General features: G+C 37.7%; 1 protein-coding gene, 1 non-coding gene and 1 pseudogene across 12 annotated transcripts; 1 reads left to right on the top strand and 2 right to left on the bottom strand.

Annotated features, from left to right (window-relative positions):
- Positions 1-61,904: 61,904 nt before the first annotated feature.
- Positions 61,905-261,758, bottom strand: CHL1 (cell adhesion molecule L1 like). 11 transcript variants are annotated; one of them, XM_060631579.3, is made up of 29 exons: positions 260,998-261,171; positions 212,899-212,978; positions 161,773-161,820; positions 141,119-141,293; positions 134,785-134,890; positions 131,442-131,629; positions 120,577-120,699; positions 119,318-119,488; positions 118,310-118,357; positions 115,793-115,913; positions 110,212-110,396; positions 104,123-104,254; positions 98,395-98,535; positions 97,956-98,067; positions 95,874-96,040; positions 92,677-92,842; positions 89,277-89,401; positions 84,395-84,496; positions 83,764-83,961; positions 81,659-81,729; positions 78,462-78,684; positions 77,175-77,290; positions 76,838-77,042; positions 76,509-76,631; positions 73,430-73,609; positions 69,654-69,815; positions 68,879-69,010; positions 66,631-66,703; positions 61,905-63,260 (listed from the first exon to the last, which is right to left on the bottom strand). In XM_060631579.3, the coding sequence occupies exons 4-29, from the start codon at positions 141,201-141,203 to the stop codon at positions 63,044-63,046; spliced, it is 3,672 nt and encodes a 1,223-aa protein (XP_060487562.3). In that variant the 5' UTR covers positions 141,204-141,293; positions 161,773-161,820; positions 212,899-212,978; positions 260,998-261,171; the 3' UTR covers positions 61,905-63,043. The 11 variants fall into 11 exon arrangements, with proteins under 11 accessions (XP_060487562.3, XP_060487559.3, XP_060487556.3 ...); XM_060631576.3 differs by lacking the exon at positions 260,998-261,171 and adding an exon at positions 260,270-260,584; XM_060631573.3 differs by lacking the exons at positions 161,773-161,820; positions 260,998-261,171 and adding an exon at positions 261,344-261,758.
- LOC132679955 (U6 spliceosomal RNA) lies at positions 175,286-175,389 on the top strand. Its single transcript, XR_009610440.1, has one exon. It is a non-coding gene; the product is annotated as a U6 spliceosomal RNA (small nuclear RNA).
- LOC132678766 (large ribosomal subunit protein eL32-like) lies at positions 249,894-250,439 on the bottom strand (annotated as a pseudogene).
- Positions 261,759-288,358: the final 26,600 nt, after the last annotated feature.

Genomic DNA, 288,358 nt, shown 5'->3' with positions numbered 1-288,358 from the left:
TAGACATTTATTTTAAAAAATAAGAATAAGTATAATATGATCTATCAACAAAATTGTAAACCTTTCTTTAAAATGGAATAAACATTGACACAAAAAAACAGTGGAGTTATCAAAGTTAGAGAGATGAGTATCGTCAAAGTACAGTTTTGAAAGAACCAATCTTAATCCAAGGCAATTTTTAATTGAAAATTCTTGGTAGCATGCAGAAACCTGCCTTAGTGAGCACAGTTTATGATAGGACTTTTTAGGCTACCTGGGAGTTCCGTGGAATCCAAGAACAGGAACATAGCTTGCCTCACAGAGGATAGAACTAGGAGCCAGAATGCCCAGTGGAAACACTCTTCCCATACCCACGACTCTTGCTTTCTCTTTCTGTGACTGCATGGGCTCTTACTTTTTGCTTCCTGCTAAACACAGGCCGCTTTATGTAGAAGCCCAGAGTATGGACTCTCAAGTCAGCCTGCCTGAGTCTGAAACTCAGCTTCTTGCTTACTCACTCTCTTATCCTGGGCAAATGATATTTAGTCACTGTTGCTTCCTTTTTCTCATCCATTAAGTGGGAATCATAAAAGTGCCCACTCCATGTGGTTGTTGTTAAGCATGAAACGAATAGGAGACATTATTCCTTATTCTCTGGAATTTTCCACACCAAGACTTTTTTGGGAAGATGGGTTTTATGAGTTATTATGAAAAATGTGTTGTTTTGTGAACAAATTAGTCTGGCAGACAGTGGGTTAGAATACCTAACTCGGCATCTTGACTACAAGATTGCTCGGAACCTAATCTGGGACCATGGTGAGGTGAGTGTGACAGTCTCTGGAGCAAAATTTCAGCAGGCACCAAAAAAATCAGTAATTGAGAGAAATATTTTAATGTAATTTTAAAAATTGGTGAACTATAGCTGGCAGGCTAGCTGCCTGCTTTATAGATGAAATTTTATTGGAACTGGGCTGAGATGAGAAGGAAGGGCCATGAAATGCAGTATTAGAATACTGTCTTCATTTGAAATTTTGACATTATATTCATCAGGGGTTTCATGCATTAAATTTGATTTTTAATTAATATTGCATTGAATATCTTTTATCTTAATTACTGGAATTTGGGCCACCCATTGAAGTTTTAGACCCAAGATGCGGGCCCAAGGAGACCAGGGTCTCCTCACCCTGGTCCTGGTCCTGAGACGTTCATTATGAATCAGCAAGCCTATAGCATTTTACTAATTGGGACAATCACAGAACTCTTTTTTGCATGGAGCATGTAGGACTTGTGTTTGGCAAAAGACATCCAGGTTAAAAATCTTGAATTGCCCATGTTCTTCTATCCCCTTTGCCTTTGGCACAGAGCTCCTAGTTCCAAAGAAAGGGCAAAAGGATTTTAATAAAATAAAACATGGCTGATATGAGATTTTAAGTCCAGTAAGTTATACTCTGCAGTGTATTCAGAATTAGTTTAGCAACCAAAGCAGAGAGTCACTAATGGGTTGCCCACATGCTGTTCAAAGGGTCTTATTCTGAATTAGAACTCATTCCCAACCACCTTTCAAGGAGAAGGCAAGGATTGAGCCTGATATATCATGTAAGTGAAAAGGGCAAGGCCAATTCTAACTGGATTAGGAAGAAACATCTCTAGGGCCAAAAGCTATGGTCATCTGAGACCCCAGAACAATAAGGGTGACTAATTCAGAGAATTTAAGCAAATGAACAGAATTTCAAGCAAATGCTCTTTCTTTATCCCAGCTTTTAATAACACATCCCCTACTTCTTTGAACCACAGCAGAACTTACTCCCACATTTTTTAAGACTTATCATAGTTTAGCTTGCTTTACAACTATTTGTCAAAAGACCTGAGTCCTGACTTTGCTTTCAGAAGCTGTGCCTCCTTGGGAAAGTCTCCAGCTTAGAGTTCTCAAATACAAAATATATTTCTATCTGGGTATTTCATTATGCCAGTTGGAAACCGGACATCGTTTCTTGTTTCATAAAGGAAGTTGAAGGTGCTTTATTAAACTCTTAAACTATCCACAGATATGAAACAATTCAAACCTCAACTTTCTTGAATGATTCCTTAAATCAGAAATTATATTACTCAAGACCAATTATTATATCAGTACTAATAGCTAACACGTACTCAGCACTTTGGCGGCTGGTACTACTCTGAGTGCTATATTCAGTTTTGAACTCATTTATCCTCTCCAGTAATCAATGAAGGTGATGGCACTATGACGCCACTTTTAGAGCTGAGAAAACTGTGTCTGCCTACAGAGAAAAGCAAAAGGATAATATAGTTTGTTTTATTGGAATGCTATTTTACTTTGATGTCATTTTCTTATCGTAATAAAATGTTTTTTCCTATCAGTATAACAAACTCCAGGTCACATGCCCCCACATTGTAGCTGAGCCTCTGAGAGGGGTCCTTAAATAGTGTAGAAAGGCAGAATCAAGTCTTTTTGTCTCACAAAAAGTGTAGGAGGTTTTATTTCTCTGCTTTCACCCACAAGCATTTTCTCTAAGCACACATAGTATATACTCGGCCTACATTTCCTTTCTGTGGTTCTGCCTGTATTACCAGAACAATCCCATGAAAACACGAAGATTCATTTGTTGTCCTGAGCCCCTTTTTTCACTAATTAGGTTAAGAAATAGCAGATGCCTGCAACTACCCATGCCTTCAAGATCCTTATGTAGTGTGGTTATTAGCCTTGAAATGTCTGGATCCACCCTGTTCAATACTTAACTGACAGAGTTGGTTTTTTTGTTTTGTTTTGTTTTTTTAATTTATAGTAGTAAAAGAGGAAAAGTTTGCAGTCCTAACTACTAAGGAAGGCTCTGAACAAACTCCCTTGGGGTAGATAGGTGGGGCAAGAATGCAAGATGTGAAGGTGTTTTCCATACTAATAGACCATAAAAGGGGAGAAGTGTGGGAATCCAGATAGATTCTTTGGCATTAAAACAATTCTATATCATGCTGGCATCTAGGTAAACAAGGAAAAACAAAAAACAAAAGCAAAAACAACAAAAACCTGCCTTAAACAAGAGCCACAGCAGGTGTCAATTAAAACAATTTCTTTTTATTTTTAATGTTTATTTTTGAGACAGAGAGAGAAAGACAGAGTGTGAGTGGGGGAGGGCCAGAGAGAGAGAGACAGAGAGAGAGAAAGACAGAATCCGAAGCAGTCTCCAAGCTCTGAGCTGTCAGCAGAGGGCCCCATGAGGGGCTGGAACCCGCCAACTGCGAGATCATGGCCTAAGCAGAAGTCAGACGCTTAACCAACTGAGCCACCCAGATGCCCCCAAAGCAATGATTTCTAAATGGAGTTACGAATCGAAATCATTTGGAAGGCTTTTTGATCATATTTTTGTTTGGGCTGTACCCCCACATGCTGATTCAGTGGGTGAGGGCCCAGATTTTCATGACCGTGTGTACGGCTTTATATGGAGGAACATGGAAATACAGGCATGCATATGCATGAATGTGCATACAGGAAAGTCAGTGTCTGTACTGAATGAGAGTACCCAGTCCGGAACCAGCTACCACATTCAAATTGCACTTCCTATTCCCTAGCTGTGTGACCATGGACAGGTCACTTACCACGTTAGGTCTGTTTCTTCCCCTGTGAAAAGGAAATGATAATACTAGAACTTACTTCAGAGGGCTGTGTTGGGGATGAACTGGTTTAAAAGCTTAGAGTAGCATCTTACACATAGGAAGTACTATAAAAGTTTTAGCTATTGCAATTATAACAAGAACAACAGCAATAATATGTTGAATATGTGTGCAGACATGAGAGTCTATGCACGTGCACAAGCTTGTGATGTGAGTTTGGGTCATTCTGTGAGGCAGCTCAGAAAGTTCCAGGCCACCATGTCAGGACTGTCCTTGACCTTGTAAGAACAGCCATCCAGGGGGTGCATGAGTTTATGGTGAGTTTCTGCAGTGGCTAGATCTTCTGCAGAAAGAAGTGGGAGGGGCTTAGCACACATACCCTGCTTTCTCTGCTCCCCTACCCTCCATTATAAGGAACTGATGTGAGTGCAAACAGGTACATGATCAGCACAACCACAGGAGTAGTCTTACCCAGAGAAATGATCCTGTGCATGCATTGTGGATACAGATACCTATTATGTGTAATTTGAAAAAGCTCTGCAGGCAACTCTGGCTTGGACCACATTGAAAACCACTGAGGAAAAGAGAATCCCTACACCTGCAGCTGCAGTGTTTGTGTACGAGTTAGACTGTCAGCTCAGGCTTTGCATACAGTGTTATTGTGAAGGCCTGCTAAATGCTGGTTTCTAATGATGGGCTCTATGTTTCAAATAACCCTAAAGCATCTCCCTGACAAAGCAGTCTTCTTGCATGGAGACCTTTAGATCTACAGTAAAGCAAAACCTCCAAACGAAGATCTTCGTTTTTCATATTCAAACCTTTCAGGATAATTTCTGTTAGGAACCACAGTAAAAATTAAGTAGCAGTGTAAGTAAGCCTTACTGAGTCACCATTATGACCTAAGGGGGAACCAAATAAATAAATTGACAAATAAAAAGTGACATTTACAGTTCACAAAATAAAGTCCCAAATAAACAAGAAATAGATGGACTTGGAAATTGCTGAACATGTTTCCAAAGGCAGAAACTCCCAGTGTTGTCGAGCGAAATGTGCGCTGTGACCTCCCTGATCTTTCCATAAAAAATATTAAGGAATTATGACACTTGCAAATTGTTAAAGAGGGAAAATAGTATACATTGTAGCAATAACATTTTAAGTATCTCTTATAAATAAAACAAAAGTTCAAATTTTAATTAGAAAAGGTTAATACAAAACATGTTGCAAAAAAAGAAAAGCTATCTTTTCCCATGATTTTTATATGAGAAAGGAGGCATAAAAATGTTGGATTTGAAGAATCTGTAAGGGAGAAGATGTACAAACATATAACCTTCTTTGCCACTTCATTTCCAATATTTTCACTCCATCCTAAATTGTCTTGACCCATTGTGTTAGCCTTTCTCATTTCCCTTAAAGTATGTCCACACCTTGTTTTCGCTCCCTTTTGCCAATTTCAGCTTCCCAATAAATTTCTTCCACCTTTATCTTCTTTGGGGACTAAAACATCCATACCCTTCTCTCCTTCTTGGTAGATTCTCCTGCCAGATTCATGAGTTCTTCTTCTGTATTATTCATCCTTATGCATTATTTTTGCCCCCCTCTCCCAAGTACTGTACCTCTCAGGTAATTTTGGTTTCAAGGAACAAAGACTTGATCAAAAAACCTTAGGAAAATGGGGAGATTTTCAAAGGATATCCATATATGGCAACTCAAGAATGCCTTGATGGTCATTCTTATGAAGGGCAGAAATGCAGGCAGCTCTAAGGTCTAGCCATGTCTCTGTCTCTATCACAGGGATCTTGCATATTTGTGCTTCACCAGATATTTACTCAATTTTTACTTATTTCTCTTTTTTCCCCCATCACTCTAATCTGTGTGGACTTCGTCCATTGCCTATTATTCCCCAATATGTCAGCCCAAAGACCAGCATCAACATGACCTTCCAGTTATGACGGCCAAGCTCATAGTCATTTTTACTCCAGGATTCTTAAATACTCTGTATGAAAGGGGTAAGAGGCAACAACTTTTCCAGTCAACTGTACCATAGAATCTGGTTCTGTAGATTGCTGCCTAGTCAGAAAGGTAATGGACAGACATGGACAGGAATAAACCCTTTTATTTGCTTAGCACACAGGCAACCTTCCATATCCCTCCTAATCCCCTCAGAACCCCTTATAATACAAAGCTCGTTGGCTCATTCCCATAAACTATCCTCTTGCGCACGCGTTCCCACTTTCTCTCAAAAAAGTTTAGTTGTCATGGAGGAATGGGCTCATGCTATTTCAGCAGGTCACGAAGGGAAAGGTGGGGAAAGCTACATTTTTGTCTATTTTATGAGCAAAGCAGAAAAAATGATTTTAAACACGATTGTAAAAAGAGGGCTGGTGGGGAAGAGAATAGTATACCTGGGAGGATGCTCCCAAGATGTGTGTAAGAGTATGTCTCCTCAGTCCTCCCAGAATAGGGTTCCCACACCCCAGAACTAATGTGCTGCCCTTCCCATGACCCTTCTCACTGTGGGGCACCAGGACACAGACTGATATGAGGGGTAGAAGCTTCATCTAAAGAAGAAGGAAGTGATCTCAAGTGCAATCAAATGCCATCTTACCCATATTTCATGGGTGTACACGAAAACCCAGAAACAGTCTGGTGGCTGGTTGTAGCCCTAAAGCTGGTGGACGGTGAGTTACCGAGGAGCCTCCATGTCCAGGAACAGATCACACATCTAGAAAATACTCAACATCAGTTGGAAAGAGTTAATGCCACCAAGGCTGTAACATAATCTCATATGGGCAGGGGATATGTAAGGATAGTGATTTCCATATCTATTTATTTTCTGATTGTTGAAAGAGTATTTGTCCATAGTACAGATAATTTCATATTTCCTTAGAAACTTAAAAGACTATATGAAACGAGGCCACACTTTTGGATCAGCATATCGGAGGTGCCCGACAGAACGCCCCTGGGACAGAGTAATGAACACTGGGCTTGAAGTCAGGTTAGAAAATGTGCATTTCAGAGCAAATTTTAACAGTGTGCGGTGTGAAATGCCAGCTGAGCAGGACTGCCAACAATCTCCAATACAATCACTCAGGTTTAAAGAGATCACTTAAATGACGCAGGGTGAGCAAGACCTGTAGGCAGTCAGTGAGCATTGGTTCAGTTTGGGGTGGTTCAGTTTGAGATGTTAACTTAATGACGATTGTTGGCATGATGTCAATCTGAGCATTAGGGGTTTTACAAATGGGTGAAGCATGCTGCTCTCCCTCAAAATGTGTGCATGTTGTGCACTGTAGATGTCTTAATTATCTATTGTTGTCTATCTAGCCAACCCAGCTCTTAGTGGGGCTTTCGAAAGCAATTACCATTTGTTGGCTCCCAAATCCACAATTAATGCTGGGCTTACTGGGGATGCATCTTCTCTGCAGAGATGGAGTTGATTTGAGTTACTTATGCAGCTGCATTTAGCTGGAAGCTTGGCTGAAGCTTGAACATCTAAGATGGTTCACTCACATGGTGGGTGTCTCAGCTCGACTAATTGGAGTGGCTTGTACTGTTTCTCTCTTCCTCTCTTCATGTCTATAATAACTCGCCAAGCTTTTAACATGGTAGCTGGATCCCAAGAGGGTAAAAGTCAAAGCTGCCAGCCTATACCTGGAAGTCTCACAACAGTACAAAGGCCACTTTCTATTGTTTGAGGCAAGTCCTAGAACCAACAAAGGCTTAAAGGGAGGGGAAAGAGACCTCACCACTTGATGAAAGAAGTAGACAGGCATTCAAAGATGAGAAGTATTAGGAACTATTTTTACAGACATCTGTCACGGTATATAGGAAAGCTATACAACTAAGGATGCATGATACTAAACATAAAAGAAAAGGTAAAACGAATCACAAATAGCTCATGTTTATTGAGCACCTATTTTTTCGCAGATACAAAATCCATCTGTATCTATATCTATATCTATATCTATATCTATATCTATATCTATATCTATCTATCTGTATCTATCTTGTTAAATCCTAGAAAATAAAATGAATTCTGACCAGTATATATGAACTCTGTAGATTAAATCACATTTTTATGGAAAGAAAAAAGATATTAATATCTTAATTAGACAAGGGAGAAAAGGCAAAGTTTATCGCAAGCCAAGAGAACAGCAGGAAAATGGCAAATTGCAGGGGCTAAGGAAGAAGCTTGGATGACAGGGGGGTATGTGTGTGTATCTATGTGTGAGTATTTACAGAGTGAGGCACAAAGCTGGAACATGCAGCATGGGAGACGTGGGTGGAAAAACCTTAGGAAGTGGATGGCAAAATGAGTTAACTGTTGAGGACATTACAGCCAGAAGGGCCAACATGATCTGTGATTTGGCCGTAAGGGATATTTCTCAGATTTTCTAATTTCCTCAGGGATGAGACCATGCTAGCCTTTTCACCATTGTAAAACACCCAGGTTCCATTTAATTTACTAAATTAAAAAGAAAAAAAGTATATCCAAATTTAAGTCCATGTCCTTAAGTGTATTTGGTGACACCATAGGTATCAACGGTTGTGTGGAAGACACCCTGTTCTACCCTCATCAACGCCTTTGCCCTCCATGACTCACGTATCTCTGGTAAGAGTTTTGATCATGAAGATTCAGACCCTACTGTGCTGGCATACTGCAGGCACTGAATGAGTATTTGCTGATGGACTGATAAGCTGTCTTCCTTCTGAGTCAGCATCCCCTCCCACTGCCTGCATATCCTCTGCCAAATGATATTACCTGAGGAGTCCATAATTGACCCTGTCATTCCCAAGGAGGAATCTTAGGGTGTCTAAATGCCTCTTGTCAATGTTTGCTAGGGCACAAAGCTCCATTAGCATCGCTCTCAGACTGTCACCCTTCAGATTCACAATTTAGAAACATTCCTGCAACACCCTGGATGCCTGGTGGATGGATGCCATTTTGGAAATCATGTATCCTTTGGAGATATGAGTAATTGGCAAGCTGGACTGCAGTGCTCTCATCAGACGTTAGAATGTTGCCAGTAATCAAACTTATTCTCATGTCAGCTGCTTTTCAACATCATTCTTTTCCATCTTATAGCAAGACACTTTCTGGGTTGCACTGAAATAAGGAAATGGCAAAATGCATGAAAAAAATGAGATGAGGCATTCCGGATTTGGCAGGGACAATTTATGAACACACTGTGGAAACAAGAGATTTTATTGGAAAGTTATGAGGCAAGAGTGCATCCTAGTGGATGGAGCTTTACACTAGAGATAAAAAATATATATGTTTTTTTCCTACCTAGATGGCTAACCTCATGAACAATTTTGAAAATGGTATTTTTAGTCTATGGCTACTGACCTTCTCTGAAGAGTTCAGATTATCCTTTCAAAGATAAAATGTACTAATGTTCAGCTATCATCTATTATTTTGATTTTGTGACATGTAAGCCTCCAGCTTAAATGAATTTACTTTAAAGGAATCAGCTGTGTTTTTTAAAATGGAGACATATAACAATACTTGGGGAAATTGGAGAACATTATCTTGGTGTGAAACCAGCGCTGCTTTTCTTGCTTAGTATTTTTATAAAGCTCTGTGTAGGTTTGGAGAAGAGGAGTAGAGAAAGGAATAGAAAATCTGAAAGGTGAAGTTATTAGTGGTTAGACTTCATTTCCCTGCATGAATATTCATGTGTTCATTTCAAAAGTTTGTATTGAATTTCTAAGAAGCTTAAATTTAACTGTGTATTAAATAGGATACCATCAGCTATACGTTATAGAAAAATCTAACTCGTGTTAAACACTAGGAAATACATTATCTTATATAACAGTGTCTTGAGTAGGCAGTTTGAGGGTTGGTTAATTCTGTGGCTCAGCGAAATCAGTTACCCATGCCAACTTGTCTGTGATTCCCCTGACTGTCACCTCAGTCCTTCAAGGCAGCTACTAGAGCCCTGAGCATCGCATTATCACACAACAGTATCCAAAGGCAGGATGTAGCATGTCTCTGCCTTGTATCCTGAGATGTCTCTCTGTACGATTCCCAGGCAACCCATTTGTCAATGTTATATGTACCGCCCAGTCACTAGCTAAATAAGTGGCATTACTGTGATTAGTTTACACTAATCCACATTTACCCAGCTGGTACTGAAAAGAGGCTTATGAAACTTACATGTACCCAATTCCTGAAGGCCATTAGCGTAATGATAGCAAGAAAGAGGGAAAGAATGGCCATTGCCCTGACAACCAAGAGTGCCCGCTACAGATATTTTCCCTTCCGCAGCTATGTGGGCAGCAGTTAAATTTTGCTGCAACAAACTGCTTCAGAACTTAGTGGCTTAAACAACACCATTTGTTTTACTCCTAATTCTGTGAATCACCCATTTGGGTTAGGCTCAGTTGTATAGTTTTTCAGTGGTCTCGACTGTTCTCACACATACCTCTGCAGTAAGCTAATGGTTAAGCTAGGAGCTGTTTGGTCTAAGAGAGGTACTATTCTAGGGGAGGTCCTTAACCATAACAGCTTTGCTCTGTTCCATATGTTCTTTCATGTTCCAGAAGCATAGCCTGGACTTGTTCACATGGTGGCGGAAAGGTTTCCAGAGCCACAAAAAGACAATCTCCGATCTACATGTGCTTCTCTAAGTCTCTGTTCGCATCACGTTAGCTTATGTCTCATTGTCCAAAGAAAGTCACAAAGCCAGTTCAGATTAAAGTGGTGGAAAACTGTCTCTGTTTCTTAATGAAAAGATACGCAAAGGTGTCACATTGCAAAGGTGTGGGTGCAGAAGAGGAAGAACATATGGCCATCTTTATCATCTACCACACTGGTTTTCTAGAAGTTTCTATGAACTATTTTCCAAATTTCTTACAATACCTAAACAAAGGCAAAAATCAGAAGAATAGGTTTTTATATATCATGTTAACCTAAATAGCATCCATTAAATTAACGATTACACCCTTATAAACCTGGAAGTCTACAGTGGAAAGTAGATGATATAGTGGGAAGAATATGGGTTTTCAGGTCCAAAAGATTTATGTTTGATTCTGGCACTTTCCTTTTACTAGCAGTATGTAGGTGACTTTGGGAAAAATATGATGTGTCAGTTTGAGGGCTCTAAGAAACAGATAGAAAGACAGGGGTGTATTGAGGAAAACACTTGTGAAAGATAAAGGGACGGAGCAAAAGTTGGCAGAACTTCAGACTGCATAGGAGGTCTGGCACCTGCGAAAGGAGAAAGAGAAAGGAGTGGAGCAGGAAGAACCCCAGGCCACAGCACAGTGCTAAAAAAAAATCTTACGGCTGTCGAAGAATCCTGATGCTAAATTGGTCCCCTACAAGAAGCCTGCAGAGAGCAAAAATAGCCCAGTTCTAGTGTCCCCTCCGGGATTAGTCCTTGGATAGGAGCAAACTTCCCAGAGAAAGCATGGCCAGGTGTGAACGCTGGCACAAACTCCAAAAAGTGGCGTCTACAAGCTGCCAATCAACAATGCTCCCTAAAACCGGTTCTCTTGAAGGGCAATCTGAACACTGCACTTCCACAGCTGCCAAAGAGTATAATAACACGAACCTCGTAGGAATGATCTATTAAATGTGGTATCATGTAAAAAAAAATCTGTCATATTGTCTGGAACATAAAAGAAACTACATAATGCTACTTTCATTCTAAGTGCTGGGAGTATAAATGGCCTCACATTTCAGTCCTCTTACCTAAAAGTCAAGCCCAATGCTGAATGCAAGTTAGGAGTTTAATATAATACTATCCAACTGTCACCAGCTACAGTGACCATGTATTGTATTGATTATCAAGCCCAATGTCATGTTCAGATACAGTTCCCACTCTAGTTTCTGTGACTCCTATTCCTCAAATTATGGCAGTACAGCCAAAACAGCCATGTCTCTATTATACACCGTTACCATATTGAGTACAGTCTGTTCACTTGGAGTAGGTAACTAACCCAAGATCAACTCCTGAAATGTCTTCCCTTAGAGCTAAAAAATGGAAAGAGTCAATCCAGTTGCTCTCCAGGTAGTTGGACCAGTAACAGGAAACCTCAGGATATCATAGAAGATACATTTCCAACATTTGGCCTAGGAAAGAGAGAATGCCAGTATGTTACCAGGAAGAAAAATGAGGTAGATTTAAGAAAAGGAGCAGATACAAAAACAGAATTAATGTCTTTTCAGTACTTGAATCCTTTATTTCCGTTCATTTCTACATTTCCAATGCATTCCTGTCATTATATGCGTTTGTGTGATACATAAAATGAATGCCAAATTTCCCTCATTTTCTTTACACTGGCTCAAGCAAGTTTTGTTATATATAACTAAAAGTATCCCCACCAGTATACCAACATATGTATGTGTATAGTCTGGTTGCAACTAAGCACCAGATAGTTTCTTTCTTTAATATGTTATCTGGAAGTTACAACGAAAACAACTAAGATATAATAAACATGGAAAGAGGCCATTTCTGTAGCAATCCTGCTTTTGAACAAATGGAAACTTCCTAAATATGAGTCCTTGATGGCATCAAATTTAGAATGATGATATTAAATATACAAATTGAAAGCACATTGAAAAATATATTTAAACTACAAGAAAACAAATTGCTTGAAAAAGCTTACCAGCATGTGATTCTGAAAATGAACATAGAGATTTTAAACATTGGGGATTACTAAATAAAGAAAAACAGTTCACTGGACTGTTTGTTAGAGCTAAGAATTCTTCAATATTAAAAGATATTCATGGGGTGCTAGTGAAAATTATTTAACTGCAAGTATTTAAATAGATGTTGACTGATATTTCTCTTGTGGTTATGTAAAATGGATCCTACTCTGTAGTGGAGATTGAATCAGATTACCACTAAATCCTTAAATTGTCCGATTCGAAAAGACTGCTATAAACAATACAATGTGTGGGACATGAAAAAAAAAACACAACAGATTCCAATAAATGTATAATATGTTCAGCCTCATAAGAACCAAAGAAAAGAACACAAAAGAATTAATGAGAGGAATATTAAATAATCATACAGCATTAAATGTTGGCAAGAATAGAAAGAAACAGGAACTCTCATTCTCTACTGGTGGAATATAAATTAATTCATATCAATTTTCTTATGTTAAGAAATAAGGTTGTAACATAGGAAATTGACAGTGTTTATAAACTCTGATATGATCATTTCAATTCTAAGTTTATAAACTAAAAATTACTCTTGCACATGTGCACAATATGACATGTACACAGTGTTCATTGAAACACATTTTATAATAGCAAGAAAAAGGGCAACAATATATCTGTGTCAGTAAGAGAATAGATAAAAGATGCAATATATTCTTAAGACTGAGCCATATAGATCAGCTTAAAATGATGAACAAGATCTATATAAAAATGGCTAGATAGCAAAAACTAAATCATGTAAGCTAAGGTAGGATTCACCTAGTATGAAATCATCTTCGTTAATCTTGGTTCTCTAAGAAGCAGTCACGAGAGAAAACAGAACATTTAAGAAAGTATGCTGTGAAAGACTGGGAAAGCCATCAGAATGTCAAGCCAGTATGACAATGAGTGAAGGGCAGAGGAAGAAGTTTGGGTGAAAAACACCTACACTGCCTTCCTGTTCTGCCAAGTTTCAGCAAAGCCAACAAGGAGACCTTGAGCCAAAGTCAGCAGACGTGTCTCAGACCAGATCAGCCTTATATCCACCCAGCACTCAGTCATTGGTGGGAAGCAGCCTAAGAAAGACGTGGCCGCAGCACAAACACTACAATCGATTTCCAAGTGTAGCAGTCGTGACTCTCCCTGCATAGGGAGGTCTGTGAGACACATTCTCACAACTGCTGCACAGTGATCAAAACAATCAAATACCAACTATGCCAAATACTCTTCATGAGAAATATGTGTGTGAAACATTTTTTAGTGGAGTATTTTTTAAGTGAACTGGAAGGATACATACCCAAGTCATAAGAGCGGATTCCTTCCAAAAACAGGAAAAATGGGATTGGCAATAAGACACAAAGGGGGATTCATCTGTAACTGTACTCTTTCATTATTTTTAGTTAAAAACAAAACAACAAACCAGAACAAAATTTTATCAGTAGTCAATTCTGACCAATACATATAATGATGTTTTATTATTTTCTATTGACTGGTTCATTTTTATTTATAAAAATTTTAATATATTTTAAATATATTAATTTATGTAAATTAATTTAATATAATAATTTAATATAGTTCCCTCATTGAGAATAAATACCTATAACACAAATGAGCCAATTCTAAACTTCTACCATTTTACACTATGTCATAATGGGGACTGGGATGATAGCATTAAACTAGAACCTGAATGATGAGATTTCTCATCTTAGCAAAGCATGTTTTTTCTTCTGACATAAAGGTAATACAAATACACTAGCGGAGATAGGTTTTTGTCGCAGGAAACCCAAGCTATAGTATATAATATGTAATATATTTTTCCTTTATGAAAAAATTATAATATTTCCCTTTCTTGGGGTGCCTGGGTGGCTCAGTCCGTTGGGCATCTGACTTCAGCTCAGGTCATGATCTCATGGTCTGTGAGTTCGAGCCCTGTGTTGGACTCTGCGCTGACAGCTCAGAGCCTGGAGCCTGCTTCAGATTCTGTCTCCCTCTCTCTCTGCCCCTCCCCTACCCACGCTCTGTCTCTCTCTATCAAAAAATGAATAAATGTTAAAAATTTTTTTTTCATTATTTCCCCATCTTATTGAGGCTCCACCTATACCCCTGCCTTATCCATCCCATAGAAATATTTATCATTCAAACGTATATATCTTTGTTTTGTGACCATGGATAGTGAAATTGATGAAGACAATCTTCAAAAGTCAATAAATGATGGCAATTTTGGGGAATGAGAAAGTTGATTTCAAAACTATTTACTTAAGAGGGCAGTTCATTTTTTTTTAATGTTTATTTATTTTTGAAGGAGAGAGAGACAGCGCAAGAGGGGGAGGGGCAGAGACAGAGGGAGACTCAGAATCTGAAGCAGGATCCAGGCTCCAAGCTGTCAGCACAGAGCCCGACAGGGGACTCAAACTCACAAACCGCGAAATCATGACCTGAGCCAAAGTTGGATGCTTAGGCAACTGAGCCACCCAGGTACCCCAAGAGAATGGTTCTGAAGAAATCCTAAAGGTCTTAAGTAGGCTAATTTAATGCAACTAGTTTTTCTCATTTAGCAGTAGAATCTTGAGAAACTAGTTTATCTCTTGTTATTAGGTTCTTGAGGACTGGAGTCTACTGTAACCCAATTGCTTACGTATTCCCTGATATATAAAAAGGAAAAGGATATTGAAAAGCCTGCAGTTAGTGGGTTCCATAGTGTAATGGTTAGCACTCTGGACTCTGAAAAGCCTGCAGTTAAATCATTGCAAGAATGCAGAAGACTTATATTGCATTTCTCTTGGAGAAATCAGTATCAGTCCACACAAACCCAGGTTGTGAAGATATGTTATAAAACAGTGCATTTTATATGTTAATACAATAGTACATCAGATAACTTGTTATTGCCTACTTCAAAGTTCAATTCTCCCAGTAGTTCCTCCTTAAAATAATTACTTTTTTTTTTGTTTCTTTTTGCATTTTCACTTTCTTTCCATACATCCCCCTTATCCCTGTGGGTATGGCAGAACGTTCAGGTCAAGGATCACTCCTGAATTATTTAAGCCAATTATTATATTTTTTTTGGTAGTTTGGTACTTTTTTTTTAATATATGAAATTTATTGTCAAATTGGTTTCCATACAACACCCAGTGCTCATCCCAAAAGATCCCCTCTTCAATACCCATCACCCACCCTCCCCTCCTTCGCACCCCCATCAGCCCTCAGTTTGTTCTCAGTTTTTAAGAGTCTCTTATACTTTAGCTCTCTCCCACTCTAACCTTTTTTTTCCTTTCCTTCCCCCATGAGTTCCTGTTAAGTTTCTCAGAATCACATAAGAGTGAACACATATGGTATCTGTCTTTCTCTGTATGGCTTATTTCACTTAGCATCACACTCTCCAGTTCTGTCCACATTGCTACAAAGGGCCATATTTCATTCCTTCTCATTGCCACATAGTACTCCATTGTGTATAAAAACCACAATTTCTTTATCTGTTCATCAGTTGATGAACATTTAGGCTCTTTCCATAACTTGGCTATTGTTGAGAGTGCTGCTATAAACATTGGGTACAAGTGCCCCTATGCATCAGTACTCCTGTACCCCTTGGGTAAATTCCTAGCAGTGCTATTGCTGGGTCATAGGGTAGGTCTATTTTTAATTTTTTGAGGAAGCTCCACACTGTTTTCCAGAGTGTCTGCACCAGTTTGCATTCCCACCAACAGTGCAAGAGGGTTCCCGTTTCTCCACATCCTCGCCAGCATCTATAGTCTCCTGATTTGTTCATTTTGGCCACTCTGACTGGCGTGAGGTGATATCTGAGTGTGGTTTTGATTTGTATTTCCCTGATAAGGAGTGATGTTGAACATCTTTTCATGTGCCTGTTGGCCATCCGGATGTCTTCTTTAGAGAAGTGTCTATTCATGTTTTCTGCCCATTTCTTCACTGGGTTATTTGTTTTTCGGGTGTGGAGTTTGGTGAACTCTTTATAGATTTTGGATACTAGCCCTTTGTCCGATATGTCGTTTGCAAATATCTTTTCCCATTCCGTTGGTTGGCTTTTAGTTTTGTTGGTTGTTTCCTTTGCTGGGCAGAAGCTTTTTATCTTCATAAGGTCCCAGTAATTCATTTTTGCTTTTAATTCCCTTGCCTTTGGGGATGTGTCGAGTAAGAGATTGCTATGGCTGAGGTCAGAGAGGTCTTTTCCTGCTTTCTCCTCTAGGGTTTGGATGGTTTCCTGTCTCACATTCAGGTCCTTTATCCATTTTGAGTTTATTTTTGTGAATGGTGTGAGAAAGTGGTCTAGTTTCAACCTTCTGCATGTTGCTGTCCAGTTCTCCCAGCACCATTTGTTAAAGAGACTGTCTTTTTTCCATCGGATGTTCTTTCCTGCTTTGTCAAAGATGAGTTGGCCATACGTTTGTGGGTCTAGTTCTGGGGTTTCTATTCTATTCCATTGGTCTATGTGTCTGTTTTTGTGCCAATACCATGCTGTCTTGATGATGACAGCTTTGTAGTAGAGGCTAAAGTCTGGGATTGTGATGCCTCCTGCTTTGGTCTTCTTCTTCAAAATTACTTTGGCTATTCAGGGCCTTTTCTGTTTCCATATGAATTTTAGGATCGCTTGTTCTAGTTTCGAGAAGAATGCTGGTGCAATTTTGATTGGGATTGCATTGAATGTGTAGATAGCTTTGGGTAGTATTGACATTTTGACAATATTTATTCTTCCAATCCTTGAGCAGGGAATGTCTTTCCATTTCTTTATATATTCTTCAATTACCTTCATAAGCTTTCTATAGTTTTCAGCATACAGATCTTTTACATCTTTGGTTAGATTTATTCCTAGGTATGTTATGGTTCTTGGTGCAATTGTGAATGGGATCAGTTTCTTTATTTGTCTTTCTGTTGCTTCATTATTAGTGTATAAGAATGCAACTGATTTCTGTACATTGATTTTGTATCCTGTGACTTTGCTGAATTCATGAATCAGTTCTAGCAGACTTTTGGTGGAGTCTGTTGGGTTTTCCATGTATAATATCATGTCATCTGCAAAAAGTGAAAGCTTTACTTCATCTTAGCCAATTTTGATGCCTTTGAGTTCCTTTTGTTGTCTGATTGCTGATGCTAGAAATTCCAACACTATGTTAAACAACAGCGGTGAGAGTGGGCATCCCTGTCGTGTTCCTGATCTCAGGGAAAAAGCTCTCAGTTTTTCCCCATTGAGGATGATGTTAGCGGTGGGCTTTTCATAAATGGCTTTTATGATGTGTAAGTATGTTCCTTCTATCCTGACTTTCTCGAGGGTTTTTATTAAGAAAGGATGCTGAATTTTGTCAAATGCTTTTTCTGCCTCAATTGGCAGGATCATATGGTTCTTATCTTTTCTTTTATTAATGTGATGTATCACATTGATTGATTTGCGAAAGTTGAACCAGCCCTGCATCCCAGGAATGAATCCGACTTGATCATGGTGAATAATTCCTTTTATATGCTGTTGAATTCGATTTGCTAGTATCTTATTGAGAATGTTTGCATCCATATTCATCAGGGATATTGGCCTGTAGTTCTCTTTTTTTACTGGGTCTCTGTCTGGTTTAGGAATCAAAGTAATACTGGCTTCATAGAATGAGTCTGGAAGTTTTCCTTCCCTTTCTATTTCTTGGAATAGCTTGAGAAGGATAGGTATTATCTCTGCTTTAAACATCTGTTAGAACTCCCCTGGGAAGCCATCTGATCCTGGACTCTTATTTGTTGGCTGATTTTTGATAATTGATTCAATTTCTTTGCTGGTTATGGGTCTCTTCAAGCTTTCTATTTCCTCCTGATTGAGTTTTGGAAGTGTGTGGTTGTTTAGGAGTTTGTCCATTTCTTCCAGGTTGTCCAGTTTGTTGGCATATACTTTTCATAGTATTCCCTGATAATTGCTTGTATTTCTGAGGGCTTGGTTGTAATAATTCCATTTTCATTCATGATTTTATCTATTTGGGTCATCTCCCTTTTCTTTTTGAGAAGCCTGACTAGAGGTTTATCAATTTTGTTTACTTTTTCAAAAAACCAACTCTTGGTCTTGTTGATCTGCTCTACAGTTTTTTTAGATTCTATATTGTTTATTTCTGCTCTAATCTTTATTATTTCTCTTCTTCTGCTGGGTTTAGGCTGTCTTTGCTGTTCTGCTTCTATTTTCTTTAGGTGTTCTGTTAGATTTGTATTTGGGATTTTTCTTGTTTCTTGAGATAGGCCTGGATTGCAATGTATTTTCCTCTCAGGACTGCCTTCGCTGCATCCCAAAGCATTTGGATTGTTGTATTTTCATTTTTGTTTGTTTCCATATATTTTTTAATTTCTTCTCTAGTTGCCTTGTTGACCCATTCATTCTTTAGTAGGATGTTCTCTAACCTCCATGCTTTTGGTGGTTTTCCAGATTTTTCCTGTGGTTGATTTAAAGTTTCATAGCATTGTGGTCTGAAAGTGTGCATGGTATGATCTCAATTCTTGTATACTTATGAAGGGCTGTTTTGTGACCCAGTATGTGATCTATCTTGGAGAATGTTCCATGTGCACTCCAGAAGAAAGTATATTCTGTTGCTTTGGGATGCAGAGTTATAAATATATCTGTCAAATCTATCTGATCCAATGTATCATTCAATGTATCATTGTTTCTTTATTGCCATGTGTCTAGATGATCTATCCATTTCTGTAAGTGGAGTGTTAAAGTCCCCTGCAATTACCACATTCTTATCAATAAGGTTGCTTATGTTTGTGATGAATTGTTTTATATATTTGGGGGCTCCTGTATTTGGCGCATAGACATTTATAGTTGTTAGCTCTTCCTGATGGATAGACCCTGTGATTATTATATAATGCCCTTCTTCATCTCTTCTTACAGCCTTTAAAGTCTAGTTTGTCTGATATAAGTATGGCTACTCCAGCTCTCTTTTGACTTCCAGTAGCATGATAAATAGTTCTCCATCCCCTCACTTTCAACCTGAAGGTGTCTTCAGGTCTAAAATGAGTCTCTTGTAGACAGCAAATAGATGGGTCTTGTTTTTTTATGCATTCTGATACCCTATGTCTTTTGGTTGGAGCATTTAGTCCATTTACATTCAGTGTTATAGAAAGATATGAGTTTAGAGTCATTGTGATGTCTGTAGGTGTCATGCTTGTAGCGATGTCTCTAGTACTTTGTCTCACAGGATCCCCCTTAGGATCTCTTGTAGGGCTGGTTTAGTGGTGACAAATTCCTTCAGTTTTTGTTTGTTTGGGAAGACCTTTATCTCTCCTTCTATTCTAAATGACAGACTTGCTGGATAAAGGATTCTCGGCTGCATATTTTTTCTGTTCATCACATTGAAGATCTCGTGCCAATGCTTTCTGGCCTGCCAAGTTTCAGTAGAGAGATCCGTCACGAGTCTTATCGGTCTCCCTTTATATGTTAGAGCATGTTTATCCCTAGCTGCTTTCAGAATTTTCTCTTTATCCTTGTATTTTGCCAGTTTCACTATGATATGTCGTGCAGAAGATCGATTCAAGTTACGTCTGAAGGGAGTTCTCTGTGCCTCTTGGATCTCAATGCTTTTTTCTTTCCCCAGAATAGGGAAGTTTTCAGCTATTATTTCTTCAAGTACACCTTCAGCACCTTTCTGTCTCTCTTCCTCCTCTGGAATACCAATTATGCGTAGATTATTTCTCTTTAGTGCATCACTTAGTTCTCTAATTTTCCCCTTTTACTCCTGGATTTTTTTATCTCTCTTTTTCTCAGATTCCTCTTTTTCCATAATTTTATCTTCTAGTTCACCTATTCTCTCCTCTGCCTCTTCAATCCGAGCTGTGGTTGTCTCCATTTTATTTTGCAGTTCATTGATAGCATTTTTTAGCTCCTCCTGGTTGTTCCTTAGTCCCTTGATCTCTGTAGCAAGAGATTCTCTGCTGTCCTTTATACTGTTTTCAAGCCCAGTGAGTAATTTTATGACTATTATTCTAAATTCACTTTCTGTTATATTGTTTAATTCCTTTTTGATCAGTTCGTTAGCTGTCGTTATTTCCTGGAGATACTTTTGAGGGGAATTCTTCCATTTTGTCATTTTGGATAGTCCCTGGAGTGGTGCAGAACTGCAGGGCACTTCCCCTGTGCTGTCTTGATTAACTTGCATTGGTGGGCAGGGCCACAGTCAGACCTGATGTCTGCCCCCAGCCCACCGCTGGGGCCACAGTCAGACTGGTGTGTACCTTCTCTTCACCTCTCCTAAGAGCAGGATTCACTGTGGGGTGGTGTGGCCTCTCTGGGCCACTTGCACAGTGCCAAGCTTGTGGTGCTGGGGATCTGGTGTATTAGCTGGGGTGGATCAGCAAGGTGCACAGGGGCGGGAGGGGCAGGGTCAGCTCGCTTTTCCTTCAGAGATCTGCTTCTGGAGGGGCCCTGCGGCACTGGGAGGGAGTCAGACCCACCAGAGGGATGGATCCGCAGAAGCACAGAGTTGGGTGTTTGCATGGTACAAGCAAGTTCCCTGGCAGGAACTGGTTCCCTTTGGGATTTTGGCTGGGGGATGGGCGAAGGAGATGGCTCTGGCAAGCGCCTTTGTTCCCCGCCTAGCTGCACTCTGTCATCCGGGGCTCAACAACTCTCCCTCCCGTTGTCCTCCAGCCTTCCCGCTCTCTGAGCAGAGCTGTTAACTTATAACCTTCCAGATGTTAAGTCCTGCTTGCTGTCCAAACACACTCCCTCTGGCCCCTCCGCTTTTGCAAACCAGTCTTGGGGCCTCTGCTTGGCCAGTGGGCTGCCCCTCTGCCCTGGCTCCCTCTGGCCAGTCCGTGTAGCGTGCACTGCCTCTCCGCCCTTCCTACCCTTTTCCATGGGCCTCTCGTCTACGCTTGGCTCCGGAGAATCTGTTCTGCCAGTCTTCTGGCAGTTTTCTGGGTTATTTAGGCAGGTGTGGGTGGAATCTAAGTGATCAGCAGAACGTAGTGAGCCCAGCGTCCTCCTATGCCACCATCTTCCTCCCTGTTTAAGCCGATTGTTATAACCCAAGTTCTCACAATGATTGGTTCAAGAGTGAGCATGCAGCCTGATTCTGGACAATGAGGTAGATGAAAAATTCCACTGTGTGGCTCATATATATTGTCTTTCTACTAACAAAAAGAAAACAGGAAGAAAAAAAAAAAGCTTGTAAGCTTGTGCTTCCTTTTATAGTATTCTCCCTGTAGGTGATTATCCCTAGAAATGGTATGGTCATCTTACTATCAACCTGAAGATGAAACGAGAACAGGAAGAAGGCAGATTCAAGAAAAATCCAAAGGGGAAAAAGGAACATCAGGCCTAGAATCACCTTTCATATATATTTCGATAAGTCCACAGTTTTAAGTTAACACACCCGTTTATGGTTTACACATTTGAGTGGTGATTTTTCTTTTTTTTTTTTTAATTTTTTTTTTAATGTTTATTTATTTTTGAGACAGAAAGAGACAGAGCATGAATGGGGGAGGGGCAGAGAGAGAGGGAGACACAGAATCGGAAGCAGGCTCCAGGCTCCGAGCCATCAGCCCAGAGCCTGACGCGGGGCTCGAACTCACGAACCGTGAGATCGTGACATGAGCTGAAGTCGGACGCTCAACCGACTGAGCCACCCAGGCGCCCCGAGTGGTGATTTTTCTATTATTTGCAACCAAAATATAATTGGGGAAATATTATTAGAGATTTTTGTCCATTGTTTAATTTCATTTTGCATGTTATTTTGTCTTAACCTGGTATGTGTCTTATTTTCCAGGATGAAATATCAAGATAATTCTAGATTTATCATTGATTCATTATAAAATATGTGAAAAAAATCTAGATTTTAGACTTTTCTTCATTTTTTTCCTTACCATTTCCTCTTTGGTCATTTCACTGTTATTGGCAGTATTTTCTGGCATAGACTTTTAGGAAGTAGTTGAAAATTGATACATACAGTTACAAAGTTTCTGTGCAATTCCAATAAATTTCTATATGTGTGTGTAGAGTTGTTCTGTGTGTGGATAATTAAAATTTAGCAAAACTGTTGGCTGGAAAGAGATTGGAATCTTTTGTTGTGCTATAGACATAGCCTTACCATAGCAGGCAGGGCAGGCAGGGCAGGCAGTCCACACAGGGGGACCCCTTGAGTGCCCAACTCTGATGGCCAGAGTAGATTGTGCTTCTGTGCTGTATGTGATATGTCCTACACCAGGAATCTCCTTCAAGACTGGAGAGGTAGTTCATTTGTCTAAATACAGAAACAAACACAGAGAGTCAAGCAAAATGAAGAGAGAGGTATTTTCCAAATGCAAGAACAATATAAAACATCAGAAAAAAATCTTAATGAAATGGAGATCAACAATCTATCCTGATAAAGAGGTCAGAGTAGTAGTCATTAAGATGCTCAGTGAACTTGACAGAGTAATGGATGAACACAGTGAGATAAGCAAACAGAGATAAAAAATAAAGGGTGCCTGGGTGGCTCAGTTGGTGAAGGTTCTGACTCTTGATTTCTGTTCAGGTCACGATGTCATGATTAGAGAATTCGAGCCCCGCGTGGAGCTCTGCCGTGACAGTTCGGAGCCTGCTTGGGATTCTCTGTCTCCCTCTCTCCTTGATCTTCCCTCACTCACAATCTCTATCTTTCTTGCAAAAATAAATAAATAAACATTTTAAAAAAACACAGATACAAATAAGAATATTCCAAATAAAAGTCACAGAGCTAATGAATATAATAGCTGAACTGGAAAACACAGAATAGATAAAACTCTTAATAAAGTGAGCATAGAATGGATAAAGAGGGAACATACCCACACATAATAAAGTCCATCTATGACAAACCCACAGTTAACATTATACTCTGTGGTGACAAACTAAAAGGTTTTCTTCTAAAATCAGGATCAAGACAAGGATAATCACTCTCGACCCCTTATTCAACATACTACAGGAAGTCCTAGCCACAATGATTAGACAAGAAAAAGAAATAAAAGACATCCAAGTCAGCTGGGAAGGAGTCAAACTGTCACTGTTTGCAGATGCCATAATACTATATATATACGGAAAATCCAGAAGGCTCTACGAAAAAAACTGCTAGAACTAATAAATTAATTCAGAAAGTAACAGGATACAAAACCAACACATAGGAATCTGTGATGTTTCTATACACTAATAAGAAATTAACAAAATGATAAATTAAGAAGAAAATCCCATCTATAATTGGATCAAAAAGAATAAAATACCAAGAATAAATCCAACCAAGTAGGTGAAAGACATATACATGTAAAACTATAAAACATTGATGAAATAAATTGAGAAGGCACAAATGAGTGGAAAAATATTTTGTGCTCTTGGATTATAAGTATTTATATTGTTAAAAGGCCCATACCACCAAAAGCGATCTATAGATTAAATATAATTCCTATTAAAATTCCAGTGGTATTTTTCACAGAACGAGAACAAATGATTTCTAAAGTTTGTATAGAACCACAGAAGATCCTGAATAGGCCAATCATTAGTGAGAAAGAAGAATAAAGCTGGAAATTTTATGTTCCCTGATTTCAAACTATATTACAAAGCCAGAAATATACACAGAGGTCAATGGAACAGAATTGAGGACCCACAATTAAATCCAGACTTCCATGGACAATTAATTTACAACAAAAAACCAAGAATATACAATGGAGAAAGAAGAGGCTCTTCAATAAATGATGCTGGAAAAGCTGGACAGGCACATGCAAAAGAGATAATCTAAACCACTATCTGACGCCATACACAAAATTTAAGTCAAAATGGATTACAGACTTAAATGTAAGACCTAAAACTAGAAAATTATTAGAGGAAAACATAAGCAGTAACTTCCTTGACATCAGTTTTAGCAGTATTTTTGTGTAACTGATTCCAAAGGCAAGGGAAACACAAACAGCTGCTGTGGAAACAAAAATAAATAAATGGAACAACATCAGAATAAAAAGCTACCACACAGTGTAAGAAATCATCACCAAAAATGACCACCTACTAAATGGGATAAGATTTTTGCAAATCATATATCCACAAAGAATTAATACCCAACATAATAAAGAGCTTATAGAAATAGCAGCAGCAACAACAAAATAACCTAAATAGAAAATAGGCAGAGGTTTTGAATAGACCAATTTCCAAAGAAGACATACAGATGGCCAAGAGGCACAGGAAAAAGATGTTCCACAACAGTAATTATTAAGGAAATGCAAACCCAAATGTTAAAGAAACATCACTTCACACAAATTAAAATGGCTGTTATTAGACAGACCAGAAATAACAAGTGTTGGAGAGGATTTAGAAGAAAGGGAACACTCCTACACTGTTAATGAGGTGGAGACACTGGGAAAACAGTATGGAGACCCTTTTAAAAATTAAAAATAGAACTATGATAAAATACAAGTATTTCACTTTGGGCTATTTATCCAAAGAATAGGAAAACACTGATTGAAAATGATATATTGATCCCTATGTTGACTGCAGCATTATTTACAACAGCCAAGATGCAGAAACAACCTAAGTGTCCACCAATAAATGAACGGATAAAGAAGATGTGGGATATATACACTGGAATATTATTCGTCTATAAAGGAGAATGAAATGCCATTTTCAGCAATATGGATGGACCTTGAAGTTATTATGCTAAGTGAATATGACAGATGGAGAAAGGCAAATACTATAGGATTTCACTCATAGATCTAAATGTAAACAATAAGACAAACAAGATAAGACAGAAACAAGCTCTTAGATACGAAGAACAGATTGGTGGTTACATGAGGGGAAGGGACATAAGAAGTGGGTAAAAAGGGTGAAGGGGTCACTTGCATGGTAATGGATGGTAACTAGACTTAATGGTGACCGCTTTGCAGTTCATACGGTTGCCTACAATACAGTTCATATGGATGGTTATAATATTGTACACCTGAAACTTGTATAATGTTAAACAACAAGTTTACCCCCCAAAAAAATTAAATAGAGGGGCTTGGGTGGCTCAGTAGGTTAAGCCTCTGCTCTTGATATGGGCTTAGGTTGTGATCTTGCAGTCCGGAGATCGAGCCCTATGCTGAGCTCCATGCTGAGCAAGGAGGCTGCTTGGGATTCTCTCTCTCTCTCTCTCTCTCTCTCTCTCTCTCTCTCTCTCCCTCTGCCCTTCCCTGCTTGAACACACATGCTCACTTTCTCTCTCGATCTCTCTTTCTCTCTCTCAAAATAAATAAATAAGTTTTTTTAATAAATAAATAGGGACACCTGGGTGGCTCAGTGGGTTAAGCGTCTGACTTCGGATCGGGTCATGATCTCACAGTTGGTGGGTTCGAGCCCCAAGCTGGGCTCTGTGCTGACAGCTCAGAGCCTGGAGCCTGCTTCTGATTCTGTGTCTCCCTCTCTCTCTGCCCCTCCCCTGCTCACACTCTGTCTCTCTCTCAAAAATGAACTTTAAAAAAAAAGAAAAAAAAGGAATAAATAAATAAAAGGGGGGTGATGCAAGAGAGGGACACAAATGCTTCTCAAAGGTCAGCTGTGTTTTACTCCAGTGAAGAGTTGTTAGTGGCAGGAGTCTGTCAAGACAAATTAATCCAAACACTTGTTGATGTCTCTTGAGCAAAGTGTCTCCCCCACAAGCCACTTCCTCTGGGAACTGCTGATGCATAAATCTACATCCCAATTCCAATTCCAGCACGTTCATCAATCTAACAGACCACATGCTCAGTGTTCCCCTGGCAAAGCGTTTTATTTTATGCTACTTTAATGCACAGTGCAGCTCTGCTCTTGGGTAGAAATTACTATTCCTGGCTTTTCAATGAAGAACATTTCTTCAGCAAAGTTTCCATAAAAGGGAAGATACTGAATTTAAGTAGTTTATTCTCCTGGGTGATATTAATTAGCTGAACGTAAATGAATAAAATTCACCAAATTGAGTAGCCAGTCAATATAAGGACAAAAAGATTTTTTAAAAAATCCAATGTGTAATCCTCCATTAAGCATTCATCACAGGATGCAAGGCTGGACAATTTTATAAAATTCCCAGTGTATGATAGGCTTAAACATTAATATCTAATCTTTGCATTCATTAGAATTATTGTCCCCTCCCATAGCAACTAAATAGTGTTGACAACATTTAATCTTTTTAAAAATTTTTTAAATGTTTCTTTATTGTTGAGAGAGACAGAGAGTGCAAGCAGGAGAGGAGCAGAGAAAGAGGGAGATACAGAATCCGAATCAGGCTCCAGGCTCTGAGCTGTCAGCACAGAGCCTGATGTGGGGCTCGAACTCACGGACCACAAGATCATGACCTAAGCCAAAGTCAGGCACTTAAATGAATGAGCCAACCAGGCACCCCAAATCATATGATTTACATAGAAAAAGGTTTTCCTGACTCCTATCAGTCACCTTATACCTTCCTTTCCCAATACCCAAATAGTATCTGGGGTTGTTCTTTAATACAATTAAGACTGCAGTATCGTATTCATTAAAAATTGGGAGAAAATATGACTAAAATGTGTTGTGAAATATATTTCACCATTAATGTATGTCTAAGATATTTTAATTAAATTAAAATCAGACATTTAAAAATTTTTTTTAACTTTTTTAATTTATTTTTGAGACAGAGAGAGACAGAGCATGGACGGGGGAGGGGCAGAGAGAGAGGGAGACACAGAATCAGAAGCAGGCTCCAGGCTCTGAACTGTCAGCCCAGAGCCCGACGCAGGGCTCGAACTCACAGACTGTGAGATCGTGACCTGAGCCGAAGTCGGACACTTAACCAACTGAGCCACCCAGGCGCCCCTAAAATCAGACATTTTAAATGGCCTCCAAAACACTAATACCATACATAGTAGCAGTAAAATTGTTCAAACAACGCTTTCATTATATTCTGCTTGAACTTATTTCCAGTTTTGAACATTATAAATATCAATAGATTATTTCTGTCTTAATACTTCCAGCCCACTGTACCCGTACTTATTGGAAGATGCAGATATAAATTAGGATGTGTAGTGGTATATAAAAATATCTGATTTCCAAGTTCGACTGATACAGTTGCCAAGCTAGTGAGGGTTATAATTCCTGAGACCCAGAGAAAGTTGACCTGACAGACTCATAATTTAATAGTAACATGATTTGACTAACTTCCCTGAATCTAAGTAGCTTTGCAGTGGTCATTATATTTGGAAAGTGATCACTGGCTGAACTGCCTTCATGTTTGCATTCTTTTGCACATTTCTGTTTCATCATAAGCTCATTTTATGAACATTGGTGGGAATATGGATATTTACATAGGGGTTGTATGACATTCCTCACAAAAATTAGTTTATACCATGATGGCAAGGCATTTGCCCTCTGACTTTTCTTCACACACTCATAAATGAAGTTCTAACTAAACTAAGCCAAAAAGAATTATCTAAAGATGTGGAAAATAATTTATTATACAGCTAGCATCTTGTGTGAGGACACGTACTTGCCTCATACCTTCTCTTTCAGTCACACTAAGAGGACATCTCCCAAGGTAACATTAAAACATTCTGATAATTTACCTTTACAATCTCTTCATCTATTTTTGGAAAAGTCATATAAGTTAGCCCTATATTTAAAGAAACACTGGAGTAGTAGATATAGATCTGTGCTGATCAATATGAGAGCCACAAGCCACATTTATATTAATTTATATTTACATTATTTATAAATGTTATTAATTTAATTTAAATGAAAATTTAAGCTCCTCAGTCATATTAGGCATATTTAAAATGTCCCATAGTCCCATGCAGTTAATGACTGCATATTGGACCCTGTCGCCCTACACTATATAAAGCAATCATACAAATCCATAAGAAACAAGTAACCCAACAGGAAGAAAAAAAAAAAAGGCCTATAAAAACATTTCCATCCTCACAGAATGTTCTATTGAACAACCCTAAAGCAGAGAGATCACACCTTACATTTTTTAATAATTTCCAAAGAAATCTAGCCACATCTTCTTTGGTGTGTAGTGATTATTGTTTTTTTTATAAGGAGCTCATTTTATATTTCATCCCCACTACAACATAGCTCCATTCTTTTCTGTAAACCAGCAGACATTGTGATCATTGGCAAGGGGATATCCTAGGAACATAATGATGGAGGAAAAGTCCAGTGTATCAAATCGTGCCAAAGTTAATAGAAATAAAAAGTAAAGAGTAGCCATAGGTGGACCTTTCTGCTCCAACCTCCTGTGTTTAATGAACCTTGCAGACAAGCCACCACCTGACTACCCTTGAGCACACTGGTCCGCTCCTGTTCCCCCAGTTCAGTTATGCGCTTCCTAAGGGTTGGCTGCATTTTGTTTCCCAAACCATCTGTTTCAGTTGAATGTTAGGCTTTAAGTTTTCTTTAAATAGCTAGATACTGAAGTAACATGTATGTTCAATGAAATAAGTCAGAAAGGGCATCTTGCTCAAAATTATTGTACAGTTGGGTATATAATACTTTGAAATAATTGGGGAAGGTAATCAGAAACACAAAGGACCTCGCTCTATATGGAAACTACGGGTGGAAGTCTTAGGTGATGCTCCATGAGACTTCTTTTATGTGTGTATCTAATGTACGATCCCCTATGTTAGATGGTATTTTTATGAGTGATAGATACAAATGCCAATTATGTCAGATGGCGTTTCTACTATATACTTTACCAAGTAAATGCTAAGAAAAACAACTACCAAAAAAATACTTGTTGAATTATTCTTTCGTTTTATTTATTTATTTTGAGAGAAAGAGACTGCCAGCACATGAGCAGGGAAGAGGAAGAGGAAGAGAAAGAGTAAGAAAGAGAATCCCAAGCAGGCTCCATGCTGGGCTGTCAGTGCGGAGCCTGATGCGGGGCTCAATCCCATGGATTATGAGACCATGACCTGAGCTAAAATCAAAGAGTCAGGTGCTCAACTGACTAAGCCACCCAGGTGCCCCAGTACTTGTAACTTTTCACACCCAGCACGGAGCCCAATGCGGAACTTGAACTCACAACCCCGAGATCAAGACCCGAGCTGAGATTGAGAGTCGGGCAATTAACTGACTGAGCCATCCAGGCACTATTCTTTATTCAGAAAGAAAACATTCACATTGTTGCCATTGTTCCATTAAAAAATTTCAAACCCTGATTTTTGTATTTTCCTTCCATATCCCTGAACCTCAGTTTCCTCATTTGTAAAGAAGGTGTAAATGTACCAACCTCAGAAATGTATTGAGAGGATAAAACGAGATGATGTTACAAAGCATTAACCCTGGGCTTGGGACTTAAGAATACAGTTCATAAGATCTATTTCCAGAGTACTTTTCAGAACTTATCAACAAGAGTCAAAATTTACAGTCCCCAGGTCACCACTGGGAACAGTTACATTTAGCCAAGAAATTGGATAGAAAAAGAACAGCTGGGCCAGTGGCCAGCCATCTGGTTACAGGGCCCAGCCAGACCTGTTTTTTTGGAGGCTGGCACAGCTCTCTGTCTGAGGTGCTCAGCTGCTATCATCACGATGCTCAGCCCTCCTGGCCCACATTCACAGGGGGCCTCAACAGGGGACATGGACAGTGTGGCTACTGTCCAACAGCCCAGCACACCTGGGCATGGGAAGCACTGTCCACCTACTGCTGGCAACCCAAGCTACAGGTTGGGGGAGAGCGAGGGGGATGACCCTGCACTGTCCCCATTAAGTCCATATACAGTACTGCAAAATGCACATCTTTGTAATTCATTTTTCTCTCCCATTTGGAATCTTGCTCTAACTCCTAAGCCAAGTCAAGAACAGATACTGACAAAATGTTGGTTACATATTAACTTTGATTGTTATATGTCCTTTCTTGATCTAAAAGACTAGAACCCTATGGCGTAGTAAATGAATTCTATCCACAGAGATAGATGTCTGGCAGCTGGAGATACACTCAAAATTATTTGCCCCAAAACAATGCAATTGGCAATGCTACTGTATAAATAATGGGAAAAATACATAAGTGAGAGCAAACATTCACTGAGTGCTTATTATGTGCCAGGAAACTTTCATGCATTATTTCATTAGCCTTCATAATAACTTTGTGAATTAAATACCATGATTTCCACTTTATTTGGGAATTTATGGGAAAACTAGCCTAAAGTCACAGAACTTGGATTCAGTTTCACATCTATCTTATTTCAAAGAATGGGCCCCCTTAACAGTTAAATGAATACCTTCTTAGAGACAGTGAGAATGGAGCAGAAGGTGGCCAGCTGAAAGATGAAAGAACATAGGTCATGTGGGTCTTTTAAAACATGGCTGCAAATGTGTTGATATTCCTCCCATGAGAAGTGAGGCCTGTGGCCCCTCCCCTTGAACCTAGGCAGTCTGTGACTGTTTAAAACCAATATAATATAGCAGGAGTGACTCTATGTATCTTCCTTTTTTTAACAAAATTAGCATATTTTATTTCTTTAAAAAGACTTTTGGTTATTACAATAAATGCGTGTTGTTAAAAACAGAAAGTACTATAAAATACAATAGAAAAATATCACTTGTAATCCCATCACTGTTGTAACATTTTGGTATAGTCTTCAATGTTTCTTTTTGCTTATGAGCATCTTTTAAGATTGCCTTGTACATACATCTAGGTATCTTCCAAAGCTGACTTAAAAGGCTGTGTATCTCTGCTCTGTTCACTGGAACACACTCCCTGAGCCATCATGTAAAAATTCACACTAGCAGAGGCCATCAGGCTGGAAAGGTGCTCTGGTGGACAGACCAGACACCCCCTCAAGGCACCAGTCATGTGTACAAAGCTATCTTGGACAGTTGAGATCAAGCCATCCACCTACCAGGTACCACAACGCCACATCTGTGACAGCCATAAAAATGCACAGTTCAGATGTTCAAGATAAATGCTTCAAAGGTTATATATGACTGACAACCACCCCTCCTGATCCCCCACCACACTTGTTCCTAGGCCACCTGGACTCCTGCCACATAATGACTGAGTACTGTGAGGCAGCTAGTAGAAGTCTATTCCTGGAGGACATACAGTTCTTCTAACAGGTAATTTGCAGCCTGCCCGAACTTTTCTTAGACCAACACTACAGTGTGAGAGTCTTCCTACCCAATCCTCTCTTCTCCTCCCTCTCTTTTATAGGTGTCAAACTTGCATGGCAGTCTTGAGGATTTTCCTGCTGATTCCCACTCCCCCCTTTATCCTTCACAGACTTTTTCCCCAGTAATCCTATGTATATCTAAAGTCTATTTGACATCAGCTTGGTGGGTTTTTCTAAACTTTTTTGCATGTGCTTCTTAAAAGACTTGAACTGACACAAGTTGGAAAAGAATAACCACCCAGGTAAGCCCTATCCAATTCATGACCCACAAAGATTATGAAACAATATGAAATTGTTATTGTTTTAAGCAACAAAGTTTTGGGCTACTTTGTAATGGAGGAATAGATAACTGGATCAGTGATGTTTTAACACAAGTAGCCTGAAAATTGAAAAGGTTGTATGTGAAAGAGTGATGTGTTTCTGAAGCAAATACTCTCCTAATGACATGACTCTACAAGAAATGACCAGCTCAGGAAATGAAGCCTGAACTAGATAGTGACCACAAAACCAGTTTTTCCCAGGACTTTCTGGTTTTAGCACTTAAAGTTCAAAGTCCCAGGAAACCCCTCACTCTAGAGTAAACAGTAGCAGTTGGTCACCCTACCTGGAGATCCTCAAATATGCAAATAAAACAGGACAAGGTTTTCCTCTGATGAGAAGTGTTTCTCTTCCTCCGGAAACCCCATTATCTTAACCAAGAGTCATACCTACCACTTAGGGTAATTGCTTAGTTAAGAACTCAAGGTCATTCCTATCAAATTAGAATGTGAAGATAAGTTACTCTTATTACTGTCTCCTCTCTCGGTGAGTTCCTCTAAATAGAAAGTCCCAAAAGCATTCAACTTAACTTTTAGGAAGCTTAGACACTATATATATAGCACATGCCAGTGACTGCTTTAGGGCAGGCTAACATTTCCCAGAGAGGGTTACTACACTGAATTTTTGCGCCTTACTAGGCAAGAAGAAAGAAAACAAAATGTCCCATGGTTAGTTTGGGAAACATTGCATATTGCACCCCTTTCCAGAGAATCTCAATGCACATTACATATTAAGAATTGGAGTAGACTTGCACAAGGATAATCTTTTTGGATGATCACAAGCTCTATTTCATTCACCAGCCTGGTAAAACCAAAAATGATTTGTAATACCCACTCTTGGCAAAAGAACTGAGAAACAGTTTCTAGAATAAACCGTGAATGAAAACGTAAAATGGTAGAGATCTTTTGGAAGGCAATTTGGCAGTTATATTTAATAAATGTACATAGTCTTCTTTCTAGCAATCCTACCTCTTGGTATCCCTTTTACAACAAACACTCATCAGGGCATGAAGATGTGTATATAAAGGTTTTTCTTTCCACAGCTTTGTAACAGCAAAAACTTTAAATCAGCCTAAATGAACATTCTTATCCTTTCTTTTACAAGGACTTATTGAGTGGCTGTTAGACTATTCTAGTCACAGGAGAGAGCCCAGTGAAAAATGGAAGTAAGATACTGATTGTCCATCATGGAGTTTTTACAGATGGAATTTATGTAAACAGGGGGATAAGGAGGGCCCATAAGCAAAATAATAAACTAACTAAACCTAGTAAATATATACCACTGATATTTAGGTTTGGCTTGCTATAACAGAGGCCCCAAGTAACAGTGGCTTAAACAAGGCCGTGTGTTTCTTTCTTATGTCAAAATCTAGATAGGTGGTAGAGGGCGGGTTTGCTGACTATGGTTACATGAGGCTCAGGCACTTCCAGCTGTCATCTCTCCCATTCCCAGGAGTAACCATCATCCTTAGGGACCAACATGGAACTGGAGCCATCATATTCACATTCAGGAGAGCAGCAAACAGTGGGAAGAAACACGTACATTGGAATTCGTACATACAGTGTTCGCTTAATCTCACGATCCAGAACCTAATCATATGGCCATGATTAACTGCAAGGAAAGCTGAAAATTAGTGCTTTTCTTTTCTTCTGAGCATTCGCATGACCAGAACTTTTGGTGATGAGGAAGTAAGAGCGAAGAAAGATATGGTGACAACTAGCAGTTTTGCTATAAAGATAGCAATAAAATATAAAGAAACGAAATGGAGTGATTTATCACCAAGGGTTGAGCAGTAATTTTAGATTGGGTTGTCTAGGACAGCATTTTTGATGATTTATAATTATGTTAATACCTACATGAGAAGAATAAACCAATTGTATTAGTTATCCATTCTGAGTAATAAATTACCCTCCAGCTTAGTGGCTTAAAATAGCACATATTTATTATATCACAGTTTCTGTGGATCAAGAACTTGGGCGCGACCTAAGTAGGTCCTCTCTTCTCAGTCTATGACCAAAGGGTAGAATCAAGGTGTTGGCCAGGGCTTCAGTCTCATCTCAAAGGCTCAACGGGGGAAGGATCCACTTGCAAGTTCAAGGGGTGATTAGCAGAATTCAGTTTACTACATGTTGTTGGACCAAAAGCCTAACTTCATCACTGGCAGTCAGCCAGAGGATATGCTCAAGTCTAGCTCCAACATGGCAGCTGGCTTCACCAAAGCATAAAGGCCAGGAAGGCCACAAAGAAAGTCTTCTATCAAAATGGAAGTCACAGGCATTTGCAGCCTAATCTCAGAAAGTCTTCCCATCACATTTCGCTGTATTCTATTTATTAGTAGCAAGTCACTAATTTCAATCTATACCCAATCTTTGCGTGGCTTTTGCCTTCATAAAGACATGCAAAAAGCAGGAGGTGGAGCCTTCTTAAATGCCACATCACCTACGAAAATATATGCAGTAAAATCATTCCAGGCAGAGGGACCAACTAATACAAAGACCCTAATTATCTTACAACCTCAGCATGCTCACAAAAAGAATGAAGGGGGGCGCCTGGGTGGCTCAGTCGGTTGAGCATCTGACTTTGGCTCAGGTCATGATCTCGTGGTCTGTGAGTTTGAGCCCCGCGTCAGGCTCTGGGCTGACAGCTCAGAGCCTGGAGCCTGCTTTGGACTCTGTGTTTCCCTCTTTCTCTGCCCCTCCCCTGCTCATGCTCGGTCTCTCTCTCTCTCTCTCTGTCAAAAATAAATAAATGTTAAAAAAAATTTTAAATAAAAAAACAAAAAGAATGAAGGTGTAGGTGTATATTGTTGGTGTGCAGGGGAGAGGAGTCACATGAAATGGGGATACCACAGTAGGTAGAGGGTGGTCATGTAGGATTTTTTTTTTTTTTTGCCAAATAAATTGTCTGGACGTTAATGTGCTATGGGATCTTAGGAATATTTTGAGCAGGAAAGTGGTATTGCCTAGTTAATGTTTTAAAAAAGTTCACTTTGGGTCAATGTACAGGAGAAGCCAAGGCCACTAAGATGACATGGCCAGTGGCATCCATGAAGGCAAGAAAATAATTTTCACTGTGGTGAATATTCCTGAGAAGCCAAGCAAGGGACAGAGAGCTGACCACTAGATTTGGAAAGATGGATGGCATTAGTGATACTGGAAGTGATTTTGGAGCAGGGGTGGGTATTGCAGGATGACTGGACTGGGGAGATGATGAAGAAACAGTAAATGCAGACAGCTATATTAAGAAGTATTACTGTGAGGGTGAATGACATTGGAAACCAGATGACGGTGCATGGTATCAGTTAAGCTTGGTGTCATTTGTGACACTAACATAACAAACAACCCCAAGAGTCAGCAGTTTAGCACAACAAACATTTCTATTTCTCCCATACTGCAAATCTAATTAAGGTTTTCAAGGGGCTTTGCTTATCATTCGGACCCAGGCCGATGGAGACTCTGTAGAACACCTGCTTTCATGACCACCTGGCATGAGGCAGAGAACAGAGGGGGTCCCTCACTGGCTTTAAAGCTTCCTCTGGAAGTGACTGACCAAAGCAAGTTCTGTGTCCAAGGCTAACTAACTTAGAATCACATGTGTTTGCAAGGAGAAGGAAACCCTTGAAAACATATGGAAAGGAAGCTTAAGACCATTTTTTAAGAACTTCTAACATTAGATACATTTCAGAAACACTACAAGATGACTACCACAAGCCCTGAGAAAGAGAAAGTGTTGATATGGGACAACGGAGAACTCTGAAGGTGAATGATTGTCCACATTCAACTTGAGGAAATATTCTTAATTGACTACTTAGGCTATTGTAACCATTGTAACAAAACGGAATGCAGAAAGTTGTAAAAGGTTGGTATAGTATTTGATGAGAAGAACATTAAATAACGCCAGCACTGTGAGTTGTTTATGTAAACGAGCTATCAGCACACAGGTCTGTGCATGCACACACATGCTTTTCCTACATGGTACTATGCTGGGACTGGATGGTACAGGGAAAAGAAATCTGATGTTTACACATTAAAATGGTAACAGACCTTGTTACTTTGGGAGAGTAGAGTGGAACTGGGATTGGAGACAGAGGAGAACTTTTGTTCAACTGTTATTTCTTGTTGTTTTTATAACACAATAGTCAAGTATTATTTGTATAATTATTTAAAACACCTAGGGGTGTCTGGGTGTGCCAGTCAGTAAGTGTCCAAATCTTGATTTCAGCTCAGGTCATGATCTCACGGTTCATGAGTTCAAGACCTACATGGGGGCTCTGCACTGACAGCACAGAGCTTGTTTGGGATTCCGTCTCTCTCTCCATCCCTCTCTCTCTTTCTTTCTCTGTCTCTCAAAATACATAAATAAACTTAAAAAAATTAAAAATAAAAAATAAAACACTATGTAACTTTCTTTAACCTGGAATTTCATAAATGAAAATCCCCTTAAAAAACATATAGAACTTATTACAATCCCAAGGAACAAATTGAAGAAGCATGTCTGACTTTCCTGTCAGTGCTCACCAGGGCTTCCACGGGAGGATGAGGACAAACTTAATATTTCACGTCCTTATCTCTCCCAAGGTTTACCTTATCTCTCCCCTTTCAGTAAAACTGGAAAACCAGAGAATGGTTTTGTTTTCTTCTTCTTCATTCACATCTTTATAAATAAATGTATCTTATTTCTTTTTAAAATATATATCCATGATGTTCAATTTTGTCCATAAAGTTTGTCTGGTTAAATAAAATTACTTTCCTTTCCCTAAAAAAATGTTAGAAACACATATGCAAATCAGTGATATAATCTCAGTTGGATTTTTTGTGAAAGTGTGAGCAAGGACACCCAGGTGGACCCACACAAAGGTGGTACCTGAGGAGAATTCCCAAACCCAAAGAGCCAAGCTTCTAGGTACATGAATACTTGTGACAAGACTTGCCATTGACAGGGTCACTGACTTTGCTTTGTAAAGATCTCTTATCCAGTTACTGAAGCATGTGAATTCCTTTAAAAACACAAAGCAGAAACAGACCCATAAATACAGAGAACAAACTGATGGTTGCCAGAGGGGAGGCCGTTGGGAGATGGGCAAAATAAGCGCGGGGGAGTGGAAGATACAGGCTGTTAGTTATAGAATGAAGAAGTCACCAAGATGAAAGGTACAGCATAGGGAGTGTCATCAATGGTATTATAATAGCATTATATGGTGACAGAGCGTGGCTACACTCGTGGTGGGTGTGGCACAACATACAGAGTTGTAGAATCGGCATGTTGTACCTCTGAAACAAATGTAAAGTGTGTCAACTATAGTTCAATTTAAGAAGAATAAGAAATTAAAAATTAAACATACATAAAATAATACTTTATGTGTTATTTTGAAGTAAGGCTTAAAAATCACTAGTATCCTGAGTGGCTCAGTTGGGTAAGCGTCCAAGTTTGGCTCAGGTCATGATCTCCTGGTTTGTGGTTTCGAGACCAGCGTCAGCGCTGTGCTGACAGCTCAGAGCCTGGAACCTGCTTCGGATTCTGTGTCTCCCTCTTTCCCTGCCCCTCCCCCACTCACATTCTGTTTCTCTCTCAAAAATAAATAAACATAATTATTTTTTAAAAATCACTGGTATCTTTATATTTAAATGCATATTTCAGAAATTCCAATCCAAATATTTATCATCAAGTAATTGAATCTGTTACTGCAGAGATCTATGCATTGACAAAACAGATATCGTTCTGTAGAAGAGATGATTTTGTGCATTAGGTATATTTTTGGCTAGAAAGACAAAATTACGATGAAACTTAACCTAAACAAATAGGAAGTTATTTTCTCACATGACAGGAAGGCTACAAGACAGTATTTGCTGGGTTGGTTCAGCAGGTCCCAAGTGACAGTGACCAGCAAGTCTGTGAATATTTCTTACTTTCTCTCATTATCACAAGATGGCTGCAGCATCTCTAAGCATCTCATTTAAAGGCTTGAGGTGAGAGATGGTTCTGAGCAGAGCATGTCTCCTCAAGCTCCCCTCTTGAATAAGAGAAGGATTCCTCCTGCCAGATTTCATCCAATTTATGTATCCTTACGTATCATTGGATAAAACTAGGCAGCATTCTCAAGATTAGAAAAGGGGTTTCTTTACCCTCACCCACAACATCAGTGTCCCCTCCACACACAACACAGAAAAGAGGCCCAGTGACTTCAGGAAAAATAATGACCAGAGTCTCCATCACCGACCTTAAGAATAAGTCCTAGTAGTACTAAGCACTTACATGTGGCCAGGCATCGTGGGGAGTCTTTTAGAAACACTAACGAAATTACTCCTTAAAATAGCAATATGAGATAGGTGCTGTAATTGTTCCCACCTCACTGATGCAGATACTGAGGAATGGATAAATATTCCACACAGTGAGTAAGTGTTCTGAGCCAGGATTTGAACCCTGGTTAGAGTCAGAGCTCTTAACCAGTATGCTAACTACTGTCTCGCAGAATACGATGCCTAAAAAATAACGCATGTGTAAGGGTCTCCTGCACTACTGAACGCTCTGCCGTATATGCCTGGGAGGGCAATCTTGCACAGACCTTCCAAACCTCACTCACAAAGGCATCACTCAACGTAAAGGAAAAACTGAAATGCAAGAAAATACAAATCCAAAGAATTAAGCAAGTTTACCTGAATTCATATAAATTTTTTAAATGATGCTCAAAATGGCAAAATAGGTAAGAAAGTGGGCAGGAACTAACTTAAAAGAAAACCAAGAAACCAGCAAGTAGGAAAGAACTGATATCATCTGGGGACACAGTGACTCTGGGTTTGTTTTCCTCCTCATAGAACCATAGACAGAAAGGCAAGCTTGAGATAGAGACTCATCAGAGTGAAGGATCGGGGAGCCAGGAGAAAATGACTCACATTCTTTCTCCTTTAGTATCTGACAAAGAAGGCATTGTGATTCTGTCCTCATGTGGAGAAATCAAACATAATATCCCAATCAAATTCCCCTGCTGAGGACCCTGACCAGAGTTAACACAAGGGCCCATTAGATCATAAATGATGTCTTACCAGATAGCTCATCATTTTAAAGACCACCTCTAACCTTCTGGCCCGGGTCACAAATAAGAAAAGCTGAATTTTAAAAAAGCAACATTAAGCCAGACCTTCTAGGCTGAGTTAAGTAAAGAAAATTTAATACATTGACTGGATAATGTAGACTGAAAACTGGTTTTTAAAATTTCATTACCATACAAAATAATTTTTCACTTCTCAGAATCACTTTAAAATCATGATTTAAATTTAAATAATTGTTTGAGGTTATGGGCTAATTTTCACTCATTTATAGGAATAGACAAAAAAATATTACTCCTCTCTCATCAACTCACAGACAAATAGGTGAGTGCTTAAAAAGCAGCAAATTCTTCATGTACATTAAATACTACACACACAGTATTGCTAGGCAAAAATAGCTGTTTTGGCTTTTTAAAAAAAAATAACCTTCTTGCTTACTTATAATTTTCCCTGCGATCATGGTTTTTAATTTCCATCAGTGTGTTGGTTGTTCTAACACTGCGACAATTTTTCTTCCACTGTAGACTAATTTTTATTTCCTCTTGGGGGTCATTCTAGCTTTTGAGAACTACAAAAAGCTGATGGTGTTTTATTGATGTTTATAATATAGAATTGAGATCAGCAAACTTTTTCTGTAAAGGGCCAGATAGTAAATGTCTGGGATTTTGTGGGCCATGTCCTCTGTCATAACGTCTCAACTTTGTGGTTGTAATGTGAAAATAACCAAAGGCAATACGGAAATGGGTATAGCTGTGTTCCAAGAAAACTTTGCAAAACAGGAGGGGACTGACTGGGCCCATGAGCAGTATTTGCTGACCTCTGATAGGGAACTTCAGGTCTTAAATGACTGAAAGATTTAAATATGCATCTATGTGAATGCTATTTCATAGCAGCTTAACTAAAGTAATATGTGTATAGTAATAAGTATGATGGACTGTCAACCGATGTCCTGTAATGCATATCTTTTGTAATTTAACTTCTTAGAATGTTTAAATATTTTTGAAAGAGAGAGAGAGAGAGAGACAACGTGTGAGTGGGGGAGGGGCAGAGAGAGAAGGAGACACAGAATCCGAAGCAGGCTCCAGGCTCTGAGCTGTCAGCACAGAGCTCGAATTCATGAACCGTGAGATCATGACCTGAGCTGAAGTTGGATGCTTAGCCAACTGAACCACCCAGGTGCCCCAATCTTTTGTAATTTTAAACTCGGTTATTAATTTGTCTTTTTTCAGCAAATTGTTGATGACTGACTAATGGGAAATATGGAAAAATTAATAATTGCATGTTTTAGCTAGGAAATTATGCTGTAACACGTTGAAACAACAGTGGAATTCAAAATCCTTACAGCACTGCAGTAAAAATTGTATGTTTTGTACTATCTCCTCTTCTCAGTCATTCCTTCATAACTGTAACAAGCTTCCTTACCTGAATTGAATTGGCCATGCAATATTATAGAATAGATCTGCCTGTCATGATTACCGATGCTTCATGTGTTAAATTACAATGACCATAAAGGTTGAATGAGTTGCCCAAGATTCACAAACCTATGTAGTAGCAAAGCTGGGACTAGAACCCAAATGTCCTGACTTTTCCAGGGCTGTTTCTGCCACATCACTCTGCTCCCTTGGTAGAAATAATTCCCCATAGGTCCTGCAGAGGGAGTCCCCAGAATTTCTAGGAAAATATCCAGATTTGGGGAAGTGAGACAGATGAGGCTCCAGAGAGTCAGCTAATGCTGACCAGTGCTGAGTGGTACAGGAATTTCAGCTGGGAGCCTCAGTCTTTAGGAACAGCACTCCACATCTTGGTGGTTAACAGCTGGAAGTTGACCTCCAAGCATTTGTTAGGCGTTTGCCCAGGATTTCAGCCAATATCTGAAACTTTATGCGTTAGATTAAGGTCTACTTAATACTCAAGTCAGGGATGTTCAATATGTGTCATGAGTCATTAATTAAAACGATGTATGCGCCTGGAATGCCCATCTGCACCATGGTCAACATTGCTTACTAATCATAGAAGCCTTGATGTTCACATCAATGCCACCTATGAATCTCAAAGAGATCACCCTACTACATAGGCTTCATTTGTCAATCTGAATTTTCACACCTGAAATCTATTTGCCTTCATAACCTTATATGACCATATTATTAGCTGTAGCTCAGATCTGAGACAGACACTGGTTTTAGTCTCCCACAGGGGTATAGGGATTTTTTGATAAGCATCACCTTGGACTCAAGACTTAGTAGACTGGTAATGTTTTAGGTGGGAGCAAGATCATTAGTGCGTTCAGGAATGTGACTTCATGTAACCATATTTCTGAGTCCCAGAAAGGGGCATAAGTTTAGGAAGGTATTGATCTCTTGAGCATAAAATTGTAGGAAAATAAAGGAAAGAGGAAAATAAGCTAAGTGAAATGAAGAGAAGGGAAAAAGAAGATGCAACCACCATTCATTGTTGCAAATAGAAGCTTCTGGAGAATGGTGGAAAACAGTAGGGGATTTTCTGCTATTCCTACTGAAGCTTGTTGGACTTATTTTTGGAATTAAGGACACTCTTCAGTGTTGCATTTGTAACTCAGCTGTCTTTTATTCTCTGAATAATCACAGGTGTTCAGTGAGTTTTGTACAATTCATTCTACATCTTTCCCTTAAGCTTGTTTATGTATCTATGACATGTAATGGCTTCCTACAAACCTTTTACCTAACATAATTATAAAATTGTGTGTTCACATTTTATAGAAATGTGATTTATCTACGTTTGAAATAGTGCGGTATAAACCATAAAAAAATGCCTTAATTTGTACACCTTTCTCTCCCCAAAAATTATGTTCAAATTTAATTTGATTTCATAGGTACCTATGTAAATTGTAAACTGTGTTCGTTTTTGTTAATTGTCACTACCTTCTTTAGCTGATAAATATAAAACCCATTTTATCAGGATCAGTATTGAATTAGGCAAGTTTTGAATTATATCAGGCCTTTAAGAATACCTTCTGACATAAAGTGGGGCCCCCTGAAAACCTGAGTGTATTAGATGGTGTTTCAGAATGTGAGTAACTAAAGATAGGGGAAGTATCTCAGGAAGTCTGAAAAACTATTAACTCTATAAAAACTCCTGAGCCCAGAGGAACTCAGATAATTATGAACACAGGCTCCATAGCAATGAACAATCTTGTCCCTTACCTAACTACCTGGAAAAGCTAAAATATCACGGAAGGGAAGAAACTATGCTTTGTTGTTAATTGAACCAATAACTGAGTTTGTGTCTGGTTCTAGAACTGTTTACTCACTTAAAATACACTTGACAGCTGACACAGGATAATTGTTGGCAATTCCTAACAACAAAGACTCAATTATTCTAGCAAGACTTAATCTGTATTTTTCATTTCAGAGAAATTTATCAAATAATTTTACTGGTTATTATCTTGATAATGAGAACAAAAGAAATCAGTATAGTCGTGTCAAACTGTCCAGAATGTGAAAAGAGAGATTGTGAGTGATTATTTTATTCAGACTAAAGCTGTTTATTTCACAGTGTTTGGATATTGCTTTGGTTTTGTTTCCCTTCTCTAACCTTTGGATTCCTTTTCCATTCTTTCTTTCTTTTTTTCTTTTTAAGTTTATTTATTTACTCTTTGAGAGACTGTGTGAGCAGGGGAGGGGCAGAGAGAGAGAGGGAGAGAGAAAATCCAAAGCGCTCTGTGCTTTCTTAACGCAGAGCCTGACTTAGGGATCGATTTCATGAACTTGAGATCATGATCTGAGTCAAAAATCAAGAGTTGGATGCTCAACCAACCAAGCTACCCAGGCGCTCTTCCATTTTTTTCTTTCTTGAGGAGAGACTTTCCCTTTAACCAAAAAATGTACAACACATGATTGCCTAAAAGCTCTTCATTTTATTATTTTTTTGATGAGCTGCCTTTGTGTTTGGAATCTGACTTCTTAGCCTAGAGACCCATGTCACAACAGTGTCTCTAAAATCATACAGAGAAATCAAAATTTTTTATTAGAAAGCCAAAATGGGGGCACACGGGTGGCTTTGTCGGTTGAGCAGCAGTTTTTCAGCTCAGGTCATGATTTCACCATTGGTGAGTTCAAGCCCTGCACTGGGATCACTGTGTCAGTGCACAGCCCACTTGGGATCCTCTGTCTCCCTCTCTCTCTGCCTCTTCCCTGCTCATGCTCTTTATCTCCCAAAAATAAATAAATAATAATAATAAAAAAAAAGAAAGCCAAAATGATTGTTAGAGAGGTTGTTCAATATTGATCGCTCCCTACAATTTTCATCAAATGTGAATACACTTTTTTATTTTCTAGACAGGCATATAAAGTGAAAATATTGGCAAAAGGCACAGATACATGATGTTGAGACTGTGTGTTGGGCTACTGGCTTTGAGTGGGCTAACTTTGTGGGTGCTAGGATACAAAATGAGAAGGGGTTTCATAACGCGTGCTAGGTGGTAATTTTATTCAAAGGCATTTTGTGGATGTCACGATTAAAATTTTGTATACAAATTTCCCATAAATAATTTAGCCTTTTCAATTATTCTAAGAAAAGCTAAACTAATAGTTATTCGTCTTTGATCCTCCACAATTTGCATCGTGTTATGGACTGAATGTGCATGTCCCCTGAAAATCCCTATATTGAAACTCTAACCCGCAATATGACTGTATTTAGAGACAGGGTCTCTAAGAAGGTAATCAAGGTTACATGAGGTCATAACAGTGGGGCCCTGATTCTGTAAGATTGGTGTTTTTAAAGAGAGAGACATCAGAAAGCTTGCTGTCTCTCTTTCTCCACCATGTGTGGACAGAGTTAGAAGGCAGCCATCTACAAGCCAGGAAGAGAGTTCTCACTAGGAGCTGAATCAGCTGGGGCCTGAATATGGACTTCTCAGCCTCCAGAACCATGAGAAACACAGCTGTGTTGTTTAAGTCACTCTGTTGTATTTTTGTTAGAGCAGCCCAAGCCAACTAAGACCTACCCATTATCAAAAACCTTACACAGGGCTATTTTATAGCCAAGAGACAAAGGCCTTCCACTCTCCCTCTGGATTAGGGCAGGCCTTTGGACTTAAAGAACTCTGGGTTACAAAATTGGCTGCAGGGGTGCCTGGGTGGCTCAGTTGGTTGTGAGACCTTACACTCAGGTCATGATCTCACAATTCATGGGTTCAAGCCCTGCATCGGGCTCTGGGCTGACAGCTCAGAGTCTGGAGCCTGCTTTGGATTCTGTGTCTCCCTCTCTCTGCCCCTGCCCTACTCGTACTCTGCCTGTCTCTCAACAACAAATAAAACATTAAAAATAAATAAATAAAAAACAAAAACAAACAAAACAAAATTGGCTGTGAGACTTTGGGCTTCTCCAAGTGTAATTTTCCATCTTTGACAATAGTTCTTATAATAGTAACAGAAACTTAGTAAGGCTGTGAAGATTAAAGAAGAAAAACAGTGTTTTGCATGAAGAAATCAGTACATGAAAACGATTATTAGTATTGTATCCATCAACACTCAGAAGGGATGAGTAAACCCCTTAATATAGGTGAGGCCCCACGTTAATACTGTTTAAATGTAGCATTAAATAAAACCAGTAACTTGATGATTTCTGAAAATTAGTCTTAGATCTTTTCTAAAACAAAATAGCTCTTGATTCTATAATACAGATTGGCACTTAACAACATACAGACATTTAAGGTGACAGGCTGACTTTTACCTGAGCCCTGTGTCTGGAGAGCAGCCAAGACTGAGAAATCCTCTCACCCTTTTTATGCTCTGGGGAAGGACTTACAGCAAAGAAACTCCTTTCCCCTGCGTAACTTAAGTAGCCTCATGGTACCCCCTGGTTTACCTATGCCAAGGCTGGACACCGACCCTCCACATTCCTGTTTTTTACCTCATTAATGATTAGCTGAATTGCTTTCTCTCCAAGGATCGTGTAACGAAGTATTTCTTGACCACATTTGGTTAATCTTCTTTCCTTCCTGAGGCCTCTGAGTTTTGTCCCACCAGTACTCAGGTGGCCTTCATTGGGCCCCTCTAGGGAATGGGCTATCATTAGGGCAAAACATTCTCCTCCCTCCTTACACCTCCCCCACACCAGGTGCTTCCCAGCCTCGTTCACTCCTCCTTCCAAAAGAAAAAGAAAAACCTCTTTTCCCTCAGCTCTGGAACTCTTGCTGATCTACATTCAGAAAATCTCTCCCTATTGCAGGGGTCTAATTCACCACTTGTAATGATCTTTTAGAATAGTCTCTTTTTACCTAAGTCCCGATTTATTTTTAATCTGACGAAGGAAATCTGAATGAACTAAAATTTGTCCAGGTCGTTTGGGAGTCTTAGATTAATTGGCTCGTCAGACTGTGATCGCCTCTTTCCCACTGACTGCCAGTGTTTTGGTCTCTGCTACTGAAATTGCAAATTGGTGGGTAAAATAAAGTAATATATGACGAAGCAGGGGAGTTTTAGCTTCCATTTAGAAAGATTTCCATCAGAGTTTTTACTATCTAACCCAATTCCAAGTATGTCAATAAAACTTCTTGTTATTCAGCATCATTTGCCGAGCTGAACACTGAGCTATTTTACCAAACAGTATTGTGGGGACTTAATAAGCTACATGAAACGATTTAAACCACCTTTACGCTAAAGACCAATGGATGTGATTAAATAGTCCCATGGTGTTCTGATGAAAGGTTTGCATATTAAAATGGTTGGGATTCTCTTTAGAGCAGTATGTTCTACTTGGAAATGAGTTGGGCTTGCATTTGTTGTCACCTGGGGAGAAATGTGGTTTACAGTCGTGTTGGTTTGTCCCCCAATTTCAGTTGGCTATTTCTCAGCACCTGAGTGATTTAGGGGCTTATTTGTGTCACCTGAAAATTGAAAACACATCACTTGCTTTGCGTGGTTTTTGGGAGCATTGAACGTGGACAAAGCACTTAGCACAGTGCCTGGGACAGGCTTAATAAAGAAATAATATTATTATTAAAAAGTCACTTTATTCAGTTTTCTTCTGCCCTTGTACTCATTGAAACAAGGTTTCTCCGTCTTTCGATGAAAACTTAAGCAGTTCTAGGACATTTCTAGTCAGTTTAAAGAATTTCAAAGTGCTTGGTAGTTTAAGTTACAAAACACATCTTCAGTTTGGAAATGAGAATGTCTAGATTCAGATAATATTGATTTTAAAATAAGCAATGTAGGGGCCAAGGGCAGGCCGGCAAAAAACGTGCCACTTCGGCAAATTGATTATTGTGAATGAAAAGTCACTCAAGAAAGCAGCCAGTGCAAAAAGAACACTCCGACCCCCTCCTTTGTCTCCAGAAAGCAGTAAATAAATCTCTGATGTGAAAGGTATAGTCCCTGTACCAGGAAGAGACATTCTAATTATCAAATATAAGGGATTCAGCACTGAAAAGGCTGCATAAAATAACTTTGTTACTTTACTAATTTACTGCCCCAGTTCAGATTCTGGGTAGAATTCCTTACTAATTGAACCTCCCAAACATAAGTTTTCTTTGTCCTGTCAACTCCTCACAGATCTATTGTTCCTTTGTCTGCAAAGTATAAAAGCCAATGCCATGGTGATTTCTTTAGACTTCAACTTCGTTATGGGGCCTCCAGGTACACTTAATTTTTTTCCTGTTCATCTGTCTCCTGTCAATTTAATTCTTATACCAGCTCGAAGAATTTTGAAGGATAGAGTAAGATTGTTCCTCCCCAACACCAACATATGGGATCTGGATGGATCCCATATGTTTGTGTGGAGTGTGTGTGAAATACCTCATTTCTCTGTCTCTTCATCTCTAAGTCTGGCAAGTGTTGCTGATTCTTCCTCTCCTGGAGGGTTTTGTTGGTTCTTTGGACACCCACTGCCTTTGATTGCTGAGCAACTATCACCTCCAGCTCCACTGATTATAGCAAATAGATTCCACTTCTTTTGGTCATTTACTTCTGTCCTAGTTCCTTTAGAACCCAGAAGTTCACTGACAGCTTTTATATGCTGATGTTATTTCTCCTCCAGGAGAGTCTTCTTGGGCAAGATTTGACCAATACTGACTTTCCATACATGCTGCCGCTTACTCCCTCATGCCTCTCATGAAGGCCACAACGAACATTTGCCTATCTTGTGGCCTCAACAGAGTGGGAGTGCAACGTGATCCCAAAATAGGTTTCTTTCAGCTTTCCTGCCCTAAATTATTCATCTCTCACTCTTTAGATCTTTCACATAGAAGTTAGACTCTAGTCTCTTGTGTTTTTTCAAACTACCGTGACCTTTTCAATGTCTCTTTACGATTCTGTTGAAGTTATTTCCTCTAGAACCAAATGGTGAAGCACTTCCAGCCCTTCCCCATGAGGAAGAATGTTTGAGGTGGGACTCCAGGGATACAAAATACTCCACAATTCTTACCCTCAATGTTGGTGAACTGCTTCAGAGACGTCTAACTGGTCCTTTTTTTTTTAAATATATATTTTGCAGAGAGAGAGAAAGTGCACGAGGTAGGGTGCAATGAGAAACAATGAGACATAAAATCCGAAGCAGACTCCAGGGTCTGATCTGTCAGCACAGAGCCCGATGCCAGGGCTTGAACTCATGAACCACAAGATCATGACATGAGCTGAAGTTGGATGTTTAACTAACTGAGCTGCCCAGACGCCCCTAACCGGTTCTTGACCACCTAAAGTTTGCAAGTTCTATCAGATAGTCTCTTTTACAATACTCTTAGATGTCTGGCATCCAATAACTGATAGATTTGAGTCTATTTTAATATCCTTTTCCATTATTATTGGTTTATTAAAGCTATTCAGGAAGTAAAAACCCTACTTTATAGTAATACATAGGATGTTTGCACAATTAACATTAGCCCAGCATCAGGAAGGATTCTGTCAGGTCATCTAGGGAACTCCCAAAAGGCCCAGAAGAGAAAGGAAATAAACAAAGAAATCATAAGGGTGAGTTTTAATGTTCAGCCTAAATTTCAGACCCACATCAGCCACATGGGCATAAGTGAAGTGGGTGGTACCAGCTTTACAGTGGACATTTTTTTTACTTTTAATTTTAGAGAGAGAGAGTGCAAGCAGAGTGAGAGAGAGAAAATCTTACTCAGGCTTCATGCTCAACAAGGAGTCTGACACAGGCCTCAAACCCATGACACTGGAACCATGACCTGAGCCGAAATCAAGAGTCAGCCGCTCAACTGACTGAGCCACCCATTTTAGCTTCCTTCTCAACATATATCCTTACTGATAGAACAAAAACCGTAGCAACTATTAGAATATGATTTATTACCAAACATTGCAGTAAACACTTTCATACTCATTATCTCATTTAATCCTGTGTCATTCAGAATGCCAAAAGAATTTAATAATCTGTCCAAGAATACATGATTAACAAACAGAGGTACTGAGTTGATGCCAGATCTATCTGGATCTATAACGTGAGCCCTTAAACACTGTGCTGGTTGATGTTATTCCAGACCCTTTCTTAGGTTTTGTAGTAAACTTGTCCAAGGTCTGGTGTCTCTTTCGTGCCATGGACGCACTCCGAGTGTGAGGAGACAAACATGTCCTGAGAGTTTATTCAATATTTCTTCTTTAGTTTGGCTGGAGAAGTATGAAGTCATTTACCAATGTAGGGATCAAAATTCTCCTTTAAGTTTTCCATATGGTCCACCAGGGATACAATCAAAATCCAAATCAGTAATTTGGTAACACATTCAAAAGGGACATGTTGTAAATATCAACAATAGAAAATAATTTTCTATTTCTTCTCTGGGGAGAAGCAGACAACCTACTGTTATCTAGAGTATTAGAGATCATGCAGTACATGGTTTTTAAATGCCCAAACTAAATATATCTAAATTTATGGAGGGAAAGCACGCAAGCAGTACACTGAAGAGTTGGAGAGGAAATGACTGATTTTTACAATGTCCTGCATAATGTGAATAGAGATTCCGTGAACGAGCTCTAAGAACAAAATAAGAACAAAATAAGAACAAAATAATAACAAAAAAAGGCGCCTGGGTGGCTCAGTCAGTTAAGCATCTGACTGTTGATCTCAGTTCAGGCCATGATCTCATGGTTTGTGGATTTAAGCCTGGCGTCGGGCTCTGCATTGATGGGATTCTCTCTCCCTTTCTCTCTCTGCTTCTCTCTCTCTCTTTCTCCTTCAAAATAAATAAATAAACTTAAAGAAAAACAAGTCTGTGATACACTGGATTAAAAGGACTTGCATCCTATTACTTTCTCATTCTTTAACATACATTTTGATTCTCCGAGACGGGATATAGTTTATAGTGGATTCACACTCCTTTGATCACAGGCTTTTGTTCTCTCCATCCATCCACCCTTCAGAAGGAACACATATTACAGAGTGGGCTGCCAGGGCTCTAAGGAAGCTTCTTTGAGAAATGGTAATCTGGGTGGTCATAGGAAAGAAGCCACTGTCTAGTAAATCAATGTGAAGTGTGATTATTGGGAGAGGAATAGAATCAGAATTGCACAGGTCTTTCGGTCTAAAGAAAAGTCAAAACGGTTTTCTGGTGAGAAGGAAAGTGTCCAAGTCAGATGTTTCACCAGTAGGAACACTGCATAATGAGCTTTCACAGTCACCGTAACCATCTGATGTGTGTACCCTGAGACGGATGGCAAGACTTTGGCTTCTCTGAAATTTTTAAGTGATAAATGCTTATTTTTGGCACCAAAAGTCACGGTCTTTTTTAGATACTGATTTCCCAGCTGAAACAACTCATCATAATGATATGCACAGACTGCACACTACAGATAAACTTCCTTCTGCCATCTGTAAATGGAGCGTAAACAGTGGGAGGGCACTGTGGCTACAATATGCAGCTTCTTTTAGTAAAAACCAGAGAATAGCAGATGTTAGCAAGGAGAATGTTACAGTGCTTTCTCATTTATTATTTGACATCCCAAAGTGTTAAAGGAGTGATATTAATCTTATTTTGCATTAGAGAAACAGGAGACAAGCTCTTCTGGTTGGAGGAAGCTACCCATATGACTGTGGAAAATAGTGCAGTTATGATCCCTTTCACAGAAGTGGACTTTCCTGGATTCTCAGACTGACTTTACTCTTAGACCCTCCTTCCACATGACTGACACCAACAAAATAGTCACCCATCTAAGACTCATCTTGACAGCTCAGAGACCAAACAACCTTATGCCATGACCCTTATAAGGTAATTCTGAAATCACTTGGCCATTCCTGATCTTCGTGGATGACCCTACAATTTCAGCAAACGCTGCAACCATCAACTTTCAAATCTGTTAATTCTCCATGGAAATAGTTGCTGAGATTTCTTGAGAGCATGAATTATTTCCCACTGAATCTAAAGGATTTCAACCCAAAGAATTACCTCCTGAAGAAGTTCTGTTTTAATCAGTAATAAAATAATCTTCAACAAGTGTGACAAGAGGTTAATGTTAGTAATCTCAGATATTGTATAAATGGGTGTGTAGTATTCTTTGCTCTCTCTGGTATCTTTAATGACATTAGAAGTCTTTATTTTTACATACATATGGTACTTTTTAAATATAAATTACCTTTGCTAATGGGTCACAAGTAAATCTTAAGAGAAGCTAGCGGGGGAGTAGGGGGAGGGGAGGTATTTGAAACGCAGCCATGTGAATGGCCCAAGAGCAATGGCTGAAATGGCAGAGTCTGAGTTCCTCTTGAGGCCCTACGCCTCAAAGGTCACCACGCCCTTCCACTGTGCCACAACATCTCCTTCAAAGGTTACGCTTTTGGGCGTTTATTTTTGGACCTCCTTGAAAGGGGTGACTTTGAGGGGTTAAGAGGATAAGGGATTGCTATGAATTCTCCATGTCTCCACTGACGAGTTACTTTTTCCATGTGTGATGCTAACAGTACTACCTCACTTTATTGAATATTCACCTAAATGCCAGCACCACGTTAGAGGCATTTAATAACCATAGCCATAAAGATGGATAAGGAGAGAGAGAGAGGGTTTTCTCAATTACAGTTGATGAAAATGAGTGACAGAGGCTTTGAGAGACTGGAACTCCCTCAAGGTCATTTAGTTATTTAGCTAGTGAGTGGTGAGGCCAGGAATTAGACCCAGGAATCTCTGACTCTTAAGAGCTATGATTGGTAACCACAAACCAGGGAAAGGCACATACACTGTGTACCTGCTGCCACTCCCTATTCCTATGTCCACGGCAGCCTTTGCTAATTGTGGCACTCTTCGTTGGCCTACCTCAGTGTGCCTTCCCTTCCGGACTGAAATGAGTTCCATTCCTTCATTAACTGTACGGACTTCACAGTTCACATTCTATAAGCCATTAAGATATACTTTGAGGAAAAAAATAGCTAATATTTTATCATTGATTATTATTATGCTGTCACTATCAATATCATGTAATGCCATATATACATATACGTAGGAAATGAATGATTCTTCATTTGGTACTGCAACCCATGTGACATGAGAGAGATGATCCCATACTTTGTTTGATATAGAATCTGCATTTTTAATTATTTAGGCAAGTGTCGTCACTGTGACTAGTTCCAAAGTATAAATAACATTTTAGGTACCATGTGTCTAACCATCTGCAGTATTCCAGCATAATGTGTGTCCCAGTGAACTTGACTATACAGGAGGGAGTTGTACAAGCAATTAGTTGCATTCTATGTATCTTCTGATCTCACCAAGACTGGCAGAGAAGGAAAAATTTTTGTAATCAAAAGAATAAAGAAAAATCTGTACTTTTAATGGGTAGGATCATAAATGTTGTGACGATTCGCCCACAGTGACACAGACAGTATTAAAGGTCCTAACGTCCTTGAAGAAGTTGAGATCTCCTGTGTTTCATTAGACTCTGAAAATCATCACTTAAACTGTAAAGATGTAGACCTACCCACTCAAGGGAAGCCCAGAAGTGGGCCACTAGGAGAATTTCATCCTCTACCACTTGTTTCTGTTATAATGACTCCCAGGTAGTTATCTGAGAAAGGCTGCGGGCAATGAAGATCTTTGACATAATGATTTCAATTGGACTACAAGAGTCTCCCGTGGTTTTGCTTTTCCAGGTTTCAGTCACTGGCAAATCCTCCTTCCGAGGTATCATCCAAAGGTCAGGAGTAGCCTCATGCTACATCACAATGCCTACCTCCATTCACCTCACTTCACCTCATCACATAGGTGTTTGATCACCTCAGATTATTACAGGAAGAAGACAGGTATTACGGTATAATAAGGTGTTGTAAGAAAGAGATAGAAATAGAAGAAAGAGAGAGCACCTAACTCTCATTACAGTATATCGTCATCATTCTATTTTATTATTAGTTATTGTTGTAAATCTCTTACTGTGCCTAATTTATAAATTAAACTTTATTATAGGTGTGTATAGGAAAAAACCACAGTATATATAGGGTTTGGTACCGTTTGCAGTTTCAGGCACCCACTTGATCGTGCTGGAACATATCCCCTGTGGATCAGGAGGGGGCTGTACTGGGGAGTGGCTGGTAGAGAAGTTTTACTTCGAGCAGTGGAGTAGAAAGATGTGTGACTTCTGGTGGGGTTAAAGACAGCAGTTCGACCGAAAAAGAGTCTTCCTGTAACTTACAGAACAGATAGTGGTTAAGATGTTAAGATATTTTATAAATAGCCGTAACATAAATTATGAGGGATTCATATTTTGATAACCAGTTATGGAAGGCTCCATTTTAACAACCACAGACATTATCTTAACTTGCTTTCACACATGACAATCATCATATCTTACAAGCATTTGTATTTGTTTTACAGTGTCCATCAACCATTTGGTAAGAGACCGTTTTGTACCTTGATATTTTTAGTTCTGATTTTCTCATTCCTTCCCACAAACCTGAAAGTTAGCTATTTTTACAGACGAGAAAACTGCATTTTGAGAGGCTTGCTAGGTCAGACAACTAGAAAGTGGGGGAGCCAGCCTTTGGAATCTGAAATATTGGATGCACATGTACCTAAAAAAGCAGAGGCTACCTTTTGGCTTTCATCACTACAGATAAGCAATCTGACCTTTGGTACATCCCTTTCGCTGGGCTCATTCTATAAAATAATGATATTAAACAAGATATCCTATTTTTTTCCTATGAAGGGGTTTTAATTCAAACAGCGACAGCACCAACAGAAAAATGTGTTACAGAGGCTTTTAATATAGAGAGATATATAGATATATGGATATAAATACAAGATAGGGAAATTTGCTGTATCATGCACTTTACCATGCAGTATAACTAGAGCGGTGCTGTTGAGAAACTTGTTTTTAGGCATCAGTTTCTCCTTTTATCAAATGTGGGATTAACTAGATCACCTAAGGATGACCTAAGAATGGTGATCACCTAAGGCTTGACTAGATCACCTAGATCAACCTAAGGATGGTGAATAAACGGGGCTTCAGAGGATTCCCCAGAGCCCCTCTTTTAAATGCCAAACTGTGCATATGAGCAGCTTTGAGAATATGATTAAAATTATTACCGATTTTTCCCAGAAAACACACGTGCACATAGATGCACCATTTCTATATATGCCAGAGTACCGACTCCTGATTATGAACTCTAGAGGTTTCCATTATGACATTCTGTCACTATATAATGCTATTTTTATAACAGGCTTTATTTCAAAATGACCTTTTTTAAACTTTGCATTATATTGATATTTTCCCCTTACAGTTTAATATATATTGTAGGAAAATTCAGTATTCTTAATTATATTCCTAGAGTATATTTGGGGGCTTCGTATACATTTTGGTACATATTGCCAAATTGCTTTATTTTTTTACCAGTTGGTGTTTCCACCAGGAGTTATAAACATTTTATCACTTCCCTGGCCAACCCTAAACATTCTGATCATTCTTGACCTTTGTCACTTCTAGGAGGACTAATAGTGTTCTGTTTGTTTAAATTTTAATTTTAGTACTTTGTGACTGCACTGGGTTCACATGTTTCAGATTTGAATCTGCCACAGCTACGACATAAGTTGTACATTTTTCTAACATCACAGAAAACCCAGAGAATGAGGAATATTCCCCCCGTGAGAAGCTACAGTTTCAGGCACAAGTACTAATATAGCTTTTCTCTCTGGAGAACACAGTTCTATATTGGTACATCATTCTGCGTGGTAATCCGCATGTTTTGTTTCTCTTCCCATACACTAGGTGTCTCCATTAACACAAAAACATCCTCCAGATTTGTGAAACAGAGAAGCTTGGAGAATCCTGTGAAGTAGGATAATTTAGAAGGGGTTTGCATTATTAATCTCTTGGAGGTATACGTTTCAAGAGCTGCTGAGAGTTAAAGAAATAGCAGATGGAGTGGGGTAGGAACTGAGTAAGCGTCATGCAGGATTTAACAAAGTTCTGTGTTGCTTATCCCAGTGCAGAGGGACTTTCTGCTCAGACTGGGAGAGAACCATGAGCAAACGTGAGATTGCTCTGTCACAGAACCAAAATGGATGCTGAAGCAATTTTCCAACCATTTTATAACTTCTCAGAGTCCATCAACATGAGCTGTTTCATTTGCTTAATTAAAAAAAAAAAATCTAATACAACAGGAGTTGAACAATTTTTCCTAGACCAGCATTTCTTGGGGTAAAAAATAACACATCTGTCAGATATTACAAAACATTGAATATAGATATTACTTGTGGATTTTAGCCCATAAATCATGAAGGGAATATGCTATTACTTTTCATAGTAAAAGTCAATTTGCTACGTCTATGAAAAGAATATCCAGAAAGCTGATGGAACATGATTTCATTCTTTCTGAATTTTTCTCAAGTTTAACTGATTCTTTTTTTTTTTTTAAGTTTATTTATTTGGGGGGAGGGAGGGGCAGAAAGAGAGGGAGAGAGAGAAAATCCCAAGCAGGCTGAACACTATCAGTGCAGAGCAAGTCACGGGGCTCGATCTCAAGAACCATGAGATCACAATTTGAACCCAAGTCAATAGCTGGACACTTAAGAGAATGAGCCACTCAGCCCCCCCCCCCCCCCACTAACTGTTTTCAAATCTATGCATTGTTGTAGGTCAGTGGTTCTCAAGGTGCCATCTCCAAACCAGCAAGGGAAATAGCACATCTGGGAGCTCTGGGCCCCACCCTAAATCTACAGAACCACGAACTCCAGGGATGGACTCTAGCACTCAGGTTTTAACAAGCCCTTCAGGTGATGCTGATGCTGCTGAAGCTTGGGACTATTAATTTGAAAGGTGCCAGTTATATACGGGTATTATTTAGCTTTTAGGTGTGGAAGTGAAAGTTCAAGTTGACTTTGATATAAATGCATTTGGTTATGTGTCAACTCAGATTTCACCTAGTGACCTTTCTTGACAAAATCGTTTATTTCAAATGACAACCTATTCTTTACTGCAGAATTATCAACGTGACTATAACTACACCTTCTCAGTTAACAGTTTTATAAAAGTATTTAATTACTACATCATAATGTGCAATTAGCACTTTTCACAAAGCTGAGTTATTTGCATATTTGAATTCATCTTTAAAATAGTCCCATGATATGGCTACTACTATTAATATTTAGCTACACATAAAGTCATCAGAAATTATTTTATCATTCATTGTACCTGAGTTATTCATATATTAAAGAACTGTGAAGTATCAAATTTGTTTTGAAATAATATAAATCATTCAGCAATCACTTTTATCTGTTTCTACCAGAAAGAAAAATGTTAAACTAAGAAACTAATTTTTTTAATGTCCTAAGTATTATAATTTATCACACTTTAAGATTTGAAAAATGCCAATCCCTTCAAAATTAGAAGACTTGTATAATTCACAAAACTTGAATTAATGAAGGCCAATAATAATTATAATGAAACCACAATTTAGAAGTGAAGGATGGAGTGTAAAATCCCTAAGTAATCCACACATAATACATGCTTAAATCTTGAAAAGTGCCAAGATAAAAAAAATGCCTTGAGGAAAGGGTGCTTGCTGTATGCATTTTATATTACTTTGAAACACTTCCATCTAGTGGTTGAGTCTTTTAATTACATATTTCATTAGAGCAGTAGAATTATTGTAAGATGTTTCCACTGTTTAACTCATCAAAAAAGCATGTTTTTTAAAAAAATTAATTTTAAAACACAGCTAACTTTCATACTCTAAGTAGGAATTTATGGTTCATAATATAACATTTTCTCTGTGGAATTACAAACATACATTATAAACATTTTAATTATCATAATTACTCTCTATATATTGTATTGCAGTTAACTTCTTTGTATGTAACTTGTTGATGTTTACCCAAAAGGAAATTTGTACTGATTCTTGTGACTGGAATTACTGAGTTAATTACTGAGTTACATGACTGTTTTAACAAAACATTAAAAACTTCCTTTCCTGAAAGAAGAAGAAATGAGGGCTTGGCGTCAGCTTAAAAAAAAATTTTTTTTTCTTCTGTGGTAAGACCTGGACTGCAGTTTTTTGTTCTTGAGTTTATGGACATAACATTCTATTAGTTTCGGGTATACAACATAATGATTTGATGTTTCTATATATTTCAAAATCATCAGCCCAGTAACTCTAGTATATTCTAAATGTTTTTAAAATGTAAAGCTCAGGGCACTATGTTTTGATAAGCAGATTAGTTATTTTCCCTTATTATTATTATTATTATTTGTTGCATTGTTTCCCATTTGGTGCCTTAGCTCACTCATTCACCGAACAAATATTTGTTGGGATCTGTTATAGGCTGGGGCCCATTCTGGGTATCACAGCAGTGAACAAGGCCGGCAAAGTTGCTGTTCTCATGGAACTTACATCGTAGTGGGAGTAGGAATGGAAAAAAAAAAATCACACAAGAATATAAATTAATACAGTAATGATTGATATAAAGGAATAACATAAACATCACCTGACTACTTTACAGTTGATAATCACAGACATCTTCCCTGAAGAAGTGACATTTAAACAGAACGGAAACCAGTTTATAGGAAATTCAGCAGAACATTCCAGACAGAAAGAACAGCAACTGCAAATGTCTTTAGGCACATAAATGGATTTTAGCGGGCTCTAGAAACACAGAGATGGGCAGAACGATCAAAGCACAACTTTGGGGGGAACGCTGTATGAGATAAAGTTGGTAAGGCAGCAGGAGCTACCTCATAGATGGTCACAGGGCTAGGAATTAGGGGTTTTGGCTACATTCATTGAGTAACCATTAGCATACTCTGGTTTATAGGTTACTAAGTTCCCTGTGATTGTTTTATACATTGGAGAGGAGAGCAAAAAAAGAGAATACACATACATTTAAATATATATTTTGGAGTTAGAACTGATAGGAGGTGATGTAGGACAATGAGGAAAAGAATGTACCCCAAAATGATTCTAAGTGCTTTGGCTTAAGTAACTGAGTGGATAGTGGGTCATTTATTAAGATGAAGACACTGGGTAAGAATTGCTTAGGGGTACCAATGGAGACTTCTTTCTAGACTATCTAGACTAGAATCTTCTCAAATGCATTCATTATTTGGAATTATTTGTGACTCTCATTCTTTAACACATATTTAATAAATGTTCACCAGAAGCCAGACACTATGCTAGATGGCTGGTATTTCCAGTAAAATTGACCATCTGTCTCCTGCCTCTACAGAACTTTTACGCTAATTGAAGAAATAAAGACAGTAATCAAATAGCCATAGCAAAAAGTGAACTTGCAACTGTGTAGCACAAAAAAAATGAGAGGTATATAAAATTATGATAGGCTAAGATAGTGATTTGACCTACTTGTGGAAGACTTAGAAGATGTCCCTAAAGAAACATTAAGCTTGATACTAAATCAGGGATTCTGTGAAGAAGAAGTAAGAAACTTAAGAGATGCAAAACAGGAAGGAATTTGCCAAATACTTGGAGCTGATAAAAGGCAGAGTCAGCCTGGATTCCTTACTAACAGAACCTGCAGCAATCAGTATACAGGCTACTAATCTATTAGGGAGTACAATCCTCATAAGTTAGCATTAGGCACGAAGAAAAGAGAGAGTGAGGCAAAGAGGAAGAAGCAACAGAAGGTACATTATTGGAATGGCCACTGTTAAAATTCAAATGATTGCTCTAATCCACAGGACCATCCAGTATGAGGGAGTGGGGAGGGGCCACGAGAGAAGGTTGGAATTTAGCCACCCTCCCTTCTTCCACTGAATAAACATTTGCTCCATGGGGTATTAATTCCTCCATGTTTCCACACTGAGCATGAATAGGGACAAGCCCCCCCCCCCCCCAGCAAGAGGTGCATCATGGGCACTTCTGTTAATTACCTTATGCAATTAGTCTGTTGTAGTCACTTGGAGCAGCTCATGCTACAAGTGGCTGGTACTATACGGACTAGGTCTGGAGAATCTGAGGTATTTGATATAATCATTATGTCAGAAATGGAGAGAGGAAGGAGAGAATGGTGAATGATGGGAGTGGGGCTTAGTAGGCGTCTGACCATGCAGAATGCTGAAGACTTACTAAAGATTTTTGTCATTATCTTAAGAACTGGAAAGTCATTTTGGGGAGTCATCATAGGGAAACAGCATGAATAGATATGCACTTCAAGTATTATGCTCTCTGTATTCTGATCAAAAGTTTGTGGAGAGGAAGGCAATGCACACAGACCAGTTAGTATAAAAGTGGCTCAGCCAAATGATCACAGTACAGAGCAGTGAGTAGATCCAGGAAATACATAAGCCATAGTATCAACAGGATTTTGTCATGGATTGAGCACGGGGAAAGGGAGAAAGCTTGGTAAGGATAGGTTTATGGCTTAAGTACTGCTGAAAATCATTGCATTGTATGCACAGTTGAGGGGTGTTGGATAGGTTTGGAAGGGGAAAGTTATTCACTCACTTTTGAAACACTGAGTTTGAAATAGCCTTCAAACATTAGGAAAAGAAATGTCAAGCAGGAAGTCATAAATAGAAAGCCTCAGATAAATGGACAATCCTAGGCTAAAAATACCTTGAGGTCATGTGTCTGCACACGACAATCAAAGCCTGATGGGTAAGATAGATTAGAGAAATAACAGAAACCTAACACTGAGTCTTCACAGAACTCCAGAGTCCAACAAGTTTGGATGCCATGTTTTCCTCTTGGCAGAATTGTAAGGCAGCAAATTTATCAATGTATTTCAATTACTGCTTTTTAGGCTACACACATTCAGTTGCTTTATATGTATAATGTTGTTTTCCCCTGTTGTACATTTTGATCATGTATCTTAAAACCAAGAAGTTTCTAAACACGATCACCAGGGCAATATTAAACTCAAACTTACCCTTCTTCAGCATTTCTAAGATAAATGGTGGAGTGAGAGATAAAAGAATACATCCTGGAATAAGGATTCTGAGCCTGGGTTTTACAGTCAAACAGCACCGGGTTTAATTTCCACCTCGAGCCCATCCTGGTTATACTCACCACATTATTTTAACCATGTTGTGCCTTAATTCTACAAACAGGAGATTCTTTTAGAGGTTAAATGTGATAATGTATGTAACATGTTTAGCACACGTAAAACACTTTTCAAACATCACACTTTCCAGTAGATTGTCTGGGTGTCCCAATTACTTGCTAGCCTTATTTGAAAGTGTAGTATATTGGACATTTTCTTGAGTATTGACATGTCTACACTGTTCTAAAAACAATCAAATGAATATACACATTCATCTTAATTTCACATTTATCATTAAGTGCAGAATTATTGGCCTATTACATTTTGTAGATGTTGTTATTATATGGCCTATTTTTATGTATAGTCCTTCAAATCAAAATGATTTTATTTATATGTCATTTATACTTAATCAATTTATACTTCATTCTGGGATCACAGGCAACTGAAGCAAGATTGATATGTAAACTCTGATTCTTCTTATCTGGACAGAAAAGTATACAAACATTTTTAGAGTACATGAAGTTGAACTTTTATTTGGAAAGTTGAATTTCTTATATAATGAAAATATTTTTAAACCATACATATTCATAAGCATAATACAAACACCACCTACGATACAAACACATTTTAATAAAGTTTTACTATGAATATTAATCTAAGCCAAAAAAAAAGTAATCAGGTAAACCAGTTCTACATACCTTTCATCTCTTTTGATGATGTAATCAAACAATTTAAGACACAAAACAAATTAAGCTTTGGCTCAACCCTACTTATTTCACTATGGGAACACTAGGATATATACTACCACAGATTACAAATCCAGTCCCTTTATAATCAATTTAAAATTGTTACAAGAATCATATCTTAATGGCATGTAAACATATTTAGGGTTTCAATTGGCAATTATGTTTTAAATGCTTAGAAAAACACACCAACATTTCTCATTATCGTTCTCTCTCTATCTCATCTCTTCCATGAATATAAAATAGGAAAAAATATTATTTGAGACTTCCAGCATAATTTCATTGTGCTTTACACTTTTATAAACATGGGTACATCTAAAATATCAGATGCCTTTACACCAATAGAATAATCCACCAAATTCACATTTTCTTATAAATACACATGCAAAATTAGTGAAAAACACTTTTGTATAGCAAAGACCCTGCTTACTTGTTTTCTGATTAATAATTTTTGATGGCATGTGCAAATCATACTGCTCACCGAACAGTAGATTTTACTTCCTGTAGATTTGTTTTTCTATAAAAATATATTTATGTGCTCACAGGAAAAAAGTTGAGTTGGTATGTGTGGGGTGACTTTTGATACATCATTGGATTAACGGTTTGTTGATGAAGTTACAAGGCATCTTAGCTTTTATCGTTTTCAAATTTTTCTTCATAAAAAAGAACACCCTGTGACAAAGGTAAGGTAACTGAGATAATCATTAGCACTTGATAGTTGAGACAGCATGAAGCAAAGGGGTCAAGCAACGTGCCTAAGGTTTATGTACAAGATCAGCGCTGGAACCAGGAAGAGAACTTGGATTTTTCCAACCCTTGGACAGTTCTCTAGGAACTCATCCCCACCAACAATCCTTGAGATTATATACAATCTATTACATTAAAATAATATTGACAGTTAACAGAGAAAGTTAGTTATGAACCAATTCTTCTGCACTGAAGATTCCTAGTAGAAGCCAAATGGTATTAAGAAAACGTATAAAAAAATAACAGCAAAAGGCAGTCATAACATAATCTCAGGCTTCGTATCTGTAAGTAAGTTTTGGTCTTTGAGAAAAATAGGAGCAGGAACATCCCTGTTACTCATACTGCTAAAGGGAAACACTGAGGTCTAGGAAGATCAAACACTTCAGTATTTGTGTTAACTTCTAATTTAAAGATTATCAAATTTAAAAGAAATCTACTTCTAATGCTTTCTGGAGAGTATTTCCAACCTGCATGATTCTCTTAAAACCGTTTGGGCTGATGACAAAGAAAAGGAACCAGAATAACAGCAGAACTAAACGCAAAAGTCCCAATCTTGGCCTTATCAGTGGCTGAGTACGAGAAATTCCTCCCAGGTATGTCAAAACATGAGGATTCTTCCTCCAGAAAATGCTTTAGAAATCTGATGGGGATGAAACTCAAGGTGCACTAATGGAAGTGCGGACCCTCACACACAGGGAGGACCAAGACTCCCTCTCCTTTGGAAACTCTGACTTCTGGGAGTTTGGTCAAATCCCGAGCGCATGACACATTGTTTCAACTAAGACATTCTTTTGCTGCCTATGCATTTTGGAGGACACACAAGGTAAAAAAAATGACCATTAGATACTCCATGTGGATTATTGCACTGACCACTACAAACTTCCCTAATTTCGGTCCACCAGAAATACAGCGGGCTGCATAAATCAAAGTCAAGATTTCACAATGTATGGCCATAGCTACAGTTCAAAAAATAAAGGAAAATCTGTGAGTCACTTTCACTTAAACATAATTAAGAATTTCATGGTAGGGTTAAAAAATATTTCCATAAAGTGAGAAGTTGAACACCAGATTTTACTGGCACACATGCACAGTCCTTCATAATATTTTTAAACCATTTCCATGTACAATTTTAGAAGGACTAGTGGCCCACATGCCAGAAAATGAATTCCCTGAATTTGTGCTGACTTTGACAGAGGAACAGAGATCCCACCTCAAGGATGTTTAAAATGTGAAAAGCAAACCTCTATATAGAAATATCTACTGTAAACAGTTTTTCTTTTGGGGGCTGGGGTAGGAATATACTCAACAATAAAAACTTATTTTGAAAAATATGAAAACATTTCCCTCAATATTTATATGATATTTTATTTTGAGACTGTAGGAAAAAGCAATATAAGAACAAAACCCAAATGCTTTATACAAAGTCTTCAGTTTTGGAACCTCATGTTGTTGGTTGTAGCTGTGGAATGATGCAAAATGTTATCTTACTATATACTTTAGCTATACAAACATGCCTGTTAATGTTCTTTTTCTCACTTCAAAATAAAACACATCTGTATTTTTAATTGTGTAAATATTAACATAATATGTACAATGCATTCATGAAATAGATGCAAGCATACCATTATATAAACATAGAAAAAAGGTCAAAGCGGTCAATTTAGAAATGAAGATGTTAAATAGATATAGCTAGGAGATGCCAGCAGCCCGGAAACCTTCGCCTGTTCTTTCATAAGATAACCTTCTGACCACCACTTCCTTTTCAGCTGAATTTAGTCCAAGAAAAGAACAAAAAACAAAGATGGTTCTAGATGTCATAAGTGATATACCCAAAAAATTCGTGTTGAAACTGAAAAAATTAGAATTCTGTTTAAACATGACCATCTCTGGGCAAACGGTTAGGTGCTCAATAAATACGACTTGATTGTTTACCTAGGACTCCTGCTACAAAAAATTTAAATAATAGATTTAGACTGTATATATTCAATGAACCATTTTAATAAGACATTCATATTCCTCTTTACATTTTAAATAACCGGTTTGCTTCCCATCTTTTTACCTGTCGTGAAGCAAAGTCACTAAGACAGTTCTCAGAGACTGAATACAAATGTGCACACAGAGGAAAAACCACAAGGTAGCAACAACAATGCAAACACAGTGACCAGTAAAACCAGGCAAAAATGGAGTACACTGAATGGATACTTTGGATTCAGTTGAGGTGAATCTAAGTACAGGATTTGTTTTGTGTTCTGAATTTTCAGCACCTGAAAAACAAAACAAAACAAAACAAACAATACAGGCCTGGAGTGCTTGATAGTTTACTTTTTCAAGGCAGTGCTATTTTCTCGACATGACTGCAAGATGTTCAAATTCTGGATGAAATCTTAAGCCAATACGTTTCTATTCCTATGTGAAAGTTCTTGCTCCCTTGAACAGATAAATATGGAAAGTTGATACGAAACCACTGATTTGTACATGTGGTACATTTACGCCCGGAGTGGAAATGTCGCTGTGGAACTGCCATTGCTTTCAACAGATCCTTTCTCCTTAGATCCAGCGTAAGCGCCAATGAAGGATCCATCTTCACTGAACAGACCGTGATCTCCTTCTCCATACTGGACTAAGCTGTCAGCACTTTCTGTGGCCTGCATATCCCTGTTAAGCGATCGAAGGCTTCCTTTGAGAGGTTTTTCATCACTGTCGCTACAAAATAAAAGACAATTGAGCAAAATCTAATATAAGATAATCACATAAAGCAAAACTCGTGCATATGTGCTAATATGTCTTACAATTTTCAAAACATTCACATCAACATTGCGGACACACAAACCCTAAATGGCCCTTTCTCAAATAAATGTTTAAAAAGTCATAACCTATTTGGGTCATTCTGAGGAACTGAGAAAGCATTTTCTATTATCCACAACACTTCTGTTTCCCTTTAAAAATGGGAGTTTTGAGACAGTCAGACATTCAATCTGTTGACATATATAGACGATAATGTTATTCCCTTTGATTTCATGAACTTTTCGAACTCCCAGTCATCAAATCTTGATCTCTCGTGTTTACCTTTTATTCTGTATCCTTCCAAAATTTTCTCTTTTAATTAGGTTAATCAATCAAAGTCTGTTTCTGGTAACCAGAGAACTTTCTTTAATACAGTTGATAAATTCAAGTTGGTTGAAATTTTTTTTCTTTTACATGGCTGGCACTTTTAGAACATAAACACTTATAGTATCCTAAATTTATTACTAAAATGTCTATAAATGTCTATAAAAATGATACAGTATTCTAAATTTCTGGATCAAGATCTTGTTTAAGTACTAACTACTATCACACTACAATGCTGGATACTAAGTTAAATGATCTTATAAAATTTTAAAAAGGAAGAATTTGGAAAAAACTCTATAATTAGAATATGATTAGCACTTTATAATTTTTGGCAATCAGTGTTGTTCATCAGATAGGTCCATCTCTCGGCTGTCTTAGAGCAGGGCAAGGTGGCACCTTCCTGACCTTTCTGAGTTATACATTTCCATGTGACTTGCTTTCACCCAAGAAGAGTGAGCAAAGGCGGCATGTGTCACTTCAGAGCCGGCGCTCAGTTTGTTGTGTTCTATTTCCACTGCTGTGGTGATCCTGGATGCTCATCTACCAGGCAGTGCTCCTAAATGATCAAGATGACCAGAGCCAAATGTGTTGGACACACAACTTGAGAAAGAAAACGAGAATTACCCAGGCTATCCTGACTCATACAGTAATTGGCTCCAGAATCAGGATGCTTATAGTCACAAAACAAAAACAAAAATGTGGCATGAGCTTAGGGACCGGGCAGCAAGTGGTGCAGAAACTATCACCTAGAAGCTGGAAGGATGACAAGTCATGTCATGAGCAAGAACAGCATCCAGTAAAACTGTCTCCTGGGATGGCTTGGAGACTAGATAATTTTCCAGATGAACATGTTTTGGGAGAAGATGATGGAAAACATTAAGAGATTAAGTAGATTTAATTAAAATATTAATAAATAATTTTGTTAATGGGATGCCAGGTTAAACAGTGAAGTGGATGGCTTTATCAGGCAGCAAAGTATGGAGGAATGAGTTTTTGAGCAAGACATTATCATAGCTTTTTTCTTCCCTATAAAACTGAACCAGTAAGATCTGTATTTCAAATATATTTTAAACAATTGCCATAGGCTCCTAATGATTCTTGTCTCATGGAATCTGAGTCACAATTTTTAAATTTGTGAAGTTTCAAGTTTCCCTCTCTCTCTCTCCCTCCTTCCCTCTATCTCTCTCTACTTTTCTCTCTCCCCTCTTTCCTTCCTTCTTCTCCCTTTAATGATCCTTATTCTGTAAAGAACTTGAAGTGAGTAATCAAGAAATGTAAAAATATAAAAAGAGCTTTTGGTAAGTAGACAAAAGAAAAATTAGCATAGAGCCTATAAGGAGGCTCAGATGTACATCGGTTAATCCAGGACAGCTAATATGGATCCAGGGATGGGCCAGTCAGAGTCAATCAAGTCTCTTTTCTGATGTGAATTCTGGCCTCCTGTGTGATAAAGGCCACATAAGCCTGGGCGTTGCAACTCTTTTGGCTGCAGTCCACAAAGGACCTGATGGAAAACAATGCCATCTCAAATACAAATGGCTAAGAAATGGGGAGGGGAGTGGAAAGAGGAAGATGGTGACCAAAAACAGTAGAATGAGAAGTTTAACACAACCTCAAGAACTCCCTCCCTCATTCGGATATCCTGCAATTCCTCCCAGGTCTGGCACACTTTTTTTTTTTTTTTTTTTTTTTTTTAAAGAGAGAGAGAAAGAGAGCAAGAGAAGGAGAGAGGGACAGGGGGAAAGAGAATCTTAAGCAGACCCCATGTTCAGCATGGAGTCAGATGCGGGGTTCGACCCCACAACCCTGGGATCGCGACCTGAGCTGAATCAGATGCTGAACCCAACCAAGTCACACAGGCACCCCATACACTTTTTTGTCTTAAGTTTGGCCATGCTCTACCCAGTTGTTAATAGTAACACAACCCATTTCATCTATAAAACCTATCTTATCTCTTTTGGATGATCCTTTATCAGCATCCTTCCAGGGCTGACAGAGCTGCTCTTCTTATCTCTGCGCTCTCTTATTCTCTTTACTTAATTACAGTGCTTTGCATAGGTAAGTTTTTTCCTCTGCAGACTGGGTTCATCTAGAGGACAGGATGTGTAACTTACTCACCTTTGTAAGTAAATAAAGGTATACAGAATACATGTTTATGGACATAAACTGAATACAACCTGGGTTCGTAACGGCCATGCTAGAGACTTCAAGATGTTTTAGAAACTCCAAATAGATAATCACTCTAAATGAAAACGGCATCCTTTGCATTGCACACAGAGCTTTAAGAAAAGTCTTCTAGTAGGGGCGCCTGGGTGGCGCAGTCGGTTAAGCGTCCGACTTCAGCCAGGTCACGATCTCGCGGTCCGTGAGTTCGAGCCCCGCGTCAGGCTCTGGGCTGATGGCTCGGAGCCTGGAGCCTGTTTCCGATTCTGTGTCTCCCTCTCTCTCTGCCCCTCCCCCGTTCATGCTCTGTCTCTCTCTGTCCCAAAAATAAAATAAAAAAAAAAAAAAAAAAAAGAAAAGTCTTCTAGCACTCCCATCTACGTAGATTGCAGTTACACCCACCTGTGCACCCAGAGGTTGGTTACTATCACTCAAGTACATCCTATTTTTACAAACCATTGCTTTTTTTAAAGTGTTCATTTATGTCGAGAGACAGAACGTATGTGTGCAGAGAAGTCACAGAGAGAGAGAACCCCAACCAGACTCCACACTGTCAGCACAGAGCCTAACACAGGGCTTGATCTCACGAACTGTGAGATTATGATTTGAGTAGAAATCAAGAAATGGACGCTTAACCAACTCAGCCACCCAGGTGCTCCTACAAACTATTCTTTAAAAAGGCACTACAAGATAGCAGTATAAACTTTATTTTAACAAGAAATACTTGTTTGTTTTTATATTTTTAAGCTTATAACCTCATGAGTGCATGTTTTAATACATTTTGAGAAAGGACACTGTTTACCTGTATTCACCAAAGGTTTCATCTTTTACTGACTGAACTTCTGGATCTGGATGCAGATCTTCCTTTTCTTTCACTAAAACACAAATAGAGGGGGAAGTAATAAAAATAATTTTTAAAGACATATTAATAATGTAGTTAAAGATAGATCATCAGTAAGAAGCACTGCTCCAGTTCTTAGATACTAGCGAGTCAAGGTTTTTTTTGGTTTTTTGTTTGTTTGTTTGTTTTTTTGTGGTTGTATCTACAACCCATCAGTTACCTCTTTGTTTAAGCAAAAAAGGAAAAGGAGTTCCTGGATTCTCCTGATTTGTCATCAGAATTACAGCCTGTTGCAGACCATCGTGTGGCTATTCAGTATTATGTGGGCAATGAGTCTTACTGGAAGAGTAAAACTTAGTTATGGTTTCTTAGGGAAGACCAAATTACTAGATCTACATTGTACTAACCAAAACTTTTTGAAGATGCCATGGGATCATACCAGATCTATGTCACTAAAGTGAGTCAAGAGTCAACCCTATGACCATCCTCTTGTCACTCATATTCATAATTGCCTCAGATAATCAGAATATTCACGTCTATCTACGGTGACATTTTAAATTTGATTTATTCTAAGTAGTGGGACACAGGACAACTAGGAAAACTCAAACAAAAAAACTTCATGGCATCTTGTACTTCTACTTGCAGAGACCTAAAAGATTCTTTCACCCATCCTACAATGTGAAATGCTGACTTTTTTTTTTTTCTTTTCCATCATTCTTTAAAATTTGGATAGGGCCACACTTCACAAGAGACTATTTGTGGGGGATACTCAGAAGAGGATGTTCTATCTCTTTAAAATTTCCAATTAACTAACTCAGACATTCATTAATTATTGAAAATCTACTTCATAATAATTCAGGGTTCACAGGAAAAAAAATGAGATGGATAATTACATAAATTCCCACACATACATTTTTTAAAAAAAAATTTTTAACATTTATTCATTTTTTTTGAAAGGCAGAGAGGGGCGCCTGGGTGGCTCGGTCGGTTAAGTGTCCGACTTCGGCTCAGGTCACGATCTCACGGTCTGTGAGTTCGAGCCCCGCGTCGGGCTCTGTGCTGACAGCTCAGAGCCTGGAGCCTGTTTCCAATTCTATGTCTCCCTCTCTCTCTGCCCCTCCCCTGTTCATGCTCTGTCTCTCTCTGCCTCAAAAATAAATAAAAAAAAAAACGTTAAAAAAAAAAAAAAAAAAGAAAGGCAGAGAGAGACAGAGTGCGAATGGGGGTGGGGCAGAGAGAGAGGGAGACACAGAATCCAAGGCAGGCTCCAGGCTCCGAGCTATCAGCACAGAGCCCGAGGCAGGGCTCGAACTCACAGACCGTGAGATCATGACCTGAGCTGAAGTCGACCATTTAACCGACTTAGCCACCCAGGCACCCCTCCACGCATACATTTTGTAAAAATTTAGAAATTATGCTTTTGTTTGTTTGAATGTTCAATATACATATCGGTTCCCAATAAATATTTGCTAGATGAATCATAAGCCAATAAAAGAACTTCTCACTAATCTGAACATCATCAAACTAATAGGAGGAGGATCTAAATCTTTCCCGTTATGTAAAAGCATCTTGAATGCTAATAAGAGCAACAACACAATATGGATATCTGACAAAGATCAAATAAATTTGAAAGTTGAATTAAAGCCAACCATTATTTAATTATGATGGTTTTTATTTATGTTTTATGTACATAAATGCAGGAGCCAGTGTATTCAATATATGTCATGGTCATAAGAAAAGCATTCCCAGCCATGGTTAACTCTAACAAAGCTGGCTGGCGGAGTCACAACTGTTAGAATATGCTAGTGCATGCATTCTCTGCACCATAAATATGTGGCAAGGCTTGCTATAAATGGGTCCCTTCCTCTTAAGACAAACTGTATGTGTGTGGCGTAGTGATTAGTGTTCTCAACATCTCTGATACTTTACAGACAGAAAGTAGAAGCTTGGAAATATGATAAGCTTCCTTAGAGACTATCTAAATACTAGAAAGTAGAAAACAAGTAACCATCTGAAAATAATATTCTGGACCATATATCCTTTGGTTAGTTAATTTAGGATATTTTTTCCTTTCAGTACACTGCATATCTAATGTGCTAACATAAATTTGACTTAAATGTGTAACTTAAAAAACAAAAGATGTGTCAGAAGAATGCCTCCTAGAAAATACTATTTAATAACTTCATAGGATATTAAGAAACAGCTTTACCTGAATACTTTCCACCTCTGTTCCTCTTCACAAAGCAAACAGTTAACAGGATTAGTGTGAGAAGAGCAATCGCACACATCAATCCAATAAACCAGCCTTGAGTGGAGATGTCATCATATAAACCAGCATATTCTGTTGTACAAAGAGAAATCACACAGTGAACACTAGAAACAGGCTTTGGGATTATGCCCCTTGTGGGAATATGAAACATATTTTTTAAACATACAAAATAGCATCCGATTTATTTTTCCTTTCATTGACCCTTGAGGCAATGTGATTTAAAGGACATTTCACTGGAAGAATACTGACAAATCATTGCAGTCTTTATTTAGAAAGAGCCCTCTCAAGCTACATTTGACTCAGAGGATGAAAACCAAAAAGGGATAGTGGAGGCAGATCGAGTGAAATACACAGCAGCACAAGCAAGCAAAAGCATAAGCTGGCTTGGTTATATGCAGATTGCCAGGGAGTTTCTGTGGGGCTTAGGTTGTTTTGTTTTTCTTTTTAGTTTTTGTTATCAACATGTGTTAATTGGCAGGAGGTATTTTTAGTCAACTACTCTGGTAAAAATGATAAGGAATATGTTGGAACTTTGTGGAACATTCTTCATTTTGATAATTTAAAAATGGTATGCTAAAACAAATTGAAACTATTATCTTTATAGCTAATGTACTCCACATTTTTATCTTTAACACAGGAAGTAGATAAAATTTAAAAATCTACAAAACATAGATTTATTGTCTAAAATTGCCCCAAATACAATCTCATGTCTCACCTCTCCCTCTGGTCTCAATTACATCTTCAAAAATGCTATTGTTATCAACCCAATTCTTAGTCAAGAGGCGAACTATATGTTCAGCTCCAGGCTCAAATACCTCTACTGGGTGAGTCTTTTGAGTAAGATTTACTCCTTCTGATATCTTCCCGATACTTTTACCTAAGAAATGCACAGAGTTAAATCATATAAATTGTAATTGTTGAAAAACAGGACATGAAAAGTAAAAAAAAAAAAAAAAAAAAAAAAAAAAAGTTAAAAAAATCCTGTTATTTGAGAGGAGAGCCATTTATAGCACTTATTTCTCAGAGAGTTTTTGAATTATCAGGAGATCAAGAACATCAGCATTTCAAGCTTTTCTTTCTTAATACACTGAAAATGAGTAAATGAAATGAACTTATTTCATGTCCTTTAAAGATGATGTACTTGTTGATGAAATGGCACTATATGAATGGTTCAAAACCAAACACAGATTTCAAAAAATTATACAATGTCACTTTGTGCATTATGAACTTTCTCAGACCTAGCAGGAAACTGAACACGGCCATTTTGGCTTGGTTTTGAAAACAAATGGCATTATAATTATATGTGTGTGTGTGTGTGTGTGTGTGTGTATACATATATATATATATATTTGCTTTGTTCTTCTCCATCAGTACTGATGGAATAGCATCATAACATGATCATATATTATATACTTGAAATTTGCAGACACATAAGCAGTTTTATAGGTATATAAAGTACAGGTTTATAGGTACATTTAAATGAAATGCACTGGGATTTTTAAAATATTGTAAGACAATAATACTTTAAAAAAAAGAAACCTGAGTAGGGCAATATATTAACTGTAGAATCCTACAGAAGTTAAAAATATGAGTCAAGTGTAATTAAAGGTATATTTGATTTCTGAAGTTGCAACAAAATATGCAAAATATCTTTATATTTGATCCACAGTTTTGCTAAGAATCAACTCAACATAATAAATGTAAACCAGAAAGTGTTAATAATTTACACTGGAGATAAAATACTGTAATCCATGTTGAGAATATTAAAAGTTATGAAACCCTGTTTCAAATGGGTATATGTCACACATTAAAATTTGGTTATAACTTTTAACCATTGAATACACATTGATGATATAGTTACTGGTAACAAAAGGGCTTCATTAAAAAATATCACCATGGGAGAAGTAAGGCTAATTATATTAGTTGAGCAAAGCCTTTAAGATTGAGCACCACTGAAATAGAACACAATTAATCTTGACTTTGAAAAACAGAAATATTAGTATAATATTAAGTAGTGCAAGCTTTTGAAAAATAGAGCAAAGCAAGTGTTTTGTTCAAACCAATAAGGACACAAATATTTCTGAATAGCTCCATCATCTTTCCCCTCTTAGACTATGGAATATGAGCCACCTGAAAATCAGAGTGACAACCAGAAAATGCTTGTGTATCAAATCCCATTCTCTGAACAAATGCCAGATGACCTTAAAATGTGCTACCTAGGCAGAGCAAGAAGAAAGATACAGAGAAATAGATTCTAATTTCCACAAAAGTTATTTTTAGAGTGTTGTGATATCAAGCTTTATCTCCTCAGTGGAAATATATATGTATGTTTCCTTTTTCAGAGATCAGGCTGAAATCCAGTGGCAAAAAGAGATTATAGTTTCTTTCCTGTAAATATGGCAAGATATGCCTATAGAAGAGAAATCAGTGTCAACTGGGGAAGGGGCAGTAGCTGAAAATGCAGAATCCTGAAAAAGAACACAAACATACTAGTAAGGAACATTTTCAAATTACTGAGACATAGGGCAGTGAAGAAATATGTTGTAAGATACTCAAGCACATTAGCTACATCTTTAATTTGCAAAGATGCCACATCATTTATAAAATCATACCAAGAGCATTTTCCATTAGCTAAAAACATTTTCAACCATGAAAGTGACCAAACCCAAATTCTCTAAATAATTCCATATATGCATATGGTGACTATAACTCTTCTAAGAGGATTTTGTGAATTTTTTCTTACCTGCTGCAAATTAGCAATGATGGGATTAGCATTTCTCCTGCATATTATGGTCTTGATTCTAACAAAATAGCAACCCTCTCCATGCCTCAAACTCTGTTTTGAAAAATATGGAAGTTGCACATTTAGATTACTACTATTCTGATTTCTTTTCTTTGTATGGAACACCTGATGCCAGTTTGACCTCTTGAGAAATGAGATCCTTTTTGTTACTAAAAAGTTTTCAATTACCGTTTAAAAAAATTTTTTTAATATTTATTTATTTTTGAGACAGACAGAGACAGAGCATGAGCAGGTCAGGGGCAGAGAGAGAGGGAAACAAAGAATCTGAAGCAGGCTCCAGGCTAAGCTGTCAGCACAGAGCCCAACGCGGGGCTCTAACTTGTCAACTACGAGATCATGACCTGAGCCAAAGTCAGAGACTCAACTGACTGAGACACCCAGGCGCCCCTCAGTTATCATTTTTAAATCTCTCTTTTGAGTTCTTCATTCAACATGGTGTCTCATTTGTTCATGGGAATAATTTGTGGGTTTCTTGGGAGAAACTATTTGAATACATACACTTTTCCCATAAAAGGGAGCTTTGAGTATTTAGGGTATCCGAGGAAAACATAAACCCTTCACTGTGTAAATACAGTAGGAACAATAAGGAGAAACAGATAATAAAGATCAGAGCATAACCATTCATACACAGTGATTTTACAGTGATTCATATACACTTGGATATATTTTAAAATAATATACATACTTTATAAGTTACAAGTTAGTCTTTCCCATTGCTATTGCCTTTTTCTATTGATTCTACCTTTCTTTTCTGATCTAAAATTTGGAAAAGCATCCAGAGCAATGGCTAACATACAGTAGAAAATAAACAAATGATTATATTTCCCTTCCTGCCATCTCCTTTTCCTTCTTGTCTTCCTCAAATATCCTTCTAGGTCTGACCAACTTGAATCCTATACAATGCCCTCTTGTTTAACTTATATCTGTGCAGCAGTTCCTCTGTTTCATTTCCATTTTTTGGCCCTAACTTCTTAATTTCTCTCCTTTTAAGCTTAGCAAAAACACTGCTAAAATTATAATTGCTGAAACAATTTGGGAAGGAAAATGGGTCTAAGTTGGAAAAAACAAAACAAACCAAACCAGAAAAGTGCAACTGAATTCGCAGACTTACACAAATGAAACCAGAGATTGATGGGTCATTTCCAAGCCAGTATTTGACATCAACCAGTAAACAGTTAAATTAAATTGATACATGAATCAATATATATACACGTGTGTGTGTGTGTGTGTGTGTGTGTGTGTGCGTGCGCGCACGCGCGTGTATGTATGTATGTATATATATATGAGTCAAGACATGGAAGTTAAATGTATTAGATCATTGTTACAAAATGTCTACCAGGACAAGAGGCAAAATTTTTTGTTATGAAAAATTTCCGAAAGAAAAATATCCCTCTACTAACCTTATGAATAACTTCATGGACTTACATACTCCTATTTTAATTAAGTAAAATTATAGTCCCTGACCTTATATACACTGAGGCTATAGTTTCATGCTGTTGTGTAGAAATCCATAAATTGAGTCAATGTGAACTTTACACACAAGAGAAATAAATTTTGTATCTGTATCAGTGGAAAACAAAAGGTCAAACAGATTGAGACCACAATCATTTCTAATTCACAAGGGATAGCATGGTATGTTCCCTTCAGAGCAATTTAAAAAACAGCATGCAGGAACCTCTTGCACTTACTCCCTTCTCCTAATGTGGAGCCTTCCTCTGTGATTGGTTTTCCACAGCCCTTTGAAGTGCAAGCCCTCAAGTAGAATTTGTACTTGGTAGTCGAATTGAGGTTTGAGAGACGCCAGCTGGGCTTTGATGGAGTGGTAATGTTGATATCATTTAGTTCTCCAAGTTCATAGGTGTCATTTACTAAAGAAATAAACATGAACAGCAATGCCTTAGATTTCATACTCTTAACATTTCAACTTGTGTTGTCCCTTATTTTTGATTCTGTATACACTTGTGGTATGCAAGGCACTACCTTAATGATTAATGGCCAGCAACTTACTCAATTCTATGATGTGGACATAATTATTATTACAATATCATACATGGGAAAATTGAGGTCTAGCAAGAATAAACACCATGCCTCAATCCAGAGCTAGTAACTGGCAAACCAAGATTTGAATCCAAACCACAGTCTTTCCACTCCAGAGCCCATGTTCTTGATCACTCTGCCACACTGAAGCGAATCACTCCACTGTCATTATACCTATTAAAAATGATGGACTTTCCTCCCATATTATATATTCATTGAATCTTTCACATAAGCGCTTTTAATATTTTAGCAGAATAATTTGGACGATGTTTTGTCCAAATTCACTTTTTTTTTAATTAAAAAATTTTTTTTAATGTTTATTTATTTTTGAGAGAGAGAGAAACACAGAGTATGACCAGGGCAAGGGTAGAGAAAGAGGGAGATACAGAATCTGAAGCAGGCTCCGAGCTCTGTGCTGACAGCTCAGAGCCCGACATGGGGCTTGAACCCACGATCTGTGAGATCATGACCTGAGCCGAAGTCGGATGCTCAGCTGACTAAGCCACCCAGGTGCCCCAATGATTTGTTGTCTCCCATGGCTTCTGGTTTAATATGAGACACCAAATAAGTCCTCATTATATGCAGAACCAATAAACTGATTAATAAATTATATAAGATACCTACTATATACTAAGAACTATGCCAAGTGCTAATCAGAAAAAGTTGAATTATTAGACAGCCATCTTTCAAACAATTTGGACCAGCAAGACCATGGGATTTATGGTATTACCATAAGTGGGATTACCATAAAAATAGTCCAAGAAATGAAACATACCCCAAAATTGTGCAGCCATTAGTAGCAAGGGAAGGGCTAGAATAAATCCTTTTGATGCTAGTCCAACATATCACATAGGTTAAAAAAATATACATATATATACATGCACACACACACACACACACAAACACACACACTTGACATAAAAATGCCTTGTTTTGGTTTATATAGTGCAATTAGATCAATGAACAAGAAAAACAAAGATCCATATGTTGGAAATTAGAAAAAAAATCACTCTTTACAGATTTGAGAGCATTCCTATAAAATACCACAAAGTCCATTGAAAAACTACAGTAATCAATCTACAAATTTAGAGAAGTATATAGAGAGCTCTCATACACATAATCAACAACTATTTAGAACATACAAAGCAACGGAAAGAGAGAAGTTATCCAAAAATATTTCAATGGAACATACAAAGCAACGGAAAGAGAGAAGTTATCCAAAAATATTTCAATATACCTTAACAGCAAGCAAAGTAAGTGTACAATTACATCATTTGATTAAAAATCCATATATCAAGGATTATGATAATCACTGCAGTTGTTAACATTCCAGACTTTTCTCTAAGAACTTGTTTTTTAAAAAAAATTTAAATCTTACATACAAATCAACACAGAGGTTGAAATTAATGTTGAATTTCTTTACTCTTCGGATACATAAATCATACCTTTACCAAACAAATTAACAGTTTAAAAGTCTTCAAGTATTTCTTCAGTGCTGTCTATATATTTGAAAACCAGTTCATAGAATACTGTAGGCTTAAGAGCTCAGCATGGAGAATCAGACAGATTTAGGTTGGAATCCTGCTTAATACTTACTTTACTACATGGCTCTAGTTAGGTGAACTCTGCATGCCTCAATTCTGACATCCACAAAATAGTGAAAATACATCCCTCATATATTTTCCATTTTAATGAAAAAATATGGGAGAGCACTTGGTACTGATCCTGCTACTTAGCAAACACTCAAAAAATGCTAACATGTTACCTCCACTGGGATTATGCCTGTATCTATGTAACTATATAGCCCAACTCAGGACAGGCCTTAGGAGCTAAAACTCATACGTGACCTGGATTGCTACAAGCTTTGAACTACCGGGACGCAGAATAGCTCATTGAGACCATCATCAAGATGGCTTTTGCAAGCAGCACAGTCCTAGGGTATGGAATTCATGTCCTCAAAATCTAAAATTTTCTATGACCTCAGTTCCCTAATTTCCACTTTGACATGATGCTTAGATGTAAAGACTGTTACACATGGAAGGCACTATGATTAAAAATAACCTGATTTTGTATAAGCATGTTTTCAACCAAATGTCACAGCAGCACAAGGGCAGAGCCCAGTCTGAGTAATGAGGCAAAACAACCCTTCAAGGCTCACAATACAATGTGCCTATACCAGCGGGCTATCCACAGAGGTTTCTACAAACAGAAGTACATTTAAGGTTGAGGCCGGAAGCATGTGTTGGAGACAAAAGAAGTGCAGGGTGGAAGTTACATGCACTCTGAGTCTCTGTTACCTCATTTACTAATGCTTTTCTTTGGCACGTTTCTTAATTCTCAATGCTTCTTATGCATAAATATTAAATATATATCCTCTGGTACCTACTGACTTTTCCTCTGAATCAGGGATTGGTAAACCTTTCTGAAAAGAACTATATTGTAAATATTTCAGCCTTTGTGAGCCATGTAATCTCTGTCACAGCTACTCAATTTGGCCACTGTAGTGAGAAAGCAGTTACTGACAAATGTAAATGAGCGGACATGTATGGCCTGTTTCTGAAAACAGGCAGCAGGCTGGATTTGGTCTGCAAGCCAATTTACAAACCCCTTTGTTGTTAAGGTAGTATGCCAGCTTACAAACCACCATCATTAGATTCTCAGCATAGCAAACCAAATACTCAACCAATAATGAAATATTAATAGGTGGACCCAATTCAAATTTCTACTTACTTATCTGATACTGTAATAGATAGCCAGTTAAGTTTCCATTCAGTTTCTTCGGTAGTCCCCAGGTTAAAGTAGCAGTGTCTTTATCAACTTTGATGACCTTCAGAAAAGCTGGTTGTTCAGGTACTAGAAAACAGAAGATCAAGAAGAGACACTTATAAATTGGTAAGTTTCTTTTTTTTTAATATCCATTAGATTACAGTTTTTTATAGAAATTGAGAAGCTAACTCATATGAAGTACATATTAATTAACTACTAGTAAAGAAGGAAATGTTTAATTTGCCCATGGCATAATTCCCATTGTTGACATTATTGTCCACTGTTATTCTTACCTCCTTCTGGTGTCTGAAATATATAAGGCTCACTCTCTGGACCAGCTCCTTTGGAATTATAGGCTAAGACTGTTAAATGAAATTCACTAAAGGCATCTAGAGAAGGAACCATTCCATAGTTTCTTTGTCCTGAAAACCTCAGAATGTTTACTTCTTTGGGATGTGTTCTTCCATCCAACAGACTTTTTGTTTTCCACCAATTTATCTGCAATGGAAATAGCAATGCTTTAACATTTTGGCCATGGTGGCAGATGCTCTTGTAGCTTCTTCTGAGATCAGTTCTTATTTGCATTTAAGATATTTATTCAGCAACAAGAACAAAATCTATAATAAAAACCTGATATCCTTTTAGATGTCCATGGACTCTGTCCTTTGGAATTGTTGACCAGGAAACTTTAACTAAGGTGCTGTTTATAACGTCCACACCATGGATCACTGGAGCTGTATCAGGATCTGTTAAGCACATAAGAATCATGAGTTTTCAATAACCTTTAAATGTGACTGTATCCCCTTTTCAAAAGGTGATTTTTCATAATGCTTAATCTGAGCAAAGCACTCTTAGGAAATCAATTCCAAATGGAACCAAGAGAGTTTCTCAACTCGCAGGAGTTTCAGAGCCCTAATAGGTTTCTAGGAGAAATGCAGCTCTCCAGGCAGGGGCAATGTTACTAGAAACAGTGGCCAGTGAAATACTCTGTGGGTATCTCGCCTTTAGAGGCAGGTGAACTAAACAATGTAACTAAAATTACTTGACAATTTGATCAATCTTTTGGGAACAAAAGATAACTGAGCATATGCTAAGTGTAGGCAATGTTGGATTGGCTCACATAATCCTGAAAACAATGCAGTAAAGTAGTAGTATTATCCCCATTCTACAGAGAACTAAGTGTAGAAGAATAAGCCAAATGCAGAGTAGCCAAGATAAATAATATCTTAGTTCACAGTGATGTTTCTGGTGTACTCAGGTAGAAGAATTTAGGTAGCAGGCAAATAAGGAGTTAAGTCATTTCACATTCTCAACCTTCCATTCTTGGATCAAAATATTACTCTGGACAATGGAAGAATAATGAGAGTAACGCCTTAATGACATGAAATAGAGCATCTTTCCTTTTTTCAATAACCTACTTGTTATTATGGTCTAAGTATTTAATAATATGAGCATATCAGTAGTACCTCAAAACTGTGTGTGTGTAATTCTATATACAAGTCTCAGTTTGCATCTCATCTGCATGAGGAAGATTCCAGACATACAAGTGAGTGAGGCCAGTGCATGGCAGCAGATGGTTGTTAGGAAGTCTTTGTAAGGACAAATGTCACTGGAAACCATATGACAGTTATACTGATCAACCAGTTACAGTGATGATTACTCGTCTTTGATTTTAATATAGAAATGGGTTTACTGGGAAATTGAATAAAATTAAAGCTTTTAACATACTTCCTTACCACTCTATAGTGATCAGCTATCCTACAGTCAACCCTCAAGTAGGAACCAAGTGTTATATTTCTGTTAATCTCCCACAGCTAGTATATCCTCTTTGCATGCAGTAGTTGCTCAAAAATGTTCATCAACAGAAATGCAATATGCATGAAAGAGGTGCTTGGCGGTTTCAGGTGTATCACTTACAGTCTTCCCCAGAATAGAGAATCACTGACTGAGGTTCAGGGCCAGAGCCAAGGTGATTGACGGCTTGGACCTGGACATCGTAAGGAGCGTAGACAGTAGGTGTCATCACGCGCAAGGTGTGGTTTGTGACCGTCTCTTCTTCCCACTCCACGGGGGCTCCCTGTGGCTTCCATGTCACTCTGTACTCTAGTCCTGGTCCATTCTGCTCCATGGATTTCAAAGGCTAAGACAAAAGGTAAGACTCATCTAGTGTGATCACGGATATGCTGAGTCAGAGACCGCGGCAATCCACCCTAAATGGCCTAAGAAACATTGCAATAGAGGGATCGGGTCTTGGAAGATCGTAAACCTCCGCCTGGTTTAGAAATGCTTAGGAAAATTTTTGTCTTTCTCTAAGTTTGAAAGTTAGTCCTTCACCTACCTAAGTAGTAAGGAACCACAATTTAGATGCCTTGTGGTTAAGTTTCACTGTTCGTATATGAAAGGATTTACTAAGAAATTCCACAGAGGACTTTTGCTTTTGTCTAAATTTTCCTCTACTATTTCATGACCAAAGAACTAGGAGATATAAAAAGGGCATGATCATGAACTGCATGATTGTGAAAAAGATCTCCCATGAATTTTCAGTCAGAACTCTTTCCACCTGACCCCATCCATCCTTCTCCATATGCCTTTCAAGAGAAGAGAGAGATTGAGTAAATCCTTATTTCTGGATAATATGCATGTTTACACATTAGCACCTAGAAGATATAGCTCTTCTCTATAATAAAATAACTCTCTAGCTTCTTGACTATTTCGTTAAGACAAAGTGCCCCCCTCCCATTACCAGCTTCCACTATATTTTCCTGTAAAAGAAAATTTAGTGGAGGAATTTCTCGCATAGGAAATTGGTTATTTCCACTCTCATTTTTAATCAAGCATTACTTTAATTAAAAAAAGTTAAAGTGATTTAAACCACCTATTTCATTCCAAAAATGGGAATATGCATTTAAACGAATCTGTTATATAGAATACATAAAAATGTGACTTTAGTCCTAGAGTGTAAGGTTCACTTAAATAAACAGTAATTTTGTGGGTATAGACGAGCGATTCAGTAATGTGGTATGTAGTGTTTTCTTACAGAATGTGCAATGCTTCTTGATTCAGTCCAATTTACTAAAATACTCTTTAGATGGATTGGCTGGAATTAGGTTGAAAGGAGTGCTATATCAGCAAAACAATTTCAAGTTACACTGACTCCAAGATGATTCCTTAAATTAGTTATGAGGGGAAAAAAAAATCAAAACAAAACAAAACCCTTCTGAGATTTCAGTCACTGTCTATACTTTGCATTCAAAGTTTTGCACCGAGGTAATTTTTACTACCATCAGGATATAAATTCACCAGGGGCTCTAGCAGTGCCCAGATGAATCAGGCCACAAGCTTCTAGTTTCATACCGCAATCTGGAATTACGGTTCCTTCAGCCTCTACCAACAATAAATGTGCACAAATAAAAGTATTCAATTTACACATGTTTTGCTCCAAGGAAAATTGTTACATTTGATAAAGCTCTCTGGCAAATTTTAAAATAAACTGCCACCATAGGTAACACTTTTAAGAAAAATCTTATCTAAATCACCAGGCTCCTGGGTGCCTGGACTCCGGAAGAAGCCGGAGGAATATTTTGTATTTGGCTTTCAGACAACTGGCAACAAAACCACAGCAAATTCTTAAAGAGGCCCCCAACGAAGATAGCAGACGGGAAGGGCAAAGGCAGGGGTGGGGGTCGGGCCCTCTTTTCATCACTGACTCAGCGCAGGGCATCTGGGTAAGGTCATTAAAATGAGAGTCCCAGCTTCTCTGTATGAAACATACAGCTGATAGCATCGAGCTGCGGTGGCCCTTCAGGAGTGCGGACGACTAATGAGCTGATACTGGTATGCCATGGTGTGTTTCTCTGAGGAACCGGCCTGATCATTACATGCTATTATTTTCATCTAACCACTTATAACATCTGTCTGACAGAAATTTCTATGAAACTTAAGAGAGAAAAGGACAGAGACTCTCCAAGAAAAAGATATTAATATAATTTCAGATTATAAATTAAGGAATTATCAAGACAATGTAGTAGCAAATATGTATGACCACAAAGTCAAGGAAAGAAATAATATTCTTGGATATATTTTGATTCTGTGTATTACCATTTTTCTTCAAATTTCAAATTCACAAACTTTAATTGCACTGAAATGTGAATAATGGGTTAGTGTTAATATAAAAATATTGACTAAAAAACATCAAACTAAGGTTCATACATCCTAAAACCCTTCGCAAAATCGTATCTGGAAAGAGGTTTAGAAATAAAATAGTATATTCCGGCATACATGCAAGAATGTTCTACATTTACATACAATTCAGTGAATTTAATGTTGGAAGTCTATTATTAAAATCACAATGTTTGGTAATCTACTTTCAAGTAGGTTAAATTACTTGTTCATGAATATGTCCAAAAAAAGGGGGGGGAAAATTACCCACTAAGAAGAAATTTAGAAATGACACTCAAAAAAAACTCATCTGAGCAGATGTGAAATTTCATGCCAAATTCAAAGACAAAAGTCTACTTCATAACCTTTAATAGAGATATATAAAGGGGCAAAAAATGCAGTTTAAAGTCCACAGATACCTATGCTGATACCCTAGGTTTGTTGATGTCTAGTGCCAGTCACCCTGACCTCAGCTCCTATATCTAGACAAAGCTGTAAATGACAAGGTTGTTCTCGGAATTAGAAAACCGTATACAAAAAGCTTGATCGTGCTTAGTAAGTAGTGGGTATTATTTGGCAGCCATCCTTTAGATATTCATAATGTTTATTAGACCATGTACTAAAATTTAGTGAAAATTTTTGAGCATATTTTTTACATGAAAGGATTGAGAATGCTAGTTGTAAAAATACTAAAAAATCTGACAATTTTGATAATTGATCACAATTATATCAACCTTTATAAATTTTACATAATTTACCAATGTTTAACATTCTAATAATATTCTAATCACAAAGATCTGTAAAATATACAAATTGAATACATTTATCAAATATACAAATCTTATATCTTTGTTCTTAAAAAATATTTTTCTATCCTTACACGTAGCATGCAGATCTAAAAGAAAGAAAAAGAAAAAGAACACAAAGTAGTGTATAACACATTAAAGAATACATACCTCCCATTTTATAATCATTTCCTTGGGTTGAGAGGCTTGAACCCTTATGTTTTGTGGATTCTTGTCTGGAGCTAAAAAATTATAAGTATTAAAATTACACTTTCCAATTTTATGGCCCATAGGTAAATCAGCCTGTCATCCCTCCTCCAGCTAAAAACAATTCTAAATAACTTTGATTGTATTTGTTTATTTCTATCTGGCCAAGTCTATAAAAAGACTTGAGGCAGTTTTTCCCTCCAGCTTTATGTAATTGACATGTAACATTGTGTAAGTTTAAGGTATAGAGTATAATGATTTCATAAGTGTGTATGTATGTATATATATACATATATGTATCAAATACATAGATACACATATTTATATGTATATATTGTAAAATGATTATCACTATAAGATTAGTTAACCTATCCATGAGCTCACATAAGGCAGCTTTTAAATATATATTTTATTTGGGGCGCGTGGGTGGCTCAGTCAGTTGAGCATCCAACTTCGGCTCAGGTCATGATCTCATGGCTCGTGGGTTCAAGCCCCGCATCAGGCTCTGAGCTGACAACTCAGAGCCTGGGGTCTGCTTTGGATTCTGTGTCTCCCTCCCTCTCTCTACCCTCCTCCGCTCATGCTCTGTCTCTGTCTCAAAAATAAATAAACATTAAAAAAAATTTAATATGTATTTTATTTAAAGGGGTAAAATCATACGCTTGAAGTAATATAATTATTATTTAATAGAAAGTAGATGGTTCATTTTAGGTATCTTCATTTTAAACCTGCTCTTTAAATTTTTCAACTTGCTTTTTTAAAATTCTTAAACCTACTTTAAAAAAAAATTATTTGAGAGAGAGAGAGAGAATCTTAATCAGATTAAGATTAAGAGAATCTTAATCTCCATGCTCAGCACAGAGCCTGATACGGGCCTCAATACCATGACCCTCAAAGCATGACCTGAGTTGAAATCAAGAGTCGGATGCTCAACTGACTGAGCCACCCAGGCATCCCCAAATGTTAAACCTACTTTTTAAATACACATATTAATTTTAAACCTTTCCTTTTCCTATTAGAATTACTGTTAGTAATGTGTGTTGTGAGTATTTCCATCTTAACAGACAAACACCATGTCTTAATTTCAACAGCCCAGTGTTAGGGACAACAAATAGGAAAGAGCAGGTAATGTGCCCATGAAATATATTCAGATGGTTCCATTTCATAAGAAAGGGCTAAGTGTAGTTTTAGTGCCAAATGCAACTTACACTTAAATCACACACGTATGTGTGATTCAGTTACTATCTCTTCTTGCTTTTCCTCAATCCAAAAAGGAAGTTTTACCCTAGCATATTTATTTTGCCCAGGGGAAAAAATAATAATGTCACTGTTATGACCACTCAAACACTCCTAGATATTTTCAAGTGTTGGGGCACCTGGGTGGCTCAGGCAGTTAAGTGTCTGACTTTGGGTCAGGTCATGATTTCATGGTTCGTGGGATCTAGCCCTACGTCAGGCTCTCTGCTGTCACCTCAGAGCCCACTTTGGATCCTCTGTTCCCCTTTCTCTTTGCTCCTCACCCACTTGTGCTCATGCTCGCTCTCTCTCTCTCTCTCTCTCTCTCTCCCTCCCTCCCTCCCTCCCTCAAAAATAAACATTAGAAGAAAATGTTAACAAGGTGACTACAATGAATCAACTGTTTTATTTCAGAAAATTTAAATAAAAAGGAATATAAAGGGAGAAAGCTGATTTTCTATATACTGAAATTCGGTTTATAACATACTTGATACCTGATTTTAACATGATACTTACCTATCACAGATAATTCAAAGTAATGTTTGCTCATATACCTCCTTGTAATTTCCTGCTCTCTATCAAACATGCATATACTACTTTTTAATCTGATGTACTTTGGATATTTGTGTGCTGTTAGTTCACAGAACTTTTCAAGCTGTCTATTAGGAGAAATCTAAAACCCTACACCATAGTATCAATTTGTTGTTTCATATGTTGAAAAATGGGACAAAACTAAAATATTTTGAAATTGATGATATTTTGAAATATTTTATTTTGAAATATTTCAAAATATTTTCAAAATATTTCAAAACCTGATGTGAGAACTCACATACCTGCTGGAGGTGTTTCATGATGATCTGATGGCTGGCTAGGTTGGCTTCTCCCTACTTCATTCACGGCTATGACCCTGAACTGATATCTCACATATGGAGCCAAAGATAATAAGACTGTTGTTTCTTTTCCTTGGACTCTAGTCAGTTCCTCCCATCTTCCAGGTTCTTCCTTGTTTCCTTCAAATTCAACAATGTATTCTGGCAGTAGAAGCATAAGAAAAAGTAAAAATTAGAATGGAGTTAGTATGTTTAAGTTATAATAACACTTACATACAATATAAAAAGTATGAAAGGATGGGGAGCCTAGGTGGCTCAGTCTGTTGAGCATCCGACTCTTGATTCGAGCTCATGTCATGATTTCACAGTTTGTGGGTTCCAGCCCTGGGTTGGACCCTACACTGACAGTGAGAACCCTGCTTGGGATTCTCTCTCTCCCTCTCTCTGCCCCTCCTCAGTTTGTGCACGTGCGTGCTCTCTCTCTCTCAAAATAAATAAGTAAATAAACATAAAAAAAGTTTGAAAAAATATTTTAAGAATGATAATCTAGAACTGTGGTAAAAAAAATGGCCTTAATATTAACTGTGACTCAGGAACTTCAGGAACATAGTTACCCCAACATAGTACTCCCTACCACTAATATGGCTATTGTGATCATTTCCAGCATCCCACGTCAGCCGAACACTCCTGTTCTGTCTTTCAGACAAGTGTAGGTTTTCTGGTGGATCCGGAACATCTAATTAACAATAAAAAAAAAAAATTAAGGTAAGGAGAGTGCAGATCGTGGCTTTGTCCACTCAATTTTCTCCCTGAGGCACATTGCCAGCCCCCTTTCTTTCTCTCCAGGCCCGGGTCTCCACACCCAATTGTCCACATCTCAGCAGCCCTTCCAGTTCTGCTTCAAATGCAGCTTCCTGCACATATATTCCCTACCATAAACACTTTCTCCCTTCCCTCTGATGCCAGTTCTCAAAGGGCATCCTTGACCATGATCATAAACATTCTTTCAGAAGTAGATATTAACAATGAGGATTTGTTTCTGGGCCCTGTCTCTCTGGCTTACTGACAGAGCTGGGCCCAGGAATCTTCATTTCTAAGCAGTTGCCCTGCATTCCCATTATGTGCAATTTTGAGAAACATGATCTATCTCAAGAGGATCAGTATCTTCCTGCTCATATGTTTATTTATGTACCTGATTCATTTCCTGAATATGACAGACCTTCAAGAGTTATAGGGACTGCATTTTATTAATATTTGCATCACCCTCAGTGCTTTGCATATAAATGTTTTGTGACTAAATGAGTAAGTGAAAAGTATAATATCACTTCAATCATGCATGCAATTACCACATTCGAGCAATAAAATTAGGTCCTATGACTATAGGAAAATAAGATAAAGAACATGAACTCAGGCTTTTTTGTATGCTGTGGATTTTAATTGTAATTTCTAACAATGAATTCTCAGTATATAACAGCAACTTTTATACTCTCTTGGCCTAGAGTTCTGAAAAAGAGTAGGAAGTCTGTTTTTATTGGAAGGGAAAAATCTGGCACCAATAAATATGTCACAGACTAGAAAATTGAGTAGGTGATGATTTTTTTTTAATTTAAAAATTTTTAATTTTAAAATGTATTTAAATTCCAGTTAGTTAACATACAGTGTAATATTAGTTACAGGTGTATTAGTGATTCAACACTTCCATACATCACCCAGTGCTCATCACAACAAGTGCACTCCTTAGTCCCCTCACCTTTTCACCTGTCCCCCTGCCCACCCCCCTTCTGGTAACCATCAGTTTGCCCTCTATAGGTAAAAGTCTGTTTCTTGGTTTTTCCTCTCTCTCTTTTTTTCCTCTTTGCTTATTTTTTTGTTTCTTAAATTCCATATACGAGTGAAATCCTATATTTGTCTTTCTCTGACTGATTTTGCTTAACTTAATACTCTGGCTCCACCTATGTCATTCCAAATGGCAAGATTTCATTCTTTTTTATTGCCGATAATATTCCAATGTGTGTGTGTGTACACACACACACACACACACACACACACACCACATCCTCTTTATCCATTCATCAATCAATGGACACTTGGGCTTTTCTGTAATCTATTATAGGTAATGCTGCTATAAACACTGGAGTGCATGTATCCCTTTGAATGAGTATTTTTGTATTTGGGGGGTAAATACATAGTACTGCAATTGCTGGATTGTAGGGTAGTTCTATTTTTAGCCTTTTAAGGAATCTCCATACTATTTTCCACAGTGGCTGTACCAGTTTGCATTCTCACCAATAGTGTAAGAGGGTTCCCCTTTTACCACATCCTCACCAACACCTGTTGTGTCTTGTGTATTAATTTTAGCCTTTCCAACAGGTGTGAGAGGATATCTTATTGTAGTTTTGATTTGCATTTTCTGAGGGTGAGTGATGTTGAGCATCTTTTCATGTGTCTATCGGCCATCTGGATGTCTTCTTTGGGAAAATGTCTATTCAAGTCTTCATCCCATTTTTCATTGGATTATTCATTTTTTGGGGTGTTGAGTTTTATAAGTTCTTTATAGATTTTGGATACTAAGAGTAGGTGATGACTTTGAGTGTTACAGTCCATGGAAATGTTTATCAAAATAAAGGAAGAGTGAAACAAAACAAAAAACCAAACTTATCCCTAATGGTCTTTACTTCTGAAATTTGATTTCAATTCTCTCTTGTACCCAGGGACATTTGTCTTTTCTCAGTGGAGACAATTAAGTAATATCTCTTATGACCTTCCCATGGGCTCCTTATTCCCCAAGTGGGAGGCATCATCTACGCCCCTGCTGAGTATTCACCAATTTCTGGAAATTTACACTGGCAAAAAAACATTGTTTTTTATTCAAAAGAGACTATTTTATTTTAAAAATGCAGTCAGTGACTGTGCAAGCTTCAGGGCCTTAAATAAGAAATTATTTCCTCAACAGGTTTCAGATCTGTGAGCTCAGACAATTTACATTTCTCTTCAACACTTACTAAGAACTCACTCATTTTTCAACTTACCTAAAGCAACCAAAACAGACTGTAGCATCTGACATTAAAATCTGCTCTTTCCAAGAAGCATATGGAATTAGAATTGATGGAGTACAGTTGATACTTAAAAGATTGATATAGTTAAAGGACAGTTAGATCAAGGACAGTTACTTCTGATTGCAACAGGTCAAGCATATCTTTTCAAAAATTATTTTCTGGGGAAAAGAAGTTTCTCTAAACTACACAGGGATCTATTCGTTACCATCAGTTAGTGAGATATGCTTCTTTACACCAGGGATTGGCTTCAAATATTAGAAGGTAAACTCCAAGAAGTGGTTAAGAAAATGCAATCTTGTCATAGAATATTTTTTAAATGAATTTATTTTTATTCTTAGAAAATTGGTTAAAAACTTCATACATAAGTATTACATGTGATCACAGCAACTCTATTTAAAATTATCAAAATCTAATGGTTTTGGAAGATAGTAGCCTAATCACATGACTCATATATTAAATTTTATAAGGAGCTTTGGACAGTGTGCAGCAAGTGGTATGGTGTCCCAATCCCTTAGCTGGCTCCATTGCTTAAGATACTTAGGGAAAAAGTCCAGGGATTCTGAAACTTTCTCCTACACTTGCAGTGCCTGAGACAAACTCTACTTTACCTGAAGCTCAACTATTTTATCTGATGACTCACTAGTGGATTAACTACTAGAGGGTTGGGCCTTTCTGTGTGCAAACCCCTGAAGCAGCTAAATTCCTATGACCAAACATCTCACCTAAAGGTACAATTCTACTGAACCAAGTCCATACCCTTTACCACTTGGGAACTTGTGTGTATGTGTGTGTGTGCGTGTGTGTGTGTGCGTGTGTGTATGTGTGTGTAGAACCCAGTCTGATGACCCTTTGTTTCACTTAAACATCATGGTCATTTATTTCCCTTGAAATATATATTTGCTTCTCTTGAAGAGATCTAGCATGTTTAGTCATTTTTCACATCTTACCTCCAAATACACTGAATTATTTCCTCTCATCCTGGACACTCTATTAGCAATCTACCTGTGGATCCCAGCAACCAGAGAGCTAAAGATACAAATCCTGTTACTAATAATGATTAATCTACATATGTAATAAAGGAGTTAGGCAAAATCAAACACTTTAAAGGAATATCAAAAAACTGGAAGAAAGACTAAATGGTTCCCACAGGGGAAAAAAATTGTAACAGAAAACTATTTTAAAAAAAGGTCTCTATCAGTCAGGGTCCCAGCAGAAATTCAATAGTTCACACAATTTGGATAGTGCCAAGAGTTTTTAGGAAAAAAACTCTTTCAGGGCACCTGGATGGCTCAGTCGGTTAAGCGTCTGACTTCAGCTCAGGTCATGATCTTGCGGTCCGCGAGTTCGAGCCCCGCGTCGGGCTCTGTGCTGTCAGCTCAGAGCCTGGAGCCTGCTTCCGATTCTGTGTTTCCCTCTCTCTCTGCCCCTCCCCCATTCATGCTGTGTCTCTCTCTGTCTCAAAAATAAATAAACGTTAAAAAAAAATTAAAAAAAAAAAAGAAAGAAAAAAACTCTTTTAAAAGATGTAGGCAGAATATATGGAGTGAGGGGTGGAGGGAGCAGTTAATAGAATTTCATCGGAGAGGATTTTGTGGAGAGAGCCTCCCTGGGAGGAATCAATGACAATGAACACAGTCAGCCTGCAGGGAGGGAATATGGAGAATAAATACACCCACCCTCGTCTATTGCCAGAGCTTCCCATTCGTTGAAACAAATGGAAGTTTGAGGGTAAGTGGTTCGCTGATGTTATCCATATAAGTCAGCTTTCCCTATCAGATAGCTTGTGGGGAGTAAATCTGGCAAGCAAACTGGAAGAGAGATGGTCTAAGAGATGGTTCAAGAATGGTAGTCTAAGAAATGCACCAGAATGTTCTAAGAGCTTTAACCATGGGTGACCGGAGGAGTAATTGTGTTGATTAACTAGTGAAGCATATACATTCTTTCCTAATTAGCATTATCATAAAAAAAATCAAAGGCATTCCTCTGTAGAACTCTTGAAGTTCCTCCACACCCTTCACAGAACCCTGAGAACTTAGCCCCTGCCTTTGGTTTAGGGCATGACCACTGTGCCACCACCATGGGACTCCCAGCCTGATCCCTCCACAAAACCCATCTCCATTCCTCAGCTGTATTTTCTCTGCATGCTAGGAAAGGGTAGCTCAAATGCCCTGACAACTCAAGCGTGCTTCAGTTTTCTTTCTGCTGATAGCATCGCCAACCTCCCACTGCTACTGGAAACATTACCATGCAGGGAAAAGAAATTAAGCATTAATTAATTTCTTTAAAGCCAGAAGAGGAGAAAGCATTTGAAAGTGGAGTTACTATTTAAATGAAAAATTCAAACTAACAGTATATGTACAGGGGCTCAAGTAATTGTTGATTTAATGGTCTAAGAACAATGGAATTTAATTCGTAACAAGAAAGAAATGAACAGACATTTCCCATTAGTAGCGCACTTACCGAGAATGGTTACGTGAGTTACATCAGCAACACTGTCCAGGGCAGTTTGAGCTGAACAAGAGTAAATACCTTGGTCCTCTGAGGTGACATTAGATATGGTCAAATTAGGTCCATCAATAATTATCCTACCAGTAAAAATAAATGAGTATATGATGAGGATGAAAACAACAGAAACAGCAGAAATATATATTCAAAAATATATATTCCCTATAAAAAAATTCAAGGAAGAGTTAAAAAAAACACACACACAGCTTCACATAATGCAAATTTTATTAGAGAGTGCCACAGGTGAAAACTGGGGACATGGGGTTACTGGAGCATGCACAACTGTCTACACAGCCATGAAAGGGATCCGTTTGTTTTGTTTTAATTATTAACTCCAACCATCTGTGATGCATGGAGCAGTGACACAACTGTGTTGCCTGGTGTTTCTGAAGACTGTATTCTTCATTATAATAGCTAAGATACATGTGAATAATTCTTAAGGTTTGTGAAGGGAATCACCTACATAGGATCAACTGGGGGCTTCTTCCAAAGGGACATTCCTGAATCACACCCCAGATCTACAGAGTCAGACTGTCTGACACAGAGATTGACAATCTGTTTTTGACAAGATTGCCTTTCTCCACCCCTCCACTCCCCTAGCACACTGCACATCCAATAGATCAGATAACAATTAAACCATGATATTTATTTGAACAGTAGAGGGCAGACTAGCACTTCTTTTTGCAAATCATTTGCACCGAGCTTTTTACCATTCGCCCTATTTTGCCAATTTGTAATCCGGTTTACTACATGGAAATTTCCTTACTATAAATTACACTTTTTACCCTATACCTATGTACTGTCAACTTAACTATTTAAGCACTTTTAGAAAAATTAAGTTCCACTAAATATCAATTATATTTAAAGACTTTTGCTATTTAGTTGAGATAAATAATGTGTTTGCAGAGAAGGAGCGAAACTCATACAATTGACGTTTCTTTTGTATTTTTGAAGGAAAGAGGGCACAAGTGAGCGAGGGGCAGAAAGAGAGAGGGAGAGAGAGAGAAGAGGGGCTCACCAGAAGCAGGGTTTGCGCTCACCCAAAGAGGGGTAATTGACATTTCTGATGTAAAACTCATTTAACCTCTTTCTAGATAAAAGTCTCAGGCCCCTCGTCTACCAGTAAGGAGAAGGTGTCCCAGCAGAAAGTGAGAGACAGAAGCTTCCTAATGGTTCCCTTGAAATTTAACCGAGACCTGTGATCTCTGCGCCCTGCTAGATGTCCATGCGTGCTCCTGGCCCCAGTCAACCTCAACAGCAAGAGTTACTCCCAGCCATCTCCACTCCAGTGATCTCTTCTAAGAAATTCTAGCTGAGGTTACTGTTGCTCACCCCTACCCTAGGGAAAAGCTGCAGAACATCTGTGTCACTGGCTTAGTTTGCTAAGACACCCAGAGGTTCATTTGAGTGTCAGCCTCAGCATCCTGCAGAACCTATTAAACTCGGCCATACAGAGGATGGCTGGAGTTTCTGGGATCAGGGCCTAAATATGCAGGTCACATCACCCACAAGGCACGAGTCTCTGACTCCCTTCATCACTGAAGCCTGGAGGTTATATGGAAGACACCAGGTAACTAGGCAGCAGTGACAAAAGAGGGAGAATATGGGGAGATCTGAGCAGTTGACAGATTGACTAAGACCTAACCTAAGGGTGAAGATCTCTGTTGCAATATGTAGTCTTTTAGGTCAATAATTAATCTCCTCTTGTTTCAGCGACAACAGTTCCAATACATACGCTCCTTTCCACAAATTCATATATACGGGAAGGATGAGATGGAATAAATTAAGTACCTAGCTGAGACCAATGCCTCTGCATAGCGGTGGTGTAAGCACGCACACACACACACACACACACACACACACACACACACACACCAATAGGGGCCAAGCATGTCAGAGAAATGAGATAAACCAAATGTCTGGAGAAATTAGTACAAATCATGATCACTAAATTGGACTGAGTATTTTCTAAGTGCTTGGAATGTTAACTCATAATAACCCTGTGGAGGTATCTTAGAATGTAAAGTTAAGGCACAGTGAAGTTAGGGAGCCTGTCTAAAGTCAGAGACACAATAAGTGGACGAGATGAGATTTAAATCCAGGCTGCTGGACTCCAGAGTGCACGCTCTTACTCACCACACTGCCGCAGTCTCACGGAAGGAATGCACAAACTATCTTCAGGTTTACTTTTTCAGAATCATGAATAACAACACAAAACTGCAGGGCAGGTTCGGCTAAGGATGGTCTATTTTTAACCCCTACTAGTCACAATGCAAAAGGGAGGAGAGCTAACTTCTGCATGCTTTTGAAAGATAGCACAGGCATTCAGTAAATGCTGAGTCTTTTCTCTCTTTGATGGACTCTGATATTGTCCGATGCTATTCAATATTGTCTGATGCTATCCAGCATCTATTCACACTTCCTTCTACAGTCTCTCTTCTATATATTTTTTTTCTGTATTCTCTACACAGAGATTAGGAGGCTTAGAAGCATAGCTGTCTATACATTCTAACTGGAAGGACTGTAGGTATAATTTAGGTTCTGCCAATGAGATAGACTCATCTGAGTTTGGGATGTAAAAGGGTGATGGGGAGTGCCTCCTCTGGGTCCCTGTGAGCAGACAGCGACTCTGGAAGACCCAAGAGCTGGCATTGGTTGATGTCACTGCCAGCACCAGTGGCGTGAGGTGGCTGTAAAGAGCAGCATTTTTCAGACCTTTGGCTTACAGCTGCAGTTCTATGTGACAAAGAACCCAAAAGTTTAGTAAGCAGCTTCCGTTAGGCCCATCTCTCCCAGTCTTCCCAGTGGTTTGGTAAGCATGCACACTCATGCAGTACCTCTGTCTCACACATCTGGAATGGACTCTATTTCATGCACTAACAGCAAGGTACACATTCTATTAAAAGTCAGTAGCAAAAAGAAGAAGATAACTATGTGAGAGAAAACCCAAACAGTGCCCTGTATTACCTTTCAAACGCTGCCCTGATGCCAAGACTTTGGGGCCCCCGGGTGGCTCAGCCAGCTAAGTGTCGAGCTTGGGCTCAGGTCATGATCTCACGTGTGTGAGTTCGAGAGAGCATCAGGCTCTGCAGTCAGCGCAAAGTCTGCTTCGGGTCCTCTGTCTCCCTTTATCTGCCCCTCCCTTTCTCTCTGCCCCTCCCCTACCCTCATGAGCACATGCTCTCTCTCTCAAAAATATATATTAAAAATAAATACATAAATACTGCCTTGAAGACTGAAATAAATTAATCAGTTTTTATATTTTAATTCAGCGTGAATACTTTTACAACTATTTGTTTTTCAAGTGCTAGGTGTTAATCCCAAATATGATGACACAGCATAAGACTGTACCTACCTGCCATCCTCTGTGGCATTAATTTCAAAGCCTTCTCCATTTTTACTCCAGGACAACTTCAAACTATGTTTTAAATATGGGTCACATTTGCTCTCACAATGTAATTCAAGTGTATGCAATTTGGGGACACGAGGATTCTTAGGAGAAACTTGAAGTTTTGTAGCATCTGTTTTTACCGAACAAAGAGACTCATTAGAACCATAAATCACAGCTTACTTCGTAATCAAGTGCCTGCAATTTAATCAACCAAAATTGTCAACGTAATAGTCATATCTTCATGCAATGTTTTTTTGCACTGTAATTTCTTAACATCATATTTCACTACTATTTTCTTTCCATCAGGCCCAAACATCTGAGAAATTAGAGTGGAAGTACTAATTAATATCTTAGAAATTCCCCATACGACTTCTTGGGCCAAAGAGTAAGAAGAGTGTGACGAAATAGATGTCTCTAGATGCTGAAAAAATATGATTTCTCCTTCTAGTGCTTTTGGTCATGTGATCAAAGCAATGTAAGGGGATAAAAGGCAATGAGTTGATTTTCTATTAATGTGTTTATTAATAATTCAGAAACCAGAGGTATGGTAAAGCCATACATGGGTGATCTATCAACATAAAGGTGGGAAATGAGAACATAAGCCCTGTGAAGAAGGGGTTGTGTCTGTTTTGTTACAGGAAGTTTCCCCATAGCTCAAAAGGGACCCTGTACACAGTAGGCATTCAACACATATTTGTTGAATTTCTTGTTGAATGAGGTATGGTGAGTGATTTAGAGTATTAGTGGTATTAACAATATGAAGCTCAAAAATGTAGCTACAAAATTAAATATATCAAATAAATTAAATTCAAATTCAAATCAAATAAATTAAAAAGAATCATATTTGGATGTCTTAAAAACATTTGCTCATTATGACTGTTTCAAAACATATGATCCCAGGGGTGCCTGGGTGGTATAGTTGGTTCTATGTCTGACTCTTGATTTTGGCTCAGTTCATGATCTCACCGTGGTGAGATCAAACCCCAGTTGGGCTCAGCACTGGGCGTGGAGCCTGCTTAGGATTCTCCCTCTCTCTCTTCCCCCACGTGCACTATCTCTCTTTCTGTCACAAAAAAGAAAAAGAAAAAGAAAAAGAAAAAGAAAAAGAAAAAGAAAGAAAGAAAGAAAGACAAAGAAACAAAGAAAGAAAGACAATCTACTCAGTTAAAAAATATGTACATATGATCCTTACCCTTAGAGGCCATATTAAAGGTTCTTTACCCTGTTGTGGCATTTGGTGACTTTCTCAGAGGCCAAATCTCATGAGCTGACCCCCAATTCCACAATTACATTTTAACATTTGCTATCTACATGATACTCCATGAGCTGATTAGAAATTGAAAGTGATAAAACAATTTGATTATTTGGTATCCAAGGCATGAAACTTGAAGACACTATTTAATTGAATTTAATTATAAGTGAATTATTAAACATCTATTCCTATTTTTAAATTTAAAGTCAGAAATCCACTTAATAATAACAGATACTACTTAATAAGCATTTATTCTATTTATGAGGACTCTGCAATAAAGTTCACAGTCATGCAACACTTTATAATTATAATAAGTCTATAAATATAAATATTTTCACTTTACAGGGAACACAAGGCTAAAATGAAATTAAGTAACACCAAAGTTTACTAACTGGTAAGGGCTTTAAGCTGCAGTTTGAACCTCAATTTGGCAGAGACCAAAGCTCTTGCTTTCTTTTTTTTTTTTTTTTAAATTTTTTTTTTTTTTACGTTTATTTTTTTTTTTGAGACAGAGAGAGACAGAACATGAACGGGGGAGGGTCAGAGAGAGAGGGAGACACAGAATCAGAAGCAGGCTCCAGGCTCTGAGCCATCAACCCAGAGCCCGACGCGGGGCTCGAACTCACAGACCGCGAGATCGTGACCTGAGCTGAAGTCGGACGCTCAACCGACTGAGCCACCCAGGCGCCCCCCAAAGCTCTTCCAATCACTATGCTAGATAGCCTTTTACTCAATCCAACTCTTGACATTTTTTATATGCAAAATTGTGTTCTTATATTTCATTGGCAAAATTGCTATATATTCCTTACATATAGAGTGGATATTTAGAGCAGACAAAAAGTTCATGGCCTTGTCCATCCCTTTGTCAATTAGCAGTTCTGAGGTCCACTTTGCATCAAGTGCTGTGTTGGGCAAGAAGAATGTGAAGGTTCATTTGGATTCAAGGCTTCCCTCTCCTTCACTTTGAATCTGGCTGAGTTGTTAAACTCTGATATAGGCTGGTTTTATAAAGTCTAAAAAAAAATCACCTTCACTGACTTCACAAGGGCATTTTGAGAATTGTATATGACACTTAAATATGGGGGAAGACATCATAGTCAAGCAGACATAGTAGGGGTATATTTACATGCTTTAAAAATATAATCCGCAGGGTTGGCGTGTTGGATAACTTAGGGTACAAAAAGAAACAGATACTGTAAAAGACTATAAGACAGAAGAAAAACAAGGAAGGAAGGGTATGTGTGAGAAGAGAGACAGAGAATTATAAACACATCAGTAAAGACAGACAATTGAACAAATATACCCTGTTCTCTAAGCAGCAGTAGTGATAGGCCATGATGATGATGCACCACAAGAAACAGATTCTCCCTACAATCACTGTAGGATCTTCCTATTATGTTTTCCTGAAAAGAATTTTCTGAGCAATTTTAAAATCAAAATGTCAGTGAAACCCAGGACTTTGTTTTGAAGAGAGAATAAACACAAAGCTGTTCATGAGGTTTTGTCAAACCTTTCTGATTCTATCATGCCCCAATCTTTAAGAAGCTGAAGTTTGATGAGTTCATGAAACTTTTAGCTCAAAGTGTTGATTGCCGATGACATTATGTTGAGTTGGTTATTGAAATAAAATAGTTACAGAAATACCCCCAAATAGGGCATTTTAAAATCTTGCTGGTCATCCCCCAAACACTTAGGTCCCTTTTAAAATTATAAAAAGAGGTGAACACGTCATCAATATTTCCTATAATTTTAGTGATGGTCTTTCAGATGAAACATAATCTGGGAGTTTCGAAATACAGTCTAAAAATTTTAATATGCACTCAAATTTATATCATATTGTCTCATTTGGGAAAAGGACAAACTGAACCTATGTGAGAATTCATGCAAAGTAAAAACAAGATAAAAGTACTTCTAATATCCAAATTGGCTGTCACAGCAGTTTTTCCTTTAGCATTTTCCACCCAACAAGAGTATGAGCCGGCATCGTCTTCTGTGGTTTTGTTGATCTGTAATGTGCCATTTTCATGGATATGGTACCGTCTACCTTCAAGGGGTTTCGCTTCATCCACCTTCTGCCTATGAATATAGAAAGCATAAATCATTTTAGATGTGACAGTATTATATTCTCTTTTTTGAAACTGGTTGCTGATGTCATTTAAGCTTAGCCCTTCTAGGAGCTCAGAAGACCTTATGTTCCATCGGGGTTTATATTTTCCCCCAAATGGGTCCTATCCTAGGTGTATATCATACCTGTCCAAACAGCCAAATAGGCTAGAGGAAATCCTGGACCATGTTCTAGGCTTCTGCTGTATTCCTGATAGCTATGAGGACTGTTTTGCGTCTGTCCTCACAGCTTAATAAATATTTTCTGGTTTATTGATGGTGAACTCTTTAGTTAATGATTGCTTCAGGGTACTAAATGGGAAAGCTAGTAATTGAAAGAGATAATGAACCTTCTGAACCTCCTGCCGTCTGGGGGAAACATTGGTCATTCAGAAATATTACAGGCCAGGAAGTAGTTCCTGTCCTGTGGACATGGATTACATTTACCCTTATCAACCCAGAGCCATTTTCTCCTCCATTCATCCATTTTCTAAGCATTTGCTGCCAAAACTTGATTTATCCAGTGTATTTCAACATAAGACGCTGCTGGAGCAAAAAAAAAAACAAAAAAAAAAAACCAAAGCATAAACTCTGGCTGCTGTTCACACAGGACTTTCTAGAGCTGAGACTAGGGTAAAGCCAGTGAGGCACAGAAGCAAAATGTAAGCGTGGCCAAAAAAACTCAGCACTCAAGACGAATCACATTTTAATGAACTATTTTTAAAAATAAAAATAATGCAAAAAATCCAATTTTTAAATCTTTTTTTTAAGTTTATTAATTTATTTAGAGAGGGGAGGTGGGGAGAGGGACAGACAGTAGAGGGAAAGAGAGAGACAATCCCAAGCAGGCTACACACTGATGCGGGGCTTGATCTCACAAACCACGAAATCGTGACCTGAGCCAAAATCGAGAATCAGACACTTAAATGACTGAGTCACCCAGGTGCCCCAAAATACCCAATTTTTAAAGAAAGATCTGATCCTGCACTTTAATGACCCCACCTCCCCATCTACCCTCTAGTCTTGGCCTTATAGAGCAATGGCAGACTTATTTAAGAACAGTTTATCCAAGCTTTTCTGGTGAAGGAACAAATATGGCAGATTCACACAGGTGTTTGGACTTGTCACCCCAATCAATACATTGAAATTAAATTCAAAATACACGCTGGAAAAGTTTTAAGGGTATGTGTTTGGAATCAAATTCAGGCTTAGATAATTATTTAGAAAATACCCAAAACAACCACAAAAAAGTACAGTCAATTCTGGACAACATGGGTTTGAACTGTGTGGGTCTACTTACACATGGATTTTCTTTCAGTAACTATCTATATTGGACAAATTTGTGGAAATACACAACAGTTACAAAAAACTCACAAACTATGTAGCCTAGAAATATGGAAAAAACCGTTAAGAAAAAGTTGGCTATTATTGTAAGTATACAGTATGTAATACATATAACATACAAAATGTGTGTTAATCAACTGTTTATGTTATGGGTGAGGCTTCCAGTCAACAGTAGGCTTTTAGTAGTTGAGTTTTGGGGTAAACAAAAGTTATACACAGAGTTTCAGTCACATGGGGGATCAACCTGTAACCTCCACAATGGGCAAGGGTCAGCTGTAATATATGACTTTTGATGTACCCAAAATGCAAAACCAAGTCTATCTATATAAAATTGTCTCAGTAATCACTTCAATTCTTTCCTTTCCTTTGTAAGCAGAAATGGCTCTCTCCTAATGATTCCAGGAGAGGTAAGTAATTAAGTTTGCTATCTTATTTCTCAGAGGCATTGGCTACATGGAACAACAGCACGTCACATGATGGATGAAGACACAATGAATGAAATCTACCACTCACATTCTCTTAAGAAAACCCTGTACCAGCTTACCAGGACACTATGGCCTCGGGTGAAGCAAAGTACTCGCAGTGTAAGAAAGCACTGTACCCAACCACCGTAGCATAGTTTTCTTCATCTTCAGTTTGTATCAGTGGACGAACATCTATTTGAAAATAACATAAATACAGTTGTGAACGTTCATTAAGAAATAATGTGCACAAATTAAAATTTTCTACATCCTAGTCACATTAATAAAAATGGGAGACAGCTGAATAACACAGTATAAGGTTTTGAGTTAGAAAAATATCCAAATTCAATACACTTTTGAAAGTTTAATTTTAGTAGAAAGGCTAATGCCCACACGCTAGATTAAAGGTGCTTTGATGTTTCTCCCCATGTTTTATATGTTGAGAATTCAGTCCACTTGTGTGTATGACCTTGAACATCTTCCTTTAGAAAGTAAACAGTCTGCTCCCAGACTGTTACTTACCTACAACATCAATATTGGCATTGGCAAGGATAGTTCCATGGACATTTGAGGCTTCGCACTGGTACACAGCAGTATGATTTGGTTGTAGGTTGGTAAAACTGATTTCGGTGGGGGAGAAAACATCACCAGCAAATGGATTTTCTGCAAGAGATTAAAGAATGTCAGTATGATAAAAAATGTGATATAAAATATTTATACACCAATTATTAAATGTGTCACACAGTATTTATATTTTAAGGCGAGTTTAGGGTGAATAATAGTTCACCGAAGCCCATTTTTAGAATTTCTTACCATCAACCATGTTTTTTTTTTTTTTCCTGACCCTTCTCCAATTTCAATCTTCCTTCAAATTAATATTTATTGCTAAAATATTTGTTGATCTCAAGCTCATTGCCTCTCCATATCCATACCCATAAATAAAATTTCAGATTTTCCATTTGTCGTTCAAGTCCCACTATAACTAGACCTTACTCTCTCTTGTAAATTTAGGTCCTAACACTGCCCTGCACAAATCACATGAATCAACACAGAGTGATCTCCCCAACCCACCAACATTGGCCCCTGTGTTCCCCCTTTGACACTTTTATTCCTCTATTTGACTTCTCTGCCCTTGTGCAATTTTCTGGTGTGTACTGTTCATTTCAGTTATCTTGCTTTGCTATTCAACCACTTTGGCTACACAACTTATATATTTCCTTTTCACAGTAAGACTAAAGCCTTCTTGGGATCAGGGGCTAGATTTTCTACTTTTTGGCAATAAATGCTACCTCACTCCTGATCCAGGCATAATTCTGGAAATACCTTTGGGAGCTAAGAACATCTAACATTTCTAGTAGATTTACAAACGGCCAAAGAACTCTGTTGGAAGTGGCACATGCATTGTCTCATTAACTCTGCTCAGAACCTGCAGGGTCAGCACTAATATGGCCACTGTGGAAGAAGGGACTGGAGTCTGGACAAGTGAATGCCACCTCCTACAGCATTTGGCCACATGCCAGATCTCATTGCTCCACTATGACACTACAAACAAGCAGTGTAAAGGAAACATATTACCTAGGAATGTCAAGTGAGGGACACAGATGTTAAAATTTTTTACTTTAAATGACATGACAAGATTACCCATAAACCTAATTTTTTTCTTATTGTGTCTCTATTATATAAAATAGTGACTATACTAAGTTTTGGTTTGTAGAAAATGTTGAGTATTGTTTATTGAAATAGAAGACTTTCCTTATACATTTTTTCCTGATAGTCAGAAATGAATATATTTTTACACTTGACTATGACTCCACATAAGCAGGACTCTGACTGTGCATTATGCACTGTGTTCTCAGTGCCTGAAAAGCAGCTATCACGGAGGAGGCAGTCGGGAAATATTTCCCGAAATGACTGAAAGCCATTTATGTTGGGTGGCATTTTATTTCTAGAAGGTCCCTGTGGTAGGCAGAATTATAGCCCCCAACAGATACCCACATTCTAATCTCTATCAGTAAAAAAATATTTAACCTTACATGGTGAAAGCGACTTTGCAGAGGTAATTAAGGTTAAGGACCTTGAGATGGAGGGATTATCCTGGATTATCCAAGTGGGGCTGATGTAATTACAAGGCTCCTTAAAATCAGAGAGCCTTCCCTGGCCATGGCCAGACAAACAGAGATGCTTATCAAAGAGTGGTCAGATATGCAACGACGCTGACTTTGAAAATGGAGAGTCATGTGCCAAGGAATGTGGGCTCTCTCTAGGAGCTAGAAAAGACAAGGAAAGGGATTCTCTCCTAGTTCCTCCAGAAAGGAACACACCATGGCTGACAACTTTATTTCAGCCTAGTGAGGCTTAGTTGGACTTCTAACCTGCGGAATTGTAAACTAATACAAGTATACTATTTTAAGTCACTAAATTAGTGATAATTTGTAGAGCAACAGTAGAAAATCGATACAATCCTGCAGAGTCGTTTCTCTCTTGAGAACTGTCAGGAAGAGGAGCTCTCTGAAGTTCTTCAAGGCTGCAAAGGACTGAGTCTCTGAAACGATTCCGCATTCCTATACCTGATGCCCAGCTCTACAACTGTCAGAGCTAACCCCATCACTCTCTTTAGATTCCTTATACCATCTTCCCATGGGTAAACCCTGAATCAAACACAGCCTTACAAAAAGAAGAAATGAAACCAGAGCCTCAGGTTTGAGATGAGTAACAGCTGAGCATGGCTTCGTGCCATCCTCTGGGATAGGTACCAGAAGCTGCAGCGTGCTGCTGCATACAGGCCAAGGCTAGCAGGAGCTCCCAGGATTCAAGAAAGCCAGTTCTCTATCAGTATCAAGCAAAACACACTAGGTGTGCCATAAGTTGTCTTTGGTCACCTCAGTGAGTGATAATGCAATACACTGTGAGCAACTTCAGCTCTGAGACTTAATCATTTCTGGGTTCCACGTTTAGCTCTAATTTTACTGGGGTTGGGGCACCTGGGTGGCTCAGTCGGTTAAGTGTCCGACTTCGGCTCAGGTCATGAACTTGCTTTTGTGAGTTAGAGCCCCATGTTGGGCTCTGCACTAACTAACAGCTCAGATCCTGGAGCCTGCTTTGGATTCTGTGCCTCCCTCTCTCTCTGCCTCTCCCCCACTCATGCTCGCTCGCTCTCTCAAAAACAAATAAAAACATTAAAATTTTTTTTTAAAAACCTATAAATTTACTGGGGTTGTGTCCTCACTTAAGTAATGTGACCTCCTTGAGCCTCAGTTGCCACATGTGCAAACAAGAGAATTAAAAAAATATATATCTTCTGCAGGGCTTATTAGGAGGCTCACAAATATTAGATGCAAAGCATTTGAAAAAGGTTAAGTCTGTTATCAATAAAAGTAATCACTTTTTTAATGATTATTTATTTATTTTGAGAGAGACAGCAGGAGTGGGGATGGGACAGAAAGAGAGGGGGATCCAGAGAGAATCCCAAGCAGGCTCCAGGCTGCCAGCACAGAGCCTGACACGGGGCTTGAACTCAGGAAACTGTGATATCATGTCCTGAGCCAAAACCAAGAGTCTGACACATAACCAACTGAGCCACTCAGGCACTCCAAGAGTAATCATTTTTGTGTAATTTTGAAATACTACATATAAAGGATATGGAATTGCTAGAATTATAAGCTCAGAGAGACTTCAGATCATTCAGTTATCCCACTGTTACCGAGCATCCCAACCAATGAATGGCTATAACCCATTTGCAGGGGAGCAAGGAGAGCTATGGTCGACAGCTGTGGAAGGAACACTGAGCTTGAACTCCAAGGATGTGGATTTGTTTTCTATCCCTGCCATTATTCAGCTGTGCTGTCTTGTCTAAGTTTATTTTCAGCCTTGATCTCCTCATCCGTGAACAAACCTATTGACTCTTGTTTGGGAATACATCCAGAACCTAACCATTACCACTATCAACCTAGCCCTAGGTTCCAGTGTCTTCTAGGCAGCTTCTAGCTGGAGTAGTCGTACAGCTGATTTTCCATTCAGAGATAGAAAAGTCCTTTGTTAATAGATTAGATCATGTCATTCTTCTGCTCAAAATCCTCAAAGTGCTGCCCATATTATTTACACTAGAATCCCAAGTCCCCAGCTGAGCTTTCCCCTTTATGTATGACGTGACCCCTGCATCTGCCGATTGATCCTGCGTCTGAACACTGCCCACTCACTCAGCTCCAGCCACATTGGACTCCTGGCTTCCCATCAACACCCCAAACATACCTGAGGGTCTTTGCACTCACTGACCTATCTACACTGGAAGCTTTCCCACACATGGATGCCCCCTAAACTCTTTCAGTTCTTCTTTTTTCAGGTAAATTACCACGGGAGGCTTCCTAGTATTATCTTAAAATAAAAGAGCCACTCTCGGTCCTGAACTTGTATTACATCCATCCCTTAGTCAGCTATTTTTTATTTATCACACTACAACACAGATTTATGTGCTTATGTGTCTATTGATTGACTCTCCCCGCTAGAATGTCAGGTCCACAGGAAAAGGGACTGTTCATTTTATTCACTGCTACCGTCCCAGCAATAAGGCCAGTCAGTTCTGGCACAAAGAAGGCGTTCAATAAAAATTACTGAATGAACGAATTGATCTGTTAAATATGAATAATCGTACCTCCATTAAAAATGTTCATTTGGGGATTCAAAGCAATATATGAATGTCCTTCATAAACAGCTGAGTACCATTCAGATATATAATTTTATGATTTTATGTTCCAGAGAATCTGCATTCCTTATTTTAGCATCCTTAACATTCTTTATACACAACAATTGATCTCATTTCCCTCTGATCTACCTGAAGCCTTATCTTTCATTTGTTAGTCTGCTCTCTAAAGAGATGAGGGAAAAAAATCTCCAATTTGAGGATTTCAATAAAGAGGGCTAAGGTTTCCTGAGTGTGTGGTATGTAACAACAATAAAAGTAGAGAATACTTTAGGAATGTCCCTGTCGTGAGCATTTTCTTGTCGTGAGCATGGTCTTTCCTTTAATCCACATAACAATCCATGAGTTGGTACAATTTTCGTGCCCATTTTACTGATGAGGAAGCAGATTTTAAGAGTGTCAGTCATAGGCCCAGTCACACAACTAGTAAATGGCAGAGCCTAGATGCAAACACAGGCATTCTGGCCCCAGAGTTTATAAACTATCATAATGTTGCACAGATGAACGACTATCCTAGGTGGTTGACCACAATGACCTCTTTCCATCACAACCATCATTAGCTCTGTTGTGCTGTGAAAAAACAACAACAACAACAAAACTAAACCTTTGGGACGTTCAGTAAACAACTCAAGATCATATACCTGGGAAGGTGCACAGCCTAGATGGGACCCCAGGTCTCTGAACCACCAGACGTCTACACTTGGTATGAACGGTCCAGGACAAAAGAAACTTATGAAAGCCATATATATATGTCTCAATAATAGAAATGCTCAAGATTAAACTAGTCAGTTGACAAATAAGATTTGTTCTGTCCTATTTTGACAAAGACATTCAAAATGACAAGAGCTCTAGGTTCAAACTGAGGATTTTTGGACTTCTCAGAGTTCTTTGCTGGAACATGGTAGAGTGGGGAGAATCAGGCTTCAGCCCTTGTGCATCCCTGCCTTTCCATGCCCAGCCCATTTGGGATGGCTGAGAGCTGACTAGACAGGGATTTTTCTGATCTTGGGTACAAATGGAGCTCAGTCAAGAACATGCAGGGAGCCAGGGGTAGGGGGCATGTTTACAGTTCTCTTTGGCCTGTGAAAGTCTCAAATAATGACAGCAGGCATGACCAAAGGATGGCCAGACCAGGTCCTTGTGAAGAGCAGAACCCAGAGCCGGGGTCACTGTTGCTTGGGTCTAAGGGCAATTCTGAGTTTCAACCCATGTTCTCAACCACTAGGTCACTGCACCGATTTCTTCTCAGGGAAAAGCAAAGGAATGGGCTTTTCTCCTTTTTCTCAATCAGCTGCTTTATCTTTGTAACCTAATTTTTATATAGAGTTAATATAATGACCCAACAAGTACAAATGTTATTTATCACTTCTCCATAAATCTAAGCATAAATCAAAGTGCTGGGAAAGATTCAACTTTGAACTTCCTGGCTGGATCTGTCTAGATGGTCCAGCCACTTCCCAACTCCCATCTTACACATAACCAGGGTGTCTGCCTATCAACCATCCGAGCACACCATTGCCTTCAGCACTGCATCACAATTGGTGTTTCACTTACTGTCAATCGGGGAGCCATTGACTCTCCACTTGATTGTGGGCTCAGGCTCTCCTTCTGCCTCACATAACAAGATACCGCTGCTCCCAGTGCTATACACACCACTCTGAGGTTTCTTTGTCCAGCGAGGAGGCTCTGGAATAAAGTGAAGACATCATAAGTGACTTTAACCATGTCAGGAGGTCCGAAAATTTTAATGCCTGTGTTTCTATAATGTGCCAGCAGATGGCAGCCACAATAAAGTGTTTCACACTAGCTCTTTCTTCTAAATGTTCCGTCAGGCAAGGTGGACGCTGTTTTTAGTTATAGGGTGTGTGCATGCGTGCATGCATGGTGTGTGTGCGCAATCTAATTTGGACTCTTAGCATGCATAATAAAATTAACATGCATACAATCACTTTGTTCAGCATCACAAGTATCTACCTCATTAACAGAAAGTGAAGGAGGGATAAGCAGATGGTTAAGTTTATTTAGTGCTGGCTGAGCTTATTTTCAAGCTACAGCAAGGCGTCTAAAAAGGCTGATATTCGATAAATGTATCTGGAGAATTTTTAAATGAAATTGAAATGTCCAGCATTTATTTTAAATATTTCTTAATGACTCTGTATCATTTGTATACCCATACCGATATCTAATTATCTATCTTAGAAGTGTGGAAACATTATTTTCCTAGAGATTATTTTTTGTAAGACAGGGAGAAGAAAGCCTAAAAGCAGCATTTAGCTTTTTGCCCTGAAAACAATGGAGGAAAAATGTATTTAAATTATTGCATCTTGGCATGTTCTATTGCTCCAATATTATATTTCTAAGTGGTGTTTCAGTACAGAATGAGACATTTGTCTTTAGTGCAAATATTACTGCCATATCTTGTCACCTTAAGTATATTACTATGTCAGGAGTGAAAAAAAGATTTAGATTAAAGTGTGGATGGTTTGGATAATTTGATTCCAGGGAAAATTGCACAACACCTGCAGGTAGTAATTTCCATCAAGTGTTGCTTGGTTATTTCCCCCAAGACATTCTTGGATTTCCATTTTTAGTCAAAAAGGAAACTCTTTTAAAGATACATATATGTGAAATGAAAAAATAAGTCATGTAAACTGCTTTTTTGTGTGTAAGTAAAGGGGAAACAAAAGGATTGTGTCAAAAGAAAATGCCTATAAATTCACCAAGAAAATCAAAAATATGCAAATAACCATGAAAGTTCATCCCTGAGAAAGGGACGTGCCCTAGAAATTATTCCATACGGTGTGGACTTAGTTACTAAATCTTAAATTAAATATGTGTATTCATCACCTATAATCTGTAAATATTTAGTCGTTTAGGTTAAAATGCAATAGTCCAAATTATAAACTGCACACGATTCTCTGAGGTGTATGTATATGTACATTTTTATGTTATTGGTTTTTTTTTGTCTTTTCACATTACCACAATAAAATCAGACATTTGGGTTAGAGGGAAAAAATTCCATGAACATGAAAATTTCTATCCTTACAACAGTAAACTAATATTGCTTTCAGAGCAAAAACTAAATGTAAAAACATAAATCATAGGGATATAATATACAGCATGTTGACTGTAGTCAATAATACTGTTTGCATATTTGAAAGTTGCTAAGAGAGTCATCTTAAAAGTTCTCATGAAAAGAAAAAAAAAATTGTTACTGTGTGGCCATAGATGTTAACTAGACTTAACCTGGTGATCATTTTGCAATACATACAAATATCGAATCATTATGTTGTACACCTGAAATTAATGTTATCAATGATATCTCAATAAAAATAATAAAGAAGGTTATGTAATGATGACATTTCTCTAAATATCCATGCATAATAAAATACAGATTTTATCTCTACTCTCACCCTACAAATTTCATTAACCCCTGGTATCCATATTAAGCTTATCAGCCTATTTGATTCTACCTCCTTGCAGACCAAGGACTGAGCTAGAGAGACACCATCTAACTCGCTTAGAGTCACCAACAAAAGAAGCCCCACTCTGTGTTCTGGCCACTTCATGGATCTGTGAACCTGTAAACTGGGTAGCACTGGGACTCCAAGGAAAATGTGATGTGATTTCTAGTTAATTACTATTTAGTAACTCAGACCACTGATAGGAACGAAGTCCAAATTGCTTTACTAACTTTCACTTTGTGCTCCCAAATCCAAGTTCCTCCAACATCTATACACCAGAGGGTGATACCAAGGCGTTTTATATATTCACTAGAAATCATTGCTAAACTTTAGCTCTTTTGAGTAAGCTTTTTAAGTGCTCAGGTATTTGTTTTATGTTTCTCAGATAAATACAGAGCCATGGAGGAACCTTACCCTTCCTTGTGTCTCCTCTGCTTGGCACAAGGAGAACAGACACACGTGGAATAATTACAAGTTGAAGTGAAATGATTGATCCCCAAAGACTCTAGTGAAAAAGGCATAGGGAGGAAAGAAGGAATGTTGGATAGGAGGGAATCACTGACTTCTAGTAATTCAGTCTCATCATGCCATGTCTTGGTTGAACATATTTAGCTAGTTGCTACTTTGTTCACATAAGAATGTAGAGTGAGCCCGAGGACACTGGCTATGAATCAGGATATTTTTGGTGAGTGAAGTGAGTCTAGGGACACACAAGGACAGAGAACAAACAGATGTTTGCCAAAGCTTCAAACACGTAACTCTATTCCTGAAGGGTAAGATCTAGTTGAAAGAAGACAAAGAAAAACTCAAGAGAAAGAACTAAAAAAACCAAAACAAAACCAAAAACAGATAAAATGGAAAATCCTGGGAGAAAACATCAGTGAATCCCATTCTTTTATCCATTATCCTAAGATACATGATAATTGATGAGAATAACTTATGCTGCAACTTTACTCATTTTGTCATAATTATATATAAAGAAAGATGATAATTTCCCTATGTTGCTAAAAAGTGAGATGCAAATGACTAACCATTTAGAATATAACAAGTTAATGAGAAACATTTATCACTGAAAGGAAAATGAAATAAAATAGGAAATTTGGTACCTATAAAACAACACAGAGGCTATTTTCTTAGTAACAGATTCCTACTAAATATCTATGTTCTATTAAATCAAAATTGTGAGGTTTATCAACCTTGGATTTAATTGTAGTTTTTTAGAAAAAATAGATCATTTGAAAACGAGGCTCTCTTAAGTATATCAATCTCTGAATTGCACTCGAGTTCATGATAGCTTTTTAAAATGCAAGACAATTATGGGTATGTAATTCTATGTAAATATTTTCCTATTACAGCAAAATTCAAAAGTTTAAATGGTTCAAAAGTTTACAACATGAGAATGGTGCAAGTTGGTGGGAGTTTATTTTTAAATAATCAGTTGAGGGGCACCTGGGTGGCTCAGGGGGTTAAGCGTCTGACATCGGCTCATGTCATGATCCCACAGTTCATGAGTTTGAGCCTTGCGTTGGGCTCTGTGCTGACAGCTCAGAGCCTGGAGCCTGCTTTGGATTCTGTCTCACTCTCTCTGCTCCTCCCCAGCTTGCACTCTGTCCGTCTGCCTCTTTCTCTCTCTCTCAAATAAACACTAAAATAAATAAATAAATAAATACGTAAATAAATAAATAATCAGTTGAAATGTGATTGTGGTCATATTCTGTTTTTTGGATTTAGAATGCTTAGATGTCATTTTAATGTTTATCTTTTTATTGAATGTGCACTATTTATATCATAGATATCTAGAAAGGATAGCTGTACCTCATCAATACATCCTAGCTGTTTTTATTTACCTGGATTAGACAATTTGAAAATGCACACGGTCTTCATATTTAGGATGTTGTAACTTAAATTACAGAATTTGACTATGTTTAGTAATAAAGAAAAAATATCACATCTACAGAGACTACAAAACAATACATGCTTTTACTTAAGCACAAATGGGTGTTTTCAGAATGGACTCAATTTTCAAAATTCACGGTTACATTGATTTGTGATCACATGGAGATTCTTGTTATTTAATTTGAGTTGCTAAACAAGAGACAAAAAAGGGGAAAGGAGATATAGGAAGGCAGAAGACAAGTGAAAGAAAGTAAGCTGATCTGCGCATATGATAAATGAAGGTTGTATTTCTTGGTTTCACACATATACACAAAAAAGAAAAAATTACTTCTTGAGCCCAGTGTGCTTTTCACTTGCATGTGTGAAAAGAAACTCCTAAAACATACAACTGAGGGCACATTTAGTAGCTTCTCATTAAGGAGAAAAGATTAAATGTTCCTAATAAAAACATAATTTACATCTCAATAGTGCTAATAGCTGTTTTATGAATAGTGAGGACAATTCGTTCAGGAAACCTGTATTCCTTTGGAGTCCTATAGTCAACATTTTAAACTGCGTAATTAAGTTTACATCCTTGATTTTTTATTTTTTTTTGCAACCCTTGCAATTCTTTTCAAAGCTTCAGTCTTATAGTCAAGAAAACCGTGGCCAGATTGTTAAAATATTCAGCTACCGTAGCAATGTTCCAGCCATCTGGAAGGATTTCTAACAGTCAGCAATTTGGAGTAGGAGCAGCTAACAACTAGACATGTCTGGTTTGTAGATATACGTGTTTACACTGGGGCAGGGGTAGGGGGTTACAGAAAAATATCCCTGCTGCATGGTGTAGCCGATTTATATAGAAGCAGCAAATGAAAAAAACAAAACAAAACAAAAACAATGAAGCATCAAATGATGAATAAAAATATATATAAACTTCTCAAATCTTCCTTTTTGAATTTCTTTGTGAATAATTCCAGGTCAGAAGAATATATCACTGATGGCAAATGTTGATATTTATGCATAATATTAAGATGTCACCTATACCAGTTTTACTTTTGTTGAATCAAGGAAAATGATATTCTAATGTTTGGTTTTCCATTCTTCTTAACTGAACAGACCATATACATTGTGGGTGAGGTCTTAAAAACATGGTGTTATTCCAAACAGCAGCTAGACCAAAACATCTATCTTAACATTTACTTGTAAATGTAATCTGTGTTTAAGTCTTCATTTTTTCCCATTCATTAAAACAGCTTTTTACTTAGATGTTCCTTGTACAGATTGAAGGTTTAAGAGGTAAACTTTATTGGAATATAAGTGGAAACCCTAGAGCATCAGTTCACTAAATGGGACCCTGAAAGAGACAATTCCTTTCACTAGTTAAGCCCTCACAGCACTAAATGAGTACAAATGCAGTAATCAATCCATTAATTTGATCAATTCAGTCAACCAAACCATAGATAGGAGACCTCACTGTAATTAGACCCATAGAAATCAGTGTGCATCAATCAGATTCATAAGATGCCCAGATAAACTTTACTTGCAGGGCAGGTACAGCCCCAATATCCACATTGTGTGGCTTCCCCCTTTTTTAAATGATGACATCATGGCCTATTTATTTCTATGAATACAAGCAACAATAGCTAATCCTCTATTTAACAAAAGGCGTGGGTTTACAGAGATAACTTTACTATAATATGTATCTTGCATCTTTTGATAGAAAATTTATATTTACAGCACTCAGTCTACTCCATCCCCATAAGTAACATATTGAATATCATGTGAACCCAAGATATGGACCAACAAAACAAAACAAAACAAAACAAAAAAACAACTGTATCTAGGAAAGAACTAAGACAATTTGCCTGATACCCTCTTTTTTTGAGGAAGAAACTAAGGTACAGAAAGTCAAAGTAAATTGATTAAGGAGATAGCAAGTTAACCACAGGACTGGGAAACAAACTCTAAGCTTTTTTCCAAGCTCCTCAAAATAATTTGTCTTTGTAATGCTTACTTCTTCTATGATTTAATATTATGCAGTGTCATATATATAATAAAAATTGTGTGAAAGTCAGGTGTGTTTAATACCTAACATGAGATCTTTTCTTTCCATTTGTCCCTTTTACAAGGTTTTGCAGGTGAAATGTCAAATCTGGTTAACTGAAGTATAATATAGTTCAATACCCACTCCAAAAACAAAAGTTTAAACAGCTTACCTGTTTCAACATATATGCTTTGGAATTATAGGTTCACCTTTTTTTCCTTTAATAGAAGAAAAATAAATCAATATGGGGAAAGTACCTTCTACTACAACATGAAAATCATGAGAGGTTGATCCTAAGAAATTGGTGGCTGTGCAGCGATAATTCCCTCTGTCCCGGTAGGAAACGTTCTCTATCTTCAAAGTCTTGCCATAATTTTCTTTTGTTTCTCTTCCTTTGGGTAGATCACCACCTATTTTGTTCCAATCGACCTGTGGAGTTGGTCTGCAAAACAATAAATACATGATAAACATTTTTTAAGCTGCAAAATTAAAATCAAAGCTACTCACAGGATACATCACTTAACATATTGTTTTTACATATGCTCTCAGAGTTCCAGTAAGTAACAATCAGCCTTCCCAGGGCACTGACCTGTACTCCACCATCGATGGTGAACACTGGATTGGATCAGGTCTCCTTTAATGCAAGCACCTTTAATAGTCTGCTTCCATGGAAATCATGCTTCTTCCATTAAGAGGACTAACTATCTATCATAGCTGAATAGGTATATATAGATAAAGGGTGGGTAATTGGATCCACAGAAATATTAAAAGATTTTTTTTCAAGGTTTTAATATTTTACCAGAAATATTTTAAGTGTGAAACCTCCTTATAGATGATTTGGAGTGGCTAGAAATAATAGCCCTCCTCCCTATATGAGTTTGAAAAACAAGATAAAGTAGGACCCAATAGTAAGCAGAGGGAAGTGTTATCCTCTTAATACAAATGAAGCTGATAGTGGAGAACATGGTGCAGATGTGATAACTGTATGTGACGGCTGGACCAAGAACGGCCTGTTTTAGGGTAAGGTGGGCTCTGCACAGACATGGCTACCCAAGTGGCTTTCTTCCTTTGTTGGGGAATAGAGAAAAGTAGGGGGGGTGGGAGCAAGGAGGAGGGGGCAGATGAACCACATCTCCCTTGCTCAGAAAGATGAGATCACCCAATCAAACCAAACAAACAAAAAAACTGAACTAAACTAAAACCAAACTGATAACTTGTCATACATCAAGAGAATAACTGTCTCCACCTTAAGGAGGAAAACAGTAGTGGGGAATCAAGCCACCTGGGTTTAAGAAAAATCCCAGCTCAGGAAAACCAGACAAGCAGAGGGTTGGTGACCTTTATGACTCTTGTGATTTACAAGTCATGTGGAAAACACCAATGGCTGGGGCACCTGGGTGGCTCAGTCAGTTAAGCATCCAGTTTTGGCTCAGGTCATGATCTCATGGTTTGTGAGTTCGAGCCCTACGTAGGGGCTCTGTGCTGACAGCTCAGAGCCTGGAGGCTGCTTCGGATTCTGTGTCTCCATCTCTCTCCCTGCCCCTTCCCCACTCACGTTTTCTCTCTCTCTCAAAAATAAATAAACATTTAAAAGAAAAGAAAAGAAAACACTGAAGGCTGATTTTAATTAATATATTTTTTAATTTCTCTTCTCCGGTTGGGTTATATGAATGGAAAAACTTAATTTTGCTATTTTTATTGATGCTGCTTTTCCTTGCTCTATTTATTTTTATTATGAATAGCTACAGGTTATTGACATATTCTAAAGATGGGCATTATGATCGTCACTTTATCAATGAGGATTCTAAAGCTCCAAGAAGTTAATTAATTCACTTAATGTCACTAGGGTAATAAATGACATGTTAGAACTTCAGTTTGTCTAACACTAAACTTGCTTTTTCCATGGCTGTGTTTTATTATACCTGTGCTTTTTCGATCCCTTTTCCCTTCCTAACTGTATATTCTTGGGATATATGCTTGTAGCCGAATTAATTAGTTAGTAGTTAATCACTGAACAATTACCTCATATTGTTTCTGTCAATTATCTCAGACTGTTTGAATTGTTCAGGCAAGCATTAAAATAATTCCATTATTATGCAAAAACTATATAGAAGGTAAAGAGGTAGGTCCCTTAATTTACACACTCTCTTCCCCTCCACCATTCCAGGCTGAAGCCTGTAATGTGCCTTACAGATCTAGAACCACCACTTTCTATTTGCCCAGTCTGAGTACAGGGCACCCTTTTGTGGGAAACAGTAATGATGCTCCAACAGGCAGCTGGGAGATGATATTAGCTGCTGGCTTCATGCACACACTACCTAACAGGATGCAGAAACTCAAGTCTCTTAACTGCTTGCTTTCCACGCCATCTGTCAAAATGGCAATTTGCCAAATTACAGGCTGCTCTGGACCTAAGTTCCTGCAAAATGGTTTTTCTATGAGTTCATGCTTTAATAGTGCAAGCATCTCACTTTCTGCAGGCTTCTGCAAGATCCTTTCCTTTCCTTTCCTTTCCTTTCCTCTCCTCTCCTCTCCTCTCCTCTCCTCTCCTCTCCTCTCCTTTCATCCTTCCTGCCTGCCTTCCTTCTGTCCTTTCTTTTTTGCCAGTCCTTGAAAACCAGTCTAATCCTTTACACCTATCCCTTGAAAGAACAGAATAAAATGATTACCTACAAGTATCAGGTGAACATGAGACCTAATTTATCTAGTGACCTATCTCTCCTATTCCAAGAATATCCAGCTATATTCTTGTCAATTTTTTTCTTTTTTTTTAAATTTAAGGAACATTCACTAACAGCATTTGGGCAGTGAAAATTTGAGGGAAAACATAATGCTTAATCCCTTTTTTAAAGAAGTTTATTTATTTTGAGAGAAAAAGAGAAACATGGGAGGAGCAGAGAAGTGGGGGGTTGGTGGGGAAAGAGAATCCCATGCAGGCTTCGCACTGCCAGGGCAGAGCTCAACGTGGGGCTCGATCTCACCAACCAAGAGATCGTGACCCGAGCCGAAACCAAGAGTCAGATTCTCAACCGAATGAGCCACGCTGGCACCCCTTAATCCCTTTTTATATACAAACATGCACTATCTCATACTCTCAAATTTTGTTCAGGTACTTATCCAGCCAATTTTTGTTAGTATACTTCCTTGCTCTTCCTACATTTTTATAGTGTAGCATCTTGAAGTAGAATCGCACCTACCTTAAACTCAAGAATTTACAAGTAGCAATCTCTTACTCGGCACATCCCCAAAGGCAAGGGAATTAAAAGCAAAAGTGAATTACTGGGACCTTATGAAGATAAAAAGCTTCTGCACAGCAAAGGAAACAACCAACAAAACTAAAAGGCAACCAACGGAATGGGAAAAGATATTTGCAAATGACACATCGGACAAAGGGCTAGTATCCAAAATCTATAAAGAGCTCATCAAACTCCACACCCGAAAAACAAATAACCCAGTGAAGAAATGGGCAGAAAACATGAATAGACACTTCTCTAAAGAAGACATCCGGATGGCCAACAGGCACATGAAAAGATGTTCAACGTCGCTCCTTATCAGGGAAATACAAATCAAAACCACACTCAGATACCACCTCATGCCAGTCAGAGTGGCCAAAATGAAGAAATCAGGAGACTATAGATGCTGGAGAGGATGTGGAGAAACAGGAACCCTCTTGCACTGTTGGTGGGAATGCAAATTGGTGCAGCTGCTCTGGAAAGCAGTGTGGAGGTTCCTCAGAAAATTAAAAATAGACCTACCCTATGACCCAGCAATAGCACTGCTAGGAATTTATCCAAGGGATACAGGAGTACTGATGCATAGGGGCACCTGTACCCCAATGTTTATAGCGGCACTCTCAACAATAGCCAAATTATGGAAAGAGCCTAAATGTCCATCAACTGATGAATGGATAAAGAAATTGTGGTTTATATACACAATGGAATACTACGTGGCAATGAGAAAAAATGAAATATGGCCTTTTGTAGCAACATGGATGGAACTGGAGAGTGTGATGCTAAGTGAAATAAGCCATACAGAGAAAGACAGATACCATATGGTTTCACTCTTATGTGGATCCTGAGAAACATAACAGAAACCCATGGGGGAGGGGAAGAAAAAAAAAAAAAAAAAAAAGAGGTTAGAGTGGGAGAGAGCCAAAGCATAAGAGACTGTTAAAAACTGAGAACAAACTGAGGGTTGATGGGGGGTGGGAGGGAGGGCAGGGTGGGAGGGAGGGCAGGGTGGGTGATGGGTATTGAGGAGGGCACCTTTTGGGATGAGCACTGGGTGTTGTATGGAAACCAATTTGACAGTAAATTTCATATATTAAAAAATAAAAAATAAAAAAAAATAAAAAAAATAAAAAAAAAGAATTTACAAGTTACAGAGGCAAGAGAGTGAAGAAAACAGTTTGATGCCAATAATCAACAGAGGGAAGCGACAATACCCCCCTCTACTTCCAATGAAGCTCCCACAGGGTGAGAGCAAGTGTGAACTGACACCTGAATGTGCACTTTCCACTCAGTGCCTGCCCTTCTGAATGAGATTCATTGTTGTTTTAACTATTCCAAATTCCTGCCTTATTCACAGAATTTATAGAATCTAAACCCCTCCATATCGGTTTCTTTGTGAAAGTTTTCCTGTTTTAATGAATAGTATCAACATTTTCATTGCAACTAACCATTTACTGAAGTATAGACCTACAGCCACTTCTTCAGATTCAGAAACAATGCCATTCTTTGTGTCTGCCCTCCTCCACCTCCCCCTTAATTGAACAGACCATTCATTGGGTTGAACTGAAATACATTAAATCTAGAGGTAGTTTAGGGTTCTGGAGACAGGATGGAACTCCAGCTCCACTTTATACTGAGCTTGAACAAGTTCAATCAAGCCTCTGGGCGTCATTTACCTAACCTGCAAATGGGAATAATGGCCGCCTTGAAACGTGGTGAGCATGAATTGAGCTTACGCATGCCATTTCAAACACATAAGCGACCTGTATATCTTTGCCAGATGGAGAGAGACGTTTACAAAGCTAAGGGACTGCAAAACCATTAAAATTGGCTCTTTTTCTTCATAAACCAATTTAAAATAACTCATTCAGAATATATATTGAGTTATGAATGAATACAATTCTTAAAATTTCAAATCCCAGTTCACCAACCAGATGCCCAGCTAGAAGAGTCCCTTGACTAAGTATTACATAAGATAGTCCTTATTTACAAAGGCTTAGGGTGTTTGCTCAACAAATGTAACAATTTCAAGACATGACCAAGTGACATTTTTTGGAGGATTTGGAAACCTGCATTGATTTTTCAGACGAGAAGAAGCTGAGTTAATTATATTCTTAGGTGAAATGCTCTGAAAGTACATGCTCTGGACCTCTTTGTATGCAAAGGGCAGCAGGGTGAAATAATAGATAAATAAGGCTCCTTGCAACCTGAAAAGCAATCAGAACCCATAGCATAGCAAGAAGGAGTGGGAGAAAATGTGATAGCAGAGACACAAAAACCTGGCACCCACAGTAAGAGACTGGCAAGTAACAACTTCAAGCTCTAAGGATGGCATCCCCCTACTGACGTAGGTAAGGAGAATGTTTTCATTGTCACCTCCATTCACACTCTCACAAACTGACAGAGCAATCTAATTATAAATCAATCTCAGTCACAGCCTGAAGTCTGCAGAGTGAAGTGCAAATTACTTCCTCCAGAAAAGTGGTAACAGAATTTTTTTTTAAAGAAATCATTTTAAAAATGTGTATATAGGATTAACTGCTTAACTAATGCATTATTCTGTATAGAAAGGGATTGACAAAGTCATGAACGGGGTCAAGTTACTCACAGGCCTTCAGCAAAACACTCAAGCAGCAGGGTGTCCCCTTTGAGGATGGTAACTGAGGACGCACTGCCACTTTCAGTAGGAGGCAACAGCAATCTGGGTTTTCTTTGCTTGATTGAATTTGCTATAATACAGAAAAGAAAAGTCACATACTTTTTTCCAAATGAAGGCAGTTAAAATCCTTCACTAAATCTTTCTTAAAACTTAATCTTCACTAAATCTTTCTTAAAACTTAATCTTCACTAAATCTTTCTTAAAACTTAAAATGTATTTACCTATATGCTCCTATGTATATATACACAGATGTATTTTTAATATATTGCCATTTAAATAGACTCCATTCTTACCACGAAGCATGGATGGTCCCTCAGATGCAATAACTTAGTGTAGCACCAAGTTTTAAGAAGGTCATGACTGAAAACACACCTTCAAATTTCACAAGTTCAAGTATGGTTGAAGATAATTCATTTTTTTCTTTTTAAGTTTATTTAAAGACAGAGAGAGAGAGAGAGTGTGCAGGCACAGTGAGAGAGAGGCAGAGAGAGAGAGAGACACACACACACACGGAATCTGAAGCAGGTTCCAGGCTATGAGGTGACACAGAGAGCCCGATGTGAGGCTTGAACTCACAAATGGTGAGATGACTCACAAATAACCTGAGCTGAAGTCCACCTCTTAACCCAATGAGCCCTCCAGATGCCCCAAGACAATTAGTTTCTTGATGAAAGTCCTTAAAAGTTAACAGATAGCCTATGATTTTATATTCCACACTTTAATCAGACCTTGCCATGTCTAATGGCTGTGTATGAATTTGAATTTCATTTAGTATGCCTAAGTATTTTATAAGATGCTTGTTACAATATAGCTTCCCGAGCCTCGCTCCCAGAAATTCTGATTCAGGAAGCGTATGGTGGACACCATGCATCTATGAAGTGGGCAAGTTCTTTAAGGTGACTCTATTTACAATCTCAGCCCCTCAAAGAAACATAGTGCTTCAGGGAATGATAAGCAAACATTTTCAGTAACTACATATTGTAATGTTCCCTCTGTTACATGCTCAAGAATGCTTTTCAAATACAACGGCAAACGAGGGCTTTCATTTTCAATGTAAGTTTTAACATCATTTCCAAATGTTCTCACAAATTGTTTTTTGTCCATCCAATGTCAGTGTGATTTGACACGATGTGGAAGGTGCAAAGAGCTGACATTCAGCGTAGAGAAATGAAAAGCCCTGATAGCAGTGTGCAAATGCTATAGCTTCCTTACAAGTATGTGTTTGTCAAAAAATAATTGTTGAACACACAGTACGTGCTATTATTTTTACTAAGGGGTGTACAGATACAAGGAACATGTCTGGGTTATTGACCTCAATCATGCAGTTGGGGATGTATATTTAATCAATCCACCTTCAAACTGAGAAGGCACCGAGAAGAGTCCTCTTCCAGCCCTTCTGATGTTGCCAGTGTATCAGAAATCTAGATGAAGCCACTGGCCCCCATGACATGAAGAACATTTGTTGCATTCACATAAATGAACTGTGGAAAACTAGTTATAGAATTCAGGTTCACTCAGGCATCTTCCATACAACACTAGTTCTAGTACCTGTCCTGTGGGGGAAAATTGTAATATTTCACAGACAAATGAGTTACGAAAATGCAGCCAACTGTATTCTTAGAGTTACAGCCCAATGTTAAAGTACTCTGAGAAGTCTTACAAGAAACATAACCACTTAACTTTCTTAAACCTAGTGTTTTCTCTACTATTTCTTTCTTCTACGTACATGTAACAACTATCAACCAAAATGTCACTCAAAAAGGACAGAAATCTTAGGAGACCCAAATATACATGTTGGGGGCACCTGGGTGGCTCAGTCAGTTAAGTGCCCCACTTCAGCTCAGATCATGATCTCACAGTTTGTGAGTTTGAGCCCCACATTGGGCTCTCTGCTGACAGTATGGAGACTGCTTTGGATCCTCTGTCCCCCTCTCTCTCTGCCCCTCCACAGTTCATGCCTTCTCTCTCAAAAATAAACATTTAAAATATATATATACATACTGGGGCACCTGCGTGGCAAGTTGTGTGAGTGTTCAACTTTTGATTTTGGCTCAGGTCATGATCCCAGGGTTGTGGGATTGAGCCCTGTGTTGAGATTCTCTTTCTTTCTCCCTCAGCCCCTCCCCCCCAACGGTCTCTCTCTCTCTCTCTCTCTCTCTCTCTCTCTCTCTCTCAAAAAAAATACATATATGTGTGGGAGGGTATGTGTATTTGTCTATGTGAATTATATCATATATAAATATAGATACTTTTGCATAGTGATGAATTTATAAATATCACTCTTTTGCATATAGTTAAGGATGGGGGGGGGTAGTAGAAACCTCTATGCAAAGGGGTTTCCTTTATAGAAATATCAGTATTTTAATATACTCATGAACATAGTAACAGAAAAATATAAGCTTTGAGATGACAATGAGTTACAAAAGGTAAAAATAAATGCCAACCCTCTTCACGTGATCAACTTACCCTTGGAACCAATTTCTGTGGATGAACTTGAGTCATTAGCATGCCTTACTGAAATAAAAAAAAATTAAAGAAAAAACTCACAAACATAATGGTAGATGCTAGTATCAATAATGAATGGAAAGTCACAGTTTTGTCTAAGAAAAATTACAAAATGAGATATAACCATGCTTCACTAGAACATCATCTTAAGGGATATATTTGAAAAAAAAAAATTATAATGAGCTTAATCTTGAACTACCACAGATGAGTCCAAGGTTGAGAGGACACAGATTACAGCTCTATTACAGAGAACTGAGGCTGCCAAAAGTGATGCTATAGTGAAGACCTGGCAAAGTCTATCTACACATAACAATGAAAAAAAACCATGAACCAAATTAGACAATGAAATGGTAATGCCAACTTTCGACTCTCCCAGAGCCAATTATTCAGTCAGTCAACTGTCAGGGATTATCTCTGCCCTTTGAATCTTATGGTTCTTTCTCCCACTAATGACTTTTTCCCATTTGGGAACCCAGACTGGCATCTGCAGAATCAAGCAGGGAAGAGAAGCAATTCAAATAACTTTGCCAATTTGGGAAGAACAACAAAGCTTGATGTGATAAAAAAATATATATATAATATTCAATCTTTTTATTTTCAACTCCTATTTTCTTTGACATTTTCAGCCTGCTAGTTACTCAAGATCACGATGCATCAAAGCCTGAGACTTGCTTCAGAAACCTTAGATTGTCATCGTGTATTGCACCCACTGCAAATGACCAGATCCTGCAGACGTCAAATGAAATATACTTGTACTGTGAATTGAGATTTGATTTTCTGGCTCTGAGAGACAGAGCTACTGTAGGTCTGCAGCTGCAGATGTCTCTTTCATCTGGATGAAGTCTCTAGAGTTGAACTAAACAATGGCGGAAAATATCCACCCAGCTTTAACTGGCTTCAGCCAGAATGAAATTGCAGGCGCATTTGTATTCAGCATTCACGACGGAACGATAAATTATTTGGACTTACAACTGTTAACTGTTAGTTTCATTGGCATTTTCTGCACAATAGTCCTCAATCTTGGGAATGCAGCAAAGCAACAGTAATCATTTCGACTGTCTTTTTCTTCCACATTTGCAAAGTACAGATCTCCCTTTTGACTCATGTATACTCTTTCATCTTGTTCAATGTGTTCTAACTCTGGAAGGAAACATTTTGTCATTAATAGGAGCAACTGTCCTTTATTGTGCTTCATCCCCCTTCTTTATTTTCCTTTCTTTCATATTATTTCATTTCATTTCATTGTTCATGCTTGGTCTTCCTACTCCTCACAAGTCTGGTCTTAAAATAAGAGCAGTGAGTGAGAAGTAAAAAGTAAAAACAAAAATAAAAAAACAACAACAAATCCCTGGGAGCATACTTTCCACCATTAGCCAAAGAAACCCACTGGTGGACAACCATTCTGTACCTTCTACCTCTCCTTACCACCTAGGCTGCTACTTCTATACTGGTGTATCTGAAAACTGGTCCAACTGGTTCAATCAAACAGATCTCCCCAAAAGTCATGTGTAAGACATTAATCTGTCTTTCCTGGATGCAGCTTGGAAAGTTCTAGAGTGATTGGAGTCTGGAATGTTTGCCTGCAGCCAAAAATAGTTTGTCTCGCTTTCTTCCAAGTACTGTACAAATATTATCATTTTTCTCTCTCCATTACAATGTGAAAACATTTAGGGCACATTGTGAAGGCACATGCCAGAAGAACTATACAAGAAGCTGGAGTTTCAACTTGAGAGTGAATACAATTTTTGGCGAATGAAACACAAAGGTTCATGCTAATTTCTCTGTGGGTCACTCTATGTAGCAGGTAGAACATTATTAAATAGAAATATAAGGCTAGCAACACAGACCTAAGCCATCCTCAACTTTGACATGGACTATATTCCAAAGGTAAGTAAGTTGTTTGGAATGCAGATAGCATTTTCTTCACAGACATACATTACCATATCAATAGCCTCTACTCTTTCAGATATGATAAAATCAAGAGATATAGTTAAGGGTTTTCTAGTGTTTTCATGTATACATTTAATAGAATATTTAAAACTTGAAACACACTCTACAGATGGATATAATTTTTTAAAAAACGATTTCATTCCACAATGATAATGTGCTTTTTCTTTTTTTCCACGTTGATAATCTTACATTGTTTCTAAATCTTTGTTCCGCTATAATATCTGACACGATGCATGAAATTAAAAGGTCTCCTATGTATGGAACAGAATGCTACTTACCAATATTCATCCAGTAAATGTGTAAAGGTGGAAGGCCTTTGGGAGGGTTGCATGGGAGGACGATTGGATCTCCCTCCTCCACTTCAAGAGGGTCAATTTTTTCTTTTGGGAATTTTGGAACATCTAGTATACAAAATTATTTAAGACACTTTTAATGTCACAAGCAATAATATATTAACACCTTCTTTTTAAAAAATAGAGCATGCTTCACAAATTCAGTGCCCAAATCTTGGTTCTTGTATCTCCCCTGCAGAAGAAAACACTGTTAAGAATCTGGGGTGCATCCTTATAAAACTTTAAAAATGCTTCTACATTCTGCAAGTGAAGATGACAAATATTTTTGCTATGTGACATCAACTAGCAACAATATGTTGTGCGTATTTCTCTGCCTAGAGCTACAAGTTCTGAGTCACTGGATTCACTGAGTTTAGTATCTGATAGATAACTTTTTTTATTCAAACACTGTGATTTATTTTCTAGGCAGATACATATTTTCTGCATTGGCTTTACTGTGAAGTCCTTGATTTAATGGGCAAATACTCCATTCAAAGCATAACCAAACTAAAGTAAAAATTCAAAGCCCACGTGGGGCAAAGAGTATGAATACAAAAAGCCAAACATGACCATTTTAAGTTGCTAAGAGAGTCTTCCACATTGGAATCACTCCCAGAAATGAAATTTTAAATGAAATGGAATTGATGTAGGAAAGAAGAGTTGGCAAAATTTTAACATTTTTCCCCCATTCAGGAGGCAGTTTCCTAAGAGGGCAATACAATTACAATGGAAATCTAAGTCACAACTAAGCAGAATGTGAAACCCAGCACCACTGTGTGATTATTTTTATGAAATTATTTATAAAATCATTTTAAGAACACTCAAAATGTATTATGCCTGAACACTACATTAACACCGTATGATTTTATTAGGGGGTTTTGAATGATATAATTAATCAGGCTTTTATGGAAGAAAAGGACCTTACGAAGGTATGTATAACACTGATGGCTTGATGGAATTTGTTAGGGGGTATTCCATCTCTATATTTCATTCTCAAATGGTGGTTCACAAGAGACAATCATTACTCTTGGAAGTCTAGAGATACACTCATGTATTGTAAAGTTTCTTCTGGAGGAGCTGACATTTTCTATGTATTTATTCCCTTGTCCCTCAACTCCGACCCCAATTCCTTACTGGTTGAAGGAATTTGCTGACATTTCTCTTATCGATGCACCAGCTGGTTACACTGAATTGCTTTTTGTCTAAATTCAAGGACCCTTCAAGGCTTAGCACTGCAGGGGCAGTGCATTATATACAGTGCCTTTGCTAGTTTGGAAGGCAGGTTTCAGTCATGTGACCATCCTCAGTCAATTCCTCTTGGTCAACGCATTGTGGCAGATTTCTCATAGTGAGGCTGGAAACATATTTGAAACAGCAACTATCGTGGCATCATGCTTTTGCTCTAGCTAGCATGAAATTTCCACCAAGAGACAGGAAAGTATGTCTCGGGCCATCACTATGGTAAGGTCTTGTAGGTAAAATCTCAATGCCACCTATCTGGTAATGCCTTACTTAGCTTTAACGGAGAGCAAATACTAAACAAGTCATTTTGTAGGAAGTATACACCTTATGCAAATAATATGTAGCAATTTACAAAACTATTAGGTGATCAAAGCTCCAAGTTCAAATCACTTATTTAGTGTAACTTGCTGTAAAAGCCCCTTGTTCATTGGTATTGAAGTTAACAGGGCCTTTAGATAGTTACTGAATCTATTTATACTCAGAGAGAAGGGGCAACAGAGGAAGGGGAACATAGATTAGAAAATGGAAAGTGCCTGTAATCCTGTTTTATAACAAGCAAACTTTACAATGCCTTACAGGAATACACAGTTCCCTGGGTGATAGCCATTGTAAAGTAGCTAATTAATAAGATATATAAAGCCCTAATTAGAGAGCTGCCCCCTCAGAGTATTCAGAAAAATCTAATGATTCAAACAGATAGTACTGCCAGTGAAGCACTATCATCCATGCATTAATTAAATCTAGATTATAAAATTCTAATTCCAAAGATGTACATATGTAATTCAACTGGCTTCCAAGGCATCAATAATAAAAATAAAATAAAATTTATAAGCCTATCAAAACCTTTATCACATACCATAAATCTTTGGAACAGCTTTTGATCAAAGATGAAATTATTATCAGGAAAAAGTGAAGAACATTTGTATATTTAATAATTTAAGGTCTGAGAATAGATATTATAAAAGACATTAATTTGTCAGTATTTTTTTTATGGTCCTCTTCTTTGACTTTGCCACTATTTAGTAAGTCTGGTTCCATGCTAGAAAGTGAACATTTTAATGGCCACAGATAAATGTGGAATTTAATTACTGTAACTCAACAGCAGGCATGAAGCTTATCTTAATTCAAATAAAGAAACAACTCCATTTAAAAATAACTTCAACCAATGGCTTTTGCTAACTGTGTTTCTCTGGTGATAAACATTAGCATTGTTGAGTTTGGACAGATGCAACACTTTTAAAAGTGAATTGCAAACAATTATTTTTTTTTTGTGGAAGGCAACTACATTGCTTTAACTCGCCAACATATTTTAAATGAGTGCTCCATAAACAGCAAAAACACAATCACTTAATTATGTTTCAGTAACACTGGACTTGACCATGGAGTAGCCTCTCTGCAAAGGAAGCAGAATGTACTTGTACATCGGTATGTACCTAAGCAGAAGTTCAAGAATGTTTGGAAATCCCATAATAACCTAAGTCTACATGAAGTCGATTTCCTTTATATATAATGTCCCTATCAGTCTATCTGCATTAAGAAATCAAGCATTTGACAGCACCCATCTTTTTTTATTACTCTCCAATAAGCTTGCACAGTTACAATTCAGTGTCACAGTCCAATTTCTAGTAACAACTCCAATGGCATACGTTCCCGAAAACCCAGTCAGAATCTAGCATGAAAACACTTTTCTAGAAACTAGTTAACTGGACAGCAAGCAGTCTTCTTACTGGAACTATCAATATAAAGCAAACCAGCAGATACAAAATTTCTAAGACCTCTACAAGTTGAGATGCTGACCATGAGTTTTGAAACTCATCATTTCAATTCTTTCAACCAAACACACTGAAAAAAATAACATCTTTGTACTTGAAATGCAGATGCCTTCTAAAAAATATTTTGTATTTAGAGAAGAGTGCAAGCTGGGTTCTGGACCAAGTAGTGAAACTAATTGGCTTTGCCACTTCAGACCAGTATTTTTACCCTTTCATGCCCCCATTTACTTTTCTCTGGGATCCTAGAGTCCTGTGAATTCATCTCCCTAGGCTCCTTGAAAGACTCACTAGGTTAGAAGTTTCTTAAGGGAAGGATATTGTAAAATCTAAGCTGTAGAGTCTTACCATGCCAACATGCTTAATAGTAAAGAGTAGTAATGAAACAGTATCAGCATAATTTAATACAAATCATAGTAACTAAACCACTTAAAAGAAAGCCATTAAGGTGACTTAACCACTATCAAGTTATGTAACTCTGCAGATAATCTGTCTCTGGCACACAAGTAATCTCATCAAGTCTTCTTACACTCTTTATCTCTCTGAGTCTGATACTCTACTGCCAAGGTATTTCCAACAAAAAAGTGCAACACTTTTCAGCTCATGCAGAAGATGTGTTACCTAAATGATCAAAGCACAGACAACACTGTATAGCATTGTGGTTAAACACATGAACTCTGGAGCCAGCTGATTGGGGCTGAATCCTGGCTTCATCACTTACTTAGTGATCAGAACCTGTTACTTAATGTGCTTCAGTTTCCTCATCCAAATTCACTGATTTGTGTCAAAGTTTAAATAAGCCATTTCATATAAATCAATTAAATAACATGGGGCACTTAAAAATTATTCAACATATGTTGGCTAATAATCAAGTATTTTCACTTTGCCTAGTTCACCCGACCACACTGTAGAGAGAGGAGATGGGCAAAGGGACATACAGCTTTCTTCTACTGTGCCTTCTGATTTTCTCTGTAGCCTACATTGTAATGACTTCTGTAATTCTATGCAAATATTTGGAATTAGCTTTTACAGAGGAGGTAGGGAGGAAGCCAGAGGAAAGAAACAGTAAGTTTGTCATGTAGAACCTATGATTTAATGATACTCCTCCCCATTACTGGGCAAATGTTCCTATGCCATAAAATTTTATCTATTCTTTTAATGTTTATTTACTTATTCATTTTGAGAGAGAGAGAGACAGAAAGGGTGGGAAGGGTAGAGCAGAGATGGAGGGAGAGAATCCCAAGCAGGCTCTCTGCTATCACCACCATGAGATCATGCATGACCTGAGCTGAAATCAAGAGTCGGATGCTTAACCAACTGAGCCACCTAGGTGCCCCAATAGAACTTTATTTTGACTTCTCTCTTTGTTTACAGGACTGGATTGGTGAGCTTTCCATTCAGTGGGTTTAGCAAACTGCTACAGTCTGACATCATTATGATGAATGCATGACACTGAGCTCACATGCTATATCATCCCTAATTCTAGTTTCCATATGCAAAGAAATTTAATTGATTCCCATTTCCTGGAGGGTACCCCATTAATCCATTTAGGACTACAGAGAATTAACATTGCCTTTCAGTCTATGAGCTCGTAATGAATTCATGCTAAGGAAGGACACCCAATCCAGCCCATGTCATTCCAGTCATTCGCACAACATGACGGATGAGAGGAAAATCCTTGGTCTTAATTAAACCTGTAAAACTCCAAGTTGCACTCTCAACAAATTGATCTTCTTTAGTTGGTTTGCATATATCAGTAAAAGAAATTAGCATATGCTACCAGATCCTGCTTTTGCTATTCTACTCCTCCCAAATCTGAGCAATAAATAGCCACAGTATGTCTTAAGGGAATTGTCTTGAGGAATCTAAGGAAGCTATACAAATGTAGAACCTAGCAGACCAGAAATTCTAATTGGTTTCCATTAAAACAGTATATAAAGGATTGCATTCCTAAGCCTGCCATTTCGTATATTACTTTAATAGTGTATGGAAATTGCTCTAGTATTTTTATTCATTCTTTTATTCTTCAGCCTATGAATCGATAAATCAGTCACTGATAATATGCATTCAAGCAGCATCTGGAGGCATACAACAAAAGAAGAATAGCATAGCATGACATCTTTACCATTTTTAAACATCCCAATTAGTATACGCACAACTAAAAGACTCTTCCAAGCAGTACATAACTAAATGCTTTAAAAACTCCAGAGAATTTTCACGTGGATTTCCTTAAGAGAACTATCTGTAATAACCAAAAATTGGAAACAATCCGAAGGGACATCAACTGGCGAATGGATAAACAAAGAGTGGTACATCCATACAGTGTAGTATTACTCAGCCATAAGAAGGAGCAAACTGCTGATAAATGCTACAATGTGAGTAAGCTGTAAAATCACACTAGGTGGAAGGAGCTAGATGGGAAAATAATGTATGGAATGATTCTGTTTATATGAAATGTTCAGGAAAGAAATTTACTGAAGCAGAAAGCAGATTAGTGACTGCCTAGGGCTAGGGGTGGGAAGAGAGAGTAGTACCTACATATGGGCATAAGGAATCTCTGGGAGATGATAAAAATGTCCTAATACTAGATTATGATGATGGTTGTACTAAAAATGTATTTTAAAAACTCAATGATTTTGCACTTAACACCAATAAAATTTATGATATGTAAATGATGCCTCAAAAAGTTGTTCTAAAAAATCAGAAAGAAAAATTGCTATAGGCTGAGATGGAGTAGGAATGGTAAGTGGAGGAAGCTGATCTGTGCTGTGAAGGATGGGCAGTACTGAATAGCCCAAAGAGAATCGTTTGTATCGTCATATCAACCACTGGCGGTTGTCAAAATAAAGGCTAGAAAGACCCTTATCTTCTTCTCAGAACCACTCACCACATACACAGGATAGAAGTTTCTTGAGGACAGCCTCTGTTTTGTTCACTGCTATCTCTCAAATTACTAGAAAAGTGGCTGGCACGTGAGGGGAGTTTAATAAAGACATGTTGAATAATTCACAGACTAACTCTCCACGCCATATTGTGGGAAATCCATTTAGTGAAGTGATTTTTCCTATGTTTGAAAACAGTACATTGTGTTTGTTTGGTTGGTTTTTCTTTTACTCTTTCATTCCCTAGCAAACTCAACTGCAGTGTTATTAAAAGCAGAAAGCCGAACAGCCTGTGAAAAGGTTTCTGTTTGTAAGAAGTAATAATGGGATTTCCAGTTATTGTCCTCGTGCAGAAACTTAGGGGGCTAAAAAGCCTTTAAGGTTAGTCTAAAGAAAACTTTAAGACATCAGAGATGACACTCTAAAATTCGAATCACAAAGTTTCTATCAATAAAAAAAGAATTGATTCTCTACAGCTTAAGAAAAGAATCAATTGATAAACATTGTAGGAAACTTTAAATGGTCTCTGACTTCTAAACCCCAAAAGGATTGGGATAGCGGTCCTCTTCAACATAGAAATGATTGCAGAAAGCTGTTAGACGATGAAGTAATTTCAGGAGAGACTGGAAATGATGCATAAGAAACCTAATTTATTTTGCTTTTTTCTACAGCAGCAGAAAAACATAGCAATTACCCACTACATAGCTCACATCCAAATCTCATCTCTTCACTGCAATGCTAGCCGATTCTGGCCAGAATTACCCTCACAATGTTCATGACTTCACTTGGTCTGCTTAGATAATGAGAAAAAAATATTTTTTAAAACCCTTTAATTGCAGAATCTCATATTAACATGTGCCATTTCCTTCTCTGCAATAGGTCTAGCTTTTTCCTTTGTGTCTCCATAGCAACCATCAGAGTTCAGGTTGGGGATCATGCTGATGCTTTGCCTTCTACAACAGATTTTTAATATCCCTCTCACACATATCTTATCTCACCTATTTTAGTTAATTAGATACATAGATTATATGGTTATAGTTAGACTACAATATCTGGTTTTATAATATAAACTATAACATGACTATAGTTACACACTTATAGATAATTACATCTGTCTGGTTTTATGATCACAACCACAAATTTCATGGTAATAACTTTCTGATCCAGAATTCATGAACATCTACTAGTGAATGTCATTTCAAACCTAAACTCCTGAGGCCAGTTTTCAAGTTTACCTGCCACTACTTTTGCCATTACTATGCTATAACACCTTACTTAATATCCCAGTATATCTAATTCAGACAAGTAAATATGGTACTTATAAATTTTGCATATACAAAAAAGCCATTTGCAAAGAATAAAAAGAAACAAACAAATACAGCCAACACTCTTATCCACCACCCCACTGTACAAAACTCACAGTGTCACCATGACCTTCCTGTCTGGTACAGAATCCATCCCTTCCTCCTTCCATTAGAGGAAACTACTATCCTTGTGTTTTCTTCTTCTTTTTTTTTTAATCTTCTTGCAATTTTTCTTTTTTAATTTTATTATTTGTTTTCGAGAGAAAAAGAGTGCAGGAATGAGGGAGGGACATAGAGAGAGAGGGACAGAGAGAACCCCAAGCAGGCTCTGCACTTTCAGCATGGAGTCCAATGCAGGGCTCAAACTCCTGAACTGTGAAACCGTGACCTAAGCTGAAATCAGACATTTAACCAACTGAGCCACCCAGGGGCCCCCGAAATTGTGTTTTCATCATTGTTTGTTTTTCATTATAATTTACCACATACAAGTATCCTCCTAAACAATAATTTATCTTCCCATATTTTGCACTTCTGTTAATAAAATTATAGTGTATGTATCATTTTGAGAATTGCTTTGATTATTCAACATATTCCCAAGATTCATCAATTTTCACTGCTGAGTAACTATACCACCATAGGTTTACTCATCCTATCATGGGTACACTCATGTTTTTTTCCAATATATTTTTAATACAAGCAATGGAATCACAAATATGCCCAATTGACACGGATGAGTGCCACACACATGAGGAAGGAAATGGAAGAGCCAGGTTACAGGTGAGACCATCTTCCATTTAGGAGAGACTGACAAATATTTTCCACAGAGCAGGAAAGTCCCCTTGCAATGGTAGTAGATTATGGGAGCTGCACATTCCCAACTAAAATTATTACTCTCAGACTTCGTAATATTTCCCAACTTTGTGGGAGCAAATGCTTTTATTATGTGGGTTACAGTACATCTATTTCTGACTACTAATGGTGATGAGCCCATTCTCATATTTTCATTTGAAAAAGGTATATTTTTTCTATTTATCTATATCTTTTAAAATATTTTTCAACTATAAAGGTTTCACATCTCTTTGTTGGATTTTTCTGCTTCTACATTATTTTATCCCATCAATTTTTTTTTTTTTTTTTAGTTTATTCTGTTGCCTTAAGTTAATTCATGCATTTTCATCTTAAAACTACGTTACCTAAAAAGCTTAGATCACTGGGGGACTCAGTAGGCTAAGCATCTGACTTTGGCTCAGGTCATGATCTCATTGTTCATGGGTCAGAGCCTGGAGGCTGCTTCAGATTCTGTGTCTCCCTCTCTTTCTCGGCCCCTCCCCCACTTGTGTTTTTTTTCTCTCTCTCTCTCTTTCAAAATATACAAACATTAAAAAATAAAAATAAAAAAGCTTAATCATTAATTTTCACCTCTTCTTTTCTAATGTATGTTTCTAAGATGAAAAGTATCTGTCTAAGTAATGCTTTGGCTGCCTCATGCGTGTTTTCCTATGTAGAATTGCTACCACGGCCACTTCAAAATATGTTCTATTTTCTTTTGCCATTTCTTGTTTGACCTATGAGTTTCTTAGACATCTGTTTATTGATTTTCAAAGATATAAGGCTTCTCTAATTTTGTTGGTATTATTGACTTCTAACTCAATTGCATTTGGGTCATATTTATTTCATAGCTAATATGTCTTCAAATATTGAAAAAAAATGCATTCTGCAGTTTTAGGTGCAATGTTCTATACATGTTCATTAGTTGGAGCTTATAATTGGCTTCTTTAAATCTTCTATATACTTACTGATGTTTTGTCTGCTTGAGCTACCAAAAAATAAAACATATTTTAGTATCTCTCATTATTATGATAGATTTGTCCATTTCCATTTGTACTTCTATTTTTGCTTCATATATTTTAATATTATATATGCCTAGGGAATTAATCTTCAGGAAGGCTTTTAAAAATAAATTCTAGGGGCACCTGGGTGACTCATTCGATTAAGTGTCTGCCTTCAGCTCAGGCCATGATCTCAAGCCTCACATTGGGCTCTGGGCTGACAGCTCAGAGCCTGGAGCCTGCTTCAGATTCTGTGTCTCCCTCTCTCTCTGCCCCTCCCCTGCCCATGCTCTGTGTCTCTCACTCTCAAAAATTAATAAACATTTTTTAAAAATAAAAATGAATTCTATTTTGACTAATTTTAATTCAGACATTCCCATTTTGTTTTGAATAGCATTTATCTGGAACATCATTTCCATCTTGTAGTTTCAATAACTCTGTACCCTTATGATTTAGATGTGCTACAAAGTAAATAATCCATACCTTTCTTTAAAGAAAAAAACTTGAAGCATTTAGTGTATTTACTTTCATCTTCAATTAGTCATATATTTGGATTTATTTGTACAGTTTTTTCTTTCCTTTTCTCACATTTCTTATCTTTTTCTCCTTCAAACAACAGGGTCTGTTAACCATATTTTACTCTATATTTTTAATGTAATTACTTTATAAATCTTAAGATGCAAACTTTACTTGTAAGACTCTAAATTCTTATCTAGAATAATATAAGGACTTTAGAATCATTTAAATCTAGTCCCCTGTCCAATTTTTTAGGATACGTCTTTTCATTATTTGTTTTTCTGAGGTTTGTGTACATTCTCACTGGCTTCCAGCATAAAGTGTCCATATCCTGGAAAGGCAATGACTCTGAATCTCTTTAGTGTCTATAAGTCTGCAAAAAGAAATTGCCAAATAGAAGCTGACAACAGTTTTTACATAAGAATGGACTCTGCAAAGATTTTAGTTAGAATCAGGTAATGTGGGATACCTTAAGAGCAGGGAAAATAAGTGACCAAATGTGGAAGTTGGTCATCAGAGATCCCATGCTGTAGAGGCAAAATATGGTAATAAAGGAGTCACTTAATCTTCGTAGCAGTTATTGATAAAACACACCCTTAACAGTAAAGTAGTTTACAGTTTTCCATGATTATTATTTACAGAAAACATTGTTAATATATACCAATTACTGGCTATCCTCTCCCAATGGGCACTCATATTGCTGGAGTAAAGTAGGGCTATGAGATTGGCTTTGCCCACCTGACAAACTATGAGAAGTTGCCTGTATAGTTTCTTGTTGGAAGCAATTATTGCCTGGTCTCTGCCCCAGATTCTTTGACCAAGGTGGTGTAAATTTCACATGGTACACTCACAGAATGACGCTATTTCCAGTGGCTGGGACCTCCACAAGGCTGCATGGAGAACACCTAGCCTAAAGAGCTGCCAGACCCACAGCCAACCACGTAATCAGGGAATTAGCACGTGGGCCTGAGAATACTTGTTGCAGCAATGAAATTTAGCCACATCTAACCAATGCATTTAGCTTGATTCTCATCTTATAAGGCAACGCAGACTCTTATTTTTTCCCATGTTAGATATAAGAATATTGAAACAGCAAAATTATGTTGCTTTCAAAGATCATATTTAAAGTATCAAGATCTAGAAGATAACTTCCCTTATAATGAAACATATGGCATATATAAGCTGGTAATTAATTTATGAATGTATTATTATTCTCTTCAACATTTCACTAAAATATTTGTAATATGGAATATCCATTGTAACACTTACTTGGTACTATAAATTCTATTTCTTCTGACATAGCAACCCCCAGTTTATTAGAAGCAAAGCAGCGGTATTTCCCTTGAAAATGAGATATGTGCCCCTCATTTGGGATCTTAAATGTTCCTGAGTTGTTAGACACAATTATCCGAGAGTCAGAGAGATCAAAAGTCTTGTCATCTTTAGTCCACATAAATCTGTAAGATAAAAGAAAAGTAAATAATCCTGAAAAATGAAAATGTATTTCTTAATTTTAAAGTAGTCATAATCAAAAGCACAACAATGACAAAACCAAGGCAATTTATGGTTTAAGAAAAAAAGATTTTTAATTGGCTATATAATAGAATACAAAAAAAAAAAAGCCTTAGAAGAGTCTGAGAAATCTCACAAGCTGCTGTAGACTGAATGTTTATGTCTCCCCCAAATTCATATATTCAAGCCCAATCCCTTATTGTAAGCGTATTTGGAGGTAGGGTATCTGGGAGGTGCTTAGATCATGAGGGTGGAGTTCTCATGAATGAGATTAGAAGCCTTATAAAGGAGACTCCAGAAAGCATTTCTGCTGTCTTAAGTCATGTGAGGTAACAGCAAGAAAATAGTTGTATATGAACCAGAAAGCAGGTCCTCATCAGACACCAAATCAGCCAAGGCCTTGATCTTGGTCTGCCCGGCCTCCAGAAGTGTGTAACAAATATGTGCTTGTTGTTCAAGCTACCCAGTCTGTAGCATATTTGTTATAGCAAGGTGAAGGAAGACCAAGCCATAAAAGAGCTGTGACAGCTGAGAGAACAGAAATTGAAAATAGGTTTTGTTCTGTTCTTTTTGAAGCTATTTTAGCTTTTCCAACTGGAAAGGTATTTTACTAGTATTTCAAAGACTACTCCATACAAACATATAATGTGTCATCATGTGTGTATGTGAAAAGCTCACTCAAAATTAAACAAACAAGTACTATTAAATGTGGTATTTCCTAACATTACTTTTAGACATATTAGTAACATATTTGAGACCACAATGAATATGTAATTTTGGAAAAATTAGGTTTTCTAATTATTACAATGCTACTAAAGACAGTTTCTATGACTACATTATCTTCTGTCATATGATTACTGTATAAGTTACTCAATGATTTGAATTTTCTCCCTTTTATAAGCAAATTGTGCACACAACCTTAACATATTTATTTTTTGGTTCTTATCTAATATTTCATTAGGACAATCTCTTCAAAGACTGATAGACAAATAGCATAAGAAAATTTTTACAGTTGTTGATAAATGTTACAGAATTGTACACCAGAAAAAACCCTACACAGTTAAGTTCTCACCATAATATGTGACCACCATGTCATTTGTATGGACGAGGCTCTAAAAAGCCTTTTTTAAAACAACCTTATCAATCTAATAATGACTTCCCAACTTGATTTTAGTTAGCATTTCATATATGAATTACCCATGCAAACTGGGTAATGTTTTAGGACACCATATTATTACACTAACCTAGCTGATTATTCTCTCAACAGGATTAACAAACCTTCATGGCACACATATTTTTGTTGGGAGTACGCCTGCCCCCCACTCCACTCCTTTTACTCGTTTTTCTCTCTCTGTTTTATGTTTTATTGGCTTTACTTACAAAGAACACAGAGAATCTATTCTTTTAAATCCCAGTACGTTGACTGGGATTACTTTACATATACAGAATTAAACACTTCCACTTGGCAATATGCTACATCTTTTCATTCTTTGAAATCTTCTTTCCCGATCCTAGGCAGAATTTTGTAGTCACCACCCCCAATTTAAATCCTGCATAGGTCTTATTACATAGTATTTGATATTGTTTTTGTTGATGTTGCTACCACTAATTGTTAAGATTGCTAGATTTTTTCCTTTTGCTAGTGTGATGAAATATTTTTTCCTTCTTGTTTCCTATTTATTTTCTAACTGCCTTGCATGGACATCTAATTAAGGTTTTTTAAAAAGTATTATTGGCCACTTACTGTAACCCCTTTGTATTTATAAAAGCTTGTCTTTTGTCCAGGGAATGAATATTCTTGGGTTTTCAGATAAAATAACAAGTTACATAATAATAACAATAATAATAAATATTAATAATCATATTTTCTCATATGTATAGATTTTATTTTATTTTCTTACATAATTATATTGGACTTGGATCTAGGAAAATAAGAAATAATGTTACTAGCAGATTCTATTCTTATTTCTGAATTTATTATAAGTGCTAGTAGTATTTCATAATTAAACTCATTCTGATTACAGACACAGATAAATTTGATCATTAATAATATCTGACGATTGTGTATTATCTTTTGATACAATAATTCAGTTCATTAACATTAATATATATCATAATATTGATTGATCCATACTGATCAAGCCGGATGATCAACTAAATTCGTCTTCATTCCAAACAATTCTGTCCACATTTACATATATTGATTGAATATATTCCATTTGGTGAAATATAGATAATACTGATAATTTAACATGTTAATGATTCATTAAGAATGATTTTTAAAATAACATATTACCAGGCAGTAATCATGAGAGCCACAATACAATTTCAAATAATTTTCATTAAATATGTACCTTCTTAATTAATATAAAGGAATTAAGCAAATCAATAAATGGGTAACTTTGCTGACAACTTGAGAATCACCTACATTAAAATCTAAAATTTTCCCTACAGCTTCTCCCACCTCATTCCCAATACATCCACATTTCTTTCTCCCTTCCAAAGTACAGGAGGTATTTTAAAAATCTTTAATCACTGATTATGATCACCTACATTAACAGTTATTTAACTAATAAACTACTAGATAAAAATATACAATGCATATAGCATTCTGCCATCCAGGATGACTAAATATTTCTATGAGAACTTAAATATCAAGTAACGACCTATTCACTGAATAAGGTATGTGTCACATTTAAGACTTGCAATAATAACTATGTATACAATGTCATGTATAAATGTATTAAGCATTTGGCTTAACAAATGTTACCTTTCACTAAGTAGAATAAAGGATCCTTTGGGTTTTGACTGCCTTTTTCACTTGTAACATAAGGAATGACAGAATATTTCCATGGTGCCAGAGCCCATGGTAAGTATTTAACATAAGGTAAATCATTCAATGGTGAAAATAAATTCGACTTGCACAAGAACATATGTAAAATAGCCAAACTTTATCTTCATAGACATAGCTATCATTCTTTTGGCATGCTTACCTTAGTCACATGTAGATTTATACTCCAAAAAGCTTGTAACAGTCAGAGTACAGAGAAGTAAAAACACTGTATGCATTAAACAATGATTTGTTTGAAAGAATACTCACGTTGGTTCTGGATTTCCTTTAGCTTCACACTCAATCTGAAAATATTCATCAAAGGGAAAGGCAACTTGCACTTTTGACTGTTTTATGATGGTTGGAACCTGTTGAACTAAATATCAAAATAAGTATGTAAAGAACATGGTCTGCAAAAACTGGGTGAGGTTAATTTAGCTATAACAGAAACAACTGAAATACTTTGTAGGGGAGGCTGGCTGGCTCAGTCAGTAGAGTATATGACTCTTGAGTTCAGGGTTGTGAGTTCAATCCTTATATTGGGTACAGAGATTACTTAAAAATAAAATCTTGAAAAATAAACATGCTTTCTATATTGGTAGGTAAAAGAACTATAAAAGAGTGAAAATTACAGAACAAATTTCACTTCGTCTTTGAACATGTATTTAATTCATTTTTCTGAGGTGTGTACTCTTGGGTCATTAAAAAAAAAAAAATTCCAGTAGAGTTAACACACGGTGTTATATTAGTTCAGGTGTACAATACAGTGATTCAACAATTCTACGCATTACTCAGTGTTCATCGTGATGAGAGTACCCTCATCACCTATTACACCCACCTTTTCCCTCACCTCCCTTCTGGTAACCATCAGTTTGTTCTCTACAGTTAAGAGTCTGTTTTTTTTGTTTGTCTCTTTTTTCCCTTTGTTCGTTTTCTTTCTTAAATTCTACATATTACTGAAATCATTTGTTATTTGTCCTTCTCTGACAGTCTTTATTTCTTAACGTTTATTTATTTTTGAAAGAGATAAAGAGTGGGCATGTGCGTGCATGAGGTGGGGGAGGGGCAGAGAGAGTCAGGGACAGACGATTGGAAGAGGACTCAGCAAGCCCCATACGGGCCTGGAACCCACAAACCATGAGATCATGACCTGAGCTAAAGTTGGATGCTCAACTAACTGAGCCACCCAGCTGCTGTGACTGACTTCTTTCACTTAGACTTATACCCTCTAGATCTATTCATGTTATTGCAAATGGCAAGATTTCATTCATTTTTATGGTTGAGTAATATTCCATTACATATATACATATGTGTGTGTGTGTGTGTGTCTGCACACACACGTGTGCATACAAATACCACTTCTTCATCTATACCACTTCCTCCATCTATATCGAAGGATAATAGGAGTGCTTCCATAATTTGCCTATTGTAAATAATGTTGCGATAAACACAGGGATATACATATCTCTTCAAATTCATGTTTTTGTATTCTTTGGGTAAATATACAGTAGTGGAATATCTGCATCATGTGGGAATTCTATTTTAACTTTTTTGAGGAACCTTCATACTGTTTTCCACAGTGGCTTCACAAGTTTGCATTCCCACCAACAGTGCATGAGGGTTCCTTTTTCTCCACATCTGTTGTTTCTTATGCTTTAGATTTTAGCCATTCTGACAGGTGTGAGGTAACATCTCACTGAGGTTTAATCTACATTTCCCTGATGATTACTGATATTGAGCAACTTTTCATGTGTCGATTGGCCATCTGTACCTCTTCTTTGGTGAAATGTCTTTGTCTTCTGCCCATTTTTAATTGGATTATGCAAAATATATTTACTTTTAAAGAATACATACATTTGCTGCTACCATTTCATTTCATGTTGGCATATATGTTCACTTCATTTAATCCAGAATAAAAGAACAATTTGTAAAGCAGAAGAAAGACTGCCATATCATTACAACTTTAAAGTCTCTATTTTTAAATTATTGGCATTTAGTCTATTTGATGTGTGTATATATTTTTAACTTAGTCCAATCATTTTGACAGTTGTTTTTTACTTGTAGTGTTCTAAGACATTATAATTAATATACTACTTTTACTACTTTATTTATTTCCATTATTTTGTCATCACTTATTTGATAATTTTCTTATTATTTCATTTTTCTGTTTCCAGGTAACATGTACTTCCATAGATATCTTCAAGCATATAAATTTTTCCTTTATTGAATTAGTGACTTATGATAAATTTCCAGACATGGACACAAATAATATTTATTCTGGATATATTATGACGTCATTTCACAAGAGGACATTTATTACAGACAAAATGGGAGTACAACAGTTTCCATCATCCTTGCCACAAATGAACACCATATTTAAAAATGATAAAATATTTTGCTAATTTTACAAAGGAAATTATAACCTGCTCATTTTCTCTATTTTTATTTCTACACATTGCTTTTATTAATAAATGTTTTTCCCTAAGTTTGTTTATTATTTGTCATTTCCCATTTATAAATTTTCCTTTCACTATTACTGGGGGTCTGAGACTAGGTTTTTCTCCCTTTATGGAATTTAACACTAATAATCATCCAAAAAATACATAATGGCATTTTTAAATAGATTCTACATATTCAAGTACTCCTGGTCTTGTGAAAAACTTGGTGTGTGTGACAAGTTAAATAACCTTCAAGACAAACTTAAGGGGCGCCTAGGGTGGGTCTGTCGGTTAAGCGTCTGACTTCGGCTCAGGTCATGATCTCACAGTTCATGGGTTCGAGCCCCAAGACCGGCTCTGTGCTGACAGCTCGGAGCCTGGAGCCTGCTTGGATTTTGTGTCTCCCTCTCTTTCTGCCTCTCCCCTGCTTCTGTTCTGTTGCTCTCTCAAAAATAAATAAACATTTAAAAAATTGAAAAACAAAAAAGGAAAAACTTAAAAACTGGGCAGAGGACTTTGTCTCTCCTCAAGTGAGTAGCCAGATGGCATTTCAGAGAATTGTGTTTATAAAATAAATATATTAATGCTAAAGATACAAATATGGATCATGTTTTAAAGGGGGACACAGATTTATGTAAATGTCTACTATCAGGGAGCAGTCAACAGTTTTCAAAGTGATACATTACCATTTTAGTACAGTTCTTACGTTTTCTAGAAAGGAAGGGGACAGCACAAAAATCATAAGGAAGTGTGAAAGATTCAGCTGCAGGAAACTGACTTAGGCAAATATGTTTTAAGAAAAACAATTTGCACAAAGGCACCGAGCCTGAGTTTTTAAGTAATATTTCACAGTGGAGTTACAAATAGGACCCTAAACCCTGTGACATTTAGTCAGGCCCTGAGTCATTCTGTTTTTTCATTTGTAAAATTAGGGATTCAGGCTAGATAAATTGCTGGTAAGAATTTCTGGTCTTGGGATCCCTTTACATTCTTAAAAATTATACAAGACCCCACGGTGCTTTTGTTTGTGTGGGTTATATCTAACAATATTTTCCATATTAGAAATCAAAACTGAGAAATACTTAAAATGTTTCTTTATGAATCCATTTTAAATAATTGTATATGTTAAAATAAATACCTATTTTATCAACAACACTAAATATAATGAGGATGGTGGCAATGTTCTTACATTATAGCAAATCTCTTTAATATCTTCATAGAAGGCAGCTGGATTCTCATGTATATTTCCACATTCAATTTGTCACAAAAATTGTTTGGCTTAAATATATGAAGAAAATCTAGCTTTACACAGATAATGTACTTGGAAAAGGGTGAGATATTTTATCATCCTTTCTGATGATTGTGGACATTCCAAAATATACACCAGAACTTCACAAGTGGTAGTTTCTTAAATATTTACTACAATATGGAACCTGAAAGCATACCAATGAGCTTTTCGTACTCTGTTAAATGAAAATGTTTTACCCATGGGTTCCTTTTTAAAAAGATTTTATTTTTTAAGCAATTTCTACACCGGACATGGGGTTCAACCTCACAACCTCGAGATCAAGAGTTGCATACTCCACCACTGAGCCAGCTAGGCACCCCTATTCATGGGTTCTTTTTAATCCATGTATAATTTTGTAACATCATATGATAATCATTTGGGAAAAAGATACTGACCCTGAGAGGGCATTGGTCCTGTTTTAAGCTTTGATGGCCAGCCTAGAATAAATAATTCAAAGCTATTATTTCCAATTCTAAAAAATAATTTTGGCTTAATGAATCTGATAACTCAGTTTTACTAGTTTAGGGACATTAGCCCAAGTTTAGTCTTTATCCATTGGATATACATAAACATTTCAACAACATGCAAAAAACACTCATACCTTCAGTAACATTTGCCTCGTTTCTGACTGCTGCTATTTCTAAATAGAGCAGGTCTCAAGCTTATTGCAAATTCACATTATTTAAATTATATTACAGTTACAAAGGATGAGGGATGATGCACAATAGCAACAGTCCCTAAGATATCAGCTAATAACTTGTGAACAACTTGTTTATTAGAACATTACTCTTTCTTAAATTTGCTAAGGTTGTAAAGTCTCAGCAATAACTAATTACTCAGGGAATGGAACTAATAACCTTTGGGTGTTTATAAGAATATATATTCTACATTATAAATCCTTTCCTCCATAATTAGGCCAATTACAGAGATACCAGACTCGTTGACATTCAAATTGGATACCTGCCTTCATTGCATCTGCTAGTAACTGCTCTAGAGTACCGAAATAAATGGATAATATTCAGTTGTTCTGAAAACATGTCATTAATATTTTATAACAATTGTTGTCTAAGGACATTAGAGCATGAAAATGCATAAGCAATTGAGACAACCAGAATAAAAATGTGTGCTATGGATTAATATAAACTTTCAAATTCTTTACCACTGATGAACTAAATGAGAAAAGATGGAAATTTGAAAATGTATATTCTAAGAGAGTATGGTCAGGAATCTGAGTCTGAAATCTCAGGGCATCTTTGTTGCTACTGGGGCGGTGGTGGGGAATATAAGATTATTAACCCCTTTCTCACAAGGATCACCAAGCATGTTGCTCTTGATTTGGGACTGCACTCAAATCAAAAGAATCTACTGAAGATGAATTATTTCCAGCTCTTGAACAGAATGTTTACAGTGAGGCTGGTATATATTGTGTGTAGGCTCAGAGTACATCCACAGAACAGATAAGTGGAATTTCTTAAGAAGTAAGAATATTCAAAGAGAGACTTGACCCTCTGTCAAAGACACTGGAGAAGGGATTCTCACTTAGGGCTGAATTAATAGGGTAGGGCTGCCCAAAGTGTGTGATGTGCAACTGTTGTGTGAAGTAATTTAAGGCAGCCCTCAGAAAAATGGTTTAAAAACACATTATATTATACATTCAGAGACTTACTTCCTTTTCTATTCACATTCAGACTGGGTAATTCAGAAGAAAAGTTTTAGTTCAGAGTTAGCACTTCTCTTAATGTTTATTCAGCTTGCTGAACTCGTCTAATTGTCTAGAACTTAGATGATGTGCGAAGATCATTTCCAAAGCTAAGATTCAATTAAACAAGCTACACCTCTTGTATTATAAATCTCCAAATCACATATGGAAAAGACAGCAGGGATAATACAGGAAGCATATGGATAAAAATATCTAAATAACCTCTCAAGGGTCTTTTGTATCCCACGTCCTTATAGCACAAGACAAATTCCCCAAATCTCTACATTATGTAGCTGATACAGTATCACGTAAACTGCGCTTGCAGATATATTTTTTAACCAATGTACGTTATGATATACATTTCCATAAAACTACTGACCTCTGGATATGAATTCACACTATTGAAGGCTCTACATTTTCAGAGTTGATATCATCTTATGTTTTTAGTTGTATAAAAATGGCTTTTTAATGTTTTCTGAATTGACTGCTTTCATTCTTTTCTTAATGTTTATTTACTTATTTTCAGAGAGAGAGAGACAGAGTGAGAAAGAGAAAGAGAGAGAGAGAAAGGGGGAGAGAATGAGTGGGGGAGGGACAGAGAGAGAGGTAGGCAAAGAATCCCAGACAGACTCTGCAGTGTCAGCACAGGGCCCATCCCATGAAGCATGAGATCTTGACTTGAGCCAAAATTAAGAGAAGGAGGCTTAACCAAATGAGCTATGCAGGCGCTCCCATTGTTTTCATTTGTAAATATATGATCATTTTGAAAAAAAAGATACCAAGTGTATTCAGTTTCTTTTTATCATAATTGGTTTAATACCATTAATTTCTGAATCATAACACTCCCCAAAATAAACTAAACCTAGAAAACTAACAGCTGTTGATAATAGTGAAGAATATCTTTGACAGCAAAACACCTGATCTATAGGTCATGTTTCTTGTTAGGTGACAAGTTTGCATAAGAGGCAAAAAGCCTGAGCTGCAAAATAATTATAGCAAGCATCCAAATACAAACCATCCAAATTTTTAAAAAGACGGTGATGAATTCTGATGACAGACTGCGGGAAAATAAATAGAAATATGATAGAAAAATCACATCCTCAATCTACAAGTATTCTACTTAAAAATGAAAATGCAAATGAAATCCCATAAAGTAGGTACTGAATGCTGTCACTTTACCTGAAAGTGGTATTTCAATGGCTGTGGAGAATTTGAACAGGAAACAAATTAGAGATATGATTAATCCTCTTCCACCTATCTCCATTGCTCTTCAGGAAGGAGGCAACTCAGGAAGAATGAAAATTGTAGTGTCTCCTTTTACTTTTGGTTTAAAGCTGAGGAGAGTGCAATTCACCTGGAAACCCAAAAAGAAACAGAAAGACATATACTTTAAGCTCATATACTCTGAAACAACAATATAGTATAAATAAATGTTTCTGTTGCAATAATTTTCCCTTTGATGAAACTGTTTTCTAGTAACTCCACATAATGTAGTTTTGCTACGTGTTTTTTTGTGTGTTTTTTGTTTGTTTGTTTGTTTGTTTGTTTGTTTTTTAACAAAGTTGGTATAGGCTATACTGCAAACCACAGGCCATTCCAATGAATTAGGTTTTTCAGCCAGAGGAGTTTTTTGCTTCAAAGCACTCAAGGAAACTCGAATGGGGGTGGGTGTCAGGGACTTTGAGGATAAATTCATTATAAGCCATTTTGTTCAAAATGTGGCTCTTTTTCAATCAATTCTTTATAGCAGTTATCTAACCCCATTTGAGTCATTTATGAAACATCACAAATTTACTCTTTTTCTGGCAAAACAACTTTTCACATGCAAGGTTATGACACTAATAAAAGGTGAACAGCAAGATATAGGGAACGGAAAAATGAAGGACACATGGACAAAAACCCCAGCCACTTTAACTAAATTTCACAAATTTGGGGTTTGCGAAGCGAAAATAATGTCTTCATTTACTTTACATTTAAGCAGAATGTTAATACGCTCCATACTGTATAGAAATAAACACTAAAAGGTCAATTTTCCTTTACGTTCTCATACCATTTCAATTTTTTTTCTGAAACGCTGTGATAGTAGACATCTAAACACTGTTTATAATGCAGTTTTAAAAATAAATTTGCTCAAAATGTGATTGTTCTCCAGATGTATCAATTTCTTTTTCCATAAAAACAAACTATTACTGTATTTATTCACTTAGAACTGGTGCAAAGAAATTAATGAACACAGAGCCAGACAAACTATCAAATCTATATTTAATTCCAAGTATATAGACTTTTTTTAATGTTACCTCAACTTTTACCTGAAGAGATCATGCACTGGCATCTTTCATATATGCATAGTATAAAACACTATACATTTAAAATAGTAACTGATGCTGCTGTTCTGCTGTTTTATTCATAATTTTGAAAATCAGAAAATACAAAATCCCGTTTGTATTTTAATTTGAGGAAAGTTATGTTGATTACAAAGGAAAAAGCTCCCATCCCACCCCACCCACTTGCACCACAAAATATTGAATTAGAGTAATGGCTTTACTCTGCGTTTTCTTTCTTTTTTTCTTTTTAAAAATTTTTTTTTAATGTTTATTTATTTTTGAGAAGGGGGGGAGGGGCAGAGAGAGAGAAGAAGACACAGAATCACACATAGGCTCCAGGCTCTGAGCTGTCAGCACAGAGCCCATGCGGGGCTCAAACTCTCAAGAACTGCAAGATCATGACCTGAGCCAAAGTCAGATGTTCAACTGACTGAGCCACCCAGGCACCCCTACTCTGCGTTTTCTGATCTCAATTGATCCATCTATAAAAATGGGAACTGGGAAAAAGTTATTTTTGTGTAGTTCAGAAAATTTCCCCAAATGAAAAATAACTTACATTGGTGATAGAAAATATTCTCAAATGTATCATTGCATTGGCACCTACTTTCTTGATAAAATGAATTATTCTCATCAACAAAATGTGGAAAATTACTTTATTTATGAAAATCAGAATATTGCCTAACTATAAAAATTGAGTTCTGTATATTTGTACAAAGGTGGGAGATATTGAACCACATAGCTATTACTAAGATGAAAAAACAAGAAAATACTAATACCTTGTCCTTTGAATTTTCCTTTTCCTTCTCTCTTCTTGAAATACTTTGATAAGAGTCATCTCAATTCATTATTTATGCTTATATGTCACTCTTTACCTATAATCTATTACTTAATATTCTGTCCCATTAATATTCAATGCTAATTTCACTAAGAGCATTTCATGTATTTGTTTAATGATCTTGTCCTCTGTTAGTAGGGACAAAGGCTTTCAAAACCATGATGATTTTAGGCGACCATATTTCCATATTCATACATCACACTATACTGAAACAGAAAATAGAAATACTAGATGGCCACATAAGTGACTACAGGCTCAATTTCCATTAATTCCTGATTTAGGCTAGTGAGCTCAATGGTGTCTAATTGCCATAGTAAAATAACTTGCAGGCACTAATTGTTCAATAGTGATGATCTGACTTAGGGAATTTCAATGGTTTTAACTACATGGTCTTGATGAGAGAAATTCTCTCCCATAACAGGATGCCACATTGAACCCTCGACTTAAAATAAGGCTATAAATTAAGAGACATAACAGTAATGACACCAACAGTTTCTAGAATATGGAATGGTTAATTCTGTATCTGACCTATTCTCCTGCAGGGATTAGCTTCAATTCACCAGAGACTTCGATGTTAAGCGGTTGTTAGATAAAAGTCATTGGAAGTTAAAATGTGACTCCTTGCAGGCAAGACTCCATTAAGTGATGATGATAGCCCCAAAACAGCTTTCATATTAAAACAGGAATGCCAGTCATAATTTCATTGTCAGAATGCAAAAGGGCATACTATTTAGTAATTATGCTTTGCAACAGTAAGGTAGCAATAACATTATATTACCATTTATCTTTCTTCAAAGAATGTTAACCTAATGCCTCACATCAGGCCTCAAAGATAAAGGCAATTATTGGAACTTAGGGTAGAAATGACAGTAAGACTAGAAGAAAATAACACTAGAATATTTTGAGGCCCAATCACATAAAGCTGATGGCTAATTGCTTATATTAATGACGTTAACTCAGATCCAAAAAAGAATCAATGAATTTTCATGGGTTTAATTTTACTTCTATCCTAGCTCATCTTTGGGAAGAAGAAAACCATCTCTGACATCTAACTCAAAAGAATCATATATGGTGTCATGTAAAATTGACCCTTCTTGACTGCCTTAGCTTTTAAAGCATGACAGGAGGATAAGGATTAAGCACACAGGGGTGCCTGGGTGGTGCATTCCATTGGGCATCCGACTTCAGTTCAGGTCATGATCTCATGGTTCATGAGTTTGAGCCCCGCATCGGGCTCTGTGCTGACAGCTCGGAGTCTGGAGCCTGCTTAGGATTCTGAGTCTCCCTCTCTCTGTGCCCCTCCCCCACTCACACTCTGTCTCTCTCTCTCAAAAATAAAGATTAAAAAACAATTAAAAATAAAAGAACACACTGGTTCTGGGACAGAACAGAAACATGGACAGGCATGTTCCCTGTATGGCCTAGTTCTAATTCAACAGTAAGGAAATCAAGTTCTTTGCTTCCCCCCACATAATAGCCTCTAATACACATACATCATTAATATTACAAAATGACCTCAAAGATCCCTCTTATGTTTTTAAAATAGCTCCACTGTGGTAAATCTAGGAACAACTTACTCTCCTAACTTCAATTCATCTTCTGCTTTAGGGAATGGAAAACGAAGTTGGCTTCTCCTATGTCCATTCTACCTCACCTACCAAGTACATGCAAAGATACTGGGGCCCACAGGTCAGCTAATAGGAGACAGTGATGTATAGTGAGGGCATAAAAACATGAAAAATGGAATCAGAATATTGTAGGCTCATAAGCCATCACTTACTACTGATGAGGGAGCATATGGTGGGCTGAGGACAAAGTGCAAGCTAGCACATCCGTGTGTGTGTGGGATGTGTGTGATATTCTTCAGGCACCCCTGGCTGCCCAAGGACAAAGGAAAGCAAACAAAACAAATGGCCAACTGATAGAAATCACAGTCATACAGGACCTGGGTCACCATCAGTTTACAAATATCTTAGTAAATTACAAGAAAAAGGAAATCTTATCAATAGCCTAATCTGCAGAAACCTATAGACTCAGTTTTCTGGAGCCCCAACATCACCCGTCCATAATGATATGGGGAACAAAGGCAAGAAGGAAACGGCAGGTAAAATTAAATATCCTCATAACCTGCAACCCATTGACAAATACTTGAGACAAATACAGAGTATAACATTTCTCCAGGAACTCTCTACCATCCTGATGTTAATGCCTTACTAGAGGGAAAACAACCTTAGCATGACCATAGCAAGGCCTCAGTTAACTTAGGACTCCTCTTTAGCATATCAAAGTCCCTCTGGAGGCCTCCCTTTTGAGTCGACCTCTCTTCTCCATAGTATAAAACCAGCCATTCTTCACAACCCCAGCGCAGTTCCTTCTGCCCATGGGTCCTGTCCCCATGCTTTAATAAAAATCACCTTTTTTGCACCAAGGATGAACAAGCAATCCTAAAATTTGTTTGGGGCCACAAAAGACCCCGAATAGTCAAAGTAATATTGAAGAAGAAAACCAAAGCGGGAGGTATCACAACCCCAGACTTTAGCCTCTACTACAAAGCTGTCATCATCAAGACGGCATGGTATTGACACAAAAACAGACACATAGATCAATGGAATAGAAAAGAGAATCCAGAATTAGACCCACAAATGTATGGCCAACTAATCTTTGACAAAGCAGGAAAGAATACCCAGTGAAAAAAGACAATCTCTTTAACAAATGGTGCTGGTAGAACTGGACAACAACATGCAGAAGAATGAAACTAGACCACTTTCTTACACCATTCACAAAAATAAACTCAAAATGGATGAAGGACCTGAATGTGAGACAGGAAACCATCAAAACCCTAGAGGAGAAAGCAAAAAAAAACCTCTCTGACCTCAGCCACAGCAATTTCTTACTTGACACATCTCCAAAGGCAAGGGAATTAAAAGCAAAAATGAACTATTGGGAACTCATCAAGATAAAAAGCTTCTGCACTGCAAAGGAAACAATCAACAAAACTCAAAGGCAACTGATGGAATGGGAAAAGATATTTGCAAATGACTTATCGGATCAAGGGCTAGTATCTAAAATCTATAAAGAACTCACCAAACTCCACACCTGAAAAACAAATAATCCAGTGAAGAAATGGGCAGAACACATGAATAGACACTTCTTTAAAGAAGACATCCATATAGCCAACAGGCACATGAAAAGATGCTCAACGTCACTCCTCATCAGGGAAATACAAATCAAAACCACACTGAGATACCACCTCACGCCAGTCAGAGTGGCTAAAATGAACAAATCAGTAGACTATAGATGCTGGAGAGGATGTGGAGAAACAGGAACCCTCTTGCACTGTTGGTGGGAATGCAAACTGGTGCAGCCGCTCTAGAAAACAGTGTGGAGCTTCCTCAAAAAATTAAAAATAGATTTACCCTATGACCCAGCAATAGCACTGCTAGGAATTGACCCAAGGGATACAGGAGTGCTGATGCATAGGAGCATTTGTACCCCAGTGTTTAGAGCAGCACTTTCAACAATAGCCAAATTATGGAAAGAGCATAAATGTCCATCAACTGATGAATGGATAAAGAAGAGGTGGTTTATATATACAATGGAATACTACTTGGCAATGAGAAAGAATGAAATCTGGCCATTTGTAGCAATGTGGATGGAACTGGAAAGTGTTATGCTAAGTGAAATAAGTCAGGCAGAAAAAGACAGATACCATATGTTTTCACTCATATGTGGATCCTGAGAAACTCAACAGAAGACCAAGGGGGGAGGGGAAAGGGGGAAAAAAAGTTACAGAGAGGGAAGGAGGCAAACCATAAGAGACTCTTAAATACTGAGAACAAACTGAGGGTTGATGGAGGGGTGAGGGAGAGGGGAAAATGGGTGATGGGCATTAAGGAGGGCACCTGTTGGGATGAGCACTGGGTGTTGTATGGAAATGAATTTGACAATTAATTACATATAAATAAATAAATAAATAAATAAATAAAACATTTTTAAAAAAGAATAAAAGAAGTACTCTTAAAAAAAAAAAGAATTCTTTCTTGGTCCTCGGTTCTGGACACTCCCCCAACCATCACCCCAAAACATTATCACTACCATGTGGCCTTGGGCAGTTTATCCAACAACATCTCTTGCTCATCTCTACAAATGAAGAGTTTTAGCCCTTAGGAGGGTTAAGTGAGGTAATGTATGTTTAGCACAGAATAACAAATGACATTTACTACTAGTACTGACAGTTGATAATTTTGCTGTTACTGATAATTAGGGTACAACATCCAGGAATAATATTCTGATCCAAAGAGTATGGTTAATTTGTATGACTTCTACAATAGCTATAACATCTAACTACTGAACAAAATAAGACTATTCACTAAAGTACTTAGTGGTGAAATGATATAGATTTAAAATACTCTAAAATTTTTTTAAAGGATGGCGATGTGGTAGATTGATAACAAAAAGCTTCATTTCTCCTCCCCTCCATGTCTCCACGTGCTTTTCATCCAACTTTCCAGGTTCTCCCACCAAGAAGCTCTTTCCTAACGTCTTGAATCTGGCTTGACCAAGAGAACGAGCTCTGAGCTTAGGCCTCCAGAAGAATAGTACATTCTTTCTCTCTGCCTCTCTCTCTAGCTGCTCAGCTAGACTGCTGGACGATGAGAGACATTACTCCATCACCCTCTGTAATTCCTGGCCAATAGGCAGGCAGCCACTAAGTGTGAAAGGGCAGCCCTCTTAGATGAGCCAGCCCCAGATGACCTGCCAGCTGCACGTAACTGCAAAAGTTGGCCCAGCCACTATCGGTCCAGACTGGTTAAAATCAGCAGTATCACCCGACAAGTCTCAGGATATGCCACCCCCAGATACAGCACCCTTCAAACACCTTCTTTAAGCTGAAGAAATTTTAAAAAGGGCAGTGCAAGAAGGATTCTGAACTTCCTCTGACGTAGGTCTAAAACCCACCTGTGAGAGGTGCTCTCCCTATACCTGGAGGGAAACAGAGCATTCTTACCTCTGAAGACAGAGGGGCAAGGAGATGAATCTGAATGAGCAGACCTTGCTAAAGGTTTCCACAGCACTGGACACTCAGCCCAGACTCCTTCTCTTCTATTACATTTTCCACAACTTTCTGCTCTTCATAAAATCTAGCATTAACATGTTTCTTCAGCTCCTCATTTCCTTCTGAAAATTTGTGTGTCACATAAAGCTTACTTTAATAAATTTGTATGCTTTTCTCTTGTAGACTTAAGAACAACAGTAAATGAGGGCGTCCAGGTGTCTCAGTCAGTTGGCATCAGACTCTTAGTTTCAGGTCAGGTCATGATCTAACGGTTCTTGAGTTTGTGTCCTGCATTGGGCTCTGCACTGGCAGCATGGAGCCTGCTTGGGATTCTCTCTCTCTCTCTCTCTCTCTCTCTCTCTCTCTCGCGCGCGCGTGCGCAGTAAATAAACTTAAAAAAAGAACAACAATAAATAAACTTTAGAAAAAAAGAACAAACACTTAATACAAATGTTTCTTGTATTAAATTAATCTGCTTTCACATGGCATGAATGCACAAGTAGCTAACTGATATAGGGAAAAAAGAATAAAAGAATTCCTACCATATGGAGAATTGCAGAAACTGTGTAATATATGCATATAAGGATTCTTTATACTACTCTGTCTATTTTGGGTATGTTTTAACATTTCTATAATAAAGACATTTATAATGTGGCCGTTCAGTCTGTTGAAATCAGAAGTAAGCTTAAAATATTCCAGTACGGTAAGGAGATTTCTTTAGCAAAAGGTAGACTACATCTACTGGCATACTTTTAGCATGGAAACAGAAAATAGCCAGAAGGTGTCCCTTAAGGCTACCATGCTATCAGACCTCTTCTGTTGCAATTACATTCAGAAAAATGTGAGGTCCTGGGGCACTTGGGTGGCTAATCGGTTAAGCAATGTACTCTTGATTTTGGTTCGGGTCATGATCTCTCGGTTTCTGGGATCAATCCCCATGTCGGGCTCTGTGCTGGCAGCACAGAGGCTGCTTGGGATTCTCTCCCTCTCCCTCTGCCCCTCCCCCGCCTTCTCTCTCTCTCTCTCTCTCTCTCTCTCTCTCTCTTAAAATAAATAAGCATTTAAAAAGTATTTTGAGGGGCACCTGGGTGGCTCAGTCAGTTAAGCATCTGACCTGACTTTGGCTCAGGTCAAGATGTCACAGGTTGTAAGTTTCAGCCCCACAATGAGTTCTGTGCTGACAGCTCAGAGCCTGGAGTCTGCTTCGGATTCTGTGTCTCCCTCTCCCTCTGCTCCTCCCCTACTCATGGTCTGTCTCTGTCTCAAAAATAAATAAACATTAATTTTTTTAAATTAAAATAAAAATAAAATAAATAAAAAGCATTTTGAGGTCCTTTTGAATGTAAGTGTATGTGTGTATATGTGTATGGCCATATCCATTCATATCCAGCACAAGTTCATCATAAATACAATATTTGATCCTTATTGCTTTATGTGTTTGTAATGTCATGGTCCAACTAAAGGAAATAGCCAAATTTACAGTAATTATTTATATCTGGGTAGCTATTAGTACAACCTCTGGATGTCTTTTGGTATTTTTTTATGCTTTGATTCTTAATTCACTGATTTTATATAATGTTTCCATTGGAGTCTGTTAAATTCCATTAATAAAGTACAGAAAGGCAAAGAGAAATAAAATGTGGTAAGAGTACATAGTCACTTGGGACTATTATTTACATTTATGCATATATGCCAACACTCTAAACTGAACAGAAACACAAATGATTTTAAAGTAAGCATCAAAAGGTCTTCAGCTATTGTTACTATGTTCTGAATAATAATAATTCCTAATAACCACTTGTTTTTTTATACTTGACAGTAATGGTGTCATGTTTACTCAAAACCTTTGACACTCTGGTTTTCTAATTGTCCCATTGTATCATAAATCATTTTTTTCCTTTAAGCAAATGAGATACCACAAATTTATATTCCCGAATTCCAAAATAAAGAGATTCCTACTTTCCTGTAAAATGAATAAAACCTGATAGTGTAGTGAATGGACCAAAAGCAGCTTAAAAAGGCAGCTGGTTGGGAATAGTAAATTTTATCTTGGTGACATTTTTCACATCTTGGCACTTTCTGTCACTAATTATTCAAAAACATGTTCAGGTGAATTTTCTCAGGGGCAAAGACAACAAAGCAAGTCTAAAGAAAAAAAAGCAACTCTTAGGGTCACTATGTTTAAAAACTCTCATTTCTACAGCAGCAGCTTACACAAAGCAGCCATGTCAGCGACAGCCCATCTGCCATTTCTAAAGAAGGCATGGAATGTAAACAGCCCCCCAAAAGTGCTGTGTCGACATTCCTGTTCACTAAGAAACAGCATTAAGTTGTTTCAGACACTATGAATTTCAGAGATCAGAATTAACTTCATGCATTCCAAATCATTAAACAACATTTTTCTCCTCAGGAAGCTTGAAATAGACCAGCAACTTTTATTATAGTCAGCAGGAAGGGATATATTATGACACTGACATCCAAATTGTAGTTTTAAAAATAACTCAATGGATTTGTGTAATAGGCTGGGACAGTGCTATAACTTGGAATTGTTTAAATTTTTATTTTCTCCTCACACTAAAAGGGCTTAGGAATCACTGAGCTGTTACGAGAGAGTGTCTCATATAAGGCCATTTGACATTTTCATGATGGGATAGATGTCACCTTCACTTCCCTCTGACCTCAAGTGTCCCTTTACAAAACTCGTTTTAGAGCAACTGTCAGGCCAGGGTAAACTATTCCCTGGATTCAGGAATTAGGTTTTACCGGGAGGAAGACCAGCACATTTCCATAAGCCTAAATTGTGATCAGAATCACTCTAACACCTGCAAACTGGGAGAGGAAAAACACAAAGAAATTCAAAGGCTTCTGTTCAATCACCCCACTTGGCTAATACCACCAATCAATTTACAAGTGTCATAAACACAGTAATACAGAAATAACTGTTAATCGCTTTTTGCTCTGAAAACAAAGGAAATATACGTTATGGCCATATCCATTCAAACTTTTTTTCATGTCACCAAAATGACAAAAGAATTGCTTAGAGGAATTGCTTAATTCATATTCCCTGCCGAAGATCAAAGAAATGTAGATTTTTATTATAAGTAAATTGATTTTATTGGAAAATGTCAACTTTAATTAATAATTATGTTGGATAAATTAATATTTTTTAATTTTAAGTGTTTATTTATTTGTGTGTGTGTGTGTGAGAGAGAGAGAGAGAGAGAGAGAGAGAGAGAGAAAGAGGGAGGGGCAGAGAGAGAGAGAGGGAGACACAGAATCCAAAGCAGGTTCCAGGCTCTGCTCTGTCAGCACAGAGACCTATGCGGGGCTTGAACCCACAAGCGGTGAGATCACAAGCTGAGCCAAAGTTGCACATTAAACCAACTGAGCCACCCAGGTGCCCCAATTAATAGTTTTAATAATACCATTTATTTAACTAAATAGCACAATACTGTGGTTGAGCTCTGACAGGAATATACCTGAATAAAATCAACATTTTTGTTTGCTTATTTTGCCCTTTATTTACCTGACCATCTTAAATTCTTAACAAGTAGCATACTGCAATGACATCTAATTCAAATTCTTTCATAATGGAGAGAAAGGAAAAAAAACTACCAAAATTCAAGATCACTTAACTGCAGGGATGGAAAAAATGATCTTACATCCCAACACAGAAGTCAAGTTCTGAATCATTTCTCACAACACACATTATATACCAGTGATGGTCATCTAGGGCTTTTTTCTTTTAATTGAGAAATAACACAGATGTACTAAAACACACACTTACATGTACATGTCAGTGAATTTTTACATATATAAAAATCTGTTTAACCACTTCTCAAACCTTTTAGGGAGTTTTAGTCACCAAAAGCATTTCACCAGCCTCATTCCTAGAGGACTCCAGAAATGGCCAGTTCATAAGAAATCAAAACCTGTTTGGGTTCCCCTAAACTACGGGATCCCAACCAGCATTACTGGGGGGTATTTCTCCCTATGGATGATGCTTGGAATACATGGAACTAGTTTGGTTTTGTCTTAATGTCTGGGGAGTGTTACTGGCTTTTCGTATTCAAGAATGCAGGAGTCATAGACCCTAAATGACCTGGGCTTTTTTCCTACCTGAAAAGTCTTCTCCACTGTGAGCTATCCTGGTGTTTATACTGAAAGGTTATGTGGTCAGTAAACCAGAGATAATCTATACACACTACTATACACAGCTTTGAAAATTTTTCAATGCACACAAGCATATAAAGACAGAAATTTATTTTGCCTATTCAGGGTTTTATAAACTTATTTGACTATGAAAATCTGCGTGTGTGTGTGTGTGTGTGTGTGTGTGCGTGTACATGTAATTTTTACCAAAATTCACACAAGGAAGAAACTGCTTTATGAGTTATCATCAACAAATAATAACTGAAATATCAATAATAGCTATCAGGCTTTAACCTTTATTGAACAATTTTTATGTGCCACAATTGCTTTTCCATATGAACTTGTTTAATTCTCACATCCTCTTGATGTAGATATAATAATATCATAACAGTAGCATCCATTTAAATACAGGGAAACTGAAACACAGAATGCCCAAAGTCTTATAAATAAAATGTTGAGTTCAACTTAAATGGAATGGAACTCAGTCTAGAAACAATGGAATCTGTTTTTGGAACCACTGTTCTTAACTATTGTAATTACAACCATTTGGAAAAAAATAATCTTCAAGATTCAAAAATATTTATTGACCATCAGAATAAAACTGTAATAAAACACATCAAATTAATCATAATTTGCTTCATGTAGGAAGCAAATATGGAAAATTTCCCACTGATTAATTCCATCAGATCTTAACTAATATTTCCTAGAAGAATTGGCTAAAATACACTAACAGAGCATCATCTTCAGGGAAAAAAAATATCTGCAGCTAGATGATATAAAACTTCATCATTCAAAATTGTCTCAACCACAAAAGTTCCTTCACTTCTAATTTGAATGAAAGCATTCATGGATTATATTCTCACCTAAAATTATCAAATAACAAAGTTTCTACAATTTAAGAACTGCAATATATGGGAGACAGAGATTCTGAGACATTTCTGAGCTATAAACAAAGATCAACTTCAGGAAATGAGTTCTTAAATTACAGAAAGCATCCTCTTAGATCCTTTTTCTTTTTCCAGCTCCCAGGCCTACTTCACAATACTTATAATTACAGAAGACTGTTAACAGCTTTTAACAAATAAGCTATTGATATCCAGCTGGCAATCAGATCAAAGTTCAATCTGTAGACCTTCTTCTCAGTCTCTACTTTTCTCCTATCATTAAATACTATTCCTTCTGTTTACTTCCTCTTTATTTATTCCTTATATATGTCAACTGTGCTCAGTGCCAAGAAAAAATGTTTTCGAAAGGAAATGGGGTACTTCCAGGTAAATTAAAAGCTCTTTTGTTTATTCCTTATTAATAGACCAATGACACAAACACATGTGAAAATAGGTTTCAACGAGCCTAGAAATCAATGGTAAAAATCAACCACAAGCAAGAAATTTGGAGGTTTTTTAAAAAAGCATAATAAATGATAAATAACGTTTGATTACAACTAAAAATTACATATTTTAAAAATAGAAAATTGATTTTAAAAATATACATGTTTTGGATGATTTTAATGGAGTTATCCACTTGATTAATCAAATGTTTTAAGTGAGTACACACTAATTATAAAACCAAAACAAGGGCTCAAGAGTTGATTTTGCACCTGCCTTGTCCACATACTTGTACACTTCCTGAGGCAGGATCCAGATTGTATTTACCCTTATGGTGCCTGCCTAAAATATAGGAGACATTTGATAAATCTTTCTGAATAAATGAATGAATTTCACACAGATGTCCACAAAAGAATGTACTCTGCATAAACGCAGAATGCCAATGAAACTTTAAATACCATTTTTTTTCCTCATTCACCCAAAGACGACTCAGAAATTAAATTTTCTGAATTACGTTTTAAAGTAAATGTGTGTCTGAATATGTAATACCTTGATCTAAATATTGCTACACTTGTTGCAATCACAAAGGTAACAGAAATAGAACTTTCAACAAATCTCATTAATTTTATTAGTGTCTACTTGAAACCATGTATATTCTTAAGTTTTAGTGGTTCTGACAAGTGCCTACAGAAGCAAAGTATTATATTTTCTAAAATTTACTTTAGAATACTTACAGCATAAACTTTGTGAGTTATATAGATGTTAAAACTGAATTTTACTGCATCCTACAGTGTGGTTAGATAATATTTGAAAGGTTTTAACCAAAACTTTGCTAAACTTCTAATTAAATGTAGCTGAACTGGCTATGTCAAGTACTTCGGATATCTTTAGTTTTTAAAATATCAGGTGGCTTGTAAATGTTTGAAGAATGCTTCATAGTAAAACCAGGGGTATTCAGGATATAGGTGGATTCACTAAAGATGTTTGTCCAGACACAAATACCCTTTCATGAAGAGAGTGTAAAAATCAAGCAAGCCCTACAGCTTACAAACATTCTGCATCCTAGGCTTACGATTCCACTTACTTGTGCAATGAGAGTTCTTTCCCAACTCCAATTGGAAGGAGAGCTGAATCCTAGAGCTAGAACATCCTATCTGCTACTAGGGAAGCTTTCTTGCAGAGTTGTATCACAATTATCTGGGACTCTATTGAGCTCAAAGAATAGAGGGAAAAACTATGTGTGTACTATCTGCATGTGTGTGCACCCACATGTATATGAGCACCTGTGTACATCTGATGGCAACTAAACTTTTGTTCATCTAGGGAACTTCAGCCTAAGACTGCCCTACTCACAAGGCACCTGGTAGCCAGGCTGTGAGAGAACTAAAATATTCATCTCCCTCTGAGTCTTGGAAACTACCAGTATCTACAAAAAGAACTAATGATGGAAAAATGAACAAATTAGATTAGGTCAGCATGCAAACACCAAGAGATCATTATATCCTATAAACCTTCTGTATGGAGGCATTATCTCTAAAAGATACTTTTATAAATTGGAAAAAGTTACACACCATTAACCTTAACATAAGGTTATTTTGCAGGCTTTAAAGAATGAGTCAAAAATTGGTACTTGAGTTTGGTTTTATTTTTCTTTAATCATCTACGGCACTTAAGAATCTTATTGTGACTAGGAGGGCCACCATCATTAACAGCTTCTAGTGAATATTAAGCACACAAACCAGAGACACTGATATGCTCTTTCAGAGAGGTCAAGGCTGTATTATGAATATAACCAGTTCATAGTTTGGAATATCTCATTTTTTATTTTCTGTCCTTACATTATTTTACAACATATTTACAATTTTTTCAACTCTTCTATTTTGTCCTCATATTTCCTTTTGTTTTCTCTAAGGTACAACCTAAAGCAATTTATCGGTTAAAAATGCTAACAGCCATATACTAAACTTTAGACTTCCCAACCCCTCCTGAAATCTGGAGTTCATAAAAACATCCCTCTTGTCAATTCATAACTTTCAGGAGGAACATAATAAAGAAAATCAACCGTAATCATTGAGATCTGAGGCATATTAAAGAAATAACACTGATGCATAATCATTGTCGAGATGAAGTGGTATGTTATTTACTCAAATTCATAAAAAAGGTGTAAGTAGTTTTGTTGCAAATAGTCTACCAGATGCATGAATACCTAGGTATTTCAGGAATTTTAAGCTTGCCACTATACAGTTCCTAAAAAGCAATCCTATTCTTTTAAAATCATAAAATACAAAGTAATATTTCTAGGTACTTAAGAGAAATTTATAAATAGCTTATAATTTCCTTTAGCTCATCATCACTCTGATGATGGCATTACAGCCGACAAAGTTGATTGATCATCCTTTGTACTTTTATGAGATGAATTAATGCAGAATCCTGGGCCCATGACCTAGATCCCTACCACTCATATTTTGTACTTGTTTTCCATGAATAAGAAATAAGAACAAGAGAGCAGTTTCAGCCTTATATGTCATTTTGAACTGAATGACTTCTTTTATTTGTATGATAACCAGTTAGATATAATTTTCTGGGGGTAAAGTTATACAGTTTACCTAAATTCATATGTTAAGAATATAAAATAATCTTATGACTCTTGAATCTAATATTAACATTTTTAAATGTACTAAAATTTTAGTGCATACATTTATAAATTAGTTTTTATTCATTTTATAATAAAAATGCATCCCTATAAAAGTCCAAAAAATAATTAAACGTATTAAAAGATAGAACACTAAATATAATAATTAGCTTGTTAATTAATAACAATAATTAGATTAAAGATTACACACATTTCGTCATGTTCTCCGCTGCTGGCTAACACTTAAAGTATGAATACTTCCAGGGATGCCTGCGTGGCTCAGTCAGTTAAGCGTCTGATGCCGACCCAGGTCTTGATCTCAAAGTTGTTGAGTTTGAGTCTCACATTGGGCTCTGTGCTGACAGCTCAGAGCCTGGAGCCTGCTTCGGATTCTGTGTCTCCCTCTCTCTCTGTCCCTCCCCTACTTGTGCTCTATCTCTCTGTCTCTCTCTCTCAAAAATAAAATAAACATTAAAAAAGTATGAACACTTCCAGAAACTTTTCTGTAGAAATATATATGATATATAATATAGTACATAATGTATCCATTGTTACATAAATGCTATCATATATCTATGACATTCTATTAGGTAAAAAAGGCAAGTTATAGAGTGATATTCATAGAATTAACAGGTAAAAGTCATGGGACTCTTCATGGGAAAGTCACAAGTTATTAGTTATTCTAATTTCAGTTTAGGAAAATCATAATTGAAAAACTGAAAGATTTCAAACTTATTGGGCTATAAATTTATAATTGGGAGGGGGTCAGTCGGTTAAGTGTCCAACTCTTGATTTTGGCTCAGATCATGATCTCACAGTGGTGACATTGAGTCCCAGGTGCCACACTAGGAATGGAGCCTTCTTAAGATTCTCTCTCTCCCTCTCCCTCTGTCCCTCCCCTGCATGTGCTCCTGATAGATGGATGGATGGATGGATGGATGGATGGATAGATAGATAGACAGATAGATAAAATAATAATTAGGATAGAGGTCACTGCAGGTGTTATGAATGTTCTTAAGTTCATTACCTTTTCACCATTGGTTTATTTACTGTGTACTTTTTTTTTTTTAAGGACCAAAATGGAGTCACTTGTACTAGGCCTCACATCACCAAAACAAGGCTTAATACATAATGAAACTGCAGTTTCCATCTCTCCCTAGAGTATAACCTTAAAGCAGGCAACTAGGAATTTCCTGGTCAGCAGTAGTGACCCGCTTGACAGACCACACAGGTGAGGTAATCCACTCTTACCTTGTTCCTGTTCCCTTGTGCCTATAAGTCTTTTCCATTTTGTACAGCATTTCAGAGTTCCATTCTATTTGCTAGATGGGATGCTGCCCAATTCATGAATCATTAAATAATGCCAAGATGATCTTTAAAGTTACTCAACTGAATTTTGTTTTTGTTAACAACTAGATGTCTCTGAATACAAAGAACATTCTCAACTCTAGAAAAACTTTCTTTTATGCTGTATTTTGCAATTCAAAGACACTGCTATATTCATTGAAATATCCAGAGTCACAAGCAAGTGACAGTGACAAAGAAGGTGTTAGGTAAATGTTTGGATCAAACGTCATGCGAACTAAAAGTGACTTTTAGCCACTTGGTACTTCTTTGTTATAGAGCTCTTCCCCTGGAATGAGAGAACTCAAACTATCCTTCTTTGTTACTAACATACCATTAATAAATGATATAGCTGCAGAGATACTCTGTTTTCATAAACATTGTGGTCTGTCATTCAGTCTGAATTTGACATAGCTAATAGTCAAAAAGGAAGTAAAATTTATTCATGATCAGGTAGACTACAGTGTAATTTATTACAGAATAATTGATAAATAAAAGCTGCCACCCAGTTACCCAAAGAAGTGACTTCTTTTTGGATGAAGAGCCCCAGGCAGGAAGGCAATTTCCATAAAGTAAAAGCACCACAGTGCCAACTATTATATGGCAATGAAGCATCTCTTTAGAAGAAGTGATTTTCACAGCAAGAATTCTGTGTTTTGCTCCTTACACTTTTGACTACACAATGCTGAGTCTCAGCAAAGAGCTATATAATTGCAGAAGAATCCCTTCTCTGAGCAACCAAAAATCACCTCCATTAAGTGTTGAATCATTCAGTGAAGGATAATGGTAACCCAGATATAACTGCTGGCTGTAACAAGTCACTTTTGCTTGTTTTATTGGGTTAGAATTGCCAGTAGGAGTTGGCTATGAATTCTCTTAAGCAGGAAAAATAGTATTGTTTCGCATTCTTGTCAATTTTTACAGCAGGCTTCTAATAATTTTCTCTAAACCTATATTTTATAAACTTCCATTTTCCTTCAAGTTTTTGATCAATATATCTTTCTGAAACTCAGTAATAATCTTTTCATTTCCCTACCGAAACCTTCAAGGTGGAGGTGGTCAAACACTTTGTGTTTAAAGAGAGGCCAGGGGTGCCTGGGTGACCCAGTTGGTTGGGCATCCAGCTGCAGCTAGGGTCATGATCTAATGGTCTGTGAGTTCGGGCCCCATGTCATGCTCTGTGCTGACAGCTCAGAGCCTGGAGCCTGCTTCTGATTCGGTGTCTCCCTCCCTCTCTGCCCCTCCCCCACTCACACTCTGTCTCTGTCTCTCTCACAAAGAAATAAACATTAAAAAATTAAAAAAAAAAAAGACAGAGGCCAGGAGTTGCAACCTTGGCATAAAGGACAAGGGAGCGGTAGTGAACTTGTTTTGATATCATATTTCCAAGCAAGCTCACTATTGCAGACCCATACAGATATAGTCTCTGGTTGGGGACTAACTGTTGCTTATGTGGTTTCCTTACTTCCCTATTAGGTTAAGGTAGTGTGCAAACTCCAAGCCTATGGGAGCTAGAATCATGGAGACATCAAAGAGATAGAATGGGTTTTCAGTAATTCAGTTCTGGATGCAAATCCCAACATCATATCTAATTAGCCGTTGGACTAGATTATCATTTTTAAAATCCAGATATTAATTCTGTCTTCCTAAAATGCTATAATCACCCAAGATACAACATTTGTATATAATATTGTACCTGGAACATCTTTCTCAAAACTCAGTAGCAATGTTTGTCATTTTTATTATAATTCATTCTTGCTGGCACCATTTATCATCTGACTCCAATCTACTTTTCCAGTGTTTTCTCTCATCATCATCCAAGGAAAACCAATTTAAGTATTCACAGCTCCCCATGCCATTATGCTTTGCCCATATTATTCCTTCTCCCTGAAACGCCTTTATCTTCTTGCTTTACTCAATAAGTGATTGTTCATCCCTAAAGATTTAACTTGTACATTGATTCTGCATTTCTGGAAGCCAAATTTGCTGCTCTGCTAAAGCTAATCAATAGATTTTTTAAAGCACCCTTATCATAATGTATGTTTTTGACACCTCCATCATCCCACATAATTACATTTGTGTGTGTGTGTGTGTGTGTATGTGTGTGTGGCATTAATATTTAAGTTCTACTCTGTTAACAACTTGCAAGTATAACACAGTGTTCTGAACTACAGTTCCTATACTGTAACTTAGATCCCCAGAACTTATTTTCCTTATAACTGTTAGTTTGCATACTTTGACCAACATCTCCCCAGTGCCCCCATCCGCAAACTCTGGTAACTACCATTCTACTCTATCTCTGTGTTCAAGCTTTTTTAGGTTCCACATATAAGTGAGAATATATACACATAAATTGGAACAGTATTTGTCTTCCTCTGTCAGACCTATTTCACATAACATAATGTCATAGTGTATTATTTGTTTAGCTGGCTATGCCTCCTCTAAGGCTGAAAGTTCACAGGAACTGAGACTGCTGTCTTATTTATCCTCATATAGTATCTGGCACATGAAAAATTGGTAAATGTCAGCAGAAAACATAAACTTGAAACTGGACCAATTGTATTATCCACTGAGACTTCACCTTTCTCATAATATTAAACCATGTTATAGCTTCACTATTGCCTTGTTAATACTATTTTTTAAAATACTGCCATCTATTGAGAGATCTATTATATGCCATGTACCATGTTTAGGGTTTCAGATTTATTATCTGTGGTATTGGTTTTGCGTTCCTCTCTGTAGACTGTAAAAATATTTGAGGGCAAGGATCGTTTTACTCATCTCTATATCCGCATTGCCTAGAAGGTATGTAGAAAAAACATGGCTATGCAGCAGGTCTGGCATTCATTCTTTCCCTTGACCAAGGGATCACCCCTTCTGGAAAGTAAGGTAATGGCACTGACTGACAGGAGAGCACTTTTCTATGAAATGTTGACTGTGAGACTTGGCCTCTGGTAAATAAACCTGGGAGCTATGGTTTATGGGGCATGGTGTTTGGAAAAAGCCCTGCAATTATGTGAATATAAAATAGAGATTTTTATAACCTATCCTCTATTTGTGCAAGTAATGAAAATGTCACACATCACTTACAGATCCCCTCTGTAAAACTGGGTCCAGTAGGTGCTCTGATGCAGCAAGAAAGAACCTGGAAGTTTCATTCACTGGAATTCAAGGACTTCTCCCTTAGGTAATCATAAGGCACAGGAAAAAAAGGAAGGAAGTTCTCAACCTCCAGTGAATGAAGTTCCCAGATCCTCTCTTTCTGCATCAGACCATGCACTGGAACCAGTTTTAAACAGTGCTTCCTGTGCCTAAAATAATTTGTAATTTGTAATAATCTGTAATAATTTGACCCACTGTATTATCTCAGTCTCTAATATATATTTCCTAAAAGAACATAGTTTTATGTCTATTTAACATAATGCACTGAAATTCTGAGTGAAAGCTCTTTGGATATATCCAAAGAACATTCATAATTCCAGGATTAAATATTGATAATGATATTATTGATATAATGTACCTTTCCAGAATTATAAGCACTGAAAACCGTGAAGAAGACAGGCTGTATACTGAGGTGGAACAAGTCCACTCAGGAGGTTTATTAACATAATCGCAGATGACTGTCAAGAGGGCCACCTAATACCCTCTACCTCTGGACCTAACAGCTATACCAGATCTACAGAGTCCATTTGTATTTTGAACTCTAATCCCCCCCCTATAATCACTAAACCACAGAGATGGCCAGATAACATTTCCTGCATCAGAGTAAAGTATTCACAAAATTAAAATCAATTTGGTTCCTGTTGTTAACCAAGGGTGTGTTTCTTCAGTCCCACAGAGATGAGCCAAGCACGGAGCTCTCTTTGAAGCTAACAAAAGCTTAAGGTCAGATCATCTCCATGGGATACAAAGCAAACTAGGGAGAAGGGACAGCCAAATGGTATTTCAAGTGTTCTCTCAGAAAAGTACTTCTATAATACAGATCATTCATGCATTATTGGAGACAGCTTTGTTCTCTCTCTACAATGTGTTAAGTATTGTATGGTTTTAAAATAATAATGTTCTACCTTCCACTGACTAAAAATAGCCTGTTCCTTGAGAATTTTATTATATTTGTTCATACCACATGGAAAAGTGCTATAAATCTAAAATTAATTTTACTCACAATTCTCAAATTACAATACACTTCCTTATAAAGCCAAAATCTTCTAGTCTGGAAAAAAGAGCAAACCAAAGATAATATTAATATTATTATTAATAATGAGGGGCGTCTGGGTGGCTCAGTCGGTTGAGCATCCAACTTCGGCTCAGGTCATGATCTCATGGTTCATGAGTTCAAGCCCCGCGTCCGGCTCTGTGGTGAGAGCTTGGAGCCTGGAGGCTGCTTCGGATTCTGTTTCCCTCGCTCTCCACCCCTCCCCCACTCATGCTCTCTCTGTCTTTCAAAAATTAATAAACATTTCTAAAAAAAATTTTAAAAATAATGATAATAATATCAGTTTAATTTTCTCACCACAAATTGCACTTTCTGATTCCTTTTCTTTCCCTATTCTTGTACCCATATCACTCTTTGATCTTTTCCTCTCCTTATCACCTCATATTTATCTAACCAGGTCTCTGTTGTAGTCCTTTCACTTGATACCTCTCCAATCCATGCCCTCTTCACCTGTTAATTTTCAGATCACCAAAATTTCTTTCAATTCTTCTGTAATGCACAATCTCTCCTCTCTACATCTCCTATTACTTCACTCTATCCCCCTGAATTCACTACCAACCTTACTGTTAAAATTATATGCATATATATTCTAAGTAACCAAAAGAAAAATCTTATGTGCATTTAGTTTAACTGCTCTGCTCTAACTTAACTCTATTTTCCTCCCATATTTCCCCCCATATAGTATTTTGTTCATGATAGGATGAACAACTATTATATGTCTGCCTCCCACCTGTCCTTTTTTTTTAAAGAGAGATTACAAACAAGGTATTGGGGGGGGGGGGAGGGGAGAGAGAGAAAGACAGAGAGAGAGAGAGAGAGAGAGAGAGAGAGAGAGAGAGAGAATATCTCAAGCAGGCTCCACATCCAATGCAGAGCTTGATGGAAGGCTCCATTTCATGACCATGGGATCATGACCTAAGCTGAAATCAAGAGTTGGACACTCAGCTGACTGAGCCACCCAGGTGCCCCTCCTCTCATTATTAAAATAACCTCCCACAAATTTTGTTTCAGGTGTGGGCTCATGGTCTAAGGTGGCCCACTCACAACGTCTAACCTCTCTAGGTCACTGTGATAGGTCCAAGAGATGGACCTGTGACCCAAGCATGGGCAATGAAAATGATTCCCTAAGAATTTCTAAACCCTGTTTTCCTTTGAGGTCATAAATCTATGAAAGCATGAGTCAGAAATAGCCAATGACCATGGTTCTAAACTCATGGAGAAGTAAATGAAAAAAGAAAAAAAAGAAAGGAAAAAAAATGTTCACAAATGAACGAGGACTTCAACTACTTCAATTTCAACCTCAGTCTGGACATCTGAACTTCATCTTTCCCCTTTATCATCTAACTAGGACAAAAGACCCGGCAGGCAAAGCATCCCGTGATGGGAACTCAAACTACCTCCTCAAGCAATAATGACCCTGCATGATGGACCCCAAGACAATGATCAACAGGACCTTTACCACCCAACTACAATACCCACCAACTTTTCTCTAACATTTTCCTTATATAAACCTAGAAGTACTTTCAGCACTTTGGAGGCAGTCTTTGAGACATTAATTCACAGTCTTCCTGGTGTTGGCCTTATTAAAATAATCCCTTTATTGTTACACTGCCATTCATCTCTCTACTTTGGATTTTGTCAGTGACAAGTGGCCAAACCTGGTCTGGTGGGAAACCCCCTTGAGCCAGGTGCTCTTGTCCCCTTGGGCCCTGGCCAAAGGAAGAAAGCAGAGATGGGTATGAGAGAGGTAAAATCATCTGAGTCCTAGTACCAGGACTCTAAGGCCAGGTCCACCCGTATTTTCACATAGTTTTCAAATATGAAGTAATGAGTTCTATATTTAGTATTAAGTAGCTTAAGTTTTTGTCACTTGTAACATCTATAAAAGATTTTTAAAATCTATATATTTGAGTAGGGATCTTAACTCAGTAATAGGCCAGTAATAATTTTCAATTTGGACAAAAACCAAGTAAGTATTTACTAATTAAGTAATTAAATGCATAATGGGATGTTAAAATAGAAAATTCATCTGAGGCACCAAGAAACTCAAGAAATACATTCCAAACAATATGCTACATAAATTTCAGCACTCTTCAAAAAGGGACCTAAACTCCTACCACATCAAAGATTAAACAAAAAAGATGAAAAGTTGAATGGAAATGAGAGGAGTATTTCCTTGGGGAGGGTTATGCTGTGATTCTGATTCCCACCCTCCCCCAGGAAGGAGATGTGCTATGGCTATATCTTCTAAACTCAAACCAAATGATGATTTTATACATCCACTTACAATCAGTTCTTAAAACATAAGCCTGCAATCAGTAGAACAGAGCATACTTCTTCACTAGGTAAGTGGCTCGAAATTTGCTAAGTAGCAAATAGTTAATAGTAAAGGAAGTAAAAAAGAAAAGCCAAAGTCATTGCTGTGCTTTATCAGTCTTTTTCATTTGCTTAGCAAATTAAGCTTCATTGACATAATAATATTTTCAATTCAAACTGCATACCCAAAGGCAGATAATTTATTTTTCATTGTTTTAGAATAGGGCTAACATTTCCCTTTTTTATTTGGGGACCCTGCTAAATTTGGGGACCCTTTTATTTGGGGACCCTGCTAAAAGTCTGAATCTGGGATGACTCAGAACAGGAAAAAAGAGTTACTTTTGAAGAGGAGTAGAATATGCCAGCTAAAATATGCCGCTGTGGCATGAGGATTATTTTAGGCTTATTATCTTTCAGAAACAGCTGGCACAGGAGAAACTCAGAGTTACCCTTTTGTAAGAGGCATTTACATTTACGAGAGAATTCACCATTTGTCAGAGTGTCTTCCTGGCTGTACCACGAAGAGGAGGGATCACTAAATCTCTAGAAGCTCCTATCTGTAAGGCAACAACCTGAATTTACATAACATCCTGATCTTTGTTTACTATGCTTTTCCCAGTAACCTTCCATGACAGGCCTTCCCTTTCCTCCGACATCTTTGGTTTAGCTGAAGAAGGTATTTAAGGTGATGGCTTGGACCATTTTGGAGAATTACTCCGTTTTCCTGAGTATCTCCCATGTATATCAGAGGTATACCTGTTATTAAACTTATGTTTGTTTTTTCTCTTGTTATTAGCACCACGTTCTAACCAACTGAACTAACCAGCCAGCTGACTGTTTTTTCTCCTGTTAATCTGTCTTTTATTAGGAGGACTCTCAGTCAAGAAACTAGAAGAGTAGAAGAACAATTATTTTTCCACCCCCACACTTTCAAACAATAAAACAATGGATAATTCTGCATCCGTGGTCTCTTTCTTATTATAACTTCAAACTACTTTGGAAAAGTTTTTTGTTTTTTGTTTTTTTCCCATGGTGGTGGTGTAGTAGTACTTTTGTTTAAGTCTTATACATCTAAGTCCCATTCAGTGCTTTTGCCCATTAGTCAAAGGGCAAGTAATGTTTAAGCAGCTGCTCCTTCTGTGCTTTTGGAGCACTGGAAACTCTCACAAATTAAATGCTGTTTGCTCCTTGACTTCTTCCCTAACCTTTTTGGCATGGTAATTGTTTATGTAAGGAGAGTAATTCTACATGAACCGTTAGCTCCTTATTATTCTAATAGACACTCCCCCAAATACATAAAGTCCAGCTTTGTCTCTACGCTCTGTTAGATGTGGGATAGTGATTGGAAGGCAAATTGTGTTTATAAAGAGAAATGAATTGGTGGAATCTTATTTATGGCAAACCTAACAGAAGGAAGGAAAGAAAGAAAGAAAGAAAGAAAGAAAGAAAGAAAGAAAGAAAGAAAAGAAAGAAAAAAGGAGGAAAAGAAAGGAAGGGAGAGAAGAAGGAAGGAAGGAGAAAAAAGCCCAAGTTCCATCTGTCAATAAATTATCATTGTAGTAAGTATCATTACAATAATAAGTAATCTAAAATATCTTACAATAGCACTACAGTGTCTGGCACATAGCAAGCATTCTATATATGTTTATTAAATCAATAAAATGGAATAAATTAATGACTTGTAACTTTATGCCAATCAGGCAGTCTGAATGCTGAATTCCAGTTAACTTCATTTCTGAAGGTCAAAATACATTCCATCTTGGGATGTGGTGAATCCAACTTATTAATTACGTGGACTATATTAGTGTTCGCTGTGGTGTACTTTTGCTAATACAATAATTTCATGATCAGAAGAAGAAGTATATATGCACCCCCATGTTCACTGCAGCAGTATTTACAATAGCCAAGACATAGAAATAACCCAAGTGTATACCAATGGATGAATGGATAAAGAAATTATGATACACACACACACAGAGGAATACTATTCAGCCATAAAACAAATGAAAATGTGCCATTTTCAACAACAAATTGTCTTTTGTATGTGGTCATTGTTTTTTAAATATCACTTAAATGTAACCCTAGTTTGTTTTTTCTAAGCACATTCAACCAAATAATATGACATGAGTAATATGAGTTCTGATTATTTTTCTAGTTGTCAGTAGACTCAAAATCAGCCCTCATGATTCTAACCTTTATTGTTAAAAATCTTCGATAGACTTCCCCATAATAGCATCAGGAAGCACAACGTAAGACACACAAATGTGTTCACGACATCTTCAAGTCACAGTGGCTCAGATTCATTCTTTGGAATCTTTGATGGGAGCACAGAGGTGAAAGATGCAGGAGATTCAACAGTATCTCAACAAATATTGGAACATATCCTGCTTGACCTTTGATTTCTGAATAAATATTCCATATTTATTGTTTTGTGGGTTTTTTTTTTTTGGTTTGTTTCACATTTGCTTATTTTTTTCAGAATGGGGAAAGATCGAGCTGGTTGAGAATCCAATATATTTCTTTCCCACCTAAGCACGTTTCTTTTAAAGTTTCTACTTCAGCATTTCTCAGCTTTAATAACTACATAGTAGTTCATTACTTAAATGAAATACAATGTTTATTTTACAAACTAACATAAAGCACTGTGCTGTATCTATCTATTTACATGCAACCATAATTAATAAACATTATTTGGTCTTACCATAAGCCTATCAATCAGGTTGATAATAATCATTAAAAAACATTGGTACTTCATTTAGGTAAGAACATCAAGGTCTCCCCTTAACAAGATTTACCTCCTGGGGCATGGTGAATCAAACTTACTAATTATGTTGGCTCTATTAATTTCCACTGTGGTGCTGCAGACAGTGTTTCTAATATAAAAATTTTATATTTAGAAAATAATTATTTTAAAAGGATGTTCTAAATGACTATAAAAGCTGACTCTTGACTTCCATACGTAAAATAGCAAATTAAATAAATACATGATAGAGGCAAACAAAAGTCTGTGTGATTAAATATGTGCACTTATCACAGATAGCCCTATCAGGGCCTAAAAGATTAGGTTCCCATTCAAGCAATAGCTGCCCTCTTGGGGTAACAATACACCCTTTTATGGTCCTGACTTAAAGCATTTTTTTTAATGTTTATTTTTGACAGAGAGAGAGAAAGTACAAGGGAGGGAGGGGCAGAGAGAGAGGGAGACAGAATACCCAAAGCAGGCTCCTTGCTGAGAGCAGAGAGTTCCCCACAGGGCTCAAGCTCATGAACTGTGAGACCATGACCTGAACCAAAGTCAGATACTGAACCAACTGAGCAACCCAGGCACCCCTGACTTAAAGCATTTTTAATGAAAATGATGTCTACCACTTAGATATGTTTACAGTACTTAAAATACAGAGCCAGCATTTCTGGAATGTGAATTTGTAAGAAACACCTTTATCATTTGCAGAGCTTATACACAGCAGTAAATCCAATAAAGAATGAGATACTGATAACAGATAGTTTTAACATAATGAGAAGTGCAAGGTGAATCACTGTCAGCTCTTCTGTCTCCTGTTTAACACTGATATCAAAATACGCACTTGGAATCAAGGCATAAGTATAAATCCTGCCTCAGAAGGAGTATTTCCAAACATGCAAAGGTTATATTCATAAGCTGAGCTGCAAAAGACAATTTTCCTGCTGTGAGGCTCGACAGGACCAGCACAGTCAGCAGGATGTTAAAAATCCTTCTGCAGACATATGTTAGCAAAGCTACTGGATGGGTCCAAGGCTCATTATGTTTGCTGACAATCATTCTGAAAAAGCACAGACCAAACACTTCTAAGGCAGCCAGTGCAAATATGGATCTTTTTCATATTTCAAAATTTTTCATATTTCATATTTCATATTTCAAAAAGTCAGTATTTCAAAAAGGAAGAAAAAGGTGTCCTTTAAAAATCTCTTATTTGAAGAGTAATTATATACTATTAACTGAAGATGCCAATGTTCAGAATTTGTTTACTACTTGATCACTTCTATGAACCAAACTTTTTATACAGTAAATTTATACCAATGGGCCTAAAACAGCTGTTACCAGAAAACCAAGTATATGGCCAGGCTGGTAGGGCTGCCTCTGTACTCCTAGACACTTTAATTCCCTCTAAAGAACAAAGGAGAAATAAAACCAAAATCAACATGAGGAAAACTGTATAGTTCATTTATTCAATTTGCTCTGCAAGTGAAAATAAAAATGAGATGTAGGTAAAAAATATCTATAAAAATAAGGAAATAGAATTAGGCTGATGTGTCTGATGCTATTATAAGATTACATTTTATATTTCCAGGAGATAAAAAGATTCAAAAGTCATTCTTCTTTAGCAACTGAAAAATCAACAGTTTCCTTTGTTAACAAATCTATCCTCCTGCCCTTGCCTTAAGGGACCTACTAAATAAATGACTTATATTTTAAATGTGTAGTGGGGCACCTGGGTGGTTCAGTAGGTTAAGCGTCCAAGTTTGGTTCAGGTCATGATCTCATGGTCCGTGAGTTTGAGCCCCGAATCAGGTTCTGTGCTGACAGCTCAGAGCCTGGAGCCTGCTTCAGATTCTGTGTCTCCCTTTATGCCCCTCCCCTGCTCGCTCTCTCTCTCTCTCTCTCTCTCTCTCTTTCTCTCTCAAAAATAAAGATTCAAAGAAAAAATGAATGTGTATTAAATAGGTAATCTTCCTTTCACAAAAGGTCTTATATTAATGTATTAATCTATGTAATATCATTTATAAATTAATACAAATAAGAATTACTCTTATTAAAAATAATTTACAATGATCATCATAGCTAACATTTTTGCATGTGGTTACAGGTGTACTCACCTTAATGACATTTAATGTTTACAGCAATTCCACAAAATTCCTCTTACAAATGAAGGAAGGGGTTCATACAACCTTGAAAAGATTTAACTGAATGCCTACTGTATTCCAGGTATAGGGCCAGGGGTTGAAAGTGGTAAGTGAGCAAGCCATGGCTTCTTCCCAAATTATGTTAGTCAGGAATGACTGGTTAGAATTTGACACTCAAATAATCAAATAAGAAATCAAGAGAAGAAAGCAAACACTAAGCCATGATCTTTAATTGGCTCATTAAGTGACTGAGAACAACTAGTTCTCTTTTCTAACCTAAAATGCTTATACAGCTGGTCTTCATTATTTGCAGACACCATATTTATAAATTTACCTAGTAGCTAAATTTAAACTATCGCCCTCAAATCAGTGCTCACAGCACTTTTAAGGTCAGATACAAACTATGCACGGGGCACAGAAAAATTTAAGTTGCCTAACACACCTGTTTCAGCCGAAGTTGAACAAGGCGATTCTCTACCTTCTTTTTTTAATTCCCATACTGCACATGAGAGTCCTATTCATGATCTATTTAGTTTTTCTCATTTTTAGGCTTTTTATTGGTGATTTTGCTATTTAAAATGGCTTGCTGTTTAAAAGCATTGTGAAAGCACTGCCTGGTGTTCCTAAGTGCAAGAAGGCTATGATATGATATGTCTTGGGGGGGAAACATTTGTATTACATTTCATTCAGGAATGAGTTACAGTGCTGTTGGCCCTGAGTCCAATATTAATGAATAAACAATATACATTAAATAAATGATTACATAAAAACATACTTAAAACAGAGTTATGCATTAATCAGTTGACTGAAATGCTGTGACCAGAAGCTAATAGAAACCTAAGCCTGTATTTCCCCAGGATCCGGGGTTCAGCATTTACTTGGTATTTGTGATAACTTTATAGAACACAACTACCATGAATAATGAGAATCAGCTATATATGTTTTTGTTTTTTTAGTTAGGTTTTATTACATTTCTCCTATTTGAGTTAGTTTCAGAATAAAGCCTCTTAATCCATAAAAGAAGATGAAGCAAAGAAAAAAAATTCAAAGATTAAATAACAGTATCCATAGTACATTTACAGAATTAAATAGCATACCAAGTTCTCAAGTCTTCAGGGAAAAAAAGAAACTTCACAGCAAGTGCGTTTTTAATCTCCAAAGTATTATATCTATATTTGTTCCATAACTCCCTTTTAAATGAAGAATAGTGTTTTCTTAAAGACCAAGAAATTAAAGCAAAATAAATGATGCCTCCCTATTCCATCTATCTTTTTTTTCTTTTTGCCTGAATCCTAGGATTCTAATTCACACATTTTCCCCTAAATCACACTTCACCATGTCATTTGATGTTATGGAAGAGGTATTGATTAAAGGTTTTCAAAAGGACGGAATATAGCAAACAACTATTAAATACTCCTCAGTTTCACAATCAAGCTCATCTCAAGCTTTGTTGAATAATAAGCTTCTTTCTCTATATAAAGATGATGTTCTAGATCCTGTTGATTTAAAAAAACTTTTAATGTTCATCCCTGTGGACAAAGCCTGACATAAAGAGAATACAAAGATAAAACACACCACACATGCCATTTGTCAGGGAAACGCTGAGAGCCTTGACCAGTAGAGGTGCAGGGTCAGCAGGGAACCACTCACATCCTCCTAAATGACCTCCTCCAGTGACAATCAGCAATTTTCAAACAGCAGCCCAGGGGTCAGAGTAAAATCTGCAGAAATGGAACTGGGCCAAAATATATATATACTCAGAGGAACAGTAAGTCTGTACCCTTGACCTCATTAGCAGCAAATTGTAACCAATTGCTAATTACCTTATGGCTATATCACAAACTGTATATATGTGTATGTAAATTTTGTATGTAAATTCTACACGTTTTGAACCTAAAATTTGCAAGAATCTAACACAATGATTGGACTTAGAGGAGATACTAGATAAACTGTCACCCTCTAATGGAAAAATAAGGTTAAATCTTGAAGTAGTAACCAAGTTTCTGATGGAAAATATACGACACTGTATTAAATGTACTGACTTGGGCACCTTAATTTAGTTTGTTTTCTCCTGTATACTGAGGAGGAGGAGATAATTTGGTCAGAATCCAAGTTAAAAAAAGTGAGCTAATGGACACCAATAAAGAATGTTATTAAATCCCGTTAGTTCCATGTGTTGTAAACATAATCTAAACGGTTGATTATTGCAAATCAAAGACAGGCACTTATAATCTCCGTAGATGAAGTTTTAGGACTGATTCTAGGATCACAAATAGATGGCTCGTTCATCTTCTCCGAAGCACATTTCCATTACTTCAACACATGTGTTTAGTACCTTGCACAAGTACATACAAGAGAAAATGAAAGACAATTCAAGATGTAAATGTGCCAGTTGAGAATTATGGTTTGAAGAAAAAGATAAGATCATCAACATCTATTACTACACAGTGAGTGTCCATATGTGCCTGGCATAGAGCTAGCATCCAGGGAGAGGGATGAACAAGTCAGACTTTGGCACTGACATAAGAGAATTTACATTTCAATGATAGGAAAGAAAAAAGACCAACCAACCAACGAACAAACAAACAAACAAAAAAGAAGTCTTTGTGGTAAGTACCAACCAGGAGACAAACTGGGTGCTGTAATCCAGCATCGGGCATGCGTGGCTATCTCAGGGGACTTGGGAAAGTCCTTAGAGTCCTTTCCTTAGATGGAAATATCCAACCTAAAACCGGACTTATAAAACAGGGGGTGATGAACTCTATGAATGATCTTCAGTGTGAATTTTGTTGTTTATTCTAATTATGCTCCGTTATGAAAGTAAGAGAAAAAAACTGCCAGAAAGAAACATAACAGGGAAAACTGAAAGGTACCAACACAGGACCCGAAATGCTGCTCCTGCTCACTGCAAACGTTCTCCTTTCCTACCTCAAGCACCAGTGCAATGTTGCAATTTGTTCATAATTAGTGACTACAGGAGCAAGGCAAAATGGGGAGTTTTCAAGCCACTTCTGGAGGAAATAAACATTGCTAATAATAAGGCTATATTTATCAAGCAATGGCTTTGTTACATGTGGGTTACATAGAATATTGCAGTTCATGGTCACAACAACCATAGAAGACCCGGGTTACCATCCACATTTTACAGCTGAGTAAACAAAAGTAGAGGCAAAATAACTTGTCCAAAATTACCTGTGGGGGCGTCAGGCTTGCACTCCAGAGCACGGCTGGACCTTTGAGACTGATTTTCAACTACTATGTGTCAAAGGAAAATTAAGGAAAGAATTGAAATGATCATCTTCTCTGGCTCCCTGTAATTATCTGACTGTACTGAATTTTGTACTCAATTATTTAAGTGCAGCATAGAAATATACCTTGGCTTCTCTGGTAACACTACTTTTTAAAGGCCAGTGATATTTGTAGAGAAAATGGTGGGGGGGACACCTGAGTGGCTCAGTCTGCTAAGCGTCCAACATCGGCTCAGGTCATCATTTCACAGTTTGTGAGTCTGAGCCCCACATCAGGGCATCAGGCTCTCTCCAGGCAGCACAGAGCCTGCTTTGGATCCTCTGTCTCCTTCTCTCTCTATCCCTACCCAGCTCATGCTCTTCTCTTTCTCTCTCAAAAATAAACAAACATTAAAAAAAAAAAAATAGTGGGACCTCTTCAAAGTTCACTGAAATGCCCAAGTCACTTAATGGCAATAATTTGTTTATCAAATGACAACTGTCTTTTTTGTAATTCATCTCTTACCTTTTTATAGAATTCTGCCTTTCTTCAAAATGTGTGACTTGCAGGTGCCATTTTGACTTGCTCCGGCATCTAGCATAAAAGGTGAAGACCTCATAATGGAACCTTTATTCGAATTAATATTTCAGTGATGCTTGCAAAACAGCCTGTTACTTCCAGTAGGCAAATTTGCCTTCAATTTTTCTAAATGTTTATTTATTTTGAGGGAGAGAGGGGGAGAAAGAGACACAGTGGGGCAGAGAGAGAGAGAGAGAGAGAGAGAGAGAGAGAGAGAGAATCCCAAGCAGGCTCTGTGCTATGAGCGTGGAGCACGACTCAGGACTTGATCTCAGGAGCCATGAGATCATGACCTGAGCCGAAATCAAGAGTTGGAGGCTCAACTGACTGACCCACCCAGGCACCCCAGTCAATGTGCCTTTAAAATGCAAGTATATGCCAAATGGTTTACTTAGGATTTCTGTTTAAACCGAAAACATTCATGAGCATAAATTAAACTGTGATTGATAAAAAAAATCAGTCTTTCTTCTGCAATATTTTACATTTAATTTCATTATCCACGTTCAATGAAATTATAAATCAATCTACATACTCAGAAGTTTATAGGGTTTTTTTTCCCTGTTACCACAACTGCATATAACTATCCATAATCCAAATGAGTTTATCCACTGTTATGCCCACCTTAAAATGGGTATCTTAATCCAGTTCAAATTTATAGACAAATCAGAAAGGTCTGAGTAATGTCTTTGGGCCTACCAAAGTTAGAGAGACAAGCCATCCTTAAGACAAACATTATTTCTCTTCCTTTTTTAAAACACATCAGGTGAGTATTTTCCTTTGAGCAGCTTTCTCTGGTTATTGCCATCTCTTCAGTGATATGCAACGTTAGGAAGGTAGAAATAAATATGTTGGGTTCCTGTAATAATTCTTAGTTCTTGACACATGGGATATTTAAATCACTGCAAATCTCATGTTTGGTTTTGTAATGGTCCACTTTTTATGCTGTCATCATAGGAGTAAATTGGATTACATTGGTAGGACTACATACTCGTTATAAAATCAGCCAGACTTTGCAATTCGTTTGGCAGAGTCCTAATGATTTCCACACAAACACTTCAGTGTGGTTCACATCTACAGGTAGATAAGTACATCAATATGTCAGAAAATGCTCATCTATTCACACCAACAAATTTTGTGTGCCTTAAGAAATAAGTCAACACTAATTCATTCATATCTTTGTTTTGACGTCCTCTTACTACTCAGAGCTCACATTAAAATTTTTTTTAACGTTTATTTATTTTTGAGACAGAGAGAGACAGAGCTTGAATGGGGGGGGGGGGGGTGGTCAGAGAAAGAGAGGGAGACACGGAATCTGAAACAGGCTCCAGGCTCTGAGCTGTCAGCACAGAGCCCGATGCAGGGCTTGAACCCACGGACTGGGAGATCATGACCTGAGCCGAAGTTGGACGCTTAACCAACTGAGCCACCCAGGCGCCCCCCAGAGCTCACATTAAATGCCACCTCAGAGTGCTCGCTTCGGCAGCACATATACTAAATGCCACCTCACAGCCCTTGTTAGTTCACTAATCTGATGTAATCCCCATCATTCCCTCACAACTTCGTGCCTGATGAACAAAATGCTTGTCAGTGATATCTTTTGTTTACTATTTGTTCTTTTCTCCCCCCTCTGGCTCTTCCAAAGTTGGTAAGCCCCATAAGGACAGGGACTGATATTTCCCTAATGTATCCCCACTACCTAGCAAAGTACCAGGAACATAATATGTATCCAATACACTTGATCTTAACCCAAAGGTTAAGATAATAGGTACACAATAAATGTTTAAATCCCACTTAACTAAACACTGCTGATTAGCTCTCATTTAAGTGTCCTATGAAATAAATATAATAATATTTCCTTTAAATGAAAGGAATGTATCTCCTTCCCATAAAGGAAAACCACCAGGTCAAGTGAGAGATGTATTAATTATGTGAAAGGAATGGTACTGTAGTACGTGAGGAAGTAGAAAACAAATCCAAAGAAAGAGTTTGAGTAGAGGTTGTTACAAAACAATCAGATGCCCAGACAGTGGGACTTACACTTAGATCACTGGACAGAAAATAAAAATCTTTTGTTTCCTTGGGAAGTGCTGCATTCTACATATCATATTCCATGAAATAGGTGAGAAGTAGCAAAGGGAGGATTTATATTAAGAGAAGGACAAGGGTGCCTGGGTGGCTCAGTTGGCTGAGGATCCACCTCTCGATTTTGGCCCAGGCCATGATCCCAGGTCGTGGGACAGAGCTTCACAGTGAGCGTGGAGACTGCTTAAGATCCTCAGTGTCTCTCTCTTTCTCTTCCCCGCTGCCCCTCTCTCCCACTCACGTGCGCTCTTTAAAATGCAAGAATATAAACCTTAATTTAAGTTAATGTACAAAATTTTAAAAAGTAGAGAAGGACAGAGGTGGCTTCCTTCGTGTTTTCCTCATTTCTCCTGTAGTATGGAGGGATCCAAAGTCTTTGCTTTACCAGTACACAGCCTAACAACTGGAATGATACAGAGAAGATTACCATGGCCCTTGTATGAGGACAACATACAAATTCATACAGTCTTCCATATTTTTCAGCGGGATGACTTACTCAAAGTGCTAATGGTCAGCCAAGAATTCTATATCCAGGAAAACTACCTTTTAAAAATTAAGGAGAAATTCATACATTTCCAGCTAAGCAAAATCTAAGAGAATGTGTTGCCTAGCGTACCTGCCCTATAAGAAACATCAAAGTAAATCCTTCAAGCTGAAATGAGAGGATGCTAGATATGAACCCGAAATCTACATACACACAAAATAGAGAACACTAGTAAACAAAATATAAAAAAAAAAAATTATATGTGTTTTTTGTAACTCTCTTCTATATGATTAAAAGACAATGGCAAGGGACACCTGACTGGCTCAGTTGGTAGAAAATGCAACTCTCAATCTCAGGGTCATAAATTCAAGCCCCACATTTGGCACGGAGCCGACTTAAAAACTGTAGAAAAAATTTAAAAAAAGGTAAACATTATATAAAGATATAATTTGTATAACAATAAAAGCACAAACGACGAGAAGATACCAGGGATATATTGGAACAAAGCTTCTATATACCATTTAAGTAACTTAGGATTTCTATGAACAGATTGGTTTAGGTAAGATGCCAACTGTAATCCTAGCAGAACCTCTAAGAAAATACTTTTTTAAATATAGAAAAAGAAACAAGGGATATAACATGATACACTAGAAAAATATTTATTTAAAATGAAAGAAGAAAGTAAAAGAGGAATAGAAAAACAAAAATATAAGCATATACGAAAAATAGCAAAATAATAGATGACAATTGTACTACATCAATAATTATATTAAATATAAAAGGATTTACGGGGCACCTGGGTGGCTCAGTGGGTTAAGCGTTTTAACTTAACTAGCTTTGCTAAACTAGCTAGCGTTTAAATTAACTAGCTTTGCTATATTGTAATAGCTCAAATAAAGGTATTATATTTTTTAAAAATGAATATATAGTGGTGCCTGGGTGGCTCAGTTAAGCATCCAACTTCAGCTCAGGTCATGATCTCACGGTCTGTGGGTTCAAGCCCTGCGTGGGGCTCTGTGCTGACAGCACAGAGCCTGGAGCCTGTTTCAGATTCTGTGTCTCCCTCTCTCTCTGACCCTCCCCTGTTCATGCTCTGCCTCTCTCTGTTTCAAAAATAAATAAACATTACAAAAAATTAAAAAATACATATATAAAAGATTTAATATTCTAATTAAAAAGAGGGATTGCCAGAATAGTTTAAATGAAATGACCCAACTCTGTGTTGTCTGTAAATGAAAAACTTCAGATTCAAAGATGTTTATAGGATGAAAGTAAAAGGATGGAAAAAAACATATAAATACTTCGAAAAAGTAACCAAATCTAATCTACCATTAGATAGAGGTACCATTTTGTACCCTCAAAATACACAAGACAAAAACTGACAAAATTGAAGGGAGAGATAGGCAATTCAATAGTAATGGTTAACGACCAATACCTCATTTTCAGTAATGGATAGAACAACTAAGCAGAAGATCAACAAGGAAATGGAAGACTTGGAGAGATACAAAAATTTCTATGGACTTCTGTGGGAGAGTACAGGAATTGCTGAATATAAAAGCCACAGGGCCACTGTACCAAGATGAAATAGACCTTTATTAGTAAGAATTCTCCACAGAAACACCAGGGTGTGTGTGTATCTGTATCTACCTGTATATAAATACACAAACACATGCACTTAACGTCCAGTGATATAAAAGTTAATCTTATCTAAAAACTACCTTCACAGAAACATGTACAATAATGTTTGACAAAATATCTGTGCACAACGGCCCAGATAAGCTGACACATAATATTAACCATCACAGGACTCTACTGATGAGTTGGATAGATGATGTGGTCAAGACGGAGAGAGGCATAAGCAGCATGATCAAGGCCTGAGATGGACAACAAGAAAGGGAGGATTTCAGGGCCCTGGTAGTCCAGGAGAACAAGCTTGATCACAATTTTACCAGCAACCTAATTTATAAGAGGTGGTGGCCCTAACTGGGTGACTTTGACATTAAATGCTAATGTCAAAGCACCGTACTGAAGTCAAGCAAGGAACTTTACAAGCTAGCACAGGACTGAACACTTATACAGGAGTCCCCTTTCTATGCACTCTTGATTCATCCCAAGCTCCTAGAAAATTTCCTAGGGTGCAGAGGTAGAAACAAAGAATAATTCTGTAATACTGCAAAATTACTATGGAGACTAAGCTACTTAAACTGGTTGCAGGGTTTCTCAACATGAACATTATTCAAACTTTAGAATGAATAAATTTTTATTGTGAGATACACCCTGTGCCTTAAAGGATTTTTAGAAGAATCATTGACCTCTATCCAGGAAAGGCCAGAGGCATCCGTTCCTCCAAATTGTGACAATCAAAAATACCTCTGTACATTGTCAGGTGCTGTCTGGGAGAGAGGCGCACAAAAGCAATCCAGCTGAGAACATCTGGGTTAGATTGTGACAGTGTTAATTGGAAAATTCTCTAGCCAGTAATTTTAGTGTGTGTGTGTGTGTGTGTGTGTGTGTGTGTGTGTGTGTGTATTAACAGGAGCACTTTGCTAATATTGCTCATAAAACTCATAAAACCAGGGAGGAAAGATTTCCAATCTAGTAGTCAGAAGAGCAGAGGAGAGTATTTATTAAACTAAACATCAACCACAAACATAAGTTCCAGGTCATCTCTTTACCCTTCAGTGACTCCTCATATAAAAAAGTGATTTTCTTTATTGTAGTCAAAGTGATGGTTTACAGTGGTAGCACCTCCTGACTGTTGGCCTTTCTGCACATTCTTAAATGCTGCCCTTTAGACAGATTCAGGTATCTTTCTAAGATCTTTCTCACGTGTAGTGAAAATATCAGAAGCAATTATGAGTCAGCTTTGCCAAAATGTTTCAGCATTTTAATGCTATCTAAATTATTTTATAGGTCCTCAGTTTGCTCTTTTTAAAAAAAAATTAACATTTACTTATTTTTGAGAGAAAAAGAAAGAGCGTGAGGGAGAGAGGGACAGAGAGAGGGAGACACAGAATCTGAAGCAGGCTCCAGGTTCTGAGCTGTCAGCACAGAGCCCAACATGGAGCTCAAACTCAATGAACTGTGAGATCATGACCTGAGCTGAAGTCGGATGCTCAACCGACTAAGCCACCCAGGTACCCCTGTCAGTTTGCTCTTAATAATAAAATGATTTGCCACAAATTGTTGTTTTTATCTTTTTAAAGGAATGATTTTCAATTTTCTTTACATACTTTTTGGAAAATAGTTTAGATACCAGCCATGTCAAAAGTGAAAAGGTATTTATTTCAGTTACATGCAAAATCTCTTTCTTTAGGTACAAAGTGCCATCACTGTTGTTAGCTTTAAAATAAATACCTTTAGTTTATCAGCAACATTTTTAAACATCTGTTTTATTTTTACATTTTACCTTTATCCTGACTTAGCAAAGATAGGCCTTAAGACCAATGCAGTATCAGTAAAGGCCTCTTTTTTTGTTTGTTTTCTTTTTGTCTAGTAGAAACCTGATTTTATTCCAACATAACCATAATCAGCACTTAAAAAAACACTAGATAATGTGGAAAAAAATCTGTATTTTCATACAATGGTGTTATACTCAGTATGAAAAAAAAAATGCTTGCCAAGTAAAGGCATTAACACATTTTCAAGGGACTTTTCAAGTGCATTTTATCCCCTTGGCTCAGCATTTCATTTTTACAGCATCTATTAATCACATCTAAGCAGGCTTTAAATCCCCAATCCCTACTTCAGATTATTTCACAATTGCTGTCCTCGTCTCTCTTTGTCTCTAGTACCATCTTCCCCAGATTCCATTGTTTTAGTTCAGCTCTTTGCTCTGCACTTTCAATCATCCCAAGTCCACCATCCTTTGAGAACAGCAGCCATCAATTTCTAAGGCCATACAACAAGGACTAATGTTTATACTTTCAAAGGGAATTCACTGAATAATAAAGACCATTTAAGAAACGCCAGGAAAAATTGATTACTCCAGAATACAGAGCAACCAGTACGGATTGGAGAAGAACAATGCCATTTAGTCCTGAGAATTGGTAGAGAGAAAAAAAGAAAAGAAATGACTAAATTCATCTTTGTTCTTACTGTATTTGGATATTAAGAATCTAAAAAGCATTTAACTTAATCAAGAAGAGGAAAAGACAACAGCTATACATTTTAAGAAGTTAAAAATTGGTAGAAGATAAAGTATATTATGGTAATACACGGAACCAGATACTTTCTCCATAGAAAAATAATTCGATCAAAATAATTATACTGTTTCAGTGAGGTAGAAAGGCACAGATAAGCGGTTACCTATTTTCTTCTCTGTCCTTATCCTTAAAAGTAACTGATAAATTGTTAAGGACCTAAAGGCTAAACACCATTAATTTATTTTTCTCAGATATCTGTCATAACTCTAAATGTTATTCTAGAGGTCCATTTTATGCACGTCTCCATAATAATATTAAGATCCGGGCATGAGAAATATACAAAGATATCAGAGGAATCTCAAGTTGCTTGAAACCATTTGAAAGCTAAGGGCAAACTCATATCTGAAATCCAAGCTCCCTGGATTTTTCTTCCATAACAAGATTCAAAATAATGTCATTTCTTGCTTTGTTCCAATCCCTGATGGAGTTCGAATACTGAAACACTACTCCTATCTGAGATTTTCAGACTACCATTCAGAACTTCACAAAAATATCACCTTTATTGAATAACTGTGTGTGTATCTCCACAAGGAAATGGTTCTATTCATTAGGTCCAGTATACCAAATCTACCATTATGCTTCTTGAAAGTGACAGTAAATGCTTTTCAAATACAATTTCTTCTTGTCCTTCTTATGGATATTATTTAAAAAGCAACAAATCAAAGAGGAAAACAGGTTAATTTTATGCCAATCACAAAACCTGGTGACAGGTGTCGCCATGTGTTGCGACAAGATCTCTTGGCCATGGGTCATTGCTTTGAAAGGAACTAACGAATGGCTTGCAGAACTGTGACACACTGAAAGGCCCCCTGGGATCTCATGCAAAGATCTCATGACAGGTATGAAATTAACTCGTGGCATCATGGTATTTTCCAAACATGACAGCTACCAGAATCGTCGCCACTTAGCGCAGTGGGGATTGAGGGAGGAGCTGCAATATATAGTAAATGATTTCAGTGGAATCTCCTAAGGGCTATACGAAAAACCATCCCATGAGAAAATGTCTAGAAAGTTAAAATTATAGAAGCTGGGGCTCAATTACATAGCAGTTGAAACACAAAAATAATTCTGTTTTGGATAGCCTTACAATTTTAATTTGCTTCCTGGGCTGATTTCCACAGAGAAGATGAATAAAGTACCCATTATTATAATTTCGAACAGCTCTTTATTTATTCCTTGAATTAGAACAAGGGTTTCAGTCATGAGCTGAGGAAGTAGTGGAGTAACCACGCTTTTTGCAACACACATGTGCACTGATGCACATGCACACACACACACACACACACACACACACACACACACGATGGCTGTGCCATGCAAAACAAAACACTAACGCCGGGCACCTGGCTGGCTTGGTTGGTTAAGTGTCCAACTTCGGCTCAGGCCATGATCTCACAGTTTGTGAGTTCGAGCCCTACGTCTGGCTCTGTGCTGACAGCTCAGCGCCTGGAGCCTGCCTCAGATTCTGTGTCTCCTTCTCTCTCTGCTCCTCCCCCACTCATGCTCTCTCTCTCTCTCTCTCTCTCTCTCTCTCTCTCTCTCAAAAAAAAAATAAATAAACATTAAAAAAATTAAAACACTAATGCCCACACTGTAACTAAATCTTATAATTACATTACATGCAAAAATGTAAAATCCGGAAACAGTACCTATGAAACTCTTTGTTATAGAGAAGATAGATCTTGAAAGAGCAAAGCAAAATACTTGCATCACATAATAAATAAATATGTCAGAATCTTACTTTATTGACTTCTGAGTTACTTGTCTTTTCTGTATCAATTTCAAATGTCATGTTAAAGATAATATAGAAAATGAGCAAATAGGGAAAAGGAATAATAGGCAAATTTGGCATCGAGAAATAAAGTCACATAAGCAACATATTTATTTTCTTTGAATTCCTAGTATAAAAACATGTAAGTTATGAGTGTCACTTGTTTGCATAATTTTCACAGTATAAGGTAAGAGAAAGTACAGTGATTACAGTTTAAAAACAAGCAATTGTTTGTCCTGAAAAGGACGAAAGTAACACGTAACCAGAAACGTGGTAGAGAACCAGAAATTACATGGGATTCAGTGCTATATTGTTTTGCCAAAAGGCAAATTAAGTGTATTAATGCTATGTATGTATACAGATATAGACCATTAACTCTGATTTCACAATCTGGGCACTAGCTGCTAACTCCTGGTTCTTTATTTTGTTTTTCAAAATAAATTTTCCCCAGAATTCCTTTATGTTCCTAGCATGTGGACATTATCATTTAATTCCAGGACTGTGAATACCTTAATTACCAAATAATACCTTTCAATTTCCAATCAGATGTTTAATGCATTCTTTAAGATCAATAAGTATTGAGCATATATAGTAAGTGATATCCCAAAATGAACATACATGTAATACACACTAGATAACAAATACTATGTGCCAAGCACTGTTCTAAGAACTTGACAAGTAATTCATTTAATCTTAATAATAACAATCTTATAAGGTAGCTACTATTATGATCTCCAACTTTCAGATGAGATAATATGGGTACAGAGAAGATCAGTCATTTTAACAAGTCTATAGCTAATAAGTGGGATATTCTGGAATTGGACCAGAGTCCATTATCTTAAACCTTCCTGTCGTGATTCCGGGGAAGTCCTTTCCAGATCAGTGTATAACAACCCTTCCAGTCATGAATTTCCCCCTGGGACTTCTGTGATTCTTGCTAATACCTCTTTTTTAAGCCTCATGGTCAAAGAAAATGGAGTCAGTGGATTCCATTACTTATAACTACACCACCAAATTTACAAAACTCAACTTTCTTCCAAGCAAGCTAAACTTTGCCCTTCCCCAACCCCAGCCCCCCAAAAAGTCTCTGAAAGAAGGCAACTCTGATTACTAGTTTTTAAAACATGATTTTTTTTTAAACTTTTAAGTTCTCAGTTTCTTTTTTTTAAGTTTATTTATTTTGACAGAGACAGAGATAGCATGAGTGGGGCAGGGGAAGAGAGAGAAAGAGAGACAGATAATCCCAAGCAGTCTTGGTGCTGTCAGTACAGAGTCCGATGCGGGGCTCGAACCCACAAAACTGTGAGATCATGCCTAAACTGAAACCAAGAGTCAGACACTTAACCGACTAAGCTACCCAGGCACCCCTAGATTCTAATTTTAAAAAAGAAATCTATTAGAAGGAAATAATAGTGTTTTAAGGATTAAAAGAGATAAAATAGCAAATGCTTAGAAAATTTCCTGGCATACAATATATATATTCAATTAATAGTATCTTTATAATTGCTCATAGTGTTTACATTTTACAAGAGCTTCCTTTTATGTAAGTTTATCTTTACATTAGTGTTCTTTTCAGACTAAGAACTATCCTTTTGAGTAATCTTTATGGCCTTTTTTTTCAATTACAGCAAATAAACATTCTTCGTTATAGAATAGTAAGTTGATTAAATTTCCATTCAATATTCTTATGAATACAAAAAAAGTTAGACTATTGGGAAAAGGCAAAACACCTGGTCCCTAAGTGTCAACTGTTCCATTTGTGACATCATACAAACTATCTGGTAACTCTCTGCAGCAAAGTACTAAATATTTCACTATAGTGGGCAACATTTTGTCATTCTACATAGCAACTGAGACAATTCTTATGTTTTTTTCATAGAGATAAGGCAAACTGGGACCCACTGCTGTCATCAATACACATCAATAGAAATAATACAGAAGTTAAAAGTACTCATACATAACTGGAAAACAAATATGATATTTGCTTCTGTCCTGAAAATCATGGGTTTATTTTTTCAACCTGAAAATGGAAATCTGACCAATGAATAGAAAGTTTAAATAACAAATCATTTTGATATAGCAAAATATATCCACAGGATGTTAGTATGATACCAGATAACGAAATCATGCAATGATTAAGAGCATGGCTCAGCCCTACCATTCAATGGCCATGTAAACCTGGGAAATCACTGATTACCACACCATCTCCAATCTAAGGGGCATTAGTAAGCAAATAATTCCAACCCACAGGTTGTTGCAAGAATTAAACACCTAATATATGCTCAGTGCCATCCTAGACACCGAAGCCTAGACGAGAGTCCATGCTAACAGAATTTACTATCTAAATTACTTAGATAAAAAAGAATGATAAATGAAGACACTGCAAAGATCACAGTGGTTTATGTATGGAAAGCATAAGGGGTGCGTGGGTGGCTCAGTTGGTTAAGCATCTGACTTCCGCTCAGGTCATGATCTCACAGTTTGTGGCTTCAAGCCCCACATGGGGCTCGGTGTTGACAGCTCAGAGCCTGGACACTGCTTCAGATTCTGTGTCTCCCCCTCTCTCTGGCCCTCCCCTGCTCATGTTCTGTCTCTCCTTCAAAAATAAATAAATATTTACAAAAATTTATATATGGAAATCATAAGAATTCAGGGCACCTAGGTGGCTCATGGGTTAAGCATCTGACTATTGATTTGGGCTCAGGTCATGATCTCACATTTTGTGGGACTGAGCCCTATGTCAGGCTCTGCACTGACGGTGTGGAGATTGCTTAGGATTCTCTCTCTCTCTCTCTCTCTCTCTCTCTCTCTGTCCCTCCCCCACTTATGCTTGCGCGCATGCTCTCTCTCTCTCAGAATAAATAAATAAACTTAAAAGAAGAGAATTCAATGTGGCATTCATAATATTTCTTGTACTAATTGGGTAAATCCCCATATAAATAAAAAATAAAGAGAAAATTATGCATTGATTAAGGCAGAATATATCCTGTACTTCACAATTTTTTTTTTAATTTTTTTTTTACGTTTTATTTATTTTTGAGACAGAGAGACAGAGCATGAATGGGGGAGGGGCAGAGAGAGAGGGAGACACAGAATCGGAAGCAGGCTCCAGGCTCTGAGCCATCAGCCCAGAGCCCGATGCGGGGCTCGAACTCACGGACCGCGAGATCGTGACCTGAGCTGAAGTCGGCCGCTTAACCGACTGAGCCACCCAGGAGCCCCTGTACTTCACAATTTTCCAATTGCAGATACCTTAGATGCTCCTGAAAACTCAGAAGGATTTCAGAAGGAATCTCTGGGTACAGTTTGTAGTAGATAACAGTAGACAGGAGTGACATCCATACTTGTTACCATCTCTCCACCTACCACCTCTAGTTTAAATTCAGGCAGGCAGGGATACCTGGGTGGCTCAGTTGGTTAGGCGTCAGACTCTTGTTTTCAGCTCAGGACGTGATCTCACAGTTTCATGAGTGCAAGCCCTGCATCAAGCTCTGCACTGGCAGCACAGAGCATGCTTGGGATTCTCTCTCTTTCTCCCTCTCTCTTGTCCCTCTCCCATTCATACTGTCTCTGTCCCTCTCAAAATAAATAAGTAAACTTAAAATATTTATATACAGGAAGGCAGATTACAATTTAACAACAAAAAACATCCATATTAATATGGATAAAAATTTTTAAAGAAGTTATTATGATAGAAAACAAATGACCTCAAACTCATGTATATGATAATTTCATAACATATGTAATTTTTTTTTTCTATCCACAGAAGAAATGGGAGAGGGAATAGGCAGGGAAGAGTGTGAAATGCTGAATTTAGCTCCCAACCACTACTGATGACACTTAATGGCAAAACAATAAAGGTCTGGAGAACCCAGCTCCTGAATAACATTAAAGGAGATAACAGAGGCTAAGGGGAAAATAATTAAGTATGGGGATGATAATTATCTCTAAGGAATTAAAGAGCTTAAATACTTGTGGAAAAAAGACAGCTCAACTGAAATACATTGATTCAGGTTCCTGGACAAGAAACTCTCCCTTGGCCAGGGTGGTGCAAAGTAACTACTTTCAGAGGGTGCAATAATGTGGTCACAGGAGGGCAAACCTCTTTTTTGGCCATGGAAAATCCACTGATCAAATTCTAGCTATTTTACACCTAGCAAAAGAACAAAAATGAAAACAGAAAAAAAAAATAACAAAAAGCTCTGAAGTCCTCACTGGCCCTAGAATATTTGTCAAGCTAATGCTTTCCTAGAATTTTTGCCTCTGCTGCTCCCTTCACTTGGGTGGCTCCTCCCCAGATATTCACAGAGCTACCCTTCATTCAAATCTCTGGTCCAATGTCACCACTTCAGACAGGCTTTCCTTGGCTATCCCGTGTAATAGTGGCCCATTACCTCACTTATACTTCATAGGAAGTTATCACCCCCTGATGCTTTTTTACTTCTTTATGGGCTTGGCTGTTTGTTATCTCCCCAGATTAGACTCTAACTCCTTTAAAGGCAGAACTCTCTTTTATTCATCTCTAAATCCCTAGCACCAAATGCCTGGCAATTATAAGAGTTCAATAAGTAATGGGTGGAAGAATGAATGAATGAAAATTAACGAATGACAGGATAGATCAAGTGGAGGGTAGCAGTCCAGCAGTCGGTCACCTTTGGGATGGTCTTTGGAACTTATACCACAGAATGTGCTGATTGCTGCTTTGAACGATTTCAATACGAACTCTTACCTGATCTTGTAATTTGTTTCTGGAATGTAAACAACTCCACAGTCTTTCTAGTGGAAAGACCTAAATTCTCTCCTGCCTTGGGCTACTTGCCACTGAAAGTGTTATGGCTAATGTGCTAACTTAGTGAATAAGCTACATGAGGGAAGAATCTATGTCCAATTGACCTTCCGTGTTTCCACATAACCAAGAAACAGTACCTTGTAACCAAAGGAGCCTGTGTTCTTGAAATGCCTCTGACAGGGAAAAGGAAAAGGGAAATGAAAGAAGGGTGGAAATTTATTAGAAATACACATATTACTAAACCTAAGACTTGGAAGATGACCTGAAAGTCCATTCAGAAGTGACAAAGAACAGTGTGTTGGTCAGAATAAAAAGAAACAAAATCATGACTTGGAAATAGGTCTGCCATTCCCTCTAAGACTGAGAAGAGTCTGGGTAAATTTCACAAAGAACAAGGAACTAAGAAAATTACAACAACAGTAAAACAGAAATGTAGACACACGTGGAGCCTTTCAAAAGGGTAAATAATGAATTCTCCCAATATTTTTGGCATTGCTTACATGGGCTTACAGAAATGAAATAGGTTTTAAATAATGGTAGCAATATTATGGCAAAGCATAAAAACAATAAACATTTTGAGGTAATGAACAGCTGCAAGAATTCCTTGTATTCACAGCAATTGGTAAAATTATTTATATGCATGTTATTTAGGAATATAAAGATTTCAGTTGCCCAGTTCTGTTGGAATCCTGCTACATTGCAGAAAATGTCTACCGTATGACTTCAGTAAGCACATATCAAAACAGTGTTTTATCACAATGCTATTTTTAATAGCTAGAGAGATGACTACCAAATAGAAATGTCACAAAAACATGATCTCCACTTAACATGAAAGATGACTTTTCATAAGAGGGCTTCAAACACAGCATGCGTATTAAAAGGGAGAACCAGGATGCATGCTCAACACACAATACTCCTCTCCACATTCATCAATGTTCACTTTGATTTCCCTTTCCTTTCTCCGCTGCTCCCCTGAATCTATTTGTCAGATAACCATATCGTGTGCTTCCTGATTTCCACAGCTTAGCAGGAATATATCAGCCTTTGCAGCACTGCATCTCTGGCTTTCTATTTATGCCAATGTCCATTCGAAATTAAAAAAAAAAAATTGACAGTTTTTCTCCACCCTCACAAATTCCCTTCATTTCATCTCACGAGAATTTCCCATGTGGTAAATGTATCAAGCAGGTTTCTGTAATCTCCCTGACAACCACTCTGCCTAGGAATGCCTAGAAATAATGAGTGGGCACAAGGGTCGTCATTCGGGGAAAATAAAATAGGAGGCCTCATGGAGTTCTCCAATCCAGCTGAAACTGGTTGATCAAGGATCCTCACCTTGTTAGAACATTAGCCTGAAATGATTTCATTTTTTTCCTCAAACATTGCTTGCAACGCTCTTTTGCCAAATTCTCCTTTCCCGTCACCATATGATATTTTGTCATTCTCTAAGCATCATGTCACTTTTTATCACTAAAACTCAGGCTGATTTTCAAAATGCTCCCTCCTTCTCCATTTCTGGCCAGATCTTAGACTTTTGAAAGGATCTTAAAGGAGGAGAGGAATGCAGTCTCCGGTTTTATTCTTCCTCTTTCTGTAGCATCTTGGGATTATAACTATCTTTCTAGCCTGATCCTCTGTTGGGTCAGCCCCTGTACCAGTCCCTGGCATTTCCATCTCCCTCCCCCGCTTCCACCTCTCACTGCTGATCCCAGGGGGTCCTGTCCTGCAGCTGGTGTCAAGGTACTCCTAGCAACCCCCTTAGGTGAAGTACCAAGGAGACAGCTCCAACCCAGCCACTTACTATTTAATCTACAGGACACTCATGCACCCTTGCTGGACCCAAAGGTGAAAGCATGAGCCGCTCAACTGGCCCATCCTACCACCTCTCGGCAAACATCTCCTGCTCTGTCCATGTGGACACAGGCATACACCAGGAAGTTCGCCATTGATTCAGATAACCAATCAGGGAACACACTGCCAGGCTCCATCTTTCAGGCACATCAGTCTGCTCCATGATTAAGTCAGACCCTTTCACTCGGCTTTCCATAAGGAAAAGTGCTATAGAGGGAGTCCCTCTTACCACAAACAATGCATAATTTGCACAAACAAATTCAAGGAGCCACTATCCTCAGCTGCCTCCAAATCTTTCTGTGCATAATCTGGGTAGTGGAGGTATGGCTGCAGAACTTTGGCTTCCTTCGGCTCTTAGGAAGCCTCTGGAAAAGAGTCCAGCCCTAAGATTTTATTTCTCTCTTTAGTAAGGTTTTATTTCCCTTTTACTAAAGACTAACTGGGCTCATCTCTGTTTTCAGCTGTGAACTCTAATTACCGATTAGAGATCAACAACAACAACAACAAAAAAACAAAGTCCCACTCAACATCCTGTTAACACTCATGATTATTAAAGAAGTGTAAATTAAGCTCATATTTTGGCTACCACCTGAATCAGTTTCATGTCTTTATACCACTATTTTCCAGAACATGAGAAAAGAAGTTGCACGAACTGTTTCTTAAAACTAATTGCTAGTAGGGGCGCCTGGGTGGCTCAGTCGGTTAAGCGTCCGACTTCAGCTCAGGTCATGATCTCGTGGTCTGTGAGTTCGAGCCCCGCGTCGGGCTCTGTGCTGACAGCTCAGAGCCTGGACCCTGTTTTAGATTCTGTGTGTGTCTCTCTCTCTGCCCCTCCCCTGTTCATGCTCTGTCTCTCTCTGTTTCAAAAATAAATAAACGTTAAAAAAAAATTAAAAAAAAAACTAATTGCTAGTAATTGACACAGGATTTAAATTCAAATCTAATTCCAAAGATTGTTTTTTTAATTGTTTTCTGTGTGCTAAGTAAAACTATAAGACTTATAGCTGCGTCTGATTATATAATTATCAAATTTTGCAACACATATTTATGGTATGTTTATTAATCTTAAGGTTAAAAAAGAATCTGTACGAGCAATTGAATTAATTACGGAACTGAATCCAAGTACTGACAGTATAAGCTAGGCATCATTTCTTAATAGATTTTCCATGTCACTGCTAGATCTTCTAGAAGACCTTATACTTTATTATTCTAAATTATTTTCCACACTGTTTATGAATATAATTTAGACTCTTGAGAAATCTACCACTTTTTTATGCAAAAGATTATATCTACTGAACATGTGTTGGGCCAAAACACATGTAAAGCAGGAGTAAACATATAATGTAAGGGGTGCCTGGGTGGCTCAGTCGGTTAAACGTCCGACTTCCGCTCAGGTCATGATCACACAGTTTGTGGCTTCGAGCCCCACGTCAGGCTCTGTGCTGACAGCTCAGAGCCTGGAGCTTGCTTTGGATTCTGTGTCTCCCTCACTCTCTACTCCTCCCCCACTCGTGCTCTGTCTCTCTCTCAAAAATAAATAAACATTAAAAAAAACATATAATGTGGTAAGACCATAAAAAAGAATTGAATAAACCACAAGCTGTGACATAAAAGCAAAGCAAGGTTTTTCATAGGAAAGACACATTATTTCAGAATTTACCATCAATAGCGGAGCTAATCAAACTCATGGCTAAAAATTACAATATCAAGACAAATGCATTTCTGTGATAACTGTGACATTTTCTCCTTCAAAAAAATCACTCAATTTACTTTTAATTGTTAGTGGGAAATAGTTTATATTTTCTTAACAAAATACCTTTTAAATTATAGGGAGGATATTTGTCGCCAAAAAGCAAAAGTTTTGAGTTTTATGTAACAATTTAACAAAGAAAATCAACATGAATCTAGCCTTGCCTCTGAGATACACATCAGGGATTAATTAGGTGTTAGTGTTAAGTTGGTAAAATCATAAGATATAATATACAAAATGATTTTAGATCCTCAAAAGAGGAAATTTTACAGATCATGCTTTTAGTATGAATTCTCTTCTTGCAAAATAATAAAAAAAATTCTCATAATTTTAAGGTAACATCAGCCACTAGAAACTTCTCAAAACTAAAAAATTCTTAAGAAGCGCATGCAATATTAAGGAGAAGTAAACAGGAATTACAACGTGAACATAAAACAGAGGAAAATGAATAATCCCAAACTACCCTAAGGCCTAACTCACCTCACAGTGGTTAATTTAGATCTTATGCAAAGGAAGTTGCTACCAGGGCAAGGAAACAAATTCTCATTATATTTGGTGCCCACAGGACACCAGGGAAATAATGGCAAGATGGTCCTTCTCAGCATAATTTCAAAAAGAGATCTTGCTGCCAAGTACACTTGCCTTAACGAAAATGATATCACTTACTTGTTCAATTATTCAGCAGACATTTATTTGAATCCTGCCATATACAGTGAAGGAGAGCACAAAGTAAATAGAGTACAGGGTCCTTACCATTGTGAAACATGAAATATATACTGGAAGTAACCGACAAATGAATGCAAGGAACCAGATCTGCCGATATGGAAAGTAATGAGGACAATTTATGCAGGTAAATGCTGCAGGGGGCTGGCACATAATTTGTGATCAGCCAGACACAGTTCCTACCGTTTCTGGTAGGGGGAGGGGGAGATCCTCTCCTGGATGTCTTATTCCATGCAGGCCACTATAACAAGGTGCCACAGACTGGGCAGCTTATAAGCAACAGAAATTCACTTCTCTCAATTTTGGAGGTTGGGCAGCCCAAGATCAAAGTCAAGAGCAGATGAAGTGTCTGGTGGGAACTGGCTTCCTGATTCAAAGATAGCTGTCTTTTGTGCTGTGTCCTCACAGGGCCCAAGGGGTGAGGGAGTTCTCTGGAATCTTTCTTTCTTGTAAGGGCACAAATCTCATTGATGGGGGCTCACCCTTAGGACTTAATCACCTCCCAAAGACCCCGCCTCCAAACCCTATCACACTGGAGATTAAACTTCAACATATGGACTTGGGGGGAGGGCACAAATATTCATTCTATACCACTAGACCCTAAGATAATCAGAACAACTTTCATTAATAACTATTGGTATGAGTAAATAACTGTGTCTCAGCATGTCCTCAACTAAAGCTCTGGAGGTGTTGCCTCGCTGATTTGGAGAACCTCCATGCCCGCCTCTGATAGGATAAAGAATCCACATTGGGCTCACAAATGTTCAAAGACTATATGCCATTTATTCTTAACCTTATTTATTCTAAACGAAAATAAAATTTTATCTCATCGTAACTTCTTGATGCAGGAAAACCACACAATCTCTATCAGATAGGTTGCCCCTTAACCGACAGGGCCACCCAGGCACCCCTCAAGAACCTTGAATACTGAGGAGAAACCTTTTCCATTCCAGAAGAATCCTAAACCGTTTACCCAAATTTACCACATCTCATTCCATTCAACCCTTACCTTATAACAAGCAACTATCAAGTTTTAAAAACCTTACAACCCACTACAACCCACTTACTACATTTAAGTGCTCCACTCGCTGTGAGCACTTAAAATATTCTGGCGTTACATTTCCCACACCTCCCTGACACAGGTTTTGAATGAATGTGAGGGTAATATATTACTGTGTGGAATTCTAGAAACATCCAGATGCAGCCTAAGCTCTTCTCACCACCTATCATCTTTCTCCTGGGCTTTTAGATCAGATCAAACAGAATTTTCATTTTAAGTCAGAAACCCAGTAACTTTTGACTAAAGAAGTTATGTAAAGTCCAATTCCGTATCTAGAAAATGAGGGCAATAACAAAGGACAATTCTTTGGTGACCATTAAGTGACATAAAAATATCATAGCAAAAATTACTTGAGTGATATTAGGAAAATGGTATAGCAGACTTTTATTTAATGCTTACTACATGTTGCAAACACTAAATGGGTATCATGTGATTTCATCGCATACCAATCTATCAGGTAAATATCGTCATTGTCTCAATTTTACAGATGAGGTTAGTGAGACACAAAAATGTTAAGCAGTGTGGCCAAAGTTCATACAAATAGCAAGTATGGGAGCTGGAACATAAACTTCAGCAGGCCACTTTCTGAGCTACTTTGCCAAACCACCGGTCAGTTAAATAAGGTGTATTATGCAAATAAGAGATAAAAAGAGTTCCAGGCACAGGTAAATGAACCTAGTAAATGACTGACACAGATTAGACAGGTGATGCTTCCATTACAGGGTATAATGTCATTAGTAGCAAATTTACTAAGTAACAACTATTGAAGGCTGTATCTCACTTGGAGTTCTTTCCTAAATCCCAAACTAAAGGCTTTTCAAAGTGGTCAGAACTTCAGACCAGGAAGCAATGGTTGGAAAGGAATGTTTACACAAAGGTGTAGATGCATTAATCACTTAGCACGCTGATCTTTTATGCAAATAGTCCTTTATGAAAAGAGACAGAAGGTCTTTATTTTCCATAATGACACATTTTCCCTACAACCCCAAGACTCTTTTATTAATCAGAATGTCCTCCGTTTAAAGACCAAGGATCATTCGTTCTGAGAGTCAGATAACCACAAGCTAGCTTCCCAAATAGCCCGTAAGTCTCAGTAGCTCAAAGACAGGAAGTGAGAATTTACCTTGGCAATCTTAATGCATGGCATGTAGTAGGTCCACAACATGTATCTATACCACGCAGAAATGATACAGGTCAGGAACATTTTGTTAGTTGGATAGTCCTGCGTTATTAAAGATGTATATTGCCAGCAAGTACTCTCATTGCTGTTCAAACATTGTTTTCAAAACAACTTCTCCCTTTCTAAGTTATTTATTTGAAAAACTATACATTCTTATTACTACTGAGTTCTTATTTCTACTGCAATACAAATAGGAGCTCTACAAGTTCATTTTCAGAATGATTTCCAAGGTAGAGTGAAGAGCAATAAAGGCAGGGGTTATGAACGGTATCATTTACTGTGTGGGCTTGTTTTAAAAGTGCATAAAGAAATAATTCACTTGTCCTATTCACGTGGCGATGAATTTAGTGTCATTTGAATAGAGTGCATAAAAAGACTCATTCAATTCATTTAACTACTAATTGATTATCCTTATAGTGAGGTCTGAATGACAGAGCCAGAGCAAAGTACCCAAGGGAGGGAAAAAAAAAAAAAAGAAACTAGAATAAAAAATCGTTGGGCAGTTCTGCAAATCTATCCTAAGATAGTGATAGTGTAGCCTATTGATACGATCCAACGTAGATAAGCTGGTGGCTGGAAAGGAACACATAAGAAAAGCTCATTCTTTTCAGGTCAATATTAGCACGCTGTGTTATCACCGTTGGGCATTGCACGTGGATCTATTCAAAAAGTGTACCTTACACAATTGTATGGAGCTAAGAGCAAAGTAAAAAATATGTAGCATCATTAAAATCACTTTCAACATCCACTAAGCCAACACAAATGTAGTGAATGTTCTGTACATTTCAAGAACTGTAAATAATTTAAAGTAAGAAACAGAAGAGCAAATACATGCATAAATGAAAAATGTAATACAATTCTCATCTTTGAGAAAATGGACTCGATGAACCAATTATGTGAATAAATCTTAGATAGATAGAAACACAAATACATAGATACCTGAGTGATTTTGAACAGTGACAAATGCAAGTTGGAAACAAGGGACCTCATATGATGTCCCGGGTAACACATCTGATTATTGGAAGTTGCCAGTTACAAATGAATATTTCCTTTCTCTAACATTCTTTCTTAAAAGAAAACAAAATAACAAACAAGAAAGATGCCACAATGCTACAAAGAAGTAGCTGACAAAATTAAAAACCACCATGGTATAAATGAGAAATTTTCAGTTAACTGTTCAGCAAGTCCATTACACTTTTTTTTTTTATTAACTACTCCAAGAGCCATAACCTCTTAATGCATCAATACCACCCTGGGGATTAGTCTGAATTAGCTCTTTCAGATGGCTAGGAGTTTATTTGATGAATCACCATTAGTCTCAGGGCACCAGAGTGGACAAAAGCAGGTTAATGGAGCAGCTCATTTCAGTTCTGAGGAGCTGAGGTGCCAGGGCTTCTGGATTCTGCTTGGGTGCAACTCATTTAGCAGAGAAATCTACAAAAAAAAAAAAAATCTACTCTCTAAAATTTCTTCCCTTTTCATGGTATTTATATGGTCTTCATGTTTCAGAGCCATTCTGAATTCTACAGGGAAGGCCAATCTTTAAACATCTAAATGAGATTATTAAAATGCTGTCATTACAGTGTGACAACTGCTGGTAGTTGACCAGGTAAGAGAATGAGAAGAAAGCACCTTCAGAGACTCTAGAACCAAGGGGACAAACTGCTCACGGGCATGTTTTGCGCACCTGAGATGGTGACTTTTGTGGAGGCTTTCATTACCTTCCGTTTCTTACACGTTAGGAATGTTAACAACGAAATTAAGGTTTCTGTCCTTTTAAAAAAAAAATGTAGAATGTCTGACAAGACGTCCTGCTTTGGCACATGGCAAGGATCTTCCAGAGCTGACCAGAACTTTCCAGTTTCAGAAGAGGCTGTTTTCTCCAGCACTCCAGTCCCCACCACTCCCAATCATGATTCCTCTCCTGATGCCTCACCCCTTTGCATTTAAATGTGTGATACCAGCCCTAGAACCACTGGAGATCTTGGCTATGAATATACTCCAGCTATTAAAACTCTCAAACTAAAACTCTCAAACTCTTTACTGACTTAAAGAATTTATCAAGAATATATATATAATTGAATTTCTTGTTATTAAAATCTAAAGATGGAATTATAGTCCAGCAATAATTGTTGGATTAGTGATTCACAATTATTATCACTTTATCCACAATTTATTTCTCCTTATAAATACTGATATAGCTCCTCTAGAGCCAACCTTTAACTTTGTGGCTTATATGTTTAAATATTCTATTCATCGTGTTTCAAATTTGACAGATACATTAAAAATCAAAGAGCCATAAAGTTTGTAAGGCCTGAATGTTTCCTCAGTATCATTTAGCTCCAAATCATATATTTTGCAAGTAAGAAATCAATAAATTTGTGACCTTTTGAGGGACGCACAAGTAGTGAATGTGAAATTTCAAGGATGGAATATGATTTTTTTAAACCTCAGTTCAAGGCTTAATTTTAGTAGTAACTGGCCTCTTCTGCATGACGTTTCATGGGGGAAAATAATACCATTTTCTGAATATGACATTCATCCTTCTCTCTGTTTTTCTCCTTCCCTCTATGTCTCTTCTCTCTTTCTTCCTTTTCTTCTTCCCTCCCTACTTCCTTCCCTCTCTTCCTTTTTTCCTTCTTTCTCCTGGTCATTCATCCTTCCTTACTTAAGACCCAATATTTTATGTAGATGCAAAAGTTATATAAACATCATGATAAACTGATAATGTTTCAGTGGACAGCTGCACGGGGTAATTTTATAGGCAATTTTGTTTCATTATGCTTATATTATACAATATTGGACTTGCTTTTTGTACATCAAAGGTGAAAACATGGAGGGTGCCCTTGTCCGGCTAGCTAGGAGGCAGAAATAAGTGACCAAACCATTGTGGGATGTAACAGCTTAGCTCATCATTCAGATGATTCCCATTTACTTCTGAAAAACAAATTAAGTATAATTAATTTAATAAGTAGAAACTGGGGCAGACAGAATGGCTTCTCAAACTATCTCAAGCTCAAAAATCAGGATGACTTCCAATAAAATGGTGGTTGCAGAGTTGCTGATGTCTCATAGAAAAGTCTGAGAAGAATAATTTAATTTAAAAACCATTTTGGCTTTCCTAATCTTATTTGTTTCTTATTGCTCTTCTCCCTTATTTTATTAGTAGTGAAGTTTCTAGGAAAATAAGACTATGTCCTTCCATGGAAAGACTTTAAAAAATGTTTTAACATTTATTTATTTTTGAGAGAGAGAGAGACAGAGTGCAAACAGGGGAGGGGCAGAGAGAGAGGGAGACACAGAAACCAAAGGAGGATCAAGGCTCTGTCAGTGCAGAGCCTGATGTGGGGCTTGAACTCACAAACCCTGAGATCATGACCTGAGCTGAAGTTGGAGTCTTAACCGACTGAGCCACCCAGGGGCCCAATGGAAAGACTTTAAATAGCTCTTGTCTTTCCACCATCCCTATGCATGGAGATCATTTTGAACAAGGTTCACAAACTATACCCCAGCTCTGTCAGTGAGGTAACTTTTTAAAATAATCTACCCGCAGCGTACCTGGGTGGCTCAGTTGGTTAAGCGTCCAACTTCAGCTCAGGTCATGATCTCATGGCTCGTGAGTTCGAGCCCCGCAATGGGCTCTGTGCTTCCGTTTGAAGCCTGGAGCCTGCTTGGGATTCTATGTTTCCCTCTTCTGCTCCTCCCTTGCTCTCTCTCTCTCTCTCTCTCTGTCTCGTGTACACACACTCTCAAAAATAAATAAACATTAAAAACTGACTCTTGAGGGGCGCCTGGGTGGCTCAGTCAGTTAGGCGACTGACTTCGGCTCAGGTCATGATCTCACGGTTCGTGGGTTCGAGCCCCCCATCGGGCTCTGTGCTGACAACTCAGAGCCTGGAGCCTGCCTCCAATTCCACGTCTCCCTCTCTCTGTGCCTCCCCTGCTCGTGCTCAGTCTCTGACTCTCAAAAAATAAATAAATGTTAATAAAAAAAATTTTTTTTTAAACTGACTCTTGATATAGGCTCAGGTCATGATCTCACTATTTGTGGGATCAAGCCCCAGACTGAGCTTTGGGCTGACAGTGCAGGGCCTGCTTAGGATTTTGCTCTCCCTCTCTCTCTGCCCCTCCCACACACACGGGTACTGGAGTGCATGCATTCTCATTCTCTCTCTCTCTCAAAATAAAGAAAGAAACATTAAAAAAATGATCTTCCCAGTTCTTGGTTGGTAACCTACAGTAGTCTGCTAGTACCCGTGTATGCACAGAGCCTTGCTGTCATGCTGGCAACGGAATGGGATTTAGTAAGTGGGACTAAGTGCTCAACCTACAGTGGCATCATGGCCAGAAAACGATTTTACCAAGTTCCTTCTCTCTTTTGAAATAACAGACCTACATTATAGCATATGTTATGGTTTGGGAGGCACCAATTCCCACCTGGTCAGTAATGTGCAAATACCTTAAAATTTGAGATATAAATGAGTGTATACTAATGCTTTGATAGACATGTCCTCTTTTAAAAATAAAGGTAGAAGGCCATTTTTAAACATTTCAAAAATGTGTTCTTCATACTTTGTTTTTGGTGTACTGAACGTTGTGTGCACTTATGCAAAAACGGTCATGCTATTATTTTAGATTACAGATGAATCTGTACAGTCCTGGGCCCCACTGCCAGAAATTCTAATTTAATAGGTACAGAGTGGAGCCCAGCACCTGCATATGTAAATGACATCCTGAATCATTCTTTCACTCATGAATTGTTCATTTAACAATCTCTTCTTGTGACAAATATTATAAGGTGTGCTAAGTAGTATGGATATGATGGTAAAGAAAAAAGTCCCTGCTTTTATAAGTTGTTTTAATCCATAAATAAAAATATATAAAACGGAGGTAGTGGTAAAAGCTATGAAGAGAAATCAAATAGGGTAAAGCAGCAGCAAGCAAAGGTGGGTGAGAGAGCACGAGGGGATATTCGGGCAAGGCCTCCCTGATAACATGCTGCTGATGAAAGTGACTCAAAGACCAAACCTGGAGAAATATTCCCTTTAAACAGGAAAAGGAAAAGGAAAAGGAAAAGGAAAAGGAAAAGGAAAAGGAAAAGGAAAAGGAAAAGGAAAAGGAAAAGGAAAAGGAAAAGGAAAAGGAAAAGGAAAAATCTATGCCTTGTTTTGCAGCCCAAGATATTTCATATCAGATGAAATATCAGGTGCCAGATATTTCTTATGTTTTCAAATTTCCTATTTCTCTTGGTACTTAACCACAGTTTGCTCATATTTCTTTGCAATTCCTATCCCTGCCCCGCTACCTCCCGAACCACACACACAACACAAATCACACGTATTTTTTTTTTTTTTTTTTAGGAAGCTGTTGCCAAAAGTTTAAAATATAGATTTGGCATAACTGTCAGGTGAAAAATAAATACTTAATTAATAAACAACATGATGAATTGTCACAAAGTTGGTAATCCTAGCTAAAAGAAGTATGGTACCTAGCATAAAGGATGTGACTGTCACATTGTATTTTATTCCACTCAAGAAACTGCTGATAAATTGTATCCAGATCTAAGGGCTTTGATTTAAGATTGATCCAGACCAAGCAAGCTTATTCAGGGTTAACCTCCCAAGATGGCAGGAGGGACAGTACTCATGGCAAGAGAAGTTCAAAGAGCTGGTAATGTTTCTGTCTTCCTGGGAAGCAAATGATACATAAAACCTCTCGTCAAACATCTGAAGGTCGTAGGAAAAGGGTTAGATTTTGTTGTCTATGGTCCCACAAGGCAGACATGGGAGAAACAAATGCAAACTATACAAGTGGCAATTATACAAATATGTACTCAAAAGCCACAGGAGGAAGACCCCTTATTAGAGACAAGGAAGTAGAGGTTGGTGACCACAGACTGAGGTGGCAATGCAAATGCCGTCAAGACCCAAATGAAGGACTGAATGAAATGACCACTGAGATCTGCGAAGAAAACCAGTGACGCACAATTCATATTCCATGACTCATAACAGCATGACTGATCTCCCCCATGAAACAATATCCCCTGTCACTTTCACAGTCCTCTCAAATCAGAAGTGACGTTGGTGCTGCCCAGACAGTCAGTCATGGGGGAGGAAGGGATAGTCAGCCACGTGGGAGGAAGGGAATGCTGTGACTGGAGGCAGCTGGCCTTTACCAGGGCCCTACATGTCCTTTCCCAGATTGCTCCCTCCTTTGAAGTTGTCCCCTTCTAGCATCCATCATCATCTCCCAAGTGACCCCCACAGATCTGTCAACACATCCTTGGAGCAGCCTGCTGGTGTCCTTTCAGGCTGGTGTTCCCAGGCAGGTATTCCCCAGGAGTCTATCTTTTTCAAGATGAGATATCATAATTAATGAAATAAACAATTTCAATGTTTCTCAATCCATTCAAATGACCTGTTCATGACTGTTTTCACAAGCATGCATTACTTGCATTTTTAAAAAAAAAAAAATTTTTTTTTAATGTTTATTCATCTTTGAGAGACAAAGAGAGACAGAGCATGAGCGGGGAAGGGGTAAAGAGAGGGAGACACAGAATCCGAAGCAGGCTCCAGGCTCTGAGCTGTCAGCACAGAGCCCGACGCAGGGCTCGAACTTATGAACTGTGAGATCATGACTTGAGCCAAAGTCGGATTCTCAAGCGACTGAGCCACCCAGGTGCCCCTACTTGTGTTTATTTTTAACTGATTTTTCTATTTCAATTAAAATATCTTAACATGTTCTCTCAGTATTATAAATGGAAAATCAGCATCATTCTACCTAAAATAAACACACTGAAACATAACCAATTAAGTTCTAAAGAGACACTGTGACCAGCAGACTCCTGGATTTCAAAGTCTGGACTTGATGAAAAAGAGATGATGGAAAGTGTTAAAAATTGTATAAAATCATGCTAGCACAAAACTAGCCTTTGAGTTAAGCTGAAGTACCAAAAATAAATAAATAAATTAATTAATTAATTAATTTATTTATCATGTTTATTTTCATGTTTGTTTATTTTGAGAGAGAGAAAGCATGCACACAGGAGACGAGCAGAGAGAGAGAGAGAGAGAGAGAGAGAGAGAGAGATTCCCAAGCAGGCTCCATGCTGACTGTGGAGCCCAATACAAGGCTTGGTCTCACAATGGTGAAATCATGACCTGAGCTGAAATCAAGAGTCCATTAGTTAACTTACTGAAACACCCAGATGTCCCTAAAGTACCAAAAGAAACTTTGGGAAAAAATGTGTGCTCTATATTAAGTCTATTATTTAATTATACTTAATCTTGGATTACCCATGTGCACCTCATAGCACATCAGTGGTATCTATCCCATAATGTGAGATACACTAAACTGACCAAAGCTAAAGTCCCCACCTTAGAAGTGACAGGAAACCACAAGCCACTGAAGTTACCCAGGTGGACAAAACTTTAAGGAAAAATAAATTAGAGAATGGGAGACACCCTAGAATATCCACGGAGACATCTTTAATCACCTACATATTAGGCCCCCCAACCCTTAAACTGGAATTTCTAGGCAAGGACAACCACAGTAATAGGCAGAACTCACTTCTTGCATTAGGGGTAATGCAGTTCCCATTCACCCACACTTCAGGGCAGCAATACAAGGTTATCCAGTACAAACAGTTCACTCATTCAGTCATCCAAAAAAACAACTGAGCTACTGCTGTGTACCAAGTGCTGTTCTAGGCACCGGGAATGAATGCAACACTGAAAAAACAGGTAAGGTTCCTGCTCTGTCCTCCAAATTTACACAGGATTGTATGGGGGCAAGATAGCTAGTTAAAAGAAGCCAGGGTTTCTCAACCTCAGTATAATGGATATTTTGGGAAGGATAATTCCTTTTTTGCAGGAGGCTGTCCTGTGCACCGAAACCTGGACTCTAATTGCTAGATAGCAGAAGCAACAGTCCCACTTTCCCCCCACTCCCACGCCAGCTGTGACAACCAAAAATGCTCTCTAGACATTACTAATCATCCCCTGAAGGACAAAATCACCGTTAGTTGAAAACCACTGCTCTGAGGCCTTCTTCCCTACATCCAAAATAAGAATGCCACATTACACAACTCCAGGGGGCACCACTCATTTGTACTCTACAAGAAGGTATCCCTCTGAGTTGTGCAACAACTGCACCTGACTCAAAAGGAGTAGCTCTGCTTTACTATGCTATGGGTGAGATAGATGTTCTGTGATATACACAGATTTATAAGTTCAATAAAAAACTAGGATGGGGAATACATATCAAAGTTCTATATTTTCAAAGGTTTTTTTTTTTCTAAGCTTATTTATTTATTTTCGAGAGAGAGAGTGCATGCAAACAGGGGAGGAGAAGAGAGAGAGGGAGAGAGAGAATCCCAAGAGGCTCCATGCTGTCGGCATAGAGCCCGAAGCAGGGCTTGAACTCATGAACCATGAGATCATGACCTGAGCTGAAATCAAGAGCCGGACGCTTAACCAACCGAGCCACCCAGGCACCCCAGTTCTACTATATTTTTAAACTGCATTCATGAATACTGCTTCTTTTGTGTTTTCTTCTCTCCATCATGCACACACAGACACAAATGGCTGGAACCCTCTTACTTTGTTTAAGGTATCTTTGGTTCTAAGCAGAAGCCTAAAGAAAGCAAAGGCACAAAAGCATTACTGATGAATGCTGTTGTACAGTTCTAGATAATTCACTATTCTTTTGGAAACGAGAATGTGAATCCCAAGAATTTTGCAAGCCGTGAGTGTGTCAGTAGACAAGGAAGAAATATCCTTGATCCATAGACCCCTTCTGCTTTTTGACAGTCTAACAGACTCATGCTTCTCAACGCTGGTTGTCCAAAAGAATCACGGGTATAAGTTGAAAAGAGCAACCGCCGCCACCACCAAAATAGCTATCTGGGCTCTATGTACAGTTTTGGATTATCATCCCAGAGAACCTGAGATCTAGAGCATTCCACAGGTAATTGCTATGGGCAGTCAAAGCTGAGAACTATAGCTCTAAGTTGTCGACAAACACTGGGAAAAAACAAGGCAAGAAAATAAGGCCTGCAGTATATGTAGGACCCATTTATCTCTGCATTTCCCAAATCTCAGATACTGAGTTCCTTCTGCCAAGCATTGATACTTGCCCCGAATAAATGAAAACCCTATACATTTAGACTTATTCCAGACAGTCTACCAACACAGTTTAGTGTGTATGTGTGTGTGCACATACACAAACACACACACCACCAATCACCAAACACAAAGACGGTATGGTGCCCATCTGTGCTTCTCTGTGACCTAGAAGTTACTGAATTCCCAGGGTCATCTGAATGACCCCACATTGGAAATCAATGTGATATGAACCATGATCACTTAAAATGTCTGGAAAAAAGTTTTTATAATCACATGAAACTCTAGGAAATCTTCCCTGTTGCCTTTGAATCATAACAACTGGAACTCTAGCCTTTTCAGGGGATAAAGAAAGAAATGTTTAAACTACACACAAGTAACTAAGTCAAAACGGATAGCTCAAAATAGCCTTTCTTTCCCCCAAGAAAACAACTGCTTTTTGAGACTATAATTATAGTAGGAAGCCAGTGAGGAGGTTAAGAATGAGAGGGTCTAGGAATAACATTCTGAAAGAAAAATTAAATCCTACTAAAATTTCACTGGGCAGAAATGGGCTCCAAAGGAAGACCCAGTGTAGCTGGAGATAGCTGTGGGCAAATCTTGGTGCATGAGCAGAAAGAAGGGCAGAAACAAGTGAAAATACAAGTCGAACTTCTCTGCGTGGTTTACACATCCCTGCATGGTCTGGTGCCCGCCACCTTCTCACAAATCTCCTTGCAGCTACCTGTGTTCCAGCTACAACTGTCATCTTTAAGATCCTAGACAATGTCTGGCTCTTCCTCCACTCAAACTTCAGCTAAACTTCTCCCAGCTCTGACAGCTCTCAGCCCACTTCTCCTTCTCAGAGAGGCCTCCTCACTAGCTGGGGCAGGGATCTTCACAAGTCATCATAGAAGGTTGGTTTCCCTGAGAAGCAGACTCTGGTCTGTTAATGGGGCAATGGAGATCAAAGCATGGGGAATGGCTAGGAAGGAAGATGAATTAGACAAAGGCAGAAGTGGAGCTGTAATTCAGTATAAGGAGAGGCCTCAGGCTACCTTATAGGGAGTTCTGGAGTGGGCATGATTCTTAGAGCTGTCCTGAGTTGGGCCTTTTCCCTCCATGTCAGGCCTTAGATGTGGGCTGCCCTAGAAAGAAAACATGACCTTTTAGCTGAGGCAACCCTAATGCGTTGGGAGGGGACACATGAGGGCTGATTGCTGGCAGCACTCCAAGCAGGATGGAGACCAACTGGATCTCAAAGATTGAGTGGGGAAGGGCATTACAAAATCCACCACTGTGACTTTACCTCATGGTCTCTCCATCTTTTCATGTGTAAAATGGGGATGATACTAACAATCTCAAAAGGTATACAATATCTAATATGATAACTGCCTCAATGTAAAGTTCTCAAAAAATGTTAAGTTTGCATCTTTACCTAGTCTATTCAGGAAAGGATATGGATGCAATTTTGATCAGGGAGGAAACTACTCCCTACTAGGGAAAAAACACTGGGAACCTACTAGGTGTTAGGGATTTTATAATATCTGAGAAGTGTCGCAAGTTCTTGTCCAAATAGAGCTTACACTTTAGTCATGGGAAGAGAGAAAATAGTATGTAAATGAATAAGTAATAGGACACTGTTGGGAGTAATAAAAGTTAACCAAAGGATGAAGAAATGTGTTTCTTAAAATACTATATTATCAGATTCCATTAGTGGTTCACAAAAATCCAAAACAAACTAACTTAATTAAGTGGAATTTATTGGCCCAGAAACAAAAACTATAGAAAAGACAGAAAGAGAACTAACCCAGGGACCTCACCAGATTCAGGAATCCAAACACCATCGAGGCTGTCTTGCTTTACCATTATTTTTGTCTTACTTGTTTGCAACATCATTTGTTAAGACCAGCCTGTCATTCCAGCTTGAGTTCAATAAATCCCTAGTGAAAAACTTTTCATGACCAAACTTGCCTTACCTGTTCCACCTCTAAAACTATGGTGCTATGGGAACACTGACTGCTTCATGATTTGATATGTATATACCCTTAAGGCCAGGGCAATAAAAGTAATGTTAGTAATAACTGTAGAGCTTTTACCACGTGTAACATACAATACAGTTGAATAATTTTATCTATTGAAAAACTAAGTACTATCTCCTCTTTACTGATGAGAAAACTAAGGTTCAAGGAGATTAACTTGCAAGAGCACACATTAATAATAAGTACTGAAGGTCAAATTCAAGCCCACTTAAATCAGATCTCCAAACCACACACTCATAACTACTAGATAATTAGGCCATACTAATGGTGGTTATTATTATATAGTTATATCATAATAAGTATAATTATTTCATTACCTTAATTAATCCATGCTAATCAGTCTTCCATCCAATATGAAGGCATGATAATTGGACACTCACAAATGAAAAGCATAGCCATACAGAGGCTGACTAAATGGGAAATATTGTAAGAAAAAATAGCAAGGGAAATCAATGTGAAATACTATTTAACGCTACAATCATTGAGGCCAATCGGATAATGAATAACCAATTTAACCAGATCTAATTCATGTTGGGGTTTGCATGCTTCCATTCATTTGAGTGGGGTCTATAGTACATTTGAAAATTAGTGAGGCACTGTGAAATGTGTACTAATCCAAAAATTGGGAAATAGATTTAAGATGTAATTCTTATTTGGGGCATCTGGGTGGCTCAATTGGTTAGGTGTCCAACTTCAACTCAAGTCATGATCTCATGGTTCGTGGGTTTGAGCCTCGCATCGGGCTCTGTGCTGACAGCTCGGAGCCTAGAGCCTGCTTCTGATTCTGTCTCCGTCTCTCTCTGCCACTCCCCCGCTCATGCTCTGTCTCTCTCTCAAAAATAAGTAAACATAAAAAAAAATTTTTTAATAAAAAAATATGTAATTCTCATTCAATAAATATGCAGTTAACCTTGAGTGAGCCAACACCTCAATTTTCTAACCTGTAATGTAGGGACAGTAGCACTGGGAGCTACCTATGTAATGGATTTAACATGCATCCCCCAAAGGTAAAGATACAAATAAACATGAAAGCATTTAGACTTTCTATCATGCAAAACATGCCAGTGAGGTTTTAAAATATCAAATAGAAAAAATATGTATCTGTAATCTTTCTTATATTTGTGACTCTATAAAAAAGAGTAAATGTCTAGCAAACCACAATCAAAAGTAAATTTTGTAAAGTTGCAACAAAACTTAAGTGAAGCATAAAGCAGATGCCCCAACCAAACAAAATATTTACACATTTGAATAATTAACAAAGTATAAAAGAAATCACTTTCCCTTTTCTAAATTTAGAAATGTTATAAAATTATATTTTGACCAAAATAATCTTAAAAGTATTCCTATGTATTTAATAAAAAAAAAAAGAAAGGAAGAAAATATTTTCTAGTGGTCTTCTAGGTGTGGTGGCTGAAAACTTTGGCTTGAAGCCTCATTTTTTATCATTTGATTTTACAGTCCTTGGATTTCAATTTCCAACTCAGCTTGATATTTTTAGTTGGAAAACTAAATTCATTTTAAATAGGACTGTAAAAATGTGACAATTACAAAGGGAATGATTTGAGAAACCAGCCATAATGGGAAATTAAATGTCCCACCGAAACACTTTAAAGGCCTTTTAGCAGAAGAAATGTGCGCTATAACGTTTAATCTAAGATAACAGAAACTTCTAAAATGTGTATTACAGAAATGTAAGTAAAGTTGCTAAAAGGTAGAATTGTGTTTCTCTTCAAAGTCTACTTTCCCTAACCAGCCAGGGTATAGGCTTCCCATAACTGTACTGAAATTTCCAGCTTTAGATTAGTATGGGAAATCATTGGTAGTTAGACCAGGAAGTAATCTTGAAACCATCTAATCTAACACCCCCCATTTAATGGAAGTGTGAAGTTAAAACTCAAAGTAACGAAATGATATCCCTAAAATCATAGTGCAAATCTGGGCTAGTCCCTGGGTAAGGATGTTAATGATGATGGTGATGAGGGTTGATGATAATAGTGGTAATGATGGTGATGATGATGATGATGGTGATGGTAGCTAACATTTATTAAAATAATTTTGAGATAAGGATTATGATCAGCAGCTGAGGTTCAGAGAGGTTGACTAATTTGTCCAAAATACTCAACTGAGAAGTTTCCAAATAAGGCCTGGAGCTCAGATTCTTTTGGCATTAAAATCCATTCTTTTCAGCAGTAACATTTAAGCACTGCTCTCGACCCTGTTGCTGGACTGATTCGCCACCACCACTGCCCTCCCCCACCCTAACATAAGTGAAAGCATGTTAATAAACTTCTCTAATGAAATGGATCCTCCTTACTTTCCGTCTTATCCAGTTTACTTCCCATCTCTGATCAGGTACCAATTCTTTCAGAGAAGCCTTCTCTGATCATAGATCAAATCTACCTTTGACTCTCCTTTCTAGCATTTATCAGAGCAGCAATTTTACATGTGTTTGCATGATAATGTGATTAACATGTGTCCACCCAAATGAACTGTAAGTGTCATGAGGGTAAAACTGTGTTTTACTTTGCTGCTGTATCCTCAGCTCAGTGGCTCTCAACAGTTAAACAAAAGTAATTGTTGGGGCACCTGGGGGGCTCAGTCAGGTGAGCTTCCGACTTGGGCTCAGGTCATGATCTCCTGGTTTGTAAATTTGAGCTCCACATCTGGCTCTCTGCTGTCAGCACAGAGCCCACTTTGGATCCTCTGTTCCCTTCTCTCTCTCTCTCTGTCTCTCTCTCTCTGCCCCACCCTGGTTCTCTCCCTTTCTCAAATGAATAACTTAAAAAAAAGTAATCATTGAATGAATGAATGTTTAATTCCTACAAATGCATGAAGCATCCTATATTAGACAACTGGGAAGTCATTTTTTAAATTAACTTATTTATTCTTGACAGAGAGAGAGAGAGAGAGCGAGCGGGGGAGGGGGGCAGAGAGAGAGGAAGAGATACAGTCCCAAGCTGCCTCTGCACTCTTCATCATGAAGCCTGATGCAAGGCTCCACACACGGAGTTCCGTCTCACCAACTGTGAGATCACAGCCTGAGCTGAAACCAAGACTTGGACGTTTAGCTGACTGAGCCACCCACACACCCCGACAACTGGGAAATTACTGATAAGATTTATTTCACTTTCACTGTCAGTTTACAGATGGCACAAGTTTATAATGGTACAAAATACCATAAAGTACGGATCTCAAGAGAATAAAATGTATAGGGATATTGTACACAGTTAAGGAACTGGCTACACTCACAATATGTACTGAGACATCAAAAATCATGGAAGAATCCATTAACTGCTTAAAGAGATGTTAACAACTCTCATGTTAACATGGACTAAAGTCTGTGACCCAAATTAAATTCAACAGACAATAGTTTCTAAAATATAAAATTATTTACCTGCTGTTTGCAGTTGTGAAGAGAATGTTAATACAGACACGAAAGGGCTACAAAAAAAAAAAAAAAAAAAAAAAAAAAAAAAAAAAACTACAGCGAAAAAGTACTGCCTGGTGTCATTTTGCAGATAAGTTATTTTAGCCAACAGTGCCATCCACTCACCACTTCAAAAGTAGAACATAAATATACTATTTAAAAAAACAACCCCGCAAGAGTCATTTTCATTTTTCAAATCATGCAAGCTATACTCAAGAAAGGGAGATTATTTTGCATAGTAGGCTTTGATGTATTTCTTCATTTCCTTTCCTTCTCTTGCTTTCTCTTGTTTTTTTTGCAAAGAGTGTTGTATATGTAAAGGCACTAATATCTGATCTTTGTGCATGAGGCTTCCTTCCACTGTAAGATCATTTGACAGGCTAAATTAGCTTTTGATCAGAGGCTTTGATTTACTTCTTAATTCCCTGCTTCATCACTAGTCTCTGAAACGTGTCTGCCCCTCTGCCCTCCCCAGTTCAGTTGGTGATGGCAGTGATGTATTTCATTGGTTTGTTTCTTCTCTGGGGCCTCAAATATTTGCACACATGTGCAGTTCAATAAAAAATCCTCTTTAGGGGAGATGCCTACGATTTGTGTCAATGTTATAGAGGATATTTTTCCCCAACATGAATTGCCTTGGGGCAAAAACAGCATTTTGTGGAGAAAACACAATTTTCGCTCCTCAGCGGATTTCACTGTAGGTCATTTGTTTGGCTGTGCTACGTAATTTCATGGACATCTTATTTGTGCACTATGTCATGTTGCTACTTGAAAAATCCTTTCAAATAACAATGTAAGGTCCAAGGTGTCCATTTGTTAAAAAGATCACATAAGTTTTCTTGGGTTTCAGCGTCTCTTTGCCTTGAATATTTTAATGGTCATTTTACGTCAGCCTTCCCTCTGCAATGACATAGGAACTGTTTTCCTACTGACAAAGGACTCTGCCTTCTGAAATTGCCAAAATAGAAAAAATAAATTAAAGAAATTAGAAAATGGCTGTAAGACTGAACCCAACCCTATTAAAATCTTAAAAATCAACAGACTGGCAGTTACAACAAAAATCTGCAAAGCAATCACAGACCTGGGCTTAAAAATAGAATTTTTCACACAATGCTCATTCTACAATCATTTAAATGATTTTGAGATGCCATTTCCCTAGTGACTTAAAATCTCCCCATAGCACTTAAACAGCGTATCAATATATCCTAGCTTCCCTTTGGAGCCCTCACTGAGTTTTCATGCCCTGGAGATCACATTTATTTGTGTACATGATTTGAGTGAAAACAAATCCAATAAGACTCCAGTTGAAACAAACGTATTTTTGGCACCTCAATACTGATATTATGTATGCAAATTGGAGGTGGTCCAAAGAACAGCCAAGAGAATGATGAAAGGAATGGAGTGCTTGGCTAAGAAAGAAATGCAAGGCTTCTGAGTGTCCCAGAGTGGGTAAACAACAATAAAGGAACATAACAGCCTATAAATATTTAAAAGGTGTAAACATCAAATATGGATAGGAATGATTAATTCTGGGACAAGGGCATGGAGGTAGTCTTGACGTGCTTATAACCTAGAAAAGAAAAAGGATACTGTTCAGTATCATCACTCTGAAATATGAAACATTAATTATTCACACAAAATATTTAGCAGCCGATGGAATCTTACCACTTTTGATTATCTCATTTCAAAAGATGCTAAAAACTAACAGTTATTCTCAAGAAGAGAATTTTTTCTGAGGAGGTTGATTTTACTTATCTTCCACTTAGGCTTTCTTGAGAGAAATTTCCATTTTGCAAGACACTCAACAATACCTCATGCTTTTACTTCCTAAAGGTCCTGAAATGAGTTAGCCATATACCGATGATAAAACCAGGTCTCAACCAGCTAACAAGGGATATCAGAGAGAGGACAGTTTAGGGAACATTAAAATTCATCAGAAACCAAGTCTGAGACTAGAAACTCCTAACAAGACTGCCTAGATTACAGAACCTAGAAAAGCAATCCTGGAATTTACCACAGAAGGTGTTCAGGTATCATTTCTCAAGATAACGTTTTCCTCCCTTCATTCTTCCTTTCTTTCTCTCTCCGTTTTTATAGAGCATCCGGTATGTTCTCGGTTCCATGCTCAGTATTAATAACATGAATATATATTTGAACAGCACAGTGTCCTCAAAGATGTATTCATAAGACAAATGTGTGAACAATTAATTGCAGTTGAGTTGAGGGCACGTAAACACAGTTTGAACAAGACACAGGGAGGATCAGCCAAGTAACTTGCATTTGTGCAAGGTAAGAGGGTTCTCCAGAGAAACACAACCAACAGTATATACAGAAAGAAAGATATAAAGAGATTTGTTATAGGAGTTGGTTCACATGATATTATGGAAGCTGAGAAATCTCATGATCTGCTGTCTACACACAGGAGAACGAGCAAAGCCAGCGGTGCAATTCAGTGTGATTCCAAAGGCCCAAGAACCAAGAGCCCTGATGACCACGGGCAGAAGATGGGGATTCCAGCTCAAACAGAGAACAAATTCACACTTGCTCTGCATTTTTGTTCTATTCATTCAATGGTCCTCAATGAATTGGATGATGCCCACTCAAACTGGTGAGGTAGATCTTCTTCAGTCAGTCTACCAATTCAAATGCTAATGTCTTCAGGAAACAGACTCACAGACACACCCAGAAATCATGTTTAACTAGCTATCTGGGCATCCCATAGCCCCTGTCAGGTTCTGTCAGGACACAGAAAATGCACCATCACATGCAGTGTATACAGCACACTGCACTGAGATCATTTCTAAAAGGAAAGGTTGTTGTATCTTATTCTCTCCAGAATATAGGAGCCAAGCCCTGACATAACGAAACATAGGAGTGGTCTCTGCCAGTGGATCTGGAGGTCATTGGAAAATAATACCTTTATGAAAATGTCACAGGCCAGCAAGGGGAGGCAGCTAGAATCTTCTCTCACATAATAGCACTTTGCTAAGACCTAAATGAAAACAGTACTCTCTCTTACATCCTAGAATATGCAGCCTAGTCTTTGATAGAATAGAACCCACCCAAGCCCATAAATCAGTAGAAGGAAGAGAGCAAAGAGTGCGTAGAGATAAGCACCATCAACCAGCCTCAGCAGGTGACCCAAGGTGACACACCATATTTAACAAAGCACATATTTTTTCGTGACCTTCTGCTACAAAAATATGGTCTCTGTCATTCAACTATTTAAGCCTTCTGTTAGGATATATGGATAATATCATCTTTTGATTAGTTATACATAGATAATGAGTGAAATGTATAAGTGAATGCATTAATCTGTTATGCCCATACTCAAGTTCATAAAATTTCTAACACTTAAATTGTAGCTTGTGCTGTGAACAAAAGGTTAGATAAATTAGGGTATTAAAAAACAGCAAAATTAGTATTCACATATTATAATCTAACCAGACTGTTGGGGATTATTTCACTCCTTTTTTTTTTTTTTTCAGGAGGCTCTTTTGGCTTTTGGGCAAGGGTGCTCCAAATGAAAAATTTTCAAAAGAAATTTAATGCTTACGGGCACCTGGGTGGTGCAGTTAATTAAGCCTCCGGCTTCAGCTCAGCTCATGATCTCTCTGCTGTCAGCAAGGAGCCTGCTTTGGATCCTCTGTCTCCCTCTCTCTCTGCCCCTCCATTGCCTCCCTCCCCACCATTCTCTTTCTCTCCCTCAGAAATAAATAAACATTAAAATTTTTTTAAAAAGAAATTTAACGCTTAAATGTGGAGGGGTGGGTGGAGGATGTCCAAGGACTTTAATTCCATAAACACTTCCTGGAAGATACATAGATGAATTTTTAAAGCACCACGATGTAAACTGATGGCAAGGGAACTGGTTTTGTAAAATTGAATAATTTGATCAGTCATCAAGAAAAACACAAGAAAATGAACGTAACTTAAAAGAAATAAAGGGAAGAGTGCAAAGCTAGGAGTGAAGAGTTGTTTTGCAGGTTGCCATCCATTTTCACCATGTCAAAAGACACAGTTGTTAACACATCATCATGAGACCACTACAATTAAGGTTTCTCACAGTAGTGTGATAACAACTTTTTCCAACTGTAATACCTTGGACATTGTATTTCATCCTTTAATTTCAGAAAAGATTTACCGAAGTTTCTTATAAACTAGAAATTCACTTAGGATGAGACTATACAGTGTTTTGACACAATAAGTGTACTTCATTGCCAACCATCATCAAAGGATTTGACTAATTAGACTTCAGGAGGAGTTTTCTCTAAGAATATGAGTGTATATAGCAAATGCTTTTTAATCTTGTAGGAGGCCTGGAGATTAGATGGAACTAGAAACTCTATGCAGTGTAACCCTCTCAGATTAAGCTCCAAAGGAAGGATCTAGACATAGTGGAGGAACAGAACCACTCAAGTGAATGAGACAAAGAGGCCAAATTTATTCAAAGAACATACACACACACACACGCACACGTACACGCACATGCACACATGCACATGCACACACACACATGCACACACACGCAATTCCCTCCTAGACTTATTCTTGGAGTAGTCCCTTATTCATTTAGAAAGCCTCTCCTGGTTACCAAGCAGTAAGTATGTTCACAATGACTCAAAGTCACGGTGCTTCATCTGTTACCACACTGTCATTATTTTACAGTTACTAAGATCCCAGTTTACAACCAGCATATAGAAAGACCACATGCCCCAGATAATATCTTAATCCTTCAGGAGCACATATTATATTATTGGTAATGAAATGTGCTCTTGAGAAAGTAAGAATAATATTATTCTTTCATTTGTATCATCATGGGGAAAAAATACCATTTTTTTCCCTTAAATCACTTTGTCTTTAAAAACTCAATGATAGTAATTGTTGGCATTTACTGAACAGTATTATGGGCTAACCACAGAGCTAATAAGTGTTATCAAAATAATCCAATTTAACCTGTACCTACAGGCAATCACAGCTATTACTCAAATTCTACGAATCAGGAATTAGAGGTTTAAAAGAGGTAACTAACTTTCCCATAACCACATCGTTGTGTGCCTGGCCCTTGAAAGGGGATTTTTCTCACTCTTCCAAACTTTTTGAAATTAACTACAATTCGGTCTGGTACTATACAAAGAATGTGAAAAAACTCCAAAGGAGGATTCAGGTCAGATTTCACATTGATCCAAATCCAAGGGACAGTTACTGAAGCTGAAAGCCCTCCAGACCATGAAGGGGTAAGTTCTGTTTGACCGACGAAAATACAGGTTTTCTCACTAAAACTTCAAGCCCCTTAAACAGCTGATCTTCTCAGATCCCAAAGGTGCAATTCATTTTCTATAAAAAGATGACGTTTAGGTAAATACCAGGATGCAACTTTCAAATATGCCAAGAGGTCAGCTAAGGGAAAAATAACTTTTAGTTAAGGGTTTCGCCCTTTCAAAAATAAGCCAGCATTTTAATAAAATTTAAAACAACCACCACCACCCCCCTCACAGGTACCATACCTGGTCCATGTCCTCCAGCTATACTCTTCTACTATGCATTGCATTAATTAAATGCACTCAAAAATGCATAAAGCAACTAATTAAGTAAAATATTCTTACCAGTAAGCTTAGTTCCCCTTAGTTCCACTACAATATGTCTGCAGTATTAAGACAGGGTCATTGTTTGCAGTTTACGGCACCTAGAGATAGATTTGAAAGTTATAATTATGGAGATCATTTTCAGCTAAAAATCATTTACATTTATGTTTACCTTTTCCCTGTTACAAAATACTGGTTTAATTTTTCTTTCTCTCCACCCCTCAGAAAAATTCCCAAATGCCTAAACAATAACAATGCTCTGTTGCTATAAAAAGACATCTTGCAGATTGCTGTCTATGAATAAATGAAGCAGAGAGGGCAGACACACAGAAAACAGTCATGTAATTACACTTCTCATTGAAAAAATTATTGACATGTCTTCTCTCACAAATTCAAGTATTTTGCAACAGACCACAATTTGTAGGAATTTCTACTTGGCAGTCCTCCATGAACTGTTTTTCACAATAGCCCCTTGCTTTTGTCTGAGGCTGTGACCAGTATGTCAACATAAAGCAGTAGAGACTAAAGCGAGGAGAGCTCTCTGAGGAAACGCTCTCCAGGGTTGGAACTCTATGAATTACACAGTTAACATAAGCTTTTAATTCAAGAGACCAGCTTTCACCCAGGTGTGATAACTTCAAGGCTCCCATCTTTTTAAAAATCAACATAAATAAAAAAAAAGTATTTCAACCAATATACACAATCACTTCACTGTTAATTGCTGGATGATTTGACAATTGGTCCCCAATCCCTAAAAGATTGCTTATAAGCCTTTTTATCATGTCCCATGAGTATACCTTGAAAAGCTAAGATTTTCTGTTGAGCATAAGGACAGTCAAAAAAGTCAAAGAACTGGTTTTGCATGCCAGTTGTCAGAGCTTAATGAGCATCATTCAGAAGAGCTAAATTCCATGTAGTAATTCTAACTCATTCTGATAGAAATTACTAAAGATAGTTCTAAAACTACAGTATTTTGGGCCCTAGGAAAAAGAAGAATGGTTAAAATATATAAGCAATTCACTTGCTTTCTTTGCATTATTTGACAGTATCTTTGGCCTTCTTCCAAAAGCTGTTGCCAAAAAGTTATAAACAGATTGCAAGGCCTCTACAGAGAACTTCACACCAATACAATGAAAAACAACTTCCACTCTGGCAAGTGTAAAAATAGTCCCTACTGCTATCCAATTGACCAAGTGACACACTGCAGACTGTGCCCTGTATACTCTTGTTTAGTGACCTCATTTCGATCCCTTTAGGCCTACTCCTGGCACCATTATTATCTGCATTATTATAACACACAGAATTGTTTATGGAAAACTAACAGCGCATAAACAACATTTAATATGGCTCCTAACCAGTGGGTCCTTGGTATGTAACGTTAGAGTATTACTGTGTTTACTAAGTTCTACCAAGCTACTGGAAGTTTGACCTAAGTAGAGGAGCAGAGGGAGCCATCCTCATTTTCCTGTGTCCAGAATCTTCTATGCGTCACGACAGTCATTCAATAGGGAAAAGAAGAAATGAAATGTTTGCACACATTGATACCAAATGGGATCTGCTGATTGTCCTGCCCCACTTACTGAGGCTGAACTTAAATGATGGGACATAGGATGTCCTCTATATTTATCCCAGTGATAAAAAAAAATCACAAATTGGGTATATTCTACAGCCAGAGAGCTGTAGTTCCAATATTACGTCTCTCTGAGACATCACTCCAAAACCCATCCATATCACGCACGTACTATAGGTGGCTCTTCCCAATGGCTCTCACCTTCTTAACACTGTCAGTGACACCCATGACAACAGGGATCAGTGCCTGCACTGAATTATCCACACCCTCGCTTAGTATTTTCAAGACTATTGTTAGGCATTAGGCATGAGGCTGTAGCTACTGATCAAACTTATTTGTATGCTCACAGCGACAGCACATGCCTGCTGAGCTCTCATCTGCTTCGTTCAACTCTGCTTGAGAAAGCATTCCCATTAATCATGGATATAAGTTCTCTGCAAGTAATCCAGTCAACGTGTGTGTGTGTGTGTGTGTGTGTGTGTGTGCGGCAGTGGTGTATATAAGGAATTATCTCTTATTATTAGGTCTCCTTTCATTATTTCATATTGTAGGTATAAGAGCTCTAAAATAGGGTACACCGACAATCCTTTAGAATGCAACAATTATGTATATATATATATATATATATATACATATATATATATATATATATACACACACATACATATACACACACATATATATACATATATAACATAAATAAAAATACATATTATATAACATATATTTGAAATAAAAATACATATTAAAACATTTATATTGATATTACAATATCTATATATACATACATAAGTATACATGTTATTTTAAAATCATCTTATTTCTTGTTTTTTAATGTTTATTTATTTATTTAGAGAAAAAGAGACAGAGAGTGTGTGGACAGGGGTGAGGCAGAGAGAGAGAGAATCCCAAGGAGGCTCTGCACTAACAGTGGGGCACAGACCATGAGATCTGAGCCAAAATTGAGAGTCAGATGTTTAACACACTGAGCAACCCAGGTGCCCCTATCTCATTCTTTTTAATTCCTGTTTTCTTAGAGTAACATTTGGCACACTATGTATCTGTATAATTGGGATATACATATACTGGAGGTATAGGCTCAAACATTTTTAAGGATAAGGGTATACACACAGACACAACAATACAACAGTCTAAGAAAGTGTCTTTCTCATTCTACTTTGATCATATTTACAAGATATATTATCCTTGGACTTTATTTAACCTACAAGCCTTTACCCTTCCTTCCACCATCATTGATACAGATACCAATATCTTATTTTTTTTATTCTTAGAGGATAGTTGTTTGTTTCTTTTTCCAATGTCCCTACGCTTCCTCTACTTAAGATATTTGAATAAATATACCTACCAAATGCAAAGGGAGGATTAATAGAAATAGTGACAGAAAAATCTAAAGAATTTTAAAGTATATTAAAACAAAATGGGCCTTTGACCCTTATGTTTCCTTTTTACTGGGGGAAGAAAGAAGCATGAATGAAAAAAACATACACAGTTTAGGTACATCAAATTAAACTGTACTCACGTGAGGAAACAAAACACAGAAAGGGAGAGACAGCACCCTAGAGGAGAAATAGAACTTGCTCAAAAGCAAGAGGCGTTAAGGCTGGATGAGGCTGGTCCACTCAGTGAAAAGGATACTTATGGCAGCAGCTGTGAATCAGGTTAAACTTGGGTCCACAGGCCTTCCTAATATGAACACCTTGCTGCTCTGACGTTATTTAGTAATAGAAAATAGTACTTTTCATACAACGTGGCCCCTAAAAGCCAACCAATAACTTCATCAGGTGCTCAGCAAAAGAAATGGCGATCTCTTCCAGTCGTGGAGTAAAAGTTGGCTGCAGAAGAATTACTCACAGATGATATGTCACTTTTCTACACGGCACCTTCCTAGCATTAAAAAAAAAAAAATTCTTTATGGGGCGCCTGGGTGGCTCAGTTGGTTAAGTGTCCAACTTTGCCTCAGGTCATGACCTCATGGTTTCTGAGTTCGAGCTCAGAGCCTGTAGCCTCCTTCGGATTCCATGTCTCCCTCTCTCTCTGCCCCTCTCCCACTCATGCTGTCTCTATCTCTCATAAATAAATAAACTTAAAAACAATTACTTTAGAAGGGTGCCTGGGTGGCTCAGTCAGTTGAACATCTGACTCTTGATTTAGGCTCAGGTCATGATCTCACTGTTCTTGACTTCGAGCCCCAAGTCTGGCTCCGTACTGACAATGTGGAGCCTGCTTGGGATTCTCTTTCTCTCCCTCTCTCTCTGCCTCTCCCAAGTTCTTTCTCTCTCTCAAAATAAATAAATAAGATTAAAAGGAGCTTGAGCAGGGGAGAAGGGTAGAAGGAGAAAGAGAGAATCTTAAGTGTGGAGATCAACACAGGTTCGATCCTAGTGGGATCATGACCTGAGCCAAAATCAAGAGTCAGATGCTCAACCGACTGAGCCACCCAGGCTCCCCAGCCTCCTAGCGTATGTTTAAGGTGAATTCTCTTTACTCATTGAATTTATAACACATCATATGTAAACTGCAAATGCATTGTAGATAAAATTAACTCAAGGCCAAATGGCTACTCCTGCTAGGTTTCACTCTGTATTTAACACAATGAATCTTGAGTTCAATAAGGGCACATTTTGACTGTTACTGTAATTCTAGCGTCACTGCCTGGCACCATAACGAAGGTTAATAAATACATTTTGGATGGATTAATGAGCGAATGTATGAAAGCTACACGTATAAGAAGTAGTAGTACTTCACAGTTACTCAAACTGACAGTCACAGGTGTGAATGTCACACACCATTAGAGGAAGTGGTCCCATCCTACTGCCACTGTGCCTATCAAAAGGGACACTGTAACACGGAGGAAAAAGAGACAGAGAAGCTGAAAATAAAGTGAGTGTGTACTTATTCACTGTGTGACCTTAGGCTAATGACATAACCTTTTAGAACACCAACGGTCTCATAGGCAATAAGGGATAATGGTATCTTTCTTGCAGGATAGGTGTGAGGGTAAGGACTGATGTGTATAAACTGCTTAGCTCAGGGCTGGGACCTACAAGGTATGCAGTAACCGGAGGGGCAGCACAGAAGCCCACAACCACCCAGAGGCAGTCAATGAGGCCAGGAGGAGCACTTGATCACAGAGACACCCTTCAAACTCAGCCAACATGAGAAAATCACGTTCCCCCAAATGGTGACATAGGAACGTTGACAACTGCTATAGAAGCTGCAAGTGTGAGCAGTTACAGGTCCTACTCTCACAAGACAGAGAAGAATTTCTCTAATAACATTTTTTGCAAGCTTGTGAGTTCCTTAAGGCCAGAAAAACAACAAGAACAACAACTCATTTTCCTCCCTGGTACCCAAGCACAGTGGCTGTCAAATTGTCAAATACTGGTTGCTTAATAAATGTACAATGAATGAAAATGCCTATTCCATATATTTGTGGGGTGTGGGGGGGGGCAGTATATAGATGTATTTGGAATCAAGAGTGACTATTTTTTCGTTTTTTCTTTCTTTTTAAGTACCTAATCTCAATTAATCTTCAAACACTGGGGTTTTTTACTGAGTTAAAAAGTAGACTGAGAGCACATCAGCTTTATGTCAATATTTGGGTCAATATTCTTAAAAAGTTGGGATTGAAAACACCTTCCTGTCATCAACCAGCATCTGCCTGACAGGAATGAGTTCTTGATTCAAATCAGTAAAGTCCATATGCTCAAAATGTGCACCAAGATGCTCAATTCAATTTTTTAGAATGAATATCTTTTAAAAAGAAAATGATATATGACGCACCTAATATTCCCTGGAATATAAGCTGGTAGTATAGTAAAAATGAGCACACAACAGAAATTCTTCAATATGCTTAACATAAAATGATGTACAATAAAACAGGAATCAGGAAAACTATGACCAACAGCAAAATTTGTTTTTGGATATTATTTATAAGCAAAACTTGACACAAGCAGTATGAAAATGTTGAATTTGCTCCTATCAATACCTCTGAATGAACACTCTGAAAGAAACTAGTCTCTATTTCAGATTACTAGTTTCAGCATGTGTTGACTCAAAAACAATTACTGACCCCCTAAGAAGGGTCATATGTGATTTTCTTCTAACGTTAATTAAAGACATACTTTGTGCTGCATGGTGTGCTAAGCAAATTATCTGTTATCCACAAGTGACCTATAAGTTAGGTACTACCGACACTAATTTTATAGAAGACGCAATGAACTTAAATAGAGTGGAGATCACAAGATCTCATTCTGTACAAGATCACAATGAGAATGAGTGGCACAGCCATGATGTGAACATGTCGATGTAACTCAGAGCCCATGTCTTTATCTACTCTAGCCTGACTTCCTTATTGCATCATTCGTGTAATGTACCTTGAGTTTGAGAAACGGACTACATAGGAATTACTTCTCTATTTACTTTTTTTAAGTTTATTTCTTTATTTTGAGAGAGAGAGAGAGAGGCAGAGTGAGAGTGAGAGGGGGAGAGAGAGAGAGAGAGAGAGAGAGAGAGAGAGAGAGAGAGAGAGAGAATCCCAAGCAGGCTCCACACTGTCAGCACAAAGCCCAATGCAGGGCTTGAACTCACAAACCATGATCATGACTGGAGCAAAAGTTACTGAGCCACCCAAGCACCCCTGTCTCCTACTACTTTAAAGACATATATCCAAATGTGTTAAGGAGCATCATGTAGAGAAATTAGCAAAGGATATTCCAGGGTAAGTCAGAAGACCCAGTGAATTTTATTACTAGCTCTATCACTAACACTGCTTATTAATGGTTCAGAAACACTGCTTTCTTAACCAGTTTAGGTCTCAGTATCCTTACTTACAACATGAGAATGCTAACAATTTTTTTACAGTTTCTTTTGGCCTTCAAAGTTTATGATTACTGGGTCACCTGGGTGGCTCAGTTGGTTAAGGGTCTGACTTCGGTTTAAGTCATGATCTCGTGGTTGATGAGTTTTAGCCCCACATCAGGCTCTCTGCTGTAGGCATGGAGTCCGCTTTAGATCCTCTGTCTCCCTTTCTCTCTCTCTGCCTCTCCCCTGCTGGTGTTCTGTGTCTGTTTCTCTCAAAAATAAACAAACATTTTAAAAAAGTCTATGATTACAGGAAAAATTAGTCTCATAATGAAGCTGAAAGAAAAGGAAGGACAACTAAAAAAATATTCAAGAGGCTGGGGTCATGAACTCTAATACAAGGGAAGATTAAATGATTAGAAATCTTTAATGTTGAAAGATGAATATACAGGACAGACCAAAATGAATAAAAATCTTGAAGGATACAGGAGAAGTGAATATAATTATATGTTCTATAATCTTGGACTGCTGAATCTTGAAACAGGAGAGATCCCTTGGAAATAAATTGAGAACAAATCATATATTATAGAAGTTTCTTACTACAATAGGTTATAATAAATGTTAAAGAAATACCTAGCTTCCAGAAAGTTGATACCTATTTTTTGGCAAGTGTACTCATAGTTTAACAAAAAGTAGGGTTTATACCCTACTTTCAGAGTATTTGCAACTACCATTTGAGAACATTGTGAAGAACAAATACACCTCTCAAGAATCTTTCCCTTCTCAGGGCACCTGGGTGGCTCAGGCGGCTAAGGGTCCAACTTCGGCTCAGGTCATGATCTCGCTGTCTGTGAGTTCAAGCCCTGCGCCAGGCTCTGGACTGACAGCTTGGAGCCTGGAGCCTATTTCAGATTCTCTGTCTCCCTCTCTCTGCCCCTCCCCAACTCATGCTCTCTGTCTCTGTCTCTGTCTCTCTCTGTCTCTCTCTTCCTCTGACAAAAATAAATAAACATTAAAAAACATTTTTAAAAAAGCAAGAATTTTTCCTTCTTTATGGATGGCTGACCCTGAAGGACCTGGATCTGACCAATGGTATCAATTACACTCAGGAACTCAGGAGTTTTGAGACTATCCCAGAACGTAGCACAGAGCAGGTGATCAATAAATATCTGCATGAATGAATGAGCTCTGCTACTTCCTAGCTTTATCACCTGGGGAAAATTATCAACTCATTTTTTTGCAATCAAATGTGGACATGATTTACTCCAATGCTATTTGAGAGGTGACAATTGTAGTTGTAGCAGAATAGCCTCAGGGTGATAGAGAAGGACCTGAGGGACATGTATAGGGCACTGGCCCCACATGGCACCATCTGGGGTCTTCAAACCATGAATACTGAGGTAGCAGAACAACACTGGAGGCCAAGTTTCAACCACATTACCTGGTCAAATCACAAAGTGTAGACTAGAACCCTGTAACACAAAGGGGGAAGCTCTTGTTTTCCAAATCATACAACTTAAAAGTCCCACCTGCCAGAGGCCAGAGGCCCTCTTATGGACCTGCTCATCCCGTTTGTCACCTTGGTGTCTGATGGGCAGGGGCATTCTTTGTTTTCTTAATTATGTTGAGAGTAGTATTAGTATCAAATGAAATCATGTTTGAAATGGTTTTGAAAGTAATAAGCAAAATGCCAAAGCTTTATGTTAAGAATAAACTGAATAGATCATCTTTTAGATCTCAATGAGCATCTAGCTCTGATTTTATATTACTTTCCATTGCAATTGTAGATTGTCTCCCCAGGAAGTACAAAGGTCCATAACAAATCTGCAGTTCTGAACACAATCAACTGAGGAGTATTCTGCTTTTGTGTAGGATCCAAAATGTATATGATGATAATCTCAGATACCAGAAAAGCAAAGGTCCTCTGACTAAATCCTGATCAAATCAGTTGGCTGTGGACAAGTTAATACCAAGGTCTGGCTCATTCAGTAATGACAATAGGATACATTTACATGGGGTTTGCTGTATGCCAGGCACTCTTCTGTTTTATGCTGTTTTTTAATGTTTGTTTATTTTTGAGAGACAGAGTATGAGCAGGGGAGGGGAAGAGAGATAGGGAGACACAGAATCCGAAGCAGGCTACAGGCTCCAAGCTGTCAACACAGACCCTGAGGCGGGGGTTGAACCCAGGAACCATGAGATCATGACCTGAGGTGAAGTCAAATGCTTAACCGACTGAAACACCCAGATGCCCCTTTTATTTTATGAATTCAATTTATCCTTACAACTCTATGAGGTAGACAAAAACGTTCTGTCTTTAAGTTCCTCATTTTAAAGGTAGAACAACTGAAGCACAAAGAAGTTACATATTGTCTAGGATTGCAAAACCATTTCCCCAGGATACAGCTTTATAATTGTGATAGTCTTAAATACTGCCATAGGCATTGTAATAGCATCAGAACACTTTTAAACCAGACTCTTCCTCTTTAGGCTGCAAGCGTAGTCAGACATGTATTTTCAATCATGATTAAAGAATGGAATTCTAAGTCATTAAAAGTCAAACTCAAGTACATATATCTTGCAGGCACATTTAGGTATGAAAACCAGGTAATATAGCTAATACTTTCTTTTTAATTTTTTTATGTTTATTCATTTTTGAAAGACAGAGAGAGACAGAGCACAAGCAGGGGTAGGGCGGAGGGAGAGGGGGGCATAGAATCCGAAGCAGGCTCCAGGCTCTGAGCTGTCAGCAGACAGCCCAACGCGGGGCTTGAACTCACTAACCGCGAGATCATGACCTGAGCTGAAGTCGGACGCTCAATTGACTGAGCCACTCAGGAGCCCAGTAATACTGGTAATACTTTCTATCTGAAAGCATGTACAAGGTCATCTTTATTCATTCATTCAAGTATTTATGACTTGACTATTCTGCATCTGGCACAATGGTCAAGGCACGCCCATGAATGGAGAGCCCTATGTCCTAGAAACAGGAATTGTCTAAACAAATCCAATCCCAGGATATTATTCCCAATTTCCTGCTTGAGCCACTCCACCTGCTGCTTTAGTCAGAGTATTTGCTCAAACAGCTTTCAAGCCCTGAGCAGTCTCTACAGTTCTTGCACCACTGGCTTATGAGCCTCAGAATCTCTGCTTCCCCCTCATCTTCCCCAAAGCATGCCTAGGGCTACACTCAGTAACTCTCCCACAGAAGAAGACTAAGTTTCAGTCCTCTGTCCACCTTCGGAGTATTTTTCAGTACTGTCTGTATTTTAGTCTTGATAGCTACTTACGATCGCACACCACAGTGAACCCTAGGAGACAAATAATTTACAAGTGGTTTTAGTATTCCACCGATGAGAAACTCATTTTTTACTTATGAATTCATGTTAGAAAAACTTAGAAGGAGATGGCAATTGGTTAAGATGGATAACTGTGTGGGTTAGGGTTTCTTTTTTTTTTTTTTTTTTTTTTTTTGATTTATCCTAAGAGTAATAAATGTCTACTGTAGAGATCTGGTAAAATATAAATAGCTATGTATACACACACATACACACCTATGCATGTATTTATAAAAAATAAATATATGTTTATTACATATGTGCATATATATTTAATAAAACAAAAATCAGCTGTCAAAGTTAAAAATTACTAAGTGCATTTCCTCCCCCAGTTAATATATCAATATTCAACTAGTGCTATAACTACACATATACACACATGTATGGATATATATACAAATACGTAAAAATCATATACTGCATATCTGTACAAAACATTATAAACGTCTTACCTTACTGAATGACCTAACATACCATTTTATGTTATTCTGTTTAAACCAGTCTTCAAACAAATAGAAAACCTGCTTGAGTTTAAACATATTGAGATATGTTCAAATGTGAATGTAAAATCATATTTAGTCAGTGTAACTTATAAAACTAAATTTTGGTAACAACCTAAATGCTCAGTAGTAGAGAAATAATTAAGTTCCTAGAATATGACTATGTATTAGACAATTTTGTAGGTTGAAAAATTGTGTTTTCAAAGAATACTGAATGCTGAACTTTCATATAATATTAGATGAAATAAAATACCACAAAATTTTATATGGAGTATGAGCTCAATTTTGCCAAAAATAATCGTATATATCTACAGCTTTGTGGGAAACAACACTGGAATAAAGGGGCAAAGAGAGATTAAAGATGATCTAATTTAATAGACACTTTTTAATGATCGTAAGTTACCTTTTGCATCAAAATAAACATGGTAAGAAATAAAACCCTTCCCCCTCCCCCGCCCCTCCCCCCCCATAGTTATTTGAGCAAGGTATGTAAATGGGCCAGTTTATGAAACTGAAAAGGAAGTAATGGCATTCTAATGCCAGAGGGGGCACTAGGGGAGAACAGGAGAAGAAACCAAGAAGCGCAAGAAAGCAAGGCATTCTCAGTTTTAGAGGCGAAAGATGAGGGCAGAGAATAGAAAAAATAGACATTAGGCTGAAAAACTGAATTGCAGGGACAGTGTGAACAGCTCTGAATGTCATGCTTAGATAATTAAACTTCATCTTAAAACAGAAGAGCATTGTGGGATTTTAGCAGGAAATGACAAATTCAGATTTATGTATCAGGATGCTAACTCCAGTTTATATGTTGGTATTCTCAGATAAAGCCAAGGTTTCAAGGATGCTGAAAGTCTTGATTCAATAGGAACTAAAGAGAATGGGGATAAAAGAAAAGCCTGAATTGATTCAGTCTAAGATAATGAGTTCAGCCCCTACCTTAGAGGAAAAATTTTAAGTGCTCCTTGGTTCCTTTCACAGAAGGTCCTTGAGTGGAGAAGGGAGCAAAATAGCTTAGAAAATTCCAGTCTAAGATGTAAAGTTAAATGATGGTAACACAAACACCAACTCTGGTACTCACTAGCTATACCCCTGAGTAGGTGACAACTACCATAAACTTCTGTATCATCCTTTTTTTTTTTTTTTTTTATAGACAGAGAGAGTGCTCATCCCACAGAGAAGGGGCAGAGGGTGGGGGGAGGGGGGGAGAGAGAGAAAGAGAGAGAGAGAGAGCGAGCACATGCATCTTAAGCAGGCTCCATGCCCAGCGTGCTTAACCTACTGAGCCACTTAGGTGTGCCTACATCTTCCTTTCTTTAACTGGGGCTAACAAAACCTGCCTCACCACCCTCAGAGAGTGGCAGTAAGCGTTTGTAAATGGTAAACCACATAACAGGGATAATATCAATGAAATCAGTATGTCAAAGCAGTATGTGCATTCCTATGTTAACTGAAGCGTTATTCATAATAACCAAGCTATGGAAACAACCTATGTGACTGCCAATGGACAAATGGATAAACAAACATTGATTACACACACACACACACACACACACACACACACACACACAATGAAAAATAACTCAGCCATAAAAAAGAAGGAAGTCCTGCCATTTTCAACAACATGGATGAACTTGGAGGACATATCACTACTGAAATAAGTCAGACACTGGAGAACAAATACTATCTATGATTTCATTTATCTGTGGACTCTATAAAAGTCAAACTTACAGAAGCAAAGAGTAGAGTGGTAGCTGCCAGGGACTTGGGTAGGGGTGCTGATAGGAAGATGCTGGTCAAAGGGTACAAATTTTCAGTTATAAGAAGGTTAAGTTCTGGGGAACTAATGTAGAGCAGGGTGATTACCTGGTTATTATCTGGTGATTACCGGGTTAATAACACTGTATTGTGCACTTGAAATTTTCTAAGAGAATAGATCCTAAGTATTCCCACCACACACACACACACACACACACACACACACACGCACGCACACACGCACACACACACACCAAAGGTAACTACGTGAGGTGGTGGATGTGTTAATTAGCTTGATTGTGGTAATCATTTGGCAATGCATATGTATATAAAATCATGTTGCACACTTTAAATATACACAATTTTTATGTGTCAATTATACCTCAAAAAGGTTGAAAAAAATAAAATGTTTCACTTAAAAATAGATAATGTCTAACATAATATTTTATATACACTAACTTGCAAATGGAAAGTTTGTTGTGTAAAAAATATCTAAGTGCAAAACCTACCTTGTAAAACTGAAAATAAAGAGCTAATCAGCAGAGCATGAATAAATTACTCAATAATTTAAAAAAATCTAAAACTGCAAAAAAGAGATGTCAAAAGATGTCTAAAAGTTGAGGCAGACTAGTTATTTATTGACAGACTCTAAATGTTAGTCATTGATAGACTCTAAATGTTAATTAGTTATTGATGGACTCTAAATTTTAATGTTAATAAGTTAAATATACTTATTTATTATAATAAAATGATAATTCCTATTAATTTTAATGCAGAATAGATTGTGCGATTCAATGACAACTGTCATAATATCTTTATGTAGACCAAATCAAAATAACTATGTACGAAGACTCCAGGAAACTTTGTGCAAGCAGAATGATATACAAACATAATGGTGTTACTCAAAAGACCGAATTAATAATTTGTAACAAGCTGCCGATATGTGGGTCGAGCCCACGATTCCCCAGTGCTTCCTCACAATGAGCTCAGTACATGGGAGATACCAAAGTACTCCCCAGTTAGAGAGATGAATATGTGAATTCTAAGCATAACTTTCTGGTCAACCAGTAGGGGTTGCCATGTCTTTCATTCCTGCCAAAAACTGATCAGCAAATCTACCAGAAATATAAGGGATATCCACAAATTTTAGACACGAAGAGTTGAATATCATTAGTGATGCTGTGAAAAATATTTATTGAAACAAAATTTGCATTGGGCTCAGGAGGTTGAAAGTACAGTTGAGGATAACACCAACACATTTATGGTGAGATACATTTATGGTGATGGAGAATAAGAAATGAAATTTAAAGATACACTGTCAGTTGAAATGTAAATTAACATAATTTTTTTAGTTATTAAAAAACAACATGTAGAAAAATACTATATTTAATGCAGTCCTATTGCACAAAATTTCAAAGTTCACCTACAGACTATGTCTGTTTCAGTTTTCCATAAGATTGTAATTGATCTGTAATTAGCTACGTATTTAAAACGAGAGGACTAGATGATGGTGGTGACGGTGGTGTGGTGGTGTGGAAAGAAATAAAGAAAAATCTGCCTTAATTATGGGAAATAATCATTTAAAAAATTAACAGTGGGAAAAGTTATGCAGATCGCCAATCTGCATTGATTTTCTCCCTCAGTAGAATTTCTGTTAGACAAAAACCCTTGGTAAATATAAACCAACATGCTAAATTCACTCTTCAAGTATCCAATACTACAGTAGCTGTACTACCAAATAATGTGAAATGGAAATTGGTGATGACTCATCTAGTTAAGTGGTTCTTAACCCCATTAGAATCACAAACACATTGGAGAATCTGGAGAAAGCTAATGGCTCTTCCTCCAGAGGCATACACCCATTTTCATGCATAGGATGTACTGAAGACAATTACAATGGTTTCAAAATTAAACTCTCATTTGGGTTATTCAAACTACCCAAGACCAAGTGCAATGTAAAAAGCAAATATTCAGCCTCCAAACAGAGAACTAAAATATGTTGTAATTGCTTAATGAAATTTTATTGCAAACTACCTATAAGAGTATAACACCTTATATTTTATAACACTCTACCAAAGATTTTTTTTCATGTAATCCTTGAAACAAGTTTGTGTTAATTTGTTAGATTTATTTAAAAATTAGGAAAAAATAAAATGCAGAAGGTTAAGTTACTTCTTCAGTGTCACACACAGCAAGTGACAAAGGTCAAGGGTAGAAGACAGTATTGTGATTCCAATTCCAGTCCTTTCTCAACAACGTCATGACCCACTTTCTATGTCAGAAAAACAGTGGTGTATACTTTGTGAAGTTGTGGTTTAAAATGACACAAAACAAACTCAGTCCTTTCCTATGAAAGAAAATCTTTTTTTAAATTTTTTTCCTCAAGTTATCAGCTGGTTGTTTGCTATGAACCAGTGAACAAGCTGGGAACCAGTGCTTCCCTGCTTGGGATTTTGTCAGTTTTAAGCTTTTGCTTTCATCTATTTCTGTTTAACGTGACACAAAAGCGTGAGAGAACCACCACTTCCTTAGTCTCTTCACATAATCCGGGCATCATACAGGAGCTTAAAAGATATTTTATTCTGTTCATTTTATACTGAATGCTTCAAATTTATTATACAAGAGATCCTTTGATTCTTCAGAAGCAAGCCCCTTTTTGAAGTTCTGGTAACAAAGTGTTTAAGAGGGTTCTTCCAAGAGGGTCCAGTTGGTCACTCAGCACACATTTTAAGTATTCACTTTGTACAGTTCCTTATTGGGTCTTTATAATGCAGCAGAAACTCACAGTGGGGGAGAAGGAAGAGGGAGGTTCCACCCAAAGCAAAGCAAAACAAAACAAAGGCAGCAAAAGCTAAGAGGTGTTCAACTCTTTTGCTGGAGGAACCACAATGATATGAAGGGAGGAAATTTTTATCTAATGGAGTCTCGAGTTGGGGGAGGAAAGGGGCACATGCAGGTACTTGATTTGCAAGTCCAAGACCAGAAAAGTGTAAAGATTAAGGCCTAAACTGCACACAATCAACATTATTTTCTGTTTTCTCAAAACCACACAGAAGACAACAAAATATATTCTCAGCCCAGTTACAACAATCCCACTGAAATCCCAACAGACGTTTTATAGTCACAAAAAGTGGACAAACTCTAGTAACTGAGAGCTGAACTAATTATCTGGAAAATTCAAGAAAAAAAAAAAACGAAAACAAAACCTCTTTCTTTATTCCTTCCATATCAACAAATACTTCAAGAAATACGAGGCTCTAAAGATCTACATATTCGAGAAAATGGACTGTTCTGAACAGCCTGCTCTCCTTTGGACATTCACATTCTTTGGTTTTGAGAAATGTAGTATTTTCATGTTACTTCTTACGTTAATCATTCACTTAGTATACGAATTAGATGTAACTGAATTGTTTCTGTATTCTAAGGACTATTTGGGCAACTTATCGATGGAAGCATGGGGAAACTGGCCTGTTAGAGAATGCTTTGTGAAAGGCATTTTCTTCTGTCATTTTTTTTTACACATCAGTGCTCAAAATTAATAAAGTTTCTGAAGGACATAACAATTAGAAAATAACATTAGGAAAAACTTTTAATAAATTATACCAGGCATGAAACATGTTGGTAGAAAATATAATTAACAAAAAGTGAAATGTTACACCACCTTAAAAATAGAAAGCAGAATTTCCTTAGAAACAACACACAGGGCTAATGCAAAAATCAATGTTCACTGTGCTGGCTGCTTGCAAAATTACACAATTAATCCTGTGTAAACTAACCTATCAGCTATGTGCACTGCAGGATTCCTGATAACTATTAGGCTGCACAATCTATTTAAGAAAGAGAACTTTAATGAGATCCCATGAGAATCTAAAAATTTAAATCACTTTTTTTTCTCCCTAAAAGAACATTTTTACTCTATTTAATGGACATTACTTTCCATATCTGATACACATATGGTGAGATCCACCATTAAAACAATCATCAGGAACCAGAAAGATAGCCCCTCTTGAGTTTAAAATGTGCTACTGAGCTGATTTCAAAGTAATAGAGGATTTAGAGCTCTACATGACAAAAATGCTACCTTATCTTCCTCTTGGCTTTGATAGCAATCTATTGCTATCCTATGTCACTGGGCCTCACAAGGCCTAATCAGCCACTCTAAAATTATATTACCATATAATATACTCCGTGAAGATACGGAGTCCCATGTGCATTCAGTTTATGTAAATTATAATCTGCCTAATTCCACTACAAAAATAAATAAAGTAACCACTTAGGCACGATGATTTTTAAAATACTGCTTCAGTGACCCACGTACATATATGTATACAACTGAGTATATGTAAAAATGTCTTATTCATGGGTAGGTATCCCACTGAATGTTTAACACCTAGACAATTTTGCCTAGTTTAAACAGAAACACAGTTTATATTTTTCTTTCTGGTGATTGGGGTAAGCCTTTAAAGGACTTGTTTCACTCTTAGACTGCATGTAACTCCATCTAAAAGCATGCCACCTGGACAGAGACTCAATGATTCTTCAAACACTCCCCTGTGCTTTCATTACATACTTAATTGAATCTAAATTCCCTTGAAGAAAACATATCATTATTAAAACTACCCATTCCAATAACATCATTAAAGTTGGTCTCAACTCTTCTTCTGAGTTCTGATTCTTTAACCTTGACAAGCAGTGATAGGGTAAGTCCATTCAGGCATCATTTGCCTGGATCCCAAAGCTGTGTGCCAAAATAAATGTATGCGTGGATGGATCAATCTATCAATTCACTGATAGACAGATACATCAGGGCATTAGCTAACTCTAAGAGTGGAAAGGAGAAATCCTGTCCATCATCTTCCCTGAGCCAGTGTGGACGGCTAAAAGAAACCCAGCCTGTGCCCACAACCTCCCTTGATGAGCAGTGGCTGGTTTCTTGTGCTTTGGTTCACTGCTGGAAGCAAACAGCAGAATGCAGATACTGTAATGAAATCACTAATGGGAGGCCCGAAGTAATGAGTGCAGGTATCTCCAGGAGTAGACAGATGGAAAAAAGTGAAATAAGACAAGACAGGGACAATCCCAGAGGAGAAAACAATGTAGATGGTACAAAGGAGAACAATTTGCCTACCAGGCTGGAAGGTCCCTAAGCGCTAAAAAAAAAGCCGACATTTCTGCCGTGACTCGTCAGCACTAAAACTGCAGTCAGTGTCCACACATGCTATTGTCTCCAGAATTCGCTCTATTTCTGACTGCATTTGATTTCTATTCCATGCCTTTTGTTTCCTCTCTCCACACATCTATCACCTACTGTATTTCAAAGTGGTACAAACCTTTTAGCCCTTATTTCCACATCATAGTGATTAAGAATGGGAGAGAAAAGACGGGGTGTTTTGTTTGTTTTTCTCATTTACCTCAGAAGCACAACAGGCTCCCATTCAGTCCTAGGCACTAACTCTGGCATTTATGCAGCATGGCTCGAATGCTACACACATACACAGGGCTATTCTAGACCCCAACTTCAGGTCTAATAATAGATCATTTCCTCTCTTCCTATGTTTCTTCTCATATAACTTTTCTATAAAAAGTTAGATAGTTGGGGAGCCTGGGTGGCTTGGTCGGTTAAGCATGAGACTTCAGCTCAGGTGATGATCTTGCAGTCCGCGGGTTCGAGCCCCCCGTTGGGCTCTGCACTGACAGCTCAGAGCCTGGAGCCTGCTTCAGATTCTGTGTCCTCCTCTCTCTCTGCCCCTCCCCAACTCTGTCTCTTTCTCTCTCTCTCTCAAAAATGAATAAGCATTACAAAAAAATTTTTTTTGAAGTTAGGTAGAAAAATATTTTTTAAAATGATTCACCAGACAACTTCCTGCTTAGTTTTAATAGATAGGCATTATTAGGTGGTAGTTATTAAAGAAAAAATAAGATTGATACGGGTGGGAAGAGGTGGACAACATTTACACATTTTCAACTCTGGTAATAACTGCTACTTTACTGTATGACATAAACATTGATTTTACCCGTGAAAACTCCTGGTGACATTATTTACCTGAAATAATGTGCATGAATTAAACTGATATGCATTTCAGTTTTCACCAAAAATTTTCTCTATTTTCAACAAGAAAATATTTTGACAAGGACTAAGATACACTTCTTGTGATGTTTTCAAAACTCCTATGTGAAGCCTATCAGAAACTATCTACTTGGATTGTCTACTAAACATTGGGGAGAGGAGGAAGCACCTTGAAAAACTACAAGCACTATAAGGTACATTTTTTTTCTCTAAGAAGTCATAGAAATATTTCCATTTTGGGGCACCTGGGTGGCTAAGTCAGATGAGCAGTTGGCTCTTGATTTCGGCTCAAGTCATGATCTCAAGAGTTGAAGAAATTGAGCCCTGCATCCAGCTCTGTGCTGAAAATGCTGAGCCTGCTTGGGATCCTCTCTCTCTTTCTCTCTCTCAGTCTTTCTCTTTCTCTCTCAAAATAAATAAATGGGTATTAAAAAAAATAAGAAATCGCAATCACTCTCTTGATTTTAGATATCTAGAGAAGCACAGTCACTGTTTACTTCCTAGAAAATGGTGGCGGTGTTTATGTATGTTTGTCTGATTGTGGGACTGTCAGTGTGTGCATGTGTATAAGATACTGAATTGTTTCATGTTTGACCCAGCATTCACTTTGGTAATGAACAGTCTTATAAAGAAAAAAAAAAAAAAAGATAGGCTTTAAGAATTAGGATCCATCCTACTGGATAAATCTCTATATTCATTTTCAGACTTCAGAGATATTAAATTTGGCGTAACTCTAAGGATCAAATAAAAGACAGTCTGATATCCTGTACAACTTCCATCCCGACCCATATTCCTCTACTTACTGTCTTCCTATTGAGTTGGACTGGAGGCTCTCTAAGGTAAGTATCACTCCAATTCCTTACCATTTTTCCTGAACTGAACAGACTTGGTATCCTAAGTGCTCAATACTGCTTGTTGAATGAATAAAATGTTTACGAACTTAATATTCTAGTCAGTTAGTACCTGATACCGTCCTTTTGAGTTCTTTAAATCAATTTTTTGCACTTTTTTATCCCACTAAATTCTGCTGTTTAATGTAGCCAATATGGTTTTTGATAATTCAGTGAATCATTAATATTAACAAAAGCAACAAGCGTGTATTTAGCAAAAGCTCTAGGCTAGTCACTGCTGTGACAGTTTAAAACATAGTTCATTTAGTAATTGCAACAATCTTCTGAAATATGCACTATTTTTCATCGATGGTACAATGCAGTTACAACACAAAAATACCACAGTCTGAATAGATTACTACTTTTAAAAAGTGGTATAGTGTCCACACAAAAGTTATTTAAGTCCATGGGTCAATACATAGAGAACGTTTACCTTCTAATATTAATTTTGTAATGGGGATTTGTATTCCCATAACACTTCACTCAAGTATCACTATTTTACATCATATAGTGATAGTGATGAACCAAAAGGTTTTCAGCAAAAGCTTACTTAATTTCATGGATATTTCAACCAGAAAAGAGTTTGAAGGGTGATGTGGTTGGTAGAATAATGACTTCCCAAGATATCTACATACTAATCCCTAGAAACTGTGAGAATGTTGTCTTACATGGTAAATGAGACTTCGCAAATGTGATTATATTAAGGACCTTGAGATAGAGAGATTATTCTGTATTATGTGAATGGGTCCAATAGAATCACAAGTTCTTTGCAGGAAGAAGGCAGGAGGGTGAGTCAGAAAAGGTGACATAAGGGCAGAGCAGAGAAAGAGAAGTTGGAAGACGTTATGCTATTGGCTTTGAAGATGACAAGGAATATAAGTAGATTCTAGAAGCTAGAAAAAACAAAGAAACAGATTCTCACCTAGAGGCTCCAAGGGTACATAGTTCTGAAGACACCTTGATTTTAGGCCTTCTAACCCCTAGAACCACAAGAGAATATATTTATGTTGTTTTAAGCCACCAACTTGGTGCTAACTGTTGACAGTAACAACAGGAAATGAAACAGGTCAAGTAACACAGTCATGTGTAGATAAGAACTTATATTTTGATTTGGGGAGTCAATGTCTGGTACTTATTTAGGTTCACACAAAATATATGCTGCCTTCTAACTATTTTGCCAGGAGATGAAATAATATTATATCCATAAGCTTAAATTAAAATGATGCTACTCCTTACAGAAACCTAAATTTTTATATAAATTTGTCACATATGTAGTCATATCATTATTGAGCAGATAAAATGTTTTCATAAATTAACTCAATAAATATTAAGATACAATAGACTAATATCTTATATAAGTTTGGTATCTGTAGTCTCATTAACTTAATATTAAACACATAATTTAATCTCACTCTTGGGGTACCTGGGTGACTCAGTTGGTTAAGCATTTGACTTAGGCTCAGGTTATGGTCTCACAGTCTGTGGGTTCAAGCCCTGCATCAGGCTCTGTGCTGACAGCTAGAAGCCTGGGGCCTGCTTTGGATTCTGTGTCTCCCTCTCTCTCTGCCCCTTCCCTGTTTGTGCACTCTCTCTCTTTCAAAAATAAACAAGCATTAAAAATTTTTTTTAAATGAATTAGCTCTTCAATGGTGTGCTCGTCTATATTCCAATGGTAAGAATGCTTAAGAACTGACATAAGCATTAGGAACATTACCTGATGCACTAAGTACTACTCATTATAAATAAGTCTTTGTACGGATGTTAAATACTGGAGTGTGACTATGTGGTTTACCTCTATTTTTGTGATGAGGAGATTGACTTGACTTTTGGTCTAGTCTTTCCCAACCACCATGAAATTTAAAATGGAAAGGCATGAGATTTCTCTCAGATCTAAGGAAGTTAATCTTTTGAATGAGTTTAGTTAGGGTCTGTTAGCTCCTATAAATACTCTGATAGATCTACATTGTGATTAAGAGCTGAAACAAAATTTCAGTGATAATGGTTCCACTTGAGGATCAAAAAACACAAATTCTATGTTTGTAATTTTGCAATGTAGCTTCAGTGTTTTTATTTTATGAAGAAGTTTAGATCCAGAAAATATAATTTAAAAATTCCAAGGGCGCCTGGGTAGCTCAGTCAGTTGAGTGTCCAGCTTTGGTTCAGGTCATGATCTCATGGATTGTGGGTTCGAGCCCTGTGTTGGGCTCTGTGCTGACAACTCAGAGCCTGGAGCCTGCTTTGGATTCTGTCTCTCTCTCTGCCCTTCCCCCACTCACGTTTGGTTTCTCTTTCTCTCAAAAATAAACAAACATTAAAAATGAGTAAATAAATATTCCTATATAATTGCCATCTAGAATTTTTAAATATTAACATCATCAGGGCCCCTGGGTGGCTCAGTCGGTTAAGTGTCCAACTTCGGCTCAGGTCATGATCTCGTGGTTTGTGGGTTCTAGTCCCATGTCAGGCTCTGTGCTGACAGCTCAGAGCCTGGAGCCTGTTTCAGATTCCGTGTCTCCCTCTCTCTCTGCCCTTCCCCTGCTCATACAGGGATACAAATCAGCCCTTAACAAGTACAAAAAGATCGAGATCATATTGTGCATATTTTCAGACCACAATGCTATGAAACTCGAAATCAACCACGAGAAAAAATTTGGAAAGACAACAAATACTTGGAAACTAAAGAACGTCCTACTAAAGAGTGAACTGGCTAACCAAGAAGTTAAAGAAGAAATTAAAAAGTACATGGAAGCCAATAAAAATAACACCACAGCCCAAATCCTCTGGGACTCAGCAAAGGTGGTCATAAGAGGGAAGTGTATGGCAATCCAGGCCTTCTTAAAGAAGAAAGAAAGGTCTCACATATACAAACTAACCTTACACCTTAAAGAGCTGGAAAAAGAATAGAAAATAAAATCTCAAACCAGCAGAAGATGGGAAATAATAAATATCAGAGAAGAAATCAATGCTATCAAAACCAAAAACAAAACAAAACAACAAAAACAGTAGAACAGTTCAATGAAACCAGCAGCTGGTTCTTTGAAAGAAGTAACAAAATTGATAAACCCCTAGCCATTATGATCAAAAAGAAAACAGAAAGGACCCAAATAAAGAAAATCAAGAATGAAAGAAGAGAGATCACAACTAACACTGAAGAAATACAAACAATAATAACAGAATATTGTATTTATTCACCAGTAAATTGGGCAATGTGGAAGAAATGGAAAAATTCCTAGATACATATAAACTATTAAAACTGAAACAAGAAGAAAGAAAAAATTTGAACAGACCTATAACCACTAAAGAAATCAAATTAGTAATCAAAAATCCCCCCAAAAAACAAGAGTCCAGGGCTAGATGGCTTTCCAGGGGAATTCCACCAAACATTTAAAGAAGATTAACACCTATTCTTTTGAAGCTGTTCCAAAAAATAGAAATGGAAGGAAAACTTCCAAACTCATTCTATGAAGCCAGCATTACTTTGATTCCAAAACCAGACAAAGATCCCACTAAAAAGAAGAACTATAGACCAATTTCCCTGATGAACATGGACGCAAAAACCCTCAACAAGATACTAGTCAACCGAATCCAACGATACATCAAAAGAATTATTCACCATGACCAAGTGGGATTCATACCTGGGATGCAGGTCTGGTTTACTATCCGCAAAACAATCTATGTGATACATCACATCAATAAAAGAAAAGACAATAACCACATGATCCTCTCAATAGATGCAGAGAAATCATTTGACACAATACAGCATCCTTTCTTGATAAAAACCCTCAAGAAAGTAGAAATAGAAGGATCATACCTCGAGATCATAAGAACTATGTATGAACGACCCACTGCTAATATCATCCTCAATGGGGAAAAACTGAGAGCTTTCCCCTTAAGGTCAGGAACACAACAGGGGTGTCCACTGTTGCCACTATTATTCAACAGAGAATGGAAATCCTAACCTCAGCAAACAGACAACACAAAGTAATAAAAGGCATCCAAATCGGCAAGGAGGAAGTCAAACTAACAGGCACATGAAAAACTACTCAACATCACTCATCATCAGGGAAATGCAAATCAAAACCACAATGAGATACCACGCCACACCTGTCAGAATGGCTAACATTAACAACTCAGGCAACAACAGGTGTTGGCGAAGATGCAGAGAGAGAAGATCTCTTTTGCATTGCTGGTGGGAATGCAAGCTGGTGCAGCCACTCTGGTAAACAGTATGGAGGTTCCTCAAAAAATAAAAAATAGAACTACCCTATGACCCAGCAATTGCACTACTAGGTATTTATCCAAGGAATACAGGTGTGCTTATTCGAATGGGGCATATGCACCCCAGTGTTTATAGCAGCACTATCAACAATAGCTGAAGTACGGAAAGAGCCCAAATGTCCATCAATGGATGAATGGATAAAGAAGATGTTGTATATATACATACAATGGAGTATTACTCAGCAATCAAAAAGGATGAAATCTTGCCATGTGCAACTATGTGGATGGAACTAGAGGGTATTATGCTAAGCGAAATTAGAGAAAGACAAACATCATGACTTCACTCATATGTGGAATTTAAGATACAATACAGATGAACGTAAGGGAAGGGAAGCAAAAATAATATAAAAACAAGGAGGGGGACAAAACATAAGAGACTCTTAAATATAGAGAACAAACTGAGGGTTGCTGGAGGGGTTGTGGGTGGGAAGATGGGCTAAATGGGGAAAGGGGCATTAAGATACTTTTAGGAATGAGCAATGAGTGTTATACATAGGGGATGGATCACTGGAATCTACTCCTGAAATCATTATTGCACTATATGCTAATTAACTTGGATGTAAATTAAAAAATAAATTAAGAAAAGAAAAATAAATAACCTAGTATCAGAAATAAATAAACAATGGAACACCAAAAAAAAAAAAAAAAGAAAGAAAGAAAAAAAGAAAAAGAAAATTAAAAAAAAAAAAGGTAACATTGTAGGACTCCATTTACATACAAAGTGCATAATAGGAAAATCAATAAAGACAGAAAGTGGATTAGTAGTTGCTTAGTGCTGGAAGAATTGGGGGCTAGGAGGTGAAATCTAAATGGCAGGGGGGTATTTTTCTGGTGATAAAACTATACCAAAATGGATTATGGTAACAGTTGTGCATATCTGTGAATATACTAAAAATTATGGAACTGCACATTTTAAATGGATGAATCCTATGGTATGTGAATAAAATCTCAATAAACCTGTTTAAAACAAAACAAAAATATCAGCACATGCTTTACCGAGTCAGCCAAGCATCCCCAGAAATCACTTTTTAAATAAATAAAATACAAGAAATTAAGTTGAAAGCCCCTAAATTTCCCTTCTAAATTTCATTTCCCTTTACTCCTAAAAAGAGCCAACATATTTAATGTGTTAGCAACACATTTTTATCTTCTACAAAGAAAATATAGTGTTGCATGAGTGTTTTTAATTCACATAATTGGTATTGTTAACAAGAAAACAGGCCCCAAATGGAGTTGCTTATGCTAAGCCTAACCACACCAAACCAAGACTTAACTTACAGTTTCAGCCTGTCCTAGAAATGGAATCCTAAACTCATCAATCAAGAATCGCCTGATCAGCAATAGCAAGGTAACCTACCCAATAGATCTCTGCTACCTCCTAAAGGAAAGTGACCTCGTTTGAAGCAATTCGCTTTTTGCTACTATTCCTTGTATGTGCTCCCTTCTGCCCCTAAAAGTCTTTCACTTTGTATACCTTCTCAGAGCTCCTTTCTATATGCTAGACAGGATACTGCCTGATTCATGAATCACTGAATAAGGCCCATTAGATTTAAAAAATGTACTCATTTGAATTTTGCTTTTTAATAGTATCATACACAAGGTATCATTCTGACACTTGTTTTTTTCCACATAAATTGTTTTCAAAATAGGGGCGCCTGGGTGGCTCAGTCGGTTAAGCATCAGACTTTAGCTCAGGTCATGATCTCACAGTCGGTGAGTTTGAGCCCCGCGTCGGGCTCTGTGCTGACAGCTCGGAGCCTGGAGCCTGCTTCAGATTCTGTCTCCCTCTCTCTCTGCCACTCCCCTTCTCATGCTCTGTCTCTCTCTGTCTCAAAAAGAAATAAAAACATTAAAAAATTTTTTTAATTGTTTTCAAAATCTACATTTATATTTGAATGTAATATATTCACTCATTTGAACTGTTCTATAGAAGTCAACACGCATATACTAAATATTTTACATATTTCAATCTATTCATCCCCTTTTGATAGACATTTAGGTTTTTTACACTTTATATACTTATAAATGACTGCAATGGGGGGGGCACTTGGCTGGCTCAGTCAATATAGCATGCAACTCTTGATTTTGGGGTTGTAAGTTCAAGCCTTACTTTGGGCATAGAGCATACTAAAAAACAAAACAAAACAACACAAAATTAAACAAAACAAATGGTTCACAGTACATGTTTGTATTGTAGGGCATAAAAGCAGGCTGCCTCAAAATGGGCCCCTTTCGTATGAAGATGATTTTGTGTTAAAAGCAATCAAAACCCAGAAGATTCAAGAAAAGCTCTTTACCACCCTCTTCAACTACCTGAAAAGAATTTAGATAGAGGAACTGCTCCAAGAAGAAAACTATCACCAGAGATAAAACTATGTTATATTATGAATTGCTATAATAGACAGGGGGAACTTAGCAAGGCCTGTTTGATCAAAGCCCTCTATGCCCCATTGTTTCTGAGTGGCCCACACACATTTCTTTCCCATACCTTTAACTCTTTTTCATCTTCCTGAGGGTTACATTCATTTCCTGTGAAGTCCCAGACGCCTACCTACTTCTCCTTATTTCAAAAAGACATATATACCTCACTTTGACTGTCTTTGGAATTTCCTTATCTGTGTGGATTTCTCATGTGTATGAAATTAAATATGATTTCCTCCCATTAATCTGTCTCATGTCAATTTGATTCTTAGTCCAGCTAGAAGGACCTTGAATAGCAGAAGAAATTCTTCCTTCCTGACTGTAGAGTCCCCCTTGAGCACATGCATGAGCACTTCTCTTGGGTAATCACGCAGCTGCAGAATGGCTGGAGCATCCCACGGGATAAACATTTTCACCCTCACTAGCTACTGTGAATTCCTCCTCCCACAGGGGGTTCTGTCACTTTTCACTCACACAAGCAGAGCATGAATGCTCCCATTTCCTGATATCTTCACAACATCTAGTTCTAGATAGTTTTCCTGTTGCAGTCCAATAAATGTTAAACACACCCTCATTGGGTTTTATTTTTAATCAGCTTTACTAAGGCATAATTTACATGGAGTAAAATTAACAAGTTTTAAATGTATAATTCAGCAAGTATTGACAAAACTATACATTTGTTTAAACATGACTGTAATCAATATACAAAATATTCTCATCACCTCAACTCCTAAACCTCACCCACTATCCCTGAAATCACTGATCTTATTTCTGTCCCTCCAGTTTTACCTTTTCCAGAATATTCTATAAATGAAATCATACAAAATTTATCCTTTTAGGTCTGCCTTCTTTCACTCAGCATGATGCTTTGAGAGTCATTCATGTTATTGCATATGGTCTATTCTTTGTGATTGCTGAATAATATTCCATGGCTACAGATGAGTTATAATTTGTTTTCACTGTGATTTTAATTCATACTGTCCTGATTAAAGTCGAGTGTCTTTACATGTATTTTTGGCCATTTGAGTTTCTGTTTTCTAAAATGTGTTCTCTCTCTTTGCCCGTTTTTCCATTGTGTTATCTTTTTATTTTCTCACCAACTTAAAAATTATTATTTGTTCTTTATGTCATTATCCGTATAACAGATTATAACCATATATATATATATGAAAATAAACATCTAAAGCCTAAACTTCAATTGTCCTAGGAGAGAATAGTTAGAAGCTTTTCACATCACTAATGTATACAGCAAAATAAATAGGGTAGGCATTTGGGTTAAAATCAACATAATTTACTTGGTATTCAGTAACCCTTTTCATTATAAAATGCTTCTTTCCTTGGGAAGGGGAGGTGGGTACCGTGTTCTCTACTCACATGGAAAAACTTAAACAGGGTAAATTAAAATATAGCAAGGGGGGAAAAAGATAACCAAATTCTATTTGATACAATTATCTTTCCATTTTAATCAAACCACATCATACTTATGATCAATAATTGAATGGAAAATGTCTTTCATCTTCCATACCCAACACAAAACTGCTGTAAGAATTAATGAGCAGGTTCCCCTGGTGGAGCGCACGCACATTCTTTCAGCTGCGCATGCCCTCTTTCAGACCAGAAGCTCACTAAATGTCACTCACCCCAGCCCTGAGCCCTCCTGGGGCTCATCCGAATCCCTCCACTACCAGGCAGCATGGAAACACGTATCTTAAACCTCTTCTTCTCACAACTCCATATTCTTTGGTTGTTTCCTATGTAGGTTTCCTGCCTGCAGGGGCTGTGTGCTATTTCTCACAACAATCCCCAAACCACCCATATCATCTTATTAAAAGTACAATAAACAGTCTCACAAATCCCCTTTATCACACCCTAGTTCAAGTCCAAGTTGTTCTCATTCCCCAAGTGGAATACCAACTGGTCCTGCTCTCTGTTGCAATCCACTCCTCATGCGACCGCTAAAGTGATTTTTTTACAAACATAAATCAGATCAACTTGCTTGAACTGCTTGGATTCCTTTGAAGTTCCTATAGTGCGCTTTAAATTCATATTCTTATCCATGACCTGTAAAGCCTCACAGGATCTGCCCTAACCTTACCTTTGCCAATCTCTCCCAAGCTCCCTGCACTCCAGCTTCTAGCCTTCTGTCAGCTCTAGACCATGCCAAATTCCTGCCTTCCACAGCGCCTTTCCGCTCCCTGCCCCTCTGCCTGGAACCCTGCTCTCCTGGCTTTTTTCCTGTTTGCCTTCTTCCCCTTCTGGCTTGGATTGAAAGTCACCTTCTCAGAAAAGCCTTTCTAAAAGTAAGTTCCTCCTTTCATTTTTCTCTATCATAATCCTTTGTTTCTTTCCTCTAATGATTTTATTTGTTTACTTATTTATTGGCTGACATTCTCAGTAATGGTAGACTCTGGAAGGCAGGGAATTTATCTTCATTTTAATGCTTAGCACGGTGCCTGGGATTTATAAACAGCTCAATAAATATTTGATGAATGAATGAATGACTCCTTGGAGTCAGAGCTACACACACACACACACACACTTCACTTCGAGTCACTGGTTCTTTCCCTCTCTTATATCTGGGAGCATAGCTTCAGACCCATAGGTAGGTAAATTTTTTCTGATACTGTTCTTTTCTAGCATGAATCTGGTCAACAAAATTATTCAGGAGTTGCACAGAAGGTAATTCCTTCCCCAGTGCACACAGGGCTGGGGTGGGGGGTTGGGGGCAGGGGGCGGGGAAGCTACTGAAAATTCCCTTCCTCTGCAGACTTTTTAAACTGCTAATCAGCACAAACGGGTTGGAGCAGATTGCGCACAAAAGGTTGCTGAAATGGCACATAACTAATTCTAGGTGATTTAATATCTGACATTGCCCTAGTGAAAATATTGACAAAAAAGAAGAATATGATTTGGAGTCTTTCTGCACTGCTGAATTTGGTGTTAGCTTTTAAGCCTCTATCAAAACATTTCCATAAATCAACATTGCTAAAAAAAAAAAAAAAAAAAAAGAGAGAGAGAGAGAGAGATCTGGGTGTGGCATCTGGAAACCACTGCCAAATTAGGAAAATGCTAGCAAATGGCAAAATGCTAGTTCTCTGGGTATGAATCGCCGTATTTAGCAATCCTTTCCCAAATGTTCCACTTTGTCAATGTCAAAGGTTGCCTCCAGCAGTGTTCCTTGAGTGTCCAATGGCATATTATGCCTACTGGAGAAATAAGCCTCCCAAATATATTGTCGATACCTATGGTCAGTTAAGAGTCATAGAGAAATAATGAAGTTCCAACGCTTCTGGTAAATCCACATCTTACTATTCCAGGCATCTATCAGCACAAACTATTTTATGTTTATTTATGGAAAGATCTGTTATATGTTGACTATCTTAGGGTACAGAGGCTATTCTGGTACATTATTTCACAATTCACTCTCAACTGCTTTACCAGAGTATTCATTTTCATCCTTCTCATGGACACTTTAAAAAGAATACACAAAAAGTAAGAAGATTCTTTTCAACTGTCATATAGAAAAGTCAACTGTGGATTCAAAACAGATCAATAAAAACAAACTGCAGTTTTTACAATTATTCTGCCATACACCCTCAAAGAGCCAAAGCTTCAAGCTCCAGTAATACTATTTTCCCCACAATACCTCAATTCAAAACAGTACCATTAGTCATGGATTTTTCTTTATGTATTTTAAAAATTTTATTTTTAAGTAATCTCTACACGCAACATAGGGCTTGAACTCACAACCCTGAGATCATGAGTCACATGCTCCAGTGAATGAGCCAGCCAAGCACTCCTGAGTCTTAAAATACTATCTCATTAGTGTTATTCCTCTAAATACGGTATTATTTTTTTAAACATAATTTTTTTGTTTATATTTTCTGCCATATTTTGGCAGGTAGGACTCAGATCTCACATTCTTGGGGGTTAAAATATCTCTAAAGACATTTATGCCCATTTAGAACATTCATTATACCAATTTCCAAAGCTTTAGGCTGGAAGTTGACAAATATGATGGTGACTATTTCATGGAGCCAAATAAAAAATGAGTAGAAATGCGGAAAGTAAAAAAAAAAAAAAAACTTCTAATTCATAAAATGGCGAACGCGAGTAAACTTCACTATCGCATCATTTCAATAGATGGCAATGGCATCTTTGTCAAAAGTCAAGTTGTAAAGCTTTTGAGAGTTACGCTTCAATGCACAGCAAGGTTTTATAATTAGTCACTTAGTATGAGGCCGAGAAATAAATGTCACTTTTCGCACTTAATAAACATAGTGGTATAAGCTAATCCATGACAATTTTACAAGGTTTTCATTTTGCTGATACATGCTTGCTGAGAAAGCAGAGCCTAAGACAGTGAATTCAGCATAAGTGAGGTTATGTGGATTTACAAAAGAGCAGTTATGTACGTGTATGTTATGTATATGAACACATGCTATGTGTTCAAATTCTCAACTTTATAGTCTCTGTCTATATGCCTTGTCACTGTCACTGACTAGGTGCACATGATTAACATTTGTAAGGAGTAAGTTCAGAAAATAAAGCCAGGATATTTCATATCACTGCAACTATTGCTTTTTCAACTCTACTAACACATTCTGCTTTCTCCTACTGAACTTTAAAAAGTTATATTTTCTGTATTTCTAGGTATTAATGAAATACCCACAGTAATGAAAGAGAAGAATGCATTATACAAGATGCTATCGGAAGCAAGAACATTCATCACTAAGTAATACTGTGGATATTCATTTCCCTACCTTTTTTAAAAAGTGAAATTACTGATGTAATTAAAATGCAATATATAAAAGATTCAAGAAGTCGATTATGTAAGTGTTAGTATGGCTAATAAGAAAACAAAAAGGAGGGGTGCCTGGCTGCCTCAGTCTGAAGAACATGCAACTCTTGATCTTGGGGGGTCATGAGTTCAAAGCCCATGTTGGGTTTAGAGATTACTGAAATTAATAAAACTTTAAAAATTGTTAAATGAAAAAAATTTTAGAAGTGATATTTGTAATGTACCACATGGGCTCAAGTCTCTAAGAAAAGCACAAAATATTTTCACTTGAAAAATGGATGACTGTTGGGGCGCCTGGGTGGCGCAGTCGGTTAAGCGTCCGACTTCAGCCAGGTCACGATCTCGCGGTCCGTGAGTTCGAGCCCCGCGTCAGGCTCTGGGCTGATGGCTCGGAGCCTGGAGCCTGTTTCTGATTCTGTGTCTCCCTCTCTCTCTGCCCCTCCCCCGTTCATGCTCTGTCTCTCTCTGTCCCAAAAATAAATAAAAAACGTTGAAAAAAAAAATTTAAAAAAAAAAAAAAAAAAGAAAAATGGATGACTGTTACACAAACAATTTAAAAAATCCTGGTATTTCATCATCAGCTCTTAATATTTGATGACCATATCATTACTTTCCTTTATTTTTTCCCTTTTCTTCATTTCACAAGCATATTAAGTCTAGAGAACCAACCACACGACAGCCTTCTCTGCATTATCTGACCTTCTAGGACTGAGAACCAGGTCCTAGAAGGGACCACAGAGCACAGAGTCGGCAGTGAGCTGAGACATAAAGGAGAAATTAATGCACCTGAATGGCCAGGGAAGTGCTGTGCTTTTCTGCTGGGAACCTCTGATTTCCTGGTCACCTCAGAATTGAAAAGCACGTCCCAAGGTCATAGGACTCAAACATCCCTATGATGGCTCTGGATGTCCATATCCCCTGACTTCCCAATCAAGCAGGTAGTAGGTTGGCTCCCTAAAATAGAAATACGGTGAAGGTACACATCTTCCACCTAGGTGTGGCTTTCTCTAAGCCTATGCCAAATTAGGGAGGGCTCCTGTTTTATACAATACATGGATAAATAAGCCTTTCAGAACTTGAAAAAGGTAATCAAATCACATTTTATCACACAAGAAGGTTTTCTCTAACAGCACAAGATTATAGTATAATAAATCCTGCTAAAAATTAATTGCTCATTAATTAGGGCTTGCACATTTATTTTGCTACAGAGAAATGGTAATTTCAATGGAATTTCTTCCTTGTCTTTCAAATCCTACCTCTTCCCTGACACTTTTAATAGTGCATAAACTGGAAGTAATCTTTCCTATTCTGATCATATACTGTCTATACATTCCTTGTGGCATTTTTGGTCCTTCTCTTTTACATTGTACTTGAGTACATGTCCTTAATTATACTGGAGGTTTGTAACATTTCAGAGTGTCAGACTGCAAAAACCACATAGATGTTAACACTAATACTATTTTGTGGGCATATATTCAGTGGTAACTGCAAGCATCTTCAGGCCAGCTACTGTATCTGATTCATCTTGGAATTCATCCATCCAGCAGAGAGATTTTCACACTGCAAGAACTTCACAAATTTTCATCTAATGGTTAAATGCGGAACGTCATAGGATAAAGGCATAGAAGTGTGTTGAGTTTTTCTAAGGGATGTCTTCACCCTCCTTGAATTGGGCTGCATGTCCCAGACACTGTTCTCAGTCCTGCGGTGATCTTAAGAAGTCCTTTGGGATGACCTAAGTGAACATCCCCTTTGCAGTCTCTTGTAATCCTTCTGACTGTACAAAAAAGTAGGAGTCTCCAGGAGGTCCTAATATAACACTAACAACACTAACTTTACTAATCTTGCTGTTTTATGGAGGCAACCCAGAACCATTGGCAGGCAACACTAGCTAGCTAGCATTTAATGACCTTGGACTGTTTTCATTGTTTTAACATTTGTAGTTACCTCTCTTGTTTCCCACTGACACTGGGGTTTCATTTACAGTAATGAAATAAAACCTCCAGCTTAAGGCAACATATTTTTTTTAATGTGCCGTTAAAAATGTAAGTAAATTATGACAAAAATACTGAAGATGGTGTATTTCAGGGAGTCTCAGAGAATGGGAGATGAATGAGTGACCGGTTATTACAAGAAGAAAGAACAGCAGGAAATCTATCTGGGAAGACAGGAGTGCTAAGAAGGCAGGAACAGCAAGCTATTGGGTAAAAGGACAGGTCTCTAAGGATACAGGAAAGTAGAAGGGAATAATGAAGGCTGAGTCCGGCTGAATGTGGAAACCAAGTGTGACAGTTACTTGGCCTGAAAAGTAGTGGGGAACCAGGGGAAATTTTCGGGAATAAGTGACATCATGGTCAAAGTGACAAGCGAGAAAGGGGATTTTAACAGTGACATTTAGACCTTAGTGGACAAGAATAGTTACAAAAGGCAGAAATCCAGGGAGAGGGAGGCTGTAGTGGTCTAATGATTCAAAAGCTGAACAAGGAACTATCCAGAATAGTTCATGAGAAATAAGTCTCGGTGTGTCAAGGAGAAAGGTGAAGCAGGCTTTGTGGTCAGTTAAAAATAGAGAAAGGATGCACAGGACAGATGGAAAACTGCTAAAGCAAGACTGGCCAAGAGGTGCTCTTTGCTATAGTAAAAATGTATTTTGCTAGAACAAAAGAAACCACAGAAAAATTCTGAGGATTGCCTGTGTTTCAACAGTCCCAACAGTTTTTAATACGACTTTACAGGTGGTATCATCTAAAATCTTACATTCTCTGAACAAGGAAACATTTTACCAATGGCTAAACGATTTGTCATTGCAATACCTTAAGACAAAATCAGACAACATGAGTTCCTTTAACCTCTCTGAACAGGATTAATACCCACCTTGCTTAAGCACCTTGTTTTTATAAACGTCACATTAAATCATATCTATGTGTGCCTCTTATTTAAAGGCAATTGCCAACATTAGCAATATAGAATTAAATTCACCATACCATAGCACTTTAGAGTTACATATATTGCATTTTGCCTGCTGAAAGAGTTTTTGAAATATGACAAATATAGTGCAATACTCTGTAAGTGTTTTTGGCAAGACTGCAGGAGAAAAACATCCACTCATGTTTATCAGAAGGGTGGGATAATGTAACAGAGGTGGAAGAATAATAGTATGCATGGCTCCCAAGCACTGAGAGAAAAATGGCATGCCATAGCAGGAAGAATATGATGGGAGGGTGTGAGGAAAGACAGAAGTAGAGGCATTGAGAACACAAATTGAACCCATATCAGGCACCGCAGTAGTTGTTCTCCATCCATTATCCGTGAGCATTTGAAGAGAAAGAAACAGCCCAAGACAGCTCCCTTGCTGTATATTCTTGACCTGCTTCTTGCTCTGTGCTCGCAAAGCACTGCAGGAAGATAGGAGAATAATGTTAGTATTTGTCACCTGTTAGTCCCCTTTCCATTACAATCCTGCTTCTGGAAGTTACAGGTAAAGAAAGGCTGAAGCCAAATGCACAATCATCATTTTGGTGCATGAAGCCTGCTTCCTTTTTTGTTAGAGGCTATGACAGATAAATAGAAGGAAACGGAGAGGCTCTTTTCCATCCCTCCTCAAGCCTAGTGCCTTATGCAATCTAAGTAGTCAACTCCCTGTTTCCTAGCATTTGAGTTTCACCATGGCCCTTCTGACTCTGCTGGGGTACCCTTAGTTTTCCTGAGGCCAACCCACTTCCAAGATGAATGGAAAAGAGTTAGGATAAATGCAAACAGATGACAGATAAAAAGCATCAGAAAAGCCCATCCCACTAAGGAATCTGAGCCTGAAGTGTCCTCACCTAACTCACTGCACAGCCTCTCACTTCTATTCTCTCTCCCTCCAGGCACGGGGGCCTCTGGCTAGCCAAAGTTCACTCTTGTGTCACATTCCCTTCTCAAAGTCGTGTATTCTCCTGCGGTTAAGAGATCTAGGAAGTAGGAAGAGAAAGGAGTGTCCCTCTGGGGCACAGCATTGTTCCACCTGTTCCATGTTTTCTTCCACTTTGGTATCAGTCATGTGGTGAGTAAATGGTATCACAGTGGGTTTAATAATTCTCTTATTAAAGAGAATTCTCTTATTAAAGAGACTGGTGTTTGATTGTTTGGACTACGGTGGAAGGGAGGCTGAACCTGCTTCAGGCCTAGTCTTTACAAGAACCAACAATCTTCTAACTTGGACTTGTGGAGCTCTGAGCCACCATATACGAAGTCTAATGACCTACTTGAGAGACCAGAGGAAAGACCATGTGCTACATGAAAAGAAACAGAGGTCAAAGAGGGGCCCAACAGAACTCAGTTCTGCTTGAATGTGCATAACACCAGACATGCAAGTGAAGCCATCTTGGGGCCACTAGGGAAGCCCGGCCAAGCCACCATCTGAACACCATGTCACCCCGGTTGTCACCAGGTAGGTCACCACCTTAGCCCTCCCTGAGTTCCTAATCCACAAAAGCATGACCCACAAAAGCAATTTATAAAATTGATGTTTAAGTTACGGGTTAATAATGTGCCAAAAGATAACCCGACAGTGTCCCTTTACATTTTACATAAATTGCTACATAGTCACAATTCAAACTAATTTTTCATCATTTTCCCTCTTAGCTACACATAAGTCTCCAGGTATTTTTCTTCCAAACGATAAGCAACTTGTGTATTTCCCCCAAGAATCTCATATGCAAAGCACATTCCTACTGAGGTCTTAAACAGTTTAAAGCCATATGGTGAATTCCCCATGCACAATTCAACAAAAATAAATGATGAAAATAGCATGAGCTCAATTTCAGAAGTCAATGGAATGGTGATAGTATTTACAAAGCATGGCCTCCCTAAGTGATAGTAATAAAAAAAAAATACATTATGACACGCTTGCAATGCGAAATCTTATCTCCAAACGATAGTACCTTGGACAGTTATTAGTGCCTTGCTTCTAGAAGAACATCTTGTAAGAGGTTTGGGGAATTTAATATTGCTGTTTTGTATTTATATGTAACATTCTTAAACAGGTCAGTATGAAAGATGATTTCACATGATTTTCAAATTAATGATTTATATACCTATAGGTGATATACCAAAATATTTTTTAGTTTAAACTACTTTGCAGTAACTTCTTAATGACTCAGGACCACACATAGAGCCATCATGATTTCTGAGTTGACTTTTTCCAGCCTCTCCATTCTCCTCCCTTGCTGAGGACATGCTAGCTGTAACTTCTTTTGTCTGTGAACGAATCTGCAAAATTTCCATCATCTGTTCTAACTTGCAATGTATATGTGTCATCCACTAAAATAAAACAGAGCGCTATGCTTATTAGAATGGTTCTAAATTAAGAGTAAGTAGTCACTGAGACAGGTCTTTCCATACGAAAATGCTGGTAGTGAATTCAGTGAATTTAGGTTGCTATGAGGCCTCTTCATTCAACTTTTAGATATTAGTTTAGGATTTAGACACTGGAGGTAGCTATTGAGTACACTTCAAATTTACTTGTCATTCTAATCACTAATTTATTTTAAATCTCTTACTCTTATCTGCAGTAGTACAACAGCATAGGGGAAAATGAGCATCGTTTTGGCAATAGGTGAGAAATGCCATTCAGTATTTTAGGACATCTACATAGATCAAAGTAAATTAGTATTGAAGAAATTTAATACAACACGTTAATTACAAATTAATGAACTGCTCTGCATAATTCAAGACCTCCATTTTTATTTTTCAGTATTTGTGGACTGGAAGTAGCTGCATCATTACTTCAGTTTTCTACTTCATTTTTAGCATCAGTCATAAACAGCACAAACCCTGGCCTGCTCTCCACCATGTGTGCACACACACGTACGACTACTCAAATAAACGTACTTTATTCATGGAACCAGTTTGAAACAACCCTAAGGACACTGGAATACAATCTCCAAAGGCAGTAAACGTGATGTGAATCCAGTTGAATAAAAACCCAGAAGTAGGCACTCCATTCCCTTCATAGGGCACAGAACCAAATGCACAGCCAAATTAGCCTCCCGTTAAGGACATAGTCTGGTTTTCAGCAGAAACCATCAACCTACTCTCCACTATAAGCATCCAGTCTGTTAAACCCATTATTTAAATGAACTTGGGAAATAACAACATACACCTTTCTGTCCGTCCTCATCAGCTCTGAATTTTGAGGGGCAAAGGAAGTGGAATGCATGCTTAATTGAGGCAGTAAATACAGGGCTGTAGCAGATTGTTTTACTGTTAAATACAGTAATGAGTTTTTAATGGCTGCTGTCCAAAATTACAGTGGAGAAAAATGGTTTATTAGTAATAATAATAGCTGGCACTTTTATCTTCAAAGCACTTTACAAATATTAGCTCATTAATCCTCCAACACTGGGAGGCAGTGGTAAATGTTTCTGTCCTCAGTTTACAGCTGGTGAAACAGGAAAATAGAGGAAGTAAGCAAGTTTTCCAAAAGAGGTTTTAGGTATAGAGGTCAATTTCCAATTCAAACGACTCATACCATTTTTGTAATAGTGTCATGATATTACTAATACAAGTACAACATGCACAGAAGCTGTTTATTCATTTTCTTTGCTGTGCAGCCTGGCATTGGGACTGGCAACCCTGATGGCCAACTGGGCTGCTATTTCCACAATGGCTCTGCGGTTCTTGGAGGAGACACTGTGAACAGTCTCTGCACAGGAAGATTTGCTGCACATCAGCAGCACTTCAAGCTCCTTGACATGGTGGACTAGGAACTTCCAGAAGCCACTGGGAAGCATGTGCTTTGTTCTCCTGTTGCTCCCTTAACCAATGTTGGGTATTAAGATCTAGCCCTCAAATCTTCTGCACACCCTGTTATCAACATCTCTGGGGTTCCATCAGTTGCGCTTGATTCTGACCTATTGGTCTGACTGGTGCTGGATGAACTACTTGGTCCTCTTTTCATTTATGTAATTAAGTAAAATATTTTATTTTTAATTACGCTCTATCCCCAACATGGGGCTCGAATACACAACCCCAAGATCAAGAGTCGCAAGCTCTACCAAGTGAGCCAGCCAGGCGTCCCTCTTGGTCCTCTTTTTAATGATCTTGGGCTTCACCAGAGGTCTGAGGGCAGCCATGGTGCCGAGCAGGAGATGGCTGCTAGCTCCCCAGGCAGCGCAGAGGAAGAGAGGACTCATATCAATTTTTATACATAATTGGATGGCATTCACTGTGATGACTGCCAGCCCCTTTTTCAGGGGTTAGTGGTTAAGGTCAAATCCAATTTATTTGAACCTGACTCACAAAAGCACACGAGTTGAATCCGAATTGCTCATTGGTGGTCCTTTAGTATTATTTCAAGCAAGTCAACTATCTTAAAAAATGCAGCCCAAGTCAATTACATGCAGATGCTTCTATGCATGGAAAGGTGGTCTGTTGATACCCTTTGAAATCTAGCACCACTGAGAATTAATTGCTAGACGTTACAAAGCAAAACTGAATCAAGGTCAAATTTAAACACCTTTATTTGGGCTTTCTATTTTTATCCATTCACTCAGATCTCCTTTATAGAAAAATAGTATCCATCTCAAATTAGCCAATAATAAAAAATAATCCAAATAGCCTATTATTCATTCTGGTGCAGTGTATAGATGTTAAAATTGCTATTATTTTTCTTTGTTTGCTTACAATTGTGGGCCATGTTACAATTTATTGCCATTGTATAATGCCTTAGATGTTTTAATCCAATGAATTCTCCACTGTGTCATCAGATACATTTTACAGAACAAGTTTAGTAAGTCTCTGGATTTGTAACACAAAAATGAATATATTTCTTGAGAAGCCAAGTACTGTACTCTAGAGAAGCAGACATGGGTCCAACAAAAGCCCTACAACAAATCCATTTCCCATGTCCAAGGAAATGAGAACAACTGTCTAGGCAAAGCAAAAAGGAAACATTTTTGCCTCTATTACACAAAAAGAAATGGGAATTCCTTAGTATCTGAAAACACAAACACTGTTTATATTTTGCATATTAAAAGAAAATAATAACATCTGTTTCTAAATACCCCAAACCAAGAAATCAAATACCTCTCAAAATCCCAAATATATTGACCATGCCTAGGATAGGGTTAATTTTTTTTTTTTTTTTTAATTCTAAAGCCTTAATTGACAGCTGTGAATAAAGATAGTGCCATCATGAAGATTGGTGTCATTTTAAGAAGAGTCAGGCTGCTTTATGACATGTGCCATAGTCAACTATTCCTATCTTAATCTGGTGTGGCAGATACTTACACCTTTGTCGAAATGCCAACCGTGTAATGTAATTGGTTACATGTAACAGCCAGATGTGAGGGAAGTCCATGCATATCAGTATGACAGAGCATCAGAAACATTTCTGCCAAGACAGAAGAATGGTAATGAGGGCAAGCAAAAGCTATGGGGAGGGTAAAGGTTGAATTTTACATATACTGGTGCCCAGGGACAGGAAGAGTCAGGCACCAAATGCTTTTACGACAAGACTTTGGAGAGAATACAAACATCCTCCTCTCCCAGTGTATCGCTCACATGGAAGCCCCTCACAATTAATCTGTTGCATTAAGGCTTTTGGATAGTCTTTTTAAATGCTGCCATTCCTGGGATTAAGCATGCATTTTCATGTCATACCTTAAGAAGAATCCTTTAGATCTCCTTTTCCACATGTTTAACTGAGATAATGAAGACACAGTACAGGTAAACTTGGATAAACAACAGGGACACATGCTAGGTCTTGATGAAGACTATAGTTATAGAGAATATAATATTCTCCATAGACTATAGAGAATCCTGCTAACCAAGGGGGCACTAACACCGCACACTTGGGAAATGAAGTCCTAGAGAGAAAAGAAAGGGTAGGCAAAGGACTGAATGGTTGTGGCTTCCCCCAAAATACCTATGTTGAGATCCAAATCCCATAGTGGTACTATTTGGAGGTATGGCCTTTGGTAGGTAATTAGGTAGTGAGGTGGAGCCCTCAGGAATGGGATTCGTTCCCTGATGAGAGAGACTCCAGAGAGCTCCTTTGTCCTCCTTCAGCCATTCTTGTGAAGACACAATGAAAAGTCAACCAGGAGGAAGGCCCTCACAAGAGGAAGCAGACTATGCTGGCACCCTGACCTCAGACTTCCAGTTTCCAGAAATATAGGAAATAAATTTCTCTTGTTTATAAGCCTTTCTACCTAGAGTACACCCTGAATTAACACAGGGTGCTGATGGTGTATGAAAGAATCAAAGGGGGTGCAAGGTAGCAGTTAGGGACTTGGGGCTGGGAATCAGACACTTCTGAGTTTCAGTCCGGATGAGTTCTGGCTCTGCCAGTTCTAAGCCACATGGGGTGACTGTGGACAAAACCCCCACAATGTCTGTGCCATCCAGCTCAAAATGGGCATTATAATAATAGTACTTCACGGAGCGTCTGGGTGCCTCAGTTGGTTAAGCATCCAACTTCGGCTCAGGTCATGATCTCACAGTTCATGGGTTCAAGCCTGCATCCGGCTCTGTGCTGACAGCTCAGAGCACGGAACCTGCTTCAGATTCTGTGTCTCCCTCTGTTGCTGCCCCTCCCCCACTCATGCTCTATCTCCCCCGGTTCCTCAAAATAAATAAACGTTAAAAAATTAACTGAAAAAAAAATAAAAACAAATAATAGTACTTCACATAAATGACTTACGCAGAGCATGCAAAATATATCATAAACATTTAATAGGTGGTAGCTATTTAAGCATCAGCCTGGCACACAGCCTTAGTCTGTCTGTAGGATAAAGCAATTATTTAATAAAAGCTTTTTAAAATGACTGGTCAATATCTCATAGGACCTATAATCAATTAACCAATCAGTCAATATATCATTGAATTAAAGAAGCTATGGAAAATCAAATCTCCTTATGTTTGGCCATGGCTACATTCAACCTTGGAATATAACTGGTTAAGGTTTCATTATTTCCCCTAAACTCATTACATCCTTCGGTTTATATATTAACTTTTTAAAAAAACTCATTTATACCGTATTTTTCTTGTGTCTCAAATAAAATCTAAAAGTACTAGTGTGGGTATTGAGCTGGGGTACAAATCAGGATATCTGAGCCTTAATTCTGGTTTCACCACTGCCTAACCAGCTATTAGACCGTATTTGTTTGTTTACAGTTGTTTTTGTTTGTTTTTAAAACAGGCTAACGATTTATTCCTTTTTGTTCAGCACATCACTGTAAAAATCAAATCAGATATGGTAAAAAGAAAATCTCTAAAATACTGAAAGCACCCAAATAATGTAAGACATTAATAACTTTTCTTTTTAATAGAAATCTTCCAAAGTAATCTTCTGAACAGATGGAAATATAGTGTTGAGTATGTTAGAAAAGGTCAGTATTCACTTCTCCTTGCAATTTTGCATGTATGAGATGTGTTGTGTCCTTTGAACACATCAGTACACAAAACATCCCATAATAAGCTGATATTCTGTCCCTTTACGTTCTTTAGCAAAGGTCTTCAATGTGATGACAAACTGAACTCACAATCAATTCTAACTACATGGAATGACCAAAACAAACAAACAAACAAACAAACAAACAAAAAAAGCCACATTTTCCTTCCTTCCTTACCTACTATTACACTGTGGATTTCACCCCTTAGCCCCAGGAAACACAAATGCTTCCTATCAATAGGCTACCAATGCCCCCCACCCCCCGATCTATTTCCTCACCCTCTTCACTCTACTGCCACTATGCCAAAGAAGAGGGGTACCGCTCCAGAGATTCAAATGTCCAGGTTACAGTGACTTTAAGTTGCTGGACTGTTATCTGAGGGTGTGTCTCCTTCGCAGGCATAATATCTGCAATCACTAGTCTTATATTTACCACTTACAGCAAAAGCTTTTGTGAAGGAAGAACTTCTGCTAAAAATGCAAACCTGTTACCATAAGGCTATAATAAGCCTTTTGCATTAGTGTCTGTGCTGTATCAGCTCTCATCTTGGAAAGGGGAGATTATATGCAGGGGAACGGACAAAATTGTTTGGAAGTCTGGAGGCTGCAGCTGAAACCTACCTCTGAATGGGAGCATGTCCACCTAGGGAAATGAAAGAGGGCAAAGAAAGCAACGACCAAGGAAAGTGGGAGAAGATGGTACTGAATGCACATTTAATGGTTCTCCATTTTGTTCCACTTTTGGCAATTCAAACCTTCTCCTTCCTCATTACCCCTTGTTCCATACATTTTAAGGCTTCAAGGTGTGCTGAATGTTCTTCATTAACCTTCCAGATTCCAATCCATTCTCAACCCTCCTCCATCCTCCTCTGTGCAGAGGAAACTAGTCTCTGCAGACCAATCAGGCTCCCCTGCCGTCTGACTTCTGGTTGGTTCGGCTACTCTGAGAAAAGAGAAGATCTGCATCTCCCATTTGACCGTGGCTGGTTCTCTCCGAAAAGCCACAGGTCCTGTCTGGTGGCCTTTCCCTAGGCTACTGCTCTCACCTCCTTAGTAACTTCCCTCATCTACTGTCTCTCTCACTGGATGAGGGGCAGCTCTTCAGCAGCCCTTTTTGAGTTCTCTCAAGCCTGTCTAAAAAGATGTGTGCTTCTTGAAACTCCCTTCAATTAACCCCTTTGAGTATGATTTATACATAAGAAAAAAATAAAAGTAAGAACAAGAAGAGACCAAGTTTTACCCGGAGAAGACACAAAACTCTGGGTCCTTTAAGACTGCCAACAGCACTCTCTGGACACTCAGGTTCAAGACTGTGAGAACATCAAGGTTTTTAAGATAAATCAGAAATACAAATTTTTACGTAAAATCCCTGGTTTTTACATATTGGCTGAAATATTTCTTAAACACTCCTAACAAAACACATGTGTAGGCTACGTTCAGGGTTTGGATCCTAAATAGAGTCTTCTTTAGAAAAAAAAAAAATGTGCTTTTCATTGCAGTGTGTAATTACAACAAGGTAGAAATTCACATCTCTAGCATCCCTTTATTACACATTTAGTCCTAAAAATATAATTCTCTCTCCCTTATTTGAAAACTTGAGGTAAAACACAGAAGCATCCAGACTCGAAAGTAACAGGAATCTGGCTATCTGGGTCTGTTCGAAATGTATGAATCTAATCAAATCATCTAATTTCAGTAGGGCTCACTCCGTTCATCTGCAAAATCAGGATAATGACTTCTTTCCTACCATCTTCACAGAGACATTTGGCTGAGAAATGAAATAATACACAGTAAATGAAAAGTGCATTTGAGCTCTTCAGAGAATAAAGTGCTGTTTAAACCAAAGGGATTAGTAAGAAAAACCTCAGAGGTTTGCCAAAGCTTTTTTTTTCTTTTTCTTTTCCAACCACATTTCACAACACCAAGCCCAACATGCCTCAGGCCAACATGATGTTAAAGAATGTCTACCCCAATCTATGTTGGTGGTACTCAACCCCAAGGTACATTACCATCACCAAAAGCTTTCAAAAATCCACAAGTCTTAGTCATCATCCCCAGGGATGCTGATGGGATTCATCTGGGCTGGTAGTTTTACAAAGATCTCCAGGTGATTCTCATTTCAGTCAAGCCTGAGAACCAGAACTCTTAGAATCTTTCAAGTATGTGGAACAACCACTATTAGTCTATGTGTGCATAATTGATGTAAGTATCAACAGTTTTCCATTTGATTGTGCCATGATGATGGTTCACACTGATTCATATACATAGGTATACATGCACATCTCTGTATCTTTATCCATTCATAAACTGAATATGGAATAGATGGATAATAATAATTATAATTAAAAGCCAGAATTCATTGAGTGCTTAATAAGTTCTACTAAACTGTCTATATAGATTGCCCCACATAATGTTCATAATAACACACACATGCTGGGCATGTATATTAACCTCCATCTCATAGAAGAAATCAGTGTTAGATTAAAATGACTTAGCCAAGGCCACATACCAAGGAGTTAGCAGACTGTGATTTTGAACCCAGGCAGCCTGATTACTATAGCCAGTGCATTTAACCACCACACCAGTTTGCTTCCTTCCCACTGTGCCACACAATATAAGGTTTATGAGATGCATAAAATGGAACGTATTCCCTCAAGAAAGTTAAGATCTGAGAAGGGAATTTTGATGCACACTAAAATTCACAGGCTGAATAGCAAAGTGTTCTATCCCAAACCTTGGAGTTGGGGAGAGTTAGATTAGAAGATGGGCAGATGATGGATTTGCTGAGCTCCTACTTTGCAACTATGGTGAAAATGAGATGCAACAGAAGGGAGAATGATTATGATCACCAGGAAAAGAAACTCTGGTCAAAGAACAGAGCACAGGTCTATAACTGTCAAACTCAGTACATTTATTATTATCATCATCTGCTAGTATCACTCAGATTGGATATTTATACCTTCTTCAATTTACCTATATTGCCAGTTCAAGCAACAAACCACAATTTCGGAAGAATTCATCTCAGTTCAAATTCTATCTCTGATTCTTCTTGAAAAATTGTGTATAAATACATAAATACATAAACACACAAACACACACACACACACACACTCCTAATAATCTGACTTCCGAAGAGATAAACAAGTTGTAATCTTTTGGTAGGAACAAACTATTATGAAAATTAAAATAACATTTTTTACACAAGATTTTACAAACTGAAAACAATATGCATTCTCTTTGTATTTTCATTATCTAAACACAATAGGAAGGTAAGCAGGATCATTTTTTATCCACAATACATAAAATCTCAATTAGTTATGGTCTATTTGTGCACTGACTAAAAACATTCGTTAACAAAACAGAATTTTCTAGTTTACTGGATAAATATACCAGAGGAAATTGCAGAATAATGTTAGGTTGCCAAGCAACCACAGCTCTACTCCCTCTTGTTTGTGATCAATCCAACTCATTCATCAAGCTTCCTATCCCAGTGCTAGAGAATTCCAACCAATTTGTTTCTTGGGGAAATTATAGTGACTTTCGGTAACACAATAACACTTTTATTCTCAGAAGATAAACTTAGATGTTCTTTCGATCAAAGGGATGTGTTAATTCATTATTCTCTACATGGTGCTAATGAGAAAGCTATAATTAACTAACTACACTATTGCGACACACATAAAATAAACTGCAGTAATTAGTAATGTTTAAGGTGTTAACCAGCCTCCAAAATTAGAAAATACAGAATCTTTCCTCCAATAAAGATGTAGAGAAAGGAGAAAGCACCATATCTAATTAAATTGGGAATTGTTTCCATTCTCCCTTCCACCCCAAAGAGGGGGAGAGGCATAGTCGCCAAAATGTGAGAGATTTAACTTCAATAGCAGAGAAAATGGCTCAATGCCAATCCTACTTGTAGGTAGACATAAAATGCTGGCGAATAATGTAATCTTTTCTTTGAAAGAATGCTTAGCACAATATTTTTCCAGGAATGAATAGAAAGAATATTATGCTTTCACTCATTAGCTGTGTTAACTTAGCATATTGTATGTAAATCACCATAATAATTGCATTCTCTTCAGACTAAATTAGTTAGTTACAATGAAGCTGTAATCAAAATGTTCATAATTGAAAATATAGTATTCTAGGTCTCGGTTTGAAAAAGTAACAAGCAACACTGATTGAATCAGATAATAAAGCACATCATTGAAAACACCCTTAGTATGGAGACAACTCCCTCCTCTAGCTTATACCTTTGCATGTCAATTAGCTTCCCAAATTCAGGACTCAGTACCTCCACATGTGTCATGATTTTCCATGTTACCCTTTGTCTTTGGCCAAACTTAAGCTATCCATATGCATCACTGCTTAGATTTTTAGGGGAAAATACAAAACAGTGAAAAGCCAAATTTTGGTTTCTACAATGTATTAGGCTCCATGGCACTGCTGGCTGTCATAAATCAAAGGGCAAAATAATTTCCAACAAATGAAACATTTAATGCCAAGGCTCCAGGGAAACAATATGTAAATGATCACATGAATTTCAGGCAAGCTGTCACACTAATTCCTCAAGGTACCTTTTAAAGATGACATATTCACGGTGAAGAAGAGGGTGTTGTCATGCAAAAGTCAAACTTAAAGCAATACTCTACTATCTGTACTGATACTCACAAGGCTTCCTGACACTCATTCCCTCAAATCTGATGACATTCGGCCCCCTCTATTACTTAATTTTCTTTTATGAGATTAAAAAAAAAAAAAAACTAGTAGAATTGTAAATCAATCTTGATCACTACTCTTACTTAATTCTCCCTAAAAATAGCAATCAGCCTAATTATTTCAACAAAGCAATTTTAGGTCAAAGAACCTATCTTCAAAATATTCAAAAGTAAACTACAGTTTATCCAGCAAATATTTTCCAAGGTGAGGTCTATTTTATAAAATCATAAGGAACTTGGGGATGGGGACATCTGTCCGGTTTTACTTCCTTCAGATCCACCAAGACATGCCTACATTTTAACAAGTAAGTGATATTTTTAAAATGTATTTAAAGCTAATTCAGTAAATGGGATTAATTAACTTAAAGGTAATAAACATATTATGCACAATATCAAATCCTGTCAGTCTCACAATTAGCTTCATGGAATGTTTTGCTCATCACTAGGTTAGTTAGACCACCTAATAAAACCATGAGGTAGCAATAAACACCTGCAGCTTTTTTTTTTTTAAGGAACACATCCGTAAGTATAGATGCAACAGAGCAGAAACTGAAAAAAACATGTATTAATCATGATAGTCCTACTCTTCTACAGTGATGTGGGTAAACACTTGCCCAGAAAGAGATTTTTAATGAACTGCCATAGCCAGTACTCACACTTGCCAAGAAATAACTATTTGTCTCTATTTATTCACTGACAATATTCAGGTGCTTGTGAGGAATGATTACACACTGTGCTCTGCCATTACTAGAAGTAAATCCACTGCAGCACTTGAGGCCATAAAAAGGGAAGCTGGGTTAGACACTAGACTCTAGAACCAAGTTAAATTATGAAAGCCAGAGGCTGGTCCACCACAAGAGACTGGAATTAAGACACATCCAACTAGAACATCAGCCTATGAAAGATGAAATGGAATCTTACACACAAGCTCTAGAATAAACTCTTTCTTTTCCTTGTCACTAAAAGTTTCCCCAAATAGCTTTCTAAGTTTTTCTTTCCAACAACGTCTGACAAGCCATCTTGACCAGCAGTTGGTCACTTTGTATATTCCAATCTGCTGCACTCCAGAGCTATGCAGGTAGTTTCACGGGGCAGAAATACTGATTATCCATCGGTATCCTCCAAAATTAGAAAACAGTACTTTGTCTTAAATAAAGATGCGGAGAAATAAGAATGCACCCTATCTAAATAAATTGAAGATTAATTAATAATAACAGTAACCCCATCATAACTAAACTAAGGTGCTTATTAAGCATTAAACACTAGGCTAAACTATCTTCTTGGATTATCTCATTCCAGTCCTGCAAAAACCCAAAAAGTAAGGTATTGATATTATCGTTACTATTTAAAAGAGGAAACCGAGGCCCTGAGGAGTTAAATGGCTCGTCCAAAATCACACATCACAGACGTTGGAGCTGGAATTGGAACCCACCTAGGCGCCGCCAGAGACTCTGCCTTGCGTGAGCCCAGGTGGATCACCAGTTGCCCACCTCCGCGCGCACGCGCACATGCCAACCCACACCCCGCCCCCTCACCACGGGCGTTCCAGAGAGCGCGCCGTCACGCACGCGCGTGCCCAGGCGGCCACTTGCCGGCCCTTGGGGGGGGGGGGGTGCCCTCAAAAGGTTCTCCAGGGCGGGGCGGAACCCCAGCGCCCCTCGCTTAGCCCCGCTGTGCTACTAGACACCTGCCCTCCGCCGCTCGCCTTCCACCCCATCCCTGCCCGCCTCCTCGCTGACAGCCGGACCCCCACCCCGCGTTCGCCCCAGGGCGCGGCTCGGGGCGTGGGTACCTGGGCCCGCGCGGCAGCGGCTTCTTTGGCCCTCAGGTTTTCGCTGGAATTCCAAAGTGCGGCTCCCACAGCGAGCAAGAGGAATGGGAATGAAGGGGCCGGCGTCCCCCAGCCTCTCAGCTTCCCGGCTCCAATCCCTGCTCTCCAAATTAATCACTTTCTCCCTCCCCACGCATACTCTCAAAAGAAAAAAAAAAAAAAAAAGAAAAAGAAAGAAAGAAAGAAAAAGAAAAAAATGAGAGAGAGAGAGAGGCACAAAGAGGAAGAAGGGACCATCCGTGACTGGCATCTCTAGCTCCACCGGCTCAGCTACCAGGGAGCCATGGCAACCACGCCCCCGGCCTGGCTTCTAGCCCCCACGGTGGTCTGGGGAGGTGGAAGTCCTGAACCTCCCGGCTTTCTTGCCCCCCTTAACCCTGCTGTCCACAGAGCTCCCTTTCCAAGCTGGCGGCGTATACAGAACCCCAACCAGTACCTGGGATTCTCCCCTGAGAATGGGAACAAGCTAGGGGCGGAATGGGGTGCGGAAGAGAACAAATGCTCTACGACCCTAGAGATGGTCCGGGTCAGGGGAGAGTGAGACCAGGATTGATCCCAAACCCAGCTAGACCTCCGAACCCCTACTGGAAAGAGAGGGCTGCAATCTCTGGGAGGGTCTGGAATCCTCTCCAGGGGGTAGGGAGTACTGAGGGGAGGAGGGTTGGAAGAAAGACCGAGGGTCAACCTACCCGTAACCAGGAGGAGAAAGTGGGAGCCGGAGGATTCGCGGACCTGGTTCACTCTATCCGAATAACCCAGAGCTGTGTTTGAATACAGCCTCAGCCACCAGGGGGCGGGGCTGGGAAAGGGGGTGTCTCTTCCCGGGTTAGGGCTGAGGGACCTCGGGCCACCCCACTTTTAGGCAAGGATGAAGCCCAGATTGCGCACCATTTCCTACCCACAGTGAGTTGACCCCTCCCAGCCGCAAACCCTTAATCCGCCTTCCATCAAGCCCAGAGAGTTGACTACCCGGCGAACTGGGAGAACCCGCAGGGCTAGCAAAACAGATGCAAATTAACCCCCACCTAGGCACACCTGAGCGTTCGGCCTTAGCTCGGTTCCGTACCTTCCCTCGGGGAAACTTCTCCCCCCAAGCTGCCTTGCTGCGGGAGAGAGACGTGCAGGGTCCAACAGCTCCTAGCGAATCCAAGGGAGTTTCTTGCCGGCTGCTCGCTGCTGATCCACACGCGAGTCTGCCCGCGGAGATCCTGCCGGGCCCCGCCCGCTGCTGGCAGTGGCCGCGAGAACGCAGGACCTGTTCTGGCTTGCGCTGGGATCCACGCCCTCCCGGCAGAGGCTGGCTAGCGCCTCTCCTCTCTCCCTCGGCTCTGCTTCGCCACCCCTCACCCACGCCGCCTATTTTCCCTCCCTTAGCACACTCCCTTGGGACAGGGAGAGCTACAGGCTTAAGACTTTGTATTCCATGCTGAAAAGCAAGGGACGAAGCCAAAACTTCGCTCGTCGTTTTCAACATTTATGGTCAAAAGAGGTAGGATCGCTGTCCCTTTTATCTGCAAAAAAGAATTAAAAAAAAAAAAAAAGAAAAAAGCCCTCCCCCTCCCGATGGTTTCACTCAGTACATATTCTAGACACGGGTCGCCGGTCTGGTTTTCCCTCATCGCTGCATGTTGGAAGGATGTGGTGCCATGTACCTATTAAAAATATTCTTTTTGCTTTCCTGCCCCATTTATAGGTGTGATGGGGCTTGCTATTTAATTTGCAAAAGATGCTACTACAGTAAGCTGCCAAATTATTACATACATAAATTTGGGCACCTTTCACTGTTAACCACTTTTAAAATTTTTGTCTTAATACCTATGGTCTGTATTTTTACCACATTATTCCGTAAAGTTTTTTTCGTACCTATTCTGTATTAATTCACTACTATAGGGTAGAAGAAAGCCCGGTGTGCTCATTTCCAATGTAAAAGGCCATTTCTGATCCCTTATCAATTCCACCAAAATGTAAATTTTACTGTAGGATTCCAAAATTGATTTGGAAAAGTTACAGGCTTTTGCAGAGTAAGTTATTTATACATCTTTTTTGTTGGTTTTTTTTTTTCACGCAATACCACTTAAAAAATTCTGTTGAATTTAAGTTCTCTTTGATGGTAAGAGAATCATTGACTTCTAATTTTTACTCCACTAAGGCAGTAAGATTGACTTTACAGTCGGGTTTTGTTCTCCTCTTGTGCTTGAACAATGAGGACATTTAGAGCTGTGAGCTCCCCTCAGAGTTGGATACCACTATAATAGCAGCAAGAGGGAAGGCAATTCAGAATTCTGCTTCAGAAGCAACTGAATAAAATATTTTGAAAATGAATTAATGGACTTTTAAACTTTAATAATTGCTAACCTTGGAGCCCTGATTCTGTCAGTTCATGTGTGGGCCCAATTCTTACTGACTGCATTGCAAATTGCAAATGCAAGTGAGGGCAGGATTTGTCCTGAGCTTAAATTGTACTGCTAGAGTAGTAATTTCTTTGCCCGGGGCATCATTATTCACATGGCATGTTTTGTAAAGTAGAACAAAGATAGAATATTGAATAAAATTCCTACAGGGAAAATATAGGGAAACACTTCCAAAGTCAAGGAGACACAAAAGCTGAGTTGATCTCAGAAGGTGAGCACCGTCTGGGTAAACATTTTCTGAACAAAAGATTCAGAACTCATTCCTGGCCAGACCAACAGAATACTCTTCAACATAGAGCTCTCCTTTTCTCTATGATTTGTTTGCTTGACATTAAGATCATTATTAAAAGATATATAGGGAAAGAAGGAATGAGATCCTAGTATTGATCAGTTAGTGTTCAAGGTGCTAGGGTACAGTGGAAAACTCAACAAGGCTACCTGCTTCTTTTTAAGTCAAATATCCAAAAATGTGTTAAGGATTCCAAGGCATAATACTTGAAACAAAAAGATGAAGTGTCTATTCTTAAATATGAGTTTTCTTCAAAAGGAAACAACGGACTTCTGAGTCTCTGACACTGCATATAAATGAGGAAATAATAGCCCAATAGTAAGTCCAAAGCTTACAAGGGACAGCCATGAAGTCTGTATATACACAACACATTTTACCCCAGTCAAGTAAATCTGAAGCGAGGGAAATAGGGAAAAATACACAGGGAAAAAAGGAGGCAGGAAAGAGGAAGGGAAGAAGGAATGGAGGAAGGAAGACAAATGGTTAACCAACAAAGGAAAACAATATTTAAAACAGAGAATTTCAGGCAACTAAGTAAGCCTTTTTAAAGAAATGAAAAAGAGAAGCAGATGATTTAAATTTCCACGTCCAAGAAACACCTCATAGATATTATCTCCAAGGATAACATAGGATAATGTATAAATGTACACACACACACACACACACACACACACACACACACACACACATTTCCAAAGGCAGGTAACAAATGTAGGCTTTCTGACTCAAGGAACTTAAACAGCTCACAGCATCAGATTCCTGAAAGGCTGGAGCCCAAGACCAGAAGGCAGCCTTCAACCAGAGTGGATATTTGGTGAAGCTACCTTCTGCTGCTGCTTTGAAACCCTCTCTTGGCTCCCATCCTCCTGTCTGACACTTTGTTCAGACTCAGTTCCCATTCAACAATCCTAATCTATCAGGCATCACACAGTTGCACGTGAGTGCTAGAGAAAGACTAGATTCTTACCAGTCACATGGAAATAGGGCTGCATTAGCTTTGAAAGGTGTGAATTTATCACTCACAATTGAGCGAGGCCATGTAAAATAAAAATACGACCATCAAACCACAAATGAAGGGGAGAAAGGAAGTCTTTCATGAATAGAAGCAGAAGGTGGGAGAGATAGGCCAGTCATCTGGAAAAAAGAGAAAGGGTATTAAAAGCTGGAGTATTTTTCAGCTTTTACTGCTGATTTACTGCCTATCCCCAGCTTGAACCATCATTTGGTATCATTCCCAGAGCTGGGACCATTGGAGGAGTATTGCCTTTTGGCAAAGCCGAGTAGCTAGTGATATGGCAGTGTTCCTAGAAAAATTGTTTAGCAGAAGAGCTGTAGTTTTTGAAATGGCATTTCAGTCTAGCAGTTCTGAATAGTCACACATCCACAGGGGTTTTCTGGCCAACTACTGTAATAAAGGAAAGCACGATGTTCCACTGAGGGATAGGTCCTCAAAGGCAACCTTGGAAGTGCAAAGCAGCTACCCTCAGCTTGGATATTAAGAAAGCTAAAGAAGACCATATTAATTCTGCAGAGTTAAACCGACAGTGTCGATACTCCTTTAACTTGCCCTTTAATACAAGAACAAAAAGACATGTATTAAAAATCAAAGGGCAATCATTCTGAAACAAATAAAAAGGTGAAATCTTGTCTTTTGCGCCCTGGATCATTAATACGTGTGATTCAGCCTTAGAGGTCACTGAACCAGATATTTTCACTAGATGGATTTTTTAAAGGGCTAGGTAATTTATGGCCATTAATAACATTATACTTATGTACCTATGATCATGCTAAGTGTTATCAAACCTCATACTTTAAGGCATTTGTTCATTACTTGTAAAAGATCAGAAAGATTTCTGGTCCTCCGATCAGAAATGCTCGAATGCCCATTATGACTAGCTTACTCTCCTATTGGTGATTCTTATCTCAAAGGCCTGAGAACAGGTTTATAGTATGAATTCATATTTGTTGGAAAAAGTTCTCATATTTTTGGAGGATGAGAATTTCATTTAAACCTCTCTATATCCAACATAATATAAAATCTTTTCAATCTGGAATTTACCTCAGAAAGCATATTCTTCCTTTTATACTTGAGGAGGGCAAGGTTCAGAAACTTTCTTGAGATTGTACAACAGGCTAGCGGCCTAGAATTTATATATATGTATACACACACACACACACACACACACACACATATATATATTCTTAATCTCATTAATAATTAATACCATATATTCTTAATCATGTATGATTTTAGAAATGACAGGCCACTGCCATCTTGAAGGACAATTGTATTTATTCCAATTCTGCTACAGCCAACAAGATAAATGCTGAATAGTGAGATGGTGAATGATACCAGAAGAATAACGGCTAATCTTTAGAGAGACAAATAGCTGAAATGAGGGTCTTAGTTGATCCTTTTCTTCCATCTATTTTGTCCAATTGATTTTGGAAATTGGTGTTGTCCCACTCTCAGGATAAAGGAAACATGCTAGAGAAAAAGGAGAGGCCCACTAATTCTCCTTCATTTAAGAGCTTGTGGCAGGCTTCTGGTTGCTTGTCTCTTTGCCCTGACCCCCTCACCCTGCAATCTGTTCTCTTTTACTTCCTGGGCACATAGCCACCTACCCTTGTGACCAAGTTTAGCTCCACCGCTAGGTTCTCAAGAAAGGGACATGAGGAGAAATCCTATTGACAACTACAAGGTCATCTTAAAGATAATCTAGATTCACTCCTCTTTTTCCTTGTAGCTAGCCTCAAAGAATGAAATATGCATGTTGATGATGACAAAAGAATTCCTATCATCCCGAGTCCCTGGTGACTGTAGGAATCAGAGCCCACATATTACCATAAAGAAGTGAACTTCCCTATTCTTTAAGCCAGTGTCTATATTATAACCGTTTAGTCTTTTACCTAATTAATGCCACTGTAATCTCTATTATCAGAACAATTTCAGAACAGTCAAGAAAAATAAGAATGGATGGTACAATAGGTTTCCATTGTTTTCTGCTTGCCCACCATTTCTAGACCTTTGTACAAGTCAACGAATCCTAGGAAATAACATCTATGTTTATGTGGGCTGACAGAGGCTGATGCCAATACTCCCTATCTACTGCTAGTCCAGGTAAGTGACACAGGTACAAACCACATATTTCCCATCCCTCTGTCTATGGTGATTAGAGCAATGAAAAGCATCAAACTCAGAAGTAGCTACTGAAAGATCTACAAGGGATGTATGCTTGAACTATCAGGAAAAAGCACAAGATTGCTCAGGAGGCATGATATAGAGAAGGTGGCTGCTTACCACCACTTAGAAGAAGCATGCCTGAGAATAAAACCACCGCAGGGAAAAGAAAAGATGGATACTTGACACTTCATTTGAAGACCTAGTTCTTCAAATAGCTGAAATCTTATTGTGTATTAAAAGCTTAAACTGAAATGCATCTTGACTAGGTAGCTAAGTGAATGAAAAAATACAGTAACCAACTAGTTTGACTTAGTTTCCTGATTCCTGACATCAAAATCATTTTTATTCGCCATAGATTCCTAAGTAAAATCATTCCCTTTGAATAGGTTCTTCAGACAAAAAGTCTTCCTTTCATGAGATAACTCTCCTGACTGGTAGTGACTCCTTGAAATACTATGTCCAAAGGGTTCCAACCAGGTATCTAAGTTTGGCTGGAAAAAAAACAAAGTGATTATTAATGATGCCTGTCATTGATATTACACAAGAAATGATTCTCACATGCTAGATATTGCCATCCTTCTGTTCTTAGTTTAAAGTTTGGCATAAATCTAAACATGCATGGGGGCTTTTTTTTTTTTAACTTTATTTATTTTGAGAGAAGGAGAAAGAGAGAGAGAGCGGGAAAGGGGCACAGAGACGGAGGGAGAGAGAATCCCAAGCAGGCTGTGCACTGTTAGCATGGAGCCTGATGCAGTGCTTGAACGCATGAACCATGAGATCATGACCTGAGATGAAACCAAGAGTCAGATGCTTAACTGAATGAGCCACCCAGGTGCTTTTTTTTTTTTTTTAATTACAATATAATGGTACGTTTGGGGGGGGGCATATTTTTAGCAGTTTTAAAAAGAGCCATGGAACAACTAGTCCTTTCCATGCCATCATGTTTAGGGGCCATAATTCACACTTTCAATGGACTTTGTTTCCTACAAAATAAATTAATTAGCAGACATGCATTTAAATCACAAATTGCTAATATGTGATATACTGTGTTAACACAGACCCAAATGTAACTGAGACCCCAGGGGGCAAGAGCACCTGGCTCTGGGGGTCCCAAACAGAACATGTTCAGCCAGCTACTGACAAAATCCAAAGGCTGAGAGATTAGTGGCAGTGAAACAAAAAAGGGATTATTTTAGTGAGGCCAACACTTGGAAGATTGTGGACTAACATCTCAAAGACGGTCTCCAAAGTGCTGAAAGTACTTCTAGGTTTATATAAGGACAATGCAGGACAAAGGTCAGTGGGTACTTGCAGGTGAGCAGTAAAGGTCACATTAGTCGTCCTGGAGTCAATCACATGGGGTCTTGCTGATGTCAGGGCTGTTGTTATTGCTTGAGGTTTGTGTTCCCATCATGGGATACTTTGCACACCAGGTCTTTTGCCTGAGTTAAAAAATTAGCTGGAAAGAACTCAATCTATTAGAAAGTACAGACTGAGGTCAAAATGGAGGTAAAATCTTCTTTCACAAACTCAGTTATTCACAGGCATTGCATGGAATTTATTGTCTTTCAGGGGTTAAATGAGACTTGCCAATCTATGTCTTTATATTTTAAATTTAAAACCTTTTTTATTATTTTTTTATCAATCTATTTTTTTCATATTGTTTTTCAGAATATGGTACACAGGGGGACCTGAGTAGCTCAGTCGGTCAAGTGTCTGACTCTTGATTTCAGCTCTGCTCATGATCTCACGGTCTGTGCGTTCAAGCCCCACATCCAGCTCCGTGCTGACCATGCGGCGCCTGCTTGAGATGGTCTCTCTCTTCCTCTCTCTGCACTCCTCCCACCTCTGCCTCTCTCGCTTTCAAAAATAAGCATTAAAGAAATAAATAAAAATAAAAATAAACCTTAAAAAAAAAGAATATGGTAAACAGACAAACCCAATAAGGCATTTAAACTCCATGCCACAGTATAATACACCACAACAAGGGTTCTGAATTTCCTGTTTATATTGATAAGAAATATTTCCCTCATCTTATGGGTATTGGTTCCTCAAGCTTCTGCAACTTTCTCAGTCAGGTACTTTTTTGGTGTGTCCCCTCTATCCCCCGTGGACCAATCTAAGTTATCGATTTAAGCCATCTCCGGCCATAAGCAAAGGGATGGAAGATCAGTATCCTGGTCATCATTTGATACAAGCAAGCAAGGTTAGCTTAAGGTCCTGTAAACTTGTCTGTGTGCAGAGTCATGGTCCAAACCAGTGCCGTGGTTCCCACTGGGTAGTGGTCCAGGTTCACTTTGTTCAACTTTCTAGCCGATAGGAAGTAGATTCACGTGACAGTTATGGAATAGAGTAGGACTACCATCTCCCCAGGGAAAGGGGTTGGACCCCATGCCGAGATGGGGGTTGGCGATCAACTTGGGTTTCTTCTACTCTCCATGATGTGACTTCAGGAAGATGTTCAGCCTGCTCACTCCCAGGCCAGGGAGCACTACAAAGTAGTTGAGGGCCTTCCACATACCAGCAGATCCCTCCTCACCATGGAGGTCGTTTGACATGGACTGCCCCCGCTGTGCCGTAAACCAATGTAGCAGCCCAGAAACCCAGGATAACCCAGGGGCTGCCACCTTTTTTGATGTGGAGCTCACTTAGGTAGTTTTTTGGCAGCTCGTCATAAAATATTTAAGGGCTCATAAGCAGGCATGAGTTTTACATAACACTTATTATTGCCCATATATAGTGTTTCCCCCACACAGGTAAAATTTATCAGCTCATATCCTGTTTCCTATAGCTCCGTACATCCACACTAATATAAATATAAAACACACTTGCAGGATTTCCTATCTTGCACATAGAAGCCATCTTCAAAGTTTCTTAAAATTAAGCAGATTTTAATTTCTCAAATATGAATAAGGAAGGAAATTTAATGATGAAAATCTGAACTCTTCCAGGGTCCCCGAAATATTCTGATACAGTTTTCTGAAGAAGACATACAGAAGTTACCAAGCATAAAAATTAGTAATTCTTTCCAATGTGAATTTGTAGACCTCTAGTAATGTCTTTTTTTTTTTTTCCAGAACTAACCTTCCTGCAGGTAAAAAAACTACAAAGTACAGAAAAAATATAAAACATAATACCTGAAAGCACTGTGATCCCAAACAAACAGTACTGGAGAGGGGAGACAGTTGGAGGAAGGAGATAACATTGAATGAGTTTCCTGGTTTACAGGTTTGAGCTGGAGGGCAGGACCCAATCTGTCCATGCTAAATGGGTAAAATAGGCAAAGAAAACTTGAAGAAACAGAGAACAGAGATTGTACAACCAGACCAACTAAAAAAGAAGAGGGGGAATCCCATAAAGGAGAGAGCCAGGGAGAAGGAACCCCAGATACTGTGTATTAACACTGCCCCATCTTTGGCTATCCTCTGAAATACACATTAGTAGGAAAGTCTTGAAACAGCTCTGCCGAGACTCCAAAAGAAATGAACTGAGATGTCAACCATCTGCTACAAAGGAGACTATAGTTTGATCTTATCTACATTTATTATGGTAATAAAATTGATAAGAAAAATAAAATTAAAATCTATATTATTTGGAGAACATAACAGAATCCAGACTATCTACAATGCCCAAGAAACAATTCAAAATGGCTCAACATATGATAAAGTATATGTGATCTGCACCCAAAGAGAAGCCAATAGAGATCAACCGTGAGATGATCCATGCATTGAAGAGAGTGGATAAGGAATTTAAAGCACAAATATAATTATGATCATAGAAATAAGATATTCTCACAATGAATATAAAATTAGGACAACCAAAACAGAGACATAAAATCTCTAAAAAAAAAAAAAAAAAAAAAAAACTGAATGGAAATTCTAGATATGAAAAAATATAAGATAAAAATATAAAATTTTCAGTTTGCTTAATAGCAGTTTAGAGATGACAGAGAAAAGAGTCAGTGAATCTGAAGCTAGATCAATATAAATTTTCCAGCATGAAAGAGAGATTAGAGGCAGAAAAATGAATACAGCATTAACATATTTAATATGTATGTAAGTGGAGTCTCAAAAGAAGAGAGACATGGAACATAAAAGTAAATTTGAAGAAATCATGGCAGAAATTTTTACCAAATGTGGTGAAAGCCAGGAACTTATACATTCAAGGATCTCTGTAAACTTTGAGCAGGATAAATGCAAAGAGAGCCCCACTTAAGGGCGTAATAATCAAGTTGTTAAAAAAGCAAAGATAAAAATAAAACCTGGGAAGAAGACAGAGAAAAGCAGCACATTACATACAGGTAAAGAGCAAGTTTAAAGTGCTGAAGCAAAAAAAGAAATCAACCTAGAATTCTGGATTCAGTGACAATATTCTTCAATTATGAAGGCAAAATAAACATAGTTCCAAATAAAGGAAACTAAAGAGGGTTATAGCCATCAGAGCTGCAGTCCAAAAAATGCTGAAAGTAGTTCTTAAAGCTGAGGGGAAATGATACCAGATGAAACTCAGATCTTTAGAAAGAAATAAAGAACACTGGAAATGGTACATAGCTAGGTAAACATAAAAGATTATTTTTCTTTCGATTTACTCAAAGTGTATAAGACCATTTAAACCAAAAACGCCTACTTCTTACATCTAGTAAAACTGACAATTCCCCTAATTCAATAAAAAATGAACATTATCACATGCACAAAAATGTCATTTCTTATATGAAGATACGTTTTAATTATCTGTATTCCTGAGTAAAATATAGCATCTTTCATTATGTCATCTTCACCCAGTGTTTTATTATTAGCACAACTATAAAAGCCTGCAGAGATTTTGCCGAAAGATCAGCCCAATTAGATAAAAATGAGAATTCTCTTTTCAGATCTAAATTTTGCATCATTACCACTCTAGGAAGAGATCATTAAATTATGATTTAGTCACCGGGTTCTTTACTGATGAGAATGCAGAACACTTAACCATTTGCATCTGAAAAAGCAAAGTGGAATAAATACAGCCAGTTCACTTAAAAATAAAAGAACTTAAAATTTATCTAACTTTGAATGAATTGTTTAAGAGGAAGTACAAAACAACTCTCTGCCCTGAATAATGTGTTTTTCTATTATGCATGCCCAGAAGAAAACTGGTTTTGGTGGAAAAATCTAAGACTGATTAATTGATAAATACCTTACACACAAAGTAATTAACAATAACTCTTGTACATCAAACATGTTTGCTTTATCCAGTGAAAAACACATTTGAGGGCAGTTCAGTTTTGATTCTCAAAATTAGACTGATGATTATAAGAGTACCAGAAACAATTATGAACCAAGAAAAGGTCTCCCTTTTGATATTTCATCCAATATCATATATCTGTTCTTTTATGCAACAGTTGAATATCAGGAATGGAAGAAAGATGCTATTTGTGTCTTAGAGAAAGAAAGATGCTATTTTTAAGTCTTCATGAAGACCTAATAACCAGAAGTCGTAAAAGGAGAATGCACAATGCATTTTTGTGTTTTCAAGGCATTGACAAGCGCCAACAATCCAGTTAAAAGGGAGGACAAGATGGAATAAATAAAAGTAAGTTTGTTTTGTAGTTCTAAACTTTTTTCTCTATGAAGTAAACACATGGAGGATAGTATGCTTTTTTTCTACACATAAAAGTACCACAAATCTAATGAACATACAGAAAACATTTTTCCATTAAATGCTACTCAAATAAAACGTAAATAAAATTTTTACAAACTAATATTATCTGGCAGCCTACTTATGTCTTTAATTCACAATCTACTCTGAAATGTAGATACAGTGAAAACCTAAAATGCTTACCAAGATATTTAATGAAGCATAATACTAAGTTTTAAAAAACTTAAAATGCTATTGAAATAAATTTCATTTTTATAATAAATTAATGTATTTACTAGGAAGAAATTGCAAAGCTTTAAATACTGACTAATTCTTACTCAACTGATTTAAATATCAAAATCTGGTGCCAGATTTTGAAGGTGATGGCTGGCAATTAACTTCTCTAAAAGTTTGTGAATAAAGCAAGGCATATGTTCCACACTTGACGAATTACACACATCCATTATAAGATCTAGGAAAGAAAGGCATTCCCATGCCAACCTTCATACCCTCAAGAAGAATTTATTCAAGCTATAACTCTACACCCATGACAGAGCAAACCAACATAAAATGGGGACTTTACCAAAGGGACTGTTTCTAGAAGGGTCAGAAGAGATTTTCCCGTAAAATGCTGTAGAAGCCCAAGTGTTTTGTTCTATTTTATACTTACCGTAATAAACTCCTATCCTTTAAGCTATAGAGTTTTCTCACCATCATGTGATCTAAGATGTAAGGTGAAACACCCCTTTGTCAGAATTATCTCAAAGAAGGAAAATACAATACGTTCTCTGAAATGGTTGTTATGTTCATATCCTTGGCCTCCTTGGAAATTGGTAGTTAAATGGAATTCTACTCGTGGAGAGCATCACCAATTTTGTACTTACTACTATCATTAGGAGTAATCTTGTATATTTGTTGAAGATGGATGACTTTGTTTTTGCTCTTGATTCCCAAGAGATTGAACTTCAGTAAAAGGATACAGAAAGTGTTGTTAAATGGGGCAACTGTGGTGCATATTAAAGTAAGAAAAGTGCATAATAAAGTCATAAAAATAACAAGCCTAAAATATGAGCAAGCATTACTTCTCTAAGTAAACAGATGTAATGGAGAGAGAGAAAAGGTTGGGGGGGGGGGAGGAATCTCATTATGCATGCTAAAGAATGCTCCATCCAGAAGACAAATTTTTATACCTTTATTTCACATTCCTTGGGTAATAAATAGCCCTATCAATAAAAACATGCGCTTTTCTGGGATCAAAATGCTAAAGTAAACTTTAAAAAGGTCATTAAGAGTTTAAATGGGAATTGGAAAATACACACACACATGCAGTTGCCAACCAGGTGAATTTTGTGAACCTCACACTTTGCAAGCATTTCTTGAAACCTGCAAGTGAAGAATCAGGTGAAATTGTATTAATGATACCATTGTTCACATAAATTATCTTAGGAGAAAGGGACAGCCTGTAATTCCACCTGAGTCATCATCTAATACATATACACATATGGACATACATATATACACATGTACAGAATCTGCATACGATAAACATGAAGCATGGCATCTCTCCTCGAACCAGTATAATTAATTTTCCAATATTTAGAATAAATGGAACTTGACTTTGTTTTAAAACGCCCTCAGTGGTGAAAGCAGTAAGGAAGAGAATAGACAAGACCACCTTGAATACAATACAGAAGCAAGAGTTCCCTTCTGTGTCTAAAGTTGGAGAGATTCAATGCCTTCATAACAGCCTAATCCAACCAGAGTGGTGTCCTGTGGAGATTTTCAGTACGGTCCATAATAGGGATCCCTTTCATCTCAACTGTAGCTCTGATAACAGTACTGCTTGCAGGATGCTCAGAAAATGAATAGAAGGGGTACATCCTGCTCTGAGGAAAGAATAAACAGGCAGCGGGATCCTTACTATTCTGCCAGGCCAATGCCAAGCCTCCAAAGACAAAGGGGTCTTTCCTATCACTGGCACATGCAAATCATACCAGTAAATTGTAACCTGTAAAGCAGATTCGTTGTCCCTCATGCATCAGTGCAGTTACAGTCCAATTCTTGCAAACGGCCATTTCATTAGGGCCCAGTGTAAATATGGATGTGGCTTAGTAGCTACCCAAGTTATGAATCAAATATTCATTCTGAGAGGTAAACAAGTTTAAATGGCTCCTTGGCCTTTATAATCATAGTATATGATCAAAACAACAAAACCATCAAAGGAGAGCCAAATAAGATGTTTCCACGTAAAGTAAATGATGTATTCTCACAATGGAAATCACAGTAGTGATGTTCATATATAAGCAAAATCCAGGAGAATAATCGAGTTCTTAATCATCATGAAAACTGTATCTCAGAATCGTAATCAGTTGATTTTGTACTTAACTCTACGGTAGTGGAGATGAGTTAGCTGTTACCTGTAGCCTTGCTGTCTCATAACACAGCACCACATGCATTTTAAACAATTAATTAGCCTTGATTTAATGGTGCAGAATGTAAGGATGGAATAAAGTGGCAAAATGAATACATCTTCATAAAATGAAGTGATCCAAACATTCCTAAATCATTTGCTTTGATAACAAAAGCTATATTTCAAAAAATGATCAAGTATTTTCTGAATACTTATTATACATCAAAAAAAAAAGAACCCTGAAATAAGACATAGTTCATTCTTATTCCACTTGGGACCGTGTAATATATAAATGGGGAAAATTATATAATTGGCCTTAACAGATGTCAGGTTTGACATGGATACGTGAATAAGATCATCATAAGACTTAAAGGTGTTTTAAAACCTGAGTCTAGCGGGCGCCTGGGTGGCTTGGTCGGTTGAGCGTCCGACTTCGGCTCAGGTCATGATCTCACGGTCTGTGAGTTCAAGCCCCGCGTCGGGCTCTGTGCTGACAGCTCAGAGCCTGGAGCCTGTTTCGGATTCTGTGTCTCCCTCTCTCTCTGCTCCTCCCCTGTTCATGCTCTGTCTCTCTCTGTCTCAAAAATAAATAAACGTTAAAAAAAAATAAAAAAACAAAACACTGAGTCTAGCATATTACTTATTTCCTTATTCAAAAAGCTACAATGTCTGCACATTGTGAACAGGAGAAAGACACATCTCTTGGCTTACTATTAGAGGGCCATCACCTATCATAATCAGTTTTACCAGCAAAACTCACAAACACCAGGCCTGTGTTTGCATTGGGATGGATATTCAGTAGTCTGGCTCTAGAAAAGCCCAGTTTCCCTGAATCACTATAACTCTAGATGACTCATCTTGGCTCTTAACATGTGAAGCCTTGTTACAGCAACTTTCCCTTCAGTTTTTATTAATAAAAATAGTGACAATAATAAACGCTAACATTTATTGAGGGTTTATTAAAGGTTTTGCACAATGTTAAGGCTTACATGTACCACCACCTAATTAATATTCACAAAGCATCTATCAAGTATGTACTATTATCATCCACATTTTACAGATGAGAAAGTGAGTCACAGAGAGATTAAGTAAATTGTCTAAAGTTACAGGAAGGGATGGATCCAAGATTCTGACGTAAGGCAGTTTGATTCCGTAGTATATGAACATGACTATTGTCTTAGTGTCCCCTAAGAGAATGTACATTCTAAAAAGCTAGGAGTGGACTGATGTTTTGTGTATGTCTCAGAGCAAAGATCAGAGACTACTTGGTGCCATAGTAGGGTCTTAATAGTAGTTGAATAAATGCCTGGATAGATAGATGGAAGAAGAAATGGAGAGACACTGAGGGCACAAATTAATTCAAGGATAAGATCTGAGATTTTTCCAAAGGAGTTGGGGAAGAAAGGATACTTTGAGGGAAGAGCAGTATTGGAGAAATGAATAAATATGAAAGAAGAAGAAGCAGGAGAGTAGAAAATGACAGAATTTGAAGCCTGGGAGACTGACACGATGATGGCAAGTAAGGAACATGAGTCAAGTTCCAGACCATGTGATCGGTTTGGATGTACTGTGATATGGCTGAAGTGTACTCATAGAAAGAGCAGATATTCATAACATTGCAAAGGTGGGCTTTTAGAGCATTGAAATTAAGGACTTTGTTTTATGTGTTTCTGGGGTTTGTTGAGAGTTGCTGCTATGATAGGATCCTCAAGGGTGGGGAGCATGGGGAGAAGAAGCCATGTCTACCCTCATATTTTAAGAGTCAGAGAAAGAAGGGACACCTGAGTGGCTCAGTCAATTAAGTGTCTAACTCTTGGTTTCGGCTCAGGTCATGATCTCACAGTTTGTGGGTTCCAGCCCCCCATCAGGCTCCGCCCTAACAGCACAGAGCCTGCCTGGGATTCTCTCTCTCCCTGTCTCTCTGCCTCTCCTCTGCTCTGTCTCTCAAAATAAATAAACATAAAAAAAAATTTTTTTAAGTCAGAGAAAGAAAACTATCAAATATCAAATTATATGAATAGTAAAGTATCAAAAAGTAAGAGATAAGCAGAAAAGTACAATGCCACGAACATTATAGCAGAAAAGTATGTGAAAAAATTATGTTTAACAGTATCAAATGAGGGGCATCTAGGTGGCTCAGTTAGTTAAGAGTCCAACTTTGGCTCAGGTCATGATCTCATGGTTCATGAGTTTGAGCCCCACATCTGGCTCTCTGCTGTCAGTGTAGAGCCTGCTTCTGATCTTCTGATGGATTGTGTCCCTCTCTCTCTGCCCCTCCCCCATTACTGCATACACGCTCTTTCTCTCTCTCTCTCAAAAATAAATAAACATTAAAACAAAAAAGAATAAAAGGCTTTAGGACCACCCCACCACCACCAAAAAAGCAATTGTTGACTTTGGTGAAACGTTGGCAGAATTATGGTTTTAGAAATCATATTGTGTTGGGGCGCCTGGGTGGCTCAGTCGGTTAGGCGGCCGACTTCAGCTCAGGTCATGATCTCACGGTCCGTGAGGGCTGTGAGTTCGAGCCCCGCGTTGGGCTCTGTGCTGACAGCTCAGAGCCTGGAGCCTGTTTCAGATTCTGTGTCTCCCTCTCTGACCCTCCCCTGTTCATGCTCTGTCTCTCTCTGTCTCAAAAATAAATAAATGTTAAAAAAAAAAAATTTAAAAAAAAAAGAAATCATATTGTGTTATAGATGGGTTTCTTAAAGAAAATTAAAATATTAATCAACTATTTTCAAACTCTTATCAGGTACCAAAAAGTGTATTTGATAATCTATGTAGATTAGCTCATTTAATCTACACAAAAACAAAAAGTCCCTGAGTTTGACACTGTGATTATTCCAACTTTAAGGATGAAGAAACCGGGCCTCTGGGAGGCAAAGTGAAATGCTAAGACATATGGCTAGAGAGTGAAAGATTAGAGACTGGAACTTGGATCTGATTCACACATGCTTCAGTATACAATTTGGCAGATCTGAAGACTGTACTGGAAGAGACAGCAATACCCCCAGATGGCATTTACAATATGAAGGAGATAGGCCAGTAGAGATGGACCAAGTAGAGATGATAGCTAAAAACAAGAATGAAAGATTCTTGGAGATTGAAGAAATACTGAAATCAAGAAAGAACAGCCCTTCCTCTAAGATAAATCAACGTAAGAGTAATTAAATATCACATCTTCTAGCTGTATTCCGTCACTGTCTTAGGCCTGTCTCTTTCACTTTACTTTTATAACCAGTTCAAGTAGTCACCTTTGAGATAGAGGCCACTTTTCACAAAGTAACTTTGTTCTTATTACTGTACAGATGATAATCCATGAACTTTGCCCAAGTAAATGAGAGCACAGCAAAACTTATTTTGACGTTACTGCTGGGCAATCACCTAGGCTCACTGCTTCTGCACAGTTAGCTGCTGAGCATAAGACTAAAATTCTTGCAAAATGACAGATTACCTAATATACTGTATGAAAGACTCATAAACCTTGATGGCCTCAGGCCAAATCTGGTCTGCTACTTGTTTTGTAAATAAAGGTTTATTGGAACACAGTCATGCACATTCATTTACAGTGTTAGCATATTTTCTATGCATGCTTTAATGCTACAGTGACAGATTTGAGTCGTTTCAACAGAAACCATACAGCACTCAATGCCTGAAATATTTGCAATCTGGCTTCATACAGAAAAAGTTTCTCAACTCCTGTCCTAGAGTTTTGAGGTTGCCAGCAAATGTTTATATTGTTAAGAGTAAATCCCCAAGTCCAGGTGGTCTTCTGAATTATCCTGATAGAAACGTATCCTATATCAGATTCGTTACTTTTTTCCTCTCCCCACTGTACGTAACTGTGAAAACTAAAAATTTGGTAGGCCATAAGGCAGAGACTACCAATGTTAGCATTCCATTCTCCTCTTGTTCCTGGGCACACAGGTTGACCAGATTTCCTAGGATCCCTTGCATCTGGGTGGAATCATGTAACTGAGTTCTGGCCATTGGAATATTGGAGGAAGAAATATGTACCACCACTTCCACGGATGGCCATAAAACAAGCTTTCAAGTTCTCTCTCTTCCTACCCATGTGACTGGAAGGAAAGGAGAAAATGGCAAAGCTTTAAGAGTGAAGGGGCTGCACTCTTATTATATATAATTACTATAAAAATTAATTATATAATTACTATAAAAATATAAAATATATAAAGTATAATACTTCTACAATATTTATTTAAATATTTTTATGTATTTAAATACATTTCTACAAATATATATTTTATCTATGAAATGTATACAAAAATATGAAATAGTTATGTAGTCTATAAGATAAGCATTCTTCTCAAAATAAAATGATTAACACCATATTAAAAACATTTTTTAAACTTATTCTTGAAAGAGTGACAGAGAGAGAGGAGAGACAGAGCATGAGCAGGGGAGGGGCAAAGCAAGAGAGGGACACAGAATCTGAAGCAGGCTATAGCCTCTGAGCTGTCAGCACAGAGCCTGATACAGGGCTCGAACTCACAAGCCATGAGATCATGACCTGAGCCGAAGTCAGATGCTTAACCAACTGAGCCACCCATGCACCCCGAGAGCATCATATTTTAACCGTTATAACCATCAGATCATAAGAAGGCAGTCATTAAATTTAATATACAAAGCATGAGCCATGTCGACATGACCTTGCTTATACTAATTGTCTACGTCTATCCAAATATGCTGTACTATCTTCTCTATTTCTGTGAGTGACATTGTATTAGTTTGCTCAGGCTGCCATAACAAAACACCACAGACTGGGCAGTTTAAACAACAGAAATGTGTTGTCTCACAGTTCCGGATGCTGGAAGTCCAAGATCAATATGTTGAGAGTTTGGTTTCTTCTGAGGCCTCTCTCCTTGGCTTGCAGACGGCTGCCTTGTTGCTGGATTCTCACCTGATCAATCTTCTGTGCGTGCGTGTGTGTGTGTGTGTGCACGAGCGTGAATTCCTGGTGTCTCTGTGTAGCCAACTTTCCTCTTCTTACAAGGACACTAGTCAAATTGGATGGGGTCCACTGTGGTGGCCTCATTTTAATCCAATGTTAAACTTATTTAAAGGCCCACTCTCCAAATATAGTCACATCCTGTGGTAGTGGGGTTAAAGCTTCAAAATATAAATTCAGCCCATAACCAGCACAAAGAATCATCCAATCTTTGACCCTTGATACTTTCCTTTGCATCACCTCATGTATTTGCCAAGTCTGATTACATTTATTCCAGAATTATCTTTCATTTCTGTCACTTTATCTCCATTTCTACCACCACCTAGTCCTCCACAACGTAATTCTATTGGTCTGGACTTTAGTAACTATCTTCTAAATTATCCTCTTGTATCTCCACCTCCAATCCATTCCACCAAATTTTCAAAAATCAACAAAGTCTTTCAACTGTCCTGTAAAATAAATATCACACCTTTAGGCCTGTCATTCAAGAGCCCGGAAGATTGCATTTCAAACTAATGTTTCTAGTCTTCCATCCTTACACTTGTTTTCATTCAAATTTGACCACATTTAGTCCCCCAAATCACATCTGGTTTTTCCTAACACTCACTCAGCATTTAATTTCTCCACTCACTGCTCCTGAAACACCTGTGCTGTCATCTTGATTAATCTTAAGTCAGTGTACCTTTTAACTCTCCACTAGAATGCTTCTGATCTCCCAAGGTGTTCCACAGAAATTCCTCTCTGAACTTCCACAGCAGCTTGGGTACTAGTTGTAGTCTATTTCGTATTATTATTGTAATACCTTTACGTTAGGTACTGTGATAAATGCTTGACATATATTACCTATTTCATCTTCAAATTCATCCTTGATATCTACAAATATTTCCATCATTTTACAGATGCAAAAAACAAATTCTTATACAGTTGAATATCTTCCTCAAAGACAACAGTCAAAAAGCGGAAAAGCATGCACTTAAATCTGTGTCTGCTGATTCTAGGGATTTTAAACATATAATATATAACCTCTGAATGTTTGCACAGAAGTTTGTCTCTCTGTGAACATCTCACTTACGGACTTGGTGGATGTAGTCAAAGCCATTTCACAAAACGGAAGCACATCAATTCTGCCAGCCACTCACAGATAGTATGTGATACAGTTTCACTTTGGTCTTTGCCATGTTGTCAGCATACAGCTCATTTTTGATTGATGACAGAATCAAAGGTCACCTTGGTAATACACGTAGTGTCTACCAGCTCTTGTGTGTTGCATATGTGCCTACTACACAAAATAATGCGCAAATCAGATGGAGAAATGGTGACTATTACCACCTTTATCCAGGAAGACTATCACGCTCACATATAATGAATATCCATTTACTGAAAAAAAAAGGAAAGGAAAAATTACCCAGAAGTGAAGTTCATGTTATAGTTTTACTCTTATGTATTTCATTCTTGATCATTTCTCTCCTCTTGCATAGGATGTCAGACATACATGACTGTCAAAATATGTTCTGCTTCTTTTTTTACAGAGTGAACAGATTAAATAAAATACTATAGCCACCAATTATATACATGACTTATTCAGGTTTGTTTGAAAAAATACACACACACACACACACACACACACACACACACACATATACATATTAGGATGAATATATATAATTACTAAACTATATACATAATGCCTATAAACAGGCACCTGAAGTTGCCTAAACTAAGTATCTGAAACATTATACATTGATTTATTCATTGTAAAAATCCTGACCATTCGTTTTAATGCCATGACTTAAACCATATCTATACCAGGTAAAGTAAATAACAGAGGTAGTCATCTGAATAATTCATACCAATATTTAGCACACAATATTCAAATAATCCTCCTTTCTAAATTATCCTTTTAATTGTTTGTTCTCTGAACTTCACTTTACTTGGGTAGAAACAGCATTATTTCTAAATCAATATTACTATTAAGTCTGGATCATTAATTAGTAATATATTTTCTGAGCTCAGAAAATGAGGTGCTGACCATGTACTTAAGGGATTGGCTCTGTTGGAAGACTAATTTTATGATCAATACAGTAACAAAAGAAATGAAAATGGTTGTCTAAATTTGTTTATTTAGTTGAAACAACAAACATATCTGCATGAATGGAGTTGAATCTCCCCTTTTCCATGGTTTCTCAGCAAGTTAACAAGGGCTAAAGACTCCATCCATAAAACTTCTTTTCCTCAGGTATATTCTGGGCAGTCCATAGAAGGAAAATTAGTCTCTGGGCCCAAAGAGAAAATGCTCACATTTCCAATGAACTGCCTTAGTTTGACAAAAATGCTTGTGGGCAAAGATGTATGGGACTGCTCTAGTAAGTTCTTGAAAATGAAGAAATGATTACAATGCATTTAGAAAACATGTTAGCTAAAGCAAATGAGACCTAAATTTAGCTTGAATGGTGGCGAAGTGGATAAAGAGTGATTATGAGTGTTTGTTTTGATGGGGTTAGTAGCTTGGATCATGACCTCTCCAGAAAAATAAGATAGAGTGTTCTAATGGATTTTTCTTAATCTAATGTGGAAATGACATTGAATGATGGTTCTTAATTAGCATTCTCCTCTTCACCTGCATTTGGTGTGACACCCCCACATTGGCCTTTATAGTCTGAGTAATGCAAAAGGCAAGCTTCTTTGCTGCATTGAGGACACAAGAATGACAAATTTAAATTGGTTCTGTGAAAATGAAGAAAGAGCTATTGCTTCCAATTTTCCACATGTAACTCAAATTTGTATTAAAAGGTCATAAGAATTCTGGACAACAGACACAACACATCTAATTCCTTTACAAAATTAAATTATTTACTCTTGAATCTATTACTCATCACATATATAATATTAAAAAACACAGAGCAGAAAAATCATGGCGGTGAATGTTGATCATTTTCAGAGGCAGTAACAGCCCCCAAGAGTCTATGCATATTAGTTCATCTTATGCTTAATGATGTAAGGAAAGGTGCCAGATTTATTTTCTCCTTATTGCTTAAAGAAACAGCCTGTTGTTCAACATTCTCCTTATGAAACAAGACAAATTAAAAGATACAAGATAGAAATAATATAAAATTTTGAAAATCCTTTCTCAATTAACCTACTGTCTGCTTCTTGACCTTTGGTTAACATACTCTCTTGCTCTGAAGCATTTAAGTTTCTTCCAAGATTTTTCAAGAGGAAATCTACTAAAGACCTTAGAAAGATACAAATTGGTGTGGTAGCTGAGGTGGGGGGTGGTGAGGTGTGGGGGGCTTGCTGCTCTGACCTATGTTTTAAGATAACCTCATATCAAACATTGAATTCGACATTCAGAATCCATTCCAATTCCTTATCTTTAAAACCACCTAGAGCTGGTAATTCGGAAAAGCTGGGTAGATAAATGGAAAACCAGATTCTGTTTTCCTCAGGAGAATCAGCTTATAAATCCCTGCTGGATCATGGAAATTAAGCATTTCCCCAAACCAACCTTTTCTTTTGCCCTAGGATAACCTGATCAAATTTCTTGGCTTCATTTTCTCTATTGGGCTAGCGGTAATGTGAAACTGCAGAAACCTTGTCAGATCTAAAGCCAATTTCAAAGGAAAGCCAGTTCCTTGGGGGAAAGGCGGCCATGCAAAGGCAAGATTGTGCTAATAGTTAAATCCCATCTTCAAATGCCACCAACTGTCTTAAGAGAAAATGATATAGCATGAGAGAAAAAGAGAGAGAGCCAATCTGAGGAAAAAAAGCAGAAATGAGTAAGAACAGCATAAAACGGAGACAGAGGGGAATCAGTGGAAGCGAGCAGTGAAAAACAAAAGCTTCCACATGTTTTGGGAAATGTGCTAGCCTGGCATCCACAAGCTAAATGCAGACTAGTTTTTCACAAATAATTGGAAGCATTATTCATGCTGATTTGTGACTATGTGAAGAATTAATTCAAGGTGATATTTCATACCACCTTTCAAATCATTTAGGCATATATATATATATATATATATATATACACATATATATGAATCACTAGGAAAAATAGATATTTATTTACTTCATGATATGTCAGCTTATAACATAATCCTTTATAATTCTGGAGAAAAATTAGCTAATACGTTCTGAGAAGTATTAACTTATTTATAGTATCAGCTATTACAGATTATTATTGTAGCAGATTACAGACTATGGCCAAGTATTATATAGAGAAATGTTTGGCAAAAATTTTTAGCATTACATGAATATGTATGAGTAAAATATTATTATTGCGAAAAGGTACAGAATAGAAATATTCCTATTTAAAGATCTTTATCTGGTAAAATTAGCTTTGAATTAAAAATTCATAAGGTTTATGAATGCTAATCAAAAACATGGGAATTGTAACATGAAAATTAACTAATGGCAAATCACCTATTTTTACCCTGATTGGCCATAAATCTAACATAAATTCAAATTAAAATATAGTGACATTCATGGACACCTGGGTGGCTCAGTCGGTTAAGTGTCTGACTCTTGATTTTGCTCAGGTTACCATCTCATGGCTTGTGGGATTGAGCCCTGCGTCAGGCTCTGCAGAGCTCTGACCATCAGTGCAGAGCCTGCTTGGGATATTCTGTCTCCCTCTCTTTGCCCCTCTCCTGCTTATGCTGTCTCTGAAAATAAACATTTAAAAAATAATAATAAAATAAAATACAGTAACAATCATGTAGAAATTAAGAAAATTGTTCACTTAGTAAGCTTCTGAAATATAGCTTACTTGAGCTTATTTTATTATGAAGTTTCCAAGTAACCAAAGGAAAAATGAAGGTTTATTTTTAGTTGTTTAATGATCCAAGTTATGCACAATGCAGAAGACACAAATCTCCATTTTATGCCCCAAGACCACTTACTTCCTCATGCTTAGATTTTTTTAAATGAAATTTATTGTCAAATTGGTTTCCATACAACACCCAGTGCTCATCCCAACAGGTGCCCTCAATATCCATCACCCACCCACCCCTCCCTCCCACCCCCCCTCCCTCCCACCGCCCATCAACCCTCAGTTTGTTCTCAGTTTTTAGGAGTCTTTTATGTTTTGGTTCCCTCCCTCTGTAACCATTTTTTTTTTCTTACCCTCCCCCATGGTCTTCTGTTAAGTTTCTCAGGATCCACATAGGAGTGAAAACATATGGAATCTGTCCTTCTCTGTATGACTTATTTCACTTAGCATAACACTCTCCAATTCCATCCATGTTGTTACAAAAGGTCATATTTCATTCTTTCTCATTGCCACATAGTATTCCATTGTGTATATAAACCACAATTTCTTTATCCATTCATCGGTTGATGGACATTTAGGCTCTTTCCATAACTTAGCTATTGTTGAGAGTGCTCCTCATGCTTAGATCTTAAGCCATGCTTAAGGCTTGTAATTTTTTTTTTTCAGTAGACTTCATGATCAATGTGGGGCTTGAGTTCAGGATCCTACGACCCTGAGATCAAGAGTCTCATTCTCTACTGACTGAACCAGCCAGGCACCCCAGGATAGTAATTCTTTATCTTTCTAAGTCCCATATTTTGTTTTTGTTTTTAAGGAGCTTCCATTTCCTTTGTTTACACTGAATGTGAATATCCAGAATATCAAATCATGATGATACTAACTGCAGACCTTCATTGGTCATTCTGGGTCTCTTAATTAGGTGGAACAATAGTAATGATCTTAAAGTTTCTTCTATCTCAGCATCACTTCCATTATTAATTCATTATGGCTATGCAGATCGAGTCAAGTATTTAACTGAATAAATTATGTGGATAATTCAGGCAAAAGAAATCTTACCTGTATGCATGTGTGTGTGAGAGAGAGAGAGAGAGACAGACAGACAGAGACAGAGAGAGAGAGAGAGAGATCCAGTCTTGAATATCAAGTTTGTCTTTCAAATTAATCAAATTTGCCGGAAAATTGCTCATTTGATGGCTACATGGCTTAGTGAAAATATCATTTAATATTCTTTTGATGACAGTGAGAAAATCCAAAGCTCATATTATTTTTTTAAAGGAAACTTATTTGCTCATTTATTTCAGAATTCCAGTAGAGTATCCTGGCAGTCAGGTATGGTTGGATATATGGACTCACTTAGTAAGCTTTGGCCACTTTCTCCTTCTTCATCCCTAAGAATTTCTTCTGCTTGGCTTTACTTTTTTGTTCAGTCATTCCCTGTGTGATGAGCAAGATGGTCTCTGAAGCTACCGATGCAGAACCTATTCTCTTGGCAATCCTGGAACAAAGTGATACCAATAATGGTAATAATAATGATAGCTGGTGATCAGCTACATTTACTGAGAACTTACTTTATGCCAAGTCATTTTTAGGTTGTTTAATATTCATGTAGTAATCAAAAGAATTTTATGAAGAGGTATATTATTCTTCATATTTTACAGATAAGGGAAGAAAAAAAAAATTTTAAATATTTATTTTGAGGGAGAGAAAGAGGGAGTGCACACATGAGTAGGGGAGGGGCAGAGAGAGAATGAGAGAGAGAATCCCAAGAAGGCTCCGTGCTGTCAGCACAGAGCCCAAAGCAGGGCTTAATCCCATGAATGGTGAAATCATCACCTGAGCCAAAATCAAGAGTTAGACATTCAACCCACTGAGCCACCCAGGCATCCCAGGAAGAAAAATATTTTTTGCTAAGTCCATGAGAAAATTTGGAAAATCTCTAATTGATCTTGTTTGCCTAAACTCCTGACAGAATCTATAGCTAAGGAAGATTTTATATAACAGGTCCAGCCCAGTTCAAATTCCACCCTTACGACCAGGGAAAATGTTCAGTATTCTCCAAAGAAGAGAGGGAAATGTGCTAAAACTACCAATCCTTTACAAGTTAACAATTGAATCAGGTCATGATCCAAATCTAAATTTCAATGGCTAAACTTGAATTTAATAAATTATCATTGACTGTCATAACCAAGATATTGCAAGAAAGGCATACAAAATTAGGAATATAATTTATACTCTACATTTAAGGAGTTAAACAGATAGGTGGGGGGTGACAAATAAAACATGCAGAATTATAAGAAAATGGGTAGGAACAAAGGACACATGAAGGGTAACATAGGATGAAATTGCATGCAATAGAAATAAAAACAACAATAAAACAATCATAGTATTGAAAACCTATTATATGCAGTACACAATTAATCAAGGTGGCAGATACTTACATTTCGCACATTATCTTGAAGAAGTAGCTGAGGCTGAGATAAAATATTTAATTCATACAAGGTAACATAGCTACAAAATTACTGAGCCTGCATTTGATCCAGGATATCAGACTCTATGATGCTCTGTTAGTGATGGCTCTAATTCCTGAATAAAATAGGACATGGATGGGGCACCTGGGTGGCTCATTTGGTTTAGTTTCCAACTTTGGCTCAGGTCATGATCTCACAGTTCATGGGTTCAAGCCCTGCATCGGGCTCTGTGCTGACAGCTCAGAACCTGGACCCTGCCTTGGATGCTGTGTCTCCCTCTCTCTCTGCCTCTCCCCTGCTCTCTCTCTCTCTCTATGTCAAAAATAAATAAACATTGAAAAAAAATTAAAAATAGGACATGGATAGAATTTACTTAATTTAATTCAGAAAAAAAACACACCTCAAACTAACAGCATTCTTTATATCTCATATATTTAAATAAATCTTTAATATTGTCCTCCTAGTTTGCAATTTGTAATTCTGACTTGTAATTTGTCATTCCAACTCCAGGCTATGTACAAATGCATTTGAAGTTACATTATAAGAAAAATAAATTTCTTTAGTATTCTACCTTAAATTCAAAATATGAGCCCAGAAACAGCATTAGTTATAAAGAAAATTAATGAACACATTAAAAAAATATCCTGGTGATATTGCTACAGTCCATGTGAAATACAACCACAGAAAGGACCACCATATATCAAAACAGAAACACATTTTGCTAAGTTGGTAGGGATGATGTGTATATCTTTTTTCATAGCTACTGTTTAAAGACCAAAAGGTCTATTTTCAGATTGTGGCATGCCTCCTTTAATGTCAGATAAAATGTTAAGAACCACCCTTTGAATTTTCAAAAAGCTATCTTATAGTCTACCACTGCAGAGTTCATTGGGTATCAGCTAGTGCTTTTTATTTGCAAACCTGGAGCTGGGAACAATTCAAGGTCGTGTCACTTGGCAAGGAAAAACTGAGAAACAGACTACCCTGTGCAGTGAACTTCAGGAATAAGTTCTAGTTCAAATTCGAAGACTGAATAATCTGCTATGTTAGCACACTATCCCAGGGTACACTTTATAAAACCTGAGGATTTTATCAGCTTAAAAAATTACACCTTTAAAATTTGCTTTCAGGTGAAGTGAAACAGTCTCTGTCTTTGCCTAGGAGGAAGACAGTAATGACTTTAATATTATCAATGTTTTGTTATTACTATTTGTATTTTTTAGATTTCGGCATTTTAATTTCTTTTGAATATGTCACTTTTTGCAAGCTAGAAAACAGAATCAAACTAAGGGTCTAGTCCTCTAGGGATCTAGGCCGAGTTTTGTGGTCTTCAGCAGATGACATCATAATACAAGGTGCTAGCAACAGGCTTGTAATCGGTAAATAATAACCACTTATCTACATTTTTTTCCCCTCAGAAAACAGCCAAAAGTCCAGCCCTTAAAGGCATGATATACAGAACATCATGAATGACAAAGAACAGAATGACCCAAATTGTATGCTGGCCAGTTTACTGGTGGACCAAATCAAGCTGACCAAGGACTGGTGAACAGAGACAGTGTTTACCTTTTGGAAACTTGCTCTGAGGTTAAAAAAAGTCCTGGCTACTGTTAGTAAGGAAGCAAGTAAAAAATATTAACAGATACACCCACACCAACACTTGTTTTTGCCAAGGTGTTCCACTAGAATACAAAGTTAGAGATGCGTACACGGGTAGAGACTCAAATGTTTTCAAAATGAATTACTAATGATATGCAATTTGACATACTAAATTCTTCCATTTCCCGCCAGAACATATTGACAATGAGGACTATTTAAAAGAAATGCTCAACTCCAAAGAGGAAGGTAGCAATGACACTTTCCACAACAGAATAACCTCCTGCTTTCCCACACCACGAATGTTGCTACTCTTGCAAGATACCTATACATGTGGAAAAA

This window comes from Panthera onca, chromosome A2 (genome assembly GCF_046562875.1).
Source record: "Panthera onca isolate mPanOnc1 chromosome A2, mPanOnc1 haplotype 2, whole genome shotgun sequence".
Classification (NCBI taxonomy): domain Eukaryota; kingdom Metazoa; phylum Chordata; class Mammalia; order Carnivora; family Felidae; genus Panthera; species Panthera onca.
This window is presented reverse-complemented; position numbering and strand designations above follow the sequence as displayed.

Excerpts from the sequence above, each read along its gene's own strand:
- CHL1 (XM_060631573.3), bottom strand. The coding sequence starts at position 141,203 with ATGGAGATAGGTGGAAGAGGATTAATCATATCTCTAATTTGTTTCCTG. Across the intron at positions 119,489-120,576 it reads CATTTACTGGATGAATATTG|AGTTAGAACACATTGAACAA; the intron begins GTAAGTAGCATT and ends GTTTCCTTCCAG. Across the intron at positions 77,043-77,174 it reads GACATCTAAAAGGATATCAG|ATAAATTGGTGGAAAACAAA; the intron begins GTTTTTATTATA and ends TTTCCATTGCAG.